Source organism: Tamandua tetradactyla, chromosome 3 (genome assembly GCF_023851605.1).
Source record: "Tamandua tetradactyla isolate mTamTet1 chromosome 3, mTamTet1.pri, whole genome shotgun sequence".
In the NCBI taxonomy this organism is placed as follows: domain Eukaryota; kingdom Metazoa; phylum Chordata; class Mammalia; order Pilosa; family Myrmecophagidae; genus Tamandua; species Tamandua tetradactyla.
Window position 1 is genome coordinate 120191814 of NC_135329.1, and position 246330 is coordinate 120438143.

Below are 246330 nucleotides of genomic sequence, written 5' to 3' on the forward strand. Positions count from 1 at the left end.
GTCTTTTTTCTGGTCTCTGGATCATATGGTTTCAGAGAGGACACAGGAGGAAAGATGGAGTCCACATACCCATGGTGACCTCCTCAGAAAGCTGACCTATTTCTTTCAACTGCCTGCATGCACCTGTTTGTAAAAGCAACCTAATAAGATCAAAGGATAATTTATTTTTAAAACAAGTGTGTTTTTTGAGTGGGCAGCACATTAACTGCCTTCCCATGGGAAATGCTAACATCTTCAGCAGTAAAAAATTATATACTACATGTAGTAACATGTACTATAAATTAATAATTTTTCTCCTCCCCTCTTCTTTCCTTCCCTCGGTGCAGGCCATAGAGGCTTGAATTGTGCCTCCCAGAAAGATGTGTTCAAGTCCAAACCCCGGCACCCTGGATGTAACCTGATTTGGAAGTAAGTTCTTCAAAGATGTAATTAATTAAGGATCTTGAGATAAAAATCAATGACAGTGTCAGTATCAGAAGAGAGAACACACAGCGATACAGAGAAGAAACCGTGTGAACACAGAGGCAGAAACTGGAGTGATGTAGCTACAACCCAGGAATGTCAAGGACCACTGGGAGCCACCCAGAACTAGGAAGATGAAAGGAAATGTTCTTCCCTAGAAACTTTGAAGGAGCATGGTCCTCTCCCTTGATTTCAAAGGTCTAGACTCCAGCACTGTGTGAGAATAAATTTCTGTTGGGTTAAGCCATCCACTCTGTGGTGATTTGTTACAGCAGCCCTGGAAAATCAAATACACACACCATCCTGTAAATCCACCCAAATCAGCAATAACACATATTTTAGGCCATATCAAAAACTATGTCAGAGAAAAAAGTTACTGAAATTAGAGTAAAAAAAATTTCATAAATCTAGTTTAAGATAAAAACCATGGATTGTCAGTTTATAGACATAAAACAAAGGCTGGTAAAACTGTAAATTGGAACAACCTTTAGGAAAACAATCTGGGGTTACCTTCTGAAACTAAAGATGTGCACACCCCTTGACAAAGTGGGTCTCTGCAAAATGGAGAAATTTTTGCACATAAGGGTAAGTTCAGGAACTTTTTTTAAAGCATCTGTTTTAGTAAGCTGCCAGAATGCAATATAGCAGAAATGGACTGGCTTTTATAAAGGGGATTTATTAAAGTTCTAAGGCCACAAAAATTTCCAAACTAAAGCATCCAGAGAAAGTTATCTTGACTCTGAAGAAAGGCCGAATGGCATCTGGAATTTCTCTTTCAGCTGGGAAGGCACATGGCTGGTGTCTGCTGGTCCTTGTTCCTGATTCCATTGCTTCCAACTTCTGATTCCAGTGGCTTCCTCTCTAAGCATCTATTAGCCCTTACTTAGCTTCTCTGGGGCAAAACTATGGATTTCATCTCTTTGCTTAGCATCTCTCAGGACCAGAGATTTCTTCTCTTTAAGCAACCGTGTCCTTGCTGTTCGTTCTCTCAGCTTCTAGTATCTTCTATATCTCCAAACATCTATGTCTGTTCCAGCTCTTAAATGCACACCAGTAAACTAATCAAGACCCGCTTTGAAGGTGTGTAGTCACATCTCCATCTAATCTTAATGTCACATCCACAATTCAGTGTGTCACATCCCCATGGAAACAACTTAATCCAGAGGTCCCACCCTATAATATTGGATTAGGATTAAAAGAACGTGACTGGCCCACAAAATTGGATTAGGATTAAAAGAACATGGCTTTTCTGGGGTACATAACAATTTCACACCAACATAAGATCATTGTTCCTAATAGTCCCAAACTGGAAATAATCCAAATGTACAACAGGATAGCAGTATATGAAATGTGAAGCATACTTACAAATGAAATGTTATTCTACAGTGAATAATAGTAAAATATAGGTACATTAAACAAACTGAATGAATCTTTCAATTATAATGTTAAAAAAATGGAAGACAAGAAGAACATATAAAGTTTGATTTCATTTATCCAAATTTTGAAAAGGGCAAAACTAAATTATATCATTTGGAGAAGCCTACTTAGGTAGCAAAACTGTAAAACAGTAAGAAAGTGATTACTATAAAACTCAGGACAGTGGTTAACTCTAGAAGGGGAAGTGATTACAACTGTAAAAAAAAAGTATACAGGGAGAAAACACATTGGAGGTATTCTTTGTATTAAGCTGGTTTCATAGATATTTTTATTTTCATTTTCTATACCTTTATTCATTATTCTTTCTTTCTTATGAAAGAAGACTTTTTAAATATTTTCAAATGCAAATTTTAGAGAAAGGTAAATGAGGGAAAGGAAAGAAAGGAATTCATAGAAGCTTTAGAAGCATAACATTCCTCATGTACCTTGAAGAAATGTGTATTTTTCTATATGGGTCTTTGAAATGATCTTTCCTGCTGTGTTTCCAGCCTGTCAGCTAAACTCTTTGTCAAGGCATTTTAAACTGAAATCCAAGATTCTGGAAAAGAAGTATATGATGAGAAAGCTCAACAGATCGTAACTGGTGCCTCAGGGTCAGGGCTAGGTGGAGATTGTGATCTCCTGCCTTGCCACAGACTGGTCCTCCTCTGCCCTTCCAGAGGCCACAAAAAGGTAGAGGGGATGGGTTGGACTCCAGACAAGTGAGTGAAGGTCTAAGTTTTGGAATTAACAGGCAGTACTTTGCCATTTCTAAAGGGCTTTGCACATGGACTCATTTCAGTGTCTCCCAAATCCTGTGAAAAACATTATTATTGTTATTTTCCAGACTGTTAAACTTCAGAGAAGTTAAGGGACTGGTCCAAAGTCACAGATTAGGGAAACGGCAGGGCCAGAACTACAAATTAGGTTTTCTCCATCTGGATTCAGTGACCTTCAATGGTGCCCTATAAAGGCAGACTAACTGACATCAACAAACATGTGATAAGACTCTGTAATATTGAGCTGATTGGAGGTAAACATCTCAAATCCAGGCTACTAAGACTTGGGCTGAGAGCCAGCAAGCCCTAAGAGGCTGTGCAGAGCACAGACATGGTGTAAGCTAAACACAACACATCTGAAAACATTTGTGTTCTATAAGACTTGCACCCATGGCCCAATCAAAAGGCAAAGATCAATTGCTTGTGATGTTGCTTGTGATGGCTTGTCCTACTTAGCAGTCTTCCATTTGCTATTTTCCACATGGTGGATATTCTACCCCCTAAAATGCTTACACCCTCGTAGCCAAAGCTGAGCTCTTTGCAAACTCAAAGCAAAGAATCATGTAGTGAATGATTTCTGATAAACAGACATAATCAGATCTTTGTTTGGGCTTCATGCTACAGAGCATGCAGACCCTGACTTTCATATTATTGTGCTCAATGCCAATAAATTAAACACTTATAATACTGTTTTGGCCAAGAAATCCCCTGGGCCTTAGTGTGGTTTAGACAGAGAATATATGTAAAGACTGAACAAATCTCATAATTTTATTTTCATTTCTGTCCTCAAAGCTTTTGCAAACTTGAGCAACATATTTATCATCCTAGCCTAAACAAAATGTGAAAGTTCACTAAAACCATTCCCCACACTTTGGCTTTGGGTGTTAAAAGGTAAAAGCTTGCATCCCTTAAATGCTTTGATAAGTAAGTTTGAAATCAGATATCAGCTAAAATGAAACCCAAACTAAAGTCCCAAAGAGCATCAGGATGGATATATTTTTTCAGCTTTTCCAAGATGTTTTCCCATATACATTGCACCTGAGACACAGGCCAACGAATTATCAATTTTCTAAAAATGGTAAAGCCTCCTGAGGATGGTTAGAATCTGGAAAGCAGAAACCAAAGATGACATTTTGAAGAAATAAGCACATGGTTGCAATGGTGTTTGCTTTTATCTTTTCAGCGGCACATTATGCTGGGCCTTGGCACAATTTCCTCTCTACTCTAAGGTGGGTTTGGCCATCTGCTGTATATGTTGGCCATATCACCACAGTCTTCAGATCACCATCTCCCCTTCTGCCCTCTCCATTCTTCTCTGAGATTTACCACCATAGTACGAGTGCACATATCTTCATCATCTAATGTAATCCCTGCAAAATCACCACACATCTACCTAAAATAAAGTGCAAGAAAGAAATGAGTTAGAATTTAGTTGAAGACTTGTTAAGCCCTACAGTTAGAGTTCATGTTCTAATTTGAATGGCACATGTGCCATATAATCAAAATAAAAAAAGAAGAGGGCATTTCATTCATTTTTTTTTAATTTATTTATTTATCTATTTTTTATTAATTAAAAAAATTAACTAACACAACATTAGAAATCAATCCATTCTACATATGCAATCAGTAATTCTTAATATCATCACATAGGTGTATGGTCATCATTTCTCAGTACATATGCATCGATTTAGAGAAAGAAATAGTACGACAACAGAAAAAGAAATAAAGTGATAACACAGAGAAAACACAAATAAAAATAAAAAGTACAAAAATATATAAGAGAAAGAAAAAAAAAACAAAAAAAAACTATAGATCAGATGCAGCTTCATTCAGCGTTCCAACATAATTACATTACAATTAGGCAGTATTGTGCTGCCCATTTTTTTTAGACATCATACCCTTCTACATATGCAATCAGTAATTCTTAACATCATCACATAGATGCATGATCATCGTTTCTTAGTACATTTGCATCGGTTTAGAAGAACTAGCAGTATAACAGAAAAAATATATAGAATGTTAATATAGAGGAAAAAAAATAAAAGTAATAATAATAAGAACAAAACAAACAAAACAAAACAAAACAAGAACCTATAGCTCGGATGCAGCTTCGTTCAGTATTTTAACATGATTATTTTACAATTAGGTATTATTGTGCTGTCCATTTTTGAGTTTTTGTATCTAGTCCTATTGCACAGTCTGTATTCCATCAGCTCCAATTACCCATTATCTTACCCTGTTTCTAACTCCTGCTGAACTCTGTTACCAATGACATATTCCAAGTTTATTCTCGAGTGTCAATTCACATCATTGGGACCATACAGTATTTGTCTTTTAGTTTTTGGCTAGACTCACTCAGCATAATGTTCTCTAGGTCCATCCATGTTATTACATGCTTCATAAGTTTATCCTGCCTTAAAGCTGCGTAATATTCCATCGTATGTATATACCACAGTTTGTTTAGCCACTCGTCTGTTGATGGACATTTTGGCTGTTTCCATCTCTTTGCAATTGTAAATAACGCTGCTATAAACATTGGTGTGCAAATGTCTGTTTGAGTTTTTGCCTTTAATTCCTTTGAGTAGATTCCCAGCAATGGTATTGCTGGGTCGTATGGCAATTCTATATTCAGCTTTTTGAGGAACCGCCAAACTGCTTTCCACAGTGGTTGCACCATTTCACATTCCCACCAACAGTGGATAAGTGTGCCTCTTTCACGGCATCCTCTCCAGCACTTGTCATTTTCTGTTTTGTTGATAATGGCCATTCTGGTGGGTGTGAGATGATATCTCATTGTGGTTTTGATTTGCATTTCTCTAATGGCCAGGGACATTGAGCATCTCTTCATGTGTCTTTTGGCCATTTGTATTTCCTCCTCTGAGAGGTGTCTATTCAAGTCTTTTTCCCATTTTGTAATTGGGTTGGCTATCTTTTTGTTGTTGAGTTGAACAATCTCATTATAGATTCTGTATACTAGACATTCATCTGATATGTCGTTTCCAAATATTGATTCCCATTGTGTAGGCTGTCTTTCTACTTTCTTGATGAAGTTCTTTGATGCACAAAAGTGTTTAATTTTGAGGAGTTCCCATTTATTTATTTCTTTCTTCAGTGCTCTTGCTTTAGGTGTAAGGTCCATAAAACCGCCTCCAATTGTAAGATTCATAAGATATCTCCCTACATTTTCCTCTAACTGTTCTATGGTCTTAGACCTAATGTTTAGATCTTTGATCCAGTTTGAGTTAACTTTCATATAGGGTGTGAGATATGGGTCTTCTTTCATTCTTTTGCATATGGATATCCAGTTCTCTAGGCACCATTTATTGAAGAGACTGTTCTGTCCCAGGTGACTTGGCTTGACTGCCTTATCAAAGATCAAATGTCCATAGATGAGAGGGTCTATATCTGAGCACTCTATTCGATTCCATTGGTCGATATATCTATCTTTATGCCAATACCATGCTGTTTTGACCACTGTGGCTTCATAATATGCCTTAAAGTCAGGCAGTGCAAGACCTCCAGCTTCGTTTTTTTTCCTCAAGATGTTTTTAGCAATTCGGGGCACCTTGCCCTTCCAGATAAATTTGCTTATTGGTTTTTCTAATTCTGAAAAATAAGTTGTTGGGATTTTGATTGGTATTGCATTGAATCTGTAAATCAATTTAGGTAGGATTGACATCTTAACTATATTTAGTCTTCCAATCCATGAACACGGTATGCCCTTCCATCTGTTTAGGTCTTCTGTGATTTCTTTTAGCAGTTTTTTGTAGTTTTCTTTGTATAGGTTTTTTGTCTCTTTAGTTAAATTTATTCCTAGGTATTTTATTCTTTTAGTTGCAATTGTAAATGGGATTCGTTTCTTGATTTCCCCCTCCACTTGTTCATTGCTAGTGTATAGAAACACTACAGATTTTTGAATGTTGATCTTGTAACCTGCTACTTTGCTGTACTCATTTATTAGCTCTAGTAGTTTTGTTGTGGATTTTTCCGGGTTTTCGATGTATATTATCATATCGTCTGCAAACAGTGATAGTTTTACTTCTTCCTTTCCAATTTTGATGCCTTGTATTTCTTTTTCTTGTCTAATTGCTCTGGCTAGAACCTCCAACACAATGTTGAATAATAGTGGTCGTAATGGACATCCTTGTCTTGTTCCTGATCTTAGGGGGAACGTTTTCAATTTTTCCCCATTAAGGATGATATTAGCTGTGGGTTTTTCATATATTCCCTCTATCATTTTAAGGAAGTTCCCTTGTATTCCTATCCTTTGAAGTGTTTTCAACAGGAAAGGATGTTGAATCTTGTCAAATGCCTTCTCTGCATCAATTGAGATGATCATGTGATTTTTCTGCTTTGATTTGTTGATATGGTGTATTACATTAATTGATTTTCTTATGTTGAACCATCCTTGCATACCTGGGATGAATCCTACTTGGTCATGATGAATAATTCTTTTAATGTGTTGTTGGATACGATTTGCTAGAATTTTATTCAGGATTTTTGCATCTATATTCATTAGAGAGATCGGCCTGTAGTTTTCTTTTCTTGTAATATCTTTGCCTGGTTTTGGTATGAGGGTAATGTTGGCGTCATAGAATGAATTAGGTAGTTTTCCCTCCACTTCGATTTTTTTGAAGAGTTTGAGGAGAGTTGGTACTAATTCTTTCTGGAATGTTTGATAGAATTCACATGTGAAGCCGTCTGGTCCTGGACTTTTCTTTTTAGGAAGCTTTTGAATGACTGCTTCAATTTCTTTACTTGTGATTGGTTTGTTGAGGTCATCTATGTCTTCTTGAGTCAAAGTTGGTTGTTCATGTCTTTCCAGGAACCCGTCCATTTCATCTAAATTGTTGTATTTATTAGCGTAAAGTTGTTCATAGTATCCTGTTATTACCTCCTTTATTTCTGTGAGGTCAGTATTTATGTCTCCTCTTCCATTTCTGATCTTATTTATTTGCATCCTCTCTCTTCTTCTTTTTGTCAATCTTGCTAAGGGTCCATCAATCTTATTGATTTTCTCATAGAACCAACTTCTGGCCTTATTGATTTTCTCTATTGTTTTCATGTTTTCAATTTCATTTATTTGTGCTCTAATCTTTGTTATTTCTTTCCTTTTGCTTGCTTTGGGGTTAGCTTGCTGTTCTTTCTCCAGTTCTTCCAAATGGATAGTTAAGTCCTGAATTTTTGCCTTTTCTTCTTTTCTGATATAGGCACTTAGAGCAATAAATTTCCCTCTTAGTACTGCCTTTGCTGTGTCCCATAAGTTTTGATATGTTGTGTTTTCATTTTCATTCACCTCGAGGTATTTGCTAATTTCTCTAGCAATTTCTTCTTTGACCCACTCGTTGTTTAGGAGTGTGTTGTTGAGCCTCCACGTATTTGTGAATTTTCTGGCACTCTGCCTATTATTGATTTCCAACATCATTCCTTTATGGTCCGAGAAAGTGTTGTGTAAGATTTCAATCTTTTTAAATTTGTTAAGACTTGCTTTGTGACCCAGCATATGGTCTATCTTTGAGAATGATCCATGAGCACTTGAGAAAAAGGTGTATCCTGCTGTTGTGGGATGTAATGTCCTATAAATATCTATTAAGTCTAGTTCATTTATAGTAATATTCAGATTCTCTATTTCTTTATTGATCCTCTGTCTAGATGTTCTGTCCATTGATGAGAGTGGTGAGTTGAAGTCTCCAACTATTATGGTATATGAGTCTATTTCCCTTTTCAGTGTTTGCAGTGTATTCCTCACGTATTTTGGGGCATTCTGGTTCGGTGCGTAAATATTTATGATTGTTATGTCTTCTTGTTTAATTGTTCCTTTTATTAGTATAAAGTGTCCTTCTTTGTCTCTTTTAACTGTTTTACATTTGAAGTCTAATTTGTTGGATATTAGTATAGCCACTCCTGCTCTTTTCTGGTTGTTATTTGCATGAAATATCTTTTCCCAACCTTTCACTTTCAACCTATGTTTATCTTTGGGTCTAAGATGTGTTTCCTGTAGACAGCATATAGGAGGATCCTGTTTTTTAATCCATTCTGCCAATCTATGTCTTTTGATTGGGGAATTCAGTCCATTGACATTTAGTGTTATTACTGTTTGGATAATATTTTCCTCTAACATTTTGCCTTTTGTATTATATATATCATATCTGATTTTCCTTCTTTCTACACTCTTTTCCATATCTCTCTCTTCTGTCTTTTTGTATCTGACTCTAGTGCTCCCTTTAGTATTTCTTGCAGAGCTGGTCTCTTGGTCACAAATTCTTTCAGTGACTTTTTGTCTGAGAATGTTTTAATTTCTCCTTCATTTTTGAAGGATAATTTTGCTGGATATAGGAGTCTTGGTTGGCAGTTTTTCTCTTTTAGTATTTTAAATATATCATCCCACTGTCTTCTAGCTTCCATGGTTTCTGCTGAGAAATCTACACATAGTCTTATTGGGTTTCCCTTGTATGTAATGGATTGTTTTTCTCTTGCTGCTTTCAAGATCCTCTCTTTCTCTTTGACCTCTGACATTCTAACTAGTAAGTGTCTTGGAGAACGCCTATTTGGGTCTAATCTCTTTGGGGTGCGCTGTACTTCTTGGATCTGTAATTTTAGGTCTTTCATAAGAGTTGGGAAATTTTCAGTGATAATTTCTTCCATTAGTTTTTCTCCTCCTTTTCCCTTCTCTTCTCCTTCTGGGACACCCACAACACGTATATTTGTGCGGTTCATATTGTCCTTGAGTTCCCTGATACCCTGTTCAAATTTTTCCATTCTTTTCCCTATAGTTTCTGTTTCTTTTTTGGAATTCAGATGTTCCATCCTCCAAATCACTAATTCTATCTTCTGTCTCTTTAAATCTATCATTGTAGCTATCCATTATTTTTTCTATGTTTGCTACTTTATCCTTCACTTCCATAAGTTCTGCGATTTGTTTTTACAGTTTTTCTATTTCTTCTTTATGTTCAGCCCATGTCCTCTTCATGTCCTCCCTCAATTTATCGATTTCATTTTTGAAGAGGTTTTCCACTTCTGTTCGTATATTCAGCATTAGTTGTCTCAGCTCTTGGGTCTCATTTGAGCTATTGGTTTGTTCCTTTGACTGAGCCATATTCTCAATCTTTTGAGCATGGACAGTTATCTTCTGCTGCTGGCATCTGGGCATTTATTCAGATTTCTCTGGTGTTGGACCACCCAGAGAGATTTTTCTGTGAAATCTCTGGGATCTGTTTTTCTTATCTTGCCCAGTATGTGGCGCACGTGGCACACGTTTGTCTCAAGTGTTTGGAATGGGTCTCCCCCAGTCACCGATCTCCGTGGCCTGGGGATTTCGGATCCAATTCTCTCTGTTGGTTCAGGGGCCGCGCGTGGTGGGGGCGTCAGCTGCCGCGGCTTGAGGGGACCCTGTGGCTGGTTGCGGGCCGCAGCGGGCCTGGGGGATTCCCCACCGGACCAGGAAGCCTCCCGTGGGGGGGGGCTACCGCGGCTTGGATAGCCCTCCTATCCGAGACTCGTATCCGCGGACTCGAAGCAGAGACTCGAAGCCGCCCGCAAAAGAGGGGTGCTGCCTGCCTCGGCTTGGGAAACTTGCTTCTCCAATACTCTCAGCCGGCCCGGAAAGGAGGGAGGGAGTAGCTCGGACCACCGCAGCTGCCGCTGATCGGGAAATCGCGCGCCGCTCGGGGGTCTCACCGCAGCCAAGTCTCGCAGTCAGTCTAGCCAGCCCAGACTTTGGATAGCCCTCTGATCTGAGATTCGTAGCCGCGGACTCAAAGCCGAGACTCGAAGCCGCCCGCAAAAGAAGGGTGCCGCCTGCCTCGGCTTGGGAAACTTGCTTCTCTGATACTCTCAGCTGGCCCGGGAAGGAGGGAGGGATTAGCTCGGACCGCCGCAGCTGCGGCCGCTCGGGGGTCTCGCCGCAGCCAAGTCTCGCAGTCAGCCCAGACTTTGGATAGCCCTCTGATCCGAGACTCGTAGTCGCGGACTCGAAGCCGAGACTCGAAGCCGCCCGCAAAAGTGTGGCGCCGGCCGCCTTGGCTGGGAAGCTTGTCTCTCCGCGTCTCTCAGCCAGCCCAGGAAGGAGGGAGGAATTAGCTCGGACCGCCGCAGCTGCGGCTGCTCGGGAAATCGCCCGCCGCTCAGGGATCTCACTCACCGCAGCCGAGTTTCGCAGTCAGACTAACCAGCCCAGACTGGGTTACGCTGTGTGTCCATTCCCTGCTGTAGCCCCGGGAGCTGTTCTGTACTGTTTCTGTTCACCTATTAGTTGATTTGGAGTCGGAGGAACTAAGACGCATGTACCTTACTAAGACGCCACCTTGGATCTCCCCCTCATTCATTTTTAAGAGGCTGGTAGAGTTTAAGAGAAGGCCACGGAGAGAATGATGGTCATCATGAGGTAGAAAGAATTCAGCATGACTGAGGTGCATTACTCCAGTAGATGAACTGACAGTAGCTTGAGCTTGTTGATTGTACATCAATGTGTGAATGAAGTTGCATTGGTGTGAGAATATGCAAGGAAATACAGACAAGCAAATCAGTCTGGAGCCTTAGACCAATCATTGGAGAAAAACTGAAATATTTTCAGATCACTTGAGATTGCCAGGAGACTTGGAATCCCTAAGACTCAATTTCTGAATCTGTGAACTGGAGACAGTAACTCTGCTTTCTCCACTCAATTGTCAAAAAGGTTAAATAAAATCATATAAAATACTAAACCAGAAGTCAAGAACTTAGTAATTGCTTACTAAAAGTCACAATTTGTGATTATATTTACATTATTTTCCATCTGTAATATTCCTTTGCGTATTAAATTTCAAGTTTAATAGGGTATAATAATAATAAACATCACATTCCAGAAAACTATGTTGCAACCTGCAAATCGATTGTTCTTCCATTATGCCATTTACTGCTTATAATTCCCTTAGGAAGTAGGTTTTATATTTCCAAATTTTAGATGAGAAAACCAAGGTTAGTCTCTCCAGGAAGTGAACAACAAATAAAAGCCAGGAACTTACAATTCTGTAAACTGTATTAGGCCAAAGATAGTCTTTGGCAAACCTAAAAATTTGTTTCAAATATTTCAATTTATATGCCTTTGGACTACGTTTTTAAAAATTTAATCATGACAAAATGTTATTTAACTCAAATTTCGACACATTCTATTCCCAGAAGTTCCCTATAAAAAAAAGAAAACTTTTATTTTCATTTTGTTTCTCTTTCTTATAGAAATAACTCATTTGAAAGGTGTAAATGCAGGAACCTGCCATATATCAATATGTGTCTCGTGGAATATCAGTCAACTGGTATTTCAGGGGTCTTTTCCAAGTGAGACGAAATAGAGATGTAAAGAATTTAGTGAGTTTTTTTGTTTGCATGATTTCAACAGAAGCTTTACCCAATTAAATGCTGAATCTGTTAATGAGAGTTTATTATAGGGAAATTGTGTTAAATTATAGAAGTGTTTTCATGGGAATTGTATGGTGATTAAAATGATTTAATGGTTCCTTAAAATAACAAGTGACACCCATCTCAAGTAAGGCAATGAGTTAGCTGTTCACTAACTCTCTAGCCTGCCTGCACATTAGAATCACCTGGGAGCTCTCAAGGACAACTCATGTCTGGACTCACTCCAGAGATGCTGATTTAATTGGTTTGCAGTGGGGCCCCAACATTGCTATTATTAAAAAACTCTCCAGGTGTTTCTAACATGCAGCCAAGGTTGCACATGACTGTAGAGATACTGTGATAGATGCATATAAAACAAGCAAAATGGGTGCATGGGTGGTTCAGTGGTAGAATGCTTCCCTTCCATGAGGGAGATCCAGGTTTGATTCCCAGACCATGCACCCCCCCCCCCCCAAAAAAAAAAGATCCAACTACCCCTCGAGGAACTTCAGATTCTACCAAAGGAAAAGATACTCCTAAAGTTCACTGTCAATCTTTAAACAGATGCTAAATGATCAATCAGATCACTGACATATTCCATATTCCTTCTCTCTCTGTCTCTCTCTTCCTATCCTCTCTCGTCACTCTCTAGAAATAAAAATGGCTGAAGACTGGAGAAATCACACCTTAAAATAAAAAGTAGAAAAGCCAAAGATCGTTTACTAATATGCTTTGCTACAGATATCTTAAATTAGACAGAAAAGGAATTTCTTCTTGAGAAATGAAACATATCCACCAAGTTCTCCAGAGAATAATTGTAGATGTTTAAGGGGGGGATTAATTGTGAAAACTGAACATTAAGAAGCGATTGTGCTGGTTTTATTTAAGGCTATATTGATTCTCATTTGGTGACAAAAGAAGAGCCCAGAGTTCTCATATTAGTTTTATCTTCATCTCTGTCTTTAGTTCACGAAACCATATCAGCTATTGCTTGAACCCAGTTTTGTTATTATATCAGAAGGAACCAAGATTGCCTTGGTAATAGGCTATACCAAAAGCTGGAGAAATCCCAGTGGAGAGAATCTGATTCCAATTTGGGGATGAAAGTGCAATTTCCCCTGCCAGGTCTAAACGGAGAGCATATTACTCATTTTTAGTCAATTTCTCAGCCTGAAGAATAATTTGGCACATGTGTGTGATATGTATTCTCTCAGCTGCTTCCTTAGGTACCCTAGCCATGACGGATAGTTGTAACTGGAGGAAAAAGTTAATAAATGAGAATCAGAGTTAAACAGACTATTCACATAAAGAAAATACGTGTATTAAATTAAAAGGGGGTACAATAGAAAACAAGAGAACTGGATCAATAATTTTTTTCTTGCTTCCTACTTCATTTTTTCTTTTTTTCACTGTCAAGGCCTGAAGCAAGATGGGGTGGTGAAGTGAAATGCAATGGTTCTTAAGCCATAAGAAATGACAAGAAACATGTTTTTAGCCACTTAGTGTGGGAGACGCCATCCCATTCAAGAGAAAACTGTACTTTCTACAGATTTTCAATCCAGTTTCTTTCACAAAGCCTCCTTGTAGGTATATGGGAAAGTTCAAAGGAAATTTTGCTGACATCCCTTTATACAGTGATTTTCGTTCCTTTCAAGCACACACCTTTTGAAAATGAGTAATTATTGTCATCTCTTACATGATTGCTGCATCCTCAATTTAGAAAAATACAGTGATAGAAACTTCTATGAATTCAGTAATGTTTTAAAGTATTCAAAAATTTTTGTCAAGTATAGTTGATTTTCATATTTGAAAAATAATAATCTCTACTGCTCATTTTAACATCTATACTTTGCAGTCCATAGTCATTCTTTCCTTTGACAACCAGAGGAAATTCTCAGGTCCCAGTCTAGGTGAATGCATTATGCCCAGGCTCTTTTGCTATGATCCTAAAGATTTCTGATAATCTCCTGTCCTGACTCTTCTCCTTTCCCCAACCTTGCCTTCACAACTACAGTCTTTCCATTTAAATCCATCAGCCCATGGATGAACATATGTTCCTTCCCTTCATTTGCTAAACAAGACAGTTATGCATAAGACTTTCATTCAAAATATGGAAGTTACAGAAGGGTGTAATCATACCACAGCAAATCAGGTGATTCAAAATTGAATATCAACATCTATCTATCTATTTAGCTAGCTACCTATTTATCATCTATATTGGTTTGCTAATGCTGCTGGAGTGCAATATGCCAGAAATGGAACAGTTTTTAAAAAGGGAATTTATTGCATTACAAGTTTACTCTAAGGTGATTAAAATGTACAAATTAAGACACCAAAACAAGGTTACCTTCACTCAGGAAAGGCTGATGATGTCCAGAACACCTCTGTCAGCTCTGAAGACATGTGGCTGACTTCTGCTGGTCCCTTGCTTCTGGGCTACATTGCTTTCAGCCTCTGTTTATTCTGGGGGTTCCTCACTTTGCTTCTCTGGGGCTGGGTTTCATCTCTTGGCTTCGCTTGGCTCTCTCCATATTCTGGCTTGCTTAGCATCTCATGGGAAGGCACATGGCAATGCCTTCTGGGCTCTGCCTGTGTCTAGGTGTCTGCTCTTTCTGTCAACGCCAAACATTTCCAAACATCTGTGTTTCTGTCAGCTCCCAAACAACTGTCCTCCAAATATCTGCATCTTCAGTATCTCCAAAATATTCCCCCTTTGAAAGGACTCTAGTAAATTAATCAAGATCCACCTTGAATGGGTGGAGTCACATTTCCATCTAATCAAAAGGCCACACCCACAATGGGGAGCACCACACCACCATAGAAATAATCCAATCAAAGATTCCCACCCTAAGTGATAGGTCTCACCCCACAAGATTGGATCAGGATTAAAACATGGCTTTTCTGGGGTATATAATAGTTTCAACCTGGCATACTATCTATCTATCTATCTATCTATCTATCTATCTATCTATCTATCTATCTATCTATCTATCTATCTATCTATCTATCTATCTATCTATCTACCTACCTACCTATCTATCTATCTATCTATCTATCTATCTATCTATCTACCTACCTACCTATCTATCTATCTATCTATCTATCTATCTATCTATCTATCTATCATATCTATCTATCCTGGATCATTTTGCTGGGATCTGCTCTCTTTAAAATAAGAACTTCTCCCTTCTTGACCTCCTCCCTTCAATAACACACACTTATGCCCCACGCTACGCCAGTAAGAATATCAACTAGTCAAGCCTTTGCATCAGAGGAAAAATGGAAATCTCTGTCACTTCATCAAATGTATAAATTTAAATTTAAATTTAAATCCTTTCTTCATTAGTATCCTGGGTGCTATTATTAATCAAAAGCCCCATTTAGAATGAAGTGTCTTTCTTCCTGCCCTCCCAGAGCAATCTGCCCAAAAGTTAGCCAACTTATAACATGCCAGTTTTCCTTCCTGTCACTAACATGGCTAAGAATTAGATGTTTAGCTTTTCAGCAGTGCTTGTGGGACCCTTTGGAATGCCCCACACTGCGCCCTGGTAGCAGTGCAGAGACACCACAGCTGAGAACAGCTGATGTACATGTCAGCAAACTTCAGAGAGGCAAATGAGGCCTTTGAGGCAGTTTAGATTTGGTGAAAGCATACTTGCATTCTTCTTATTCATGGATTTTCCCCCTGTTCACCTGCTTTCTGTAATTAAGTTGATGAACCCTTACAGAGAAATGAATAAAGGAAGGCTAGCTGTAAAGTGTTAACTCTCCTAGAGGCAGTTATATTTTAAAGGGCAATGGAGTCTTATGCCAAGAGAACATTATCTCTGGCTGCAGGATATTAATCATGGGAAAGCCTGTAGAGAATGTAGCTTTGGGGAAAGAAGTCTTTCCTAATAACTCCCTGGAAACATGCAACAAACACGACTTCCTGTACCCCCTTTCCATATGTACCCCTTTGCATAGATGAACTTACTGTAGAGGAATTAAAATGGATGGAATCCAAGTAAAAACTATGCTTTCTTCTTCCAATCAAGAGTACTGGTTTAATATTTCAAGATCATGCCTGTTTCATTGCCCTCCACACTGACCGCAGCCCTGGCTTCCTAGTAGATCTCAAGAGATATTTAGGAGGTAAATGCCAGTGCCTAGGTCTTATAAAACTTTGATTTTAAAATTAGAAAAGTGCATCTTTCTCCTCCTTAAAAGGTTAATTATGTGTGAAAATTTCCAATCAGTGTGCAGTATGGAAGGGTGCCAAGTACATGCTCACTGACTGCCATTAGGTCACAGCAGTTAGGATTGTGAGTTTCAGAATCAGACCTGCTGGTTCTGCAACTCAGCTCTGACACTAGCCAGGAAACCCAGGGTAGGCTATTTAATATGTCTGGCATAGTTACATCATATGTAAAAAGGGAATAATAAAGTGTCAGCCTCTTGGAGTTGTTGCAGGAATAAAATGAGACAATTTGTGTATGGTACTTAACAGTGCAGGAAATTCAGCAAGAAATTCAAATGTAACTCTACATGTTTGTTTTAATGGAGGTGTGTGACAGCTATAACTACCCAGGTGATCATGAAGCTGAATTTTGAAATTACAAAGAGAAGTACAGTGAATTAGCCACACAACTCTATCACTTCAAAGGTGATAGAATGATAAAATGTCAAGAGAGGAGTCATTTATGTAGAGATTTTTTTGGAGAGAGCCAGCTGCTCCAAGGGCCTACCCCAACTCCTCTTGGCATGGGTGGGTGGGCGTGTGGCTTTATCTTTTAACCCAGTCTGTTTTAACTTTGAAGTGAGAGCATGCACCAGTGGGACCACATTGAGACCTTGTATATATTCTCTGGGGAGGCTGGGCTGTGTGTGGAAGAGGATCTGACTCTGGTTCTAGAAATTAGGAGGATGGAATGATAAAAAATGGCTGAGAGCTTGACTAACAGAGCCAGGATGGTGCTGCTGGGTCCAGGGCAGCCTGCAGGGCCAGTCTTTGTTAGGGCAAAGGATGCAGCAGCGTTCCCTGGGAACCAGATGCTGGATACTCAGGGAAGAGGCTGTTACCAGGTACTGCCAAACAGAGCTGCCTGGGAGGGCTGGGACCTCAGCACCTAAGGTTGGAGGGGAGCAGCTGATTGTTTAAGGCCAAGAAAGGAATCACACAGGACCACTCAATGTAGCAATGCATAGATTGGCTAAAGATTACTGCAGCAGGGCAGGTCCTTCTAGCCTCTGCAGTGGATTTCTGAGGAATCGAGAATGTTTTCCAGAGAGGAATCACCAACTTTTTCAGTATTTGTCATGCACAGAAGGCTGTTCAAGGAAGATGTTTCCTGTCTCTTTATCACTTCCCACCCCCTCACCCCCACCCCCATCCTCTTTGGCCTCAAAGGGATAAAACTGGCTAACTGGGCTACTGTGCTCATTACCCTAAACCTGCCCATCTTTTTTGTTAATAAAGCTATGAGAATTACTGCAGTTCAGGGAAATAGATTTTGGGCCGATAGGCCATCTGCTCTCCTACTACTCGCTTAGTAATAAACTCTTTCAGAAAAAAAAAAAAACTGGCTAACAAACTGGGCTGGTGGATGGAATACAGAGAGGATGGGATACACAATACAAAAAAAAGTGCTAGCTATACCCATTTCTGTCTGTGGGTTTGCATATGTGACTAGACGGAGGAGAAAAGATTTGCTGTTAATCACATGGTGAGTTTGATTATAAGTGGTTGCTAGATTTTCTAATTTTTTGGTGTGAAAATATCTGTATAACCTAAAGTGAACTTAGGACATTAAGAGAAAAAGTCCTGATCCTATCTGAGAACCCCTTTAGCAGCAGGAAAAGATATTAAAACATTTTTAAAGGAGAATGGGAGACCCAAAAGAATAAAACAAAACTTGTCTATTGATTTCTCTTTACAAGGTAAACATTCAATACATGTTCACTATTATTATTTATTCCCATACATATGTAATAATTTACTACAACACATAAAATCTGAGCTATTTAATACATATACTTTCTTGGTGAAAGCATAAAAATTGAATCAGATGACCTGAAATAGACACATACATTTTAAATAACTAGTTGATAGCGGGGAAAGAACAACTTTTTTCTTTATGTATTTACTTCCCCTTTTGTGAAATTAGATCACAATAGCTGTGCTTTATGCTTTCATGTTTTAATAATATATTGCCTGAACTTTGTTCCATGGTGGGATAAATATGAATTTTGAACTTTAAGCATGCTCCTGCTATGGAGGGCATAGCTGCCTTTGTTGAAGTTTACTACAGTCTGTAGCCTGGGAGCACTATGGACTTGTAAGTGAACAAATAATTAACTTGCTCAATTGACAAAGGAAGGTGTAATGAATGCATTTATTTACCATTATACCCTGCTGCAAACACCAGCCTTTCGGACTTTTGTTATCTTGCTCTCTGCCTTTTTCTGTCCCTCATTTCTTCTTTCACTCCATCTTTAAAAATCTCTTTCCACAATATACCTGCCTATTCTGAATACCAGAAAATACAGTTGCATAGGGCACTCAAAGTAAGCCAATCAATCTTAGACATCAGTCAACCTTACCTAATGCTGATGTTCAAAGACACTTTTAGATGGCATTTTCTTGGCTTTGTAAACAGCCTTTTAAGAGATGCTTTTAAAAGTGAAGATGAAGATCAATAACTAAATTTGATGTCTGTATGCAGAGGGGATGCATTGGGATAGAAATTGGCTCTATTATACAAATAGACACTTTCCGTTACAGCCTTACTGGGTCTAATTTGGCCACGCCTCCTTGATCATCATTGTTTTTCTTCCTTTTTTTTTTTCCTTTCTTTTTGTACTATATGTCAAGGATTTAGCACTAGATTATAAAACATTTTATCCAAGGTCATTATGGAAATATTTACTTTGTTTTAAAAAATTTTAGCTAAGTCCAAGTAGTTCTTACAACAAAATGAGATGTATGTGTGAACTCCTGGGGACTGATAACTCAAAATAAATTACTGCAGAGGACCACTGTTTAAAAACAGAGGTGGGCTGGGGATGTCATTGCAGTAAGAGTGTTACTTTTCTGAACAATAATAGAAAATACTCAGCTGCACTCTTTGGCAACATACTGCATGTTAAATCATTTGTGGTTAAGGCTTAAACAAGATTCATGCTTAAAAACTGGGAGGTTTCTGCAGTCATATTCTCATTCCATTAGATCACTTTGAAAATAAGATGCTGCCAAGTTTTTGAAAGGCTAGGAAGAATTTAAGTGTCACCATTGACTTTTCAATACTGTATAAATCAAGACTTGCCAGCCAGAAAGCAGCCCAGGGTCCACAATGATGCAGGCACTTTTTCTGGTAAATGTTGAGTTTTGGAAATTGAAATCATGACACTGTTCTCATATTAAGCAGCAGGAAGGAGATGATCCTCAGATTTTCTATTGATTTTAGTGGCTGATATCGTTTCGACAACCTGTAGTCTTTTGTTAAAGCTCAGAAAAGTAATTTGTAAAAAAAAATAATAATAATAGTGTTTTGTTCAACAGCTCTCTTGGTAGTAAATCATAACCAATTGATATTTCCTGAACTTCTACTGGGAACTATAATAGACATTAATAACATTGGGTATTGAATTTGCTATAAAGGACAAATACAAAAGGAAGGGCAAACTTACATGAAAATGTAGAAGGAAAAAAAATACAGATTTGAAAAAAAAATGCATCGTGGTGAGGGAGAAGCCATCAGCCCAATTTCTGACCTGGTGTTCACAGTGATTGCATCACCATTGATAACTCTCATTGCCAGCCTTGACTAAATTCTTTCCAAACCTGAAGTTATTTTTATCCTAGTTTCTAAGCTGCTCCCCTCTTTAACCTCGGAAGGTTACTGAACGGCATCTTACTGATGCTTTGAGAGCTGGAAACATGAGAAGGGGGTGAAACTGGACAGAGGGCTGGCTACCTGCCAGCGGGGCACACAGCTTTCCAAGTAGATAACTATGGAAGTAAACATGGCAAGGGACAGAACAGGAGGTCCTCTTTGTGTAAACAGGACATGTTTCCTCATGTGACCTCTGTCCGACCTCGCTAGGGTAAGAGCCAAAGCAGTGAGTGTCTCTGGCCAGCAAAATCAGGGACAGCGACAACAGGCACCCAGAAAGCTCTCTGCCTTTGGGAAGAAGCAATGACAATGCAGTATTTCTGGGCAGAGTGAAATGGTAATAATACTGCAGAGACTAGTTTATTCTCAGCCTGTTCTCGAATACATATCGCATTTTCCCATGGTAAATATTGGTTAGACTTATGGCAGATTTGTTAGGAAACCAGGTACCCTGTTGTCCTCAAATAGCAAGAGGTATTTATGAGTATACTACGCAATATATAAAATGTAAGAGCCTTTTATTTTTAACTGGGCTCCTGATTAGGATGGAGAATGTTGAGTGTCTGTCATGGTTATAGGCTTGTTTTCAGCATAGGGGACTGATGACAATTACCATGAAGCCCTTTTATATAAATGTGATAAATAATTATGGAATGAAAACTTTGGGGCCAAATTGGCTTTGGTATCATTTAATTTCTTCTTGTGTTTCCAGCCAATTAAATGAGTGGGTGCCTGTGGTAATTAAACTCACTTTGATAATGAGGCACTACGGATTCTTAAATTACTGAATGTTAATGAGTATTTCCTAAGTCTGCTCCCTGTATCCTCAGTGCTGCCAAATGGACTTTTTCCCCTTATCATAAAAATATAGAGTTCCTTAAAAAAAAATCCCACATAGTTATTCAAAAGTAAAAACAGGGTTTGTTTTGTTTCCTTTCTTTACAAGTCTGTGCAAGTTGATGGAAATTGATATCTAAAATAAGTTTTGTCATAAATGAGACACAGTTGAATTTGCCCACTGGAACTTAGGAGGTCACATACAGCAGTGCACAAAGTAAAGCCCACAGAGGGGAGAAAGCTGTTGCTCTACTCCCACTGCCTACAAATGGACAGCCCATAAATGCTTACTATCTTTGCTATCAATTTGAGATTAAGACAAGCAAAAGATTGCCACATTGGCAGTGCTCTCTCCAGACAAAACTGTACAGGGGTCTGGTTTTTCCACCAGAAAATGACTCATACCAAGCATTTTTAATTTAACGTTGTGGTTACAATGATTTTGGGGGGTTCTTTTACAACCAATTGTAATCTGTTTCTCAGGTTTATAGTCAACCGAAACACATGTAGATCAAATACCAATTTTAAACAGTCGGTACTGTAGGAACCATTTCTAGGGCATGCCTTTTATGCAGTCCTATTTTAAATATTTAATAATGTCCAACCATGACTTTCTTAGAGGGAGAATGGGGATCGGTAAGGAAGGGATTTAGCATTTCCTGAAAGCCCTCTATATCCCAGGTGCTATGCTAGCTCCCCTATGTCATGATTCCATTACTAAGGAGTCACAATATATCAGGGAGTGGAGTCTGCATTTCTACTACTCAATATCACAAAGGGTATTAGAACCAAAAAATGTATTCTACACTATACTGATCTGTTGTATAAACCAGTAAATTCACACTCAGGTTCTGTGATCAAACCCTAGTACTGCCACTTCACAATGATCTAGAGAAAACCTCTCTGTGCCTCAAGAATTTCACCCATAAAATGTGGATAATAATCTCTTCTATGTGGGGTTATTATGAGTACTAGACCTGTTGACATGAAAAAAGAGAGACCATATTTTGGCCTTTGCTATAAAATAAAGTTTGCTTTCTCCCTTTTCTTTCTCCGTTCTTAAGAGAATAAGGAATAATCACCTGCGTTTTCTTTTTTTACATGCTTCAAGTTGGTCCTAAACCAGTTTTAATTGCACCATCTGTTAGAAATAAAATGGCATAAATGAGCCACAGAGCACAAAGATAAGTGTTGAGGTACTTCTTATCCACCTTCCCTTTGTACTAAAGAAGCCAATAAGCTCCCTTAAAATTTTAGTCCTCCAGGGCTGACCCTGGAAAGCAAATGAATTTTGAGGTTCTTCTGCCCCTCCCCGTATGGAGATTCTTCTTTTTCCCCAGCCGTTTCATCCACATTCCAGCTAGTAGGAAGAGGAAAGGGTGGAACAAAGGCAGGCTTCTCCCTTTAAGTGGATTTCTTCAAAGCTCACGTAACACTGGTGTTTACATCCCTTGGATCAGCGTTTAGTTATGTGGTCTCATTTAGAACTAAGGAAGCCTGGCAAGTGTAGTGTTCATTCAGAGAAGGTATGTGTCAAGTAAAAGTCAGTTTCTCTTACTGATAAAGAAGAACATATTGGCATCAGGTGGTACTCTCTGCCTCAAAAGTCATTAAAAAATTAAATTGAGAGGTAATGGTGGCTTGGATATTGAGTCTATTTTAAAGGTAGAGGCAACTGGATTTATTGACTGATTGTAAAGTATGAGAAAAGTCAAGGATGGCTCCATGTTTTGAGGTCTGTGAAATGAAATGGCAGTATTGTCTTTTATGGAGTAGAAGACAGCAGGGGTGGGGAGAGTTTTTGTGGTGGGTTAAACCAGGATATAATTTTGGGACTTGTGGTCTGAGATGCCTATTGTAAACACAAGGAGAAATGCCATGCAGGTGAGTGATATACAAGACTGGAGTTCAGAGGAAAGGTCTAGACTAGCATATTGATGTGGAATCATCAGATAAGAGAAGAGTTTCCAGGACTAAGTGTAGGACCCTCAGTTGTTTAGAGATATAAGAATGGAAGAACCAATAAAAGAGAGAAGAACTAACCATTGAGCTGGAAAAAAAAGTAAGTATAGAGGAAGTGGTGGTGAAAGCATGTGAATGTGCTTTTAGGATAATTTCTCTTGTCTCAGTGGGATAAAGAAGCAAGCCATTAGCTCAAAGCAAGATAAGGGAAAAGAAGATGGTGTGAAATAGACATGTAGGGACAGGAAGCGCATTTATGCGTCATTAACCTGATGGAATTACAGCAGTGGGAGCAGTGGGAGCGAGTAAACTCATAGAGGAAGAGGGAGACACCATCTTAAAAAAAAGTTATTATTTTTGAGCAAGAAGGAGAAAAAGCAATAAAAATATCAAGGACAGAAAAATGTTTAAGTCAGGACAACACATTACATCAGTGTCTAGTTTAGGGAGTCATATTCAAATCCCTTGTCCAACTCTTTCCAGCTTTGTGATCTTCAGCAAGTCACTTAGCACCAGTTTTACTTCCCCATGTGGAAAATGGGCATAATAATGGTGTCTACTTCAGACCATTATTGTGAGGATTGCATGAGATAATGTTTATAAAGTACAGAGAATAACACTCGTGATAATAATCCAGTGTTATCAAGGTCAGAATTGATACAAAAAGGGAGCTGCCAAATAGCCACAGAAAATCCAGATGATGTGTTTGGAAATAGGAAAGCACCATCTCCTCTTTCTCTTGCTACTAATCTGTGTGGTTTATGGGCTAATGAGCATAGTCAGCATTCCAATATCTGGTTTCTTTTTGCTTGTTCTTGCTTGACTTCCCTCTGATTTTGTGCAGAATTTTCAGGTGAGACACGAAGAGAGATGAAGCACCGTCTTGGTTGAGACTCTGAGCATACCAACTCGAGAACTACCCATCCCCTGACCTTTCAAAATGTTACATTTCTCAACGTTTAAATTATTTAAGTCATGATTCTCTGCTACCTACACCAAAATTATCCTATCCACTAGGCAATGAAAACAGAGCTGTCCTTGATCAAGGTGTGGATATAATGAATCATTGTATTGTTTGATAAACTACAATATAATTACAGCAGGCTTGTTTTTTATTTTAATTTTTATCAATTTAATACAAAATTCTTATAAACAATAAATTCCCATACAGCTTTAGAAATAGTCAAAAGTTAGATTTTTTTGATGCAAGAGAAAAAATTCCCAAAATGTATCTTAGTATTTCTCAATTGTTCCTATAATTCCTGAATATTTTAATGTGTTCAAATGATTTTCATTTTAATTAGGGTATAATAATAATAATAATAATAATACCAACCTCATAGAATAACCTTTCACCTATATGCATCTAAGTTTATTATTAAATTAATGACTAAAAAACTTCTGTCTAAAAAATACTTTGACATTTTAAAGATATACAACAGAATCACTCCTGCCAAAAAGAATGCTTTCTGTCATAAACACAATTCTATCTAAGAATTAAAATAGCTTTAATATTCATGACATCATTAATGTCACTGATTCAGCTGTATTAGGATGAGATGGGAAGTAAATTTGGCAGAGTGACATTTATATACTTTCTATAAAGCAAATTATTTTATATAAATGAAGTAACATTCATTTTTTCCTTTAAATAATTATCTTATAAAAACCTTACACATAAATAAGTTTGAGGTACATCCAATAACTGTAGAAGATGGTTCAAATCAAAATTATTTTATGTATCAACTTAATTTTTTCTAAATATGATAATTAAGATATTAAAATGTTTTATCCAAAGCAATATTGCATAAATAATAAATAATATTATTTCACCTTATTTTCAAGAAGGTAGTAAGATGTGTTGGTGGCAGAGTCCTCTTGAAATTGCAAAAGAAAAGGGAAAATGTCCTATCTCTGATATAAGCGATCTTCTAGATATGAACTATCATTACCTGAAATATCTGTGGAAGGCGTGGTACTAATTAACTGAAGATTAACCAACAAACACTGTAATAACCGTCATGGAAAATACTTCTACATTAATGTTTCTGATGTCTAAGACATTTCAAGTGTCTCAAATATGTTGTACTGAATAACAATGATTATAACTGAATGGAGCCATAGAAGTTACAAGAAATAGAGCTATTTACCGATACAGGGATGGCCCAGGGGATTTACTATCTTAAAAAATAAATATCTATTAACTTTCAAAAAAGAGACTTTTGGTTTCAGTTTTGAGATGTAAGGAACATCACTCCCACCTTTGCAAGAAGAAAAAAGCTAGATAAACCACCAATTCCTGGCTTTTTTTTTGAGCCCATCAGAGAACTGAAGTCTTGGAGCAAAGAACTAATGTAAGATATGGGGAGAGACAGATGTCTGCAAGGATAAGTAGAATCTGAGCATTTGCTTACCTGTGCAGACTGCCAGATGCCACATAAAATGGTTAAGGAGATACCACTGAAATATTTTAATGAATTGCTAGAGGCCAAGTGTGGGTTAGTGTGAGGGTGTACAGCCCCCAATTGCTGTAGATGCCAAAGTTTGGATACTTGTGCCAGCAGTGCTCGAAGGGAAAATTTGGGAGATCCCTAAGAAGGCTTTTCTCCCAGTGGTGGCTTGAGGAGGGGAGAGCAGCCAATACCCAAACCCTGTCCAAACTCATCTCCTCTATCTCACCTACAGAATTAAAGGCTTGTTCTGCAGGGGATAGAGCAGTGAAAACTGTTAGCTTGAGGAACCACTGAGAACTCATTTCAGCTGGGGGAAAAGAATAGAAAGAAGGAAAGAAAAAGGAAGCATCATTTGGAGGAGGATTCTTCTCTACAGCTGGTATTCTTATCTACAGCTGGAGAAGAGGCAGAGCATTTGTTAAAGGACTCACCCTGAGACCCCTGCCTAAGCCTGAGGCTGAATCAGAAAATCAGGGAATGTCCTCTTCCCCCTAGCACCTGGCTAACAAGCTTAGAGTAAAATAGCTGTGGAACTAATTGGAAGAGCCTCAAAAGATAGATTCTTATTTGGGTGCAAGTGCAAAAGGAAGAGTAAAAGCCAAGAGGGCATATAATTGAGAGAATAACCTCTGTCAAACAAGCTCACACTATAAACACAAGGTAACACTAGAGCAATTTTAAGCCTGAGGTACACTCAGGGTAACCAAAGCAAACTTAGCCCAGCTCCTCAATAGAGTCACACAAATTCCATGCTAAAGTTCTCATAGAAGAAGAGATGTGCTCATGCCCCATCACAAAAATTATCTGCCTCAGTAGCTACAACACTGCACAAGATGTCCACTTTTAATGGAAAAATGGCAAGGCATGTGAAAAGACAAATAAAACCACACACCCTGAAGAGATAAAGCAATCATGGGGACTAGACTTGAAATGATATAGATGCTGGAACCTGCAGACAGGGAATTTAAAACTGCTCTTTTGGAAGAAAGTAGACAATTTGCAAAATCAGATGAGTAATTAAGCAGAGATAAGGAAATGATAAGAAAGAATCATATGGAAATTAGAAAAATAAACACACCCAATAGCAGATATGAAGGCCTTTGAAAGGTTTATCAACAGACTCAACATAGCTGAAGGAAGAAGAAGTGAATTTGATGCTAGGTCAGTAGAAATTACACAAACTGAAATGCAAAAAAAAAGGAAAAAGAATGAATAAAAGGAACAGAGCATGCAAGAGTTGTAGAACAACTGCAAACAAAATAACAAATGCATCATTGAAATCTCAGAAGGTGAAGAGAGAAAACAGGACAAAAGAAATAGCTAGAGAAATAATGGCAGAGAACTTTACAAAATTAGTCACTAAACCACCGATCCAAGAGGCTCACAAAACCATGAAGCAGTATAAGTATTAAAACACCCACATGCACACACATCTAGGCATAAGATATTCAAACTACTGAAAATAAAGACAAGAGAAAATCTTGAATTTGTCTAGAGGGGGTGGTGAAAACGGTTTAATTACAGAAGAACAAGCATAAGAATTAAAACAGTCTTCTTCTAAGGAATGATTCAAACAAGAAGAAAATGGAATGATCTATTTTAAAGTGCTGGGTTGGGGGAGGGGGGTACTGTCAACCCAGAATTCTATATCCAGTAAAAAAAAGTGAAGGAGAAATAAAAACTTTCTCAGAGAAACAAAAATGGAGGAATTCATTGCTAGCAGACATATTCTACATGAATAAATGAAATTCTTCAGGTGGAATTGTGATATCATTCTGTTGGATCTACCTACCCAAAGAAATGAAGAGAGTTGGAATTAGAATGCATGAAGATGAAATAAATTTTGTGAAATGTCTTATTTTAAATTCCTCTTAGAAAGAGCCAACTAATACATATAGCTTATATAAAAAATAAAATATATGACAACAATAGCATAAAGAATGGGTGGGAAAAATCAGGAACAAGTTGTAAGGGCCTTCCTTCTCCACATGTGAGGCAGTATATTATAGGAGAGTAGAGTCAGATTAATTAAATACAGGTATTGCAAACTGTAAGCAACAATTAAAAACATTTTTTAAAGAGCTGTAATTAATGGATGAATAGAAGAGATAAAATGGAATCATAAAAATTCAGAAAAGGCAGAAACAAGAAAAAAAGAAACAAAGAGCATATGGAATTAACAGAAACAGCTAGCAAGATTGTAGATGGTAATCCAACTCCATCAATAACCAGTTAATGTGAATGGTCTAAACACACCAGATCAATCATGTGCTGCCTATAAAAGTACTATTTTGAATATAAAGACATAGATGGTGTGCTGGTTTGAAAGGATGTTTGTGCCCTAGAAAAACCATGTTTGAATTCTAATCCCATTTTGTACAGGCAGACATTTCTTCTAATCCTTATTCAGTACTGTATGTTTGAAACTTTAATTAGATCATCTCCCTAGAGATGTGACTCTATTAGGAGTGGTTGTTAAGCTGGATTAGGTGGAGACATGTGTCCACCCATTCTAGGTGGGTCTTGATATGTTTACTGGGATTCCATAAAAGAGGAAGCATTTTGGAGAAAGCAGGAGGTTCAGAGGGAGCAGAGAAGGCTGGCAGAACGACATAGCCTCAAGAAGTAGCGAACAGCAAGAGAGAAAGCCAGGAAATTCTGAGAGCAGACCAATGTAGCCAGGAGAAGCAAAGAGCCCACCAGCCAAGGAAAATGCCTCCCAGGGAGCTTCATGAAATAGGAAGCCGGGAGAGGAAACTAGCAGATGACGCCATGTTTGCCAAGTGCCTTTCCAGATGAAAGAGAAACCCTGATCATGTTTGCCATGTGCCTTCTCACTTGAGAGAGGAACCCTGAATTCATCGGCCTTCTTGAACCAAGGTATTTTTACCTGAACGCCTTAGATTGGATATTTCTATACACTTGTTTTAATTGGGACATTTTCTTGGCCTCATTTTCTTGCTAGCTGTAAGCTAGTAACTTATTAAATTCCCCTTTTTAAATGCCATTCCATTTCTGGTATAATGCATTCTGGCAGCTAGCAAACTAGAATAGATGGTTTAAAATATTAATACTTAAATTGAGGCATTCACTTCTGTAGGTGCTTCCTGTAGGCTATATACATCACATTGTATATTTGTACTTGATATCACAATGCATTTTACATCACATTGTCCCATGAGGAACTTACCATTATCTCTCACTTTAGAGATGAGAACATTTTTACTTAAAAATAATAAACAATATGTACAATGTTTCTTGGCTAAGAAATGGCAGAGGTTAGATTCAAATCCAGGCTGTCTGATTAGAAATTTTATACAATGATTCACTGTTTGAAACCCCCACTATACTATGACTTTTGATTATAAGCTTAATAATGCCTATGAGTCAACTAATTAAGAATAATTTCACAACATTTCCTGGTTCCTCAGAGTTCATGCCTCTGTTTTATTAGGGAAGGAGGGAGGGATAACAGGACCACAATTTGAAATAGTTACAATCTCATATGCTAATATTTTATAGGTCTAGAATAGCATATTTATAACTTTAACTATGCAATTTTACTTTGCCCCAGTGATCTTAACTTCTCATGCTCTCAAATTTTATAAATGCTAATTCACATAATAATATTTATCTTATTCTTTTCTTAATACTTGTCTGCTTTGAGCATAAATATCAACTAGAACACCACATACCTTGACAATATCCAAGTTCCTATAAACTTAGCATAGGTATCAATTTTTAAACACTCTATCTATTACTTGTATACATTTTGAGTCCATTAAGCTATATAAAAATTCATGTAAAGATAAAACCAGGAACTGGAAGTAATTTTCTGGAAAGCTTTACATATGCTCAACAAATGTTTACATAAGAAAAAAAAGCTGATAGATTAATACGATGTTTTTATTTCAATATCTTAGTTATAAATTTTATACTTCTGAATTTTTTTTTAGGTATGTCTGACTGAATAGTCAGCATAGAACCAAAGCCTGTATTTTTTACTAGTCACGAGGGTGTATTTAGAATGGAAAACTCCACATTCCTTTTTAGCTACAGATGGTTGTTGTAAAGAATACTAAAAATGATCGTAAAACAATTGGCTATTAAACACACACTAAAAACAATAAAGGATATCTGGAACAAGCTGGCTTTAATAGCACATACCACCCATTGTTATCACCACCCTCAGTTACAGGAATAAACAAATGAGTATGAACTAGGGCAGTTGTTAAATTTTGATCAAGGATGCTAGACAACAGTTGGGACAAAGAGGAGAAAACCTGGAGACAAATGTATCATCCAAATGACAGAAGAACATGTCCTTGTACAGCAGACTAGGTTACCACTCACCTCTCTGGAATCCTCCTAACTGCTTAAGTCAATCTTTGTGGTTTTCTGATTGACTTCAGTGCCCAAGTAGTAAAATATATTCTTGGCTGTGCACTTCGGCCTCTAAAGTGAACACCCTGCTGCATTTCATCCATTAGAAAGAAAAGCAGATTGGAGCAAAAGAACAGTGGGCATCCATCTGATTTCTCTGCTGCTTAGAAGGATAACCAATCAGCTGTTTCATCTCACTGCCCTATGATATAAACACGTGTCTGTACTTAACATTATCTCATATTTATGGAGTGCTTATTATCTGGCAGGCACTGGAAGGCCATTTTAAAGATACTGCTTCATTTAATATTTACAACCACTCTCTGAAGTGGGATTTATATTGTGATCATTTTATAGGTGAGGAGAGAAAGAAAAAGAAAAGACAAATATCTTCCCCAAGATTACCCTGCAAGTATGTGGTGAGCTTGTGTTTAAATTCAGGTGCCCACGTGTCTCCCACTCCATATAAATGTCCCTTCTTGAGAGGCACTATTTCCCTACATAGCACAATATTTGGCATATCGCCAGCATTCTTTAAAAATTAAATGAATTTTTTTAGGACTTGAAAATATTTTATACTTTAAACATAGAATCAATATAGTATATAATAATTTTTTCACATTTACTCCAAAGATCACACCTGAAATTTGTTTGGTTTATTTATTCAACATCTACTTCAATATCTATTTAGTACTTGCTCATAGCCAGTACTGTACTAAGAGAAGGAAAAGAAAGAAGCATGAGTCTCAGTTCCAATGTCAAGATGGTCACAATCTTGAAGTGAGTACTTTTCTGTTCAAGGTACTACCGAAACTAAAGGAAAGCTGGTGTGGAGCTGGTGAAGGTTTCACAAAGAGGAAGGCATTTGGGCTGAGGGTTGGAACCCATTTCGCCATTGAAATCAGTGTGTCAGTGGGGAGTGGTACAGTCTTAAGGGCACACAGTATGTTGAACCAGCAAGTCATTTTGTACGACTGCAGCCTAGGGTAGGAGTGAGGTCAGGCTGGCTTTGAAAAGGAACAAGATGTCATGGTCCAAGTCAGGGACAAGTTTGTCAACACAAAGGCAAAATTTTTTCAGACTTTGGCAATGACGAGCTGGTTCCCAATGCTTAAAGAGGAATACGATGTGATGAGAGCTGCAGTTACAACTATCAGACAATGAATAGCTTCTTTAGTAGTACAGATTAAGAAGTCCAGGAACCTAAACTCTAAGGCAGTGTTAGTGAAAATGAAGTGAAGAGAAGAGAGTTAGAATTGATAGTGCTTAAAAACTTGGAATGGGATTTGATAAGGAATGGGATAAATATAAGACATTAGTTTCAATGCATGGTTAAAAATCAGTGCAGATTACCTATCATAATCTGCCAACCCCCAACCAGGACCATTCCAGCCAACCCTAAAGAACACCTAGGGCAATATATAAGATTCCACAGGGTTCCAGGCACTAGAGTAATTTGCCAGAAACCTACAACCTTCAGATGGGTCCCTAGTCCAGAAAAGTCCTGAAACCTAGAAGGCCCAGCCTTTCCAGAATATCAGATAGTTCCATCTTCCTACCTCATATTAGTGACAGTCCCTTCCAATATCAAAAATTTAGACTTGCCATAGTCCAAACAACCCCAATGAGAGGTATGGAAAGATTGAAGGTGATGGCAGAATTATACATAGAAGATAGAACTTAACAAATGAATATGAATGCGATATCATTAAATTGATATCTCTTTTAGTCTCCAGTATTTTAGAGCAGCTAGAAGTAAAAACCTAAAATTGTGAAATTGTATCACATGTCAAAGTTTGAAATATGTTCTACAACTAGTTGTGGTGCTGTTCTTGGAAATTTATAGCTTTTTTGTAAATATGCTATTGTTCACAAAAAAGGAAGGAAAAAAAGTCGATTATGATGATAAAAAAGTATTTAAGCTCACTAGTCTCCTATATTCTGGAGCAGCTAGAAGGAAAAATCTTAGAGGATCGTATGGTAGCCCTTGACAAACTCTGGGATCTATCCTGTAACCAGTTTTTTGGGGGGCGGTGCATGGTCCAGGAATCGAACCTGGGTCTTCCGTATGAAAGATGAGCATTCTACCACTGAACCACCCATGCACCCTTGTAACCACTTTTTGAAGAGTTCTTTGAAAACTATTGATTTCTTTATTTCTTTGCTTTGTATATATTTTATATACTATACAATAAAAAAAGTTTTTTCAAAAATCAGTGCAATTACATAAAACAAGGTGTTACAGAGGAGAAAAATAGTGTGTATATTTAGTTTGAAAATGGGTGCCATAGTTTTTAGACAAAATATTTAATAAAGTTCAGTTCATTGGCAAAAGTGAAAAAAAGACCACTGATACATAAGAGGTGATCAGAAGATAAAGTGTCAAAGAATGAAACTGAGAATGGGTAAGCAAAGAGGTAGAAAAATGTCCATAAGGATATGACATGACAGAAGCCAGAGATTGTAGAGTTTGAGGGAAAAAAATCTCAACGATGCCTAATGCAGATAAAAGATCACGTAAGATTAAGCATTGAAAAGTAGCAACTGAATTTTGCAATGAGGAGATTGTTGATGGCTTCAGAGAGCAAATTTGGGGAGAAATTAGGGATGGACCTTTCATCTTAGCTGACTGAAGAGTAAATATAAGATGAAATGGAGATGTAGTATACAGAATTCTTTTCTTGAGGAAGTGGTGGTCAGCAGCGAGATATATTTATCAGGGAGTACAAATGTGGGGAATCTTTGTGTTTCATTGGTCTACTTTGTGGCTTCTACTTTTGGTTGTGAGAAAGTCAGATATGCTAATAGGTGGCTGGAAAGTTCCCTATAGAAAGTCAAGTGGTAGAACTGAAACTAGTAATGGTAGGGGGACTAGCAAATTGGAGGAAGAAAAGGTAGTGAGAAGCTTGACTGTAGCTAGAGATGTGCAGGTTCAAAGAAACATCCCTAGTTTGTAACCCCCTGATAAATATTAAATGGATGAATCTTCTAAGGTATACATTAAGTCCAAAACTCTGAAAGACAGATTTTGTTTTAAATTGAGTCATAATTGAGCTAGCAAAGCTTTCCCCATCTTATCTCCTCAAATTATAATGAAGCAAGTGGCAGTATTAAAAGTCTCTACAGGTGTGTATGATCGTAGTCCTTGCTTATACTACCTTGAAAAGGATTCTGAGCAAAGAAGATTTCTGATAAGGCTGCCCCCATGATGCTCTGTGGGATGAGTGAGCTACTTCATCATTTAGAGATTGGATCTATTTTTCCTCCCCTTGAACCTGGGCTAGCTTTGTGACTTGTTTTGCCCGGGATTGTCTGTTCATTCACGTCTCTAGACAGCTTCTTTTTGGAAAAGCATCCTCTTACTCACATTTCATTCTGTTGGAATTTTTGGCCCTTTGACATTTGCAGCTTTTGGAATTGGGGAAATACATTGTATGTCTCAGCTCTGGTGCAACTGTAACTTTATCTGTGTGGAGGTAGATTCTTTCTGGCACACTCTGGCTTGGAAGTGCTGCTGGTTAATGTTCTGTCACTCAATTGCCACTTATACCTTTAAGAGAGTTTCTGTAAATAATGGTTTTAGATACTGTTTCTGCATGTCAGGAGTTGAATTCTAAGTGTTGCAAGTTCAAAGGTTCTTATCACATCTGTACCATAGACCACTTGAGCTTTTGTTTGGATCAATTATTTGTTTTAACACAAGTTACTTGTGAATAATTTTCAGCTTAGGACAAACCATGGGAGAAGTTGCCGGGCATAACTTTGGTTTATTTAAAAAAAAAATTCACTTAAGTTATTTGCAGATTTGAATTTATATATGAAAATGGAAAAACAGTCGTATTTAATTTCTTCATGGAAACCTGTCTCCTTTCTTAAGAGTTCTGAGTAATAGAACTTAGTCTAGTACAACAAAGGAGGTTTTAGTGTGAGCAGCCAAACTGTGGTCAGCTCTGCTTGAGGAAACTACTGGCAATCAAATTAGGTGTATATAAGAATGGCACACTTCATTTTAGAGTAAAATTTAAATTCTTTCTTGAGTCTCTATCATATTGGGGGTTTATCTTTCTTTATCTAGATCATTAAAACTTTAATTCCACCTAAGAGATGTTTAACATGTTAGATTTTCAGTTCAAAAAATTTTCAATAAGACTTTTTCCCCCACACACATGTCCATTTTTTTTTTTCTCAATCATGCCGGCTTATCTTCTGACTTGAGAAAGCAAATACCATCTCTTAAGAGGGACACAGCAAAAACAGAATGAGATTACTTGGCCCCTATTGCACTGAACACCTGAAGTGGAAGGCTGCAGACCAAAGGCAGATCCAGAATGGCTGGTAACTTGTGTACTGGGTTCACACCCAGGCAGCCATTCTTCTGATGCAGATAGGCTGTGTGCATTGAAACTGAAATACAGTAGAACACAGTCTGCCCCAGGATTAAACAACACTTTGATCTTTTTTCAATTATGATTTCTGAATATTGCAGTACCTCCCTAATAAAAAGTACATCTAAGCATGTACTTCTATCACAAAAACTCTGATTTTCTCATCTAGCTCTGTAAATGAAATTATGAACTACAGATATTAGATGCATAATGTTTCAACTTCATAGTTATGTATATGGCTTATGTCTCTATTAAATCCATCATATACCTTTCATGTACAGAGATACATAAGTAGTGAGGGAGAGAATAGAGAATGATTATTTTTATTGCCAGTTGCAGTAAAAGCAGCATTTTCCTTCAAAGTACTAAGCCATTCCACTAGAATCATATGGGTCAAGATTTAAGAGGTGATAGCTGCTACTAAGTTCCAACAAACTTATTAGAAAGACTCACAAAATTAAATACTAAGCAAAAGGAATGGAATGAACTGGTCTGGGCAATGGTCCCGCCAATTCACACCTAACTCTAAATGACCTTGATGGGTTTATAAAGAACATCAACTCATATCTCAAGGCATTTGTCATCGATATCACAGACTGCTGTATTACTCTTTAAAGCAAGGTCAGGTAGCAGGTGTGGGGAAGGCAGGTCGATAGTGTGCCGAGGGAGATGTATGGATGTGCACATGTGTGTGTGTGTGTGTGTGTGTGTGTGTGTGTGTGTGAAAGTTATTCTATGGTGTTTTGAACATGCAGTTGTTCAGGTAAAAGGAGGCTTGGTTGAAGCATTAATAATTTTTAAGTCTTTGTTAAAATCTTGCCTTAAAGGGCAAAGGTATATTTGAAGAAGAATACTTACGACTGTCCTCTAGATTGTCAAACAGCAACAGAAGAAACGATCCGGGAATGTTGACCTGTACGTACATTCTACAGAGTGAGGCAGATGATTATTTTTTGGATGCTGTTGAAACAGAGTAAAATATTCTGGAAGCAAAGAGGCTGCATAGAAACATATTTCAAGAGTATCTATAGCCATTTTTCCTCAGCCAGTAATGAGAGCAATACTCATGGATTATCAAATGTTTGATCATTAGGAGACTTTGATCCTCTATTTGCATTGCTGTGATACCTGGCTTCTCTTCCAACAGTAAACTCCAGTCCTTCTCACTATTCTCCTTCTCCTTCTATTCATATGCACATACATAAGCATGCACACACACATGTCATGCATGCACGCACACACACAGAGTCCTGCAAAGTACCCATGGTTTACTCAGTGCTTTCTCATGAGGAGCATGGGGACAACGAAATTCTGATCCCATATAAGGAACTAGTGAAATAAAGCCCTGTCTAATTTTAACCTTAAAGACTATAGAAGGGTAAATTTTTTTCTTACTTTTACTGATTTTCCAAATCCTTGAACAAGAAAGAATCTCAGCAATTATCTCCTCCAACACTGTCCCGATAAATTTTACAAATAAAGAAACTGAGGCTCCAAATAGTTAAGTGACTTGCCTAATACATCCAACAATGACACTTTTTGGATTAAAACCTTTTCCTCATGCTCTGTAGAATAAAGCATAGACTTCTTGGCAGTCTCTTCCTAGATCCCCAGATTCATTTCTCACCCCACTTTCCTCCCAAGATTTTGTTACGCAACTCAGAACTACTAAAGATTCCCCCATAGTCCGTGGGGACTTAGTATGCCCTTTTTGCCTGCCCACCTCCAGCTCTTCTGCCTAACTCCGATTCAGTATTTAAAACTCAGGATAAGGCATCGTGTCTTCTTGGAAGTAGTTCTGATTCCCTCAGTTTGGTTTAGGGACTTCTCTGCAGCCTTACATGACTGTGAATATCTTGCTCACAGTTCTTGGGCTATTGCAGCTATTTGTCTCTTCAATTAATCTTTAAGCACTTTGAGGACGGAGATTATCTCTTCATCTTTGCGTTCCCAGCAAGTGTCTGAAACAAACTTGCTTCTCAACCAATTGTGGAGCTTCTATTTTCCTTGCCGAATTAAGCTTATCTTCATCTCTGTTCCCATTTGTATAATATGGGCCTATTAGATTTATATAGTGGTTTGAAAGCACTTCACACACATCTTTTTAGACCAATATTTTTTGAGGTAGATTATTCCTCCTCTGTATAATGGGACTAATAAGATCACTTACCCATGCATTAGTGTGATAAATAAATGAGACAATCCTAGTTAAATGTTTAGCATAGTGCTTGGCACAGTAATGCTCAATACATTTATTCTGATTATTGGAATTATTTTTTCGAATGCATTGTATCATCCTTTCTCCCACACATTCCTGCCATGAATTGGGAACCTAAACGTAGGAACATAATATTTATTCTCTTTAAATTTCTTTTGATCCTGCAGTGGGTATTCTTTCTATCTTACTTGCTGTTTCGACAACCCAGATTTTAAATCTGGGTTTTAGTTTATCCAACAACTAATACATGCTTAAATTAGAATCATGCAAATAATTAGTAAATGAATGTCATAAAAATTTGGTTTTAATCACAGTAGATCAGTGGTCAAGTGTGGACACTGGAGCCAAAGAGTTAGAGTTTAAATCCTTGTGCTGCCATTTAGTGGTATGACTTTGGACAAATTGTCCAATCACTTTGGACAATTCCTGACTCAGCTTCCTCATCTGGAAAATGGGGGCATGAATCTTGACTTTTTTACACAGCTGACAGAGTTAAGTGAGCTAACATATATAAAATTTCAGGCACAAAGAAAAGACTCAATAAATCATCACTGTTATTTATTGTTTAGATGTAGCTATTATATCAACTGACATTATTTGCCTCACTTTTTTATGAACTTCATAAATATGGTCATGGAAATTAAAGAATAACTTGCCCATCATTTCTCCCTTTTCATTTGTATAGTTAAATATGAGTAAAAGGAGTAGATGGAAAAAAGACAGAAGCTAGGCAATCACGCTCAGAATATTTTATAGGGGAAGGTCTTTAATCTTCTAGAAATACTAAAGGATACTAAGTTTAAAACTGGTTCCTCAACTTTATCATCTGTGGAAACTTAGTTGTTTTTTCAGTGACAATGTCAAAGGATTGTGACATTGAAGTACATCATGAGGGGCGGCCCACAGTGGCTCACTGGGCAGAGTTTTCACCTGCCACGCCGGAGACTCGGATTCAATTCTTGGTGCCTGCCCATGCAAACAAAACATCATGAGTATTTTCTTTAGAAGTCCTAAAAAGAAAACCTTAGTATAATAAAGTCTAAACTATTTCACTGGCACTTACAGAAAACAAAAACATAAGCCAAGGATTGGTCATATTCAGCCAGAACCCATGATTACTGCTTAGATTGATAAATACATCATTTCTTGTATTCTGTTACAAGAAGGTGGATAAAGTTTCATGGGGAAAAAAAGTAGAAATAGAGAAAGGAGTATTATATGTTCTCTGAGAACATATACAATTCTGAACTTTACTTCTCGCTTCCTGGTAACCTCCAATTTTAAATTCTATCAATAGGCGTAACCTATATTATACAAAGCTCAGATGGCAGTGCACACATCTTTCTATTTGCTTTGGCAGAACTATCATCTCTCTTAAGACTTGAGTAACACATGAAAATCAATAAAATTATAGTTAGTTAAGAAAGACTGTAGTCATAGTTTATTCAGGGCTTTGTATTCTTTCTCTAAGGATATAAAAATTCCACAGATTTTATGCCTCTTGGGGTGGGTCAGTGCAAGTTACTTGGACAAATGAAGGTAGAAGATGTACACATTTTTTTGTGTATCTGTAGTAGTTCCCCTAGATGTTCATTTTCTTAAAAAAAATAGTTAATACCTAATTATCTAAAAGTAGATAATTAGAAAATAAACTGCCACACTGCCCTCAATGTCTCAGGTTATTTTCTAATTCCCCTCTACTGTCTGGTTTCAATACTTTTGCAAATTCTTCTTTGAGATTGTTTTCTGATGATCAGCATTTTAAACCAATGGCTTACACAATTCCATGATACACACAAATGACCCATGTAGCATACTCCCATGGGGATGGGCAAATACATTTGATATTCTCTCGGGAGTAATATTACTTAAATCCTTTTATTTCAAATTCAATAATGCACGTCAAAATACAAGTAAGAGTTAAGCTATGTAGATAGCCTTCAACCTGTTTTGTTTCTCTATTTAGAAAGTCTTTCTCAAGCTTGATGCTTTAACTATTATTGCTAACAAATTGCAACATATCCAACCACTGATTGCATCAACCAGTTGTTTTCTCCCCTAAACTGTAGAACTGTTTTTCTAAACTGAAGTGGAGTTTGACCTGCCATCCACGATGCACCAATTTGAAAAAATATGCACTGAGCTTTTAAAAATTGCTCACAATCAGTCAGTCTGCTTTACTCTTTAGAGGTGTGTGTTTCATTCAATTAACTTGCCCACATTAACTCAGTTTGACCACACTGACATTCCTTTCTATGCTAGTCACATCTATTTCTTATTTCTAAAATCTGAGCTTAAATCCCATGAACTATAACATGCAGCCCATAGTGTCATCATGATTTATTTAGCTGTGTAATGCTAGCAACTGATTAATTGCCTAGCACATAGATATTTAAATGTGGAACCATTCTTGTGACATTAGTGTAACAACATATCCCAACTGCCCAAATTTTGAAATAAAGTCTTTGTATTCATGAAAATGGTGGGCAGTTGATAGCTTAATTTATAACTTTGTGGATGTGAATAAAGAGAAAAGGATTCTTGCATTGGTACTAGGAGAGAGATGGGAGAAAGCAAAGCAACAGAGAAGAAAGGCATGGCATCTCCCTTAACCAGCTTGAAATACCACTGTGATTATCAATGAGAAAGGGTGAGAGCCTTGAGCTAATGCAGTTGTTTTCAGGAAAGACTTCGCGAGATTCTAAGCACAAACATTGCAGTTTTGGAGAACAAATGAAAAAGCGCAGCTCAAAATGGGGGATGGGGTTTCCTCCATTTATATCTGGACACCACCTCTTTAGCACCTTGATGATCTGTGTTTAGTTCTGGGTATGTTTTCCAGTCTATGGCTTGGAGGGTGTGTACTCCATTTTTAGATCCTGTAGTGCAGATGTTTGGAGATGTTAGCAATAAACATAAGGTGCTTCAGTGTTGCAATTTTACCAAGTGCATAGTGACTCTCCCCTTTGAATGAAGAGGAAATTAGCACACTCATTTCTATTCCCAGTTTCTTCCTCCACTTCATCTTCTGATTTTGATAGGTTATATCATTATTTTTAATTTTTCTTGTAACTCTCTTTATATCTCTCAGTAACGTATTTAAAGCTAGATTGCTTGATTTGCCTGCTTTCAACAGTATCAATTGACTCCTTGATATGAAAGATTAGAAATTTAGCCTTCAGGTGTTTGTTAGCTATACTGTTATTTTCCACGGTCATGAAGTTTTAAACATTTCTATCCTTATCTACACCATGATCCTTACATCTGTTTATTATTAATACTACTACACTTGTCTAAGTTGATTGTTTACACCCAGCGGTTCTCCACAATTTGTCTCCCATCCTGTTTGATGGCTCAGCAGTAAGGTACACTTCCACAGTTTGTCCTCACCCCTTTGTCTTTATGAGATAGGAATAGTGGGTCCTTTAGGGACATGCACTATCTTTTGAGAACCTGCTATATCAGGATGATTTTAGTTGCAAGTAAAAAAAGCTTAAATCACCAGGACACATTACTTGCACAACGAGGAGTCAGGAGGTAGTCATTTTCAGCGCAGTCATTCAGTGGCGCAGAGACCTCACTAAGAATTTAGATCCTATTCATTCTTTCTGATTCCAATTTTGGCATGCTCAGTCTCCCCTTAGACTTGCCCTCTTCTTGGTCCCAAGACAGTGGCTCTATTTATGGGAGTCACATGCAGATAATAATATTCAGAAGCAGTGAAGGGAATCACCCCATACCTTGTGTCCCTTCTCAGGGTGAAGAAAATTTCCTAGGCGCACACTCTCATGGCTTCTGCCCGCAGTTGCATCATTTGCCTAATCTTAAACCAGCCACTGACAAGGAATGTCAAATTATGGTAAAACTAATCAGGATTAGCCCCTGAAATTCGTGGACTCCCTATATCTACATGAAACCAAGATTCCATTGCAAGAACCAAAGCCATGAAGGGTGGGGTGCAAGGGACAGAGTGGATTGAAGTAATCACTGTCAGATAGATTCCCAACAACATCCGAGTGCCACAGAACATATGCCTTTCATGGGTACTGCCCTTGTGGATCTGGCAGCTGTTATAATTTTGTGGTTTGTGGTTGTAGTCATTTCCCAGCTTTATTAAAAATGGACTCTCTTTTTTTTTTCCCCCTCTGGTCAGGCACTGGGAATTGAACCTGGGTCTCTGCCGTGGCAGACAAAAACTCTGCCTGTTGAGCCACTGTGGCCCACCTGAAAATGGAGTCTCTTCTTTTTTTTCCATTTTGGTGGAATTCAGAGAAAATAGGGAGAAACAACTTCATTCTGTCATGTGTCAAAGTAGTGGCCTAGCGAGCATTAGAAGGGTTATTGTCCCAGAGATAATTAACTGGAAAAGCAGAGGAGAGAAACTTTAACAATGCATTTAGAGGGAAGAGCATGAACAGACTTGCTCTTGGAAAATTAGAAATACTTCCTGTCTCTGGGATTGACCATTTGCTTCTTAAAATCTCATAGAGACAAAAATTTACGACACTAAAAAGAGAGAGAACTGGTCAAATGATTTCATGCAGCTCTTTCTTTCCTGGCAAATGCAATACCCAGAATATTGAAATATCCCCTGTACTGCTTTCTTTTGGTCCTTTCCAGAAGATTTTGGTTAATTCCAGAAGCCTGGGTCTCAGACTTGGAAAAGCTTGTAGAGTGATGGGAGAGGACAAAGGGATTTTTGCTCACACTCATTAACTAGTCTTTTGTAGGAACACTCAGGTGAAGTGAGCATTTCTGCAAATGGAGGACATTTCCTCATCCTTTGTATAACCTTTTCTGAGGCAGAGATTGAAGGCTGATGACGAACTTTTCCTACAGCCTCCGGGTGGCCTAATCCTATTATACTTCACCCAGGGGAAATCGCGTTAGACCTTAAACAAAGGGGCAAGTCCCTCCCTAAATAGATTAGAGAACATATATCAAGCAAACCAACTTTCAAAACAAAACTATTCCAAACTGGGTTATTTCTTTTCCTTTAACGCAAACAAAGCAGGTGACTTAAAGAAAGGAGATGCAGCGACCCTCGGCCAACTCGCTTCAGAGTGATGGTTGTAATCTCAGTGCTCTCCTTTCCTGGACTAGGGATCAATCACCATAAGGCTAATGCCAGAGGTATTTCCTGGCATCTTCTCACACAGAAACACATTGAGAGAGCACGGAGACACCATTGCAATGAAGATTAGGGGCTGGGACAGGGGATAGAACACGTGGTAATTTGGACATCAATGTTACTATAGCTTCATTAGGCCACTCAATTTTATGACGCTAAGAGATATTCTGGTTATATTAAGTTAACCAAAACTAAGATCACAGTGCTAAGGTAAAATTTTTGTCCCCACTACTTCCACCATGACAGACTTGGATGGGTTTTGTGTGGAACCCATTCTTGAAATCGAGACATCAGCTGTGGAGTGGGAGAATGATTCTAAGAACTCTTCTGGTGGTAACCCTCAGTCAGATTCCTCGACTCCAAACCTCTCCATGATGGAGCAACCAGCAGAGACCCTGAAGGGCCGGGAAGCTGACTGCTATAGCGTGGATGAGTCTATTGATTAATTTGATCAAAAACTCGAATCAGAAGGAATATTAGATCTGCTATGACATCCTGGTTGTGGTGTCTGAATAAGGTGAAAGTTAACTGAATGGTAAATGTGGGCTAATATAAAAAAAACTCCTATTTATGCAAGAATTATGGAATCAGATGTTAGCTAATGAAACTATCTGGTGTTCCACAAATAATACCATGTAGATTATCACTTTTCAAAACATATTGTATTTTTCCTTAGCCCTGTTTGATTATTCATGAGGCACTTTGATCTTAAGTTGCCTTTGGATTTCTCTGAGTTTGATAATTGCCATCACATATTTCTACAGAAGAAAAACAGTTTTTTTGAGTGTTTTTTTTTTTTTTTTTTTTTTTACATGGGCAGGCACTAGGAATCGAACCCGGGTTCTCTGGCATGGCAGGCAATGCCTACTGAGCCACCGTGGCCCACCCTTTTTAAGTGTTTTAAGGTTAATTTTTACCTTGGGTAGGTCCTTAAAGAGGGAAATGGGACACATTAACCATTGTGATTTATTTTGAGCCTCCTTCATCATTTCTGTCCCTAAAGACTAATCAACACAAACCACCTGATTTTAACATCTGCCAATTTAGTTTCTACAGCATCTTTGAGGGATTGAGACAATTGCCCTTAAATTGAGTCAAAAATCATATTCTCTTTAGAGGAAAAAAAGTGTGACTTTAAAATTTTGACTTCTCTAGAAAATTATCTTGTAGTTTCCTTATAATTCTATATGTATAAGCAAAGCTAAAGCAGTTGCACAATAGGCCTGCATAGACTTAAAGAAGTGAAAGCTCAGATGTACCTGTTTCTATGGTGCCTGTCTCCATGGTACCTGGTCAAACGATCACACGCACAACCCAGCCGGTCTTTTACCAGTAATTTATGTCAATGGTGCTAAATAGGCCTTCTACAATTCAAATCAGACATCTTGTCTGAATCTTATATTTAAAAACAATTATTTCTTCATACTGTGCTCTTTGAGAATCAGGGACATTATTCTATCCATGACATGTAATTATTTCTAAACCTCAATTTAAGATGACCCATCTCAACTCTTCTCCTGCCTGCCAAAATATGTATGTGTAGCGTCACTCTAAGGCAGGATGTATTAGCGATTGGAAGACAGCATATGATAGTGATAGAAAAGTCCACTGCTTTAAACAATAGAAAGAATTAAAAGGTTCTTATCTTATCACTGATTGCTTTAAGTTTTCTCACCATTAAATACAAAGCTCCTCTTTTAGTTTGCGTATCTTTTCTGAGCTACGGTTAGTTATATTGTGAAAGTAAACATTGAATGGTGAAAATTCAGTGAGGCAACACATTAACATAAAGAAACGTGCAGAAGAATGAATCCAAAGAAAATGGGAGTTTGTACTGACATTATTATCACTAGAGAAGATGAACTATGAGTTAATTTGGCCCAAAACTAAAATCAGAAGGAATCTTAGATCTACTCTGTCGGTATTATATTAGTCCTGGAATAAGACAAAAGTTCCTACAAAAGCACTAAGTATTCGGCACTGTGCTAAGAACTTTAAACATATTATCTCACTCATCCTGATATCCCTGAGGTAGGTTACTAGCCCCATGGGGGGAAATGAGGCTCAGAGAAGTTAAGTAACTTGCCCAGAGTCCCACAGTTAGTAAGCGCTCGAATGTGAACATGAGCTGAACCTGGCTTGCTCCAGAGTATGGGTTCTTAGCACCATGCTAGCTGTGATGCATGATAATCGTAATACAAATAAAAAGAGAAGAAAAGAAGATAAAGATAAAAATTACCACTGGAAAAGGATCCATCCCTATTGTATTTCCTATCTCCTACTTTCACTCCCCCTAACACCCCAACGCTGACTTCAGGCCCCACCCATCTTTCCTTCCATAATTCTCCCCAATTTGATCATGTTTCTCAGGCTTAATTCTCTAGATCTCAACACTCTTCATCTCATAGAAATAAACTCTCTCAAATAATTGTCTTGAGGTCAGAGAAGGTGAAAACCCATCATGATTTTACACAAGGAAGAGAAATTTTTGAAATCGCAAAACTATTTTTGGGGAAATTTGGGGCTTGTAATACTTGAAAACAAATGGTCAAGTCATTTTATTTATCATCTGAAAATACTGTAGGGCTGTTTGTGATCCTGAGCAAGTAGAAGGTTAGCTAAGAGCATCCTTCACATGAGTGACCGTGTAATTTATTGCTCTAAGTTGTACCCTTTGGGGAGATTACGCCAACACAACAGGCATAAACGGGACCAGTTCTGGGCACACCAGGATATTCAATCACCTCACTTTTAGAGATTAAAAAGAAACATATGACGATATGGCTTTTCTCCTGATGCTGGAGATCTTTCTGTTTATATAAAATATGCTGCCTTTGCTTTCAGATTTTTTTTCCTTTTCTGGGCTGATGATCTCCAAATGTATGGGTTATTATTGCTATCATCATTTCCTTAATTGAGCAATTACCATAGGGCTGGTACTGTACTGAGGACTTAATTTATATTGTCTCATTTACACCCTACAGTAACCCTATAAATTAGGTACTATGAATACAATCATCATAGAATGGAAAAGGAAAAGTGACTTGGCCAAGGTCACACAGCTTGTAAATGTCAGAGCCAAGACTCACACTCAGACATGTATCCGAAAGCCATATCCTGAACTACTGCATTATGTGTTGCCAAGTATTTGGCCTTAGAATAATTTTTTAATTATAATATGTTGATCTTCTCTACCAAGAGCTTCTGAGATATAATGGTTCTTAGATTAAAGTATACTGCAACAACTACCTCTTAGATAAATTTATTGCTATAAGAAAAAAATAAATTTTTGATTGATATGATTAGTATATAAAAGTCTTGACTAAAATAAACACATTCAAATGTAAAGGCAGAATACATGATGTGATTATTCAGGAAGCGTGCCCTGGAAGGGTTGGTTGATCCCACAATGCTGATTTGCATAACATCCAGATCAGGCATTAAATTCAAACTATTCCACAGTAAATGTGCTGCTACATAGGAAGAACGGTTCATACTTAGAAGAACTGTTCCAAGCATTTATATGAACTCAATCTACCCTCACAGCCATCCTCTGAGATAAAAACTATGATAAACCTCATTTCTCAGATAAGGAAAGTGAGGTGGGAAGATTTTAAATCATTCGCCTGAGGCCGGGGAGAGGCGCGCCAGGCTCGTGCAGGCTCCAGGCTCAGGCCATCTGGCTCCAGAGTAGAGCTGCAGCTCGTCTGCCGCCCTCCGCCGCCCTCCGCCGCCCTCCGCCGCCCTCCTCATCTGCTTGTTTGTGTGTGTACAGTGGGCACCATCGAGGGAGTGTGGGTGCTCAAAATCTTCTAAACTGCGGGGTTTTTTTCTTTAATTTCTTTTTCAGGACACATATAAACATTTCTGAAAATATGTAGGAAGTAAAAGTGTGTGTGTGTGTGTGTGTGTGTGTGTGTTTGGGGGTGCGGGGTGGGGGGAGGGACGAAAGCAGAGCTGTAACCAGAGATAAGTAGGATGAGATCAAGGAGAATCTGAACTGATATTTAAGAAAAGCGGTGGTAAAAAAGCAAATGCACAAATCAGTACAGCGCACTCCTTCTGTTCCCACAAGCACGTGTGACGTTGCCAACTGAGTTTGGGGGCTGAGTTTTTGCTTTGTTTTCCTTGTTTTTAGTTTTATTCCTCCTCATGCTTTATGGCTAGTCCCATGTGCCTTGATAGCAGTCATCTCCATCTTTGCTCCTCCATGTGTGGTCTGTGGACAAGCAGCATCAGCATTTCTTGGGAGCTTGTGATAGATTCATTATCTTAACTCCCACCCAGATGGGCTGATTTGGAAACTGCCCTCTAACAGGATCCTGGTGGTTGAAGTTTGAGAAGCATTGCTCTGCAAAACCTTGCTGAAATCCTTCTCCGATGGGAAGCATTCTTCTTTTAGCATTTTTAGAGCTGATCAAAAGGAGGAAAGTTCAAAGCCTGTCGTCCCTGTATCGGGTAGCAGGAAGGACGCCTGGAGGCGGAGAAATAAACAATGCTCTGTTTCTTGGCTACCACTCCACCACCCTTATCCCCAGCTCCTCTCACCACCGTCCGACCCAGACACTCAGGAAACTCACCATACCCAGACACAGCCTCTTAAAATACGTGTCAGACACTTAACATAAAGTTAATAATGTTAGTGTACAGTAGAGTCTACTAGGGGTGACTAAATCTCAAAATAGGAGTCTACTAGGTGGTGTGTTGGTAAAAGAGCTCATTTTAATCCAATTAACCTATGGTGAATAACTTGTCAGGTAATTAAGCTCAGGCTAAATGTTCTAAAGGATTTAAAATGGGAAACCAGAGTGGGACTGAAAGTCTGCTATCTGTTTTACACCAAAATCTCCTTTAATCTGCCCCTTAATTGAAGAGTTCCTTTTCTCCATATAACACATTAGAAAATCTTTAAAGGCACAGAGGAGTAAATATAATTGCCCACAGTCACACAGCAAATTGAGGTAGCCAGGTTGCAATTCTGTTTCTCTGATCACTAACCAGAGTAATAGATATAGCTGAAGGTATAAAAGGAAGCAGGCAGCAGGGCCAATAAAACTGAAAACTTTCTGCCTTATCTTTCTGTTTCTGTTTTGCTTTAACTTAATGGGTGTTGTCTAAGGTACACTTCTGGTGAGTTATTTACTTTAGGCAAGATCTTCCACTTAAATGGAGAACACAAAATAAGTATAAGGCAAGGCCCCTGAGGGAATTTACAGTTGGAGCAGAAGAGTAAACCCATAAGGTAAAAAACAGACAAGTGTTGGCTTAAACTGTGATATTGGCTATTAATGTAGAGAGTCAGGGAGAAGATCAGTAGGACTTGAGAGTCATCTGAGAAATCTTTGAAATGAGATGGACCTTGGAATAGGATTCCTAACCCAAGTGTAACATCCTAGATTGAGATTGAGCTAATATGATTCCAGGCCTTAACCCCACACTTTTGAGGGAAGATCAATTTATTCCTTTATTTGTATTTCCATATCAGATTGCATTTGGACAAGATTTCCATGTCTAAAATAATAAAAATAACAATTTTTGTTTTATTTTAATAAAAGGTGGTAAGGTAATGAATTCCGGGGAGGTAGTGCTTAGAGGAGGTGGATGGGGTGCTGAAAAAGTGTAGAGAGATGCCATGGGGCAACTTAACCACCCCCCCCCCCCCCCCCGCCCCACGCCTGGCTATGAACAGCGTTAGTAGGAAGGTCAATCTCTTCCAAATAGAGAAAGATCAAAATTATAGACTTTTTAAAATAGAATGTTCAAGAAGAAAATTGTTTGGAGCAAGAGTGTTGAATCTTTGGCTGCATTCCAGCTGTGTCCCCACCAACTGGTTTTCTTCTCCCCGTGCAGTGTTGGCAACCTCACCGTTGCTGATCAGGTTTGAAACGTCATCAGGGGAGTTGCCGTGGCTGAACCCTGAGGACAACTAGTCAATATTAGAAATATCAGAGGCACGTTCAGAAGACTCCATGTTCCTTGACTCTTAAAGAATGTGTATCTTGAGGAATTTTCTAGTGTGGATTCTTGCCCTATTTAAGGACCATTTAAAGCATCACTTCCTCAAAGGAAAGAAGCCCAAGTAAAGGATCTAGAGCAAAGCTATTGAAAGTCATCACCGGGTTTAAATGCTGAGTCACCCCTTGTGGCATTAAGCAAGTTACTAAGTTTCTCTATATTCAACAAATGTTTCTCCAGTATCCACTATGTGCAAGGCTTGGGGAGAATATCCACCCAATAGGATTATTGTGAAGATTAAGTTGGATAATATTTGGGAAGTGTATAGCCCAGTATCTGTAGCATAATGGCTGCTCAATAAATGGTAGCTATTATGTGACTGGAAATAATCAAAGGTTCCCTTTGGCATTGTTGTCACAAAGCACAAACCAACATCTATTTTTAAATTAAAATAATCATAGAATACCTGTATACAAAAATGTAGCCTACATAGTTTTCATTTCTAACATCAAGTGCAGGTCAATTCCGCTTTTCCAGACCTGCAAGAGCCAATTTAAATTTTTCATGTGTGCTGGAATTTTACTGAATTAAATATTGTTCCAATAATAATAATAATATCATATTTTTATATAGCTTTTAAAGAACATTTTTCACATTCATTAACTTAAATAAATCATTGCTAGTAGGCTTGGAAATCTTGTGGTATAGAGATTTTGGAATGTAAAATTTGTTTTAAATGAATTTGGCTTTGATCAGAAACTAAGGTAAAACAATTAAAATGTCCAAGTTTGGGGAATTCTTGGTAGCTTTCCAGCATACCATAGGTTTTTATAATCAAGCTGTTATATGATCTTTTTTTTCATTATGCATGAGCAAATAGACTCCACTACACTCAATTTGAAGCAATTATTATCTGTAGCACAATATAATCAAAAGGCTACTGCTATTTGTTGAAGGATTCTTTGTTTGCCAAGATTATTAATAAAGTTATGCTGGGAGCACATACAGTGCTGCTTGGCACTCAATAGCTGGCTCTAGCAGTGGGGGAAAAAATCAGAATTCTTGATGCTTGTGTTTTTCAATATTCCTGCCAGTGTGTGTATTAGAGAGCGTTTCACATTAAATAGCACTAATTGCCTTAATTGGCATATGGCTAACAAGCCCACTGTACTGTCTGTGTAGTAAAAGCTATGGGGGTATTTGTGGGACGTGAATTCTTACATAATCAGTGGTCCAGGTGTAATACACAGAGCAAGACAGCTGGAAAGGATAAAAGAAGCCCCCTCTGAATAGGCCAGGTAATAACTATTCCCCCAATTGCCAAAGATAAATAGCTTCTTACCGAGGGCACACTAATTCCTAGTCCAACCCTGTCAGCAGACAAGAGTTCTCACTTGTTTTGAAGGGAGTTATTTGCAATTGGCAGAATCAGTTTTGCCTTTAGGTGGCTGACAGTGTGCTCAATTTTCAACAAATAAAACTGCATTCCCATTTCATCATGACCCAAACACTTAAGCTTTGATCCTGTCTTCATTATCGCTCAATCTTTTGCTTTTGTTTTTGCTCAGATATGGCATCCCATAGGACAGCCTGGTGGCCCAATGAAAACCTGCCCAAGTGGGTCAACAGTGTCAGGACAGCCGGCCACCACCTCCCACCAGCTCCCCTGATTACTGATGCCAGAAGTTCCACAGGAAAGGATCCATGCCCTGTTAAAATGCAAATGTCCACACACTCATACAAATGCCCCGGTAAACGTCCAGGCCTTCACATCTTAACATGCTTGGACTTTAAATACTAAGAAGGGGCATGAAGAAAATGCTCGAAGTGTTCTCCTAATGAAAGTGGGTAAAGAGGGCATCTAAATGGGAAAGAGAGTTCAAGATGAGGGGTTACACACCCCTCCCCCAACCTCACCATGCTCTCAACTAGTGATGGTTTTCTTTACTTACTGATTAGACTAATTAGAAACAAACAGGGTGGGCCACAGTGGCTCAGCAGGCAGAGTTCTCACCTGCTATGCTGGAGACCTGGGTTCTATTCCCGGTGCCAGCCCATGCTTAAGAAAAACAACAACTGCTTATCATGCCTAAGGCATTTAATGAATAGTTTCACCACTTAGTACTGTTAAAATTACATGTGTTCAGGAGGGAGAAAAATACTAGAATAATAAGATTTGTCATTTGTATCTATGAGAAGAGCTGAAATTTCTGCTTAGAAAGAATCTGAATTGCATCTGATAAAAATGGGGAAAATTCACCATCTCAGGCACATTTGATAGGTGGGCAAAGCCTTGTGCCTGAAAGTCATGACTTGACATGTCAAGCACGTAATACATACTTGGGAAAGTAATCAATGCCACCTTGTCGTGCCAAGGACCTGAGGTTGGCTGCCAGGAACCAGAGCTTGAGCCTTACTGTGCCCATTGTGTGCTCTCCTGGTGATCACTCCAGAAGGCCCAGGGCACTTGTTTTCCATCTACCCTGTGAGAAGCCCCTAACACACAATAGCAGCTAGGCAATGAGGTTTTACAAATGTGGGAAAAGGAAACAAAAAGTGAAACCAGTTTAATTGTGATAGAGCGGTTTAATGTTTCCCCTCTTTTCTGATTGCATCCAAAGGTTATAATCACGTTCCATCCACACTCGTGAGCAATTAAGAGCACCTGCCAAAGCAGAAAAAAGAAAGATAAAGGAAAAGTAGATAATGGGATTGACGACAGAACAGAAACTTGTTCACATTTTTTAAGTGGGAGATTTAGGTATGTGCCCTTACTCATCAAAAGCAGGAGTTGTTTATCATATTCAAGTAAAGTTTTTAGATATTAAAGTCAAACATAAATGGACATACTTTTTGTCTAGTCCATATGAATGGCCTCTCGGCTATAGATTTCAACATTATTCAGTTTGAAAGATAGCATAGGATGACTATGTTTTGAAGAAGATTTTTTTTTCTTTTTTTCCTAATAAAAAAATGAAGTGTTGTGAGTCCCTCATTGGTGATAATGCACTTACAGAGCCTGTCCGTAGACATACATGAGAAATTCCTATGGAAGAAGTGAATCTCAGGCACAAGAATCAGAAACGTAAGGTTGAATTATTTTAAGTGGGTGAGGGTTCTTTTACTGGCTAACCTTACAGTGATTTCACATGGAGTCAGAAATGTAATTACCTTATCTCGTGTATTATTACTACTAACATATCTCATTTCCTTATATTTTAAAACTAATTCTTTAAACAGTTTCAAATTGTACTCTGTATTCACCAAGTAACAATTCCCCCTTTCCCAAACCTCCATCCCTGGTCATTTCTAATCTACTTTCTGTCTGAAGAAAACTAATTTTTAAAGTATTCTCATTACGATTTGCACCACTTTTGGAAACTATGGTTAGTAGAATGTCTTTTTATAAGATACAAATGCGTTCATTTTTCATCCATTCAACAAAAATCTATTAAGTAATCTATCTGCCCGAAGTTGAACTGGGCCCTCAGGATATAATAAAAGTGATTAAACATGGTCCCTGCTTCAGTGTGGCTCATGGTTTACTGGGGAAAGCACTATTTAAGTTAAAATGGTTTTGATTATAGGTAACAACTTGAACTGACTTAAAGAATCAGGAAAGGCATTAAGGCATATAACAGAAAGTCCAGGAGGGTGGTTTTCCTGCTGGCCCAGCCAGTTGCCCTAATGTTATCAGGCACTCATGTTCTTTTTGGCTCCCCATTCTGCCCAACCCCTGATGTCACATTCATTTCAGGCTGGTTCTCCTAATGGTTATGGGTGCTGCCAGGTAATCTATGTTCAACACAGAGGGAGAGAGAAACAGCCTTTTTTGACTAAGAATAATGAAAGTCCTTGCCCAAAACTAAGTGAATATTTTCATATTCCATTGGCCCAAATTGGCTCACACTTACAATATCCCCAAACCATTCTCTGCTAAGGGGGTTGGAATTGCCATAATTGGCTTAGCCTAAGCAGAATCCCCCTCAGGGGCAAGAACCAGTCAGATTTCCATGAGGCATATTGCTTTTTGGGGAAAAGTTCTATTAGATAGAAAGAAAGGAATACAATTTGGGCTCTATCCTTTCCCTAAATATCTTTACCTTTTTTTAACATATAGACTTTTATTTTGAAATAATTTCAAACTTATAGGACAATTGCAAAAATAATAGGAAACCTGTACTGGGAACTCCAACACATGCTGCAGCCAGGTACCCCAGACCCACCAATGTCTTTTTGCCACATTTGCCGTATCATTCTATCCATCAATCCTTCTATTTTCTGAATACTTGAAGTAAGTTGAATACATTATCCTCCTTGAACACTTATTTCTTCCATGTACTAAGAACATGTTCCAAGAACAAGGACACCTCATTACATTTTCTAACTACTAAAAGCTAAATGTCAGTAATATAGGACTTCACTGGCAGATGACACGATTTCTGAAGGACATGTTTCTTCCTGAACCTGTGATTCTCAAACTTGAGAAAATAGAGGGCTTGTAAACACACAGATGCTGAGTACCAACCTTGAGTTTCTGATTCACCAGGTCTGAGGTTTGTCCTGAGAATTGTGTTTCTTGCTGGTCTCTGAGAACCACTAAGATATTTTCGGGGGGGCATGGGCAGGCAGTGGGAATTGAACCCGGGTCTCCGGCATGGCAGGCAAGAATTCTGCCACTGAGCCACCATCGCCCTCACTATACTTTTTCCCTAACGCAATTTTATTGAGATATATTCATATACCATATAATCATCCAAAGCATACATTGACTCACAGTATCATCATATAGTTGTACATTCATCACCACAATCAATTTTCTAATGTTTTCATTATTGCAAAAAACAAAAATAAAAGTAAAAAAGAACACCTCAAACATTCCATACTCCTTATCCACCCTCCCCTCATTATTTATTTGTTTTTATTTTCTTACTCATCTGTCCATACACTGAATAAAGGGAGTGTCAGTCACAAGGTTTTCACACTTACAGGGTCACACTGTAAAAGCTATATAGTTGTAAAAGCATAAGAAGACACTTCTAACAGTGATTTGCTAGTCTTTGATTTGCTGATATGATAATCTTGAGAGTTGAACAAACTTCAGATTTTGCAAGTATTCTCCTTCTGTGAGGCAGGCAGTTCTTCCTTTACTGTAGTCTCAGATCCCTGGTTGGCCTTGAAAGCTTTCTTCCCTCTATGGGTCAAAACCTTGTCTATTACTTAAGAAGAGCCTCAAATAAATTTTTAAAAGCCGTCGCTGTCTATTCATCTAATAAAAATAAAGAATTTTTCAAGATCTTTTTAAGTCATGAATACACCTATAATGTGTAAGCTTTTTTTTTATAGCCAAGCTTTAAAAAAAGTTACAACTCTTTCAGCAATTCTGAAAATATCTATTGTTGTGTAAATTGGGTTCTTCTTTACTGTCAAGAGGGATGTATTACTGAAAATGTTTGAAAACTGAATTGTTTAGAGAATAAAAAGATCATAATGTATTTGACTCTCTACACTTGGAACACAGGATATTTTTTTGACATGGAATAAGGGAATTTAAAGCTGTTTGTCTATCTTAAGCAGTGAGTTGGCTTCCCCTTGTCTCTAGAAAGATGGCACATTTTCTAAAACAATTTGAGTTGACAGTTGAACCACTTAAAGAGTTAATTCCAGGACACCAAATAAATGTGAGTTCTCAGAGAAAAGGTACCTGTGATGGACCAGGTACTGAGCTGGGAACTTTACTTATGGTATTTCATTTAATAAATTTTAAAATAAGAAGGGGAAAATCAACACTAAATTAAGAGCTCTCCTCATATCCTTTTATGATTTTAGCTTCTCTCTTGGTCATCTAGGAAAGTTATGATTGAAAGCAAAGGTCTTTTATCAGCAGTGCTCCGCCTATCCTCATGCAGCCTCATGCGCCCTCCCACTATTGGAAATGCTTCCCCATACCCCCACTGTTCATTATCTTTGGTTATCCCACTCACCTTTCAAATCTCTGCTCAGATCCCACTTTCTCGAAAAAGACTTTTGGAGCGAATATATGAACAGAGCATTTATGAACCCATGATTTGCTTGGCATTTACATGAGCAATGTATGCTTTATTCCTTATAAGAACTGATCAGCCAGGTAGTATTCATCCCTCTTTCCCATATGGGGACTGTCATTTGCTCATTATTGTACTAGGACAATGCTGAATGTGGGACCATATGTACTTCCAGTAAAAAGAATGCTTTCAATCTCTATAGATCAAGCAGGATTATCACACGTTGTCTACCTTGATAATATATGGTTTAGTATTATCTAGGAGAAGATATAATTTGTTCACTCATACATAAACATTGACAAGAAAAGGGGTATTCTTTTATTTCTTTCCTTCTAAATATATTGCACTTAATAAAATTTAATACTGCATAAGGATATGTTTTATATATAAAATAAATGTGACATGCTAATTTTATGCATAAATGCTTGGTGAAAGACTTAAAGATGATGTTTAAAGAATATCCTGAGATCTTCCTAAACACTGAACAGCAACATTTGAATTTTGACAGACAACATGACTTAACAGAAAAAAATGAACAATTTAAGGCCCATGTTCTAAATTAAATTACACTCTTCAAAAAATGCCTCCAAGTTTAGTTTGGAATTAATTTTTTTTTTTAGGAATAACTTCTGTGACACTCCAGCGAAGCCTCAATTTAAGAGCCGACCCCACCCTCAACTAGACCATGATATTCAATCCCACATTTCCATTGCATTTTATATACTTAACATCCACGATTTAATTGAACGTTTGTCTGATAGAATCTTCTACGCTGAGGAGCCATCTAAGCTCAATAATGAGGCTAAGACTTAAAAGAAATCCTAAATAGTATATAATAGGATTCTAAACCATTCCTGGTTCCATTTAAGCTCTAAGTCTCGTAGGGAAGAAATATTAAATGTAATTTAAAGAAGTATACAAAGCCAAAAGAAAAAAAATTAAGGACAAAATTTCAAAAAAGGTCTTTAAAAAAAATTGGTCATGATAAGCACTCAGAGCATGACTAAAAACTAAGACCTGTTTGTGAAACTTAGATAAATCAGAAATGGAATGTTTCCTAGGGGATTGCCTGTGAACTCTAATGAGCTGTATTTTTTCCTATAATCAAAGGGAGTGAGGCTTGAATTACCAAATCCCTGTGAAGTTTCTACGATTTTACTTATATGACAGCCTTTTTAAAACGTCTATTTCAGGGTGGTGCAATGGTGGCTCAGTGGCAGAATTCTCGCCTTCTAAGTGGGAGATCTGGGTTCAATTCCTGGTCCCTGTCCATGCTAAAAAAAAAAACAAATGTCTATTTCACCTTGTTGTATTACCATTGGCCAACATATGATATTTCAGGGAACATTTTATTATTTTTAACTTTTTATATTGAAATAATTTCAAACTTACAGAACAATTGCAAAAATAATGCAGTTCAGAGCATTCCAACATACCTTCACCCACGTACTTAGATCCATCAATTTTAACATTTCCTTACCTCTACTGTTCCTGTTTATCTATGTATCTATCTGTCTATTTTCTGAACATCTGAGAGCAGGTTGCACCCCATATTCTTTAAATAAATAATACTTCCATGAACATTTCCCATGGATAAGAATATTGACTTACATAACCACTTCAAGTGAAGTTATCAAGTTCAAGAAATTTAATGTTGATATAAACTTATATATGTCCAATTAATGACCTTTTTAGCTTCCTTCACCTCTGTTGTTAATTCTCACCCAATACCATGTATCATGTATTCATTTTCTGGGTTTGTTTGTTTATTTATTTTATTCCAGCCATTCTAATGGGCATGAAGAGGTATCTTGTAATTTTTTTTTGCCTTTTTTTACTGTATAGTATAACATATAAAGAAAGCAAAAAATAAAAAATAAAAAAGCAATAGTTTTCAAAGCATTCTTCAACAAGCAGTTATAGGACAGATTCCAAAGTTTGTTATGGGCTACCATAAGATCCTCTCAGATTTTTCCTTCTAGCTGCCCCAGAATATAGAAGGTTAGAAGGCTTAAACATTTTTTATCATCACAATTAACTTTTTTCTTTCTTTTTTTGTGAAAAAATAACATATATACAAAAGAGCTATAAATTTCAATGCAAGCAACACAATCAGTTGTAGAACATATATCAGACTTTGACGTGGGTTACAATTTCACAATTTTTAGGTTTTTACTTCCAGCTGCTCTAAAATACTGGAGACCAAGGGGTATCAATTTAATGATTCAGCATTCATATTCATTTGTTAAATCCTATCTTCTCTGTACAATTCCACCATCACCTTTGATCTTTCCATCCCTCTCTTTAGGGGTGTTTGGACCATTATCATTCTAAAGTTTTCATATTGGAAGGGTCTGCCACTAATATGGGGTAGGGAAATGTAACTATCTGATTTTCTGGAGAGGCTGGGCTAGGTTTCAGAACTTATCTGGACTGGGGACCCATCTGGAGGTTTCTGGCAAGTTACTCTAATGCCTGGAACTCTTGTGGAATCTTATATATTGCCCTAGGTGTTCTTAAAGATTGGCTGGAATGGTCCTGGTTGGGGTTGGCAGGTTATGATCGGTAGCAAGGTCTAACTGAAGCTGACATAAGATCAACCTCCAGAGTAAATTCTCCACTCTATTTGAACTCTCTCTGCCACTGATACTTTATTAATTACACTTCTTTCCTCCATTTTGGTCAGGGTGGAATTGTTGATCCCACAGTGCCAGGTCTGGATTCATCCCTGGGAGTCATCTCCCATATTGCCAGGGAGACTTTCATTCCTGGATGTCATGTCCCATGTAGGGGAGAGGGCAATGATTTCACTTACAGAGTTGGGCTTAGAGAGACTGAGGCCACATCTGAGCAACAACAGAGGTCCTCCAGAAGTAACTCTTAGGCATGCCTATAAGTAGTCTAAGCTTCTCTGCTACCTACATAAGCTTCACAAGAGTAAGCCTCAGAATCGAAGCCACGGCCTATTGATTTGGGTGTCCCTAAAGTTTGACACAGTATCAGGGGATTCCCTGATGGTAAGGTTTAATAGTTCCATATTCTTTCACTCTTCCCTCCGGGGACATTGCCAATACTTTTTTGATTATCTGCTCAATATACTCTAGGATATTTCCAGGCATACAATAATGTATACAGGACTAAAGGACCTCTTTCTTATTCTATGCTTCCTATTTTTCAATTGCTCAAATGAGCTATACAGAAAGGTTGAATTAGATTATGCACTATAGAAAATTTCAGTTCCAGACCAAATAAATCTTTCTTCCATTGATCTCAAAGAGTATGTGTGGTTCTGAACTATAGACACTGTTTTCCTTACCCCTATGTTTTGAATTACTTTAACCCCAACCTGCTCCGCTTCATTCTTATCTCTAAATATCGGGTTATAGATATAAAACAGTCTCTCAGAATTCAAAAATAATAATCACCACTCTGGACTTTATGTGTCTTCTCTAAAAGCTTACAATCTAGGTCCCTGTTTTCTTCTAAGCATTTTCTAAACGTGACCATACCATTGTTCTTTTTTTGTTTCTGGCTTATTTTGTCTCACCAATGTCCCGCATGTTCATTCACATTGTTGCATGCCTCACAACATTATTCCTTTTTGTAGCAGCACAACCTTTATTCATAAATATACACCATTGTTCACCAATCTACTTCTCCATCAGTGCATCCTTCAGCCGTCTGCATTCATTGGGCATCATGTAGAGGGCCCAAAATCCACAGTCCATCAGTATTCTAAATTTTAGATAATTTCATTGTTCCCAAGAGAAAGAAAACCAATAAACACACCCTTGCTAAATAGGGAATCTAAACCTCCTCTTAACTCTAGTCCTTCCCCCCATTATTTCCCTCTGCTGTTGCTGTGGTAGTGCTGATGTTTTCCTTTTGAACATAGCTCATAGCATGCAATAGCAGTTTTCCTCCTGTACCCTGGACTTAAACACTCTTTGTACAAGAATCTTATCTTTGAAGTAATTCTTGCAAGAATGAATTCATATTTCTAGCATTTATCAGTGTAACACGTAGGTCTATACAACCCCTTTCAATCTTGTTCATCTTCAATATGGTAATATTACTTCTAGACTCACTATAGAATCACCTTCACTCCCATCTGTTCCCTTACATTGGAGTTCAACCTCATTAGCTAATGGTTCACCCATCTCTGCCTACTATGTATCTCTAAGTCCCCTATATTCTGCTTTATAAGCCTCTGACTTATACCTTTATGCTGGTCACAGAAGTGGTCTCATACAGCATCTATCCTTTCATGTCTGGCTGATTTCACCCAACATTATCTCCTCAAGGCTCATCCATCTTGTCATGTGCTTCAGGAAGTCATTTTGTCTTACTGCTTCATAATATTCCATTGTGTGTATATACCACATTTTGTTGATCCACTCATCCTGTTAATGGGCATTTGGTTTATTTTCATCTTTTGGCAATTGTGAATAGTGCTTCTATGAACATCGACATGCAAATGTCTATTTATGCCATTGCTTTCAGCTCTTCTTGGTATTTACCAAGTAGTGCTGTTGCTGAGCCATAGGACAACTCAGTATTTAGTTTCCTAAGGAACTGCCAAACAGTCTTTCATAGTGGCTGCTCCATTATACATTCCCACCAGCAGTGCATAAGTGTCCAGTTTCCCCACATCTTCTCCCACGTTTATAGTTTCCTGTTTGTTTAATAGCAGCCATTCTTATAGGTGTGAGGTGGTATCTCATTGTAGTCTTGATCTGCATTTCCCTTAAAGCCAGTGAAAATGAACATCTTTTCATGTGCTTTTGAGCCATCTAGATGTATTTGCTTTTCAGAAAAATGCCTATTCATATCCTCAGACCATTTTATAATTGGGTTGTTTGTTCTTTTGTAGTTGAGATGTATGATTTCTTTGTATATATAGGAAATCAAACCTTTGTCTGACGTGATTTGCAAATATTTTCTCCCATTGAGTTGGCTGCCTTTTCATCTTTTTGATAGAGTCCTTTTGAGGTGCAGAAGCATTTGATTTTGAGGAGTTTCCATTTATCTATTTTTTCTTTTGTTGCTTGTGCTTTGGGTGTAAAGTTTAGGATGCTACCTCCTATTGCCAGGTCTTGAAGATGGTTCCCTACATTTTCTTCTTAAGCTTTATGGTGCTAGTTCTTATATTTAGGTATATGATTCACTTTGAGTTAATTTTTGTGTAGGGTGTAAGATAGGGGTCCTATTTATTCGTTTGACTATTGATATCCAGTTCTTCCATGCCCAATTATTGAAAAGACTATTTTGTCCCAGTTCAGAGCATTTGGGGGCCTTGTCAAAAATGAGTTGACTATTTGGTGGTCTATTTCTGCACTCTCAATTTGATTCCATTCCATTGGTCAATGCTTCTATCCTTGTGCCAGTACCATGCTTTTTGACCACTGTGGCTTTATAATAGATTTTAAAGTCAGGGAGTGTTAATCCTCTCACTTTGTTCTTTCTTTTTTTTGATGCTTTTAGCTATTTGGGATCTCTTTCCTTTACAGATGAATTTGGTAATTAGCTTTTCCAAATCTTCAAAGTAGGTTGTTGGAATTTTGAATGCTACTGTGTTGAATCTGTAGATCAGCTTGGGGAAAATAGACACCTTAACTATATTTAGCCTTCCTATCTATGAGCAGGGAATGTCTTTCCACCAATTTAGACCTCCTTTGACTTCTTTTAGCAATGTTATGTATTTTTCCATGTACAAGTCCTTTACATCCCTAGTTAAGTTCATTCCTAAGTGCCTGATCCTTTTCATTGCTACTTTGAATGGATTTTTTTTCTTAACTGACTCCTCAGCTAGCTCATTGCTTGTATGTAGAAATGTTGCTGATTTTTTACATTAATTTTATATCCTACCACCTTTCTCAATTTGTTTATTAGCTCAAATAACTTCGCTGTAGATTTTTTTCGATCTTCCAAGTATAGTATCATATCATCTGCAAATAATGGAAGTTTTACTTTTTCTTTTCCAGTTTGGATGCCTTTTATTTCTTTGTCCTGCCTGATTGCTCTAGCTAGAACTTCTAGCACAATGTTGAATAATAGTGGTGACTGTTTCCCAATCTTAGGGGGAAAGCTTTCAGTCTCTCTCCATTGAGTATAATGCTGGCTATCAGTTTCTCATATATTCCCTTTATCATATTGACGTAGTTTCCTTTGATTCCTAGCTTTTGGAGTCAAAATTTTTCCTTTTTGATTTGTTAATGTTTTGTATTACATGAATTGGTTTTCTTGCGTTGAACCATCCTTCCATTCCTGGTATAAACCCCACTTGGTCATGGTGTATACTTCTTTTAATGTGCTGATGGATTTGATTTGATAATATTTTATTGAGAAGTTTTGCATCTATGTTCATCAGTGAGATTGGCCTGTAGTTTTCCTTTCTTATAGCATCTTTGACCGGTTTTGATATTAAAATGATATCAACTTCATAAAATGAGTTAGGTAGAGTTCCTTTATTCTCAATTTTTTTGAAAAGTTTGAGGAGGACTGGTGTTAAATCTTTATGGAATATTTGATAAAATTCCCCTGTGAAGCCATCTGGCCCTGGGCTTTTCTTTGTAGGAAGATTTTTGATGACTGATTGAATCTCTTTACTTGTGATTGGTTTATTGAGATCTTCCATTTCTTCCTGAGTTAGTGTAGCTTGCTTGTGCATCTCTTGGAATTTGTCCATTTCATCTAAGTTGTCTAGTTTGTTGGCATGTAGTTGTTCATAGTATCCTTTTATGATTTATTTTATTTCTTCAGGGTCTGTGGTAAAGCACCCCTTCTCATTTCTGATTTTGTTTATGGGCATCCTCTCTCTTTTTTTCCTTTGTCATTCTTGCTAGTGGTCCATTAATTTTATTGATTTTTGTAAAGAACCAACTTTTGGTTTTATTGATTCTTTCTATTGTTCTTTTATTCTCCCATTCATTTATCTCTGCTTTAATCTTTTTTATTTTTGTCTTCTATTTGGTTTGGCGTTAGTTTGCTGTCTTTAAGTTCCTCCAGGTGTGCTCTTAAGTCATCAATTTTTGCTCTTTCTTGTTTTTAATATATGCATTTAGGGCAATAAATTTCCCTCTTATGTGCAAATACAGCCTTTGGCATATACCACAGGTTCTGATAAGTTGTATTCTCATTTTCTTTCATTTCCATACAGCTACTGATTTCTCTAGCAATTCCTTCTTTGACCCACTGGTTGTTTAAGAGTGTGTTATTTAATCTCCACATATTTGTGAGTGTTCTCATTCTTTGGTGGGTATTGTGATCCAGCTTTATCCCATTGTGATTACAGAAAGTGCTTTGAATAATTTCAATGTATTTAAATTTATCAAGACCTGTTTTGTGCCCCAGCATATGATCTATCCTGAAAAATGTTCCATGAGCACTAGAGAAGAATGTATAATCTTGTGTTTTGGGGGTGCAATGACCTATATATGTCTGTTAGGTCTACTTCATTTATAAATTCATTTAACTTCTTTATTTCCTTGTTGATCTTCTGTCTGGTTATTCTATCTATAGAGGAGAGTGGTGTCTTGAAGTCTCCTACTACTATAGTTGAAACATCTATCGCTCCCTTCAATTTTGCCAATGTCTTTCTCATGTACTTTGGAGCTCATTGTTTGGGAGCATAAACATTTATGATTATTATATCTTCTTGGTGAATTGACCCTTTATTTAGTATATAGTGCCCTTCTTTGTCGCTTATGATGTCTTTACATTTAAATATATTAGTACAGTTACTCCTGCTTTCTTTTTGCTACAATTTGCTTGGAAAATCTTTTTCCATCCTCTCACTTTCAGTCTATTTGTGTCCTTGTGTCTAAGATGAGTCTCTTGTAAGCAGCATATAGCTGGATTATGTTTCTTAATCCATATCATACCACTGCCTTCTCATCTCCAGGGTGCTAGTTGAGTAGTCTGAACTCAGTCTTATTTGGTTTACCTTGTATGTAGTAGAATGTTTTTCTCTTGTCACTTTCAGGATTTTCTGCTTCTCTCCAGCATTTTACAGATTGACTGGTATGTGTCTTAGGGAAGGCCTATTTGGATTTATTCTGTATGGAGTTCGTTGTGCTCTTTGACTTGTATATTTCTAACTTTATAAGGGTTGGGACGTTTCCATCCATTATATCCTCAAGTACTCTTCCTAGCCCTTTACTCCTCTCTTCTGCTCTGGGACACCAATGACTCGTATATTTGTGTACTTTGGTTGGTCTATCATTTCCCTGAGATCCAATTCAAATTTTTCCATCTTTTTTTTGTCATTTGCTGTTTTGAGTCTTTGTATTCAGTTATCATGTCTTCTGTATCACTTGTTCTTTCTTCTGTCTCTTCAAATCTGGTGTTGTGTCCCTCTAGTATGTTTTTTATTTGGTCAACAGAGTCTTTAATTTCTGTGATAGCTGCTATTTTTCTATTTATTCTTTCAAATTCCTCCTTATGCTCTTCTACTGTCTTTTTGATCTCCTTTCTGTCATATGCCATCCCACTTATTTTATTAAGTAGAGTTGCATGCACATCTTTGATTAGTTGTTCCAATGTCTATGTTCCTCTGGTCATTAGGCAGGGCTATATCTGTCTGCTTTGTGAGATATTTAGTGATCTTCTGCTGTCTTCATGGCATACAAATATCTTGACTGATTTATTTTGGGAGTTGATTTCTTTCAGTAGTCTAAGGCTTTGTGTTTGTGGAATGGAGGCACAGCAGGGAGCAGGGTACAAGGTGTGGCATTCAGTGCAGAGATTTGTTTCAGGGTAGGTATAGGCACAGGTTGGGGATGTTAAGCTGATGCTTGTGAATGTGGGTACCCATCATCCAGGAAAGATGCAGCTGTGCAGGTGCACTGGTCTGGGGGATGTAAACCTGGTATGCACTGGTCTAAGTCATGGGGTCCTTTGTGTGCATGCATAGAGCTGGGGCAGCAGGTCGGTGTTATGCCTTCATGGATTGGAGGCAGATGTGACCTGGCTGCACAGGTCAGCACTTTCTCAGAGCTAGGTATTGTGGCTGAGGGCCATGAGCATGTGCGGTTCTAGCACTGCTGTAAACTGAGGTTCCCATAGCTGAATGATGTGATTGGGGGCCTGTGCACATACATGGGTTTAGGAGTGCCATAAACTGATGAGCTGAGCTTGGTGCAGGGGGCAGGGTGAGGCTGTGCAACACTGTGGGCAGGGGTCAGGGATTGTCTGGGTATGGAGGTTAGTACTCACAGCATTTATGCACTGGCAACAGCCTATAGGGAACAGGGAGGGGGAAGTAGTGCTCGGGAGGGGTGCAGCAGAGGCAAGTTGGGCTGCATTTGGGGTGGGGGTGTGGGGCAGGTACGTGCACTGGGAGCTGGTGGGGTAGGGGTGCCTGGAGCACAGGAAATGGGAGTGGATGATAGGGTTTGGGTGCATGAAGTATAGAGTCAATTGCTGGTCATGGAGCTGCACTGGTGAGGGTAGCGTGCCCAAGGAACATGGCATGGCTTGCTTCCTAGTGCCTTGCTCCTGTCTGTGCACTCCTGTAGGCTCTGCACCTCCACACCAGGCTCTAGCTTTCTGCCTCTCAGTTCCTCAACCTCTGCCACCAGAACTGCTCTATGTGGTGCAGAAGGCTTTTAGAGGTCAGCTGCAGTCTGAAATCACCACCTCTGTTGCCCTCCTGTCCCTTCTCTAACTTTTCCATGGAGCAGAGCTGATCTCGAGCTATTCTATTCAGCCATCTTCCTGGAAGTCCATATATTGCATTTTGTTGTCATTGTCTCCTCTCTTCCTTATTATTTTTTTAAATTGTGGAACCATATATACAAAATAAACCTTCACAGTACCATCCTTCCCAAGCATACTATTCAATAGAATTAATCACATTTACACCACCATATATTACTATCTCTTTCCTTTCACCCCAAACAGAAATCTTATATTCATTTTACTTTACCTACCCATGGTCCCTGCCCCTCACCCATGGTAACCTGTGCTCTACTCTACTGTTTCCATTAGTTTGCAGATTCTCTGATATTTTCTTCATAGTTCCCAAGGTGCTTAACTTTAACATCCTAAATCTATAACAATCTTGTTTCATTTAATATCAACCTCACAACTTCAATAGCATACATAAACCACATTCTTATACCCCTCCATCCCCTACCTTCATGTAACTCTTGCTGCAAATTTTATGTTTATACATTATAAGTCCAAAACCATTTATTTATTATTATTTTTTATGCATTTGTGTTTTAGATACTGTAAGAAGGAAAAACTGTTATCACAAATCAAAACTATCATAGTACTAGTATTTACTTACGGTTACTATGTCGTTATCTTTCCTGTAGATTTTCATTTCCCATGTGACTTCAGTCATTGTCTTGTGTCTTTTCAACTTCAGAACTTCCTTTAGCATTTCTTGTGGGTCCAGTCTCATGGTGAGGAAGTCCCTCAGTTGTGTGTATCTGGAAGCACCTTAATTCCTCCTTTAGTTTTGAAAGACAGTTTTGCTGGATACAGAATTCTTCTATGGCAATTTTTTTGCTCTCAGCACTATAAATATATCTTTGCCTTGCCTTCTTGCCTGGTTTCCAATGAGAAATTAGCATTTGATCATACAGTGCTCTTGAATGTTACATGTTTCTCTCTTGTGGCTTTCAGAATTCTCTCTGTATCTATGGTGTTCTACAGTTTGATTATGACAGTGCAGATGGGGTCTATTTGGGCTTATCTTGTTTGGAGTTCTTTGAGCATCTTGGGTGTATATATTCATGTCTTCCACTAAATTTTGGAAGTTTCGTTCATTATTTCTTTGAATATTCGCCCCTTCAGGAACTACCATAATGTACATATTGTTATTTGAGATGTGGTCCCCCAGGTTCGTCAGGCCCTGTTCACTTTTATTCATTCTTTGTTCTTCCTGCTTCTCAGATGGAATTGTTGTGATTGCCTTACCTTAAAGTTCACTGATTCTTTCTTCTACCAGCTCAAGTCTGCTACAGAACTCCTCTAGAATATTTTTAATTTCTATTACAGTCTTCAGCTCTATTTAGTTCATTTTCATAATTTTCACCTCTTTAGTGGTATTCTTTCTGTGTTCAGCTATCATTTTCCTGTAGCTCTTTGAGCATAGTTAGGACCATTTTTAAAAAGTCTTTCTCTGGAATATCCCAGGTCTGATCCTCCTCACTGATAGTTTTTAATGTTTTGCTCTTCTTCTTTGCTAGTCCATAGCCTCCTGTTTCTTTGTGTGTTTTATAATCTTTGGTTGAAACCTGGACATTTTGATATTGTAGTGTGTTATCACTAGAATTCAGACACTGAGGCATAGTCACTGTTATGAGAGAGCTTTCATTGAATGCCAAGAACTAACAACAAAAAAAAAGAAAGAAAACATCTTTCCCAGTGTTTGCAGATTGACCTATGTGGTTTCTCTCCTTTGGGGCTTATTTACATTATGAGTTTGACGAATAGTTCTACACCAAAGCATAGGGGCCTCCCTGGTCCTTTCTACATATTGAGCATGCACCTGTGGCCCTAGGAATTCACCCATTGACATGGATACAAATGTCCTCTCTTCCCTAGGAAACAATTTCCTCACTGTCCTGGGCTATGCATCACATGTTCTACAGCCAGCAACCTCTTGCCCTAGGCAGTACAACTTGACTGCACTTCACAGAGTTCTGTAGCAGAGCTCAGTGAGCTGCCTTTTACAGCCAGGGCCAGTTTTGGGACAGCAAGTCCCTCAGGCTACCACCTGACAAATTGGGCCAGACAAACATGCTCTCAGAATGTACATGAAAGTTACTCTGGTCCCTCTAGAACCAGGACCAGGGATCCATGCCAAGTCTGTTAGGGGATGGAGGGAAGAGGTTGCCATAAGATCCTACCGCTTTTAATGGCATTTATCTTGCTTCAGCATGCACCTTTTGTTGCAGTCCTTTAACTGTTTTCCACATCTTTTAGAAAGATGTTTCTGCCAGCCCTTGCTGTTTATCCAAAACTTCTGTGAAGCAACAGAGCCCTGAAGCATTTCGTGCCGCCATCTTGAGTGAGGTGCGAGCTGAAACATTTCATTTTAAAGGACTCCATTTCTGTTAATGAAGATAAGTCCATATGGGATAATATCATAATGAATTTTCTGGTGGAAATTAATTAGATGTGTGAATGTGTGAATGCTAACATTTATTTACATCCCAGGCTAAATGTTCGAAGAGTGTATGTTGAGCCCACAATTAGAAGCAATGATGCATTAAATTGGTCTCACCAAGAAATAATATTCATTTTAATAGTGCAATGGAAGCTCCTTGGAAAATGGTAGATAAGATTTTTTTTTCAGTTGCCTGCTTTTGAGACTCCTTGTCTGCCTAAACCACATCTTTACATAAAAGTTGATGGAAAATTGAGGATGGGTTGGGGGGAGTGTATTTTCCACCTCACATTTTATGCTGCCTAACATTCTCATTAACCTATGGACCTCCTTCCAGCTCTTTTTGATTTGCATGGTGCAAACAGCATCTAATAATGCCTTTTGCAAACAGTCAGTGACCTTTTTAAGCAAGGAGGGAATTCCTCACAGCTGGAAACCTTCAGTTCCTGTGTTGTTTTTAAGTGTTGCTTTACTTAAACTACAAAGAAACCACAACAATTATTCCCCTGAGTTTTCTAAGTTTCAGATAAGCGCCTCTTAGACAGGAACCATAGAACCTAAGGACCAGCTATAAAGATTTCCTTCCTAGAGTCAAAAAACCTTCTGATTAATAGGAGAATCTGGGATTCTTTTCAGTTTATGCTGGGAATTTATTGGGCTGCCTTTTGGTTATATATTTAGAATAGAATAATTTACTATTCTGTTTCTTTATTTCACACTGCATATGAACTGAAAAGAATAATGACTACCATTTATTGAATTTAAACCACACGTGAGACTTTGGGTTAGTGTATTACATGAATTGTCTAATTTAGTTCTCCCATAAGTCCTATGTAGAGATTTTATTTACATCTCCATTTTATGGGAGTGAAAACTGGGGCTTGGAGAGGTTGAAATATATACTCACAACTGGTAAGTGACTGAGCTGGGATTTTAATTAATGTCTATCCACCTAGTGTGCCAATTAGCCAATGCTACATGTTTGGAGTAGTTTTCATTATTATCCTTAAAGACACTGGATAATTCTGTCATAGTCCCTTTGTGATTCTATGCAATTAATATTTTTTGAGCCCACAAAATAGATTTCATATATACAAAATACGAACAATAAAATACCAACAGCAAAAAACCACAAATAATGAGAAATTCATTTGTGGTGCTGGACAGAGACAATATATGCTTGGGATAAATATTTTGCAGTACTGTAAGTTTGCAAACTCCCTCTGAATAAAATTCAGCAAATTATACATTCTGTATAAAGTTACTTCTCATGTAATCAGACCCTCACTTAACCCAAAGACCCCATGTTCCCTTAATATTCTGGACAACTGAGAATTTAATAGGAAGATGAACAGTAGTTAGGGAACTCAATACAAATGCTGAGTTAGAATATGTGCTAGTCTAAAAGACACTCAAAAGCCAAGTAGCACATTTCAGTAAATTAAACATGGTTTCAGGCAGGTCAGATTTCTAGATAAAGGTGAGATAGTCACCTTTATCTAGAAATAAATAACTGAAAACATGAGCCTGAATTGATCAACACCTGTAGCACAAATTCACCTGTGCTTTAGTTCTTATGAAGGCAGTGGGGAACTTCATGTTACCTCAAAGCATTAAGGAAACCTTATCTGCCATTGAATATGAAATTGCCACACCCTTCTTCCTACAAAATATACCCAAAATAGTACTGTCATCCATGCGACTGATGCATTTGATCGGCACCAGCATTAGTTGTACAGGAAAAAAATAATGAAGAGATGTAAGAAATGCATAGACTTTTTCTGAGAGCTGAATGGCAAGGGAAAGTAATTTGAATATTGACCTTGATAAGAACCAAAAAACTGAGTCCACATACTTCCTTCTTTGCAAATATAATTCTTTGGTGAAGTCATTACAAATTGTGTTATGGTTTCAAACTTACACAGTCTAATTTTATATCACCAAATATAAAATGTAAATCTAAAGGGAAATTACTAAATTATACCAGGCTGTAATTTCGTCTGTTCAGTAAATATTCTTGAACACCTACAGTTAAGCACTGCAGTAGGATTGAAGGTAGAGAGGTGAATAAAATAATTAAAATTTTCTCTCACAGTAATTTTATATATAAGATTTAAGAATTATAATATATTTTCAAATCCACTTCTTGGATAAAGCATGCTGCTATAGATTGATAACTATAAAGGAGTTGTTAACCATTTCTGAAATGAAATCAGTGAACTCAAAGGATGGGAGAGACTTCATCATCTAGTTTGTTCTGACCCCAGATATAAATAGATAAAGTAGATAGATAAATAGATAAGTGTTATTGTAGTGAGTCTTCTTGAAGATTCTCACTTTTACTTTGGTCTCCCAAATTTGAAATGATTCTGTTTTATTTATCATATGCTTCCAGTGGTGGAAAGGTGGTGATTGCAATACTCCCCATCTGGACAAACCTTTGAAAACAAGTTGGAGGCAAAAATTAGAAAAGATTCAGGCAAATTGGAATGCCATAAGAACTGTGCTTAGATGGAAAGAGTTCAGGCTTGGGTATGAGAGCCAGGCTTGATCCTTAGTTTCTTTATTCACTTGATCAGTGTGGTTTTTAGACTTTATCCAGAGGGCTGGTTAAAACTCTGATCTTTGGACCACATTTCCAGAGTCTCTGATTTAGGCGAAGAAAGGGTGATGAGTCCAGCTTTGGTGATATTGGCAATCTTCCAGTTAAAGCCATCTTAGGTGTAGCATTTCTCAAAGAATTCCAATTGGTTGGAAAAGTTGTAGTTAATTCTCTGAACGCTCATTAAAGAGTCAGGGATCTGAGATTCCACAGGGTCTCTATACTTGCACTTTTCAAAGCAAATGGGCTTGCATTAATAGAAATATATGTGACTGTATTTTTTCTTCAAAATCAGATGTGTCACCGGGCCCCAGAAAGAAGAAAACCTCACACCATATTGGGGAACGGTGAAATAGACCTATGAAATTAGGAAAAATTGTATAATGTATCATTAAATGTAATTTCTTTTAAGGAATTCTATCATCGGTAATTATTCTTATTATGTAGGTGGACAGTCTCTTAATATAGATAAAGACCTTTGCAGCTGCTCTCATCATAGGCCTCGTGTTTAATATGCACTTTGTAATTAGCATGGATGTAAAGCCCCACATTTACAGTCAGCCTCCCTTTCTGTCAGATCGTTTTTTAATCTGGGCTATGTTCAGCTGCGAAGGACTGATAAGCATTTCTGAAATCTCAGGACACGACAAACAGAACTTTAATCTCATCGTTCAATTTCCAGTGCACTCATTACACAAATTCAGCTCAAAGAAGCTTGATGCATGAAAATTAGCCTTCCTGGATGTGACACAATTTCTTTTAACCTTTTCTAAAATACTGTGTTCCTCCTGGCCATTTGTCCCAGGAAAACATAGACAGTGGTTTACCTATAAAATGGAGACAATTTATCCCCAAAGTCCATAAATGCGTAAGTTGAGCTGAATGTTAGCTATTTGTTTTAGCTGAGGATGAGGGAAATGATTTCTTCCATTTTAACCTAATTTTCAGAGAAGCATCATTATATAAAGATAAATTATATTTCCGCGTAGTACTTTCATATACAGAACCCTCAAGTAGCCCAGCTGTCTGACAGAGATTGCTCATTTAAATCTCAAGCCAATTAGCACCAATTTTCAATCAGTTATGTAAGTATTAACCTGTTCCTCTCTATATGTAATCTATCTGTGAGCCTGCTCAGAGTAGGTAAAATTCGGAAAGTGTCAAATTGCTTTCCTTAATATATGCTTAGGTCTTTATTTGCATTACACTCTGGGCTCTGATTTCAAGCTTTCAAAGATAAAAATGTGTGAAATAGCTACAGTGCCACGCGAGTCTCTGGAGACAGCCTGGCCTGGGCTAGGGATTGCATTACTGTTTGAAGAGATTCACACCCTTAAAGACTGAGCCAGTCTTACTGAGAAGCAAGAATCAATTTTATCTTTCATTTGGCCTCTTATAATATTCCAAATGCAAACCATTGGTACTTGAGGAAGAAGCCTCCTGATGCATTTAACCCTATTTGGATTACTAAAAGAAAATAGAGCTTTTGAAATTCTCCAGTAAAAAATTTAAAAAGACAAGTTATTGTCTGTACCTAGACTGTTTTAACAGAAACAGTAACAGAGAAATCAGGATTTAAAGGATGATTTTGATTACTGAATTGTTATATAGATATTCCTTTTTTGCTTTCTGCTGTATTGGAGTTGACAGAGGGAAATGCCTGAAATCTCTAAACTGTAATCCAGCTGCCTCAATCTCTGATAATGATCGTATAGCCCTTATCTTCTGTCCCTGTGATTGTAAAAAACTGCGTGACTAGCCTTCATTTGTACCCAGTTATCCAGTTTTCAACTTTAGAGTCATATAATCACTAAAGATAACCCCTAATGTTTGTTAATGAAGGGTCTTGGGTCAGCCCAGAACTAACCCACCCCAAGTCCAAAGTTATGTTGATAACAGAAACTGGATCTAACCGAAGTGGGCCTGCCTGGCATGCTCAGTAGCTTAGACTTTAACCTACAAGTCACCTAGACCTCATTCCACCATTTTCTTGCATACATCCTGTGATTAAGCATATAATCAATCTGCGCATGCTCAATAATTAGATCACCTCTAATTACTATCTGGGGGGCCACTGGGCTCATTACCCTAAACCCCGCCCATCTTTTTCTCTAATAAAACTATCAAAATTACTGTAGCTCAGGGAGGCAGATTTTCTGCCCACAGGACATATGCTCTCCTGCTAGGCACCTAGTAATAAACTCTCTTTTTGAAACCCTGGTGTCTCAGGAATTGGTTATTGAAAGCATCCTTGCAAAAGAATCTCCCATCTTTGTCCGGTAACAAAACTACAAACACTTTTGGTGAGAAAGTCTTCAGGAATGACTGAAGGGCTTTTCTCTAGGTTTACAGAGGACACTCCTGACACTTTCTCCAAGCACAAGACAAAGTCCCTCAGTTCAGGTTCCCAGGTTCTGACTTAGAGACTTCAGCCCTATCTTCTTCAGTTATCCATGGGAGTCTGAAAAAACAGGAGAGATGTGGGAAAGTAACATGTTCGTGTTTAGGGAAAGCACTAAGCAAATCCAATGGAAGTGTCTCATAAAGACAAAAGGATAATATTGAAACAACGATTGTTTTCCCCCCAGAAAACATCTCTGTGGTATCCATCCTGGGTTTCTGCTAATGCGTAATGCAGAGGATAGTTAATTTAATAAGGAGAAATATCCTGTTCTCCTCAATACAAGAGATTTAAAAAATAAAGCTGCACTTAGTGTGCATATATATTTTTATTTTCACTAGCAGCTGTATCACCACTCCTGTTGAGTCACAAAAGGAAAAGAGAAGGAGTAACAGGGGCAGAAGGGAAGTTTGGAGGAAACTGGTTTGTTGAGACGACTATAATCTCCTATTTTCAAAAGTTATTTGGCTTTGTTCTTTTAGACAACTGTCTTGAAGACTCTGTGCCCAAAGGCACTTTTTAAGAAAACAAGTTTCCAAAGAAGTTGTATTTAAATGACAATATCTGTCACACTAGTCTAGGCTTGTATGCAGAACTCTAAGCAGGGAAGGGGAGTAGATTTCATTTCTCTAATGTTACTCGAGGCAAACAATAGAATTTTTCACATGGTAGAATTCATTTTTTGTAATTGTAAAATTATCTTTTAGTAATTCTAGGGCTGGAAGCAAATGTGGAATAAAAGACCTGAGTCACCTCCTAGAGTTTATCACACCTCTCAGGACTCTATCTCCCCTAAAACTGGGAAAACCACAGCAATTCCTGGGCTTGGGGCCTTAGTCACTAAAGAATTTGCAGTAGTGACAAGGCAGCCTTGTGTGGCCACTTGAGGCCACTTGTATTTATCCCAGTCTAGATCAGGGCATCTCCTTGGAGGCCACATGCTGCCCTATGTGGCCCATCCTGGAGGTTTCCTTGAGGTCACTTGTGAGCATTGTAGACTGTGACAGGATGTAGATGTAATCCAGGAAATCTGCAGGGTCTGCTCTTAGCTGCTTGGTGCCATCCCATGGCGAATGGCTAACAACTTATTGGTTGGGATATCACCTGTTTCATTGTTATATTCATTCATTCTTTAAGAAATCTTACTGTCTTTCAAGTATTGGCAACTGCATTTGAATGAGTGGAGAGTAAGGTGTGTCTGTGTTGTGGGAGATGGGGTGGGAGGGGGGTTAAGGGCTTTTATATTTCTATTACTTCTTCCCAGCTAAAAGATCCATTTGAGGCTCAAGAGGAGAAGAAGCATTTGAGTAGTTATCATGTCTCTGGGAAGACGACGACTCTCTGTCCCAGGACACCATCTTATCTCATGGACTTCAGGTCCCTGACTCTTCTTTATTTTGTATTTGCTTTATTTATTTTGCTTTCATGTTTTTGTTGTTGTTTTCATCTGCTTGGAAGAAAGTAATGCACTTTTTCTAAGGAACCATAGTAGACTTCTGTCTAACTTGCCAGACCACTTTAATTCACTAATTAATTCAAGACATGCTGTACTGAACTCTGGATATACAAATATGAAGAAGCCAAAATCCCTGTCCCTAAAGGATTCTGAATTTAGAGGAGTAAACAATTAATTAGGACACTGTTAAGGTATATATCGTAACACAGCATCTCTCAAAGCTGTATCTGCAGACTTCAGATTTATTTTCTGAGGTCTGTGAATTTTGGCACCAAATGGACACTACTGTACTTGAATCTCAGTTCTGCCGCTGATTATCATGCCATCCCAAGCAAGCAACTTCAGCTCTTGAGCCTTAACCTTCTTTCTGTGAAATGGAGGTAATAATTGCTACTTTTGTGTTGAAAATTAAATGGGAAAAAATATGTAAAGAATTGATCCATGACCTGTCCTGTTGTGTGGTATGCAAGGTGCCTAGTGCCTTATTTTAGCCAAACACTAGAATTACTGTTCTCTGTGGTTCAAAATCAGCTCAGGAATGTGGAGGCAAACTCACTGATAACTTCCATATGTCAAAAGTGAAAGAGAGAAGTAACTATTGCTTACCACTGGCAGAAAACACCTGACACATTAATTTATTTGCCTCTCTTCTAGGAATGCCAGATTCCTGCTTAGGAATCCTGCCCATGCTAATCTGAATTTAACACATTCCACTCTCAATTTAAACTAGTCTAGTGTCAGGTCTCAGAAAATAAACTTAACATACAAAATGATTCTGTGGCATGGGGATCCTTTCAGTTTCACTCAAAAGCATGCCTAAAACTCTCTAGTGAATGATGCTATCCTTTGTTTTCAACAGAGTCATTATTATATCTTTTCATTAAATATTTAACTGAGACTATATTTCTGTTATTATAAGTTATAATAGTTTAATTTCATATATTTTGCATTTTCTTTGAGGCAAATGTTCAGATGTGACAAATAAAATGTCAGGTATTTTCAAATATAATATTTGAATCATGAGTTCATTGCTAGAATTAAGGTGAAAAATATGATAGCCCAAATAATTCATGGTTGTTATTGCAGTTGAAGTTCTAAACAGAAGGAAAAGGAGAAGAAAGCCAAGTGTGAGCCAGGAAACTTCACTACTCTCAATAATGGAACATTTAGTCAGAAGATCAAGAAAAAAATAAAAGACCTGAATGACACTCTAAACAAACTAGACCTAACAGACGTACATAGAACACCTCACCAAACAAAAAAAGAACACACATTTTTCTCAAGTGCCCATGGATGACCATATGCTAGGTCATAAAACAAGTCTCAATAAATTTTAAAATATTGACATCATACAATGTATATTTTCCTATGACAACAGAATGAAGCTAGAAATCAATAACAGGGAGAAATGGAAAATTCACCAATATGTGGAAATTAAACAATATACTATTAAACAACCAGTGAGTTAAAGAGGAAATCAGAAAGTAAAATTAAGAAATATCTTGAGGTGAATGAAAATGAAAATACCAAAACTTATGCTGTTCAGCAAAGGCAGTGCTGAGAGGGAAATTTAGAGACCCACATGTTTACATTATAAGAGAAGAAAGACTTCAAACCTTAGACAAACCTCAAAAATGGAAGAACTAGAAAAAGAAGATCAAACTAAACCCAAAGTGAGCAGAATGAAGGAAATAATAATGATCTGGAGACAGATAAAATAGAAAACACACAAATGAACAAAAAAAACCAATAGAAATTAACAAAACCAAAAGTTGGTTCTCTGAAAAGATCAATTAAATTGATAAACCTTTAGCTAGACTGAAAAAGAAAAAAGAGAGAAAATACAAATATCAAAACTCAGAAATGAAAAGGAGGGCATTACTACCAACACCAATGAAACAAAAAGGACATAAAAAGATACTGTGAACAACTGTATGTCAATGAATGAGATAATCTTGATGAAGTGGGCAAATTCTCAGAAACATAAAAATCACCTATAGTGACTCAAGAAGAAAGAGAGGATCTTAAACCAATTACTAGTAAAGTGATGGAATCAATAATCAGAAACTTCCCATCCTAGAAAATCTAGAAGAAGATGGCTTTAAAAGGGAATGCTACCAAACATTCCAAGAAGACATAATTCTGCTCAAATTCTTCCAAAAAGTTGAAAATGAAGGGAATACTCCCTAACTCATTCTGCACGGACAACATCACCCTCACATCTCATACATGGAAAAATAATCCACAAGACAACAAAACTAAAAACCAAAACCTCTTATGAATTTAGATATAAAAATCCTAAACAAAATGCTAGTAAACAAAATCCAATAGTATATTAAAATAAGTATATACAATGATCAAGTGTGATTTATCCCTGGTATGCAAGGTTGGCCTAACACACAAAAAAATCAGTTAATGTAATACACCACATTAACAGAATGAAGAGAGAAAGAAAAAACATGCGATTATCTCATTTGATGCAGAAAAGGCATTTGACAAAATATGGCACTCTTTTTTGATAAAAGAACACTAGTAATAGAAGGAAACTTCATCAACATGACAAAGGGCATATATGAAAAGCCCACAGCTAACATTCTACTTAATGGTGAAAACCGAAAGCTCTTCTCTAAGATCGGGAACAAGGTAAGTATGCCCACTGTCATCACTGTTATTCAACATTGTGCTGGAGGTTCTTGCCAGAGCAAATAGGCAAGAAAGAGAAATAAAAGGCATCCAAATTGGAAAGGGAGAAGTAAAATTTTCCCTATTTGCAGATGAATTGTTCCTATATACAGAAATTCCACAAAAAAGCTCTTAGAGCTGATAAATGAAATCAGCAAAATTTCAAAAACAACACCTAAAAAATCAGTAGTATTTCTATACAAAAGAAATGAACAATGAAAAGAAGTAATTAAGGAAAAATGTCCACTCACAATAGCAACAAAAAGAATCAAACATCTAGGAATAAATCTAATCAAGGATGTCAAGGACTTATACAAAGAAAACTACAAATCCTTGTTAAAAGAAATCAAAGATGATCTAAATAAATGGAAGAAGATTCATGTTCATGGATTGAAAGACAATATATTGTTAAGATGTCAATCATATCCAAATCGATGTATAGATTCAATGCAATACTAATAGAAATTTCAACAACCTTTTTTGCAGAAATGGGAAAAGTCAATTATTAAATTTATATGGAAGGATAGGGGGCCCCAAATAGTTTAAGCCATTTTAAAAAAAGAAAAATGAAGTTGGAGGACTCATACTACCCAAATCTTAAAACTTATGACAAAGCCACAAAAATCAAAACAGTATAATACTGGTAAAATAGAGAGAGAGAGACCAATGGAATTGAATTGAGAGCTCAGAAATCAACCCTCCCATTTATGGCCAACTAATTTTTGACAAGGGGAGCAAAGGCCACTTAATTGAAAAAGAATAGTCTCTTCAACAAATGATGTTGAGAAAACTGGTCTCTATTTTTTTTTTTTTAAAGAGAATGTTTACTTCACACCATATATAAAAATCAACTCAAAATGGATCAAATACCTGAATATAAGAGCTAGAACTATCAAACTGCTAGAAGAAATGTATGCAAACCTCTTCAAGACTTTGTGTTAGGCAATGATTTCTTAGACTTTGCACCCAATGCACAAACAACAAAGAAAAAAATAAATGGGACTTCATCAAAATGAAGAACTTTTGATCGTCAAAGAACTTTATCATTAAAAGTAATATGACAAATGTGCTCGTTTGAAATTGTCGTATCCTCCAAAAAGGCCATGTTCTTTAACCCTGATTTAATATTGTAGGGTGGGATCTCTTTGGATTAAGTTGTTTCTATGGAGATGTGACCCACTCAATTGTGGGTGGGATCTCTTGATTAGGTTGTTCCATGGAGATGTGTTTCCACCCATTCAAGGTGGGTTACTTACTGGAGTCCTTTAAGATGGAACCATTATGGAAAAAGCTTCAGAGCTGACATGGACAGAGATGTTTGGAGATGCAGAAAGAAAGTAAAGCCGTTTGAAAGAGAACCCAAGAGAGAGCTAGCACACATTGCCATTTACCTTTTCAACTAGCAGAGAAACCTGAAATGGCATTGGTCCCTTCTTGAGTCAAGAAATCTTTCTCTGGATGCCTTAATTTGAAATTTTTTATGATCTTAGAACTGTAAACTTCTAATTTAACAAATTACCTTTATAAAAGGCTACACATTTCTGGTATATTGCATTTCTGGCAGCATTAACAAACTAAAACAACCTACACAATGAGAGAAAATATTTGGCAACCACATATCTGATAAAGGTTTAATAACCAGAATATATGAAAATATCTTCCAACTTAAAAGAAAAAAGATAAACAACCATTTTTTTTTAAGTGGGCAAAAGACTTGAATAGACTGTTCTCCAAAGAAGATATACAAATGGCCGGAAAACACATGAAAAGACTCTCCATATCATTGGCCATTCGAGAAATGCAAATCAAAACTATGAGATTTCATTTCATGTCTATTAGAATGGCTGCTATTAAAAAAAACAAAACAGAAAATAACAAGTGTTAGAGAGGATTGGAAAAATAGGAACACTGATTTATCACTGGTAGCAATGTAAAATGGTGGAATCAGATTAGCAGTTTATCAGAAAGCTAAGTATAGAAATGACATATGACCTGACAATCCAACTTTTCAGTGAATACCTAAAATAATTGAAAGCTGGGACTCAAACAGATATTTGCACACTGATGTTTATAGTGGCATCATTCACAATTGCAATAGATAGAAGCAACCCAAGTGTAAATCAGCTGATGAATGACTAAAGAAAATGTTGTATATATACATGATACAACATTTTACAGCTGTTATTCAGCTGTAAAAAGGAATGAAGTCCTGATACATGCAACAACATGAATGAATCTTGAAGACATCATAGTGAATGAAATAAACCAAACACAAAAGGAAAAACATTGTATGATCTCACTGATTTGAAACTATTAGAATAAATAAACTCAGTCAGAATCTAGAATATTGGTTATCAGGGAATGAGGTAGGGATAGGGAATGGAAAGTTATGGCTTAAAATGTACAAGTTTGTCTTTGAAATTATGGAAATGGATGGTGGTGATGGTAGCCCAACATTGTAAACAGACTTAATCTAAATGTGATTAATACAAAAAATGTTAGATTGTATATATGGTAACGGAATAATTTTTTTAATGTCTATGGAACTACATTACACAAACAGTAAGCCCTAAATTAAACAATGGACTTTAGTTAATAGTGCAACTATAAAACCATGCATTCATCTAGTGTAACAAATAATTTACACCAATTCAAGATGTTGGTAGTAGGGTGGTGTATAGGAATCCTGTCTTTTATGCATGATTGTTCCGTAAATCCATAGCTTCTTTAATAAAAAATAAGAAAACTGTACTCTGTATCACCTAGTTTAGCTCTTAATTGTGTAGTGCCTTGCATTCTTAATGTTTTTGTGAGGTAACATAGGTAGAATGTTTTCAAAACCCTAAAATACTTCATAAATAATCCATTTTTATTCTTTTTTGTAACTATTTAATTTATTAAAAAAATTAACTAACACAACATTTAGAAATCATTCCATTCTACATATGCAATCAGTAATTCTTAATATCATCACATAGATGTATGATCATCATTTCTTAGTACATTTGCATCGATTTAGAAAAAGAAATAGCAAGACAACAGAAAAAGAAATAAAATGATAATATAGAGAAAAAAATAAAAATAAAAAATACAAAAAATATATTAAAAAAACAAAAAAACATACAAAAAAAAACTATAGCTCAGATGCAGCTTCATTCAGTGTTTTAACATAATTACATTACAATTAGGTAGTATTGTGTTGTCCATTTTTGAGTTTTTGTATTCAGTCCTGATGCACAGTCTGTATCCCTTCAGCTCCAATTACCCATTATCCTACCCTATTTCTAACTCCTGATGGTCTCTGTTACCAATGACATATTCCAAGTTTATTTTCTAATGTTGGTTAACATCATTGGGACCATACAGTATTTGTCCTTTAGTTTTTGGCTAGACTCACTCAGCATAATGTTCTCTAGGTCCATCCATGTTATTACATGCTTCATAAGTTTATTCTGTCTTAAAGCTGCATAATATTCCATCATATGTATATACCACAGTTTGTTTAGCCGACTTGTCTGTTGATGGACATTTTGGCTGTTTCCATCTCTTGGCAATTATAAATAATGCTGCTATAAACATTGGTGTGCAAATGTCCGTTTGTGTCTTTGCCCTTAAGCCCTTTGAGTAGATACCTAGCAACGGTATTGCTGGGTCGTATGGCAATTCTATATTCAGCTTTTTGAGGAACCGCCAAACTGCCTTCCACAGTGGTTGCACCATTTGACATTCCCACCAACAGTGGATGAGTGTGCCTCTTTCTCCACATCCTCTCCAGCACTTGTCATTTTTTGTTTTGTTGATAACGGCCATTCTGGTGGGTGTGAGATGATATCTCATTGTGGTTTTGATTTTCATTTCTTTAATGGCCAGGGACATTGAGCGTCTCTTCATGTGCCTTTTGGCCATTTGTATTTCCTCTTCTGAGAGGTGTCTGTTCAAGTCTTTTTCTCATTTTGTAATTGGGTTGGCTGTATTTTGGTTGTTGAGTTGAACAATCTCTTTATAAATTCTGGATACTAAACCTTTATCTGATATGTCGTTTCCAAATATTGTCTCCCATTGTGTAGGCTGTCTTTCTACATTCTTGATGAAGTTCTTTGATGCACAAAAGTGTTTAATTTTGAGGAGCTCCCATTTATTTCTTTCTTTCTTCAGTGCTCTTGCTTTAGGTTTAAGGTCCATAAAACCGCCTCCAATTGTAAGACTCATAAGATATCTCCCTACATTTTCCTCTAACTGTTTTATGGTCTTAGACCTAATGTTTAGATCTTTGATCCATTTTGAGTTAACTTTCATATAGGGTGTGAGATACGGGTCCTCTTTCATTCTTTTGCATATGGATATCCAGTCTCTAGGCACCATTTATTGAAGAGACTGTTCTGTCCCAGGTGAGTTGGCTTGACTGCCTTATCAAAGATCAAATGTCCATAGATGAGAGGGTCTATATCTGAGCACTCTATTCGATTCCATTGGTCGATATATCTATCTTTATGCCAGTACCATGCTGCTTTGACCACTGTAGCTTCATAATATGCCTTAAGGCCTGGCAGCGTGAGACCTCCAGCTTCGTTTTTTTTCCTCAGGATACTTTTAGCAATTCAGGGCACCCTGCCCTTCCAGATAAATTTGCTTATTGGTTTTTCTATCTGAAAAGTAAGTTGTTGGGATTTTGACTGGTATTGCGTTGAATCTGTAAATCAATTTAGGTAGAATTGACATCTTAACTATAGTTAGTCTTCCAATCCATGAACACGGTATGCCCTTCCATCTATTTAGGTCTTCTGTGATTTCTTTTAACAGTTTTTTGTAGTTTTCTTTGTATAGGTCTTTTGTCTCTTTAGTTAAATTTATTCCTAAGTATTTTATTCTTTTAGTTGCAATTGTAAATGGAATTCGTTTCTTGATTTCCCCCTCAGCTTGTTCCTTGCTAGTGTATAGAAACACTACAGATTTTTGAATGTTGATCTTGTAACCTGCTACTTTACTGTACTCATTTATTAGCTCTAGTAGTGTTGTTGTGGATTTTTCCGGGTTTTCGACGTATAGTATCATATCGTCTGCAAACAGTGATAGTTTTACTTCTTCCTTTCCAATTTTGATGCCTTGTATTTCTTTTTCTTGTCTAATTGCTCTGGCTAGAACCTCCAACACAATGTTGAATAATAGTGGTGATAATGGACATCCTTGTCTTTTTCCTGATCTTAGGGGGAAAGTTGTCAATTTTTCCCCATTGAGGATGATATTAGCTGTGGGTTTTTCATATATTCCCTCTATTATTTTAAGGAGGTTCCCTTGTATTCCTATCCTTTGAAGTGTTTTCAACAGGAAAGGATGTTGAATCTTGTCAAATGCCTTCTCTGCATCAATTGAGATGATCATGTGATTTTTCTGCTTTGATTTGTTGATATGGTGTATTACATTAATTGATTTTCTTATGTTGAACCATCCTTGCATACCTGGGATGAATCCTACTTGGACATGATGTATAATTCTTTTAATGTGTTGCTGGATTTGATTTGCTAGAATGTTGTTGAGGATTTTTGCATCTATGTTCATTAGAGAGATTGGTCTGTAGTTTTCTTTTTTTGTAATATCTTTGCCTGGTTTTGGTATGAGGGTGATGTTGGCTTCATAGAATGAATTAGGTAGCTTTCCCTCCACTTCGATTTTTTTGAAAAGTTTGAGTAGAGTTGGTACTAATTCTTTCTGGAATGTTTGGTAGAATTCACATGTGAAGCCGTCTGGTCCTGGACTTTTCTTTTTAGGAAGCTTTTGAATGACTGATTCAATTTCTTTACTTGTGATTGGTTTGTTGAGGTCATCTATTTCTTCTTGACTCAAAGTTGGTTGTTCATGCCTTTCTAGGAACTTGTCCATTTCATCTACATTGTTGTATTTATTAGCATAAAGTTGTTCATAGTATCCTATTATTACCTCTTTTATTTCTGTGAGGTCAGTGGTTATGTCGCCTCTTCCATTTCTGATCTTATTTATTTGCGTCCTCTCTCTTCTTCTTTTTGTCAGTCTTGCTAAGGGCCCATCAATCTTGTTGATTGTCTCATAGAACCAACTTCCGGTCTTATTGATTTTCTCTACTGTTTTCATGTTCTCAATTTCATTTATTTCTGCTCTAATCTTTGTTATTTCTTTCCTTTTGCTCGCTTTGGGGTTAGTTTGCTGTTCTTTCTCCAGTTCTTCCAAGTGGACAGTTAATTCCCGAATTTTTGCCCTTTCTTCTTTTCTGATATAAGCATTTAGGGCAATAAATTTCCCTCTTAGCACTGCCTTTGCTGTGTCCCACAGGTTTTGATATGTTGTGTTTTCATTTTCATTCGCCTCGAGATATTTACTAATTTCTCTTGCAATTTCTTCTTTGACCCAGTCGTTGTTTAGGAGTGTGTTGTTGATCCTCCACATATTTGTGAATTTTCTGGCACTCTGCCTATTATTGATTTCCAACTTCATTTGTTTATGATCCGAGAAAGTGTTGTGTATGATTTCAATCTTTTTAAATTTGTTGAGACTTGCTTTGTGACCCAGCATATGGTCTATCTTTGAGAATGATCCATGAGCACTTGAGAAAAAGGTGTATCTTGCTGTTGTGGGGTGTAATGTCCTATAAATGTCTGTTAAGTCTAGCTCATTTATTGTAAAATTCAAATTCTCTGTTTCTTTATTGATCCTCTGTCTAGATGTTCTGTCCATTGATGAGAGTGGGGAATTGAAATCTCCAACTATTATGGTAGATGTGTCTATTTCCCTTTTCAGTGTTTGCAGTGTTTGCCTCATGTATTTTGGGGCATTCTGGTTTGGTGCATAAATATTTATGATTGTTATGTCTTCTTGTTTAATTGTTCCTTTTATTAGTAGATAGTATCCTTCTTTGTCTCTTTTAACTGTTTTACATTTGAAATCTAATTTGTTGGATATTAGTATAGCTACTCCTGCTCTTTTCTGGTTGTTATTTCCATGAAATATCTTTTCCCAACCTTTCACTTTCAACCTATGTTTATCTTTGGTTCTAAGATGTGTTTCCTGTAGACAGCATATAGAAGGATCCTGTTTTTTAATCCATTCTGCCAGTCTATGTCTTTTGATTGGGGAATTCAGTCCATTAACATTTAGTGCTATCACTGTTTGGGTAATACTTTCCTCTACCATTTTGCCTTTTGTATTATATATATCATATCTGATTTTCCTTCTTTCTACACTCTTCTCCATACCTCTCTCTTCTGTCTTTTCGTATCTGACTCTAGTGCTCCCTTTAGTATTTCTTGCAGAGCTGGTCTCTTGGTCACAAATTCTCTCAGTGACTTTTTGTCTGAAAATGTTTTAATTTCTCCCTCATTTTTGAAGGACAATTTTGCTGGATATAGAAGTCTTGGTTGGCAGTTTTTCTCTTTTAGTAATTTAAATATATCATCCCACTGTCTTCTTGCTTCCATGGTTTCTGCTGAGAAATCTACACATAGTCTTACTGGGTTTCCCTTGTATGTGATGGATTGTTTTTCTCTTGCTGCTTTCAAGATCCTCTCTTTCTCTTTGACCTCTGACATTCTAACTAGTAAATGTCTTGGGGAACGCCTATTTGGGTCTAATCTCTTTGGGGTGCGCTGCACTTCTTGGATCTGTAATTTTAGGTCTTTCATAAGAGTTGGAAAATTTTCAGTGATGATTTCTTCCATTAGTTTTTCTCCTCCTTTTCCCTTCTCTTCTCCTTCTGGGACACCCACAACATGTATATTTGTGCACTTCATATTATCATTCAATTCCCTGAGCCCCTGCTCAAACTTTTCCATTCTTTCCCCTATAGTTTCTGTTTCTTTTTGGATTTCAGATGTTCCATCTTCCTGTTCACTAATTCTAGCCTCTGTCTCTTGAAATCTACCATTGTAGGTTTCCATTGTTTTTTTCATCTCTTCTACTGTATCTTTCATTCCCATAAGTTCTGTGATTTGTTTTTTCAGACTTTCTATTTCTTCTTTTTGGTCATCCCATGCCTTCTTCATGTCCTCCCTCAATTTATTGATTTGGTTTTTGAAGAGATTTTCCATTTCTGTTTGTATATTCAGAATTAGTTGTCTCAGCTCCTGTATCTCATTTGAGCTATTGGTTTGTTCCTTTGACTGGGCCAAATCTTCAATTTTCCTGGTGTGATTTGTTATTTTTTGCTGGTGTCTGGGCATTTAATCAGATTTCCCTGAGTGTGGGACCCAGCAGGTTGAAAGACTTTCCTGTGAAATCTCTGGGCTCTGTTTTTCTTATCCTGCCCAGTATATGGTGCTTGTCTGTCTGCAGGTCCCACCAGCAAAAGATGTTGTGTCTCCTTTAACTTTGGAAGACTCTCGCTGCTGGGTGTTTGGTGGAGACAGAGGAAAGATTGTAGGTTGGTTTTAATGACTTCAAATTGTGAAGTCCTGGGATCTGAACTCCTTGAGAGAGGGATTCCACCTGAGTTGCGTTTCACCCCTACCATGGGGAAGGTTCAGGTGGTAGAGAGCACTGAAAGCAGCCCTCCTCTGCGTTCGGGGCAGTCGCAACCTGTGTAATCTCAGCACTGCGCCCAGAGGCACCAAGCTTCCGCAGAAACAGCCACAGGAGGCTCTGTTTCACCCCCTTTCCTCTTTTTCAGTTAGCCCAATAGGCGACTTCCACCATGATCAGTTTTGCCTGAGATGAGGGCCTATTTTTAGTAGTCAGAAGTTGTTCATTAATGCCACTATTGGTGTTAGGTTGGACTCAGTCTCTACTACTGTTGGAGACTCTTTCCTTTCCCTCCGGGAAGTCGCCTGTGGGGGAGGGGCGCCGGCCGCCATGGCTTGGAGAACCGCTGATCCGAGCCTCCCAGCTGGCCTGGGAAGCCGCACATGGGGGAGGGGTGCCGGCTGCCGTGGCTTGGGGATCCGCTGATCTGAGGCTCCCAGCCGGCCTGGGAAGCCACGTGTGTGGGAGGGGCTCTGGTCGCCGGCCGCCGCGGCTTGGGGATCTGCCGATCTGAGGCTCCCAGCTGGCCCAGGAAGCCGCATGTGTGGGAGGGGCTCCGGTCACTGGCTGCCGCGGCTTGGGGAACTGCCAATCCGAGTCTCTCAGCTGGACTGGGAAGGAGGGAGGAAGGGGGGCCGGCCACCAGCCACCACGGCCCGGGGAAGCGTGCACCGCTCGGGGACCTCACCGCAGCGGAGTCTCGTAGCCGGTCCAGCCATACTAGACTTGGGTACACTGTGTGTCTGGTCTCTGTTGTGGCTCCGGGAGCTATTCTGTACTGTTTCTAGTTATTTAGTACTTGTTCTGGAGGAGGAACTAAGACGCGCGCACCTTACTAAGCCGCCATCTTCTCTGGAAGTCCATTCCATTTTTATTCTTATTTAAATGTATAACTCTTCTCTATCCCCCTCCCTACTTCCAAATTGAAATCCTCACCAAGAGCGAGGATTCTGTCTTCTGCCTTTTCTATGTCCCTCAAAGTCCTCAGAAGACCTTTAGTAACCCATAATGCTGGGGAAATGTTTGTTCACTTAAAGCAAAGGGCTTAACAAAAAGGAAGGTGTTCTAGTTTGCTAGCTGCCAGAATGCAACACACCAGAGACAGATTGGCTTTTAATAAAAGAGGATTTATTTCATTAGTTCTTCAGAGGAAAGGCAGCTTTCAACTGAGATTCTCTCTTATGTGGGAAGGGACAGGGTAATCTCTGCTGGCCTTCTCTCCAGGCCTCTAGGTTCCAACAGCTTTCCCTGGCGTGATTTCTTTCTGCATCTCCAAAGGCCTGGGCTGAGCTGCAAGTGGCGAGATGAGGTATGATGAGCTGTTTGAGCTGTGCTACGTTGAGTCTCTCATTTAAGCACCAGCCAATTAAATCAAACATTATTCATTGCAGCAGGCACGCCTCCTAGCCAACTGCAGATATAATCAGCAACAGATGAGGTTCACACGCCATTGGCTCATGTCTACAGCAATAGATCTAGACACCGTCACCCGGCCAAGTTGACACCTGAACCTAACTACCACAGAAGGTTATCAACAGGCTCGTATTTTTATTTAAAAAGTGGGTGGTGGTGCCACAATTACAAAGTACATTGAATAGGGAGTGAAATCTTATTGGTTTGTACGGGTTGGTGTGATGCCCCGATATATACCATAGTAATCTGGGCAGAAGATAAAAAAAAATTTGCAAAGTTCCCTTGAGGGACTGGGAAAAAAGGTGGAAACATTAAACTTTCCCAACTGTGAAAGACCTGATATTCTTGCAAGCTTTGGAAACTGCCAATTGTATGGGCTAGGCCCTTAATCTTGGGGCTTGCCCTTATGAATATTTTTCCTGCAGAGGAGAAGCTACGCCTACTTATGATTATACCTAAGTGTCACCTACAGAGCACTTTTTGTTGCTCAGATGTGGCCTCTCTCTCAAAGTCAACTTGGCAGGTGAATTCACTGCCCTCCCCATTATGTGGCACATGACTCCCAGGAATGTAAGTCTCCCCAGCAACATGGGATAGGACTCCTGGGATGAACTGGCCCTGGCAATGTAGGAGTGAGAGAGGCTTTTGGACCAAAAGGGGAAGATAAGTGAAACAAAGCTTCAGCGTGGCTGAGTGATTTAAAATAGAGTTAAAGGTCATTTTGGAGGTTATTCTTATGCAGTATATAGATTATTCCTTTTCAGTTTTGGGGGTATTGGAGTTCAATATTCAACCTGAAACTGTTGAACTGTAATCCAATAGCCTTGATTCTTGAAGATGATTGAACAACTATAGAGTTTTTAAGAGGTGTTTGTGTGATTGTGAAAACCTTATGACTGACACTCCCTTTATCCAGTGTGTAGACTGATGAGTAAGAAAACAAAAAGACAAAAATAACTAAACAATGGGGTATGGGATATTTTGGGTGTTCTTTTTCACTTTAATTTTTTATTTTTATTCTTTTTTTTAGAGTAATAAAAATGTTTTGAAATCTATTGTGATGACAAATGCACAGCTGTACAATAATACTGTGAACCACTGATTGTACATTTTGGATGACTAAATGATATGCAAATCTATAATATATCTCAATTTAAAATGAAAAAAAAAAAAGTGGGTAGTGTTTGTCAGCCCAGGAACTGGCTCGGGCATTTTTAGTGGCCTGATTTGCCTTAGTTTGTCCAGATGAAAAAGAAGGACTAAAATAAAACAACCCCTATTTCTAGACTGTGAGGATTCATTTGGAACCATGAGGTATCATGGATCTCAGCCTGGCTCCGTGACCTGTGTGGGCTTTTCTACTGCACACCTGTAAGACAACCACAGGTGTTTCAATATCAGGCATATCCCTCGTAAGATAGGATTCTCATCCACACTGCCAGTAAGTGTTCCTGTTTTCTGTCTCTTGCTTCCAATTAGATTCTGAATCTCAGAAAATTGCAAGATTCATCAGAAGTATTGACAGAGGAGGAAAGAAAAGATAAACACTGAAAGGAAAGCCTATAAGAGAGAGGTGTCTCAACGTAATGTGAATAAATGGGTTCAATCTTATCCCTGAAAATTCTTTCAAGAAAAATTGGAAATCCATCCCTCACCTTCTAAAATTCTTTGATTCTCCTGGAAACAGTAAAGACCTTGCAAGCTCTTCTCCAATTCAACAGTTCCATCGGAGAATTTGTTCTGATTTTTAAAAATATGTACCTTTTTTTCCCCAGAGAGCCAGAGGTGATAGAATAGAAATCAAACCATTTTTATTCAATATATATACTTTGAGAAGAATGAGAGTGGAAGAGGTAAAGACAATGCGATTAATAGGCACATGATGCACATGATGGCATTTATGCATGTGTATATATATATATATATATATATATATATATATATATATGTATATGTGTGTGTGTGTGTCCACTGATGAATAGCAGTCAACTGTGCATTTCTCTTCAATGTCAGTTATATGAGCCACATTGACATGTAAACACCAACACTATTCATTGTTGAATTGAATCCAGTATCTACTGGATCAATATCTCTTAAAACTAGAAAAGACTTTTCATTTTATTCATTCATTTATTCATCCACCTATTTCACCTCCATTCATTACATAGATAAAACATATCATTGATAGATATCACTTAGATATGTGAGACATTTAATATTGTTTTCCAAAGAATCAACTAAAAGCTACTTTTCTGTAGCTCTGTCTGAAGTGACACTAAAAGAAAATCTAAGTTGCACTTTGATTTAGTGAGCCTTCATGGACTTCTTTCACTACAGAGGTGAAATTCTTGTGCAAATGATTAACTCAGTCAATCCATTACCAAATATTTATTGAGTGCATATTGCATGCTAGAAACTGGTCTAGATTTTGGAAGCAAAGCAAAGTTTCTGCTTATATCCAAGAAGCTTATATATGTGTATAAAAATACAGACAATGAATAAATAAAATAAAATTGGTACATGCACTGTGGTGCAACAACCACAACAACAAAATAATGTGAAGAGAGAATCCAGCGGTGAAGCAGCACTTCAGGAACTCCTATTAGCCACTTTGTCCTGGAAAACCTCTGAGAAGGTCACATTTCAATTGAAACCTGAATATGGAGAAGCACCAGTCAAATTCTGGAGAAATAGGTATTTTAAGCCAGTGAGCAAATAAGGGAAAGGGCAAAGGGGGATGGGTTTGAGATAAAGTACCGATTATGTAGGTCTAGTAGATCATGGTAAAATAAGTAGAAATAAATTTTAAAAATTACCCTCTCTACAATGTGGCTGAAGGACTGGGAACTGGGAACAGGCAAGGGAAACTATGACAGGAGTTCAGTCTAGAGATATCCAGGCCTCTGGTTATGGCAGCAGAAATGATGAGTAGAGGTCAAATCCAAAATAGAGGCTGTAAGCAGAGCAACAGGTTATACTGATGGATTGGATGTTTGGATGTAGAATGGAAAGAAAGCATGACAAGATAAAGATAGGATTTTGACCCTGGTTTTGGTAGGTAGATATTATCACCATTTACTTAAATGTTGAAGACTTGGTAAGAAGAGAATTTGTTTTGTTTATTTTTTGCAGGGGGTGAGGGTGAGGATGGGAATCAACAGATGTTTTAAGGGCAATGTTTTCTGGTGATGACTATTAGACCACTCACTGGAGATATCAAGTAGGCAGCTGAATATGAGTCTGGAGTTCAGTACAGTAGTCAGAGTTGTAAATATACAATTGAGTGTTATCAGCATAGAGATCATATTGACAGTCCAGAGCCTAGATCAAATCACTTAGAGAGTGAGTATAGCTAGGGAGGAGATGTATGGGGCCAGAGACTTAGGAGAACAAAAACATTTAGAAGTCTTGGAAAGATGGTGAAGTTGAAAGAAAACAAGTCTTCCTCTAAGCTTAGAGAAGAAAATATTCTCCGGAATATTTTCTCAAGAGCTACTAAGAAGGCAAGCAATGGTGGTGCAGTGGCAGAGTTTTCACCTGCTGTGCCAGAGACCTGAGTTCGATTCCTGGTGCCTGCCTATGAAAAAAAAAAAAAAAAAAGAGCTACTAAGAACTAAAATAAGATGAAGACAAAAAATTAATCTAAAGCTTTGCAAGATGTGGGTCACTGGAGACATTGATTAATCAAGCAATATCACTGGAGGAGATGTGAATAAAAGCTTAGTTTGGATTGAGGAGAGAAAGAGAGGTAAAGAATTGGCAACTAAATATATCAAGAGCCTATTTCAAAGAGTCTTGCTATGGTGGGACACAGAGAAATATGACAATGGTTTGGAGTCAATGTAGAGTTTTGCTTGCTTTGAGATGAGTGGCATAATTCTCATGGAGGGGCCAATGATCCAAAAAGTAAGAAGAAACTAATAATATCAAAAGGGAATGACACCAGAGCAAAGACAGAGAGGTTTGGAGTAGACAGGATCCAAAGCAGAAGTGGGAGGTGTTTGGGTAGAACAGAGACATTTCATCTGATGTCACAATAGCCATAAGATGGTAGGTACAAGGGCAGGAAATGGTGGACTTGGTGGCTCAAATATGACAATCTACTCATTGTTTTGAAAATAATTGCTAGCTGTAGATTTGTCTTTATTGAAGGTGCAGCATAGCAGCTTTACAGTTGTTAAGAGAATAATAAAAGGAATAATCTGCATTTTCTTTGATATATATGAATCACTAGAAGTTAAATTTTCCCATTGAAACTGTCTTTGTTGAGTGGACTGATAGAATAAAATTCAATTTCAAAATGACAAGTAAAGCAGAGAAGAATTCATCTGCTTGAAAAATATATGAAAATGATACCAAATAATGTTGATCTTAACAAGAGCTTCCTTTGTTTTCAGCAGACACATTTTCAAGGCTTCCATATTCTGATTATTTTTTTTAATAGGGCAACTGTCAATTTGAATTACTCCATCCTGCTTTGCATAATAATTTACATATTTACCCACCAAGAACATTCTGATAAAGGACCATATCCCATGAGAGATGAAAAAGCTTTATTCTTGAATCACACTTTTGCATTCTTGAATAGCAAACCCCTTTTTTCAAGCAGCATAATTGTAGTATTGTGTAAAACAATTGACCAAGTCTGTGATTTTTAGTTAATTTTTACTGTGAAATTCCATTATACACAATTGCTTACAGCAATGTTTTTTCATCATCAATCCCAGTTAAAAAACAGCTTTTGTTTTTTAATCATGAGAAGTAATTCTTGCTTAAAATAGAATGATCACATGGAAGCTTTTATCAGCTCCCAAGAAGAGCAAGCCAAGTTTGAAAAAAAAAAAAAAGAAAAAATAATATTTGTTCATAATTTTCATTTGGCACACCCAGTAGTTTAAATATTTACTGGTGTCCTTTACTGTTCAAATAAAGATGTTGGTCTTTAGAGCTCAGGCCCATGCTGTGGGTTGCTCAGAGTTTTGAGAGCTCTTCCTGAGGTTTTACTATGAACGATAAAGTTGTCTAGGTACAACCTTAAGTGTGTTTATATTGTTTTTCTGCATCTCTTGAGAGCGAGGTATGTTGTGACGCTGGGATAGGCTTACATTCAACTGCTCCGTAGGATACCTTCCTGGCAGCTGAGTGCCCTGTCATGCTTTCTCAACTTCTGCAGGCACAACATGCCTAAGAATATGACATGGTATCTTGAGAAGATGATGAGATGTAGGCCAGAGATCTTTGGTATCCAAAGCTTGAACATGAGATAAAGAGTTGGAGAGACGTAGAAACTCCGATGATAATAGTGGATTGAATGCCACCCCCAGCTGTCCCACTGGACTCCTACTGAGAACGGCTCCCATTGGAATCACCCTCTGCAGCTCATCCTTTATGAGCAGGTAGTTCACATTCCTGCAGGGTTCAGTTGTCCTTCATTAATCTGATCATTATTTGAGATTTTTCAAAGTATGTTCCATAGAGCGATAAAGTCCCAAAGATGGATCTCAGGGTCAATGCTGAGCAAAATTTCTTCAGGATAACCAGGAATACTTCAGGTTCCTCTTTTCAAACAGAGCATCTCCATTCCTCTCTATTTTGTAATATCAATGCTTTCTTTGGAGAAAATGTTCCACTTTGTAAAAAAGAAGTTTGATATTCACTGCAATTATCCATATTAATGGAATTGGAGGAGCTTGCCTGTGAGTCCTCCTATTTAAGAACTGGAATATTACTAACGACATTCTAGAAGCAATGCCTTAACCTTGTGGGATCAAGGCAGAATGGAAGTGAAGGACCGGTATTCATGGTCATTCAGTTTTTGTGTAACCCCAGATCACATGGGCCTACCTAGCTTATTGGAGGGGAGGGGAGCGCTGCTTACATGCTAAAAACAAGAAAAACATTCTCTCTGTATATCTTAGAAGATATATGAACATTTTCCTCTTTTCCCATATCTTTGTGGGAATTGGGGAATTTGATTTCTCTTGAAGAAACATAAAACACATTTAAGCCAAAGCTTCCTTATAATGTCTCCCAATTCACCCAGTGAGTCGCATATATATATGTGGTATTTCAGTCTTGGAGCACCCACAAAAGAAAATAAATAAATACAAGGTCTTTTTGCTTCCGCAACTGTAGTAGAACGCAAGATCAGAGCTCTGTTTTGGCAAAGTAGAGCTTCTGCTGCAAACCCCAGCCTTTTCCAACCAGGGTTGTGACTGGGCAGCAATGCTAGGAAGGAGCAACAGAGAAACAGAAGGAACTAAAACCACTAAAGGCCTTAACCATACATAGAACTCTGTCACATTCAAGTTACTATCTTGTCTTATTTTTACTCTTTCAGGAATTATCTTTATGTTAATTAAACCAGATATTCACCTTATAACATGTTGCAATGGTAGGGAATTATTTATTTGTTCTAGGTGGAGGAATTAGAAATGAGTGCAGTGTGATTTTCCCCATCCTCCCTATCCCCCATTGCAGGCACAGCTTAGTTGATTGTTCTGTAAAACATGGCTCAAAGCAAGATCATGGACCAAAATTCTGGCTTTTTTTTTTTTTCATAGAGAAAGGGATTCTGATCCTTTGTGTCTTTACAGTCAGCTTTGGTCCTAAAGTCTTGCTTTCAGTTAGGGTGAGAAGGAAAGAAAGCCATTTCATTTCAGTGGTCCTTTCTGCCTGATGCTGCCTCAAAAAAAATATATACATGTTATTTTTTCTCTGGTGTAGCACTTGCACAGTCGGGAATGTGTTGTAAACGGAGGAAATTACCCAACGGCTGTAATTATAGTGGCTCATTGACACAAATACTGAGAGGCAGATGTGGCATAAATAATGAGAGAACACAAAGCAGACTCTTCATTATCAAATTCAGCCTTCAGTCCTCATCATGCAAGAAGTGGCCAAGGCCACAGAGGCCACTGGCAAGTACCCCTGTTGTCCAAGTCTCCTTGATTATTCTCCTACCGGGAGAACAGAACCAGTGGTGGGTATAAGAGCCCCAGCTATTAGAGTAAAGCAAAAAGTAAATATGAACTATCCTCTAAGATTACAAACTGTGTAGAGTCAAATAGAAACTGCCACGCAGATAGAATAAATAGGGCACGTTTAGAGAATGTGCCAAAGCCACAGAGCAAAAAGAAACCAAAAACAAAGCAAGACTCTAAGAAAAGACAGGCTGAGCCACGGAGAGGCAACAACAAAAGCCGCTGTCAAATCAGTTCCCTCGGTGGCTTGGGTAGTAGCTGTCACAGCAGGACATAGCGGCTTTGGTGTCAGACACACCTGGGTGACTTCAGGGGGTCACTCTTGCTCCCACAGATTCAATTTTGTCCTTTATAAAATGGGGAAAATAATAAAAAGATAATGATCTTGAAGGTAAAAGATGAGCACAGTGCCAGGTATATGCCAAGAGTTCTGTCAATGGTGATGTCATTGCCATTTTCCAGCCAGAATGAGGTCTGGATATGGATCAGGGAAGTTCACAGGTCAGAAAACTCTCTCACTGTCTTGTCTCCCTCCACCCGACCTTTTCCTCTCTTCCAACAAACAGATATATATCCATCCATATGCTAGACAAGTAAACTTCCTGTTGAGCATCATGACAGAACTAAGAATAATTCATGCTAAAGAGAGAGAACCACATGAAGTTATCAGCCACATTTTAACCACATATCATTCAACCACATTTATCCTGAGATCAGGCCACAGTATGGTCTTTTAAGAGCATGGACTTGAGAGATTTCCTGGGTTCAAATCCCAACTCCCACTTACTTATCTATGATCATGGAAACTTAATCTCTCTGTATTCCTGTTTTCCCCCTGTAATGTGAGCTGCCTTACTCCAGGAGTATCTCATACACAATGATGGACTGATTCCCATGCTTCAGTTTGGGGCAACCCTAAGTGAATATCCCAGCTCCAAGGCTTCCTGAGATAATGACTGAGGCCTATGTTACAGCTGCATTATGCTTCAACTATATATCAAATCCTTCTTTCCTCATTCCCTTATCAGTTGTACGAGTTATGTAGTGCAGCTGTAATAACCAAGATGTGTTATCTCACAGTATCACCGGAATCTAGAAACAGCTTAACTAGGTTTATTCTGATTCAGGTTCCCTGATGAGGTGGCAGTTAGGCTGTGGATGGGGCTGTAGTCATCTTAAGCCTGTAGTAAAAGAATCTGCTTCCAGGTTCACTTATGTGGTTGTTGCAAGCCTCAGTTCCTTGGAGACTGTTGGCTGTTGGAGTCCATCAGTTTTATGCTATGTGGGTCTTTCATAGGGTTTCTGGCTCTCCCCAGAGTAAGAAAAGGAGAGAGAACATAAGCCCAAGGTAGAAGTCACTTGGCATTTGCACTCAGCAGAGTGAAACAGTAGGGGCTGTGGGTTACAGGTCTTGTAGTAATGACAGGAAGGGTCCACTTTGGTTCCCCCAGGAAAATGTGATTAGCTTGTTCAAATAATTTTGTGGGCTGGCAATGAAGCAAAATCCATTAGGTTGAGGATGAAGTGGAGGGTAGCTGGTCTGGCTGATAGGGGAACTAGCAGGGTAGGGAAACTTCCCACCAGGTGGGAGGGGATATCTGGCAAGAGCAGAATTGTTCATTGATGGCTTAAAGAGGCTCAAAGATGTCAAGATAGTACATGAAATCTTATGCTTTACAATACACAAGTTATATCTCCATTTTACACATAAAAGAACTAAAGCAAAGAGAGTCAGGCCCATTCCTATCATTAACCATCAGAATCTGTAATTATCAAGACCAATGTTCTTTTAACCTGTTTCAGTATATATATAAAATCTTAACGTATCCTACATTTTTCAGATTTTAGTTCTTGGAGTTCAAAATACAAATCTATTCTTCTGAAGAGTTACTTAGAGCAAATTATAGTCAAAGCCCACAGTTCAACAAATATGAAACAAATATACAATACAATCTGAGAATGGTTAACAGAAAAGTTGAGTATAAACTGGTTTAAAAAAGAAAAAGTGCCATCTTAAAAGCAAGCCTGTCTTCTGTTAATTCCATTTTCTTTTTTAAATAGTTTCAACCCTTCACTTTCCCCTTTTCCATTTCAGAAATCTTCCACTGGCTATTTAATCACAATAGAAATGGACTATAAGTCTCAACTGTTTAACAAAATTCAAAACTTCAATAAATATTACTGGGCTTGAAATGCATAGCTGTTATCTGTAAAGGACACCAGTACATTCAAGATGTCATTCCAATATCCATCCTATTGGGATTTCACATAGCAATCCCACAAAATAAAAAGGGTCTCTGGACTTTCGGTTAGAAAAGTGCGTGCATACTCCAAGCTCGGGTTGTTAGATATCCTTATTTAAATTAAATGTTCAGATTAAGTGCAAGTTTAATATTCAACTAGTAATGGCAATACTGGGAAGTTCTAGAAGAACTTGTTAGATTTTTAAAGCAGCACTATAGCTCCCCATTGGAAAAAAAAGTCATGTCCATCCTCATGTTAATCTGGCAAAGAATATACTGGAATAAATATAAAGTACTAGTGAAGGAAAAAATATGTCTAAAATATTCCAGTTAGTACTTAAAGTCTGATTCTTTGGCCCAATTTATTTAGTCAGTTTCTACACTGAACCTGTATGTATTTTTGTTGTGGAGCCTGGGCCAAAGTATTCTGTCTTGTATCTAATATGCTCTTTGGCTTTGTGAACAAGAAATGCACCAAGATAAACCTTAAAACTTATTTAACCCCAATTCTTTGACTCACAGCAAATAGATCACAAGCAGAAAACCTGATAAAATGAAATTCTTTATTAAAATGCATTAACCTATTCCATGTCAAGATCAAACCCCTTCCCAGATTGTGACCCGGAAATTACACAAGTAAACCCATTGTGAGAAAAGCTTCTTGGACTAAATTCGGAGAATAATACCTATCTCCCTTCTCCTTGTTCATCACTGCAAGACTGTTCCGTTCGGGTTGGAGGGAGGAAATATGCCTCAGTGACTCCAATTCATTTGTAAAATAATTTCCATCTTGAGTGCAGAGGATGGATGCATTGCCCTAAATTCCAGGCATATGTTACAGCTTTGCTATTCTCTTGATCTTCTCTCACACTCTAGCGAGGTAACCCAATATAGCAAGTAGGACAAGTATTCATTTGCACATATAACAAGGCCCCTCAGGCCCCTGTCCCTTAAATTCTGAGGCAGAATTAGACCGATTCATGAGAGACAAGTATTTATCAGGTTGTAAAAACAATATTTACTAGCACATTCCTAGAAAGAGTCTATGAACATGCAGGACCCTAATTAAAAGGATAATTTTAAAGTTTTGCCCTTTGGGAACTGTTCACATTTGCAGCCATTTTCTAAATATTTCCATCCACAGGCATTTGCCTTTAATTTTTGAGCTGGAAAAAGAAATGAAACCAGGAATTCAATCACAGCTGGACGGATTGTACACAGATGTCTTATATAATTTATTGCTGAAGTTAAAGACAAAACTGAGGGGAAAATCAATGTTATTTCTTTTTTTTTTTTTAAAGGAAAGACAGAGAGAAGGAAGGAAGGATAGAAGGAAGGAAGGAAGGAAGAAAGGGAAACATCTTTAAACATTTTCTTGTTTTTATTGTATTCTGTTTCTCCGTTTTTGTTACATGGGCTGGGGCCGGGAATCGAACCGAGGTCCTCCGGCATAGCAGGCAAGCACTTTGCCCGCTGAGCCACCGCGGCCCGCCCTCAATGTTATTTCTTAATGGAACATGGAAGGGCAGTACTGTATACTCCACAGGCAAATAATAACTATCAGTTAATTGATTTGTTAGCCGATTAATTTTTATAGAGTCAGAAAATATGAAAACGGTTCTTAAATTCTCCTTCAGAAAACTCTCCTGTCTTGCTAGTCCAGACAAAGGTTTTCTTAAAACTAGTAAACATAATTCTGAAATACCAAGGGAAAGCCCAAATCAAATAGACCCATCTATGAAAAACACATTGTTTTTAAATAGATTACTGTCTCTCCTGATTTTTTCTTGTTTCCTTTCTTTAGTTCATTCTTTTAAATTCCCATTATCATATTTCTATTTTATATATGTCAGAACTAAGAAATAATCTTGTTTAAACACATACACACAAGTTCATCTCTCTCAGCTTATATGAAGCATTGAAGGTGACTTTGAACTTAGAGAATATGATTAGGAATATCTCAAATATATAAATGTAACGTGCCTTTTCCCAGTGTTCGCTATCCTGTAGGAATTAATGAAATCACATTCACAGGACTAAGTCAATTATCACTGTCTTTGCCAACATGGGACCTCTAAGCCTCTGTAAAGTCCCTTCCAAATGTTTTTAGATGTCCTTAGAGGGAAGCTCACAAATGCTCATATGCATGAATACTTCCCAACGTGCAGCCAAGATGCTTCTGTTTCTTAGTGCCCTCAAATAATGGAGCCAAAGCGGAATACATGTTTTATGATGCTGTCTCATGGGCTCTTTTTCACTCTGTGTTGTATTTGATGAAACACTCCACAAGTCAGTCTTACTTGCACTCCAGTAACTTCGCATATTTAGTGAAATTGCTCCTTCAATTTTGTGTTGTTTTGTTTTTCTGTGTGTCTTTATTCCTAGGGCCCATACATAAGACCTTCGCAGTAGCCTTAGTGCTGATTTGGATGGGAGCCACCATACTATGCTCAGAATCACCATAGGACATTGCAGCTGATTCAGCATCTTAGTACGCAACTCCATCTTCCCTCAAAATAGTTATTCTCTGGGAGCGTTCTCCAACCCTTCAGCAAACAGCCTATTTTTTGAGCCACACTGGCAGTTGATCATACATGCCTGGACCTAGCTCCAAACCAGCCTGAAGCCAAACGGGAATCTCTGAGAGACAAATAAACCAAGTCATTGTCCTTATATATAAAAATTTAAATGATAACTATTCACTGGGGTTTTCAAGAGTAGGATATTAATAGTATATAAAATATTTATTTGCCCTTATGAATCAATGACCATTAAGCTGATCACTTTTCACATCTGAATCTTCCAGGGTAGTCCAATGTGATGGGCCCTGCAGAAGAAATTGACATAGGAGACTGTTAACAAATGCTGCCAATAATGCCAATGCCGCCTCTTGTTAACGTGCCAACATGCTGCCTGGTAGAAGTGAAGACATCTAATAGAATCTTCTTTTCTTTCATCTGGATAACATTTCCCAGTCATTCCACAGGGAAAAGGAGAAATAACAGTTGGCGTTCTGGTCTGCTGAGACATACAAGGCAGGCACATGTTGAAGATCAACTCTACAGCCTGTCAAGTTGTGGGAAGGGTGTGAGGAGGGGTGTTGTTTAATTCTCCTCATATATTAAAAAAAAAAAAAACTCATGTCCCATTGAGCACAGGGAGAAAAAAAAACTTGGAAAGCATCGATGTTCTTTGGATCATTTGACAGTGCATGAATTATCAACATATATGAAATTATTCATTTATGCAAAAATCTAATTTGTATAGCCTTTTATTCAGCATGAATACTACCCATGCCAAACATACACACTCCTCACTTCATTAGAATAAGTATTCAAAGCAGGGATGTCTAACCTCTAATTTCTTTCTCTGCTGTACATACATGCACAAGTAAGTTGCAAGAGAAAGTCCCTATTTCCTCATGATAGACTCTTTTGATGAAAGCAACAACTAAAATGTAGAAAATATGCAATGTTCACTGAAGAAGATATGCACAGTATTTTGAGCAGAATGGAAACTTCAAAGCTATTCTGAAGAGTTTAGGATCTCTTGAAAATGTCAGGAATGTTATAATGTGAAAACATGGCAAAGTGGAGAGAAAGAAATAAACATGTTCATTTTTTTTGTATGCTGTATGGCAGGGGTCACATTTTATTCTTTTTCCATGTGAGTAGCCCATTATTGCAGCACCATTTGTTGAATTTTGTTGGTTTGTTTTTGTTGGTTTCTTTGTTTTGTTCATTTGGGAAATGCATGGACTGGGAATCCAACTGGGTTTCCCACATAATAGGTGAGAATTCTACCACTTGAACTACCCTCGTACTCCACATGTTCATTTTTAAACCCTTTCACACTTTAGGTAACACCAACATAGCACATATTCTGATAAACTTGTTCTCATTTTCTTGATTGTCCTACAAATTTTGACAGTTTTTAGCTCTTAAATTTTAGAAAGTTTCACAGTAAGGGTGAAATAATTGTATAAATCTGATCTGTAATAATAAACCAACTTCCAGATTATCTGAATAATCCTTGTAGTGGATGTGGAAAGAGTAGAAGGTGAAATGAAAGAAGCAAAAAGAAAAAAAAAAGATCCCCTCCCCTTGGGGCTAAATAAATAAAATCAAGACAACTATAAATGGTCAGCTCTTATGTGTCCCCAAATAGTATTTATATCATTTTTTCCCCACACAGGCATTGTGGAGTGGGAGACTAAAGGTGATAGCTGCAGTAGCCTAAGCTGCTTATCCTTTCTGACAGACGAAATGCCATTTCCAGAGTGGTGGCAATGGAGGGTTGGTTTCCAACTGTCTTTATGGGCAGACACAGAGGAATGGGTAAAGGGAGCCAGCACCATTCAACTGCAGAAACTCATTAGTGTCCGAATGTGGAGCCCCAGCCTTGTAAATACAGGAACCCCTTTGTGAAGTGGGTAAATGCCAGGAATGTCCGCTGCTTCCCTCTTCCCTCCCGGCTAGTCCTTACCCTGGTTTTAAATGAAAAACCATTTATTGATTTGGATTTCTCAATGAAGGAGAGACAATGGATTCTCAAGCAGACTGTGCAAGAAGGTTAACCCTGTAATTATTCTTCAAGAAGGATGTAATCCTTTAGAGACAGTGTGCCCCTCCAACCCCATGTCTCACATCTAGGGGGTCCTCCATGGATCTTAAATGTGCTAATTGCTAACTATCGGTATCTCTATGGGACTTACCATTCAGGTATCTCTATGGGACTGATTATACTCTTTTTTTTAGAAGGGTAGGGAACTGACAAGCCAACCAGTTTAGATCCCATCATCATCATCTCATCACCATCATTTACATGGAGCTAGAAAAGAAAGGAAGCAATTAGAAAATGCTACAAGACCCTCTTTAACCTCATCACATATATCTTCATTATTCAGAAATTTGGTTTACATCAATCACCTAGTGAGCATATTGAAATGACATATCTAATTGTGGAAAAGAAAGATGGGTGTCAAATATTTTCTTAAAAGTACAGACACTAGTACAAATTTCCAAGTTTAATTTACTTTATAAAAATCTAACTAAGAATATATGTTTAAAATATACTATTGGAGACTTCTGGTTTCTACTCTTAAATATAAAAGACTTAGAAATGGCATTCCTGTACTTAAGAAAAAGTTGGACAAATTGAAACTCAGTGACTTTTTGTGGATCCAACAGAGAACTGAGGTTGCAGGACAAACCTACACACTGAAATTCCAAGAGACAAACAGACCTCCAGAGAATCACAGCCCAGTTCTGCTTAGCTGGAGCAGAAGCTCCTGGAGGCCATAAACTGGTAGAAATAGTGACAATTTTGATGCCTTGCTGGAGGCTGAGTGTAGACTAGCCTGAGAGTAAGAAAATCCTTGGGGCTGCAGATTACCTCCAGGAACCCCAGCAACTTATCTTGTGGAAGACTGAGAAAGATCGTTCATGACTCTGGCAAGGGGAAAGAGCAAGTAATTATTGTGAAATATACACAGGACGTTCTCTGTAACAAAGACTAACTCTCTAGGGGAAGAGAATTTGCCAGAGTTTTATCCCAGCTGGGGTTTTACTTTGCATTTCTCTAATGGCTTATGATAGTGAGCATCTTTTCTTATCTTATTGGTCATCTGAATATCATCTTTGGGGAAATGTCTATTCAAACCCTTGGCCCATTTTTTAATTGGGCCACTCCAGAGCCCTCTTGTTTACCTGACTCATATAAGGGAGAGGATGTAGTCAACAGGGGTCAGTGATTTAAGGAAATAGATTGGGACTGCTACAGCCAGGAAAGGGAGTAGAGAACATTAGAAGAAAAGCTATGCCACTGAGAAATATGTGTAAGCTCAAAGCGCAGAGACACAGGCCCACTAACAGCTGAGATTAGTTGGAAGCTTATAGAACATTCCTTCTCCCCGACACCTTACCATCACACAAGAAGACTCCATAATAACAGTGGATTATAGCTGAAAGAGCTGCAAAATATAGACTCTTTCTAAGGAGAAGTACCTAGGAAAGCCCTAAGTGAAAGGGAAAACAAAAACCAGGACACTAGAAAAATTTGAAGCCTCTGGTACCTCAAGCTACAGAAAACATTAAATAAAGCCTGACTCCTGTACAGATTAGCCTAAATCCTCATTAAAGGCCTACTTAAATTGTTTTCCTTTTACTCAGGACGACAAAAAATTTACAGGGCATGCCTAAGGCAAGAAAAAACACATTCTTGAAGAGATAAAGCAATCATAAGAACCAGCTCAGATATAAATAGAGGTGAGACTTATTAGACAGGGAATTTAAAATAATTTTAATTGATATGTTAAAAACTATAATGGAAAAAATAGGCAATATGCAGGAACAGATGGGTTAAATAGTTGCCTGAATATGATATATCTACCTGCTAACCCTGATACCTGTGAATGTGTCCTTATTTGGAAATTGAATTTTTGCAGGTATAATCAAGTTAAGATCATTCTGTATTTAAAGTGGGCCTTAAATCCAATGGCAAATGTCCTTATAAGAGACAGAAAATGAGAAGACGTAAAGCCCCAGGGGAAGGCTATGTGAAGATTGAGGCAGAGATTAAACAAGCCCTGGAGTGACCAAGATTGCTCATAGCTACCAGAATCTAGGAGAGAGGCATAGAAACATATTCTCTCTCAGAGCCTCATGAGGAAATAATCCTGTTGATGCGTCGAGTTTGTATTTCTGACCTCAAGAATTGTGAGTATAAATTTCCACTGCTTTAAGCCATCCATTGACTTCATGCAGATGGGTAAGGTAAGAAGCCAGATGGAAGCTATAAGAAATAATAAAAAGAAAATCCTAGAAATAAGACAGGTAAAAAAAAAACTAGAAACAAAGAAGCATTCGACAAAATCAAAAAAAAAACTCTATACATTGGGAAGAGGGAAACTATTACAACTTGATAAAGAACACCTACAAAAAACCCTACAGTTTATATCATACTTAATTGTGAGAGACTGGACACTTTCCTCCCAGCATCAGGAGCAAGGCAAGGCTGTCCTCTCTCCCGCTCCTATCCAACATTGTACTAGCTGGTGTCATAAGAAAGAAAAAAGAAAGTCATGCAGATTAGAAGTGAAGAAATTAAGCTGTGTTTATTCACAAATTACAGTAGAAAAATCCAGAAGAATCTACAAAAAACCCTCTTGGAACTAATATAAGCAAAAATATATCAATAAGCAAGGAGGCTGAAATGATTCATGTGGTGGTAAAGATTAGATTTGGAGACATCAGTATGAGTTCATGTTCAGTTTATATAGATGCAGATGGTTACATGTAGAAATATTTATAGATCTGTATAAAACATGCATTAGTATAGACACACACACACACACACACACACATTACTGCCTATTAGTTGACAGGGCCTAGTAACACTGCCATAGCAACAGCACAACTAGAATCCAGATCTTGGTTTCTAAATACCATTCTTCAATAAAAGGACCCAGGACTTTTTAGAGAAATGACTGATTCTATCACTGGGGCACGAAATACACAAAATGAGCCCAGAGCATCTTGTAGTGCCAGAAAGTATAGAAGTACTCAAACACATATGTGTACACACACACACACACACACACACACACACATACACACACACGTGCATGTGAGGGATGTATATCAAAGGACACCGGAGCCAACTGCAAGAGCTCTCCATGGCCAAAATGGAAAAAATTTCAACAACAAAATAAAGCGATATTGGATTATAATCCACAGTTTAAAATAAATATCCATGAGTCTGTAGCAATATAAATAAGTTATTGAACACACAGGGGAGAAAATTTCCCATGCAGAAGAATTCCAAATAATTTATTTATATACTCTGCCTTCAAGGAAGTGGAGTATTCTGCCCACTCAGTAAGTGTGAGCCACACATGGTGGCTTACTTCCTAGGAGTAGCATATGGAAAGAGGGAAAGAGAGAGTAGCTTTCCAGTGAGAAACCTGACAAATAACTATCATAGCCAAGTGATGAAGGTAAATATCAGCTGTGATAAGCCATAGTGATGGAATGTAGCCTTACTATGATTTGATAGAATGATATTTCTTCTCTGTGGTCTTCTTTCCTAAAACAGAAGACCCTAGTCTAATCAAGGGAAAGACATCAGGCAAATCCCAGTTGAGGGATCCTCTACAAATACCTGACCAATACTTTTCAACACTGTCAATGTCATCAAAAACAAGGAAAGACTGAGATACTGTCACAGCCAAGAGGAGTGTAAAGGGACATAATAGCTAGATGCATTGTGCTGTTCTGGATGAAATTCTTAAACCAATAAAGGGCATTAGGTGAAAACTAAAGAAATTCAGATAAAGCGTGGGCTTTGGTTAATAATAATATATCAATATGAGGTCATTAATTGAGACAAGTGTACCACAGTAATGCAAGATGTTAATATAAAGGGTACTGGGCATGAGGCATATGAGAACTCTCTGTACTCTTTTTGCAAATTTCCTGTAAATATGAAAATGTTTAAAGTGAAGTTTATGTTTAAAAATTACTGTTGGGACTGTAATCTGTCAGCTTTTAAATAATATAAGTAGCACACAGTCATTGAAAAAAACAGAAAAGTGGATATAGGCAAAAAGAAATAAAAGTCACCAAAATTTTAATACACACAAATAAGTACTTTCAATATTTTGCTGTATTTCTTTTCAGACTTATACATGTATTTCCCCAAAATTGGACTATATGTATGTCCTATTTGAACTTGTTTCTCTTTCTAAAATATGCATATTTTGAATATAAATTCATTATGAGAATAGAAAATTTTATCATACTGTTTAAGAATAACAAAGTTTTCTATTATAATATACTTACGTAATTCATGTAACCAATGTCCTTATAGAACAATATTTGTTATTATAGTTTTTCCCTAATTCTTTGTAATCACACTCATTACTTTTCTTAGGCTAAAATCCTAGAAGTGGAAATTTTCAGATTGAGATTATATTCTTTCAAAAGACTTTTGAAACATATTGATAAATTTCCCTACAGAATATTTATGTCATTTATACGTCTCCCAGCAGTATAAGAGTATGAACTTTTCTTTATACTGTCTCCAAAATTTAGGGTTATATGCTTAAAAACAAACCTTTGAGAATCTAAAAGAAAAAATGTTATTTTAATTTGCATTTCTTAGACTACCAATGGGACTAAAAGGCAAAGTCACATGCTCTCGTCATTTTCATTTATTTTGTGAATAGTCTCTTTATCCACTTTTGTTCACTCTTCTGTTATTATTCATGTCTTTCATTTGATTTGTAAAAGTTATTTATATATAAGCACAGTAATTCTTTGTTATAAATGCTACCAGTTTTTTTCAGTGTGTTTTTAAATGCCTTTCTTCTTCCTTTTTCTTACTTTCTTCCCTTCTCTCCCTCTCTCTCTCTCATCCTCCCTCTCTCTTTCCTGCTTTTTCCCTTTCTTTCCTTTCGAAATGGAGACTATATATATATAACAAGCAATGCTTTATAGTTGTATTTTAGATTTCATGTTTGCAAAATCCTCCCTAATCCTAAGAACATATATATCCACTTAAACATTCCTTTGTACATTTAAATCCCTAACCCTCTTATGTTGTTGTTTTTGTGAAGTAAGAACATAACTTATTTTTTCTCAGGAAAGAATTAGCCAACCTTCCTAATACCTCTTGTTCAATAGTATATCCTTTTCCTTTTATTTGAAATGCCATGATTATCATATATTAAATATTTTTATGCACTTGTCTCTGTTTCTTGTTCATCTAATGTGTATCTTTGATCTCAACTCCTATTTCATAGCTCATTGAAAGCATTTAATTTGTCATCTTTATTTTGGTGCCTACATTGATAACCTCCTGGATCTTTGTGTTGCTTAGCAAAACTCAATAATCTTGAGAATGTGAAGAATTCAGTAAGTCTTTTCTTCTCTGACTGCCACCTGGGGAGAGGAGGGAGTGGAATTCACTAATCTGACTGGAGGTTTCAGTATCAAATACTCTGGCTTTACCTTTGTGAAAGAGAAGACCATTTCATGACCAGCGATTATCTCTACGTTAATTTCATTTTAAAAAGTAAGCAATTCAGTGACCTGCATGCTCAGACGTTCACACATGTTAAGTACAATTGGATTTCCTGTTTTAGGTTGCAAACGAAACACTAAAAAGGTCAAGAAGGATCAGCCTCCACCCCAATGTGTCCCCACCCCACGGCAGTAACAGAAGAGAGCCCAGAAAAACGCTCAAGATCTTTCTCCCTCCTTCCAGCACTACATTCTCTTTAAACATCTATTCTTCTCTGCTACTAAGGAAAGCTCTTCTGGGTGGAAGAATGCTTTGGTCAGGACCCTCTGTCATCTTTTTCCATTTCCGAGGACTCTATTGCTGCCATGAAAGAGAAAACTTGAACAATGTTAACAGAAGAATCTCTTTCTTGGGGGGTTAATCTATTAACGAATTCATTAAATAAGATTGGATAAACTCCAAGTTCTGCTAGTCATTTCAGAATTTCAAGAAGCAGTCCCTTCTTTGATAATAGACCAAGCCTCTACAAGGGTTAGTTTCTTAGAGATGAGTTACAATGTGGAATTTGAAACAACCTCAGGGAACTTTTGTAGTCTGATACATTGAAATGTATTGGTCTATTTTGGTCCATGCATAATTTCATATCATTAATTGCTCATTTAGAAAATATTGCTTCATTGAATTATGGAGATATTCCAAAAGTTTACGTTTCTTTATACAATATTAAAAATTACAGTTATTAATATCATGATTGTTCTTATCTTGAAAGCCTTTAAATATCAGGAAGCTTATGGTCACAGATAATACTTTTTCTAAAATTCTAATTTTAGCTTCAAAGCTCTAATTTTATCAAAGCCAACAAACACTATTAATCATTTTCCTTGAAGTGACAGGCTTACTTTGTTCATTTTTTTTTTTTTTGAGAAAATGTATGCCAAACACTCAGGTCTGAGTTTTGTATCACTCATATTTTTTCAAACAAAAATGATGCTCCACAAAAAAAAGTGGCCAGTTCAGTTGGCAACTCAAAATATTTCACAAATGCTTGTCCTCAAGACAACCATGGTACTTCACTATACAACGGAAGTACTTTATGCCTGTGTCCTACTTTGTTATATAGAATATTAAAAATACATGTACTCAAAGATGGAAATTTAATCAATGATTTTTACTGTTACATCAAGGATATTTGTATATGAAACCAGCATTTTGAAGAAATCTATGTATGTCTGGTGGCAAAGACTAATGGCTACAAATAGAGTTTGGTGTTAGCAATTTTACCCACCAATGATTTTGCGCTATCAATGCAAATGTCAATATGAGAAAAAAGGCAAATAGTATCTTAGTATTATTATAAAAATAGAAATAATAGACCCCTTTATTGCTGAAAGGGTCTCCATTTTCTCAGTAGTTCAAAGACCATGGTTGGAGGTTTGCTGACTGACCTGTTGGCTTGCAAATCCACTAGGGTAGCACATGTTTTCTGTCTGGTAGAGAACATAATCACTTCTGTCAGGTTGACAACATAACCCTAAAGTGATAGATTTATTGTGCAATAAGGCATAAACCAATTTTGTCTCTAATTTAGAAAACTTATTTCTGCATGCTTTATCTGAGATAATATATTTACCTCTGTCCCTCAAATTCTTTTTTGAATCAGATGAACCATTCTGCAGGTTCCCTCATTAATTAGTTCAATATAATATCCAGATTCTTGCCAATATATTTGAGAGTTATTCTTTTATTTCTTAAAATTTATGCTTTGATAATTACCACTTACTAGCTATGGAATGTTGAGCAAATTGCTTAAATTCTCTGTGCCTTATTTACAAAATGGAAATATTAATAATCCTATCATAGATTGTTGAATTGATTAAATGATTTAATATGTGTTCTATACTTAGAACAGTACCTGGGATAGCCTGAGTACACAGAATGTTAGTTATCACTATGATTACTTAATTGAGAAAAATTTCCATAATAAATGTTTTTAAATGGAGGTTTTTAACCCCTCCCTCCACAGAAAAATCAAATTTTTATGTGATTGTGTTTGAAAACATTTCAAAATTTCAGGGTTTATGCCGTGCCTAAAATGATCCTAATATTTCAAGGCTCTTAGCCATCTCACACTTTTTTCAATACAGAAAGTGAGGATGAGCCAAAGGGTATTGCAAAATCTCTGAAGTAAATATTTTCCCCAGAGCAAATGCTCTGTAAACGGAGCCTCAGATTCAGCTGAAGGCAGTTACCCCTACAAGTCCTGCTTTGCTCCTGTTGACCCAGATATTTGCCAGTAATTGGGTGAGTGCAGAACACATGACATAGACCAAAGAATACCTTTAGTGGAGACTCAGCTGGAATTTTGTCAAGAAGTGCAGGGAAAATGAAATTAGCCAGCTTACTCTTTGGCCCAGACTTCAGAATTTTCACTTGTACTGATATTCATAAAAATGTTTCCCTGTGAAGCAGGGATAAGTTACTATTTTAAAGCTCCAGTAGCTTCTTTCTATTGCTTGAGGTGGAACGGAGTATAAAATTAAAAAATATTAAAGTGGGAGAGGGGATATTTTGCATTCTGTGGTAGAAATAAAATTTGTCCAGGGGCATGTATTCCTTTCCCACCAGAAATCATACTTTTCAGCAAGTCTTTTTTAGCCATATGATACAAATCATTGTACTTAAGAAATAAAATTCAAAAGCAGAGGCTGCAAACTGAGATATTATTCCATTGGTGATGCCAACTGCTGTCCTTGCCTCTGCTGAGAGGTGTCTGGTTGTGCCTGGTTATCCCTTTTCTTCCTGAGGACTGAATGAACCCTGGTATGGGACTCCTGGGCTTGATTGAAAGAACCAGGGACAATTGAATCTTATTTTCTGCAAAAAAAGGAATAAACAATAAACAGCTAATTCCGTCTTTCCTTCATTGTGTGTCTTAGTTTGCCAGTGCTGCTATGACAAACACCACATGAGGAGCTGACTTAGATAACAGGAATTCATTGACTCATAGTTTGGAGGTCAGAAGTCCAAGATCAAGATGTCAACAAGGTAAGAACTTTCCACTTGATATTTTGAGAACATTCGCAGTTTTGACAGCTGATCAAATGGTATCTAAGTTAGTTTTTAATACTTAGAATTTAAGAACTTTGCTATCTGAATATGTAGATTTCTCCTTGTTGCCTTCATTTTAAATTGGTTTATGAAATTTACTGTGCAAACACAGGCTTTATAATGATTATATGGATACTTTATTCAAATAAGTCTATGGTTAACCTAACGAAGATACCTGATTTTGGTGGCTCTAAGTGTATTGTTTGTTTTCTTGAAAAAAAAAAAAATGTCAGCAAGGCCTGCTTTCTCCCAGAGCGAGAAGCATTCTGGTTGGAGGTCCTCAGTCACTTGGTACCTTCTCTCTTTCCTCCTGCCTTCTGCTCACTGCTGGGGCCTTCTGACTCCTGGCTTCACCCGATTGCATCCGAATTTCCATTCATTATAAGTCCTGCAGTCACGTGGACTAAGGCCCAGCCTCATTCAGCCTGGCCACCGCTAAATAGGGTCTTTGAAGATTTTATGCACAAATGAGTCCACATCCTGACCCACCTTAACCTATGCAAAGATACTATTTAGAAATGGATTCAAACCCTCAGGCACTCAGATTATTTGAATATGCTTTTTGTGGACCACGTGATTCAATTCAAAAGCATGATTTTAATTTTAATTTAATTTATTTATTTGATACCTTAGAAAAGTTTCTTTCAGCTTCATGAAGGTAATGCCATGCAAGCTTTTAGGATTGTTATTAAATTTGGAGAAACCTTTACTCAGTTTCACTTATGCATGAAAGATTGCAAGATTTCAGAGCACCTCGAGTTTTTTGGTGTAGTAATTAATCTTAAAAAAGTTTTTGATTTGTTAACACTCATTAGCCAATTTACTATAAATGTCCTTCTGTTTGTGGTTTATTATGAGTTTTTATGTTGTCTTTATCTGTGTAATTCTTTTTTGTCAAAGTAAAAATGTAAAACGTTATATGTGGTCGTATGATTTCCGTTTTCCCATGAATGATATTATCAGACAATCAAAGGACTTCTTTAATACTTTTCAAAATTTATCATTTTTTCTTAATGAATTACTCATTTGAGTATGATATTTTAAAACAATTTACTTTTTTTTGTATGCTTTATGGCAGGGTCACATTTCATTATTTTTCCATGTGAGTATAATTGCAGCACCATTTGTTGAATATTTTGTTTGTTCGTTTTTTGCTTGTTTGTTTGTTTGGGGGGAAGTGCATGGACCTGGTCAAACCCAGGTCTCCCACATGGCAGGTGAGAATTCTACCTCTGAACTACCCTTGCACCCCCTACAACTTACTTTTTTTTTTACTTTTTTCATTGTATAGTATAACGTATACACAAAGCAAAGACATAAAAATGCAATAGTTTTCAAAGCACTCTTCAACAAATGGTTACAGGGCAGATCCCAGAGTTTGTCATGGGCTCCCATATGGTCCTCTCAGATTTTTCCTTCTAGTTCCTCCAGAATATAGAAGACTAGTGAGCTTAAATACATTCTTATCATCACAAATGACTTTTTTCCTTCTATTTTTGTGAACAATAACATATTTACAAAAAAGCTATAAATTTTCAAGCACAGCACCACAATTAGTTGTAGACTTTGACACAATTCAGACTTTGACATGGGTTACAATTTCACAATTATAGGTTTTTTCTTCTAGCTCCTCCAAAATACTGAAAACTAAAAGAGATATCAATTTAATGATTCAGCATTCATATTTATTTGTCAAGTCCTATCTTCCATAATTCCGCCATCACCTTTGATCTTTCCATATCTCTCTTTGGGATTGTTTGGGGTATGGCAATTCTAAATTTTTGATATTGGAAGGGTCTGTCACTAATATGAGGTAGGAACATGGAACCATCTGATGTTCTGGAAAGGCTGGTCTAGGTTTCAAGACTTATCTGAACCAGGGACCCATCTGGAAATGTAGGTTTCTGGCAAGTTATTCTAGTGCCTGGAACCCTTGTGGATCTTATATATTACCCTAGGTGTTCTTTAGGATTGGCTGGAATGGTCCTGGTTGGGGGTTGGCAGGTTATGAAAGGTGGCAAGGTCTAACTGAAGCTTGCATAAATAGCAACCTCCACAGTAGCCTCTTGACTCTACTTGCACTCTCTCTGCCACTGATACTTTATTAATTACACTCCTTTTCCCCATTTCGGTCAGGGTGGAATTGTTGATCCCACAGTGCCAGGTCTGGATTCATCCCTGGGAGTCATCTCCCATTTACCAGGGAGACTTTCATCCCTGGATGTCATGTTTCATGTAGGGGGAGGGCAATGACTTCACCTGCAGAGTTGGGCTTAGAGAGACTGAAGCCAAATCTGAGCAACAACAGAGGTCCTGCAGAAGTAACTCTTAGGCATGCCTACAGGTAGTCTAAGCTTCTCCGCTATCTACATTAGCTTCACAAAAGTAAGCCTCAGGATCGAGGCCATGGCCTATTACGTTGGATTTCCCTAAAGTTTGACATAGGATCAGGGGATTCCCTGATAGTAAAGTTTAATAGTTCCATATTCTTTCTCCCCTCCCTCAGGGGACTTTGTCAGTACTTTTTGATTACCTGCTTAATATACTATAAGATGTTTCCAGGCATTACAATAATCTATACAGGATTAAAGGAACTGTTTCATATTCTGTGCTTCCTGTGTTCCAGTTGTTCAAATGAGCTATACAGATAGGTTGAATTAGATTATGCACTACAGAAACTTTCAGTTCCAGACCAAATAAATCTTTCTTCCATTGGTCTCAAAGAGTATGTGTGGTTCTAAGACATAGACACTGTCTTCCTTACCCCTATATTCTGAATTACTTTAACCCCAACCTGTTCCGCTTCATTCTTATCTCTAAATATCAGGTTATAGATATAAAACAGTCTCTCAAAATTCAGAAATAATCACCATTCCAGACTTATGTGTCTTCTCTAAAAGCTTACAATCTAAGCCCCTGTTTTCTTATAAGCATTTTCTAAATGTGACCATACCATTGTTGTTTTTTTGTTTCTGGCTTATTTTGTCTCACCAAATGTCCACATGTTCATTCACATCTCTGCATGCCTCACAACATTGTTGTTTTTTGTTAACAGCACAACCTTCCTTCATAAGTATAACCATTGTTCGCCAATCTACCTCTCTATCAGTGCATCCTTCAGCCAGCTGAATTCATCGGGCATCGTGTAGAGGGCCCAAAGTCCACAGCCCATAAACATCCTCAGTTTTATATAATTTCACTGTTCCCAAGAGATAGAAAACCATTAAACACACCCTCGCCAAACAGGAAATCTAAACCTCTTAACTCTTGTCCCTCACCTCTGCTGTTGCTGTGGTAGTGCTGATGATTTCCTTTTGAACATAGCTGATAGTATGCAATAATAGTTTTCCCCCTGGGGGAACACTCTTTATACAAGACTCATATCTTTGAAGCAATTCTTATGAGAACTCATTCATATTTCTAGTGTGAGTCAGTGGGACACATATGTCTATACAACACCTTTCAATCTTGTTGATCTTCAATATGGTAATATTACTTCTAGACCCACTATAGAATCACCTTCACTCCTATCTATTCCCTTACATTGGAGTTCAACCTCATTAACTAACGGTTCACCCTTCTCTAGCTTCTATGTATCTCTAAGTCCCCTATCTTCTGTATTATAAGCCTCTGATTATACCTTTATGTTGGTCATAAAAGTGGACTCATACAGTATGCATCCTTTTGTGTGTGGCTAATTTCACTCAGCATTATGTCCTCAAAGCTCATCCATCTTGTCATGTGCTTCAGGACATCATTTTGTCTTACTGCTGCATAATATTCCATCATACGTATATACCACATTTTGTTGATCCACTCATCCTGTTGGCGGGCATTTGGTTTGTTTCCATCTTTTGGTGATTGTGAATAATGCTGCTATGAACATTGGTGTGCAAATGTCTGTTTGCGTCATTGCTTTCAGCTCTTCTGGGTATATACCAAGTAGTGCTATTGCTGGGTCATAGGGCAACTCAATATTTAGTTTCCTAAGGAGCCATCAAACACTCTTCCATAGTGACTGCACCATTATACATTCCCATCAGCAGTACATAAGTGTCCCAGTTTCTCATTTCTCCACATCTTCTCCAACATCTTATAGCAGCTAATCTTATAGATATGAGGTGGTATCTCATTGTAGTCTTGATCTGCATTTCCCTTAAAGCCAGTGAAAATGAGCATCTCTTCATGTGCTTTTGAGCCATCTGTATTTGATCTTCAGAAAAATGCCCATTCGAATCTTTAGCCCATTTTGTAATTGGGCTGTTTGTTCTATTTTTGTTGAGTTGTTTGATTTCTTTATATATACAGGAAATAAAACCTTTGTCTGAGACGTGATTTCCAAATACCTTCTCCCATTGAGTTGGCTGCCTCTGCAGCTTTTTGACAAAGTCTTTTGAGGTACAGAAGCATTTGATTTTGAGGAGTTCCCATCCATCTATTTTTTCTTCAGTTGCTTGTGCTTTGGGTGTAAAATTTAAGAAGCTACCTCCTATTACTGTATCTTGAAGATGTTTCCCTACATTTTCTTCTAGAAGATTTGTGGTGCTAATTCTTATATTTATATGTTTGATCCACTTTGAGTTAATTTTTCTGTAAGGTGTAAGGTAGGGGTCCTATTTCATTCTTTGAATATTGATATCCAGTTCTTCCATGCTCAATTATTGAAAAGACTATTTTATCCCAGTTCAGAACATTTGGGGGCCTTGTCAAAATTCAGTCAAAAATCATAGGTTTGGTGGTCTATTTCTGCACTCTCAATTTGATTCCATTGATCAATTCTTCTATCCATGTGCCAGTACCATGCTGTTTTGACCACTGTGGCTTTATAATAGGTTTTTAAGTCAGGGAGTGTAAATCTTCCCACTTTCTCCTTCTTTTTTTTTTTTTTTTGGAAGCTTTTAGCTATTTGGAGTCTCTTTCCCTTCCAGATGAATATGATAGTTAGCTTTTCCAAATCTTCAAAGTAGGCTATTGGAATTTTGAATGCTACCAAGTTGAATCTGTAGATCAATTTGGGGAAAATTGACACCTTAACTATATTTATCCTTCCTATCCATGAGCAGGGAATGTCTTTCCACCAATTTAGATCTCCTTTGATTTCTTTTAGCAATGTTATGTATTTTTCCATGTACAAGTCCTTTACATCCCTACTTAAGTTCATTCCTAAGTACTTGAGCCTTTTTGTTGCTATTTTGAATAGAATGTTTTCCTTAACTGACTCCTCAGCTAGTTCATTGCTTGTGTGTAGAAATGTTACTGATTTTTCACATTAATTTTATATCCCACCACCTTGCTTAATTTGTTTATTAGCTCAAGTATCTTTGCTGTAGATTTCTTTCAATCCTCCAAGAATAGTATCATATCATCTGCAAATAATGAGAGTTTTACTTTTTCCTTTCCAATTTGGATGCCTTTTATTTCTTTGTCCTGCCTGATTGCTCTAGCTAGAACTGCTAGCACAATGTTGAATAACAGTGGTGACAGTGGGCATCCTTGTCTTGTATCTAATCTTAGGGGAAAAGCTTTCAGTCTCTCTTCATTGAGTATGATGCTATTTTTTTATATATATTCCCTTTATCATATTGAGGTATTTACCTTTGATTCCTATGTTTTGAAGTGTTTTTATGAGAAAAGTACGCTGAATTTTATCAAATGTTTTTTCAGCATCAATTAAGATGATCAAGTGATTTTTCCCTTTTGATTGGTTAATGTACTGTATTACATTAATTGATTTTCTTACATTGAACCATCCTTCCATTCCTGGTATAAACTCCACTTGGTCATGGTGTATAATTCTTTTAATGTGCTATTCGACTCAATCTGCTAATATTTTATTAATAATTTTTGTATCTATATTCATTAGTGAGATTGGCCTGTAGTTTTCCTTTATTATAGTATCTTTTCCCGGTTTGGGTATTAAAGTGATATTAGCTTCAAAAATGAGTTAGGTAGAGTTCCTTTATCCTCAATTTTTTTGAAAAGTTTGAGGAGGACTGGTGTTAAATCTTTATGGAATATTTGATAAAATTCCCCTGTGAAGCCATCTGGCCCTGGGCTTTTCTTTGTAGGAAGATTTTTTATGACTGATTGAATGTCTTTACTTGTGATTGGTTTGTTGAGATCTTCTATTTCTTCCTGAGTCAGTGCAGCTTGTTTTTGTGTCTCTAGGAATTTGTCCATTTCATCTAAGTTGTGTAGTTTGTTGACATATAGCTGTACCTAGTACTCTGTTATGATTTGTTTTATTTCTTTAGGGTTTGTGGTAATGCATGCTGTCTCATTTCTGATTTTGTTTATTGGCATCCTCCCTCTTTTTTTCTTTGTCAGTCTTGCTAGTGGCCCATTAATCTAATCAATTTTGTTAAAGAACCAACTTTTGTTTTTCTTGATTCTTTCTATTGTTCTTTTGTTCTCCCATTCATTTATCTCTGCTTTATCTTTGTTATTTCTCTTCTAGTTGCTTTGGAGTTAATTTGCTGTTCTTTCTCAAGTTCCTCCAGGTTTGCTGTTAAGTCTTCAATTTTTGCTCTTTCTTATTTTTTAATATAGGCATTTGGGGCAATAAATTTCCCTCTTAGCACAGCCTTTGCCACATTCCATAAATTCTGATAAGCTGTGTTCTCATTTTCATTCATCTCCAGATATTTACTGATTTCTCTAGCAATTTCTTATTGCCCACTGGTTGTTTAAGAATATGTTACTAAATATATATTTGTGAATGTTCTTGTTCTTTGGTGGTTATTGAGATCCAGATTCATCCCATTGTGATTAGAGAAAGTGCTTTGAATAATTTCAATATTTTTAGATTTATAATGACCTGTTTTGTACCCCAGTATATTATCTATCCTGGAGAATGTTCCATGAGCATGAGAGAAGAATGTATAACCTTGTGCTTCGGGGTGCAATGGCCTATGTATGTCTGTTAGGTCTAATTCATTTATCAAGTTATTTATCTTCTCTATTTCCTTGTTGTTCTTCTGTCTGGTTGTTCTATTTATAGAGGAGAGTGGTATATTGAAGGCTCCTACTATTATTGTTGAAACATCTATCCTTCCCTTCAGTTTTGCCAGTGTCTGTCCCATATACTTTGGAGAGCCTTGATTGGGAGCAGAAACGTTTATGATTGTTTATCTTCTTGCTGAATTGACCCTTTAATTACTATGTAGTGTCCTTCTTTGTCTCTTATGATGCGTTTACATTTAAAGTCTATTTTGTCCAATATTAGTATAGCTACTCCTGCTTTCTTTTGGTTACAACCTGCATGGAAGATCTTTTTCCATTCTTTCACTTTCAATCTATTTGTATCCTTGTGTCTAAGATGAGTCTCTTGTAAGCAGCATATAGCTGGATTATGTTTCTTAATCCATTCTGCTAATCTGTATCTTTTAATTAGTAAGTTTAGTCCATTAACATTCAAAGTTATTACTGAAAATGCATTTCTTGATTCCATCATCTTATCTTTTCTATTTTATTTATCATATCTATATATTCTTTTCCCTCTTTCTGTTTGTATTCTTTAAATTTCCATTAGTGGTACTCTTCAATTCTTGTGCCCTCCTCCAGACCTCCCTCTTCTGCCTTTTTTTTTTTTTCAGCCACAGAACTCCGTTATAGTATTTCTTGTAGAGCCAATATCTTGTTGACAAATTCTTTCAGGAGTTCCTTGTCTGTGAAAACTTAATCTCTCCCTCAGTTTCAAAAGACAATTTGGCTGGGTCCAGAATTCGTAGTTGGAAGTCTTTCTCTTTCAGGATCTCGAATATATCATACCACTGCATTTTCACCTCCTAACTAGGGTGCTAGTTGCATAGTCTGAACTCAGTCTTATTTAATTTCCCTTGTATGTAGTAGATTGTTTTTCTCTTGCCACTTTCAGGATTTTCTGCTGTTCTTCAGCATTTGACAGACTGAATAGTATGTACCTTGGGGAAGGCCTATTTGGATTTATTCTGTTTGGAGTTCTTTGGGCTTCTTTGACTTGTATATTTATGTCCTTTATGAGGGTTGGGAAGTTTTCCCCCATTATATTCTTGACTACTATTCCTAGCCCTTTACTCCTCTCTTCTCCTTCTGAGATACCAGTGATTCTTATATTTGTGCACTTTGTTTTTTCTATCTTTTCCCTGAGTTCCTGTTCACTTTTTTCCATCTTTTTGCCATTTGCTGTTTTGAGTCTTCAAAGTCAATTACCCTGTCCTCTATATCATCTATTCTTTCTTCTTTCTCTTCAAATCTGGTGTTATGTGCCTCTAGTATGGTTTTCATTTGGTCAACAGAGTCTTACACTCTGTGATTTCCACTATTTTTCTATTTAATCTTTCAAATTCCTCTTTGTGCTCTTCTACTGTCTTCTTGACCTCCTTTATGTCATTTGCCTTCCCACTTGTTTTATTAAGTAGAGTTGTATGAACATCTTTGATTAGTTGATCCAATTTCTGTGTCTCCTCTGGTGTTTTAATTTGGTCATTAGACAGTGCTGTATTTGTCTGCTTTGTGATATGTTTAGTGATCTGTCTTCATGGCATGTAAATATCTTGATTGATTGACCTTGGGAGTTGATTTCTTTCAGTAGTCTAAGGCCTTGTGTATGTGGGATTTTTTTTTTTTTTTTTTTTTGTACAGCAGGGAGCAGAGCATGGGGTGGAGTACTCAGTATGGTGATTTGTTCCTGGGCAGATATGACGCAGGCTGGGGATGTTAAGCTGATGCTTGTGAACATGGGTGCCCAGTGGCCAGGGAGGATGTAGCTGAGCAGGTGCACCAGTCTGGGGGCCATAACCCTGGTGTGCACTGGTCTAAGGCACGGGGCCCTTTGTGCACATGCATAGAGCTGTGGCAGCAGGTCAGTGTTATGCCTTCATGGATTGGGAGTAGATGTGACCAGCCTGTGCAGGTCGGCGCTTTCTCAGAGCTGGGAAGTGAGGCTGAAGGCCAGGCGTATGGGTGGTTCTAGGACTGCTGCAACATGGGGTTCCCAGAGCTGAACGATGTGATTAGGGGCCCTTGTACATGCATGGGCCTGGGAGTGCCTTAAAGGGATGTGCTGAGCTCAAGGAGGGCCGGGTGAGGCTGTGTGACACTATGGGCAGGTGGTCAGGGTAGCCTAGGTATGGAGGTTAGTGCCCGAAACATTTATGCACTGGCAATAGTCTGCGGGGAACAGGGAGGGGGAGGTGATGCTCGGGAGTGCAGGAGAGGTGGGTTGGGCAGCACTTGGGGCGCGGTTGTGGGGCAGGTGTGTGTATGGAGGACTGGGGGGGTGGGGGTGCCTGGAGCATGGGGAATGGGAGCCAGTGATGGGGTTCAGGGGTGTGGGGTGAGCCGCCCATCAGGGGGCTGCACCGGTGAGGGTAGTGTGCCCAGGGAAGGCGGCCTGGCTTACTTCCTAGTCCTGCGCTCCAGTCCATGCATTCCCATGGCTCTAATCTCTGCGGCTCTGTGCCAGGCTCCAGTCTCTGCCTCTCTGTGCCAGGCTCCAGTCTCTGCCTCTCAGTTCCGGCCTCTGCAACTAGGGCTGCTGCATGTGGTGCAGGAGTCTGTCCCAGGGCAGCTGCACTCCTAAATCGCCACCTCAGTGTCCCTCCTGTCCCCTTTCCAACCTTTCCATGGAGTGGGGCTGATCTCAAGCCACTCTAGTCGGCAATCTTCCCGAAGTCCACAATTTACTTTTTAAAGTCAAAATAATTTCTATGCATTTTGTTACTCATATGTATTGCTACTATTTCCCATTATATTAAAGTCACCTGTATTTTTTCTCAGTTCTTTAAAAGATAAATTGAAAGGGGAAAAAATGAAGTATCCTTCATATATGTTCAAATTAATACTCACTTGTTTATTGAAATATTCCAAAATATTTTTCCAAATTGCAGTTCATTAGCATGATTGAGTTATATCAACTTTGTGAATATCATTTATGTCCAAATTATGGTCTTTAAAATAGTGTGGCATGTTTCAAGGACTTCAACTTTGTACCAGGCAGACACTTCTTTTAAATGCAGACTTGGCAAAGAAAAATCAAGTTTGGGATGAGTGTTAAAAACATTCCCATTAATGAGAAAATCTTCAAAAGAAAACATGTAACTCTTGGTATATAATAAAATAATTAACAACTTCTGGCATTATGGAGGCAGCTTTTCCTACAGTTAAGATTTGGGGAATGATCTGCATGTGGGGTTCATATCAGAATGGCCCCAGGCCCTGCTCCTTAGTGGCATGCTGTCTGGTAAATTAGCACAGCTGGCTGGAGCTATTTCTCTACCAGGGTGACTGGTGTTAACTTTATGCTTCAAAACATATAAATAGTCCTTAAGTCAAATATAAATGCTTCCCTAACTCAGCTTCTCTTGCTAGTTCCTCCAAATACCCATGACCATCCTCCACACTGCTGTATTAGTTATTTATTGCTACATAACAAGATGTCCCAAAGCACAACACCATAGCTCATAGTTTCTGGGGGTAAGGAATCTCATGTGGGACTGCCCACAAAGCTTCAATCACAACCTGACAGTTGTCTTTCCCAGAGCAAGTAATCCCAGACAGAGCAAGAGAAAACACCTAAGAAGGAAGTCACAGTCTTTTTATAATCAAATCTTATAACTAACAACCCTTCACTTCTGCTGTATTCTATTTGTGAGAAGTGAATCAATAAGTCCAAACCATAATTGAGGAGAGGGAATTACATAAGGGCATGCATACCAGGAGTTGGGAATCAAGGGGGCCCATTTTAATGGCGGCCGATCAAACCCCCTAACATGAGGAGAAGTGTGAGGGAAGTCAGAGTACTCTTTGTACTCTTCGTAACAACAATCTTAACAGATTGGGGTTAAATTATCTTACGTTTTCAGAATTTGCAATAACATATAGCCATCTGACCCTGCTGCTAGGCCATCCAGGAGATGGAATAGGCATAGATAAGTGAGGGGCCCTGGAACTTCAGCCTCATTAATTTCATAGCACATTCCTCTCGGTTTACACTTCTTTTAGGATAGTGACTGGCACTTAGTAGGTAATAGTCCAAGTTGCTATTATTAATATACTTTGACTATTAATAATCATATTTTTATAGTTACATATGGATACCAAATATTTTCCAGGTAATTTGGCTTTAAACACTGAATTTTCTGTCCTGCTTTTTGTTTTTGTTCTTTTGGTTCACCCTCCCTTTTTCCTCTTTGGCCTCTACTGTGTTTTTCAGGATGCTCCTTGGCTAACTTCTTGCACTTAATGATGCCTTGGTTGGAACTTGAGTGGTCAGCGTTTAGTTTGAGATTCCCTTCAGTGTGATAAAAACATATAAATTTATGTGTTGATGCTTGTTCTCTCCGTTTTTACTTGTTCTCTGTAATCCAGATTCACCAAAAACCATTTTCCAGTCCATATAAAGATGGAAAAGGGAAAAACAATGTGAAGCAACAGTAAGTGGTGGTCCACGGACACTATCCCAAGCGAAATGCTCTCTCAATTGGACTTAACAATACTTATTAATAGCACACTTCATCATAATGACTATGCTCCAGGTGCCATTCATTTTTTCTATTAACTTCATTTCATCCTCATGGTGGTTCTTTCTATGAAGCAGGTACTATCATTACTTCCATTTTCAGTTGAGGGACCAGCAGTCCAAGAAGTTAAGTAACTTGCTGTCATCACATGGCTAATATTTGAGAACAAGAATTCAAACCCAGGCCGTCTAGCTACAGAATCCATGGCCCAGATGATGAAATATCACATGGCCCATATCTCAAATAGAGGAGGTTTATGCAATCAGAACCATTTTTCAACAGTCTAAAATTTTTAAAATTCATCATATGGACCATTATCATCAAAAGATATATGATATGGTCTCTCCTTTTTGCTTAATTGGACACTATCCAAGTTTAAAAACTTCTAAAACAAATTTCTTGCTCTTTGGTGAAACTTCTGGAGACTTTGTCTGCTCAGGTTCACAGGTCCCAACCCTGTCTAGGACACAGTCTTATTGTCTTCTCTCATTTCCCTTCCCTGTCTCTCTTCACTGTCCAAATTCTTTAGGAGACCATCCCCTCCTTTTCCAGTTTCTTCAAAGCAAAATAAGTTATTCAGTTCCTTTTCTCCCCTTCATTAAGATTTTTAAATAAACATGAATATTAGAATGGCACCAGAGTGTCCTCGAGTTTAGGGACACAATAATAACCCTAAAATCTGTCTTATTTCTGGGATTTTATAGTAAGACATCACCTACCTCCCAAGAGCAGGAGTTCTTCTTGCTCCAGTAGCAAAATTTAGATCATAAAAGGAATTCTCGGCAGCACACATTGCTAGGTAAGTCTTTGTTGGCATGCTCTGTTCCCCTGCATTGTCCAAACTGTAATATTTTATTCATTTTAGGACAATTGCAAGTTTCTATGCAAAAGTTAATCTGGCAGCCTTTTCTCAGTGTTCAAACATGAATGTTTGCAAGAGAAGTATCCTAAAGAAAATAGCTCCAAGTTTGCTCATGTGTATTTGTGGGGATTGAGTTAATATGAGAAATATGGTTTCTGCTCATTTGCTCTTTTCCTGGAGCACGGGAGGAAGTGAAACCTTTTCCATGGTCCAGAGACTCTTGAGAAACTTACATAATCAGAAGTTCTGACAGTTTTCCATGACTCTTTAAGAAAAACACAGGAAAAACCTTCCGAGTGAGTCCTTGGGGATGAGAACTTGGAGAGATGCCTGAGAGTTCATGTGACTGCGTGCAGGCATGCACTGCTCATCTGCCCACAGCACGGCCTCTTTCCTGTGTGCTCTCTTACAGATCAGCTTCCACAATGTACACAACCCTTTGCCAAAGGGCCTAAAATCAACCAAACGGTCTCTTTGGTGACAGATGACACTGTGGTCCTAACACTCAGTGGAAGAGAAACAATCTTCTCATTTTCTTTGAGCAATGACAATCAAGAAGATGAGCATTTGGGGGCTGTACTAATATAACCCTTGTCCTTATATAAAACATATGTCTTTAGGACCCCCCAAAAAATGTCTCTTTTGTCAGTCATTCATAATGAAGATTTTATTGAGGTCTGTCCAGCATCTGCTAAAATAATATCCATTGATAATGTTCTTACGTCTTGGTATCAAAATGTGTCCTTGACATGACTACATGGTTTTATCAACAGCTCTTTTGGATTAATCTAATTTCTAAATTCAGATGACTTGCTTAGTATTTGCAGTTGACAAGTTCCCTGTCTCAGTTCACTGCTGCTTCCACATCTGTTTCTCACTTTGTTCCAGAAGCAAATGGGGCCACTCCAAAACTTGATTTGCTGAATACAGTTCTGTTTTCATGGATATAACCTTCGGGTATAAATCTGTATGGAAATTGGTTACTTTATCACCCCAATGTTTGACAAACACTTTCTGGGACCTTCTTTGTTTATTTCTTCTGTGCAATACAGATTTTTAGAAAAGAAGCTGGATCCACTAGCAAAATATAGTTATTCAAGTAAGAAAACCATGTCTTGAGTTTTAACAGCAGAAACAGGAGTAGGCAACAGAGAAGGCTGGGTTTGGAAAATGAACAGAACAGTGAGATTGGAGAAAGTCTAAGGGAAAATGACCCCGTAGGAAGAATGCCTAGAGGAGGGACATTTGGTCAGGCCAAACATGGGTTATCTTAATTGGAGGTGCTAGCTTCTGTGGACATCCTGTTAGAAAACACACAAAGCCTATTGTGTGGATGGCTTTCCTGATTTCCTAACCTTTTATCAGTTGAATAACAGTCTATTGGTCCCTGAGGGGCCAGACAGGAGCAGGGTAGGTTCTGAAACCTTGGAGATCCAGATGCTAAGTAGATCAGATCAGATCCTCAGGACTGCATGCATGGAAGCTGTACAATTGTAAAACCTGTTACTCAAAATGGGGAAATAAAAAGTAAAAAATGTGGTGGGGAGAGAAAAGCATAGAAATGGCCGTATATATTATTAGAGTAAGACCAAGCAGCCAGGTTGTAAACATTGAACTACCAATTTCTTACTGGTTCTTTTTTTACACCCACAGAGACATGTTTACATAAAATGAATCAATTCCTTCTTGAAATGCTCTAATAAATATATCACAGTGGAAAGGCAAAAATGCTCAAGCTTCTCTCCCTGCCGCCTTCCCTCCTTCCAGTACAGTAATAGTGGCTATTGCAAAAGAGCCCTTTGGTTCCTGTTCCAAGGGTAATTTTTCAGGTGGAGGAGTTGGAATTTAAGGGTAAAAGAAAACCAGAAGAGATGTAAGAAAGAAAAAGAGTATTTCCTGTGCAGTGCTGCTTTACTCTCCCAGTCAAGAATCCAAGGCAGTTTCCTATTTCCCGATATTCTGCATAAAAAGGGACTCCTTGTCAGATCTCCTGTCCCCTTCCACTGCCCCAACTTCTCCCCATCTATGATCTCAAACCAACCAAGTAGTTTCAAAGAAATGGAATTTAAGATAACTCAGTGGTTTCCCTGTAGAGTGAGAAGCTGCAGTCTACAACTTGAGCAATATAGGTTCTTCCGAAGGAACTAGGGAGTTGCTGTTTTTTTAAGAAGCGCAGCATAGCTTTGGGTAATTTTTGAAGAGTTTACTGTGCACCCAACTCTGCTTTGTGTGGACTTAGCTGAGCGCCTGAGATCTTGTCACAATTTCACAGGGCGGAAACTCTCCTTGGCTTCTGTGCCATTTCTGCAAGTTTACAACTGCTGGGTTCCCAGACTGAGATCATGCAACCCGTGTTAACACCCACCTTGGGTGTGTGAGCCCTGAGCAGCTGTCCAGCATGTGTTCCAGTTAAAATGTGTCCAGTCTAGTAAAATACTCTACCCTGCCTTTTCCTCTAGATCCTCCCTAGACATGCCTGTGGGATTTATGAGCTGAGTGTGGGAAAAGGAGAAATGAAATGAAATCTGCCCCTTGAGTTGATGCAGGAGGTTCTTACATGGAGGAGATGCAAAGGGAAACTTCCAGAGTCTTCAAATAAGAGCAACAATCCAAAAACCCATTTAATTTGTGTTCTAGTGGGTATCACAGGTTGGCTTCAATAGTCTAATCTTTCAACATGTATTTGAACTAAAATTATTGCCCAAATCCAATAAGTATTAAGGACTTAGTCCCTATTTCACTTTTTCTTTTCTTTCCTTTTTTAAAAAGAAATACTGCCATAAATATGAATGAAGGTGATCTGGATAGGTCTAAGGTAAATCAGAATACAGGGTAAAGGATGATATGGTCTATATTTTAAAACTTCAACTTCTGTGTGAGAGCAAAGGAAAAGATGTTTATTTGGTACAAAATTTATATTTTGGGTAGTACATTAGCTCACTTAATTTGTATGGTCAGTTTATTCAAACACCGTAATTACATGGAATCTTGAATAAGGCATGAGATCTTGTTGATTTGTACAGGTTAGTATGATGCCCTGATACATCCCAAGATAATTTCGCAGAGAATAAAAATAGTATTTTCAAAGTCCCCTTAGGGGACTGGGGAGAAAGAAGGAAATATTAAATTTCCCCATCTGGGGAATTCCTGATATTCTCGCAAGCAGTGGGGGGACAGCCAATTCAATAAGCTGAGACCTCAATCTTGGGGTCTATGAAATTTATTCCTGTAAAGGAGAAGCTAAGCCTACTTATAATTATGCTTAACAATCACTCCCAGTGAACCCCCTTTGTTGCTCACATATGGCCTCTCTCTAAGTCAGCTCAGCAGGTGAACTCACTGCCCTTCCCCCTATGTGGGGGATGATTCCCAGGGGAGTATATCTCCCTGGCAACATGTAACATGAATCCTGGGATGAGCGAGGATCCAGTACCATGGGATTGAGAAAGCTTTCTTGACCAAAAGGGGGAAGAGAAAAGTGGGACATAATAAGTTTTAGTGGCTGAGAGCTTTCAAGCAGAGCCAAGAGGTTATCCTGGGTGTTATTCTTATGCATTATACAAATGTCCTTTTTTAGTTTTTGGTATATTGAAGTGGCTGGAGGGAAGTACCTGGAACTGTTGAACTGCATTCTAGTAGCCTTTATTCTTGAAGACAATTGTATAACTATATGGCTTTCACTGTGTGACCATGTGATTGTGAAAACCTTGTATCTGATGCTCCTTTTACCCAGGGTATGGTCAGATGAATAAAAAAATAAGGACAATAAATAAGTAAATAATAGAGGGAAAACAAGGGGTAAAGAAGATTAGGTAGAGGGAAATACTAGTGGTCAATGAGAGGGAGGGATAAGGGGTATGAGATGTATGCGATTTTTTTTTCCTCTTTTTCTGGAGTGATGCAAATGTTCTAAAAATGATCATGGTGATGAATACATAACTATGTGATGATATTGTGAGCCATTGGTTGTATACTTTGGATGGACTGTACATGTGTGATGATATCTCTAGTAAAAATATTTTTTAAAAAAGAAAGAAGTACTGCCAGAGATCCATGTAGTCCAAATCCCTTTCAAGTCCCCTATATTTGCAGAATGTGCAAGAAGCATGAGAATGTTAGGTTCTGTTTCTGCATAGGAATACAATGGTGTCACCACCTATGCAAGCACCGCATGAGTGGTGCCTGTTCAATTTGTAGTGGCCAACTCTTCATTCCCCTGTGGAGCCAATCAATTTCCCAGATAATACATGAAATGCTGTGAGAAACAAAACATCTTCTTCATAAAAGGAAATAGAGTTGAGACAATCAGTAAGTATTGTGTGTGTATCTATCCAAGACCTACTGGGTGCAAGATTCCAGACCTTCCTTGTTGTTTTGAAACAGCTTTCCCAAGATTTTGCTACCCCATAGCTCCACCCACCAGGGATAATATTTTGCTCGCTGCCCCAGGCACAGGAAACATGGCCTTTCCATTAATTGATGTAATTAAAGAAGAAAATCCTTAATGGACTCAAGACAGTGGCCATTTCCCCTCTATTCCCATGCCCCATTGACATTTTATATCTTTATAGGTTATATTCTATTCTGGGGTATCTTGAAACAAGATATTTGAAGCTTAATCATTTTGTGCTTATTCTCAAAAAGGAATTTAACTGATTTTTGCGCTGTTAATGAAAGAAGACTTTTATAAAGGATATCTGTTTACATTATGAAAGGGCAGTGAGTTTCTATTGCAAGCAATTTAAAATGTTAAAGATAAAGTGTATATAAAGGCTTCTCTTCAAAAATACATATAAATGATTTCTTTTTGGTGTGATAAAGCAGCAAGTTATATCTTAATGTTGGAGATGATAGGTACATCCCTATTTCAAGGGCATCAATAATATGCCAACTTTGATATTTTTCAATGGGCCTGTTTTGTAGAAATATTCAGATTTTCTTTAAACATAAGTAAATAGGTCACTTTCTTCTCTTTCTCTCTCTCTCTGCATGCGTATACACACACACACAATATAAATACATACATAAATGTATACTGATTTGCAAAGAGTTGAGACAACTGGAAAATATCTGCTATTCAAAATATCCTGGGAAATATTCCACTTAAAAATTACATAAAATAAATATATACATAAATAAGTGTTATATATTAAATTAAATATATACATAAATAAAATTTAATAATAGTTCAATGTAATAGTTAGTTTGACACAAATTTAGTTATATACACTTAGAAAGTGTTATAGCAGTCACTTTGGGCTCAACCTACATAATTCATCTCTTTTCGGCTTTTAATTTCAGCAAAAATTTTGCTAACCCTTTTATTGCCTATAGAAAAGAAATTTTTATTTGAGTTTTCCTAATAGGCTTAGATTTTCCATGCCCAACATCACCACTGCCAACAACATATCAGTTGAAGGGTGAAACCTTAATGAAGTCCCCAGATCAAGGAATATCTGGAATCAAATTAGTTTGTTGCAGTTCCTATGTGTACTTTAGTTAGAGCTCATTACTCTACAAAATTTCTTTACCCTCATCCCCAAAACAAAATCTAGAGCAGGGTCAGCAAACTTTTTCTGTAAAGGGCCAGGTAGTAATATTTTCAGCCACTGGGGGCCATGGACGTCTCTGTGATTACCCCTTAACTCTGTACTGTAGTGCCAACTCATCCAGAGACAGTATGTAAATAAAGGGCATGTCTGGGTTCTAACAAAACTTTATTTACAAAAAAGAACTCTGATTTTGACTCCAAGACCATAGTTTGCAGATTCCTGCTCTGAGAAAAAAAGTCTACCTTGTTCTAAGGATTTCGCCTTACCCTGGTGAAGGAAGTTTTCATCATTCCTTATTCTTTCCATCCTACTTTCATTTAAGTTGAGTCCTACCATATAGAAGAAAGTGGATATTTGGGGGCAAATAGCTATACCAATATCCTGTTAAAGAGCATTCTACAAAACACCAAATCCTGGAAAATATTCTGCTAAAAAATTAAATGAGTTTGGGATCACTATGTACACTATCCTCATAAGGGGTCAGTGAAGACCTACAGGAAAGAAGCATGTTTCCTTCAGAATCTTTCAAATTTGGAAAACCATTTGAACATAATATCTATGAATGCCTCATGGAGGTAGTGTTTTGAAGAACACATGTTGGAAGTGCTGATCTAGATAGCAGAGGCCTTAAAAATCTTTTATATTCTTTATTAGTTACTTCCAATAAATTTAAATTCTCCTTGAATTATAACAAAATCTTAATAATCATTATATCATCATTTTTGTTCAGAGTTTTGACATATAAAATTTCTAAAACAGTTTGCAGATTTTGTTATGTATCAGGACTTAATCATTACAACTTAAAGGACATTGACGTGAAGTTTGCCTAACATATCACTTTCATCTATAAAATTGATTATACTTTGTAATTCTGAGTGAAGATGGTGATAACAGTTCTCTTTTTTAATTATGGGAATGATTTATTTACCCTGCCTAACTCAAACCAATATAGCAACACAGTACTAGCTTCAGTTAAGGCTATGTGCAAAGCCCTGTGCTTAACACATGAGATATGCTTATTAGGTTACTAAATGCTCACCAAGTGAATGGCTATTAACTCCATTTTACAGATGAAGAGACAGATATTGAAGAGGTCATCAGGAACTTGTCCAAGGCCTCTGTGGTGGTTTGGAGTTATATGTACCCTAGAAAAACACATTCTTCAATTTTATCAATTCCTATGAGTGTGAACCCATTGCAAGTACAACCTTTTGGTGAGATTTCTTCAGTTAAGGTGTAGCCCACCTCAATCAGGATGAGTTCTAAGCCTATTACTGGCATCCTTTATAAGAGAATGAAATTCAGACAGAGGGAGAGAAAGCCACAGAGTGAGCAGCCAGAAACGGAACATCAATGGACCCAGGAAGAGAAGAGAGAGAACAAAATAAGCCACCATGTACCCTGCCTTATGACAAGCTTACGACCAAGAATGGCCAGCAGCCAGCCCCTGAACGACAGTCTTCAGGAAGAAAGCATCACCTTGATGATACCTTGGTTTGGACTTTTTCCCAGCCTCAAACTGTGAGTGAATAAATTCCCATTGTTTAAGCCTACCCATTGCATGGTATTTGCTTCAGTAGCCCAGGAAACTAGAATGCTATGTATCTAATGTTTAATTCTATTGTAAATGAAATAATTTCTTGTGATTCAATTTTCTAGTCATTATTAAATTTGTAATGTTTTTATTTTGCTACAGTTTTCAGTTGCTTCTCTTGGTTTACTAGCATATCATTTACAAATGATTATAATTTTTGTTCCTCTTTTCTAATTTGTTTTATTGTACTTACCTTTCTTTCTCTATTAAATTGTATTGATTTCTAGAAAAAGGTTAAATAAAAATGATGATAGTGAACACCTTCTGCTTGTTCTTTATCTCAGTGGGATTTTGCCTAATATTCTGCTCTTCAGCCTGGTGTGGGATTTAGGCTCGTAAACGTTTAAGGAAGTAGCCATTATGTTCCTGTTTTATTAAGAATTTTAAACCAGCAATGAAAATTAAAAATTTAAATTATCTTTTTAGAATCTATGTACACAATATCTTTCTCTTTTAAGAAATAGTGATATGGATGTCCATTATTCTTGGATTATTAGTATGACTCTTTTCTTCATATATATTCTTTTAATGTGTATTCTATCTGCTAACATTTTATTTAGAATTTTTGGCCTTGATATTGACAAGTGAGATGCGTTTATATATCTAATTCTACTATTTTAGATTTTTGTATGAATGTTTGATTAGTGTCATCAAAATTTTGTATGTATTTCCTTTGTTATCTATATACTAGAATATTTTGGACAGCATTAGAATTATCTTTTTCTTAGAGATCTAGCAGAATTTACTTATGAAACTTCTTGGGCTTCTTGTAATATATAATTTTATGGAAATGAATTTTTATCACTGAACCTAAGTGATGAATTTGCTAATGGTTTCAGTTCTTTGCATATGTTGATCCAGTTCTGGTTGTGACATATATATCCAGGTAATCTTACAGATAAGGTTATCTGTTGTTTAGATAACTGAAATACTTCAAAGTGAAATGCAGCCCAGCAGACCTTTGAGATGATTCATATCACCCCACGGTCAATGTAACTCTTTCAAAGTTTGTCATTACAAAGCTGACATGTTCCAAGTTAACTCTACTCTCATGCGATCAATTATATTAAATTATTTTTTTTTTGCGACTGAGCAAAAATATGTACAGAAGTAAAATTTATTTGTCAATATAATAATCAAGTTCTAGCAATTGGTACTTTAAGAAATATATTATAATGTTTATGTTACCCTAACATAATGTTAATATTGAAGACTGAGGTAGAGAGTGAAGCTAGAATCCCTGATTTCAAATCCATCTTGTTATTCACACTACCCTTATCAGATAGCCCACCCCAAATCAGAGTTGAAAGGGAATATTACACATTCCCATTTTACAGATGAAGAAACTGAGGCCAAGAGGTCGCAGAGCTAATTGTGTGGCACTCACTCTGGCAGGGTCTTTGCTTCTGCCCAGCGAGGCAGGTACAGTATGTAACATATCTAGCTAGTGACCAAATTCTTTGGGGAACAGTCTTCTTCACAGGACCAGATCCAGGGTTTGTGGGGCCTGATGCTTCTATAGTTTGGGGTACTCTTTAAGAAAAAGAGTGTCTTACTTTGCAAATATAAGAAAACATATGTGAGTAGCTTACCAAAGATCCTCAAAGTACCTTAGAAGGAACCCCTAGGCATATCCTTTGTTAGCTTCACAGTGACTCCACCTCTGCTTTCATATCAGTTCCTTGAATGCAATTCTTGGATGTGTGTTTGATTCTTTTTAAGCTACTGTACAAGTGTCAGTAGTAGTAATATCAGTTTTGAGGTTCTTCCTAAATCAGCTCAGAATTTTTATTCTAGTTTAAGCCTCAGAAATGACTTCAAGTGAAATCCATAATACAACTATTATTTCTAACTTTCTGGATAATTTTCAGAAGCTCAAGTCTAGAGGTAAAATTTCCTTCAAAGAAGCTGTTTGTATTCAACCCTATTAGAGGTCATGACCTCCTTGGGTTGCTTGATTTAGAGCTTTTGAGTGTATAATGATCCAGTCCCCAACTGGTGACATTTTCACATGCCCATTCATCAAGCTGATGCCTCCTCTATCCATCTTCATTTTTAAGAGAGGCAGGGTTACCTGGATAAATAGCACTAGAGCCCATTAGTACTTCTTCTTACTCCATAATAACATCTGCAGTGAATTTAGCTTCCACTGAAATGTAAGACAGTATATGAGTCATTGAACAGCAGAGAGATATGCTCCTGGCTTCTGTGCAGAGGAGTGGACTTTAAATCCTGGGGAGAGCTATTTCCTTTTCTGTGGGAGAGAAAGGAGTGGACACATGAGGAATGAATAACCCCATCTATTTATTTTTAGTTCCAACAGAAGATTATATATACATAATATATTGTGTATTTTTATACATGGAGAGAGAGGTTTAATACATCAACAAGAACAGCAGAGTCATTTTCACTCAATGCAAGTAAACATTTCTTGCTTTCAAAAGTTCTATGTTTTGAAGAAATCTGAAGCTTGTGTTTTCTACAGAACTTCCTTGTGGCAAATCCAGGAATTAAATATGTCTCTTGCTTCTGTTACCCACATCATTAATAATTTTTCTTCATCATAACAAAACATTTATTAGTACCTCATTGATTCTGTTAGTATGCAATGTTTACTGACCATAGTACATGAATCAGAAACTTTGTACACTGCAAACTCAAATTCTAACAGGGTGCAACTAGTGATGGCAATAGAATTCGATGACCTCCACACTCACTAGGCTCCATTTAACTTATCCCTCTAACAGGAACCCTCCCTCAAGTGGACGAAACTCGAAAATGCCCCTCTCAATAGGGCTATTTTATAGAGTAGAGAACTGGCCCAACTAATTTTCTCAACCATGTCTGATTCTACTGTAATTTTAAAGCCACAGTCATGTTTATTTACCCGTTTAAAAAATTCCAGTATCTGGAAAATAAATAATGGATCATGAACTTTGAGCCACTGATCCTTTCTGTCTTAGACATTGCAGTACATAGACACTCATTCTTGGTTTGGTTATGAGGTGTAAACTCAATTTTAATTTAGTCCATAGTGATGGAGAAAGAAATAATAGTATGTTAGAGGAATAGATTCTGGAGTTGTCCATATGGCTAGAGGTATCTACTAAAATGTATATCAATGTTGTCTTCACTATGTATTTACAATTTTTTTTGGAGTTAATTCATGACATGAAAAGTAAAATCTTGTGGGCCATGGTGGCTCAGCAGGTAAGAATGCTTGCCTGCCAAGCCCGAGGACCCGGGTTCAATTCCCAGTGCCTGCCCATGTAAAAAAAAAAGTAAAATATTTTCAATATATTTATTGACAAATTCCAATACATTAGCAATTAATTTCAGATGAAGCATAAATCATCATTCAGATTATTGATTGAGAAAATGCTTACAAAGCAATAGAGATTTTAGAGGTCTTTGATGTATGTTACAGAGTATAACAAGAGAAGCTATTGGGCATATCCTCTACTTAGGTACAAGAAAAAAATCACAGAGCCTTTTAGAATTGGACCCTGTTTTTGGACATGATTATTTTAGTAAAAATAACTTAAGAGTATATAGTTCTCCATTTCCTAGATGTTTTTATAATTTAATGGGGGGTCACATGAATAGTTTGTTCTTTCTATTTTTGTTTGTAGTCATGCCTGTGTGTATTTGTGTGTGTGTGTGAGCATGTGTATGAATCAAAGAGAATTTTTAAAAATTCAAGTGAAATTCATTTCCCTAAGAGCTGATTGATCGCCAGTTGCATAGAAATCTTTTTATGCCATGTGTCTGAAGTCGTCCCCAGGTTTTCGGTCAGTTGACACAAAGCCCAAAAGTTTTAGGCTTTGGTGAAATGCCCAAGTTAAGTGGCCAACTGATTGAAATACATAGCTAAGAGCATTAGGGATTTGGCGAAGAAAAAAACTGACAGCATGACACTCTACTATACATAAAAGAGACTAAATGAAAAGATAAATGTGGTTGGCTTTCCATCCAAAACAGAATTTTAGTCTCTACTGCTAGTGCTTTCCCAAAGATTAAAGGAACCATCATCTCATCAAATTTCTAACCTGGAAAAATAACTACACACAATCTTTCATTTTTATTTTATTTTATTTATTTAACTGATTTATATATTGTAACACTATAGCCAATGAACCTCCTAGGTCTTTCACGATTCCCCTGGTTTTATTGATACTAATTATGACATGGCTTAAATTTCTTATTTGAATCAACCAAGATGGAGTTCATTTGCTTGATTATTTTCTGTTGTCTGAATGGCTGATCTCCGGGAATCAATCATATCACCATGCGGCCAACATAATAGAGTAATCATCTCCAAACAGAAATTCCATGGTACGTTCATAAGAAACCAGTCTATAAAGAATCTAACCGCCACACTGACTCAATCCCAAGATAGAGGTAGAGCTTGGATGTTTTGAAATGGTGGTATTTGAAGGCTCTTATTAGCAATTACTTATTGACTCACTCTGGATTTTAATTAATTCATTTTAGTTTTGGTTTTTTTTGTATTCAAATGCTTTAATTTCTTTGCTGCTTTTGCCACTTCTGTCCACATACTTTCTTTTGGTTTAATTTGTTGTTGATAATTAGTTTATTAAGTTTAATAAATCACTTTTGCTTATGTTTTGTTGAATTAGAATAGGATGTAACTTTCAATCTTAATTTTTCTATTCAAATATAATAGAACTTTCCTCTAAATAAGGTTTTGATAAGAAGTGCTCTTGATGCCATTGATCTTCTAATATTTGTAATATTTTTATTAATTTCCTCTTTGATCTGAGAGTTATTTATAATAGCGATTTTGTTATAAAAATTAAAATATAATGGCTTTAAAATATTGTTAAATTATTTTTGTTAATTTGCATTTTTTATTTACTTAAAATTTTTTATTGGAATATAACATACATATAGAAAAAAAGAAGAAATAGTGAGAGCATATGTCCAAGTCAAAACACAACCTAATCAGCATCCCAGAGGGAAATCTTGGCCCCCTTCCAAAGCATTCTCCTTGCGTCGCCCTTCCTTCCTAAGGGTCAACACTATTCTGGCTTCTGACACCATTGAATAGTTTCATAGTTCTTTTAACCTTATATCTATTGAATCTTATATTATGTTTTTTTGTGTCTCGTATCTTTTGATGAACATAACTTGTTAATTTCTATCACAGGCATTATTCAGCTGCATGAATAAAACAAAATATATTTATCTATTGTGATGTTGATGTTGATAGACATATCTGTTATCTCCTCTTTGGGGCTGTATCAAATAATGTTGCTATTTCCTCTTTGGGACTATTTCAAATAATATTCTTGAACATGCATTTATGTGTATATGTGCATGAATTTCTGTTGGCTATATACCTAAGAAGGAAACTGCTGGCCCAACTTTCATAGATAATGCTAAACAATTTCCAAATGATATTGACAATTTGCACTTATGAGACATTTCATTTCTTCATTCCATTTCATGAACACTTGGTACTATAGTCTTTTGATTTCCTTATTCTGGGTGTGTAATTGTGCTCTATGATGTTTCAATTCGCATTTCCTGGAGAAGTGAGATTGAGCACTTTTCAAATGTTTATTTGCTGTTTGACTATCTTTTATGTCCATTAATTTTTCTATACATATATGTTAATTTTTCTATATATACAATCATGCTATTTGTTAATACTGACTTTTATTTTCTAATAAAATACTGACTTCCTTTCTAATAGTTAAAGTTTTTTCTTCCATTATCACATTATCTAGGACCTCAGAATAATATTGAGCTGATGTAATGATAGTAGGTATTCTTGTGCCATTCAGCTTTCAGAGAAACATCCTTCAATATGTCACCATTAGATATAATGCTTAGTGAAAGTTTTTGGAAAAATATTAATCAGATTAAATGAGTTCTCATTTATTCCTAGTTTGTTAAATATGTTTATCATAAACCAATGTTGAATTTATCATATGAATTTGGTAGATCTACTTAGCTGATCAGATGAGCTTCATTTTGTAATCCTGGAATAAAACCAGGTTGCCCCATGATGCATTATTATATTTATGTATTTCTGGATTTGGTTTACTGTTATAATTATTTTTTTTTTACCATTTTTCATCCAAGTCTGTAAGTGATTGTCCTATAATCTTCTCTTGTTATAATTTCCTTATCAAGTTTTAGTATAAGAATATGTGAGCCTCATAAAATGGGGTAGCAAGTTTTCACTCTTTTTCTATTCTTTGGAACAGTTTATGTAAATGTGGTATTCTTTCTTTCTTAAATAGTTGACATAAATCATCAGCATAGCCACCAGGGTCTGGACTTTTTATAACATATAAAAATTAAGTTATAATTTTTAGAGCTCCTTAGTTTTTCTATTTTTTTGTATCAGGTTTTAAAACTTGTACTGTGCTAGGAATTATATATTTATAGTATATTCCTATTGTCATTTTAATATCTGTTGGATATGTGGTGGTCATGTTTTTGATTCCTAGATTGATTATTAGGGCCTCTTTCTTCCTCTCTCTCTCTCTCTCTCTCTCTCCCATTTTATGATCAGTACTGCAGGGATTATCAATTTCATTAACCTTATCAAAGAACCAATTTTTTGCTCTTTATCTTTTCCACTGTAAGTTCTTTAAACAATTAATATCTGCCTTTAACTATAGTAGTTCCTTTCATCTTCTTACAGATTAATTTTTTTTCTTTTCCTGTCTTCTTTAAATGAAAGGTTAACTCACTGGTTATCAGTTTTGCATTTTTCTTTTCTAGGACAAGAATTTAAACCTATAGATTTCCCTGTGGAGCATGGCTTTAGTTGCTTCCCACATGCTCTGAAATGTAGCATTTCTATTTACATGCAGTTCAAACTATTTTTAATATCTGTTGTGATTTCCTTCCGGATCTGTTTGATATTTAGACATTATTGCTGAATTTTCTTTAACATGGGATTATCAAATTTTTTTTTTTTTGTAATTGATTTCTAACTTAATTTTACTGCGGCCAAAGAATAATCTCTATATAATTTCAATAATTTGAAATGTGTCGAGGCATGTTTTAGGGCCTAGCATATGATCAGTTTCACCACATGCCCAGTGTGCTCTTGAAAATAATGCATGTTTTACAGTTATAAAATGGAATTAAGTCATAAGTTAAAATGTTAATTGTCATGTTTGTTAATGATGTTGTTTAAATCATGTATGTCCGTAATTATATCTTCTCTGATTAATCAATTACTTAGAAAAAATGTATTAAAACTCTTTCACTATGATTGTGGACTGACTGTTTTTGTTCTGTCAATTTTTGCTTAATAGTGAAAAAATATATACCAGGTGCTTTCAAATTTAGAATGCTATAAATGCCTGGTGAGTTAAACAGTTTATCAAAATTAATTATCCATCTTTATATCTAGTAATGCATTTTGCCTTAAATTGTACTTTTTCTAATATTAATCATTTATATAATCTTGTCAAAACTTCCGTTCCATGCATTTTGTATCTCTAACATTAAAATATTGCAGTTGTAACCAGTATAAAATTAGGTTACAACTAATTTTTACCCTTCAATAAGAGCATTTCAGGATTTCATATTTAATGTGATTAGTAATACATTTGACCTTAAATTTCCATTATCATTTTCATTTTCTACTTCTCCAGTCCATTTATGTTGCCTTTTCTCTCATTTCTTGCCTTTTTTTGATGTAAATTTTAAATTTAAATATTAAATTTAAAATTTTTTCCTTAACCTCCTGAAATACAGTAATTATACATACTAGGTAATTAGTAATCATACATACTATACCACATGACACTATTTCAGAGGTTACCCTAAGCATGGTGACATGCATCAACACCTTGTTAAATTCTAGTATCAATTAGTTCTTGTACCATTTCTCTGTCAATGCATGTCCCTCAGAACAGATCATCTGCCACATCCGCATCTTAAATGCTTTTGTTTTTGTGAATTTTTACTTTCTATAAAATTTAAGCTCCTCAATACATTATTGTTATTAACACAGCTCTCCATACAATATACATTTAGACATCCCACATCGCTGCCCCCGTGGTCCTCCGTCACGCTCTCCTGCAGAGCCAAGCTATCGTCCAACACATTTTCCTTCTGCCCGAAGAACACTATTTATTGTTTGCTTTCATATGTGTCTCCAGGTGATTAATTCCCTCAGTTTTTCTCATCTGAAAATGTCTTCATTTTGCCATCATTTTTGTGGAGGATTTTTTTTTTATTAGAAAATTGTCGGTTTTCAGAAAAATCATGCTTAAAAACAGGGTTCCTATTGCCCACCCTTTTATTAATACCTTGATTTTGTGTGGTACATATGTTACAACTGTTGAAAGCACATTTAAATAATTGTGCTATTAACCATAGTCCACAGTTTAACTTAGGGTTCACTGTATTTTCACTGATAATAGAATTCTAAGTTATCACTAACTTGCTTTCATTACTTTGAAGATGTCACTCTACTTACTGTCTTCTGGCTTCCATTGTTTCTGTCGTAAACTTGACCCCTCCTCCAGGCACTCTTTCTGTGTTATTTCAGAGGTCACTTTTTACTTGCTCATTTTCTACCATATCTGTTTAAATAAATCTTCATTTTAAATTCTTTCAGATAAAATCCTTAGTGTGGCTTTTGTTTTCCTTATTGAACTGTGTCTGATATAATAGAGTTATTTTAAAGTGTATATCTGAGCATTCTAATATCTGTTAGTTGACTCTCTTATTGGTATATTGTGTTGTTTCCTAGATGTCTGGTGTGCCGGTTTGAAAGGATTATGTGCCCTAGAAAAGCCATGTTTTGATCTTGATCCATCCCCTAGAGGCACCCATTTCTGTTAATCCCTATTCAGCACCGTAGGTTGGAAACTTGATTAGATTATCTCCATGGAGATGTGACATGCCCAATTGTGGGGATTAACCTTTGATTAGGTGGAAATGTCACTCCGCTCATTCCAGGTGGGTCTTGATTAGTTTACTGGAATCCTTTAAAAGAGGAAACAGTTTGGAGAGAGCCATGAGAACCACAGAGCCCACACAGCTAGAGAACTTTGGAGAGGAAGAAGGAATATGCCCCCAGGGGAGCTTCATGAAACAAGAAGCCTGGAGAGAAAGCTAGCAGACATCATCATGTTCATCATGTACCTCTCCAGCTGAAAGAGATCCTGAACTTCATCAGCCTTTCTTGCATGAAGGTAACCTCTTGTTGGTGCTTAATTTGGATATTTTTATAGACTTGCTTTAATTAGGACATTTTCATGGCCTATAAACTTGCAATTTAATAAATTCCCCTTTTTAAAAGCTGTTCTGTTTCTGGTATATCACATTCCAGCAGCTAGCAGACTAGAACACCTGGTTTTTTTGTTTTTTTTTTTTTTGAGCTCTGTATACTGTATATGAAAAATTATAGGGTCACATCCTCTAGAGAGGGGACTAGCAAGCTTTTTCTGTAAGGGGTAGAGTGTATATATTAGTAGTTTTGCAGTTCACATGGTCTCTATTACATCTGCTCAATTTTGCCATTGTTGTATGAAAGCAGCAATAGACAACACATAGATGAATGAATGAGCAGGGCTGTGTTCCAATAAGCCTTTATTTAAAAATGAACAGGCAACAGACTGGATTTGGTTTGAGAACTGGAGTTTGCTGATCCCTGTTCTGGGAGGATACATTTGCTTCTGACAAGTGGATCAGCTAAAAGCTAGAAATCCCATGTTGCTTTAATCCTCTCAGGAACTGAGAGGATTCAAAATTAGACTTCAATTCTATGAGGGCTAGTCTGAATCTAATTTACAAAAATCCTTAGAATTTAAGACAGAACTTTTCAACCTCAAACCATAACAAAAAATGATGTGTGTTTATTGAATGGTGAATATATATTCATGGTACAAAATTAAAAAGGTATCCACTGAAAAGTAAATTTACATCCTATCTCTTTTGTTTCAACACAGGGTCTACCATGGAAACTAGGCAAGTATTTGTAAACAACTGTAACAAAGTAAAATTTTAAAGGAGCATTTTTTTAAAAAATAAGACTCTTGCACTGTATTATATATATAGTGTTTTGTAGTATTTAAAAGTTTCTTAACATACCTATTCTTAGTATTTAACAGTTATTGCCTAATGATTCCAAGGTGATGTTGAGACCAGAGGGTTACAATTTGCTGCATATCAGGGTCAACAGGAAGTTTGTTTTGAAAAAAATTATTGAACAAAAAAAACAAAAAAACAAAAATTTATTGATTCCTAGTCCCCAGCCAAACTATTTACATTGCAATTTCAGAGGTAGGCAGTTTGGGCATCAGATTTTTCTTTTTCTTTTATAAAATTCCCCTGTAAATTCTAATGTGCATGTTCTAGTTTGTTAGCTGTCAGACTGCAATATACCAGAAACAGAATGGCTTTTAAAAAGGGGAATTTAATGAGTTGATAGTTTATGGTTCTAAGGCCAAGAAAATGTCCCAATTAAAACAAGTCTATAGAAATGTACAATCAAAGGCATCAAGGGAAAGATACTTTGGTTCAAGAAGGCCAATGAAGTTCAGGGTTTCTCTCTCAAGTGGAAGGACACATGGTGAACACTGTCAGAATTTCTCTCTCATCTGGAAAAGCACATGGTAAACATGGTCAGGGTTTCTTTTTCATCTGTCAGGGTACAAGGCAAACACAGCATCATCTGCTAGCTTCTTCTCTGGGCTTCCTGGTTCTTGAAGTTCCCCAGGAGGCATTTTCCTTCTTCATCTCCAAAGGTCGCTGGCCGGTGGACTCTGCTTTTCATGACTATGTCATTCTACTCTACTTTCTCTGAATCTTTCATTCTCCAAAATGTTTCCTCTTTTATAGGACTTCAGAAACTAATCAAGACCCACCCAAATGAGTGGAGACATGTCGTAACCCAATCCAGCTTAACAGCCACTTTGATTAAATCACATCTCCAGGGAGATGATTTAATTACAGTTTCAAACATACAGTATTGGATAGGGTTTGGAAGAAATGGCTGCCTTTACAAAATGGGATTAGGATTAAAACATGGCTTTTCATAGACAATAAAGATTGAGATGGTATACTCTAGGAATGCCTAGAGTGTATAATGATAGTGACTAAATGTACAAATTTTAAAAATGTTTTTGCATGAGGAAGAACAAAGGAATGTCATTACTGCAGGGTGCTGAAAATAGATGGTAATTCATATTTTAAAATTTCAATTTATGTGTGAGACTAAAGCAAAAAATGTTTATTTGGTACAAAATTTATATTTTGACTAGTGCACTTCTTAATATAACTTATGTAGATAGCTTGGTTGAACACCATAAGTACATGGAACCTTGGGTAGGACATGAGATTTTGTTGGTTTGTCCAGAGTGATGCCCCAATGAATCCCAGAGTGATTTGATCAGTGAGTGGAAAAGTATTTGCAAAGTCCCCTTTGGGGAAAGGTGAGAACGGGGGAAAATTCAACCTCCCCAGGTTGAATTCTTGATATTCTCACAAGCAGTGTGGACAACCAAAGGTATAGGCTGAGCCCCCAGTCTTGGGGTGTGTTCATATGAAACTTAACCCCACAAAGGGTAGGTCAAGCCTACTTAAAATTAGGCCTAAGAGTCACCCCCAAAAGACCCTCTTTTGTGGCTCAGATGTGGCCTCTCTCTCCAGCCAACACAACAAGCAAACTCACCACCTTCCCCCTGTCTATGTGGGACATGACTCCCAGGGGTGTGGACCTTCCTGGCAATGTGGGACAGAAATCCTAGAAATGAGCTGAGACTCAGCATCAAGAGACTGAGAAAAACTCTAGAATGAACTGAGACTCAGCATCAAGAGATTGAGAAAACCTTCTCGACCAAAAGGGGGAAGAGTGAAATGAGACTAAGTGTCAATGGCTGAGAGATTCCAAACAGAGTCGAGAGGTTATCCTGGAGGTTATTCTTATGCATTAAGTAGATATCACCTTGTTATTCAAGATGTAATGGACAGGCTGGAGGGAACTGCCTGAAAATGTAGAGCTGTGTTCCAGTAGCCATGTTTCTTGATGATGATTGAATAATTATATAGCTTTCACAATGTGACTGTGTGATTGTGAAAACCTTGTGTCTGATCCTCCTTTTATCTACCTTGTCAACAGATGAGTAGAACATATGGAATAAAAATAAATAATAGGGGGAAAATGTTAAAATAAATTAGTTTGAAATGCTAGTGATCAATGAAAGGAAGGGGTAAGGGGTATGGTATGTACAAATTTTTTTTCTGTTTTCGTTTTATTTCTTTTTCTGAATAGATGCAAATGTTCCACGAAATGATCATCATGATGAATATGCAACTATGTGATGATATTGTGAATCACTGATTATGTATATAGAACGGAATGATCAAAATAGGAATGTTTGCATTTGCTATGTGTTTTTTGATATTTAAAAAAATTAAATTAAATTTAAAAAAATTTTTAAAAAACATGACTTTTCTAGGGTACATACATCCTTTCAAACCAGCACAGTGCACAAGATAAAAATTGCACGCCTTTCTGGTGCCTGCCTATGCAAAAAGAAAAAAAAAGAAACTAAAAAATTTCACCCCACACTGTGGAATGTACAAAGACAAGTTTTGTGTCAACACTTGTTCAAATTGCTGATAATCAAGTAGGTAAAATAGTAGTGATGTACTGTAAAAGTCTAAAAACTAACTGTCTGAACAAGAAACCCTAGTTTACAATATTTTCTGATTTTCATGGTGTAAATACTCTCACCATGGCCAGTTTCAAGCTAACAACATGATTCACTGAATGTGTTTTGGAAAGAGAGGTGAAATAGAACACATACAGTACTCTACCATACAGACAGAAGACATGGGTGACCTCAAGAGTCTTTTTAAGCATAAATGTAGTAAAATAATTAGGAAGTGATGATTTGATTATTTATTGCCCTTATTTTTAATATAATTCATTTAATCACAATTGCATATTATTTCATTTTGAATAATAGTCAAGTTTAATTGGCTCCCAAAATTCCTGAAATTGAACAATCAGTTCTTCTGAGCTAGTACAAGCCTGCTTCGGCACACCTCTTCTTCTAATACATAATGATATGTTAACTACAGGAAAGAAGTACGCACCATGGGAGTGTATTATCTCCTTTTCTCCTAATACCCACTTAGTGAGTTGGTAGATGGCACATTACCACTTTTTATCAATGAGGATTCTGAGATTCAAAGAATCTTGTAACTTGTAATCTCCTGAGTAAGCCACAGACAGAGCTGAACAGACATGTCATCATCTGACATTCAATCCACTGCATTTCCCAGCAGGCCTTTCAACAATCATCCTAGGAATAAGAGATATGAATTTAGGGGATTTTAGTGGAAGTACCTATGTTTAAAATGTAGTCAAGTTAGTCCTTACTAGTTGTTGAATAGCTTTCTTTCTAGTAATGAGGTTTGCAATAATTTTTTACACAGAAGCTCTCTTTACCACAACTATTAAATGTTCATCAAGCTCTTACCATGTTATCTTATATTCTGCCGAGACACAACAATCACAAAGGAATGAAAGTTTGTTCCCCTCCACTCAAGGAGCTTTCAAACTTTTGATCCTCCAAAAGGCAAAAACATAAAGCAGATCAAATTAATGCCTTAAAATCAAAGGTACCAACTTTGCAAAGGAGAAATCCTAGCAACTCAGAGAGTGCCCAAAAGGCTTTGTTCAATAGAGGAGAAGAAAAGACTTGAGTTGAACCTTCTAAATGGGCAGCTAGATACCAACAGGGGAGACAGAAAGCATCTGAGACTGAATGTAACTTCCTAATTTCCTCATTCTTATACCTGCCTGTTTAGGAATTGCATCAGGACACAGCCCTTCTACACAATGTTTGTGACACTATAGATTTTTCTGAACATTGACAAAAATAAAACACTGGTGCAACGGTGGGTCAGCGGCAGAATTCTCACCTGCCATGCCAGAGACCCAAGTTCAATCACCGGAGCCTGCCCATGCTGAGGAAAAAAAAAAAAAAAGTAACACAATAAACTTAGTTTACTCACAGAGTTATGGGGGTATAAGCTGTATTGTTTTTCCCATTTGCTTTAACCTTTGCTTTTACCTGCTGCTAATACCGGCAAATATTTATCTCTGTCTTTATCATTATAACATCTTGCAATAAAAGCCTCCTAATGGTTAACAGTGGATGAGGTCCCAGGTTCCCTTACCTATGTTTTAAACCACTCTCTGCTTTCGGGTATGTAAATAATATAGAGGTGGAGATAGGAAATGGTTTGGGATCTTATAGAGCAGCATGACTCTTAGGTACTCTGGATTCCTATAGAACCAGTCATGAAATTAGCCAGTGAAAGAAGCCGAAGAACCAAATTCTTGAAGCATATTTAAAGGGGAAAAATAATGCAATTTCAAAGACCTATCACCAGTGGACCAAATGATCATCCTACATTCCCAGTTCTTTAAAGAGATTCAGCAGGAGCCATTAACCAAGAGTAGTAATGAAAAATGCCTTTTTACACATTTTCTTCTGCTTGGCTCTTTTCTCCTATCTCACTCAGACTCAATTCATTCATATTTGAGAATAGAACTTTTTATTCCCACCACATGAGTCAGTCACTATAGAAATGTTAATTTAGTTTATCCAAACTATCAACTTGACTCTTTACAAAGGATGCTGACCTCTGCACACATGCATACAAGAAAGAGTACTGCATGTTTCCCAGAAAAGTGGATGCTATAGGGGCTACACTTCTATATTCTGAATAAAACTTTCTATATGATTATTATGGATAGCAGTTAGCTTAACAGTTAACATCTATAACTGGACATTTATAACTGGAGTCACATAGACCTGTTTGTGCAGCCCAATTCTACTGCTTACCAACCGTGCAATCCTGGGCAAGCTGCTTCACTTCCCTAATCCTTAAGATTCCTTATATGTAAATAAGGAAAATAATAGTCAGTCTTGCCTTTTAGAAGACTTGTTAAGTGACTCATGTAAGGTGTTTATCAAATGACTAGCCTATAATAAACCACATATACATATATAAAACTACATGTAATTATATATTACTGTTTTCATATAACATTCAGCAGTCAAGAACAAATAGCCAAGGATATAAGAAACAAAATCTGGATCAAAACACAAGGCCCCATTTAAAGCAATGAACTAATCGCTTGAGATTATGTGGTAAATTGACATTAAACTCTAAAACCCCAGTGTGAATGAAATGTTCAGTTCCTGTGAAAAGGTAAAATCACTTTTATTTATTCTCAAATAAGATTGCTTCTAAAATAATTCTCTCTATATTAATATACTACTTCCATAAACATTTCCTCAATTTCCTTTTTCTTTTATGAGTCAAATTTTTTTACTTTCTTGCTCAGTAACAAGATTTTGTTTTAGGTTGTAAGTTCAAAGGTCAAGGACTTGCTCAGGCTCTATTTCATTTATTGTTCGTGCTAGTCCCACATCACAATTTGAAATGGCCAAAAAATGATGATTCCTTCCTGTCTTCTTTACTTTTTAGGCCATTTTCTGAAGCTGCCAACAGCCTTTATAACTGTCCAGAAAGCCTTTCCCTAAAGAAAACTAGGAAATTGGGCTTTATATTATTTAGGTCATTTAACGGGAAAGCAAATCATCTGTCTTTGATCATGCCCTTGTGAGAAGATTCCTAACTCATTAGTGTGCTATTAATGAGGCTGGATTTTAAAGCAGGTGTTGTTAAGTGCAATCAGAGCAGCTTTATTAAGCCGCAAATTGTGTTGCTATGACAAAGGAAGTAAAATCGGTCCTTGCTCAGTTAACCTTTGTCTATATGCATGACTTGGCTGATTAAACAGCAATTGATAATGACCTTCAGTCTGGCAAAGCCGGAAAAGGTGATGCCTGATGTTGGCATTCATTGTATGTGATGTGACTGACAGGCAGGCAGCCTCTTTAATTTAGAAATCTATACACCATTTCAAAATTAACTAATATCACAGTGCAATGAGCGACTAATCTATGTGTATTAAGCTGATATTTTGACTAGCATGTTATTTCAGAGTAGAGGCATTATTGAATGAAGAAAAAGAGTTTACTTCAAGTCAAAGTAGGTTTTGACTGGCCATCCCTAGTAGCTGGAGAAAAAGATTGTAGAAGTTAAAGGACAGTTGTGTTATTTCGTTTGTGTGTTTATTTTTTGAGACTTATTCATTTATTTAACAAGCAAAGTGGGCTCCTAATATGTGGAAGACTCTGTCCTGGAGGATTAAACATAGACCCTGATCCTTTTTTTCTTTTTTTGCCTGGGCAGGCACTGGGTCTCTGGTATGGCAGGTGAGAACTCTGCCACTGAGCCACCGTGGCCTGCCCTAGACTCTGATCCTTAAAAGCTCATAATGGGGTGCTAGACAGATAACCAATTTTATTACAATTTATTCAGTGCAACAGCACTTTATCACTAGCACCTGGGGATAACACTGCCTGTCATTTTCAAGGACCTCAACTGATTCCAGAATTGTGGAGAGAAATGTAGTGGGGGTTTCGGGGGAGAAATTTTCATTTATGGAGAGTCTGTTATATACTAGGCACTTTGTTCAATCCCTGTAACAATTCTTTGGTAAATATTATTGGTCTTATTTCACACGTAAAGAAACAGGTTCATTTATAAGTTGAATGTTTTGCCCAAATTCACTCAACTAGATAGTGGTACTGCCAGGATTTGAACTCACGCTGTCCATCTCTAAGGCACACACCATTTCTAATGCACCAGGGTGAAAAACCCAAGATAAATGGAATAAGAATGGAGAGTGAATTATTTACAGTTTGTGCTATGCGTGAGCTGTCTATGTATTTTAATTTGTTGCCTGATTTGGGGAACATAATACATGGTTTGCATTATCTTGGAATCAATTTTAAACAATGGAATCTGGTTAATGGTATTATAAATTTTTCCTGGATTATTTGCAAGTTCATCTTCATGAACAGACATTTGCTGCTTTGTTACAGATCACAGTATTCTTCCTCTGCATTTGGAAGGTTTTACAAAGTATCCCACTAAACATAAACAGTCTGGAGATGGTCATTCTTCAGGTTTTGCAACCACTTATACTTCCCAGCTTGGGCTTAAGGACATTTTATTCTGGAGTGTTAATAGATGTGCCAAGAAATAAGTCTATCCTGGCTCAAATAGGTTTGTCTAACTGTTCATAAAAGTTAGAGGGGTTTTCTTACTGCAGGACCTTTCAGAGACTAAAGGTATTGTGACTTTCCAAGGGTATTGAGCCTAATGGGCATTGTGACTTTCCAAGAAGAGAATTTGGTATTGGCATTTCCCAAGGTTTTTGACCATGAGGCTTTTTATTCTTTGAGCACCAATTAACACTGACAAGAATTAGTGTGTGCAGAGTACAGGGAGCCCCTGCTCTATAAAGAATTAGCAGCCAAGTAACAGCATGGAGAAAGTGGAGAAGAAAAACAAAGACAAAAGGACACTGATACAGAAAACAAGAAAATCCAATGACTGATTTGCCCTCTTCACAGCTTTGCTAGAACTTGCTGGAAAAATCTTAATAAATAGTATGATCACTTTTGACAAATATAAACTACATTTGTCTAAATTGCCTAAAGCATACATTAATACTTACTCTAAATATTAACTGTGCTTCCCTGATTCCTATAGCTCCCTCTTGAATGACACTTAATGAACAATTAATTTGCCAGATTATTTAAAGGTAATCAAAGGTTTAATTGGGACAAATTGAACATGGGATCTTAAAAGAAATTATGTAGATTTACCAAAAATTGACTAAAACTCATAAAAATACAAATGGAATCCTGAAAGAAATGATGTAGATTTACAGCAGTTGCTTCACACCCATGAAAATACAAATTATTGCAGCTTTATTAGCTGTACAGTTCTAAGCCATTTCTGGTTGCACTTTAGAATCACTTTTCAAAAGACATTTTCAAAACTACCAACCATGATCAGAATCTCTATGTATAGTTGGGATCAACTATTCCACAGTTCCTTACTAGGGTAATGTCTCTTTGGCCAGGCCAAGGTCCCCCACTTTTTGTCTTTGCCGTGTGCCATTCTGTTTCTGTCCCATGTTGAACCCACTGGTTGCCGTCTAAAATCAGCACGAAATCATTAACACGAAACTCTTCAACTCTCCATCTGTAAATGCAAAACCTTAAATTACAGGTTAACTCTGCCACTCCAATTCCATCTGCTCTATTATAATTGTTATTGCTATAGTACTTCCTGCTTTTGTCTTTTTACAGCATTCATCCAAGTACCCCATTAACTGTGGGTGCTGACCCACCGTGTAAACTGTTGAAGCTCCTGGAAGGATTTGCTCATTAACTGGAAATGCCTTCTAACAGAGAAAGAAGGCTGCCTAGAAAGCCATCTGAAGATTACAATCATTGTATTTTTTCTATTCAAATTTCTCCAGACCTCCTCAGAAAACCACTTAGTTCTGTTCACTTTATATAAGTTCCATGTCTTTCTAACATATCACTTTTGTAGCAAACAGATCGCCAAAATAACAGGTGATAAAAATTATAACTGACATTCATGCCAATGAGTCCACTCATTCAGACTGAAATGACCATCTCAAATGACTTTCATATACACACTGGTTGTCAGCAAATAGATGATAACAAGGCTTGGCCATTTGACCATCTGAAGAAACAGGCCTGATGTGACTCAGATGAAAAGTTTTGTAGGACAGATCAAGAGTTATCCGAGGTTGCTCATTTCCTTTGAGATAAACAGGTCTGAATAAGGATTCTTTTATAGGTGGGGCAACCACAGATTGTGACTTGGATAGGTGAAAATTATTTGGGGGAAGAGGATAAGAAAAGCACCCTATGGCTGATAGATGTTTCAATTTTCCTGAGAAAAGAAATGCATTTACCAGATCACAATCACTTTGGTAAATTACATTTCAATGCTGAGCCATCTGCTCAGCAGTGGGGTAGTACATCCCCCTTTGAAAGATAAATTGTACAGCTGCATTATCCAAATCTCTGCATTAGAAATGGCTTGAGAGCAACTGTGCAAAGTAACTAAATACATACTGGAAAACGTCTAGCTTTTGCAGTTAGCTTTTCAAGAGGTAAATGGGTCCAAAGAGCTCAGAAAGTATCTCCAGGAAATATTTGCACTGGAAGTAACACTGCTATAAATGATTTTCGTTTTTCAGACTTCACAAATATTGTGATTACGACAACCAAATGAAATGGATAAGAAAAAGGTCAAATCCAGGCATAGCTGAGATTCATTACATTGAATGAATTGCATCAAATTACTACTCTTGTGCTTAAGTCTACTCACTGTCTCTATCAGTATTTTTCACTTTGCAGTTACTTAAGAAGCAGTTGATTACTGGGGGAGTGGTTCTTAAAGTTTGGTTCCCAGACCAGCAGTATCAGCAGCATCTGGGAACAAACAAGAAAAACAAACACTCAGCCTGTACATGAAAGCGACTGAATTAGAAACTCTGGGGTTGGGAGCTGGCAATCTGTGCAGGAATAAGTCCTCCATGTGCTTGTAGTGCTCACTACAGTTTGAGCAGCTTCCTACTAAGAAGATTCCTGGAATTAGGAGTCTCTACAACTCACCAAGTCAGCTGAGTGAACATAGACAAATCCTCTAATTTCTCTGGATCTTTTTTTTTTTTAATTTTTATTAATAAAACCAATCAACATGCAGCATGAGCATTCTTTTTTCCTTTCATCACATAACTGTATATTCACCATCATGATTATTTCTTAGAACACTTGCATCAATTCAGAAAAAGAAATAAAAAGAAAACAGGAAAAAGTTCATACATACCATACCCCTTACCCCTCCCTTTCATTGGTCATTAGCATTTCAATCTACTAAATTTATTTTAACATTTGTTTCCCCTATTATTTATTTATTTTTAATCCATATGTTTTATTACTCATCTGTCCATAAGGTAGATAAAAGGAGCATCAGACACAAAGCTCTCACAATCACATAGTCACATTGTGAAAGCTATATCATTATACAATCTTCTTAAGAAACATGGCTGGAACACAGGTCCACATTTTCAGGCAGTTCCCTCCAGCCTCTCTATTACACCTTAACTAAAAAGGTGATATCTATGTAATGTGTAAGAATAACCTCCAGGATGACCTCTTGACTTTGTTTGGAATCTCTCAGCCATTGACACTTTATTTTGTTTCGTTTCTCTCTTTCCCCTTTCCACCGAGAAGGTTTTCTCAATCCCTTGGTGCTGAGTCCCAGCTCATTCTAGGATTTCTGTCCCTCATAACCAGGAAGGCCCACATCCCTGGGAGTCATGTCCCACGTAGAGAGGGGGAGCCAGTGAGTTTGCTTGTTGTGGTGGCTGAGAGAGAGAGAGAGGCCAGATCTGAGCAACAAAAGAGGTTCTCTTGGGGGTGACTCTTAGGCCTAATTTTAAGTAGGCTTAGCCTATCCTTTGTGAGGTTAAGTTTCATATGAACAACCCCCAAGATTGGGAGCTCAGCCCATTGCTTTAGGTGTCCCCACTGCTTGTGAGAATGTCAAGAATTCTCCACTTCGGGAAATTGAATTTTCCCCCTTTCTCACCATTCCCTCAAGGAGACTTTGCAAATATTTTTTTATTCACTGTTCAAATCCTTCCAGGATTTATCAAGGTATCACTCTGGACAAACCTACAAAATCTCATGCCATACTCAGGGTTCCATGTAGTTATGGTGTTCAATTAAGCTGTCTACATAAGTTATATTAGGAAATGCATGAGTCAAAATATCAATTTTGTACAAAACAAACATTTTTTGCTTAAGCCTTACACATTTTAAAGTTAAAATTTTAAAATATGAATTACCATCTATTTTCAACACCCTGCATTATTGACATTCCTTTGTTCTTCCTCATGCAAAACATTTTTAAATTTGTACATTTAGTCACTATCATTATACACTCTAGGCATTCCTAGATTATACCATCTCAGTCTTTATCATCTATCTTTCCTTCTGATTCCTTTTGTGCCCCCAGGCCTCCTCCTTCTATCATTCTCACATTCAGCTTCATTCAGTGTTCTAACGTTATGGTATTACAGTTAGGTAGCATTGTGCTATCCATTTCTGCATTTTTATAATCAGTCTTGTTGCACAATATGTATCCCTTCAGCTCCAATAACCCAATATCTAGTTGGATAGAAGTATCTATTTCTATCTCCTACTGACCTCCGTTCTTAACTGAAATGATCCAAATTAATTCATTAATGTTAGTTCATATCAGTGACTTCTTTGGATCTTAATTTCTTATCTGCAAATGGAGGAGAATTACAAGATTTCTATAGTACTTTCCAATTCTGTAATTCTATTTTATTATTTACACATTAAAAATGAAATACCAGCAGAATAGTGCAGTGTTGAAAGTTGGGCTTGGAAGTCAGAAATCCATGACCGATTAAGAGCTGTGAACTTCTTAGCCTCACAGAGCCTCAGTTTTCTCATCTGTAAACTGGAAATAATAATAGGTCTTATGCCAGACTCAAGAGTGTTAAATGAGGTCATGCCTGCAGTATACTTCCTGTAGTAGTTGGCATATAAGGATTCAAAATAGGATATACTGTTATTTGGAAGCAGAGTTCTGATAAAGGCGTTCAATTTCCAAAGGCATAGAAATTAAAATGGGACTTACCTTTGAAGGTCTATACAGCAATGAGTCAAGACTTCAAGTTTTAGCACAAGTGGGCATGTTTAGCTTAAGTTACTTGCAACTAGCTGATTCCAGCTATTAGAAAACTCATTGTCTCTTAAGACTTTCATTCTTCTATGGAGAAATAATTGCCAATTTTTCATGTTATTTGCTTACATTGCAATTTTTTTAAATATGGAAAGGGATTTGGTGAAATTCGGGTGGGACAATAACATGCTAATATAATGATTGTGAATATTTTTACTTCCCAGCTTTAGTTTGCTCAAAAAAGAAAATGCAATCATTTGTACTGTATTTGCAAACAATCAACAAGGAAATCATGCATTAATTGTTCAGATGAAAACATGATGCTGCTCATATTTATCTGTGTTTATCACAACACCAGACGGTCTGGTTGGGAAAGCACTTCATGGCAGGAGAGCCCAGATGCAGCATCTAAATAGAGGCCTCTTTCATGTGAGGTGTTTCACATCAGACTGGGCTTTTTTTGACCTTGGTCCTAAACACAATGAGTCTGTGTGGAGGGCTGTGGGCAGCAGCGCCTAGGTCTCTGTTTTAGTTCTTAATTTCTTTCACAGCATCAAAAGCCTTTTCTATTCAAAAGCTTTTCTTTTTCTTTTACCCCTGAGCCTCTGCAATTGAGGCAGAACTGCAATCTACCAGCAGCAGCCTTTGTTCTTGTCTCTGGCGGAAGGCTGGTGAACAGTGTGAGTCCTTCCTAATTAGCCCGTGGACCAATGAAATGCTTCTCCAAGCCAGGAGAGGCTGCAATCCCACAGCCCAAGTGCCTGAAAAGGGGGGAAAGGCCTCTTTAATTAAGACCCAACAAAACCTGCAAAAAAAAAAAGGCATTTTGCTCTCTACAAATGTCTTTTTTTAAATCTCTGCATATGCTGGCACATGCACATGCTTTTAAATTGTGCCTTCACTTTTGCCAAGATACTGTGGCCAAGCTTTGGCTAAAGATTGAGGAAATTTTGAGCTCATAAGCATTTAGGACCCAGCAGCCATAGGCTGGAACAGTGTTTGCATTTGCACAAGAGGCACAGGCTTTGCTAGAGGTGATGAACTGATAAATAGGAGATGGACTCCATGCATAAAAGTGATGCATGACAGCCATACCTTACCAGCTTGGAATTTACACAGGACGTTCTTAAATGTCATCACACAAAAACCCTGCTGACAGCACATATATGTTAATTTATTAGGCTTCTCCATTGCTTGTCCCACTTTTATGTCTTCCAGATTTAATGCACTTATTTTTTCTTTGGCGACCCCTTTAGTGGCTTGATAGCATTCAGGTTAAGAAGCTCATTTTGAATTGTACCACTATGCATTATCATTCTGGTCCACCATTTAGATATATTCTAAATCAATCTCAAGTAAATACACACGTGAATGGCATGATTAATTTTTGCTCCTTGATTTTCAAACTGAACATACTCCCCCACACCCTAATTTTAAGCATTATGAATGTTCATGGTAAAAAAGGAACTTAAAAGAAGTTTAATGCAGACGATTATAATTATATTTTTAAAAATCATCCACAGTACAACCATTTAGAGATGACCAATATTAATATTTTTGGTTAATTTGTCTGCATATTAACATGCAAGTTTACATGAATAGAATCTTTCCATGAATAGAATCTTTCTATATCCACTTTTCTGAAACTGCTTTCTTCTTTGACAATATGTGTGGATATACTTTTAAGTCACCAAATATCAGTAGATCAGCATTTTTAATGGCTATGTATTACTAGTCTTTCAAAAAATGGAGAGGCCATTATTGCCCATAATTTTTGTATTTACATCCATTTAATATCTTATTAGATCCCTTCAAGTGCACCAAAACATTAGACAACTTCTTCCCACTGTGAAGATTTTTGCCTTTTGTATATATTATAGTCTAGACAGGGGTATATATGATGAAATAGAATAATTATATGTATTTAATACGTTGGAGTCAGAAATTCAGACAAACATAAACAATCTTTTCATTTTTAATTTTCCATTACACAGAATTCTTTCTCCACCAGAACAACTGCAGATAGTCTACTTTTAGCCAGTTAATGTTAATCTTCTTTTGAAAGCTTCCTATGTGAAGATGTCAAAATTATTTGGTTTGTTGTAGCCCAGGTATATGCACATACCAACATACAGTCAGCTCCCAGCAGTTAGTCAAATATTGAAATGTTTGCCAGAACTTGGTTTTAAGCTGATGTGATCTAGGTTTCATGTTGGAACCATTTGAGTACATGAGATGAGAGTAAAGTAAAGTAACTTCTTGAACTCTGTTCTGTTTACTCTGTCTCTAAAATTCACCCTAAAATATGAATGCCTCTATCATGTAGAACACAATAGGAAAAAGTCTACTTTCCTAGTAGACTAGGGAAAGGAGTAGACTCAGAACAGGCAACCTAAGATCCATTCTCTCTCTACCTGAAGACAGTAGTACTTCTTGACCTAATGTCATTATCTATAAAAGGAAGAAAATATCTAAAGGGAATGCTGTAAGGGTCAATCATAATAATGTCAATAGCTAGTAGTCTATATTTTAATTACACTCAGAAGAGATTCTTGGAGCATCCATTGTGTTTTAGGTTTTTGGATAAGCACAAAACCACTTCTATTTCTATAGCATATCATAGCATACTAAGGACTTTCACATATATTATTTCATTTTTACTAAAACTCTATGACTCATGGTAGCCACTACCATCCCCAATTTTTGGTTGAGGGAATGAAGTACAGAGACAAAATAATGAGTTCAAACCTTCAAAGCTGGTTAAGTGTCAAAGTTAAGATAAATTCAAATTATTCTCAGGTTCAGTGTTTTCTTCTTACACTGTCTTCTACAAAGAACTCAAAACAACATGATGAGAGTCTTCAAAATGGATGTACAGACATTTAAATGTTTTCTTCATAAAGCCTTACCATTCCTTAACAAAAGTTGAGGATGTGACATTTAAATAGATGAAACCAATGGAGGTGTTTCTCTAAGTGACTAAGCAAATTAAAGCAAATTCATGCTTCTGGATGATCCAAGGAGCACTGCTGCTGTGGAAGGAAAATGAAAAATTTTAGATGTATTAATTGAGTTTGAGGTGAGGCTTGGGTATCCACAGGACAAAAAGACAAGTGGAGGGTGGGCCACGGTGGCTCAGCAGGTAAGAGTGCTTGCCTGCCATACCCAAGGACCTGGGTTCGATTCCCGGTGCCTGCCCATGTGAAAAAAAAAAAAAAAAAAGACAAGTGGACATGCAATTGAGAACTTGGGGGAAAGAGTCTAGCTGAAGTTGTCCAATGTGGGATCTGTGCCTGTGGAGTAGCAACTGGAGCTCTTGACATAGGTGAAGTGGTCAAGATGGAAAGAGGTGGTTTGACACTCACCTATATCTGGAGGTCAAAAGAGGAGAGAACTCAGAGGATAAATCTGTTCCCATGACTTCTCAGAGAAGAAGGGAAACCAAGGCTTCATGGTACAATGGGAACATGGGAGGAGACTGTTGCAAGAGGGTGAGGGAAACTGTGATGGTTAGGTTCTGGTGTCAACTTGGCCAAGTGATTATGCCCATTTGATAGGTCAGGAAAGCACTGGCCTGACCATTCCTGCAAAGATATCTCGTGGCTAGTTGATAAGCCAGAAGGCTTGTGCATTAAATCATCAGTCAGTTGATTGTATCTGTAGCTGATTACTTCTGAAATCAACTAGAGCGTATCTCCCACAATGAGGTAATCCAATCAGTTGAAGGTTTTTAGGGAAAAAGACTCTTTCACTACTTCTTCAGCCAGAGAGCTTCTCCTGTAAAGTTTGTCCAGACCCTTCATCAGAGCCACTAGCTTCACAACCTGCCCTATAATCTTTGGATTCTTCCATTCCACTCTTTCATTATAAAGGTGCATGAGACATCTTTATAAATCTCATATCTACACATCTGTACTGTTGGTTCTGTTTCTCTAGAGAACCCTAACACAGAAGCCATGGGAAAGGAAACTAGAACATGTTGAGTGCCCACCATGGACCTGGTATGGTGCTGGACACCAAGTGGTAGTTCACATACTTTCACGTGAACAAACTTAATGAATTCTCCCAATTAGTTTATGCAGTCTATTAAGGAAAACAGACCTTAGGAAATTCTGATAACTTCCCCATCGTCAGGAGCCTACTAAGTGGCAGAACTGATCAGCTGAGATCTGTGTGACTCTAATGCCCATTTTCAACAGTGCTCAGTGCTGCAGAAATCCATGGAAAATAAGTGAAAAGGAAGGACATGGAAAATGAATTTTGAGACCACTGGCACCTTCATCTGGTAGATGTCTTAGTAGAAAAAAGGGGAAGTTTAAGGGGAAAAAAAAGCAGTAAGGAAATAGATGCAATGATTATAGCTTACTTATTCCTAAAAGGTTCCTCTAAGAGAGCTGTGTATCAATATCAACAAAAACATTTGCCCAGCTAATAATTACTTCAAAATGACCCAGAAAATTATTGGAAATAATGAGGCCATCATGGGGAGAATAATTCTCTAAGTCTCAATGCACTCATTGATGTAATCCTTATATAAATCTAAAAAGTATTACCATTTTGGTATTAACCTTTCCCTCTTAATATTTAACAACACTTTTCTTCCTGATTTCCCTTTTTGTAGTACAATGAACAACTCAATTTCCTTTCTATAACAATCTTTAAGTATTTAGATATAAGAGCCTCTCCTTAAAATCATTTTAGGATTTTACATTATTATTCTCATTCAGGCTTCTAAATGTTCACCTGAGTTTGCAATGCAGAGTCCTGGCTTCCCATCTAATGTTGATATTGGTAAGGAAAGATTCTGAGAAAGGGTCTATGTACAGACCTGAGAGAGCTGAGCTGGCTGTGCTTGCTGCTACAGATAGTAATGGGTTTGAGCGGCTGTGACTCATCCAAAGCAAAAGACACCCTCAGTGAGATAGCAAAACATGGATGGTAATAAGACTCCTTCCTGAGTTTTCTTTGATACCTTTCTTCTCACTAATAAGTTGGCCCTGGGGTCCAACACTGGCTTGACAAGGAAAAACGACAGCAAGGCTGCTGCAGGGCTGGTGGTGCCAGGGTCCATGTAAGTTCCCTGGAGTTTGGATGCCTCAGCAGAAGCAGCCCCACATGTTTCTTGTGAAAGAGACACTTGGCATGAAGAAATGTGGCAATCTTCTTCTGGAAGTCAGCTGCAATTAGGGAGTGGCTTCCTCCTGTGATCTCACAGTCACAAGGCTGCCACTGTGCTGCCCAGAGCACGGCAAATGAAACTTGGTCCTCTCATTCCAGAGGTAAGGCTGCCAAGTCCTGGCAGAGCAGAGAGAGTTGTCACAAGAAAGTTGCCAAGAAGCAGCATGGTAATAGAGCCTTCAAACACCTGAGCAAAGTTAAATCTGTCTGTAGCAGACACTTTGGTGGCCACAATAGGTCCTGGATGAAAGTTGCTTGAGTAGCTGTGTCAGTTTCTAACAGATGAGGATCCAGGTATGATGGCATTGGGTAGATTTGATCAACGTAGAATCATAGGCTTCTTTATTTTTTTGTTTTATGCTGTATTGTATTCCACCTCTGCCCCTCTTACACATGGGCTTTCTGTATCTGTGGGTTGCTTTTTTTTTTTAATTGTGAAGAGCATTTTCCCACAATTCACATTCAGAAATCAGTGGTCACCCTATCCTTTCTATATAAATGTAGAAAATGAAAATAAATTATGATTTTCAGTTTTGGGCTTGAATCAAATTGGGCAGTGGTACATTAGCTATTTCTAACTGGTTCCATTTAAATTGAAATGCATTATGTGTAAGAAGAGAGAAAGATTAACAATAAAACAGCAAGCAGGTAAAGAAAAGCCATATTGGCTTCTTTTTTACAGTCTGTCAATGAAGTAATTGATACAACATTTGGAAGGACTATTAGAAATTTCAGAGAGAAACCAGAATATATTTCAAGGTAGAATTAGAAGAGTGAAGAGAAATATGAGGCTTGAAACATTTCAAAAGGGCCATTTTGTTCTTGTTGTCCTTACACTTTGATTTTCTATTTTAAATGGTGAACTCTATTGACATTTTTCTTTGCTTAATCTAATTCAGTCCACAAAGAGATGATTTTAGGGCTACCTTCAGTGGTGTATCTTGTGGTTCACTCGACAAGTCATTGTATCCCCTCAGAGACACTGTATAATAAGAGCTCAGTAAATGTTTCTTGACAAATAATGATGTGTAAGTGTATAAAGCAGGAATTGATGGCATGGCTTCATTGAGTGGCACCCAGGATAATTACTGGGGACATTGCACTTCTTCCCACCACTTGTATTTCCTATCTCTGTCCTTTTCCATCCTCCCTCCTTCTAGTCTTTCTATCCTTTACCCATGTCCCCACCCCATTTTTTAAAAAAATTTTTACTGTGGTAACATATTTAACATAAGATTTGCCATTTTAATCATTTTCAGGTGGATAATTCAGTGGCATTAATTACAATCATAAAGTTGTACTGTCACAGTAGTATTGTGGGCAGCACACTACTACCTAACTGTAATTCAGTTAAAACACTGAACGAAGCTGCATGTGAGAATGATAGAAGGAGGAGGGCTGGGGACATAAATGAAAAAATAAAAAATAAAAAATAAAGTTGTACTGTCATTACCAAGATTTTTTCATCACCCCGAACAGAAACTCTACCCATTAAGCATTAACTCTCATTCTCCCCTCAGCTGGTACGCCCTATTTTACTTTCTGTTTCTATGAATTTGCTTATTCTAGATATTTCATATAATTGGGATCATTCGATATTTGTCTTTTTCTTTTTGTATGGTTTATTTCACTCAAGATTATGCTTTCAAGGTTCATCCATGCTATACGATGTATCTCCCTTCTTTATTTGAGTCTTCCTTCCTTCCTTTCTTCTTCCCTCTCTCTTTTCTTTCTTTCTTTTTTGGCTCCATATTTTCTTTATAAGAATCTTTTTTTTTTTTCCTTCTTTGCCTGTAACTTAATTATTGGTTCCCCAAAACCCTGTTGGACATTTTGTAGTGTCCTTGTGGTCCTGGGGGAAGAGTGATGGATGGGCCACTCACATTCATAACTGGGTTGACCAACATTTCCATGACTGTGTTTGCCTGGAGCATATTTTCTACAATCACTCAGTATCCTAGATATTGGGTATGCTTGTCTCAATGTATTCTGTAAGCCATTTACATTTGGATAACTATCCGCATTGAAATTCTGAAGAGATTATGAAAACTGAAACAACAGAGGGCAAAATAACACAATATACAGTGGATAAGACTCTATTAATAGTGCAATATAATCTTTTCACTGTTGTATGGTCCCTGTGTTTTCTAAGGAGCATCTGAAATCTGAGATATTTCCCTATCAAAAGTTTACATTGCTCTTTCAAAATCTCTCAGAAGGCATTAGTTGTAAAATAGGTTACTATCTCAGCTTGATTTCATACTGCTTACAGCAAGGCCTCTGGGAGATTTTTCTGTCTTGAGTCACTGAGGCCCTGAGATTAACCTCCCTGGGCGGTACCTAGCATCCTTCAGAAAGCTTGGTCTATGCATTTTGAATTTCAAAGGGCAGAGACAACAGCTAATAATTCACTCAAAAGCACCAAAGTAATCAGGATCTACCCCCAAATAGCCCTTGTTCTGCCTCTTTCCCTCCAGCTCATTCTCTTGCCTTTTTTGCCCCTTCGTTTCAGAATGACTTGAACATGCATTGGTTCCCTCAAGGCTAGACCAGTGCTAAGCATAAAGCACAGCCACCTAACAAGTGGCTCCCTCCCACTGTACCTCTTTTACTATACAAATATGTTTCATACACACTTCAGTTTTGCTTCCTGGTATATCATGAACTGCAGTCCTAAATTTTATAATTCAAATCCACAATTTATGTTCACCCTTCTTAGTTGGAAATGTTGTTGCATCGGATATTCCATTTATCTTTCTTGAAAGAACTGCCCCTTCAAACAAAATCTAGCTATGTTTTACTTATGTTAGGAACTAAGTTGATAACTGTAGCCTAAATCCTCCCTTCACCTTATTACTCCCAAACAAGTAATTATAGGTAGGAAAAAATCATACTTATAGTAAACTCTGACCAGCACAGTCCAATGAATAGAAATGTCATGATATCTGCAATGATGGAAATGGACTCTATCTGCATGGCCCATACAGTGGGCACTAGTCATATATGGTTCAAGAGCCTAGCACATGAGTTGGTGCAGTTTCCTGTCTTTTTTTTTTTTCTTGTAGTGAATCAAAAGTCTACTAAAGAAGAAAGAATAGATTTGAGGATAGAGAAAAATCATTAGTAAATCTACCTTCCAGTGATACCCAGTGTAGTGAGAAGGAAAGTTTAGAAACTGCTATTTTTTAATATGGGGTTTCTGTTGCTACTTGACCAGTAATGAAATAACAACTAGTAGAAGACAGATGAGTAACAAACCCTGAGTTCTTGCAGAATTAAAAGAATAGGTTTACCTAGCAGTTGGTTTTGATCAACAAATTACAAAATTCAGCCAGAGTCCCATAACCTATGTTTAACTGTTATTTTGATTAATTTAATCAAACCAGCTTGTGTAAGTAAAGTCAAATTCAGGACTTGTAGAAACCTTGTTAGTTTTGTAAATAATAATAATAAAACACTGTAGAGTAATTTGCTAAGTAGGATTTGCCATAATGGCAAAAAGTAAAAGAACTGTCAGGAGTGTGTTAATTTTGCATAGTCATTTCTAAAATGAAATCTAATTTCTGACATAAATTTGGAGATTTTTACCCCCATTGAGCATGTATGATTGAGATCTTTATGTTTCATAAAACTCAAAAGACCCTGAAAATTCAATGGTGTTTAGAATTTGTTGGCTCGTGGTGTTTAATGTGTTATATTTTTGAAAAGGAATAGCCCCCATCTTTAGCATTCAGACTCCTCCAAGTAATGATTGGAAATTGCAATTGAAAATCATAGTGGACTACATATTTTATGTGCCTATCTACAGGCTCTAATTTTACCTGTGATGTTGTTGGGGTGACTGCAAGTGCAGTGAAGATAAATGGAGTTAAACTAGAGAGACTTGAATTTTTGCCCTGGTGAGCCTGAAGCAAATCATTCAACCTTTCCAGACTCAAGTTTTTCATTCATAAAATAGAAAGTAAAATTAGTGAGTCCCAGATTTTTACGTTTCTTTGGCCAGTAGCAGTTTGAACTTTTAGAAATTGTAAGGGTTGCCAACTTTTAGTTTTGCAAGGTGAGGACAATAAAAAGTGCCATCAATTCATCATAATTTCATAACAGGTAGGACATTTTTGCAACCAATAAGTTATTAAATGTAGCTTTATGAAAATCTCTCTACCTGGTCCTTAATTTTCTTGGACTCTATCACTAACACGCATGTATTTTTAAAGCCCTGCTTTCTTTTACTTCTTGACCAAAATGATTGTCAGATACACATAGTCTATGAACTCTGCATTACTCCCAGTTTGTGACACCCACTTTCCGATGGTTACTACTTATTTATACATCAAGTCTTAATAGAAATCGCATGCTGAGAAAAAACGGTTTCTAAACTCTCCTTTCCATTTCACTGGGCATTGCTGGGAGGTAGATTTTCTAATGTTTCTTTGTCTTTCCCCAAATCTTTTATTTCTCCTTTACTAGCCTTCTGTTTCATTACAAGAGAGAAGACAAATCTCAAATTCATTTCAAGTGCTAAGTTGCCTCATTTGGCTAGTGAGTACTGAATTGGACAGTACAGAATTCTAAGACATTTCTATCATTACAGAAAGTTCTATTGGGCAGGGCTTGTCTAGAGTCTATACACCAGAGTATGAATGTTTATTTTCTACCTAGAGTTATTGACTGGGGAGTGTCAGAGGAAGGAAGCATTTAAACTTCGGACAGTTATTAACCGAGCTCACCACATAAGGAAAAAATACCTCCATTTTGTTTAGGAGAGTTTCTTAACCTTGGATCTCCATGGCCCTGCTTAGCTTCAACATTCTAGTGCATCTCTGACTGGCTGCTCTTTTTCTTCTTCTGTAATACAGCAAAGACAAACATGTTTTATCATTTTGATTTCTTGAAATCCAAATTCAAATCCAGTTTCAGGTTTCAATATTACATGAATTTGAGGGCTTTCAGAAAATAGCTGCTCTGTTTGCAATACCCTGTTCTTCCCTTTCCAGCACCCCCACCCCACCCAGTCTCAGTTTACTCTGAGGCCGTCTTACAGGCAACTCAGTGAAACAGCTTCAAAAAGGCTCCATCTGCTCACTACCTAAGCTCTATTTAAATCAAGCTAAGTAAACACTGTTTTCTGGGAGAACTGGGCACATTGCTGTAGTGGAATTGTGTAGAAACATCTCAACTCACATCTTCCACAGCATTTGTTTCTGTGCTTGTTAATCCTTAAGGTCTTTTCAGATCATGCAATAATTAGCACAGCAGCTTTTGCTTATTTTTAAAAGATTATCTATACAACAACAAACAAACACACACACACACACACACACACACACACACAAAGGCAAAGCTTGTGCTCGTTTGGTTAATTTGGCCAATGAAGTCAGCCACAGCAGATAATTAAGGCTTCTCTGTTAAAGAAATCACTCAGAGAATGAATTACTCTAAGTTATCTACATTGATTTCATCCATTAGATAGTCGGACACATTCCAATTCCTTCTAGAAAGACAATATCTACATTTCTATTAGCTTCCATACTCACCTTCTCATCCTTTCCATCCCCACCCCTCCAATGTCTCTGGCCCCTCTCCCCGCATAAAAAGGCAAGAGAAACTAGTGATATCGGTTGTATTAATGGTCAATCTGAAGCATGACACTGTTTTTCCTGGAAATGTGTCATTTCTAAATGGATGGAGGGGGGAAATATGTCAAATCAAAAATGAAGAGCTAAGTCATTTTCAGGATGCAGCATAAGGGTGAATATTAATGGATCTTGAATTTCAATATATTTATTAATCACGAAAGTCTTCTAAAGAAGGTCACACAAACACACAGGTTGTGTGTGTGGTCTGTGTTCTGCAAAGATTACTCGTGGTAGCTTATTCTGGTCATAGGAAAGAGAAGAGTAATCAGTTGTAGTAGTTACAAAGGAATTTCCTGAGAGGTTTCTTTCTTTCTTTTTTTTTTTTTTAAATTTTAAACAAAATCTGAAAAATTTATGTAATCAAGTCATTAAATCAGACATTGGGTAAGCCCCCAGATAGTGGTGGTGGCTGAGGCCCTTAGGGAAGTAGAGGCAATTCCTGACAAAGGGATCACAGAGTCTTCCAGGGTACAACAGGTATAATGTAATCAAGTTGTCTCCAAGTGGCTGCTTGATCTGCTTGAGATAAAGTGTCATACCAGAGACTTGGCATCAGTCTTTGTTGCTGTCATGTTGGACACTTAGCAGAGCTGAGTCAACCTTGAAGAATGGGAGTGCTTGCTTTTGGACCCTGCCTAGCCTCCATCCCTGCAACTATGGCTACTTTGTTCATGAGCCTATGGCACCAACCCTGGATGGCCAATGACAAAGGCTAATTTGGCATCATTGACTGAGTCATTCTGTCTACTCCTCTAATAGCTGGTCTTAAGGGACTGTTATGTAGCCATTAATGTGACCTGAAAGATAGCCTAGTAGAGAACATGCTTATGCTTATTACTGGTACTGTCTGACACTGCTAAAGCCCAGTGTTGGATATACCACTTTCATTTCATGATAGATTATTGCTGGTCCCATGCAGTATGATTTCTTGGTGAATCTGTTAGTAGACAGTACAAGATGGGCAATTCTAACTACATAGTCACTTCTCATGGTCAGGTAGTCTGTCTACTTGTGCCTAGTAACATGTCAGGCGATATAGCCCCTTTCTTCTCTGAGTACACTCACTACTTCCTCATTTATGACTTATTAACAGTCATCTTTCTGTGACTTGGAGGAGAGGTTGGGGTAGATTCTGAAAGTTCTTTTTGTCTTGCAAGGCAGATGCTTCAGCATCATCTTCAAACAAGGGTGAAAGAGAACTAGTCTTTAATATGGAGGAGTGGACCACTTTTGTAAAGCTGTATGCTAAAGTGGGATCTTGGAATTCAAGATTTTTTAATGCATTGACCCACATATCCCCATCCCAATTTCAGGGTCCCACTCTTCCCCAATTAGCACCCTGATCTCGGCTTAGCTGAATTGTTCAGATTGAGAATTCAATCTTTCCTGGAATTCTGCTACTCTTGCTTAAGTTCTGGAATAGATCCTCATCTTTATCTGCCCTCCACTTGCATATGAGTCTCTTTATTTGCTATCAAGGAGATCTTCTGGCTTTCACAATTCACCTTGAATTGTTGATTCATTACTTTCCCCTTGAATTTTTTCTCAAGTGCATCAATTACCTCCAACAGCCCCGTAATTCCATAGTTCTAATTCTTATAATGATAACTTCTCCAAACTTCCCAAAGGTCTGTGATACTTCCCTGGCCAACACATTTCTGTCTACCACTATGCCCTCCCCATTTACCAATTGTTAAAGTGATAACAATGCACACCACAGCATGTCAGGCTACCTTTTTCTACTCACCACCAATGATGAGGTACATCTTATCATTTTAGCATTTGAGTCCTAGTACCACTCCTAGAGCACTGTTGCAATCAGGTTTCATGGGTAATAGGTCTTATATAGAAGTTTGCATTCAGGAAATTTACTCAGAATCTCTTTCAGAAGCCACATCTATGGGTGATTGAATGATGTAAGAATGAAGAGAAAGAGGAGTTAAATTGTGTAGATGCAACATCATAAGCTTCAAACAATCCCATAATAAGAGTTCTGGAGCTCTTACTTGTTCCCCTTAAGGCTAGGAGGCAGTGCCTTTATACACCTAACTTAACTAGCTGCTCCTGGGAAGTGGGTTTGGCCATGGGTGGGCAGCTCTCTTCAATTGAGAGCATCCAACATTCCCAGCAGTAGGGAGAAGACATGCCAGTCCCAAAGTGGGTATCTGAGCTGGACACATCATCATCCATGACTTCCTCCTGAAAGTGTCCATTCCTTTAGATAGGTAATATGTCTCATTCTTCTATACCTAGCTCTTAGTATGATACCTTGCATATAGATATAAAATAAATGTGGTTGACTCAATAAATTTAAGTGGGAAGGTGAAGGAAGGAAATGGAGGTAGAGTTTAGGAACGTAGACATGCTGCATTTGAGAAACCAGTGTCACATTCTGTTATAGATGTCCAACACATGTTTGGATGAATGAGCTAAAATCCAGTGGAGAGGTCAGGGTTAAAGTGATTTGGGGGCAGGGGTGTCATCAGAATATAAATATTTTTAAAATATATTTTTAATATATTTAAAACATTTAATAAATGTTTTTAAAGTATAAAAGTATATTTCCCAGTCTCCTTTGAAAGTGGGTGTAGCTATTTGACAAGATTTGGACTAATTAAAGGAAGTACATATTATTGAATGGAGACTCTTTACTGTTAAAAAATGATAAAAGATGGTATTAGCCCTTGTCCTGCTCCTGTGCTCCTGATGCCTGAATATCAGCAGACAATGCAAGGAGCTGCAGCAGCCATCATATGAATGATCATGAGAGAGGCCAAGAAACATCAACCCTGACATCTTTGAGTTAAAGCCCTAGCTCAAAGGGCCCTATCTCTGGAATTCCACTATATAAAAGAAAATCATCTGATCTGTGAAAACCTCACTTTTCAGATTCTCTCATGTGCCAAATGCAGCACATACCTGATAATATGTATAATATTGGATAATATGGTCAAGGAGAGGATTTAGTGTGCAAAGAACAGATGCTGTGAGAAAACTCTGGAGATCACTGATGTTTAAGGAGTAAGAGAAGAGCAGCCCATGAGAAAGATCAAGAAAGAAATCCATTGTGGATGTAGGAAGAGACCCTGAAGAGAGTGACCTCATGGAGGACTGAGGAATAATCAACATTTTCAAATGCATCAAAGCAGACCAATAAGAATGAAAATGTGTCCACCTATAGTTAGGAATCCATATACTCTAGTGCTTCAACAGAGAAGGTAATTGACAAACTCTTACCGGCACTGCTTAATACTGAATTGATAATGATGACTCAATTATTTAACAAATAATTATTGAACATCAATGAAGTACCAGGCACTATATATTCAATGATAATCAAACAGACTGGAAGCTTAGAGTCTCATTTATAAAGATGCTTCCCATTCTGTACTACTATAATGGAAATGCAATCATTTACAGCTTTAGATTATTAAATGATCTGGGAAAAACTTCTATCATGAAGTCTTTTAAACAAGGACCACTCTAAGCCTTACATTACACAAAGACTTATTCATACCCTTTCATGCATAATGGAAACCCTAACTTTTAACCACATTGCAGATGCAGAAAGCAGGCAAGGGGTAGAATATATGGAAGAGAGAAGTATGAAATTGATCATAAGTCAACTACACCCACTCAACCAGGTGTGATTGACCTTGTGCTATTTCATCCATGTCGTGTGAATAACTGAAATATCAGAGAAAAGACCCTTGGATCAAAGAATATGTGTGCTTTGTGCAGATAGCAGCAACAGAAGAATACCTACAAAATATTTTTAAAATGAAATGACATCAGCTACTATCAAGATGCATATACAAACTTCTAACTCTTAACAATTTTCATTGCTTTATTTATTACATAAAGAGGTAATTTGTAGTTTAAAATAAATCTGAATGCATAGCTAGTGGCTCATCACAATAGTCTAACCTCATTCTAGCAATTGTTAGAATTCACCTGCCATTCATGATGAGAAACACTTCCATAGAATGGGGACAGTGCCACGTCTCATTGTAATGTGCACACCAAAGACATATAACACTTCAGCAGAGTTGGGTTGCTGGGCTTGAACAGTTTGAGAGAGAGAATGGATTTCCATCCTTTCTTGAGGTCACTCTAAATCTACATCAGGAACACTGTTGATTTAGAGGTGGTTACAAAGCAAGTCAAAACAACAATAGGAACTGACTATTAGAGGAAGAGAAATGAAAGGGATTGGAAAGATAAAAACATCAGCCAGAAAGTATATCTTATTTTGCACACCAGGTTTGCTAGAGATAGATTGGAGTGGGGATGATGAGGGGTGATGACAAGGAAAGTAGATTCTAACTACTCCTAGACGAGTGAGAATTCTTTCTGTTCGGGTCACTGCAGTTTCAATTTTAAACCAGTCTAACTCAACAAGAGCTTTCCCAAAGGGCTTCACAGAATATAAATGTGTTTTCCAAGTTTCCTCAAGGTATTTTGTTGTTATTGTTGAGATACATAGAAAGCACAGAGTCAAGGAAAATTACAGAATAGGAAATCTTTGCTATTCATCAGTGACCATTTTTATATGCCTCATTCAGTATCCACATGGAAATTTATTGAGCATGGTTATATGCAAAACAATAAGACATTCTCAGAGAGAGATGGATAAAGTATTATAATTTGGTAGGACATATCCAACTAGAATAAATGACTAAAATATAGGGCATCTATACCATAAGAATGTTGTGGTATACATCAATGACAAAAGTCAGATTGACCAAATTTCCTTTTAAAGCACATGTATTTCCCTAACACATTCACTAAAGAAATTCCTTTAGGAAGATGAATTGATGAAACACCTAATATGTTTAAGCATTTTGAATTATATTTTCACTGGTTAGGGAGCATTTAAGGTATTAATTAGTGAACATTCATAGAAAAAGAAGCAAGTAAACAAACAAGAAAAAACAACTATTAATTTTAGGGAATATAAAAAGGCTTGCAGGAAAGGAAAACTGATTATACAATCCCACATATCTCATGGGTGATTAGTGTCCAGGAACTCATAATAATGAGCATTTATATTCAACATAAATACTAAATATTGATTTAATCAAATACATTATGCCTATATCTGTAGCATGGAAAGAATGTGAAGGGGTGTGTGTGTGTGTGTGTGTTGGTGTGTGGACATAACACACACCAACACACACACAGCAGATGGGATATCAATACATAGTGCCTAAAATTGTAAAGAAAAATAGAAATATCAGCTGGCATCAAGAAATGTAATGGTAAATACTAAGATAAATAGTTCATTTTTTTAAAAGTGGTTTCCTCTAGAGAGAAGGAAATGGAGAGAAGGGTATGCTTTGAGGACCACTGTTTTCTGAACAAGCTTTGTAGAACAATTTTGTTTCTATAGAAATATAATTTTGATGAAAAAGAACTACTTAATTTTTTTAAAAGCAGGTTATATCATAATATGATATATTGCACATATGTGAGAGGTCTTTAGGGATTATTAACAGTTAATAATTATTGCTCCTAAAAAGGAGTGCTTATGGGTAGAGAAAGAGGAGTTTTAGAATAGATCGACTCTTGCTCCCCACAAAGACATGTTCAAGTCCTAACCCTGGGTTCTGTGGGCGTGAACTCACTTGTAAACAGGAGTTTTGAAGGAGGTACACAGCCATGTGATGGAGGCAGAGATTAATTGCAGCCAGCCACCACCAGAATGCAAGACTTGCGAGAAGGCATGATCTGCAGATACTTGACTTTGGACCTTTAGTCTCAATAATTGTGAGATAATAAATTCCTGTCATCTAGTCAACCAGTGTGTGGTATTTGTCATAGCAGCCCTGACAAACTAAGACAAGACTTTAATTTTATCTCAGTTTCATATGATTTGGTTTTTAAAATATGCATATATATTTTATAGAAATTAAAGTTTTCATAAGGAAAAATTAATCAAATTAAATATTTTAAATAAAATCTATTGTGAATTAAATAATTTCATTTATATTAAATTTATTTTGTACACAATCTTAAGCACTGCACATATATTTTGAAATACTTTAATAAATTGGCTGAATTAGCCATTTATCATTAAGAAATTTTGGTTTGGGGAAGAAATATCATGCGATATACAGAACAAAGTCCAATCATGTAGCATATTTGATGAGCTTAAATGAGATCCTTGGACATAAAAGCATGTAGTACACTTAAAGGTACAGGACAAATTAATGTATTAATTATAACACCTGGGAAAAACACAGGCAAATAATAAAACAAGTGGGCAAATGGCAGCCGAGAGATTTAAAATGCTCTTTTTCGATGACCCAAAACCACTAGGAGCTTTCCAGAATTGTTTATAATTCAAATACCTAGATAGAGAGCTATTCTGGGCCTTAGAATATAGCATAGCCTTTAAAATAAAACTGAACCTCCTCACCCCATCCCCTCCCCTGAGTTGAGATTAATCATTGTACTGGAAGCATATGTGGTTAGCTAGGATGGTCTGAGAACTGAGTGAGTACAGCCAAGTTCCTTGCTTTGATCCAAGTGGGCAGTTTCCTTGGTTCTATGTCTTAGCCGCAGACTATACCCACAAACTTGGCAGTCTCAGAACTGTGTGCCCTTGGCCACAAAGGGGATTAGATATGGGAACTTGGCTAACCCATGCAAATCTACCCACCACACCAGTCAAAGAGTTCAAACAATGTTCCACTGTACTAAATAACTACCCTCCCATTTTATGAAACAGCAACATACTATTTCATTGAAAATGCTGCTTTATCCAGCTGTTAGGGATTGCAGCTCACAACACTCCTGCTTTCTCCTGACTAAAGTACTTAGACTCTCACAATTGGAAGGGATCAAAGGATCATGTGATCCAACCCTCTGCATGATGCAGAACTTTTCTCTACAGCATATCCGAAAAAATACCATTTAGTCTCTGTTTGATCATTCCAGTGGTTGAGGGGGTAAGAAGGATAGATCATGTCAAATGACTGTCCAGTACATTATTGGACAGTGATACTTATTAACAGTCCTTTCTACAGAGGCGTCCACTGGTTCTAGTTTTGCTCTCTGGCGAAACACTGAAGAGTTCTAAACTTCCTCTGAGTGAGAGTAGACAATGTGTATCTTATATCTTTTCATTCCTGAAGAAAGAGTTCCTCTAGCTATTTATGATTCAGACATGTTCAGATTGTCAATTTACCTCTGAAAAGGTGATGCTAAGTCCTAAATACAAGTCGAATGGTAATCCTCTTGCTCTGTACACTTTCTCGCTGTGTAGTTTTGTTGAAGGCAGACCAAGGAAGAAGAGCTATTGGCAACTCCGTTCCCAGTTGGTCTATTTGGTCTCTTGAATCTTATCCAGCTCCTTCCTCTGAGGTTAAAAACCATCAAGACAACAAAAGGACAAATCTAAATATTGGCCCATCCTGAGAGGGTGAATAACTCTAGAGATGGACAACAAATTCTTTTGTGAGTCATGTGACTTCCAAATTATACCTATCAACAAAATTGAAGGAGGACCTAATTAGTTATCCAGAGCATTAAAAATAACTTTTGATGATAGTTCTTTACAAGACTTGTGATATTTTTATAATAAAGCCATTTCATTCTTGCCTATTTAGTTATTTGAACAAAGTTTCTTAGTGCTTAAAAAAGTAATATTAGAAAAACCCTGGGATCTGTCCTGTAACTACTTGTTGAAGAGTGCTTTGAAAACTATTGCTTTTTTTCTTTCTTTGCTTTGTATAATGTTATATTATATAATGAAAAAAGTTTAAATAAATGAAAGTCCAAAAATAGCAATATTAATATCAAACCCTGTTTCCTTTTAGCAATAAATATTTGCTCGTGGATTTATGAAATAAGTTTTAAAAGTTCAATTCATCTTATTAAGAAAACATCTCCAATGCAATTTTGCTTTTTTATGGTTAATAAAGATACATTCCAATTTATAATAATTTACATTGTTTTGGTCAGTTGTATGCTAAATCATAGCTGTTAACTTAATATTAAATATTAAGAACATTTAAACACTGAGACTCTTATGGTCACAGAAATTTTTACAATTTGAGTCTAAATTTATATACATATACTTGTTAAATTGTCATACAATGATTAATAGAAGGCTTTCAAACATAAAAATTTGGAAAAGTGGAATGAAAATATAAGCCTAAGAAAAGGAACAATATAAAATTCATACAGTTAAAGAGAAGCTTGCTCCTAAATTTTAAAAATGGATGATCTCATCATGGGTATCAAATTATGAAATTATCTAAATTTCATTTTACAGATTGTTGTAACCATTTCCTTTTTAAATGTCAATATTATCAACATGTCAGAAATTACATTCTTTGGAACTATTTATACTTATGATAAAATTTATAGGTGTCAGACTAAAACTGTATGAAGGAGAACATGCTCTTTTTTCATAGAAATTAAGAACATTTTAGATTGTTTTCCCTTTTATGAGCACAAGGAGTTTGCATCTCACTTCCTTAAGTCTCTCCATTAGAAGCCTAGTGCTACTCACCCAGACTCTGAACTTAGTAATTAGGACATTTAAATTGTTGGGAGGAACGTCTTGACCACATGATTCTTTTGAGACCTTGGTTGAAGGCAAGGTGCTGGATGCTGAAGCAATATATTCAATAGTCAGGACTATAGTGCAAGTGGAGGGGTAGGGCAGAGTCAACAACCACAGACAGGGGTATTTGTAGCTCACCTTCTTATGTCTTTCAGACTGCCACAGAGCGTGGCTTCTAGACTTTCCTTAATGGTATGAAACTGATATGTTTCCCCAAATAACATATTGGATTCAAATATTTGATTTCTGTGCTTCAGGTAAAAAAGTACTTTAAGCACCATTCAGTAGAATATATATTTTACCAATTTTTGCACCTTCTAAATTGTCAGAGGCATAATGATTCTCAGAATTCCATTTGTGGGATCTTCGCAGCCCATTTTAAAAGAATGGAATTGCTCCTTGCTTATTGACCTTTCATACCATGTGAAATGAAACCCCATCTCTCACTGGGTTTCAGAAAAGCAGATAGAGATGCTGCCATAAAGTTGATTTAATTTGAGGGTCTCAATTATTGCCTGATTGAGTATAAGTTGTTTTATGGAAAATCATTTGGACTCATAAGAATAGCCTCATGAGTCCAGCCTTTGAGGAAAACTGGATTGGAAGTACAAAATCTCTCCTACTCAAGGAAAAGTATGTCTGACTTTCAGGGCCCAAGACAGGGAGAAGATGGTATAGATGGAGTGATTTGGGTATGACCCTGTGGCAGGGGGGAGGCAGCAACTTCAACTTGAAAAAAGGCATAAGGCTCATTTGGCAGCCAACAAAAAATGGCATTTCAGAAATTGCTTGGCTCTCACCTAATTCTGCAATTGTTTTTAAATAAACCCTTCAACCATTACAGCCATTTGTGGGCCTGGTTATATGTAAACAGGTTGACACACCGGGTTAAAAATTGAATATATTAATAGTTATAAAGAATAAAGTAAAAAGATTAATACCCTCTCAAGTACTTCATGAAATATGAGAGTTGTATACTATATTATTTCCTTAGTTCTTCCTGGCTCCTTCAATGTAATCATTACCAGAAATTTGAAACTACCAAATCAGTATTGGAATCTCAGACACAGGCCCTAAGTCTAGGCCAGTCCTCATTTCCTTCACTATATTGACTAGGAAAGGGAGAATTTAACAAACAAACTCCATAACTAACTCATCATTAGTCTAGAATAAGGGTCCAAATTTTATTTTAAAACATTCACCCTCCATTATGGATTCTAGTAGAAGCTATATTAAAATTGTAATTAATGACAGAAATGTTAATTGTAAGTGATTTATTATTTAATGAGTTCATGATTCATTACCTTCAAAAGAATTAGTTTGTTTTCATGAAATGAATCTCAGTGTTGGAACTATGTAACTATTTAGTATGAATGATGATAGCATGCTTAATAAAATTAGAACAATTTTTAGAAAGTTTTATGGATTGGAATTAATAGTTATAATAGTTTAATATATTATATATGTAAATTATACTATTATATATCATTAAAATGTTATGTGGTTCTAATACAATAGCTCAAGTTGTATCACCTTCTTATTCTTACTGTAAAAGATTTCCAAGTCACCAAAATGAGCCAATAAAGTTAAAATTGAATTTGTACTATCAGATCTGCTTCCTTAAAAACATCTTTACTCAGGGAAGGGAGCAGGTGGAGGACACACAGATTTATCTCACCTGGCAAATAATCTCCAATGTTCCCTACCACTTTTTTTTTTTTTTTTTTTTTTTTTTAAGAGAGAGGGAGGAAGGGAAGGAAAGACAGAGAAGGAAGGAAGGAAGGAAGGAAGGAAGGAAGAAAGGGAAACATTTTTAAACATTTTCTTGTTTTATTATATTTTGTTTGTTTGTTTGTTTTTTACATGGGCTGGGGCCGGGAATCGAACCGGGGTCCTCCGGCACGGCAGGCAAGCACTCTTGCCCGCTGAGCCACCGCGGCCCGCCCCTACCACTTTTTATCATGCTATTAAGAAAGAAATACTGGCTTCTGGGTCAAGATGGCGGCTTAACAACGTGCGCATTTTAGTTCATCCTCCAGAACAACTACTAAATAATCAGAAACGGTACAGAACAGTTCCCGGAGCCATGATAGTGATCAGACACACAGTGTACCCCAGTCTAGACCAGCTGGACCAGCTGCGAGCACCCACCAGAACCGTGAGTTCCCAAAGCAGAGGCGGCCAGCGCCCCTCCCCCACAGGCTGCTTCCCAGAGTGGAAAGGAAAGGACTTTACTAACAGCAGGGACTGGGCACAATCAAATGCCAATTGTGGAACTAATTAACAAATTCTGACTACTAAAAATAGGCCCCCAGCTTAGGTGAACCTGATCAAAGCGGAGGTTGCTCATTTTTGCCCCAGGGCCAAGGGGGCAGGACTGACAGAAAAAGGGGGAAAAAAAGAAGGAAACAGGTTTTTGCGGCTGTTTATCTACAAAGGCTTGACTGCTCTGGATACAGCAGCAGGACTTTTCAGGCTACAACTGCCCCAGGCATAGGCAGAAGTGAGCTCTTTTGGGGGCTTATCTGGAGCTTGTGCTTTCCCCAGGGGAGGGGTGAAGCCTCACCCAGGTGGAACCCCTCCATCAAGGAATTCAGACACCAGGGCTTGGTAATTTGAAGCCATTAAAACCAGCCTACAACCTCTCCTCTGTCTTCACCATGCCCCCAGCAGGGAGAGTCTGCCAAAGTTAAAGGTACCGCATCATCTTACACTGGTGGGACCTGCAGGCAGACAAGCACCACATACTGGGCAGGATAAGAAAAACAGAGTCCAGAGACTTCACAGGAAAGTCTTTCAACCTGGTGGGTCTCACCCTCAGGGAAAACCGACACAGGTGACTCTTTCCTCCTGATAGGAGGCCAGTTTGGTCTTGGAAAATCTGGCTGGAATATATAATATCTAAGTAGACCCTCCTAAGTGTTTGGGGTGGGGAAGGCACCACACAAGCAGGGCAGAAACAAGAAAACAAGAACTGAAAAATTCTCCTCTGTTAAACAAAACTTAAGCTAAAGGTCCAGATAAAGCTGAATGGAATGTCAAAGAACAGATAGACAACAAATTCATCCAGCAAGAAAACCCTAGATAAAAGAAGTGAAAGCAATCTCCAGAATAAACTAATTAAGGTAATTAAATGCCTAGACACCAGCAAAAAATAATAAATCCCACTAGGAAAATTGAAAATATGGCCCAGTCAAAGGAACAAACCAACAATTCAAATGACATACAGGAGCTGAAACAATTAATTAAGAATGTACGAACAGACATGGAAAACCTCATCAAAAACCAAATCAATGAACTGAGGGAGGATATAAAGAAGGCAAGGAATGAAAAAAAAAAAGAAACTGAAAGTCTGAAAAAACAAATCACAGAACTTATGGGAACGAAAGACACAGTAGAAGAGATGAACAAAACAATGGAAACCTACAATGGTAGATTTCGAGAGACAGAACATAGGATTTCTGAACTGGAGGACGGAACATCTAAAATCTGACAAGAAACAGAAACTATAGGGAAAAAAATGGAAAAATATGAGCAGGGACTCAGGGAATTGAAAGACACTATGAAGCGCACAAATATACAGGTTGTGGGTGTCCCAGAAGGAGAAGAGAAGGAAAAAGGAGGAGAAAAACTAATGAAAGAAATTATCACTGAAGATTTCCCAACTCTTATGAAAGACTTAAAATTACAGACCTAAGAAGTGCAGTGTACCCCAAAGAGAGGAGATCCAAATAGACATACTCCAAGACATTTAATAAGCGGAATGTCAGAGGTCAAAGAGAAAGAGAGGATCTTGAAAGCAGCAAGAGAAAAGCAATCCATCACATACAAGGGAAGCCCAATAAGACTATGCTCAGATCTCTCAGCAGAAACCATGGTTGCGAGAAGACAGTGGGATAATACATTTAAATTATTAAAAGAGAAAAACTTCCAACCAAGAATTCTATATCTAGCAAAATTTTCCTTCAAAAATGAGGGAGAAATTAAAACATTTTCAGACAAAAAATCACTGAGCGAATTTGTGACCAAGAGACCAGCTCTGCAAGAAATACTAAAGGGAACACTAGAGACAGATACGAAGACAGAAGAGAGAGGTGTGGAGAAGAGTGTAGAATGGAAGACTATGAGTAAAGGTTAAAAGAAGGAAAATTAGATATGACATATAAAATCCAGAAGGCAAAATAGTAGAAGAAAGTACTACCCATGCAGTAATAACACTGAATGTTAAAGGATTAAACTCTCCAATCAAAAGACATAGTCTGGCAGAATGGATTAAAAAACAGGACCCATCTATATACTGTCTCTACTCAAAGGACACGAGGCCAAGGACACAAATGGACATTGACACACCAATGTTTATAGCAGCATTTTAACAATTACCAAGAGATGGAAACAGCCAAAATGTCCATCAACAGATGGTTGGTTAAACAAACTGTGACATTTACATAAGATGGATATTATGCAGCTGTAAGACAGAATAAAGTTATGAAGTACGTAACAACATGAATGGACCTTAAGGACATTATGCTGAGTGTGATTAGCCAGAAACAAAAGACAAATACTGTATGGTCTCAGTGATATGAACTGACATTAGTGAATAAACTTGGAATATTTTGTTGGTAACAGACACCATCAGGAGATAGAAATAGGGTAAGATATTGGGTAATTGGAGTTGAAGGGGTACAGATTGTGCAACAGGACTGAATATAAAAACTCAGAAATGGACAGCACAATATTACCTAACTGTAATACAATTATGTTAAAACACTGAATGAAACTGCATATGAGAATGATAGAGGGAGGAGGGCTGGGGCATAAATGAAATCACAAAGAAAGACAGACGATAAAGATTGAGATGGTGTAATCTAGGAATGCCTAGAGTGTATAATGATAGTGACTAAAGTGTGCTGAAAATAGATGGCACTTTATATTTTAAAATTTCAACTAATGTGTGAGACTAAAGCAAAAAATGTTTATTTGGTACAAATCTATACTTTGACTAGTGCATCTCCTAATATAATATAACTTATGTAGATAGTTGATTGAACACCTTAAGTACATGGAACTTGGTATAGGACATGAGATTTTGTTGGTTTGTCCAGGTGATGCCCTAATGAATCCCAGAGTGATTTGATCAGTGGGTGGAAAAGTATTTGCAAAGTCCCCTTCAGGGAATGGTGAGAATGGGGGAAATCTCAACCTCCCCAAGTTGAATTCTTGATATTCTCACAAGCAGTGTGGACAACCAAAGCTATAGGCTGAGCCCCCAGTCTTGGGGTTTGTTCATATGAAACTTAACCCCACAAAGGATAGGTCAAGCCTACTTAAAATTAAGCCTAAGAGTCACCCCCAAGAGAACCTCTTTTGTTGCTCAGATGTGGCCTCTCTCTCCAGCCAACACAGCAAACAGACTCATCACCCTCCCCCCTGTCTACATGGGACATGACTCCCAGGGGTGTGGATCTTCCTGGCAGCATGGGACAGAAATCCCAGAATGAGCTGAGATTCAGCATCAAGGGATTGAGAAAAATTCTAGAATGAGCTGAGATCCAGCATTGAGGGATTGAGAAAACCTTCTCGACCAAAAGGGGGAAGAGTGAAATGAGACAAAGTGTCAATGGCTGAGAGATTCCAAAAAAAGTCAAGAGGTTATCCTGGAGGTTATTCTTATGCATTAAATAGATATCACCTTGTTATCCAAGATGTAATGGAGAGGCTGGAGGGAACTGCCTGAAAATGTAGAGCTGTGTTCCAGTAGCCATGTTTCTTGATGATGATTGTATAATGATACAGCTTCCACAATGTGACTGTGTGATTGTGAAAACCTTGTGTCTGATGCTCCTTTTATCTACCTTGTCATACAGAATAAAAATAAATAATAGGGGGAACAAATGTTAAAATAGATTTAGTTTGAAATGCTAGTGATCAATGAAAGGGATCAGTAAGGGGTATGGCCTGTAAAATTTTTTTTTTCTGCTTGTTATATTTTTCTGTTGTCTTTTTCTTTTTCTGAATTGATGCTAATGTTCTGGGAAATGATCATGATGATGAATATGCACTATGTGATGATATTGTGAATTGCTGAGTGTATGTGTTGGGAATGTTTGTTTCTTGTAATTTTTTTTAATTAATAAAATTTAAAAAAAAGAAACAAATACTACATGATAGTTTTGCAGAAAGAGTGCGCTAAACTGGCAATTTTTGCTTTTGTAGAATAAGCAGTAAGATAAAGAAAAAGAGAGGTATGTCCCATCATTAAAATACTAGATATCACCTAAAATACTAGATATAGATTTCACCTTTTTAGTTAAGGTATAATGGAGAGGTGGAAAGAACTGCCTGAAAATGTAGAGTTGTGTTCCAGTAGCCATGCTTCTTGAAGATGATTGTATAATGATATAGCTTTTGCAACGTGACTGTGTGATTGTGAAAACCTTGTGTCTGATGCTCTTTTTATCTACCTTATCAACAGAGGAGTAAAACAGATGGATTAAAAATAAATAATAGGGGGAACAAATGTTAAAATAAATTTAGCAGATTGAAATGCTAGTTATCAATGAAAGGGAGGGATAAGGGTATATAGTATGTATGATTTTTTTTCTGTTTTCTTTTTATTTCTTTTTCTGAATTGATGCAAATGTTCTAAGAAATGATCATGATGATGACTATGCAACTATGTGATGATATTGTGAGTTACTGATTATATACGTAGAATGGAATGATCATATGGTAAGACTGTGTTTGTATGTTGGTATGTTTAATTTTAAAAAATACTAGAACATTAGGGAAAATGGGAAAAAAGAAAACTCTGAGAAAAAAAGAAGAAAACATTTGGTATGCCTGGAGCTGATGTTACTTCTTGATGAAGAGAAGTCATTCAAGGGTGACATGATTTTTACAGAAAACATGACTTCTAATTCAGCTCATGGGTAAAGGGGTTTTCTTCTGGTTGTGTTGCCCTCCAGGATTGTTTTGGGTCAAATCCTATAGACCTTGGCCAACTCAGTGTACTTTCGGCTGTAATAGCATATGAACTTCTAATAAGTATCTTTGTGGAGGCCTCCTATGAATGGGGCTTTCTCACAATGTTGACATGGTAAAAAAGCAGCACAGATTTGGAATCACTTCTAGTAAATTAGGGGGGTCATAAAAAGTTTAAATGGAGAATTCATACTCTGTAAAAATATACATCGGGTTCTACATTATTTGGATCTCCCAGCTATAACAATAGTATCCACTCTAACTGGCACTGTGTAGACTTTGCTTTAGGTCTGACACAGACTTGGAAAGTGAACTGAGTCAGAACAGAGAAAACTTTTTCATGTGGCAATTCACTGAAGGGACTGGATTCACCATTCCACAGGCAATGTAATAAACGTACTAAGCTTTATCCTACCTTTTCTAAGTATCACAAGAATTCTGATAATTTACTTATTGTAGACAATATCCGATTGGTTGGTTAATTAGTTTATTCATTCATCTCTTTATTCAACAAATAAGGATTGAGAACCTTCCATGGGAAAAGCTTGGGTGGAGACAAAAATGAAAAGCACACAAGGATTATGTCCTTGAGAAGCTCACAGCCAGTTGGAGAGATAGATAACTTAGTTGCAATGCAACGGTGATTGGTTGTGCGGCAGTAGCTTTGGAATGCAAGAGAAGAAAGTCAGTTCTTCCTGGGCAAGTCAGGGAGTTGTCACAGAAAGGAGGTTATATTTGAACTACAATAAGGAGACAGACAGAAAGAAGAAGGATGGAGATAAGGGTTTTCCAGGCAGAGGAATGACAAAGCCATGAAATCATCAAGAATCATAGAAAACAGTCTCTGGGGACTTTCTACAGGCTTAGAAATGCCTTCTAAGCATTTTTATCAATTAGCTCATTTAATTCTCACACTAACTTTTCAAGGTGGGTGCTATGATAGCATTTCCTTTCATAGGATCTGAAAACTTGGGTCCAGAAAGGTCAGGCCACCCTCTCAAGATTTCCAAGAAAGTAACTGGCAGAGCTGGGATTCCAATCCAAGCAGCGTGTCCTCAGAGCCCTCACAGTTCAATGCTACCCTGTCCAGATAGAGCATTTTTGAGTTTGCACATGGACAGTTTAAGGATGTGAAAGCAGGGTCTATATGAATATGGAAGAACCACACCTAGAAAGGTAGCTGAGAGGCAGTTCATCACAGTCTCCAGGCCTCAAAAGCTGACTAGTAAATTCAGTCAATGCAGAGCAGCTGCTTAGAAACAACACAATTGCTTGGCACTTGTTAGGATGAAGGCAAGAAAACAAAGAAAAGTGAGGCTCAAGAAACATTAACCAATTGCCATAACTATTGTACTAATTACACATACAGATGAAAGATTTTAATCACCTTAGGATAGTATCAATGGATTTTGTTCATTGTTATTCTCTAGCTAGGCTCACAGAGGTGTTAGATGACATTTATTTTCAATACAGATGTTGTATTCGTGATTTTATGACACTGCTTAACATACCAGAAGATACCTTGAAGTGTGGCAATCACCAGAATGGATGGTGGAGTGGCTTTATTGCTCCATTTCTATAGCATGACACATATGCTCAGGATCTCCTTTTACCATGGGCATTTCTCTTTTTAAGTTACAAAGAGCAGCATCAGCTAGTGGAGCACCTGAGCAAAGTATTATTTTTGAAGACTGGTCTAGGCTAAGTGTTGCATACTTAATGCTCCTTATATTCTTAATCAATCATTTATTTGTCAAAAAAAAAAGCTTAACCTTTATTTTTAGTAGTTTCCCATATATACTATGGATTATCTACCTCTCCCCAATAAGGGAGCAAAATAAGCACAACATCGCATGACCTACCTGTTTCTTGTAGCTGCCCCAAAGTCCCTGTCAAATGCTGCTTTGTGATATTTGGGAATAAGCAGTGAAATGAGTGTGGATAGACTCTAGCCAATGCTCTGCAGTGTGATCTTGTGTGACATGCTCAACTATCTGGACTTCGATTTTTCTATTTGTAAAATGAGGCTTGATAGAGGTAATCCCTTTAGATTCTGGATTCTATGAAATCTCTTCCTTCTCCTATGACAGAGGTGATGTGGATTAGGAATAAGAAAAAAAATGCACAGACTGCTTGCACCACTCCAGTGTAGTCAACTTGTGACACCACCACCTCAGGTCCAAACTCTAGAGCCTCAGACCACCGTGGAGTTTTTTGTCCCAGATCATAAAGGGAGATGATTTAAAGTTCTCCTTCCCAAGACTAAGGATCTAGGATAGAAGGCAAAGTAAAGTTCTATTGTACTCCCTTTAGTACTGGTTGGACAGTTTATCTTTTTGATGTGTTACTTTCTCAATTAAAAAAAAACATTAAAAAAAACCAAAACAATAATTTGCCTCCCTAGGCTAAACAGGCCTGTTCTTTTGACTCCAAAATTGGTGGATTTGTCCCTATTTGCATGAGTCAAAAACAGAATATTCCTCAACATCAAAATGAGATCAATCAGAAGGTTGTTCTCTTTTACCCAGCAGCTCAGACTGGCCATGTCTACACTCAGCATTTCCCACCTCCCTTGCATTCTCTGTTATCCTGGAAGCATGCTTGGTACTGGTTTATCTCCTCCACTAAGTCCTATGCCTCTTGAGGACAGGGCTCTCCACTTTCAACTGTGTATGAACCTTGTATAAAGTACATCTTTAGCTGAAGTTAAATAGAAAGTAGCATCTCCATATGGTTGCCAGGAGTTCTCCAACTACCAGGTTCCCAGGGTTCCCAGGAACCTCTCAAGCCAAGCTGGGATCTGGCTGCCTCTAATATATTCTGCTAGCAGATCACAGAGATTTGAGAACCTCTCTCAACTTTTCCTCAGGAGTCTGTCAAGTACCTTATTTCGGATAGAAACATGGGAATCCCCAACTATCTCCTTTGTTCCAGTGCCTCAGCCCAAGTGAATGGCAGATGCTCAATAGATTGATACATTAAATAAATAAATAAACATACCTGTCTGTGATCCCTGCTCCTCTGTGCTTGTTCCATGCAGGGTCATGGTGGCATTTACAAGCTTCTTTCTGGCTCCACCTTTAAGAACTTCCCAATGCCTGGAGGACATGAAAAGCTGCTGAGGAACAGGCTCTTGCCAACAATTCTGTCCACCAGCATCCCTGACTTGTTCTCTTACCTTCTGAATTCCTGCAACCCTCCTCCAAGATGTGTTTGCCTCTTCTGCCTGGACTGATCCCCAAGTGCTCAGACCACTGACTGGCTCCTGAAGGCCAAGGCTCACTAGATGGTCTTTCCCATGGCTGAGACCAGAGACCACAAACTGACCCCTGCAGTCCAATCTGGCTAAAGGCAAAATTGTTGGTTCTACTCAAGTTTTTTGGTTTCCTTATAAATTTGTATTTAATTGCAACATTTAATTTTTTTATGTAAAAAATACATTTATTCTGTCTTAAAACATAAATTTGAGAATTTGATAATATTGGGTCATATTGTCTCTTGACTGTTATAAAACCAACTGAAGTCAATCTAGTCAAGTACAATGCTTAGATGCTGTTCTAGTTTGCTAGCTGCCGGAATGCAACACACCAGAGACGAACTGGCTTTTAATAAAAGGGGATTTATTTTGTTGGTTCTTCAGAGGAAAGGTAGCTAACTTTCCACTGAGGTTCTTTCTTACGTGGAAGGCACAAGATGGTCTCTGCTGGTCTTTTCTCCAGGCCCCTGGGTTCTGACAACTTTCCCCAGGGTGACTTCTTTCTGCATTTCCAAAGGCCTGGGTTGAGCTGCAAGTGCTGAGATGAGGAATGCCGAGCTGCTAGGCTGTGCTACATTGCGTTCTCTCATTTAAGCACCAGCCAATTAAGTCAAACGTCACTCATTGCAGCAGACACTCCTCCTAGCCGACTGCAGATGTAATTAGCAATAGATGAGATTCACGTACCATTGGTTTGTGTCTGCAGCAACAGAAATAGGTATGCTCACCTGGCCAAGTTGACAACTGAATCTAACTAACACAGATGCTTTCAATAGGTAATCAGTAGTCACTAAAACTTTGAGGAAGGTAAGAGTTAGCTACTCTTCCCAAATTCATATAAATCTCAGATCATTCTGCCACAAATATAGCATTTACTAAGTAAACAATTTCTAGCAAACTGTTTGTACTCATGAAGCCCTAGCTCATGGCCCTTTTAGATTCTCTGACCAAATGGTCAAAGATTCACTCCAGAAAGAGGCAAGCGGATTCCAGAGACAGCATGAGTTAACCTGCAATTTTCTGACCCAATGGCTGGAATCAGGGATCAAGCTTTGGGAATCATCCTTACAGATAACAGGCCACAGGTGTCACTAAATTCTTATACACTGTTCATAAAGTTTGGGGAGTATTTCTGTATTATTTCCTAGCGCTCCTGCAACAAATTACCATAAACATGTAGACTTAACATAAAACAAGAAAATAACAAAAATCCACTCTCTCCTAATTCTGGAAGTCAAAAGTCCAAAATCAAAGTTTCAGGAGGGTCTTGACCCCTCTAGTCTCTAGGGAGGAGTCCTTCCTTGCCCCTTATAGCTTCTGGTGGTTGCTGGCAATGGTTGGCTTGTAGACACACCACTCTGATCTCTGTCTCTGTTGTCACATGGTATTCTCCCTTTATCTCTTCTGTGTCTGTGTCTCCAAATTCACCTTTTCTTACAAGGACACCAGTCAGGATTTAGGGCCTATCCTAATCCAATATGACCTCATCTTTTTACTTGACCACATTCACAAAGACTCAATTTCCAAATAAGGTCAGGTACTTGAGGCTAGGACTTGAACATATCTTTTGGATTGACATAACTCAACTCACAACAATCTCTATAATATTCTTTCAATTCCACCAATAGGAGCCCATTTCTGAAATTCATTACACTAATTCACAAACTACTGATTAAGAAAAAAAAATCCCTGACATCCAATATGTTATTAACTAAACTACTAGTTTTAATCAAAGAAGTAGCTGATAGAAGCACTTATAGTAGACACTTCTGGAGTGTGGCTTTTCTGATATTCTACTGATTGACCATCCCTGAAGTGTGAATTGCTTACTCATCATAATGCCTGCTGTACCTGGTTTGCAGTTTTACCTTCCCCTCATAACATATTACAGTTCTTTACCCTGGCTGCACATTAGAATCACCTGGAGAGCTTTATAAATTTCCAATTCCCAATCACCAACCCTCAGAGATTCTGATTTAATGGGCCAAAGTATGGACCAGATATCAATATATTTTAAAAGGTCCTCGGGTGATTCTAAAAACCAGAGTGGACAATCACTGGTTTCTGCTAAAGTATTTTAAAGAACATTACTGTCATGGCAAGAACAATTATCTGAAACAGAGTGGGAGCCCATCTCAATGGGGATGGTGATCTCCTATGACCTTGTAGGCCCTTACTTGAGTTAATCTTGTGATTTGTCTGCCTTCTGGCAGCCTTGGAGCCCAGGAAAAGTCTGTTTCTACCCTCCAAAATATTTCTAGGCTCTGCTAGGTCCAGACCTGCATTATCAGCCCAGCCTTTACACCTGAGGCCTTGGCATGATATAAAGCAAATACAGTGAAGCAAATTAATTAGAAAATTACACCTCCTTGCAAAAGAGGGGCAGACTTTTTTTTTTAACTCAAAGGAATTCGCTTAAAAGAGCCCATACTTGAAAGATGGTTTAAAAGATGCCAGGGTAGCTCTAAAGGGAATTTTTAATTTTTCTAAGTCTTTACACCTTCTTAGAACCTGTCCCCAGGTAAATGGTGTAGATGTAGCAATTAGACTTATTTCAGCTGTGGTTTACTAAAGATCTGGGAGGTATATCTGATATATCCTGCCATTGACTTGACCACAGTTTTATTAGAAAAGAGAACTTATTTTATTTCTTTCTGATTATTTATCACATGACATTTCTTGATACAAAATAAAGTTCTTCCATCATATTTGAGCAAATGTCGACAAAATAAGAAGTCTATATATTCATGAATTTTCTGGCCATTTCCACTATTATGTGTATGTTCTGCTTATTTTCTTTTTCTCCCTTCTTGGCTTCTCTCCCTGTCTATTTCAGCATGTATCAGCTGTTAGTTGGAATAGAAGTCCTCTAACTTTCTAGTTAGGGGATGAGGGCAGAATTCCTTGAATAAGGGATGGGCTACCTAGACTAGGTATAAGTACCTGGAAAATGTCTGTAGGAGATCCTAATATTCAGCATCAACCCCTTTCCGTTCTATGGGACCCACCCACATCAGCAGCAGAAATAAAAATAAGTAAGTAAATAAGGACCACTGACCTTGAACACAGGGTTTTATTGGAGAACTTAGCAATTTCTGAGCTATTATTGAGGCTATTTCATCTTATAGTCCAGTCTTAATGCCATCTGTTCATAATTGAGCTTTCAATGCTCTCTCCACCTCTCTTTCAATCCTGGTTCTCAACATTGGTTGCACATTAGAATCACCTGAGCAGAGCTTAAAAGTGCTGATGGCCAAGGTGCACCACGCATCAATTAAATCAAACCTGGGGGTGGGGTGCAGGACCCAGGAATTGTTAATTCCAATGTTTTTCTAAATTGTGGAGCACTGCTCCAAATTAGTAAATTTTATTGTTAATTAATTTTGCATCTAAACCACTCATGAAATTCCCACAAGAAATTCAAAGTCCATTGATTCTTAGACTTTATTACACAAAAGATTCTCCATGGATTAGAGTTGCTAGATTTACTGAACAAATATTATGATTCAGTTAAATCTGAATCTCAGATAAACCACATGCAATTTTCTGGGTGGTTTATCTGAAATTCAAAATTAATTGGGCAGTCCTGTATTTTATCTGATGACCCTACCCTAAGAAGTATATCTCAGTGTATATTCCATGGCTCCACCCCAATTCAGTAGATCTGGACTGGGTCAAACTGTCAGCCAATTTTGTTGCAGATGCTCAACCAAATTTTTAGAAATCACCTTGCTTTTCCCTTGGTGACCAGCACTGAAAGTTTCTGTCCCTTTAAAAGCATTAAAGTAAAAAATGAACTAAAGGTAAGATGTTGGCTGGGTCTCTCCACAAATGGTGACTTGATCTGCAGAAATAAAACTGGAGCTGGAGTTCAGTCTCTGTGGATGTAATTCCCTTTAGCATCTAGATGATAAATATTTTGGAAGCCCCTACTTACGGCACAAGCTAATCTGAGCTGAACATTGAGAATGTTGAGACTCTGTCTTCAAGAAATGGAATTGCACCAAGTACTATTGGGAATGTAGCAGAGAGACTAGCTCTACCCTTGGAAGGTGAACAATTCATAAGTAACAGATTAGATAAAATTTCCATCATTCAATTATTATTCACTAATACACTTTAACAGGAGCCTATGGTAAGCCAGGTTTTGTGCTAAGTGCTGAAGTTAGATAAATCCAACAGGGTCCCTGAACTAGGCAGCAATTCTCAAAATCAAAACTTTTGGTCTCAGGAGTTCCTTATACTCTTGAAAAATATTGGGGACCCCAAAGAGCCTTTACTTATTTATGTAAATATTTATTTATTCATTCATTTAAAGCAACGATCACAAACTATAATGGCAATAAATTAGAAAACTATATTTTTAATAAAAAATAGTGAAAAGAATGGCATTATTATTTTTGTATGAATGCAAATTTCTTACTAGAAGATAGATGAATTGTTTTATCTGCTTCTGCATTCAATCTGTGGTGTTGTGTTGTTTTGGTTCAAGTATATTAAAGAAATCTGGCCTTGCACAGACATGTAGCATTATTGGAACCCACGCTGCACTAAGGAGACTTACAGTGTGGCAATATGGATGAGGCAGAGATAGAAATCACTGGATCAGTGGTCTCCATATATATTTGATCACATTTCTCTGCCAGTTAAATATTTTTATTAGGAATATATACACATATGTGTGTGTATATATATGCATATATTTATATGCATATATATACATGCACACAATCATTAATAAATTATATACATTATCATCACTCAAGGCACAAAATTCATTTATGAAGGTTCTTTGTTAATTATAGGGAGTGTAAATCCATATCTCAAATAAGTTTCTTGAAAATTTTATGGGTTTTTTTTTGCCATTTTCTTACTATTTATCTGCTTCCATTTTTAGCATTTTCTTTAACCTGTGGTTTTTCTCATAAAATCTTTTCAAGCAACTTGTCCATTTTATGAGAATTACTTTAGTTAGCCCAGAAAATATAGTGCCCAACTCCACTCCCCAGACTTCATGAACTATAAGGAGAGTCAGTTAGCGAGAGTGCCACTAGCATTCTCTCAGCATCATGGAATTACATTTTTCTCTCAGAACACCTTGGGCAGCACAACAAGACACATTACTTTCTGACAAACAGATTCTAATAATGTAAACAATATGTTAAATACCATGCTTAGTTTCTTTCTTTCTCTCTCTCTATATATTTACATATATCTTTCCAAAATAGAAGTTGTAGTATTTTCTTCTCACCCAGAGGTGTGGTTTGGTGTACATGGCCAAGGCAGATCACTTTGAAAATCACTGGTCTCAAATGAGTGTGGTCACCATAAGTGCAGTGGAGCACTCATCAGGGGCATTGGCACACCTGGGAGCTAGAGGAAAAGCATCTTGGAGGAAGGGATATTTGAGCTAAGGTTTGAAGGACAAGAAGAATAGATGCAATAAAAGGGTAAGGGTGGGAGCCGGGCATTCCAAACAATGGAAACATACCTACTGCTATTTTAACTAGAATGGTTTTGGAACCTCTTTCCCTGGAGATCTTGAGAAGAGTAGATACCACTATGTGCCAGACCTAGATAAGTGTTGTACAAGCATTTGCTCATGTATTCTCCCAACAATGCAATGGATTGGAAACTATTTTAGAGTTGAGGAAGCTAAGGCTAAAAGATTTTCAGGTGCCCTAGGCTATCCAGCTGGTGGCCAGCAAACAACAGCATGGAGTCTGTATATATTCTTAATTGCTGCATGATAATGCTTCTTAAGTGTCTGGCTGAATAAGCATAAATTCTTCTCATTTGGACACTAAATGATGTTATTCATTTATTGAACAAGTGTTAATTAGACTTTAACTATAAGTGAGAAGTTGAGGTTGACTCTGAGGGCACAATTGTCAACAAAAGGGATGAGTCCCTGCCTTCATCAAGCATACATCAGAGTGGGGCGTGGGTGTGTAAAGAGCTCAGTGAATGCAATCATTTCCAAATGTAAGTGTTATAATCATGGGTTGAATTGTGTCCTCCAAAAAGATATGTTCAAGTTCTAACCCCCAGTCCTTTGAATGTGATCTTATTTGGAGATGTGCTCTCTAAAGATGTGGTTAGTTAAAATGAGGCCAAACTGGAGTATAGTGGGCCCTAATCCAGTAATCCAGTATGACTGGTGTTCTTATAAGAAAGGGAAATTTGGACACAGCTATAGAGAGACACAAGGGAAAATATCATGTGACTACTTGAAGTGCTGCAGCTGCAAGCCAAGGAAGGCTGAAGAGTGCCGGCCAACCATCAGATGTAAGAAGAGAGAAGAAAGGATTCTCTCCTGCAGGTTTCAGAGGGAGTATGGCCCTGCTGATATCTTGATTTCTGACTTATACCTTCCGGAGCTGTGAGACAATCCATTTATGCATTTTAAAGTCTTCCAATTTGTGGTTCTTTGTTACAGCAGCCCTAGGAAACTAAGACAGGTGCTTTGGTTTGCTAATGCTGCCAGAATGCAAAATACCAGAAAAGGACTGGCTTTCATAAAGGGGACTTATTACATTACACATTTATGCTGTATGACCTTAAAGATGTCCAAACTAAGGCATCCAGAAAAAGATGAGTTGACTCCAAAGAAAGGCTGATGTTTGTCTCATGGGAAGGCATGTGGCTGGTGTCTGCTGGTCCTCGTTACTGGTTCTTTTGCCTCCAGCTTGTGAAATTCCGTGGCTTCCTCTCTAAGTGTCTATGGGTTCTCAGTTGCTCTGGGATAAAACTCTGGGTCTCATCTCTTAGCTTGCCATCTCCCGAGGCCAGAGGTTTCTTCTTTTCAGGTTCTGGCTATTTCTGTGAGTCCTTGCTTAGCATCCAGGTATTCCTCTCTTGATCTCCAAATGTCTGTGCATGAGGTTTTTCTAAAATGTTTCCCCTTTTAAAGGACTCCAGTAAACTAATCAAGATACACTCTGATTGGGTGTGATCACACACTCTTTGAAGAGAGAGATTATGGTGTAATCAGTATGTTGAACAAGCACAATTTGAGTTATAATCAGAACTCAGCTCTTTCAAAAGGTCACATCCAAATTTAGTGTGTCACATTTCTATGAAAACAACCTAATCAAGAGGTTCCTCCCTAAAATATTGGGTCAGGATCAAAAGAATATGACTGCTCCCACAAGGTTGGAGCACAATTAAAAGAATGTGGCTTTTCTGGGGTACACAACAGTTTCAAACCAGCATGACAGGTATGAAGGGAAAAAATAACCAATTGACTTAGAAAGTGATAGAAGAACCTCCTTTATATAGGGTGACCAGAGATGGCATTTCTAAGATGGCATTTAAACTGAGGTTTAAAGGGTGAAAAAGTTGTTGTCATGCACAAAGAATGCAGGAAAGCCAGTCTAGGAAGAGGTGCAAAGGCACATGCAAAGGTCCTGCAGTGGGATAAAGTCATCAACAGCAAGCCACTCCCAACTTCACTGGCCACATGAGGAAATGGATATAGAAGGTGGTTGGCTGAGCGTGATGCTCTGGGGGCAGAGCTGTCAGTCTTTGGTTTGCATTCTGTGTATCATGTCTCATTTGATTCTTCTTTGTGTGATTGGGATATTAAATCATAAAACTGCCATCTGAGCCACAACCACTGGGTCGTCATCTAGAGACTATTATCATTTCGATAAGATCATTCAGGCATGACATGTGAACAAGGTAGAGCTCGGTCTGCACTCAACAGGAAAATCTGATTCAATTTGCAAGGTCAAAACAGAGTTGAGCAGTCAATTAAGAAAACATTGCCATAAAAATCTCAAGTTACATGAAGAGTTAGAAATCTTTATTTCTAAGGCACATTTGTGTTACCTTGGTTGGCACTATATCATCTATTTATTATATTTTCATGGTTTTATGTTGTCCTTAAAAGAATCTTTGGAAATGATATGACCATGACTTTGCTTTACTATATGTTTACTATATGATATTTTAAAAAAACAAAAATATATTTTTTTCACAATTGCTAGTCTGAAGATGAATATTAGAGAGTGTTCACAGCTAATTTGCTCAGTCCTTTGCAGTCCTAACACTTTGTATCCAGTTTCGCTTAAGCAATGTCCACTGGGAATATAGAGTTGTAGCACCAAAGGGCATGAGATTTAGATGTGTGTAGGGTACATTTCATTTTCCTGGTCTCTGACACTCGCTTAGCAGCAATCAATGAGGCACTGATAGCATTATTGATCAGGGTGATGGCGTTGTTGATTTTAGTAGTCATTCTAATTCCTGAGGCCTCTGAACAGGTGATCTATTTCACTAAAGAGAATGATTTTCAAGTTGTGGCGAGTTTGACCCTATACCCTCTCACAGAATAAGGAGCTCATGGTAGGGAATTAGGATTGCTTTGAGACTGAACTTAAACTTAGTAGCATGTCAAATTTTCTCATCATTTAAAGAAATTTTAGGCCTGATTGGCCTGATCCCCAGCCACAGCCTGGGTGGACTCCACTTTGAACTGGGCTATTACCCATGATACACAGGTTGTGCCCTGTAAATTGCAGGAGGTTCCACTTTCAGGAATTCTGCAGCACAGCAGCCCTGCCTTTGAAAAGAGAGGCTATTATGGTGTAATCAGTATGCTGAACAAGCAGAATTTGAGTTATAAGCAGAACTTATCTCTTTCATTTTGTCTCTGTCCCTTTAAATTTATTTACATTTTATTGCCCCTAAATGAAAACTTCAGCAAGCATTTTTTCCTGGCTTATGACTAAATCACACTCCTGTTGCCCCTTGAACTCTGAAATGAGCTCTTAATTCTGAAATCAGAATCTAGTCCAACATATTAATCAAAGGCCAGAGCTTGAATTGATGTCAAATATTGTTCCCACTTCCAGGCTCAGGTTTGCTGAAAGTCCGAAATGAGGAAGGGAACCAGAATCGCCCTCTTGTCTATTTCTTATTCCCCTATCACTGCACCCCACTTCTTGCTAGTCAGTTTCATACCTTCCATGAGAGAGAATATTAGTGAAGGGGTAGACAATTTTGTATTTGATCTGATGCCTTTGCAAGCTGGCCTCGTGTTATCTGATGATGGCATTGGTTTAAAGTTGGCTCTCTTCTGGGCACCTGTGTGAGTTCTTTGACTTTTTCGATCACTGGGTACCTATCAGCTGGGTTACCATATGAATAGTACCTCCTGGAATGCAGCCCTGCTTTTGAAGAGAGAGGTTATAATGTAATCAATATATTGAATAAGGAAAATTTAAGTTAGAATCACAACCCAGCTCTCTCTTTTTTGTCTCCCAACTCTTGTGATGTGGGTCGTGTGCATTTTCCCTCAGCTAGCTTCTCTCAAACACTGCCATCCTCGGCTTTTGCTTTGCTCGTGGTCTTCCTCACCCAGAGTCAGCTTTGGGGCACTCTTGCCAGCTCCAGGCAAGCTCCTTCCCTTAAGTCATCCTTACTGTGGTCACAGACATGGTTGGGCAATCCTTGCTGCTGCCAAGCCCCAGCTGGTTACCATGCAGATCTCTATCCTGCTGCTATGGGCAGCTTTGGTCGGGCAGGACCACAGATCACCATCCTCTCAACTACAGAGAACACCTAAGAACTATCCAAAAAGTCTGTGTTGGTTTGTAAGCCGCCAGAATACAATATTACCTGAAATGGAATGGCTTTTAAAAGTAAATTAAATAATTTACAAGTTTACAGTTCTAAGGGAGTGAAAGTGTCCAAATTTAGGCACCAACAAGAGGTTAACTTCACTCAAGAAAGGCCGATGGGCCAGGAACACCTCTGTCAGCTGGGAAATCACGTGGCTGGATCTGCTGGTCCCTGGCTCCTAGGCTCCCATTGCTTTCAGCCTCTGTTCCTATGGGGGCTCTTCATTTTGCTTCTCTGGGGCTGATTTCCAACTCTTGGCTTACCTTGGCTCTCTCCAGGTCTGGTTTGCTTAACATCTCATAGTGATGTCTGCTGGGCTCCAAGCATCTCCAAACATCCGTGTCTCTGTTTTCTGAAGCAGCAGTTTCCAATGCATCTACATCTGCTCTCTCTGTCAGTTCTGAGACTTCTGTCACTTTTGGCTTTTTCCAAAATGTTTCCTCTTTTAAAGGATTCCAGTAATCTAAGCAATCTAAGTAATCTAATTCCACCTGGAATGGATGGGGTACATGTCCATCTAATCAAAAGGTCACACCTACAATCAGGCGCTCCATGTCCCTGGAGATAACCTAATCAAAAGTTTCTGCCTACAATATTGAATCAGATTAAAATAAACAGCTATTCCCATAAGATTTGGATCTGGATTAAAACATGGCTTTTCTGGGGAACATAATATTTTCAAACCGGCACAAGGTCCTTAAAGAACCTCTTCCCTAGGTTTGGGGTTAGATAAAAGCTCCGAATTCCTCCCAGGGGATGGGGGTGGAGCAATAGCTCTCTCTACAGCAGCACTGTCCAAAAGAAATATAATGGGAGTCATATAAGTAATATAAATTTTTTATCAGCCACACTAAAAAATTAAAATTTTAATTCAATGTGTCAAAAATATTATTTCAATATGCAAACAATAAATAAAAATTGAGATCATTTGAATTTCTTTCCCCTATTAAGTCTTTGAAATGTATGGTGCATTTTATACTTACAGCATATCACAGTTTGGACTAGCCACATTTCAAGTGCTCAATAGCCACATGTGGCTAGCGGGTACCAACTGGACAGCGTAGGTCTGTTGAAAATCTCCTCCACTTTTTTAGACAGCTTTATTGTACTATGATTTACATACCATCAAATTCTTCCATTTTAAGTGTACAATACAATGATTATTTAGTAAATTTGCAGTTGTGCTACCATCACCACAATCCCATTTTAGAACAATTTTATCACCCTAAAAAGATCCCTTAGTAGTCACTACACATTCTACTCTCAGCTCCAGACAACCACCAACCTACTTTTTGTCCCTAGAGATTTGCCTTTTCTGGACATTTCATATAAATGTATTTAGGTTTTTTAGGTACATCCATGGTTCAGTGTTTTGTTCCTTTTTATTGCCATATTTCAATTGCATGCATATACCACAGTTTATTTATGCCTTAGTTGGTGGATGTTTTAGGTGTTTCCAGTTTTGGGCTATTACGAATAATGCTATTATGTTCATTTATGCACTAAGTCTTTTTATACACGTATGTTTTCATTTGGAGGTCGGGGTGGAGTCCTAAGAGTTGAATTGCCGGGTCATTTGGTAGATTTATGTTAACTTATTATGAGACTGCCAAGTTGTTTTCAAAAGTGGTGCACTGTTTCTCCAACTTTCTGATTCCTTTTTTATATTCTTGAGCATAGGAGGATCCAAATGTATTCTCTATGATTTCCTTTGAAAATTCTGTGTATGAGTTTCTGCATAATTGGTGTCTCATAGTAAACACATTATCATGTCTGTAGATATGAAGTCAGGAGGATCTGCTTTTTAACCTGTTATAATATAGAGATTGGTTCACAGCACAAGCACCTCTGAGGAAGAGTTAAGCACTCCTTATAAACGCTTTTCTGTGATTCTTTAGAATATGAGAGAGAACACACACTTTAAATGTTCTTGAAAACAAGGTCTGTTCGCATAGCATTTCTAAAATGCAGCTATTGCCAACAATTAATTAGAAAATTAGAGAATTTCAAGTTATGTATAGTAAAGCAAGAGATCCTAAAAGTTTTCTTAGTGTCCTGGAGAGGCAGAACTTCTGGACAAGTTTCCAGTGGGCAGCCTGACTATGAAAGAGAACTGGTCCCTCTCACAAATGCATATATGGCTGCTAAATTTTAAATAAAAGGCCACTGGATGGAGGAAGAATGGAAAGAAACATTGGTCACAATCTCTGTTTAGATTAGGAGAATCTTCTGTGGTTGCCTGTTTTTATCAGTTAAATGAACCTGTTGGGGTCTCAGAGAAAGCTTGAAGCCAAAGTTATATGACTCCAGCGGTTTTTCTTGGTGTTCACTGAGGGGAATGGAGAAGACAATATGTAGATTTAATCAGCACTTGATTTTCCTCAATCCCTTTGCATGTAGAGAGGAGCAGCTGGTAGTAGGTAATCTTGCTCTTGGGAATTATCAAGTAAAAGAAAGAGACACGCAGCAGCTTCTACAAAGGCAGCTTTTATGAGGCTGAGCCAAAGTATCACTGGGGAAGCAGCTGGGTTCACCATTTTCATTCAAGTAATTACTGGAAGAGATAGATGGTTTTCAAGGTCAGTAGTAGAAAGGGGAACTAATGGCCAGCCCCTCCTCTGGGAGAATGCTCACAAGAGAGAGAAGAGATGAAGATGTTAATTTCCAAGCTTGTCTGAAAGCAGCTTTTACTGATGGGTGAGAAAGACCTGCATTCAAATCCTGACTTGATCAGCTCTAAGCTCTGTGACTTTCAGTTTATGTCCTAAACTTTCTTGGTCTTATAACAAGGTCAACTATGTATTGGCAATTACCCCTAGAAGTCTCCCTCAAACAAATCAAACAGAACCTAAGCTAAAGTCATTTTCTTTTGATTTTGTTCCCATTAAAGAAATTTTGGAAAATGTTATCACAACCATTGTAACAATTCAGACCCAGCCTCTAAATCACAGTAAGTTTACCTCCTATGAAAGAAAATTCACTAAAGGCTTATTTATGTCAGAACTACTCCTTAGATCAAAAGCAACTAATAAGCCATTGTGACCTAGGAATATCTTTAACTTAACTTTTAGCCTGGTCTTTTGGCCTGAACTTACTGTGGGAAAGCTATTCTTTGCTGTGGTTTAAAAAGATCTCTTGGTTCCCTGAGCTCAAAAAGCCAATTCTGCTGCTTTGTGGAGGTGCGATTTGCTGTGATGGGTTTACTGTTGATAGTGATACTGATTTGCAAGCCCAGTTGCTGTTTCAGTCTCTACATAAAACCAAAGTGCACACTGTAAGTCTGTTTCCCCAATGAACAGAAGTTATCTTCTTAAAATCAGGACAAACATTTGTGAAGAATATGTATAAATATATGTGTATTTTTTCCTTGAAAACCCTGATAATCAGTGTTTCATAGACTGTGTTCAAATGCACATGTATCAGAATCCTCTGGAGCACTGGGTAAAATGCAGTTTCTTGGGCCCAACACTGTAGTTATTGACTCAGTCTCTGGAAAGCCCTAACAATGTGAATTTTAACTAATCTTCCAAATGAGATTCAAACTAAAGGTTGAGAAACTGTTTTACAAGTAGCCATGAGAAAATGACAATAAAGGAAAAATTAATAGATAAATTAAAAAAAAAAAAGTAGCCTTAATGTCCTTTGCACAATTGCCAGAAGTTATATTCCTTTCCATTCTCTCTGCATGTTTATTTTCCCCATGTTTTTGGACATGTTTTCTATTTACAACTGATAGTCATTAAAGCAGAAGAGAAAAAGACCTACAGAAGGCCATGGATTTGGTATACTTCTTCCATTCACCATTAAAGATATCTATTACCTCAATTTCAGCCTTCTGGCCTCAACCTGGAAAAATTCTGTTCTTCTAAATATCAAAGGTAACAAATGTCATATTTATTGAAGAGATTTGGGAGAAAATTCAACTCAGTACTGCCCTTTCTTTCTTAACATACTACTTATGCTGGCCTCCTTACTTTATTGTCTTATTAAAAGCTTTTATCGTAGAGCTGTGTTCAATATACTTTCTTACTTCTTTCCTTTTAAGGCTTAAAATGAATAAAGCCTAATCGATTTCCTTATATATATAATTAGTGCACAATACTTGGACCTGGAGCTCATTTGGTCCTGTTTTCCCTGTGGAGCAGGCTGATCCATCTAGGGGTTTATACATTTATAAAGGGCCCCCACTGTGGTTTGCAGGTGCAGCCATTTTGCTGGAACCCAAGTCAAAATTTACAAATGCAAATGTGTATGGATGTGCCCAAATTGAGTAATTGTGCATGCAAATAGGTGATTAAATAGACAATTACCAAATCTGCATGAGTAAATGGAAGTTGTGCATATTCAAAAAGCAGGGGGCACCTGAACATTATGCAAACAGCATCTTTCCTGAAAAAAAGCCTGAGAAAAGCTGGCCCTTCAGGGCCTTAGAGTTCCTTAAGTCCCTAGAGCAGCCCTGGTCTCAAGTTGCACAAGTGGTATTCATTCCCTGACCTCAGCTGCCAGGGTAATGACCAGTTCTCTCCCAGGGTCATCTCCAGGAAGAATCCTGGGAAAGGGACTCAATTTCTGCCTCTTCTTCCCATATACTAGATTTAAAGCAGACATTTAAACTAAAGATTGTTTTATGATCAGCAAAAAAAATGAACTTTGGATCTTGCAGTGGGCTATTGTATATGCCTACTCCTCCAAGTTCAAACCTCAAAGTAAGTATAGAAAATTAAATGCAAGTTAAAATCCAAACCAGAGCAAGTGCAACCTGGCAATGCTCTTTCTCATGACTTGTGCTGCCTAAAATGAGTGTGGGGCTTACTCGCTCTTAAGTAGCAGTTTTCAGTTTGTCTTCGTGGGCTAGAGAAAAACACCCATTGGTTTTAATTCTTCATTTCTTCACGATTGGAGATCTCAGCGCTCTACCTCCCACACAACTGTGATGGATGGTGTTGTCAGTGGAGTACATCAATGAGAAATGATTTCACATAGCCAGGGGGGCTTTTCTGACAAAAGATTAGTGGCAATGCCTACACTAACTCACCAGGAGCCAGAAATAAGTGGAGCGTGAGGCAGCTGAGGAGTGCTGATTGCTGATATCCTCATATTTTTAAGGAAGATATTCTCTAGGACATTCTACCTTTCCCATAGTCAGTTGTATGTGAACTGCTTCAAAACTTTTCTGTTACAAAGTGAAGAATGATATTTCTGCAAACCATAAAATCAGTTACTCCATGCAATCAATAAACCAGATAAGTGGAATAATTTCTTTACTTAGCACCTTTCAAGAAGAGATTTGAAAATATTCGCACCAGTGATGAAAAGTGAATGGAATTAGCCGTGTTCTATAGATGGAGAGGCCAAGTCTCCTATACAGAATATTAGGCAGACCCATAAGGCTAGAAGCACCCACCAGCAATTATCCAAGACTACATGTGGACAAAGGAGAAATGAAGGAAACCACCTTGTCCCAAAGACCCCTTCAGCATTATCTTCCACATCAGTGAGTTAGAAGCTGCCTTAGTTTGTTAAACTGCTGGAATGCAATATACCAGAAATGGAATGGCTTTTTTTTTGGCATGGGCCGGTATTAGGAATCAAACCTGGGTGTCTGGCATAGCAGGCAAGAATTCTGCCTGCTCAGCCACCGTGGCCCACCCTGGAAATGGCCTTTAAACAGGAATTTAATAAGTTACAAGTTTACAGTTCTAAGCCAGTGAAAATGTTCCAGTTTGGGGCTAATGCCAAAAAAGCTTTTGTGAAGGTGGTGCAACAGTGGCTCAGTGGCAGAATTCTCATCTGCCATGCTGGAGACCTAGGTTTGATTTCTGGTGCCTACATGCAAAAAAAAAGCTGCTCTGAACATGTTTATACAAATGTTTGTATGGAAATATATATTCATTTTTCTTGGGTAAATACCTATGAATAGAATAACTGGGTTATATGGTAGGACTATGTTTAACTTTTTTTTTATTATATTAATTAAAAAAATTAACTAACACAACATTTAGAAATCATTCCATTCTACATATACAATCAGTAATTCTTAATATCATCACATAGATGCATATTCATCGTTTCTTAGTACATTTGCATCAATTTAGAAAAAGAAATGGAAAGACAACAGAAAAAGAAATAAAACGATAATAGAGAGAAAAAAATAAAAAAGAAAAAAGAAAAAAGAAAAAAAGAAAAAAAAACTATACCTCAGATGCAGCTTCATTCAGTGTTTTAACATAATTACATTACAATTAGGTAGTATTGTGCTGTCCATTTCTGAGTTTTTTATCCAGTCTTGTTGCACAGTCTGTATCCCTTCAGCTCCAATAACCCATTATCTTACCCTGTTTCTAACTCCTGCTGGTCTCTGTTACCAATGACATATTCCAAGTTTATTCTCAAATGTCGGTTCACATCAGTGGGACCATACAGTATTTGTCCTTTAGTTTTTGGCTAGTCTCACTCAGCATAATGTTCTCTAGGTCCATCCATGTTATTACATGCTTCATAAGTTTATTCTGTCTTAAAGCTGCATAATATTCCATCATATGTACATACCACAGTTTGTTTAGCCACTCGTCTGTTGATGGACATTTTGGCTGTTTCCATCTCTTTGCAATTGTAAATAATGCTGCTATAAACATTGGTGTGCAAATGTCCCTTTGTGTCTTTGCCCTTAAGTCCTTTGAGTAGGTACCTAGCAATGGTATTGCTGGGTCGTATGGCAATTCTATATTCAGCTTTTTGAGGAACCGCCAAACTGCCTTCCACAGTGGTTGCACCATTTGACATCCCCACCAACAGTGGATAAGTGTGCCTCTTTCTCCACATCCTCTCCAGCACTTGTCATTTTCTGTTATGTTGATAATGGCCATTCTGGTGGGTGTGAGATGATATCTCATTGTGGTTTTGATTTGCATTTCTCTAATGGCCAGGGACGTTGAGCATCTCTTCATGTGCCTTTTGGCCATTTGTATTTCCTCTTCTGAGAGGTGTCTGTTAAAGTCTTTTTCCCATTTTGTAATTGGATTGGCTGTTTTTCTGTTGTTGAGTTGAACAATCTCTTTATAAATTCTGGATACTAGACCTTTATGTGATATGTCGTTTCCAAATATTGTCTCCCATTGTGTAGGCTGTCTTTTTACTTTCTTGATGAATTTCTTTGATGCACAAAAGTGTTTAATTTTGAGGAGCTCATATTTATTTATTTATTTATTTATTCAGTGCTCTTGCTTTAGGTTTAAGGTCTATAAAACCGACTCCAATTGTAAGATTCATAAGATATTTCCCTACATTTTCCTCTAACTGTTTTATGGTCTTAGGCCTAATGTTTAGATCTTTGATCCATTTTGAGTTAACTTTTGCATAGGGTGTGAGATACGGGTCCTCTCTCATTCTTTTGCATATGGATATCCAGTTCTCTAGGCACCATTTATTGAAGAGACTGTACTGTCCCAGGTGAGTTGGCTTGACTGCCTTATCAAAGATCAAATGTCCATAGATGAGAGGGTCTATATCTGAGCACTCTATTTGATTCCATTGGTCGATATATCTATCTTTATGCCAGTACCATGCTGTTTTGACCACTGTAACTTCATAATATGCCTTAAAGTCAGGAAGCGCGAGACCTCCAGCTTCATTTTTTTTCCTCAAGATACTTTTAGCAATTCGGGGCACCCTGCCCTTCCAGATAAATTTGCTTATTGGTTTTTCTATTTCTGAAAAATAGGTTGTTGGGATTTTGATTGGTATTGCGTTGAATCTGTAAATCAATTTAGGTAGAATTGACATCTTAACTATAGTTAGTCTTCCAATCCATGAACACGGTATGCCCTTCCATCTATTTAGGTTTTCTGTGATTTCTTTTAACAGTTTTTTGTAGTTTTCTTTGTATAGGTCTTTTGTCTCTTTAGTTAAATTTATTCCTAAGGATTTTATTCTTTTAGTTGCAATTGTAAATGGAATTTGTTTCTTGATTTCCCCCTCAGCTTGTTCCTTGCTAGTGTATAGAAACACTACAGATTTTTGAATGTTGATCTTGTAACCTGCTACTTTGCTGTACTCATTTATTAGCTCTAGTAGTTTTGGTGTGGATTTTTCCGGGTTTTCGACGTATAGTATCATATCATCTGCAAACAGTGATAGTTTTACTTCTTCCTTTCCAATTTTGATGCCTTGTATTTCATTTTCTTGTCTAATTGCTCTGGCTAGAACCTCCAACACGATGTTGAATAATAGTGGTGATAATGGACATCCTTGTCTTGTTCCTGATCTTAGGGGGAAAGTTTTCAATTTTTCTCCATTGAGGATGATATTAGCTGTGGGTTTTTCATATATTCCCTCTATCATTTTAAGGAAGTTCCCTTGTATTCTTATCATTTGAAGTGTTTTCAACAGGAAAGGATGTTGAATCTTGTCAAATGCCTTCTCTGCATCAATTGAGATGATTGTGTGATTTTTCTGCTTTGATTTATTGATATGGTATATTACATTAATTGATTTTCTTATGTTGAACCATCCTTGCATACCTGGGATGAATCCTACTTGGTCATGATGTATAATTCTTTTAATGTGTTGCTGGATTCGATTTGCTAGAATGTTGTTGAGGATTTTTGCATCTATGCTCATTAGAGAGATTGGTCTGTAGTTTTCTTTTTTTGTAATATCTTTGCCTGGTTTTGGTATGAGGGTGATGTAGGCTTCATAGAATGAATTAGGTAGCTTTCCCTCCACTTCGAATTTTTTGAAGAGTTTGAGCAGAGTTGGTACTAATTCTTTCTGGAATGTTTGGTAGAATTCACATGTGAAGCCGTCTGGTCCTGGACTTTCCTTTTTAGGAAGCTTTTGAATGACTGATTCAATTTCTTTACTTGTGATTGGTTTGTTGAGGTCATCTATTTCTTCTTGAGTCAAAGTTGGTTGTTCATGCCTTTCTAGGAACTTGTCGATTTCATCTACATTGTTGTATTTATTAGCATAAAGTTGTTCATAATATCCTGTTATTACCTCTTTTATTTCTGTGAAGTCAGTGGTTATGTCTCCTCTTCCATTTCTGATCCTATTTATTTGCGTCCTCTCTCTTCTTCTTTTTGTCAATCTTGCTAAGGGCACATCAATCTTGTTGATTTTCTCATAGAACCAACTTCTGGTCTTATTGATTTTCTCTATTGTTTTCATGTTCTCAATTTCATTTATTTCTGCTCTAATCTTTGTTATTTCTTTCCTTTTGCTTGCTTTGGGGTTAGTTTGCTGTTCTTTCTCCATTTCTTCTAAGTGGACAGTTAATTCCCGAATTTTTGCCCTTTCTTCTTTTTTGATATAGGCATTTAGGGCAATAAATTTCCCTCTTAGCACTGCCTTTGCTGTGTCCCATAGGTTTTGATATGTTGTGTTTTCATTTTCATTCGCCTCGAGATATTTACTAATTTCTCTTGTAATTTCTTCCTTGACCCACTGGTTGTTTAAGAGTGTGTTGTTGAGCCTCCACATATTTGTGAATTTTCTGGCACTCTGCCTATTATTGATTTCCAACTTCATTCCTTTATGATCTGAGAAAGTGTTGTGTATGATTTCAATCTTTTTAAATTTGTTGAGACTTGCTTTGTGACCCAGCATATGGTCTATCTTTGAGAATGATCCATGAGCACTTGAGAAAAAGGTGTATCCTGCTGTTGTGGGGTGTACTGTCCTAAAAATGTCTGTTAAGTCTAGCTCATTTATTGTAATATTCAAATTCTATGTTTCTTTATTGATTCTCTGTCTAGATGTTCTGTCCATTGATGAGAGTGGCAAAGTGAAGTCTCCAACTATTATGGTAGATGTGTCTATTTCCCTTTTCAGTATTTGCAGTGTATTCCTAACGCATTTTGGGGTATTCTGGTTTGGTGCATAAATATTTATGATTGTTATGTCTTCTTGTTGAATTGTTCCTTTTATTAGTAGATAATATCCTTCTTTGTCTCTTCTAACTGTGTTACATTTGAAGTCTAATTTGTTGGATATTAGTATAGCTACTCCTGCTCTTTTCTGGTTGTTATTTGCATGAAATATCTTTTCCCAACCTTTCACTTTCAACCTATGTTTATCTTTGGGTCTAAGATGTGCTTCCTGTAGACAGCATATAGAAGGATCCTGTTTTTAAATCCATTCTGCCAGTCTATGTCTTTTGATTGGGGAATTCAGTCCATTACCTTTTAGTGTTATTACTGTTTGGGTAATACTTTCCTCTACCATTTTGCCTTTTGTATTATATATATCATATCTGATTTTCCTTCTTTCTACACTCTTCTCCACACCTCTCTCTTCTGTCTTTTTGTATCTGACTCTAGTGCTCCCTTTAGTATTTCTTGCAGAGCTGGTCTCTTGGTCACAAATTCTCTCAGTGACTTTTTGTCTGAAAATGTTTTAATTTCTCCCTCATTTTTGAAGGACAATTTTGCTGGATATAGAAGTCTTGGTTGGCAGTTTTTCTCTTTTAGTAATTTAAATATATCATCCCACTGTCTTCTTGCCTCCATGGTTTCTGCTGAGAAATCTACACATCATCTTATTGGGTTTCCCTTGTATGTGATGGATTGTTTTTCTCTTGCTGCTTTCAAGATCCTCTCTTTCTCTTTGACCTCTGACATTCTGACTAGTAAGTGTGTTGGAGAACGCCTATTTGGATCTATTCTCTTTGGGGTGGGCTGCACTTCTTGGATCTATAATTTTAGGTCTTTCATAAGAGCTGGGAAATTTTCAGTTATAATTTCTTCCATTAGTTTTTCTCCTCCTTTTCCCTTCTCTTCTCCTTCTGGGACACCCACAACACGTATATTTGTGTGCTTCATATTATCATTCAATTCCCTAAGCCGCTGCTCAAATCTTTCCATTCTTTTCCCTATAGTTTCTGTTTCTTTTTGGATTTCAGATGTTCCATCCTCCAGTTCACTAATTCTAACCTCTGTCTCTTGAAATCTACCATTGTAGGTTTCCATTGTTTTTTTCGTCTCTTCTACTGTATCTTTCATTCCCATAAGTTCTGTGATTTGTTTTTTCAGACTTTCCATTTCTTCTTTTTGTTCATCCTTTGCCTTCTTCATGTCCTCCCTCAATTTATTGATTTGGTTTTTGAAGAGGTTTTCCATTTCTGTTCGTATATTCAGAATTAGTTGTCTCAGCTTTGTATCTCATTTGAACTATTGGTTCGTTCCTTTGACTGGGCCATATCTTCCATTTTCCTGGTGTGATTTGTTATTTTTTGCTGGTGTCTGGACATTTTATCAGATTTCCCTGAGTGTGAGACCCAGCAGGTTGAAAGATTTTCCTGTGAAGTCTCTGTACTCTGTTTTTTTTATCCTGCCCAGTAGGTGGCGCTTGTCTGTCTGCGGGTCCCACCAGCAAAAGATGTTGTGGCTCCTTTATTAATGCCACTATTGGTGTTTGGTTGGACCCAGTCCCTGCCAGTGTCGGAAACCCCCTCTTCACCCTCCAGGCAGCTGCCTGAGGGGGAGGGGCGCCGGCCGCCCGCCACCCTGGCCCGGGGAACTCACTCATTCGAGACCTGCTGCCGGACCGGGAAGCCGCCCGCGAAAGAGGGTCACTAGCCACTGTGGCTTGGGAAACTTCCCTCTCTGATACTCTCAGCCCGTCCAGGAAAGAGGGAAGGATGGGCTCCAGCTGCCAGCCGCCGCGGCCCAGGGAAGTGTACACCGCTCGGGGAGCTCACCGCAGCGGAGTCTCGCAGCCGGTCCAGCCAGTCCAGACTGGGATACGCTATGTGTCCGGTCCCTGCCGTGGCCCCGGGAGCTGTTCTGCACTGTTTCTGGTCACCTAGTAGTTGCTCTGGAGGGGGAACTAAGACGCGTGTACCTTACTAAGCCGCCATCTTGGCCCCGCCTTGACTATGTTTAACTTTTAAAAAAACAAACAAACTGTTTTCCATTGTGGTTGCATCATCTTACATTTCTACCAGCAGCAACCGAGTATTCTAGTTACTTTACATCCTCATCGACACTTGGTATGGTCAGCTTTAATTTTGGCCATTCTAAGCAGTGTGTAGTCATACCACATTGCTATTTTATTTTGCATTTCCCTAATGACTAATGATACTGAACATATTTTCATGTGCTTATCTTCCTTCTGTATATATTCTTTAGTGCAGTAAATATTTATATATTCCCCCTGTTTCTTTATTCAGTTGTTTATTTTCTTATCATTGAGTTTTGAGAGTTTTTTATATTTTCTGGATATAAGTCCTTTATCACAGATGTGATTTGCAAATATTTTTTCCCAGTCTGTAGCTTCTCTCTCTCTTTCTCTCTTTTTCTTTAAATATTTGTATTGACAAATCTTCACACACATATATTCCATACACTGTTAGGCACTTTCTTAGCCATTCAAAATGTTATTTTCCTCACTTGTAAAACAGAGATAGAAAGTGTGCCAATTTATTGTAACAAATAATCTCATTATTAAAACTATCAGGGAGGATTAAAGGAGGCAATTCATAAAAAGTGTTTAACAGAGTTCTTGACATCCTGCAAGTACTCATTGTTACTGCTAACAATCCTAGGCATTATAATGAGATTTAAAAAAAAAATCTGTGCATTCTAACATATCTAACATATAGATTGTATATGGTAGTTTTCTCAATGAACTTTTATTGCTTGGTGGCAATGAATGAACAAATGAATGCACAAATGAAATCTAAGTGTTTTTTCCATCATTTTGGTCATATTTCCCGGAACCTTTAGATATTGCATCTGTAGTTGCCAGAAAAATCTTTTAATTTGGCTGTAGGTCCAGTTTCTCCAGACCCCTAAAATCTTCACTTTTTTTTTTCTTGAAGAAGAGAAAGAAGGAAAGCTCTTACAAATGAGTAATTACTAATCATCATGCATTTTGCCTTTGGTCTCCAAGAGACTGTAACACACAGCTTCTTCCACACCGCTCTTAATATTTTCCTTTTCCATGTTTACTGTTAAAGTAGTGGTTCTCAAAGTGTGGCCTCCAGAACACTAAGGGTACCCCAGATCCACTGAGGGGATCCACCAGGTCTAAAGTATTTTCATACTAATACTAATATGGTATTTATTTTTTACCTCTGCAGTGACATTCACACTGATGCTGAAAAAGTATTGGCACTAGCCTTAGTACCAATCAAGGCTATGACAACAAACTGTACAAGTCATCATGATACACTTCACCATTACACTCACAGTAAAATAAATGCCAGTAGCACTTAAGAATGTCCAAGAGGAATAGTGAAATGTATTTATCTTAATAAATCTCTGTCTTTGAGTAGATGTATATTTAATATTAAGTGTGACCAATAGTAAGTAAACATGAAGCACTTCTAAGCTACATATAGATGTAAGATGAGCGCTCCAAGGAAAAGCTCATGTGTGATTGCTTTTCCTTGAAATACTCTGTAACCTGAAAGAATTGCTGACAGAAAAACTATCATATTCAGACTTGGATATTTCATAGACAAATTTTGAAAATGAAGTGAACTTGTTATTTCAAGAGAAATGCCTGATGACATTTGCTGTCAATAATAAAATTAAAACTTTCAAGCAAAAATTAGAATATTGAAAAACTTGAATCTAACACTGTGAACTTCATAGTTTCCCAATACTTAGAGATTTTTCTGATGAGATTAGTCGTCATGTTAATGAACATGACTTTTGGGGATTGTTAAATGAAGTGTGTCAAATTTGAAATGTCAGTATAACTCAATGAACCAGTATTTTCCAAAAGACCATTGAATTATTTTACAAAATTATGCTGGGTAAGAGATTTGTTCCAAGTGCAAGACAGATCAATAGATTTTTAATGTAATCAAATTAAAATGTTTATTGATATGGTTTTAGATTCTACATTGAAACTAAGCTTTAAGAAACTAATAATTGTTGAGTCTTGGTATGGTGTCATAGAGGAATAGTTATGATTATCTAGAAAGACCATTAAAATGCTCCTCCTTCTTCCAACTGCATGTTTGTATGAGGTTTGCATTTTTGTATACTTCAATCAAAACAACATATTGTAACTGATTTATTGAAGAAGCTGATATAAGAATAAGCCCAGCATTTAGGAGCTTTGCAAAAATGTAAACTAATACCTCTCTGTTAATCACTACTTTTTTTGTTTTGGAAAACATAGTTATTTTTCATAAAAACATATTTATTTTAATATGTAATAGAGCTATTGTCATTTAAGCATAGTAATAAATAAGTATTTAAAAATACCATGTGTTAATTTCAAATATAGTAAATATAAATAGATATAAACCCAGATCAATAAGACTCTTTGAGGCCCTCAGTCATTTTTTTGAGTGTAAAGTTGTCCTGGGACCACAAAGTTTTGAGAACTACTAGTTGAAAGCAATGGTATGTAAACTTGTTTCAACAGATGAACGCTGTCCTCAAAGGAAATTTTACATAAAAGTCTAATTTATAAAACAGATAAACCAGAATTGCTCTGGTTCAACAGATGCAAAAGGCCCAAAGTCACCCCAGTTTTGCCTCTCCTTTACCCTTATCCACTCCCTGCTTAGTCACCTCTATGGAATCCCAGGGCTTAGCAGAACCCAGTTTGAAAATCTCTGCATGGAAACGTCAGTGGACTATTGCATCAGGTGGCAGGAATTGAAGACTCCCAAACTTTTTGAGAGTGAAGAATGATCCTAGGGCGAATTGTTTACACAAGTGATGGGAGAGGCTCAAATAAGATTGCAGAAGTGGCTGATTTCCCTGTCTGAATTTGAGTCCATCAACAGGCATACACTCAGGTGTCAGGAGAGCTCTTTCTTAATATACTTACATTACAACCACTGATCTCTCAACTACGTATGGAATTACAAATGATTAATTTCATGATTAATTTGGTATAAAGAAAAGGTAATATTGGAGTGTATACAGGGAAGCACTTGGCACATTCTTTTCCCTGAATTATCAATGTTGGGATTGGGCAATTGAAGATTAAGTTCTACTAAGCCTATAGGGCTAGACAATATTTTGTGAAACCAGGGAATGGAATGAAATGCAGGAAGGCCAGGTCTGAGCAGAATTCTTTCAGGTGGTTCTGGGTTATGAACAGACAATATAAAGAGTATAATATTGCCACAAATAGTCCTGAATCTTTACTTTAGTTCTGACCTCTGTCCTGATATCCAGATTAAAATCTTCAACTCCTGCGCTTCAATTTAACTATCTCAAAAGTCTCTCAAATTCAATTTACCACTTGATTCACTATTGCATTCCTTCAGATTCTATGTCCCATGTCAATAACAACATTGTCATCCACTCTTATCAGTAAATTTAGATCTCTTGGAGTACTGAAGGTGAAGACTTAATATCCCTGGCATTAACAATTGTCACCTGGAGTTTGTTCAATGTCCAAACCTCCCTTTCAAGTTGGGGAGAATCCACCAAAATTCTTCTACCACAGAAGGAGAGAGACTCTTCCTTTCCCCCAGGCTTGGCATCCAGAATTCTGAATCCATATTGATGTAACACAGTGGCGACAGAGTACAGACCCAGGAGTAGCAGGTTCAGGATGAGTCATACCAGTAGCAACAGCTAGGCAAATGCATTTGAGTCACATTTTTCCAGCTGGGGATCCTTCACACCCTTAGCTGTCTGGGGATACCTTGTCTATTGCACATTTTCTGAATCTGGTTCTCAAGCCTCACATTGGTTATGTGAGTCTTAATGAAATCCTTCCAAAAAATTCCTTCCTTCTCACATAGCCAGAATCAGTTTCTTTCACTTGCAGCCAAAATTTTTATACTACACCCTATATCCTTTCATTTGTTATTTTTAAAAACCAGCACCCCTTCCCTCTCCCCCTGGGCCTAATTAGATATAATCTACCCTAGTCCAAGCCCTATCACTTGGACAAAGACAATTGCTTCCCTATGACCAATCTTTTTCCTACTCCAACTCAACCTCTACACTTGGGTTTTCTCTTTCCAAAGCAAACATCTTGTCTAAGCATTCATTCCCCTGTTAAGGGAAAAAAGCAACCAAATCTCCTGTTCCCTTTTCATTGTAGAATAATATTCAAACTTCTACATACCATTCAAGACCTTTCAACCTATTTTCCAACATCCAGCAGTCTGTGTCTCGAGAACAAAAACAAATTCAAAATTATCTCTGTACCACCAGGCTATGGCACAATGCCTGACATAGAGTAAAAACAAACAAATGTTTGAAGGAATACCTTGTTATGCAAAATATTGTGCACCAAACACAACTAAGTATTTGCACTTCTTTAAACTCTCTACAGAAACATTCATGCCTTTTTATATACATGAAATAGTATGTATAGTGGGTATTTTTGGGCGGGGGGGGGTCTCTGCCCTATAGCACTTTACTTCTACTGCTGGTATATACATTGTCCTATAGTCAGTTTGATATTGCCTGCTTCCCCCAATAATGCTTGAACTCTCACAGAACAAGCCCCTGTCTTATTCATTTTTATACCCATAATGCTTAAACAGAGTAAATATTTGATATATCTTTACTGAACCACCTTCTGGAAAGGAAGTGTATGGTTATTAGAGGGGAATGGGTAAGAGTTTTGCTTGACAAAAATTTCACTTCCAACAAGTTCTTCAGCAAAGATTTCAGTATTTCAACATTGAGTGTGATCTTTGCTGTAGGTCTTTTGCAGTTACTCTGTCAGATTAAAGAAGTCTATTTTTTGCTTCCTGTTCCTTGACAGTGATGGCCCAGAGGGCTTGACATTTACACACTGCAAACTTTGTCTGGACTTCGGCATCTCCTTAGACCCCTCCCAGTAGAGTTTCCGCAACATGGCACTCGCACTGTAAATTTCACAGACAAAATTGAAATAAGATCTGCAAACTATTTCTGATAATGAAGAGCATTCTGAAAGTCTATGAAAATCTCTGTAATTATCTCAGTGAAACCTTCTTATTAAATTGTAAACTCTTTTCAAGTTGGTTATTGTCATTTATGTGAAACGGGTGGATGGAAATGAAACCTGGGAAGATAATGAAGTTGTTAATCCAGTTTATGTTCTTTCAGCACAGAGTTTGGGCTTAAAAAGAATGTGTACAGGGGAGATAATTGAGACATCTTTATGAACTAAATCCAATAGTATACAACAGATACTCTGGCTTGTTATCCTTTGGCTGGGAATGAGAGAGAGGCCAACCTCAGGCAATATATTGTTGTCTTCTCATGGTGCACAACATTGAAATGTTTGGCGTGCTCAACAACTGTTTGCATAAGCAGAATGTGGAATTTTGTTTGGCTTTTTCTTATGCAATGAGACTAAGATGTATTGAGCAATGTAACTGTTTCCAGTTTTGGGGTGGGGTTTCCAATGGTTATCACCCCATCGTGGACACCCATGTTTAAGAGTCTTTCTGTTAGGTCCGGCTGCATACCTTTTTCTGAGGGTGTCTCAGCCAGAGGGGCCATGCCATGAGGGCAGGAGAGGCGTGGGGCAAATAGCAGCCTGAGCATGCCAAGTGGTACTATCTGCTCATCCATCACTCCGTTTTGACAAATGAAAGATTACAGCCCTATGAGAAAAGGCAGCCACAGTCATACAATGCTTTGTGCAGAAAGTAAATTGCTAGTTTCCTGTGATCTTTCTGACAAGTAAATTACTGCAGAAAATAGCATAGATGAGAACACAATGACAAAAATGCAGAGACTTGGTCCTTCAATGGAGTTATTAGACCTCCAATGCAACCATTTTTAAAGAGCCTCAGAACCTCATCCCACCTTCAATGAAAAAGAGGAGTTTTTTTTTTTTCTTCATCTTTCCATTGCATATTTTGCACAAAGATAATCTATGATTGGCAGGGTGGGGAGTGAGTTCCTCAGTGATCAAATATCCTCTTTTCATAATAAAAAAAAGATGTTAAAAATTACATATAAAGAAAGGAATTTGCTCAGGAATTGCTGTGCCTACGGTTATTCTAGCTTGGCACCAAAGACTACAATGATGGAGTATGTTTTACATAAAGAAGGAGCCTCTAAGAAGTCTTTTCTTTTCTTTTTTTTTTTTTAACAATTTCAACTTCCATAATATTATCACACATTAATAAAATGCAAATTCTATTTTTTAATATAAAATAAGGAAAATTTCTCTTATAAGAATTCCCTTCCCTTTGTCCATTCAAAACCTAAACTCTAAAACATTATCTAAAACTTCCATGAACCCCCCAGCCAGAAAAATTAAAGCTTTATTAGCTAATTCAAGGGGGCAGGGTAGGGAAAGGTATAGAGGAGAATTGAGACAATAAACAAATCACAAATTTGGAAGTTTCTGTGCTTCAATTTCACCAGAAAAGCATCTCGGAATTGACAGACTTCACAAAATTTTAGAGTCAGGTAGGCTTAGAGACATGAAATGACTCATCCAGTGGTTTTAGTTAGTAAAGCTCCTGGAACACAATCTACTAGAAATGGAAGACTCTTTTTTGGAGGGGGTGCGGTGAATGGTCTGGGAATCACACCCAGGTCTTCTGCATAGAAGGCAGGCATTCTAACCACTGAATTACCCTAGCACCCTGGAATGACTTTTAAAGAGAGAATGTATTAAGTTGCAAGATTACAGTTCTAAGGCCATAAAAATGCCCAAGGCACCTACAAGAGGTTACCTTCACTCAAGGAAAGTTGATGCTCTCGGGACTTCTCTGTTAGTTGGGAAGTCATGTGGCTGGCATCTGGTGGGGTCTTTGACTTCTGGACAACTCTGTCAACCTGGAGGGCACGTGGTAATGCCTTCGAGCTTTCTCTCCCACCTTCTTCAATGGTTTTCCGTGGGGGTGTTTTCCTTCGGCATCTCCCAAGGACTTTGGCTGTGTGGGCTTTGTTGGCTCTTTCCAAAATGGTTCCCTCTTAAAGGGCTCCAGTTAGCAACCCTACCTTAAATGGGTAACGACTCATTCTGTGGAAACCATCTAATCAAAGTTACTACCCACAATTGGGTGGGTTGCATCTCCAAGGAAACAATATAAAAGATCCCATCAAGCAATGAGGATTAAAGAATATGGCTTTTCTGGGGGTACACAACAGATTCAAACTGGCAGACCAGTATCTAAAATACTCCATGGTGAAGTTAGACTCCTAACATTTGCAGATTGTTGAGTTTCCCTTACTGAAGAAGGGATTTCTTCTAGGAAATCTCATGCCAGGTGCTATAGTCAGTAAAAGAATGAACATGAAGAGCACGGTCTTAATCCAGGTTAATTGATACCTTGTATGATCTTGGCAAGAGGCATAAACTCTTTGGGTATTGTGGGGAGAATGAGAGCGTTAGACAAGATCAATTATTCTCAAGTGGCAGCAGAGGGACTGTGCAGTGGAGCAGCATATATTCAGGATAACTTTTATAATTTTGAATTGAAAAAATAAAAATACCTCTTGCTTACTGAATAAAAACTACAGAAATCAGAATTCAACCAAACATCCTTGGCCAGTGAAGCATATATTAAAAGAATTAGGAAACACTGGGATAAAATGTGATATTTTCCAAAGCTAGTAGTCTTCTGTGGTCCTGAGTGACTGATGATAATTCCTCCTTGCTTATACTTTGCTGCCTCAGTTTCCATTTTCTTATCTTAGCTGATTTGTCACTGCATAGAGTCCCCTTCCACAGATTTGACCAAATTGACCTAAGAGCATAAAATCATTATGATAATTTAGACCTCTAAATACATCATTCTTCTGTTACATTCATGTACCATAATTTCAATTCAGTTCAACGAACATTTCTGTGCACTCACAGTGTGAATAAGACTTTGCCCCTGCCTTTGGGGATGTAGAACTGTGTGTAGAAGAAAGGCACGCTATCAGAAAATGACCTTTGGAAACTATACTTAGCTTTAGGTTCTCTATGTCTTTGCCAGCTTTATTCCAAATAATCTTGCACGCCAAGGAATTTGTTGAGAATGCACATACACAATAAGGGAAGGAGGCCAGTTTATTTGAAAAAGTGAGCAGAATGATCATTCTTGAAAAAATTAAATTCTTTGTGCCCTTATTCTGCAAGCTGGATATTTGAGGACCAGAGGAATTCAGTGCTTACTTGATCGCAATGGGTTGTTCCTCTTTGGTTAGACTCAGGGTTTACGTCTGATTCTAAGATGGCACCTGAGAATTTGCATTTAGAATAAATTCCAAAGTGATGCCGGTATTGTTATCCTGGGACCACATATGAGACCCCTGGATCCAGACTAGCAATTTACAAACTGAGAAGTATGTTTAGAGATACACAAAAACTTTTCCAAGGGTGCTCAGAAGTAAAAAATTTTAATGGACCAATTTTTAGATCTTTCATACTCTTTTCTAAAGTGAATTCACCAGTGGTTCTCTTTTCCCACTCCTCTTTTTGCAATTATTCTTCTACTTTGCAAAGCATAACCATCCTCCATGACATAAAGTTCAAAGAAATGAGTGATATTTCTTTATCAAAGCTTCTCCATTCTTACCTACTTATTTATGTGAATAAGGTTTCTTAATTTTTATGTCTTTTATGATAGAACAATATCAACCTGAACTCTGCCTCATTCTAGCAATAAGGAATATTTATTCAGGGATCCATTAAACCATTAACAAAACAACCCCACCCATCTCATTAAAGGATGCGTTTCGGTAAAACTTACTCTTTATGTTTTTTTAATCATCTGTTAAATATTTGAATATATTTGTTTTGCTTTGAATAACAAGGCACTGGAACTAATACTAATAACTCCATCCAGAAGAAAAATTGTGACACTTCGAGCCTGTAGTTAGGGAAAATAAAAAATAAAAATTCATTTTTAATGTTTATAAATATTTGGTGACATACAAGCCTGATAGATTATGAATAAAAGACTTTCAAACATAAATATATTAAAATATAAGACTGTAAAGATAGCAAAACAGAATTATCGGGTCAAGGAAAAAAATAAAACAATGTGTAATTACCCATTGTAAAAGAAGAAGTTGTCTGTGTAATTTTTAAAATATGATAGTGGGTATCAACTTTCTAAAGTATTTTGATCCTTGAAATACATTTAATAGGGCAGTACAATATTTTTATTTTAAAATGTCACTGTTTATAATATGAGTGAAATAACATTTTGGGCCACTATGAATTTAAAATGAAAAATTTGGTTTTTCTACTTAAAATATGTTTGAGTTTGCAATTTTTTAAAAATAATTCTTAAAGGGAATACTTCAACAAAAATTCAAAGACCACTGATTTTTATCATACTTATAGTCAGGAGAAAATAAGTTTCTCTGAATCAATAAATCATCAACTATTAATCTTATTAGTTTTTTTTTTGTGCACAACTCAAATAACTCTCAGAACGTTTTATAGCCCACCTTAGGGTTGAGGACATCCTCAGGGCCCCCAGGACTGGGAAGCATTCACTTGTGCAGTATGAAGCATGTCCTCCTGACTTATCTTTGACATCCCAAAGATTTCCTTTCAACAGTTTCCTACCATAACTCCTCATAGGCGATTGAGATTGGGGAGAAACAGCACATTTCACAAAGCATTGAACTGTTTAAACAATAGAATAGGATGTTTAACATGAGAGAAGGAGACAGAGGAGAGAGAAGAGGGAGAAAGAGAGACAAGTATATCATTCTTTCAAAAGTTGACAAGTGGGGTGGTCTTGGCTGTGGAAGATGAGTTGTATGTGATGCCTTAGCTGGCGGTAACAGAGGTGGCAGAGGGTCTGCGACCACCTGGGTTTGTGAGATGGCTGCTGACACTTCAGAGTCCAGTGATTGCAAGGAAGACCTGAAGAGCAGTGTCCAATTAGATGCTGATTACCTATTCTGAGTCCTTTATTGTGGAGTCTGTTCATTACCAGCAGAATATTGTGAATTTATGCCTGATGTTGCTAAATGTAGGCAATGGTTAGAGAAGAATTTTCCAAATGAGTTTGCAAAAGTTAATGTAGAAAGTTCACCCAAACAAGAATCTGCAACCAGCAAAGGCCAAGGAGCAGTAGGAAAAGAGGAAGAGAAGAAAAAGCAAAAGAGAGGTGGAAGGGGTTAAAAAAAAAAGACCGTACCACAAAAGGTTACGATAGTCAAAATTCCCAGAGCAAAGAAGAAATATGTAACAAGAGTGTGTAGCCTTGCAACTTTTGAAATTGATCTTAAAGAAGTACAAGGGTTTTTTTGCTTAAAAATTCTCCTGTGGTGCCTCAGTAACAGGGGAAGATGAAATCATCATTCAGGGGGCCTTTTAGATGACATAATAGATGTCATTCAGGAGAAATGGCCAAAGGTGGATAATGACAGCATAAAAGATATTGGAGAAGTAAAGAAGTGATTTTGAAAGCTTGTCTGTATTTAATGGTCTGAACTGAGAGTTGATATGGCCAAAGGAAGGGAAACCTTTTAAAAATATAGATATTTATAGTAAAACTGTAGACTGTCCTTGTCCTTGGTATATTTTCACTGTTCTGTATAAAGCTGCTTGCTTTTTTATTGCCAAAGTCTAATAAACAGGGGAGACTGTCATGCATATGCATGAGATAGAACTTAGTTAAATAAAAAATTTTGATCATTTGGTAAAAAAAAAGTTAACAAGTTTCCAACAATCCAATGATTGTTGGATTGGATGAATGGTTATTCATTCATCCAATCCATTCATCAACAATCCAATCCAATTGGATTGTTGGATAAATGGATGAAGTGGTTAAAGACAGTAGAATTGATTGTCCTTCCTATGTAAGGGTCCTGATTTGGGTAGCATCTTTTCCTTATAAGAGGGCCGGGCTTTGAAGCTTGGTGTGCCATCACCACCCTGGTGTGTGCCACACCATTGGGATGTTATTAAAATGGCCAGCGGCCTTGGGTATCTACTCTCCTATATTTCCCCATTTCTGAACCCTGTATGCCAGTTCAGTCTGCTACCATCATGTGTAATCTCCCCAGGACTTTTTAAAATGGGGTTTTTAGGCCTCACCATCTAAAAAGTGACTCGACTCCCAAGTCAGTCTTGAGAGTGTCCCCATGGCATCTCTCTTGCCATCTTTGCTTAACATTAACACTGGTGACCTCACCACAAAGAAGTTTACTGGGAGAAGTCTAATTATCAATCTGTTCTTCTATGAAATCATGCTTTTCCCTTGATACCTAAGAGATCTTTGGCTAACCAAAGGTAACAAATATTTTCTTCTTTAAGTTTTATACATTTTGATTTTACATTTAGGTTTATGCCCTATTTTCAGTTTAAGTTTTATGTATGAAGTGAGCTATGTAGACTGAAGGTTTTGTTTTGTTTTCACATACAGCTAGCTAATTGTTCCAGCACCATAAATTGAAGAGATTCTCCTTCCAACTCTAAAATGTCTTTCCACCTTTGTCAAAAATGAGTTGTCTATATATGTGTGGGTCAATTTTTGGTCTTTCTATTTTATTCCATTGTTCTATCTGACTGTTATTTATACCAATTCCACATTGTTTTAGTTTAGCAAAAATTTTGAAATTAGGTACTATTAGCCCTAAAACTTTAGTCTTCCTTTTCAAAGCTCTTTTGGCTACTCTAGATCCTTCGCATTTCTATATGAATTTTAAAATTAGTTTGTCAATTTCTATAAAATGCTTACTTGTATTTTGATTGGATTACACTGAATTTATAAATCATCTGAGAAGAACTGACATCTTAAAAATATTGTATATTCTGTCCCTCAGACGAGGTATACCTCTCAACTTATTTGTCCTCTTTAATTTCTCTCAGAAATATTTCATAGTTTTCAGTGTATAAGTCTTGGATTTCTTTTGACAGTTTTATCCCTTACTATGTCACAATTTGTATGCTCTTTTAGATTGAATCGTTTTTAAATTGCAATTTTTGATTGTTCATTTCAAGCATATAGAAATATAATTCATTTTTATGCATTAATATTTTATCCTACATCTTATCCTTATAAACTCCCTTATTGATTGTAATAGCTTTTTTAAGCTTCCGTCAAATTTATGATATTTTCAAATGTAAAATTCTAGAAAAATATCAGCATTGCTACAGTTCAAGGAGAGACTTTGGGCTGATAGGCCATCTAATCTCCGGCTATGTTCTTAGTAGCAATTTTTTTCTCTCTTTGAAATTTCAGTGTCTCAAGAATTGGTAATTTCAGTGCATCAGGTAAAAAAAATCCACAGTTTTTGTCTGGTAGCAGAATTTCAAATGTTAAACTAAACTTGCATTACGGGACGAGTTCCACTTGGTCACTATCCTTTTTGTTTATTGCTGAATTCAATTTAAAATTGGCAAAAGATTTGAATAGAAATTTCACCTAAGAAAATGTATAGATGGTAAATAAGCACATGAAAGTGTATGCAACATGATTAAATATTAGGGAATTGCAAACTGAAACTGCAATAAGATACCTCTCCAAACCTACTGCAATAACTAAAATTAAAAAGATTTATCAAATGTTGGTAAGAATGCAAAGTACTAGAACTCTTATACACTACTATGAGAATATTAAAATGATAAAACCATTTTAGAAAAGAATTGGGCGTCTTCCTAAAATATTAAGCATACACATTCATATGATCCAGTCATTCTACTAGTGGGTATTTGCTCAAAAGAAATGAAAGTATACGTCTATACAGTGACCTATACATGAATATAGAAGCTTTATTTGTAGTAGCTCAAAACTGGAAACAACCCAGATTTCTAAAAAACCGTGACTGGATAACAAACTATCTTATATCCATTGTAAAGAATACTACTAAGGAATAAAAAGGAATGAACTATTAAGATATGCAACACCACAGATGATTCTTAAAATAGTTATGATGAGTGAAAGATATCAGACCAAAAAAAGTACATATTATATGTGGCCATTTGCATAAAATGCAAACTAAAAGATACTGACAAAATAAATCAGTGATTGCCTAGGGCCTTGGCAAAGAATGAGAGAAGTGGGAGGAGGGACTGTAAAGAAGCACAAGAAATCTTTTAGGGGTGTGATGCATATGTTCTTTTTCTTGATTGTGTTGTTGTGTTTGCATTTTACATTTTAAACATAGAGTTTATTGTACATCAATTGACTTCATAAAGCTGTTTAAAAAAAGAATTAATATTCTTAATCTACGAAAAATTTTTATAAGCCATTGGAAAAATATAAACAAGTAGAAAAATTGCAAAAGGAACAGGAAGTCTACAAACACCAAAAGGAGAAATACAAATTTTTAATAGACACATTTTAAAAATGAAAACTCTCTCATAATTGAAGAAATCATAATCCAAATAAGCTAAAACAAAATATTTGTTGCTTTTATGTAAAAAAAAGAAATAGTTAAAATTAATGATACCTAGAAATTGGAAAGAACATTTGATGAAAAAGTATTCTCACACCCTCTTACAAGAGTGAAAACTGATACAACCTTTCTAAACTGCAGTTAAGCAATTTATCAATCAAGAATGTCAGAAGCAATCATATCCTTTGACCCCAGTATTTCCACTCCTTAGGGTTTATCCAAAAGAAACAATCAGGGAAACATACCATGATTAATGTTAATGAAGGCTTAAAATATTGTAACCTTTAATCAGAATTTTGAAATGTGTCAATGTCAAAAAATAGAGGATGGATTAAAGAATTTAGATATGTCTAACTGATGAAGTGTTTGTATAGTTCACTAAAGGCCATGTTTTCATATGAGATGTAATGATACGAAATATATTTGATACAATATTTGGGATCCAAATATTTACTGGTTCTAATAGTGTTTCATGTTCATAGTTAAACACACAAATAAGCACATATAACTGAAATCTTTTACACTTAGAAGTAAATTTGTCTCACTGTCCAATGATGTTATCTTTGACCAGTGGTGAAACATAATTTTTTATAATATATTTTGTAAGTTTTTAATCATTAAATATACAATTTTATAATCAAAGAAGTACATTTTCTGAGAAATAATGAATATTCTTTTTGCCTTCTATAATTCACATCCAATACAGGACCAAATTCAAGCTCAAATATAGAATGAAGGAATGTGGGACTGTGACTAATAGCCGATGCAAGGAATCACTTGGGATATGTCTTTTCTCTCAGATGACAAAAATAATCTCAATAAAAACATGAAGTGCCTTATGCCAGTTTGAATCTATTTTGTACCCTAGAAAAGCCATGTTTTAATCCTGATCCAATCATGTGGGGGCAGCTCTTTCTTTTAATCCTGATTCAATATTGTAAACTGAAAACTCTTGATTAGATTATCTCCACAGATATGATTCATGCCCAATTGTGGGTGTGACCTTTTGAGTAGACAGAGATGCCACTCCACCCATTTAAGGTAGGTCTTAATTAGTTTCCCCTTTAAAAGGGGAAACATTTTGAAGAAACCTCAAATACTTGGACTTTCAACAGAGAGCACTCACAATAGAGACTCTCCAAATGGATGTTTGGAGATGCTTGGAGCCCAGAAACCATCACTGTGTGCCTTCCCATGAGATGTTAAGCAAGCCAGGACCTGGAAGGAGCCAAAGGAAGCCAAGAGATGAAAGCCAGCCCTAGGGAAGCAAAATTAGGAACCTCTACAGGAACAGAAGCTGAAAGCAGTGGCACCCAGGAACAAGGAAACAGCAGATGCCAGCCATGTGACTTCCCAGTGACGGAGGTGTTTCAAATGACATCACCCTTTCTTGAGTGAAAGTAACCTCCTGTTGATGTCTTAATTTTGACATTTCCAAAGCCTTAGAACTGTAAACTTGTAACTTATTAAATTCCCTTTTGAAAAGCCATTCCATTTCTGGTATATTGCATTCCAGCAGTTTAACAAGCTAATACATACATGCCCGATTATTATAAACAATGTTTATTATATCATATCATATATTATACTATACTATGAACAATGTCATATTCCTCTCCCCACTTTATATTGTTTTCTTATCCATCATTTCAAAGCATGTGAAGTCTAGTTGGGTTTTCATTTTTGCCCTTTGATTTCTATTTTTGTCTTTTTTAAGGGAGCTGGAGTGAACATTTCATGATTAGGAAAGTTGGTTGAAACCAGCTATGAAGAAAATGGAAAAGATATAAACCGAAAGAAAATGGAAATTTTCTTTTCTATGGAAACTTTTCAAGATCAGAGCCAAAAATTTCACTTTATCCAAGAAGGTAAAGAAGGGACTTGAAGAAAAAAGGAAATCAATGTTTGATAGCAGAAGTTGCAGAAGACTTTTTGATCAAAGTGAGAAATGTTAGTCACATATATAATAAGTCCTTCTCCCTATTCCGGGAAAAGCCAGTCCCAAGTCCTGCTCTACCCCACTGAGGATTAGTGAAGCCGACTCTATAACTAGCAAACTCTAATTTCCCAAAGGAATAATTCAAGGTGTTTTGACAAGTCTAAATTATGTCCCTTGTTAAGGTTTGGTGACCTTTACCATACATCTTATTTTATGGATGAGTTAATCAGAATGTTCTGTAATTATAATTCCATGTTCTTTAATTTATAGAACTTTTTTCTTACAAAGTAATATAACAGTCTCCTTTTCCCCCACTATGTGACCCTGATTTTTGTTGGAAGAATTATTTAATATATTACTGATAAAAATTTTTAAGTCTCATGTTTGTGGAGGCCCCTTCAACACCTCCTCTGATGCTAATGAATGACCTTAAGAGAAATTTTCTTACAGACAAACTGTCCTACGTATCTGCAGAGTGCTGTACATACTGCCACATCCAACATGTCAAGGCTAAGTCATGAACTCGTAAAACTGGACACAAATAACTCGAAATCTCAAGATGCTTGATTGCTTTGTTTGACCATTTTAGCTCCTTCCTGCTCAACTGCTCCTGTCATAAGATCTAGCGCTGATGTTAAACACCTGGTATTTCAACAGGTTGCACGGTTTCAAGTGTCCAGGTCATAATTATACACCTCTACCAATTACTCTCAGTTTCTGAAAAAAATTTTAGGGATTAACAGCATTTTCTGCCAATGAAACAAAATTACATGAACACTGATTATAGTTGTTTAAGATATTTAAAAACACCTTGTGATAACAAACTAATTTTAAATGGATTAGAAAATAACCTGCAATATTCCTGAAAAATCTCTATCTTTGAGTCTCTACCATTTGGTGAACCAAAAATAACCCTGTATCAAGGTATAGCTGTGAAATTTTCAACCACTGAGAAAGTAAAGATCCTACACATTTCCAGAGAGAAAAGAAATGGTCTCATATAAAGGATCAGGAATTAGAATTGCTATGGATTTCTCAGAAATAACTACTAGAAACATGAAGATAATGGAAAAAGACTTTTAAAATTCAATTGAAATTTTTTTTTACAATTAGAATTTTACAGATAGTCCTAACATCAGTTGAGCCTGAGGATCTTAAAAATTTACCTTCTCTGAATGGCTCTCAGGGGAGTTTTTTTTGAGAGTTTCTTCTACTACACCTAGGGAGACAAAGACATGGGATCAATCCAGGAGGGAGGTGAGAGGACTCCATTGTGATGGTAGCAACAGAAGTTTACCCAGAACTGCTGTGCAGTCAGAGATAACAGTACAGACTAGAGCAGTTCAGAAGTCTTCTGGAGAAATTTTTTCAATTAGAGGAAATTAATCGATAGAATTACCATACGACCAGCAATTCTACTCCTATATATATAAATATATATATATACCCAAAGGAATTGAAGACAGGGACTCAAACAGATATTTGTATGCCAATGTTCATAGCAACATTACTCACAATAGCCAAATGGTGGTATACACATATAACAGAATATTAGTCACCATAAAATAGGATGAAGCCCTGAAATACCCTACAGCAAGGATGAACTTTAAAACACTATCCTGAGTGAAATAAGCCAGACACAAAAGGACAAGTATTGTACAATATCACTTATATGGAATATTCAGAATAAGAAAATTATAGAGATGGAAAATATCTTATAGGTTACTAGGAGCTGAAGGGAAAGAAAATGAGAAATTGATGATCAATTGGTACAGGGTTTCTGTTTTACATGATGGATATGTTTTGGTAAAATGGGAAATTTTATGTTATACATATTTTACCACAATATATATTTTTTTAAAGATGGAGTTGGGGGTGGTGCAATCGTGGCTCAGTGGCAGAATTCTCGCCTACCATGCTGGAGACCTGGGTTCGATTTCTGGTGCCTGCCCAAGCAAAAAAAAATGTGAAGTTAATTAGAGACCCAATGCACCTGAAAACACTGAGTAAATATTAAATAATTGTAAGAGAATTTGAGTTTAATTACTAATGAGCATATAAAAACTAAGAAAGGACAGAAAATTATAAACTCCAGGGAAAAGAAAAATTTGTGAGGAAAAATCACAATTATATAACTCATAATTATGCAAAACTGAATATTGCTCAAACCAAAATTAAGATTTTACTTTTATATTAGAGTTCGGAAGACACAAAATGTACATGAGTGACAGAGCAGGAGGATCCAGGGAGGTTAAATCCTTATCTTCTAGAGTAGGAAGTGAATAGGTAAGGCCAGAGATGAAAAAATCAAAACAGAGTATTAAAAACAAGCAATTTCAAGACATAGAGGTAACATAAAAACAGCGAGCAATTGAAAGATATTGCCCTTGGAGATTTGGGCTCGACACAACTTTTTCAACAAATACCTAGAAGTATTTAACTCATTTAAACTATGTGTATAAATATTTTTATAGAATTATTCATAAAAACTGAACAAAAAAAAGGAGAGGGGGATGTGAACATAAATAATTCACATTGTACTTTTTATTATTAATTTTTGTTATTTCAATTTAAGAAATAATTGTCTTGCACACCTTCTTTCTGCTTTGGTACACAGAGGCATTGAATACAATTCCTGCCCTCAAGGGGTTTATAGTCTAGAAGTGATATAGTATTAATATAATATAATAATAATAGTATTATTATAAAAAGTAGAAAATGCAAGTGCCATGAGAGATGGACAAACTGCCATGAGAAATTTTTTTAGTATACTGTATGGCAGGGTCACATTTCGTTCTTTTTTCATGTGAATATCCCATTGTTGCAGCACCATTTGTTGAATTTTTGTTTGTTTAGTTTTTTGTTTGTTTGTTGTTTTGGGGAAGTGCATGGGTTGGGAATCGAACCCAGGTCTCCTGCATAGCAGGTGAGAATTCTACCAGTGAACTACCCTTGCACTCCCGACCTCCCACCTCCCACCTCCCCCCACCTCCCCCCACATCTCCCCACCTTCCCCCACCCCCTCTACCCCAGTGCCATGGGAATTTAAAGGGTAAGATACCACATCCAGGTGAAGAAGGTGCAATGTTTAAGGTGGTATCTGAGCTGTCCTCTAGGATGGTGGTAGTTAGGCTCAGGTGTCAACTTGGCTAGGTGAAGTTGCCTACTTCTATTGCTGTAGACATGAACCAATGGCATGTGAACTTCATCTGTTGCTGATTACATCAGCAGGGCTAGGAGGCATGCCTGCTGCAATGAATGATGTTTGATTTAATTGACTGGAGCTTAAATGAGAGACCTCAACATAGCACAGCCAAGCAGCTCAGCATACCTCATCTCAGACTTGCAGCTCAGCCCAGGCCTTTTTAGATGCAGAAAGGATTCACCCCGGGGAAAGCTGTTGGAACCCAGAGGCCTGGAGAGAAGGCCAGCAGAGATCACCCTGTGCCTTCCCACATAAGAAAGAACTTCAGTTGAAACTTAGCTGCCTTTCCTCTGAAGAACTATACATCAATTAAATAAATCCCCTTTTATTGAAAGCCAATCCATCTCTGGTGTGTTGCATCCCAGCAGCTAGCAAACTAGAACAGATGGGGAGACTCTCAAGAGAGACTTTGGTGATACAAAGAGGATAGAATAAAGCTCAGGGTATTTGCACAGGCATCACATGGTTTAGTGTGTGTAGCACAGAGCATGTGTAAGAGGAATTCAACTGAGAAGGCAGGCTGCGAAAATACTGTGGAAGCTGACTCTGCTGGCTCAGAGGTTTCTGGGACTTCCGATGCTTTTCCCATGCACTTTGACCCTTTGTTTCCAAAGATGTAAATCTGCAGAAAGAGGATGACAAAGTCTAGCTATTGCATTATTAATAAACCATGCCAGCTCTTTAAGTTCTCACCTAATGAGTCTTCCTACATCCCATAGGAGATTTACCAGCCTCCCTAATGAAACTTTCATTTCTGAAGGGTTTTTTTTCATTTCATAGACACCTTTATAACAGAAAAGTTGAGTTGCAGTATGTTTTGAAAACAACCTAAGCCTTTCTCCCCCACAAAAAAGTTAGAAAATGAAATGAATGCAAATTCTATTAGCTTCCTGAATCCTTTCATATTTCAAGTGACTATTTACATAATTTGGGTTTTGTGCTGGATAGGAAGTATCAGTTTATGAATATCAGGTGCACAAAAAAATTCTTTCTATATAATGGGGCAGGCTTTTAGTGAGTTCTTTTATTTTGCCCTTCTCAATTCCCACACATCTACTGAACTCTGGAAGGACATATTATTTCTATGGTTCCAGAGGATCACTGCCCTGCATCCCCCGTCTATAGGAATATCTCAGAGGCTAAATATTCTCCTTAGAGTAAGTTTACAGATTGAGACTTCCAGGCCAAGACGGTGGGTTAGCAATGTGCGTGTCTTAGTTCGTCCTCCAGAACAACTACTAAATAACCAGAAACAATACAGAACAGCTCCAGGGGTCATGTCAGTGACCAGACACACAGCATACCCCAGTCTGGACCAGCTGGAACCCCCCCAGAATCATGATTTCCCCAAGCTGTGGTGGCTGGTGTCTCTCCCCCATGGCTGCTTCCCAGAGGGGAAAGGAAACAGACTTTACCAGCAGTAGGGGCTGAGCCCAACCAAACGCCAATTGTGGAATTAATTAACAAAATCTGACTACTAAAAATAGGCCCCAGCTCAGGTGAACCTGGTCAAAGCGGAGGTCGCTCATTTTTGCCACAGCGCCAAGGGGGCAGGGCTGACGGAAAAAGGAAAAAAAGAGAAGGAAGCAGAAGTTTTTGTGGCTGTGTTTCTACAAATTCTTGACTGCCTTTGGATACAGCAGCAGGGCTCCTCAGGCTGCAACTGCCCCAGGCATAGGCAGAACAAACTCATTTTGAGGGCTTGTCTGGAACCTGTGCCTTCCCCAGGGGAGGCGTGAAGACCAACTCAGGTGGAATCCCTCTCTCAAGGAATTAAGACACCAGGGCTTGGTAATTTGAAGCCATTAAAACCAGCCTACAACCTCTTCTCTGTCTCCACCATGCCCCCAGCCAAAGTTAAAGGTACCACATTATCTTATGCTGGTGGGACCTGCAGGCAGACAAGCACCACATACTGGGCAGGATAAGAAAAACAGAGTCCAGAGACTTCACAGGAAAGTCTGTCAACCTGGTGGGTCTCACCCTCAGGGAAAACTGACACAGGTGAATCTTTCTTCCTCATAGGAGGCCAGTTTGGTCTGGGAAAATCCAGCTGGGGTCTATAATAACTAAGTAGACCCTCCTGGGGGGGGGGGGGGAAGACACCATACAAGCAGGGCAAGAAACAAAGAAAAAAAGAACTGAAAAATTCTCCTATGTTAAAGAAAACCTAAGCTAGAGGTCCAGAAAAAGCTGAACTGAATGTCAAAGAACAAATAGACAACAAATTCATCCAGCAAGAAAACCCTAGGTAAAAGAAGTGAAAGCAATCTCCAGAATAAACTAATTAAGGTAATTAAATGCCTAGACACCAGCAAAAAATAACAAATCACACTAGGAAAATTGAAGATATGGAACAAACCAACAATTCAAATGAGATACAGGAGCTGAAACATTTAATTCAGAATATACGAACAGACATGGAAAACCTCATCAAAAACCAAATCAATGAATTGAGGGAGGGTATAAAGAAGGCAAGGAATGAACAAAAAGAAGAAATCGAAAGTCTGAAAAAACAAATCACAGAACTTATGAGAATGAAAGGCATGGTAGAAGAGATGAAAAAAACAATGGAAACCTACAATGGTAGATTTCAAGAGACAAAACATAGGATTTCTGAACTGGTGGATGGAAAATCTGAAATCTGGCAAGAAAAAGAAAATAAAGGAAAAAAATGGAAAAATATGAGCAGGGACTTAGGGAATTGAAAGACAATATGAAGTGCACAAATATGCATGTTGTGGGTGTCCCAGAAGGAGAAGAGAAGGGAAAAGGAGGAGAAAAACTAATGGAGGAAATTATCACTGGAAATTTCCCAACTCTTATGAAGAACTTAAAATTTCAGATCCAAGAAGTGCAGTGTACCCCAAAGAGAATAGATCCAAATAGATGTACTCCAAGACATTTACTAATCAGAATGTCAGATGTCAGAGAGAAAGAGAGAATCTTGAAAGTAGCAAGAGAAAAGCAATCCATCACATACAAGGGAAGCCCAATAAGACTATGCATAGATTTCTCAACGGAAACATGGAGGCAAGAAGACAGTGGGATGATATATTTAAATTATTAAAAGAGAAAAACTGTCAACCAAGAATTCTATATCCAGCAAAACTTTCTTTCAAAAATGAGGGAGAAATTAAAACATTTTCAGACAAAACATCACTGAGAGAATTTGTGACCAAGAGACCAGCTCTGCAAGAAATACTAAAGGGAGCACTAGAAACAGATACGAAGACAGAAGAGAGAGGTGTGGAGAAGAGTGTAGAAAGGTAGATCACGAGTAAAGGTAAAAAGAAGGAAAATTAGAAGGACATATAAAAGCCAAAAGGCAAAAAGCCCGGGCAGTAAGAACACTGATGTTGAAGGATTAAGCTTCCCAATCGGGGGACATGGACTGGCAGAATGGATTAGGGAACGGGACCCATCTATATGCTGTCTCTACTCAAAGGACGTGAGGGCAAGGACACAAATGGACATTTGCACACCATCGTTTATAGCAGCATTATTTACAATTACCAAGAGATGGAAACAGCCAAAATGTCCATCAACAGACGGGTGGCTAAACAAACTGTGGTATATACATATGATGGAATATTATGCAGCTATAAGACAGAATAAAGTTATGAAGTATGTAACAACATGGATGGACCTTAAGGACATTATGCTGAGTGAGATTAGCCAGAAACAAAAGGACAAATACTGTATGGTCTCATGATATAAATTGACATTAGTGAATAAACTTGGAGAATTTTGTGGGTAGCAGAGACCATCAGGAGATAGAAATAGGGTAAGATATTGGGTAATTGGAGCTGAAGGGATACAGATTGTGCAACAGCACTGAATGTAAAAACTCAGAAATGGACAGCACAATGCTACCTAACTGTAATACAATTATGATAAAACACTGAATGAAGCTGAATGTGAGAATTATAGAGGGAGTAGGGCTGGGGGTACAAATGAAATCAGAAAGAAAGACAACAAAGACTGAGATGGTATAATCTAGGATTGCCTAGAGTGTATAATGACAGTGACTAAATGTACAAACAAAATGTTTTTGCATGAGGAAGAACAAAGGAATATCATTACTGCAGGGTGCTGAAAATAGATGGTAATTCATATTTTAAAATTTCAACTTATGTGTGAGACTAAAGCAAAAAATGTTTATTTGTACAAAATTTATATTTTGACTAGTGCATTTCCTAATATAATTTATGTAGATAGTTTGGTTGAACAACATAAGTACATGGAACCTTGGGTAAGACATGAGATTTTGTTGGCTTGTCCAGAGTGATGCCCCAACGAATCCCAGAGTGATTTGATCAGTGAGCAGAAAAGTATTTGCAAAGTCCCCTTTGGGGAATGGTGAGAATGGGGAAAAACTCAACTTCCCCAAGTTGAATTCTTGATATTCTCACAAGCAGTGTGGACAACCAAAGCTATAGGCTGAGCCCCTAGTCTTGGGGTTTGTTCTTATGAAACTAAACCCCACAAAGTATAGGTCAAGCCTACTTAAAATTAGGCCTAGGAGTCACCCCCAAGAGAACCTCTTTTGTTCCTCAGATGTGGCCTCTCTCTCCAGCCAACACAACAAGCAAACTCACCACCCGCCCCCTGTCTATGTAGGACATGACTCCCAGGGGTGTGGACCTTCCTGGCAGCATGGGACAGAAATCCAAGAATGAACTCAGACTCAGCATCAAGGGATTGAGGAAAACACTAGAATGAGCTGAGACCCAGCATCAAGGGATTGAGAAAATCCTCTCCACCAAAACGGGGAAGAGTGAAATGAGACAAAGTGTCAATGGTTGAGAGATTCCAACCAGAGTCAAGAGGTTATCCTGGAGGTTATTCTTATGCATTAAGTAGATATCACCCTGCTATCTAAGAGGAAATGGAGAGGCTGGAGGGAACTGCCTGAAAATGTGGAGCTGTGTTCCAGTAGCCATGTTTCTTGATGATGATTGTATAATGGTGTAGCTTTCACAGTGTGACTGTGTGATTGTGAAAACCTTGTGTCTGATGCTCCTTTTATCTACCTTGTCAACAGATGAGTAGAACATAGGGAATAAAAATAAATAATAGGGGGAACAAATGCTAAAATAAATTTAGTTTGAAATGCTAGTGATCAATGAAAGGGAGTAGTAAGGGGTATGGTGTGCATGTTTTTTTTTCTGTTTTCATTTTATTTTTTCTGTTGTCTTTTTGTTTCTTTTTCTGAATTGATGCAAATGTTCTAAGAAATAATCAGAATGATGAATTTGCAGCTATGTGATGATATTCTGAATTACTGATTATATATGTAAACTGGAATGATCACATATTGGGAATGTTTGTGTTTCTTTCTGTAATTTTTTTTAATTAATAAAAAAATAAAAAAAAAAGATTACAGATTGAATTGTCTCACACTAAAAGACATCATCATTCCCAGTTCTGTGAATATGAACTTAGTTGTAAACAGGATCTTTGAAGATGTTATTAGTTGAGATCAAACTGGATTAGGGTGGGCCCTTAATCCAATATGATGGTGTCCTTATAAGCAGAAGATATTTGGACATAGTCAGTGTGCTAGTTTGAAAGGATGTATGGACCCTAGAAAAGCATGTTTTAATCAAAATCCCACTTCATAAAGGTAGAATAATCCCTATTCAATACCATGTGTTTGAAACTGTAATCAGATCATCTCCCTGGAGATGTGATTTAATCAAGAGTGGTTGTTAAACTGGATTAGGTGACAATATGTCTCCACCCATTTGGGTGGATCTTGATAAGTTTCTGGAGTCCTATAAAAGAGGAAACATTTTGGAGAATGAAGGAGATTCAGAGAGCAGAGAAGAACAACATAGCCATGAGAAGCAGATAGCACACAGCCAGCAACCCTTGGAGATGAAGAAGGAAATTGCTTCCCGGGAGCTTCATGAAACAGGAAGCCAGGAGAGAAAGTAGCAGATGATGCCTTGCTCGTCATGTACCCTTCCAGCTGAGAGGGAAACTGTGACTGTGTTTGCCATGTGCCTTTCCAGATGAGAGAGAATCCCTGAATATTACCATCCTTCTTGAACCAAGGCATGTTTCCCTGGATTCCTTTGATTGGACTTTTTTTTTTTTTTTTACATGGGCAGGCACCGGGAATCGGACCCAGGTCCTCGGGCATGGCAGGCAAGCATTCTTACCTGCTGAGCCACTGTGGCCCACCCGTGATTGGACATTTTTATAGACTTGTTTTAACTGGACATTTTCTTGACCTTAGAACTGTAAACTAGCAACTTATTAAATCCCCCCTTTTAAAAGCCATTCTGATTCTGGTATATTGCATTCCAGCAGTTGGCAAACTAGAACAGTCAGTGAGATAGTGACAGACAGAGAGAGAGAGAGACAACCATGTGCCAGAGGCAGAGACTGAGTTATGCCACAAGCCAAGGAATATGACCGATTGTTTGCCATCTGCGGAAGCCAAGGTAGAGGCTAGGAATGAATTCTCCCCTTTAAGAGGAAGCATGGCCCTGCTGACACCTTGATTTCAGACTTCTATCCTCCAGTACCATGAGATAATAAACTTCTGCTGTTTAAGCCAACAAGTCTGCAGTATCTTATAACAGCAGCCCCAGTAGACTAAGACAGGTAGCTGGGGCTAAAGCTCCCTAACAGATAAGCAGCCCCCACAAAAATCAGTGAGAATTTATCTGAGCCCCCTGTGCCTGAACCTGTGCTCTGACATCCATCCAATTAGGTCTTTCCAGCTCCTTCCTTGGCTTCCCCTCAATCTTAAGGTTTGGATTTTTAACCCCCTATCGATTTTTCTCAGGATTTTATTGTGAATCCCTTACACTGAGTCCTGTGCCATTTGCTCATCAAGCTAACTTCCAGGTTATGGATTCAAAATTGCCTCTGATACTCAACACTGTGTAACAACCCAGCATAGCCTAGATTTTCTTTGTAACCAACCACTGGGCTTGATAGAAGTAACAACAACAACTGACTTAAGGATGGGACCTATTTAGCCAGTGTAATCATTCAACAATTCCTCTCCTTGAGGGTCAGTGACTTTTATTTTCATCTCTTCCTTCATATTAGTCTTGGAGTTCAGCTATAATGTTTTATTCTGCAAGTCTGAGGCTCCCATCTCTTGCCTCTGGACCAGAGTTCTAGCAAGAAAGCCACCATCTCACCATTTACCTAATGTTGGAGCCTCTAACTCCCAGCACCAGGGCCTTCAATAAGATGAGGTGTGAGAAGCAAAACTGATTTGATTGTGGGCTCAGACAGGAGAACCATGTTGATGGGTGAAAATCTGAGTAACAGCTCCATGTAGTTAACACCAGAACTCCAAATAAAACCAGGAAGTGTGAAAACAAGAGAAAGAGTAAGCAAAGAAGGAGGAGGAGGGGAGGAGGAGGAGGAGGAAGCAACCAACTATGGGTCAGGTACTGAATTAAAGGATTTATTTACCTTATCTCTTTTAACTTGCAAAAAAACTCTACGAGGAGAAAGGAAAGGTGCCACACTTCCTGAACTCTATGTTATTCAGCTTCTGCTATGGTAAAACACTAATGAAATTTCAGTTGTTCTTAACAAGAAACTATTTTCATGCTTTCATGTCTGCAAATTGGCCCTAGCTCTGCTAGGCTCTGTGAACTCACCTAGGCTTGAACAGCCTCCATGTGCCCTTATTTTGGCAGCACTGTCTGGGACATGCCTTTTATGGTGGACAAAAGACTCTTAAGAGAAGTAAAGAGGATGTTCTAGTTTGCTAGCTGCCAGAATGCAACACACCAGAGACAGATTGGCTTTTAATAAAAGGGGATTTATTTCATTAGTTCTTCAGAGGAAACGTAGCTTTCATCTGAGGTTCTTTCTTACATGGGAAGGTTCAGGGTGATCTCTGCTGGCCTTCTCTCCAGGCCTCTGGGTTCCAACAGCTTTCCCTGGGGTGATTCCTTTCTGCATCCCCAAAGGCCTGGGCTGAGCTGTGAGTGCTGAGATGAGGTATGCTGAGCTGCTTGGGCTGTGCTACATTGTGCTCTCTCATTTAAGCACCAGCCAATTAAGTCAAACGTCATTCATTGCAGTAGGCATGCCTCCTAGCCGGCTGCAGATGTAATCAGCAGCAGATGAGGTTCATGTACCATTGGCTCATGTCCACAGCAACAGAACTAGATGCCTTCTCCTGGCCAAGTTGACAACTGAATCTAACTACCATAGAGGATCACATGATGCTTATACAAAGCTCTGCTTAGTACTATCACTTCCCCCCAAAGTCCACTGTTCAGAGCAAGTCACATGGCCATGCTGAGCCAAAAGTCAACGGGGTAAGGCTGTTAAACTTGGCATGCATGAGTCACACAACAATGGACTGGTAAGTAGCATCTGTACTAAGGAGGAAAGAAAGGGTTGGGAACAATATTCCATTCTGTCCCAAGCACCCACTCTGTGTCAAGTGTTGTTTATTATTATTATTATTATTATTTCTCATCACTGTAAGAGCATTAAGAGATAAGAGGTATATTTTGACTTTATAGAGGATTGAGACTTAGAAAGGTTGAGTAATTTTCCCAAGGACTGGCAGGTATCAGGGATTTAAATCTAATCTGTCTGATCTCCAAGTTCATGTTTTTCCACAAAACTTCAGAATGATATCTAGGAAGCCTACCAGGCTAAGGTTTCAAAAAGAATCTTGTACGACTACAAAGAACTTATGCATGAAATGAAAATTGTGGGAACCATTTCTATGTAGAGTTAAATTATAAACCTAATTAAATCTAATGAGTGCGAAACATATAGTACCACTTTTTGGAGGAAAGGGCAAGATGAAGTGATAATTAGAATCATCCTAAAAGAGAATTGTAAAGAAAGATTTTCATTCTATGCCCCTTTGTCCGTCTATCATTTACTTCTTCATTCCTTAGAAGCCCCTTTTATCTGATCAGATGCTTTTATTTTCTGAATTTTTTTCTTTATTAGAGAAGGTGTTAGTTTACAGAACAATCCTGCAAAAAATATGAATGCTCATACATTACCCCACCACCAACACCTTGCAGTGGTGTAAGACATTTGTCCAGATGCCTTTTACATGTAGTACTTCATTGAAGTTCCTCCCTAGCACTTGCTTTTCCAAGAAGTGTTCAATTTCTAGAATATATTCCCCTCACCTTCCCCACATAAAATCTCGAGATTTTCAGTGTTCCCTGGAGATACATATTTCAAAAGATGAACCCTTAAACAACAATGTTTGACCCCTAAATTTTTATGCTTCCAATAGAACTGTCTGACTCTGGGGCCTGATGCAAATGGAAGTATATTTGAGTAGATGGAACTTTCTAATAGCTCTACAACCAAACTTTGTACTTATCAATTAATCTGTAGGCATTAAAATTGATTTAGTTCTTGTGAAGGAGGCAAAAGCCCCACTTCCTCCTCATTCATCGTGTCTTGTCAAGTGGATCATATGCTCTGTTGGAAACAAATGTGTGGTTACCAGCTGGGATGCCTCTGGACCTTTTTTTCCCATGAGATGCTTCTTATCTGAAAAAGAAAGGGTTTTGGTCTGTTAATTTTAGGAAAAGTTATTCTGGCACATTGATGGTGGGAACAGTCCCAGAGAGGATCACTTTCATGAGTCCTTATAAAATTTCTTCTTGGCCCTTTACTAAAGCAGAGGGTCTTCTCTCTAAAGTAGGTAGGAGAATGAGGGAAAAGAGAATATGATGATAATTCTTGTCTTCATCCTTCTCTGTTTAATCTGAATGTAGGTTTTCAGATTAGTAAATTGAAAAATCAGGCTAATTGTAATTAAAAGAGAGAGAAAAAGAAAGAGAAAGAGGGGGATTAATACACAATGTTCTTAATGTGTACCTGGCACGTAGTTGCTGTTCAACATTTATTTGTTCAATGAATGAATGAATGAGTAAGTGGGTGAGTGAATGCATTGGTGAATATTTATTATGCCTTGGAGTTGGCTAAATACTTTAGAGGATTTCTCATTTGCGCTTATTCAGTATTGTACATTTGGAAATATATGTATATCTTTTGTGCCTTATTTTGTGATTTAGAATAGTATCTGAATTGTCATAAATGCTATTGTCATCTGGATATATTTGTAACAATTTTCTTCAAAAGTCACAAGTTATATGAACTGTGATGCCTTGTCTTTACATGTTTATATGTGCATTGCCAAAATATGTGTATATAATGGAATTTGAATAAATTATGAAAAGAGGAATAATTCTCTTTGTAAAATGTGGAAGTTACATTTGTACCTTTTAAGAAAACTAGTTTAAAAAACTTTTATTTGTAAAGAACATGCTCATGCATGCACATACCACAGCATTTTAAGTTGTAGCAAGTGTTTCTTTCAAGAGTCACCTTTCAGCATCTTGGTTGATTGACCTTTTGATATGGTTTGGTGAGAAGGGAGTGGGGAGGGAGTGGGTCAATAAGAGGAGATGGTATAGTAGAGGACAAAGAGTGAATAAGTGGATCTTTGCTAATGTCAGAATTCCAGAAATGCCTAGGATGCCGGGAGCATTCCTGCAAGAGATCGAAATAACATAACTGAGTGACCTGCAGCTCTGGAGATTCCTGTTCCATTTATTTTGCACTAGAAACCACTGAGAAAATGGTCCTTAGCGTTGCCTGAGCACTGACCTACACTTAAGTTGAAAGAAACCAATAACAGTTTTACTAACAATCCCCAATGCCAATATGTCTGAAAAAAATATGTTGGAAAGGAAAAGGGAGGAGGGAAAAAAAAGCTTCCATGAGCATAACTTATCTCTGACTGTCACAAAATCAATAGGCTTTACACAGCAGAGGAAATTCAATAGCTCAGCATTCATAATAAAGATTGGTTTGGGTGATTTGTCTCTCTCTAATAAGGCACGCTTTGGACCCCAACTTTCCTTCCTTTAAAACTCAAGAGGGGTGGGAATTTCCTCATCAGAGCCAAGTCCTCTTGCTTGTCTATTGTCAGGACTTTACAATGGTTCTGCATGTCTGGCCAAGCCTCTCTTCACCAAAGAGAACAGGCCTCACATTGGGGCATGGAGTAATAGATGCCCAGCTTTATACCAGCACCCAGCATCCCTCAGCCTGCCTGACAGCCTTTTCATGCATCATGGATTCATCTGTTTCAGTGAAAAACCCAGAGCAATGGCACAAGTATTTGTTTTTGTTTTTTTCCTAAAGACTACTTTAAAAAATGTGTCCAGATATTCACTTAGGAAACCGGGCCCATTTCACAAACATGTGGAAAAGATTGGAGTGCCCTGACCTGACCCTGCTCTCATCTGAGGAAGCTGGTGCCCAGGCACCTGTATATGTGCTTAGTCTGGTGGAGAGATTGAAAACAAGGGAGAACGAAAAGGCTGACTATAGTAGGTGGAATACATGCCCGAGGCTGGATAACTCGGTGGCTGCTCAGCACTCAACATGGGTCCTAGATTATAGCAGAACATCAATAGATGCCAACTGAATTGAGGTAAATGTCTAACATGTATCAAATTCCTAACATGTACCAGCCACCTTACAAATTATGCATTGGCCCTTATCTTCATAGTACGCCTCAAAATGAATATATTATATCCCCATTTTGCAAAAACAAAAGAAAACTGAAGTTCAAAGAGGTTAAGAGACATGCCCAAAGTCATGCAGTTAGTCGGTATTAAAAGCAAAGTCCACCAACATCGATCTGACTCTAAAGCCATGCCTTTTTGCCTGTCCCAGAACACGTCTCTTAACTACTTTGTCAGGACAAGGAATGAGCCCTAAAACTTATGTAGAATGCTATTGCTTGAGAGTTGTGAGAGTTACAGGTCTCCTTCTCAACTTAAGACTATATAAAACTTTGAAACTGGTTTACTACTGCTTCTGCCACAAACCCACTGTGTGAGGACTGGCAAATAGTCTTCTCACTGTAAAATGGTGTTCGTAAATCCCTATGCTACCTCCCTTTGCTATGTGGATCGGGGAGGAGAAGAATGTGAAAGCCTAGGCAGTCTATAAATTTAAGATAGCACTGGCAGTTGGGGGACAGGCTCTCTGGGAACAGAGAGAAGGATGGACCACAGAAAAAAAGAGGGATTGAGCAGTACCAGTTGGGTGGCACCTATCTTTCCTCTCCAATTCTGTTCTAATAGCCCATCATGACAAAAGCAGAAAATGATCAGTTAGTCAACAAAAAACTATTGCATGTTTGCAGCTTACTCTGTGTTCCCCCTTGGTTAATCTGAGAGCAACTTGCAATATGGATTTGAGGACTGGGGGCTGAGACCACTACTGAGAAATAAAGTGATGGCAGCCTAGCCTAGTTTGGCAGCCAATGAGACATTTAGGAGGTAAGAGCTGTAGAGCCATTGGCCTCTCATCTACCCTTCCTAGGCAGGGGTATCTTCCTGACTTCTCTCACCTGCATTCAAAGACTGATTCTGGCACAGAACTCTCAGAGTGGAGGGGAAGTTTGGGGCTTTTCCCCAGGATGGGCAGCTGACAGATAAGCTAGACATTTAAGGGAGAAGAGGAAACCAATGCACCGAATCATGGAAACAGCTGTTACTTGCTCGAAACATGATGAAAGAGTATGAAACAGCCAAATGCCAGTGTCAACCTGTTTCCCCACATGTTCAAAAACCTCAGAGTCTAACCAAGGACATAGTTAGAGAATGAAAAATGAAGATTCACGTTTGTTAAGGCCATCAGTGTTCTTATAGGTTGCGTGTGTTAGGACTAAGTTTACTGTGATGACAGAAATCCAAAATAAAATGACTTAAACAAGGTTTAAGTACATTTCTCTGCCCATTCCACCCCCCACCCCCATCTAAAGATGATGGTCCAGAGCTCATAAAGCAGCATCAAAAAGTCATAAGGAACCCAGGCTTTTTCTTTCATGCAGTTTTACCATCCCATCTTCAGCTTGTGACATCTAATGATCTAACTCGTGGTCCAAGATAGAAACTCGAACTCTGACCACTGTCATCAAATTCCAACCATTAGGAAAGAAGGAGAAAAACTCATTCTCTCTCCTTTTTAGTGAACTTCTCAAAAGTGACATTTCTGCTTATATCTCATTGGTCAAAACTCATGGCCTGATCTAGCTGTGAAGGAGATTGTTGGTGACCTTCCTGGCTAAAATTTAGCTGTTCTACCATTAAGGGAGAGAGGCATAATTCAGAGACAGTTCACAGTATCTGTTATCCACACTTAATATAAACAATGCCATAGCTTCCTCGTCCTAATCCCTACAAGGGACTAGCATAAAAGGCCAATGACTCTTTCTTATCATATCTTGATGATTGATGGTCATTCTGGATATGTATTTCCACAGGTTACACATAGATATTTTACCATCGCAAACTGAACTCATGACAGAAGGCATTAAAGTAAAACTTCCAAGGGAAATGGAAAAGGGAGAAGAAAGAGAAAAAAGAAAAAAGAGGGCCAAAATTTTAGGCCCTCTTTGAATATAGGCCTTAGAATAAGGTCAATTGGGTGGAAAATTGGCAGTTTATTAGATTTTCAGTACTTCAAGTAACCTGAGGTAGATGCACACAGGTCCCTGCAAATTAACCCTTAATTCTTGCTATCCCTATATGCTGGTTTGAAGCTAACTTGTACCCAAGAAAAGCCATGTCCTTTAGTCCTTATCAATATTCTTAGGTGGGATGTTTTTGATTGTTTCAATGGCGATATAACACACACAATTGTGGGTGGTAACTTTTAATTAGAGGGCTTCCATGGAGATGTGTCTCCACCCATTCAACATGGGGTTGCTTACTGGAGCCCTTTAAGAAGGAATCATTTTGGAAAAAGCTTGAGAGCCAACAGAACCAACAGAGCCCATACACCCAGAGACCTTTGGAGTAGAAGGAAAACACCCCTGGGGAAGCCTTATGAAATGAAGAGAGAAAGCTAGCAGACATCACCATGTACCCTTCCAGCTGAGCGAGAAATGTGAACTTCATTGGTCCTTTCTTTGGAGTCAAGGTATCTTTTTCTGGATGCCTTAATTTGGACATTTTCATGGCCTTAAAACGTGTTCTAATTTGCTAGCTGCCAGAATGCAATGTACCAGAAATGGAATGGCTTTTGAAAAGGGGAATTTAGTAAGTTGCTAGTTTACAGTTCTAAGGTTGAGATAATGTCCCAGTTAAAACAAGTCTATGGAAATGTCTAATCAAAGGCATCCAGGGAAAGATACCTTGGTTCAAGAAGGCCAAGGAAGTTCAGGGTTTCTCTCTCAAGTGAGAAGGCACATGCTGAACAGGGTCAGGGTTTTGCTCTCACCTGGAAAGGCATGTGGCGAACACATCATTTGCTACCTTTCTCTCCTCGTTTCCCTTCATGAAGCTCCTCAGGAGGGGTTTTCCTTCTTCATCTCCAAAAGTCACTGCCTGATGGGCTCTCTGCCTCTTGTGGCTATGTCGTTCTGCTCTCTTCAAATTTCCCACTTTCTCCAAAATGTTTCCTGTTCTATAGGATTCCAGTCAACTAATCAAGACCCACCCGAATGGGTGGAGACATGTCGCCACCTAATCCAGTTTAACAACCACTCTTGATTGAGTCACATCTCCAGGGAGATGATCTAATTACAGTTACAGACATACAGTACTAAATAGGGATTAGAAGAAACGACTGCCCTTGCAAAATGGGATTAGGATTAAAACATGAATTTTCGGGGATACATACATCCTTTCGAACCAGCACAGAACAGTCATATTGCAACTGAATAAATTCCCATTTTTAAAGGGGGAATTTCTGGTATATAACATTCTGGCACTTTACAAATACAAACTAAAACAACCGGTAAAATGTGTACACACACACCCACCCCCACACACCCACCCACACACACACAAACACACACACACTGTATACTCACAGTCCTGCCTGGCCACAGCTAAAAACCCTCATGCTGATGCTATGGGTAAATATCTGGGTCATGATCACAACCAACCCTTGTTTGAGATACTGCCATTCCATGAAAGATTAGTTAAACAAGTGCAACTTTCTAAGCACCATATTACTCTTATTAACAATGAGAAAAAAGTTATTAAAAATATATTATCTGTGACTGCTTTGGGAAATACAAAACCTGTCTTGGATGCAGAGGACAAGGTGTTTCCCTCCTCCTTCCACTGCTGATGACCTTTGCTTTGATAAAAGCCTATGAGATTTGAGGGTTGTGACAACCTTTTCATAGGCCTAGTGAACCAGATAGTTAGGCCGCCAGTGAACTTGTCGCTATGTAAAGGAAATATGTATTTTTTCCAGTTAAGCAAGCTCTACAAATGGGTAAGTTAGATGAAATATGATTCAAAACAGTCATTAAATGGGAAGCTCAGAAAATTTAGGATTGTACTATTACAAGTGGACGGTCAGTGAGAAAGCCTTAACTAGTATCTTTTGCGGAAGAATAAATCTAACTGATTACTTATTTACAAATGCTAAAGAATTAGAATAAGAGGAAAAGATAAGTTCCTTGCCTGGAAATGAATGCAGAATCTTAACGAACAAATTTAAATTTGGCCAATGCAAGCGAAATGTAATATTGTTCTCCAAATATTCTATTCATTTTTCTACACTTCTTGGTCCCCTAGAAATTAGGCCGGGCCATTCGACTAGTTTTTTGCCCAATAAAACGTGAAGAGAAGTGATTTGTAACACTTCCAGTCTGAAACATTGAAAGGTCCGCGGTCAATTCTTTAATTTCTTTTTCTCTTCTCCTAACATGGTGACTGAAGAGGCCTCCAGTTCCTGACACTAGAGCTACAAGATGATCAAGCCGTTGACACCCTGGCTGCCTGAGAGGCTCCATGGAGCAGAGCCCCCTGTGGAACATACAGCATGAATGATAAATAAACTGTTGTTTTGGTCAGCCTCTAAACTAGCACTACTTATTACCCTATTTTAGCCTAATCTGACTACAACAAGGAGTAAACGAATATCTGGGGGAGAGCTAAACTCTGACATTAAAAATAGAACAAAGACAAAAATCCTCAAAATCTCAGGTTCTTAATAGCTCTCCCAGGGCCACGGTGGCTCAGCAGGTAGAGTTCTTGCTACCTGGGTTCGATTCCCGGTGCCTGCCCATGCAAAAAAAAAAAAAAAAATCCTTCCTTTAATAGTTCTCCCAAACAGGAATTCTGTTTTAGTTAGTAAGATTTTTGCTAAAATGTTCTATCTATTCTTAACACGGTCTTTGTTTATCTGATTGCCAAAAATATTTCTGAACTGAGTTGCACTGGGTTATTTTTGTTTTTGGTTAACTGAGTGACAAAGTGGTTTGGTTTATTCATTTTTATTGAGCTATTTTACCATTGAATTTAATAAACTTTCAGCATGTATCAGCTCGCTTCTGGATGTCTGAATTGTTAGCTTCTTGGATAGTCAGGATATTCAGGACAAATCTTTGGTAGAGGAAGTTATCAGGTGACGAATATTTCATAGATTCTGCCAAATTGCAAAATATTTGATGACCATGTGCTGGAAAATCCTCAATTAGGGACCCAAACTTCAAAATGTTAACAAGACAATTTAGGGACTAAGAATGACACAGAACTGGCTGTCTGGAATAATGAATCAGTGGGGCAATTGTCAGATTGCTGAGAGAGGGCAGTAATTAGCCCAAGGTGCCCAGATATCAACTGAAGCACCTGAGGGTCCCTTCTAATTTCCTCTGTTTCTCAGAGCCTGGGGATGTGAGACTATCAGTTAGAGAGAACTAAGATTTTCTGAACATCTATAGTGTGCTAATTGCTACACTAGATGTTTTCGGAAGTAGATTTCCATTTTACAGATGAGACAATTGAGACTGAAAGTAGTTAAACTCAAAGAGACAGAGTCAGGGTCCAGCCTGGGCCCAGGTCTTTCCATCTTATCATAGGACAACACTGACCAGCTTCTGTGTGGGTCCACCTCTTCATCTTTGTAGAATTTTTTTTTTTTTGGGGGGTTGGGGTTTCTAATAAAAATCAGTGTTAATATTTTTTAACTAAAATATCTCAGCCAGTATCTTTGAATGTGCAAAAACATAGTCCTCGATATGTAAACTGTATAGATTTTGGTGAAATCTACACTTTGGAATGAAAAGAGCAGTAAGGCAGCTCTGGGAGACAAGCTATATCATCTTAAATTCAGGCTGCACAATCAATTAAAAGGAAGATGCTGGAGGAAGAAGGCTAAAGTTATAATTAAAAATAACATTGACACCTTGCTGTTGAGAACTCAGCACAGTGGAAAACATTTCTTTGTTCTATTCTGGATGCAGATTTCACTCCTGAATAATGCATATTAAAATTTGTTTCGAGTTTGGCCTTTATTCTCAAAAAAACCCCCAAAGAAACAAAAACAAGAAAGGGACATAGACATGAAGTCTCAAACACTACTTTCATCTCATCTTTTTTTTTGTATTTTGAATTTTGAAACAATAGTTTTGTTATTTTAAGCACACACATAATAATATTTATTAAAATATTAATATTATTAAAATATTAGTAATATTTTTCTGGTCACTGCAGTTCTTCCTTCTTAAATTTGTTCTATTTGTTTAGTCAACGGATTTATTCTATCTTAGATATGAGCAATATTCATTGCATCCTCACCTCAGATTCTTACATTATGCGAATAGAGAGAGATCTACCTTATACTGAGGGCCTGGGTGGGGCTGGGGGACAGAATTAAGACTAGGAAGATGACGTTTTTCCTGTTTCTTTAACTCAGTCAACTGTTTCTGTCTTCTTTAAGTGAAGTATATAACTCCACAAGGGTTATATGTTCCCGAGAATTTAGGAACCAACTTCCTGAGATTTGAAGCTCCCTTTAGCGCAAGAAAGAGGTTCTGAAGAGGGATCGTTCTCTCAGGCTGAGAGAAAATTTTTCCATTCACTCCTAGTGCTGTACAGATATTACCATTTTTCACGTGAGCTACTTCTGAAAAGTTTGGAAAGCACTACCTTAGAAGATGTAGTCTTTGGTTCGTTTTCTTCATAAATTAAACCTTTAAAATAAATTCAACTTTCTAAATGCAAATTGATAACGTTTCCAGGTGAATGCACACTACATTACTGAATCTCTTCATGTGTAAATTATAATTCCTGAATTATCTATACAACAGGGCAACTGAGAGATCTAGAAAAGGGAACTTAAGTGAAAGCAAAGAACGCATGACTTGAGTAGTGGTAAAACAGATAAGAACCATTAATTTTCTTTCTTCTTTCTCCCCAAATCCTAATTTGCATATAGAGTTTAAACACTTTGAGGCCAGGAACTTTTTTTTTTTAACGTATTCCAGTTAAATGGCACATTAAACATTTATTAAATAAATGACTATTGAATTTCTTTATCTGAAAATGTTTATAGCCAATTTAAACTTTTCATTTTTTTCTAACTTCCTGAAAATTAGGAGACTGTAGATATCATATTTCTTTGTCTTAGTATAACTTCCTTCTTTCTTGATACACATTCAATCTGATTTCTTATCTCACTGAACTAATTCTCCAGTTTCCCTTGGGGATTGCAAAAATTGCACTCAGGAACTGGCTCTGAATTTTACGAAAGAATAGGGTTTTGATGAGTAAACAAAGGTTTGACATATTTCCTTCTATTATGGGTATACTTCAAATATTCACAATCTCAAGTTACATTAGACCTCTATAAACCTGAAGTAAGAACTAGTAATTAAGAAAAAAACCAAATGCTTGTTAAAATTTAAAAGTGCAAATCTGCTGCTGCTCTTGCCTTATTTTGTTTCTTCTTTTTCTAATTTATGAGGGAAACCACTTTTCCAGTTACCCAGGAAAGCCAAGATTAACAAAATGATTATAGTTTCTAATTTTTGAGTATATTAATGTATCATAGAAGTTTCTTGCTCTCCATTACAGATTAAACTGAGTTCCCCAAAAAGACACGTTCAAGTCCTAACCTCTGGTCCTCTGAATGTGAACTTATTCACAAATAGGATTATTAAAGATGGTATTAGTTAAAATGAGGCCAAACAGGATTAGGGTGGCCCCTAATCCAATATGACTGGTGTTCTTATAAAGAAAGGAGATTTGAATATAGAGCAAGAGACCGAGATAGAGAGGGAGGCAGCCATGCCAGAGGCAGAGATTGAGTTATGCTGCAACAAACCAAGGTATGCCATCGATTGCCAGCCACCTGCTAGAAGCCAGCGTGGAAGCATGGAATGGATTTGCCCCTTTAAGCGGAAGCATGCCCTGCTGACTCCTTGATTTCAGACTTGTAGCTCCAGAACCTGAGACCAGAAATTTCTCTGGTTTAAGCCGACAGGTCTATGGTACTTTTAAACAGCAGCCTGGACAAACTAAGATACCTTCTGAGTTCTTTTCCTTTTTAATCTTCCCCCTCTTTCCATATCAACATTGTAAACTACTGTTATCTAGCAAAAAAAGAAAAAAAAAAAACTTATTTTCAAACCTTTGTCCAAAAGCAAAGGAAGTCTTGTATCTGCTTTTATTCTAGAAAAAGCAAAACCAGGCCAAACAGTCTCTGCCTTTACATTTCAGTCTTGTCTTTGAAATGGTTACGCAGTTACTGATCCCTAGTTGATAGCTTTTACCCTGAATAAAACTTCTATTTATAGTGTCTGCACATAATCACAAAAGACAGAAGAAAATTATATGCACAGAGCTTTATTTAGTCTGCAGTATCTTAACCCCAAAATGAGGTGGTCAACCAGAAGAATGAGGAGTGGGCAGGGGCGAGGAGTTCGCTGCTCTCAGTATAAAGATCGCCTGTTTTTTGTTGGTCTATGCCAAGAGGTAACCCTCAATCCACTCCCAGCCTTATTCAGCAGAGTGAACTTGCCAACAGCTTTCTCTGTGAAACTAGGAAAGAGTCTCAGTGTGGTCAGCTCATTGCACATTCAACAGAGGGGGAGGTGTGTGTGACATAGGGGATACTCTCTGAAAGGCTTGTTGAAAAACTGAAGCACTTTAGCAGAGAACAAACAGGTGGATCAGGGAGTTCTCAATTCATGAAACCTGATCAGGCCCACCTTATGCTGTCATTTCTAATAGCCTCCTAACTCCTCATCACCCTGCCTCCCGTGCCTCTCCATACTCTCTTCTATACCTACCTTTTGAAAGCACAAATTTGTGTCTCTACTCATTGCCGAAGTCCTTATTTTTTGTCTTAAAACTTATTATTTTATGTGATTTCAAACTTACAAGACAGTTGCAAAAACTAATACAAACCCTGAACAGAGAAGTCCAACATACTCCCATACACATCCAGATACCCAAATCCACCAATTTTAACATGTTGCCGCATTTGTTGTATCATTTTGTCTATCCATCAATCCATCTACCTATCATCCATCTACATATCTATCCATCTATAATCTAAATAACTATTTATCTCTTTTCTAAACATTTGAGAATCAGTTGCATCTATCCGGCTCCTTAAACACTTGATTCTTCCATGTATATTTCATAAGAACAAGAATATTCATTTATGTAATACCTTAAATGCAGATATCAAGTTCAAAAAATTTAATATTGATATAAAGTATACAGTCTATTTCAAGCTCTTTGGTACAACATAAAATATCTCTTATAAGTTGCCCCTCTACCTATACCCTGACCATTATCCCCACTAACCACCAACCATTGCTCTAGAAATATCGAACTTCTTATTCTCTTAACAAACTGTACAGTGGCATATCTCCATGACTTTGATGACAGCTATTCTGTCTAGAAACCCATTTTGCCCTTATGTGTTCCCAGGAGTCAACCACTTTCTTTGTTACGCTATTTTTGTACTATATGGGTATTTTTATTATTATATCTATCACAGTATATCTTGGGCTATTTGTAAACAAGTCTTTCTTCTCAATTCCAGAGTGCCACATATGCCTATGTGAGTTTTCTTCAATTCACAACCCAAGAGAACACTGTTCACATGATAGAATATATGAGTTGTGCAATGTGGCAGCTCTACATATACTACTATAAATAATAGTTGCTACTATTTATTAAATATAGGCTAGGCACTGCTCATCTATCATTTAATTTTATCTGAATAACAAAACCCTGAAGTGGGTACAATTCCTACCTTCAGTTTTTGGTTCAGGATACTAAAGCACAGAGAACATGAGTAATTTGCCTATGGTCTTCTTGCAGATTGCAAGTATTTTGAGGGCAAGGTCTAGGTCTAATTCTGCTGTATATCGCCAGTGTTCAGCATAGTGTCTAGAATTCAGTGACACTTATACATGTTTAGTTGGATGAATGAATAAATGAATGAATGAGAAACCTGAAGGAAAAGGTACTTGTTCTTTCCAACTATTAGAAGGGCCTCACATAAGCCAAAACTCTTTGGGCTGCACAAAAATCTGAAATATGAATAAGTTTTGGCAAAAAAGGAAAGTTATATGCTCAAGGAGTTTAATGAATATAAATAGGTCTCAGAAAGAGAGAGAATTCTCTGTCATTCATTTAGCAGTTGGTTGTTGAACACTTACTATATATATCAGACACTGACACTGTTGGGGTTTGAGTACACCAGATCCCTGCCCTCATGCAGTTTACATCTTAGACGAGGGAGACAGACAATAAAAACAGATATAATAAGTGACTTACATAGTATGTTAATGTAATATGTACTATGAAAAAGAAAAGGTAGAGCAGGGTAAGGGTGATGGGGAGTAAAGGTGGGGTGGTCAGCATGACATTGCTGACAATAAAATCTTGAAATTTGAGCAGATTTTAAAAGAGAGTGGCCAGACCAATATCTGGGGAAAATAATTGGCTGACAGGAAAAGCATCCCATGCATAGTTTCTAAAGTAGCATTGTGTGGAATATCAGAAAACAGTAAGGAGGCAACACATCTGGAGCAGGGTTGCCAAACAAAATACAGGATGCAGTTATCTTTGAATTTTGAGGTAAAATGATGCAGTGTCACCACTACAGCTGGTTGTTAGAGTGCTGAGGTGGAGAAGTCTCTGATAAAAGGAAATTATAAATGTGGCGTGGGACATACTTATACTAGGAAATTATTCATTGTTTATCTGATATTCAAATTTCACTGGGTGTTCTGCATTTTTATTTGCTCAATCTGGCAAGCTTAGTCTGGAGTGGAATGAGGAAAAGAGAAGAGCCTTTGTCTTGCACCTCTGCATTTCTCTGCAAGTAGCCATTGCACCTTCACTCACAGAAGTCCACCTTCCTCCAAATGACAGGAAGTTTCATGGCCTCAGAGTTTAATCCCACAAATTTTGCCATCAGAGAAGTCTAACTCATATGATCTGTGGTTCCAAGTTTAAGAATCCCATGGAGGACTCTGATCAACCCAATGTGAGTCTGGATATTGTGATCAAAAGGGACAAGTTCCATCTGTGGGCCAGCTTGGGGGAGATAGCTACCCACAGACCAGCCAAGTATACTCAGTCATATTAGACAGGGCATCTCCCAAAGGAATCACATGGCTGTGGCTGAGGGAAGGAAGATCATCTGAAGGGATGTCTGCTGACTGAAGGTATCCACCCTTAGATATTTTGGCAGAGCCACAACAGTAACTGCTTAATTAGATTCATTAGTGGACAGGAAAAATCCCAAGAGCGAGCATACTAAATGCAATCTGGATTTGAAATGCCTTGCCCATGTGTGTTTATTCTAAGGTGCTTGTATTTCAGATTATTATTGCATTAATAAGCCAATATCTTTCTTAATTTGTTTACCTTAATATGATATACCAACTGCTTTTAGGGAGAGATGTTCCAGAAGCATGCTTGGCAATGAATTGATAGAGCTTCATAGAACTAATGATTTCTCACAATAATCCACATTTAGCTGATTATCATGTTAAAGTCCCTATCTTTTCTTTAGTGCCCTTTGAATGGACATGTATTTCCTAGCATAGAATTACAATCCCATCTGGATTACAGAAATTGGAATCATGTTAAAAAATTGTGTTTGAAGACTTTGATGGACCTGCACACCTGCAGTTCTCTCTCTCTCCCTCTCTCTCTCTCTCTCTCTCTCTTTCACACACACACAGAAGCCTTAGATATGCTGGTGACAGTAATTTCACAGAATTCAAGTGATTTATCACCAGATTTTACAATAAATCTTGCCCTATAACTGTAATTGCGAGGTGTCGCCACTCTAGTCAGCTGTCGGGTGTTGAGGTGGAGACTTGTTTGTGATGAAAGAAATTTATAAGCAAACTTGGGTGAGAGAGAGTTTTCTGACAGTAAAAGAAGGGGGTGGGTGGGTTCTGAGAGGCTGTTTGGTTCCACACAGACGATTAGAAACTGTGGCCAGGGGGTCACAGCCAAAAATCCGTCAGCAACCACATATTATAGCCTGAAGTGTCCTCTTTGTGCTCCCTGTGGAATCCGGGCATCTTCATTTCATACATCATTTATTCCTCTCATGCAGGGATTTCACAAAGGAACGTTCTGGAATAGTTATTGAGCTGCTTGTGACACAGGCACGTGCGGACCCTCTGTTTGGGGAACTGTGTACAGCCACTTGGGTTTAACACAGTCCCTTTCTTTCAAAACAAACCAACTTCTTTGTGGATTTGTCTATAAAATGAGGCTTTATATTTCTCTGGAGACCTGTCCAGTAGCCATACTCCAAAGGCACATTTCTACTTGGTAAAACTGACATAATAACACTCAGTGGAAGAGAACTGTTTGGGTTCTTTCACTGTCATAAACACAGGCTGGCATGAAACAAAGCAAAGAAGAAACTCTTGTTTGGCTTGGTCAGAATAGCCTCTTGATGACTTCCACCAACTCTGCCGAATGACTACACCACGCAGCAGTCCTAAAAGAGGAGCTTATGGAAAATAATATTCACATCTATTGTGAGATTTACTTGATTGGCACCACTAATTGTGTGATCACGGGATGTTTCCAGGACTGTGATAGAAAAAGCTCAAATGAAAATGAATCCTCATTTACTTAACTTTCAAAGAACCAATAAGCCACCCCAGTTCATTAAAGAGACAGAATTCCAAATAAATCACAAAAGGGCTCTGTGCTGGTTTGGATTTGTGGATCCCCGAAAAGCCATTCAGTATTTCTGGGTGGGGGGTTTTAAATTATCCATGGAGAATTGGGTGGTAACTTTGATTAGATGGTTTCCATGGAGGTGTGTCTCCACCCATTCAAGGTGGGGTTGCTTACTGGAGCCCTTGAAGAAGGAACCATTTGGAAAGAGCTACAGAGCCCACACAGCCAGAGACTTTGGAGATGAAGAAGGAAAACGCCCACGGGGGAGCTGGGAGAGAAAGTACCACGTGCTTTTCCAGCTGAAAGTGAAACCCTGAACATTGTCAGCCTTCTTGACCTGGATGCCTTAGATTGGACATTTCTATAGCCTTGCTGGGACATTTTCACAGCATTAGAACTGTGGACTTGCAACTTAATAAATTCCCTTTTTTTTTAAAAGCCATTCCATTTCAGGTATATTGCATTCTGGCAACTAGCAAACTAGGACAGGCTCCATGAAGTTTGAGATATGATATTTGTTGGTCTCATGCATTGAGGAATATCCTAAATACCAATACCACCAATACCTATGTGTATTTTTAATTTTTAATTTGAATATGGCTCCCTGGAGCGCCTGCTAGGTGCCAGGCCCTGTGTGAGCAGTGGGAAAAGTTAGCTTTTATAACCTCTTATTATGGTTTTGAGAAACGAGTTTTCAACATTGTAGTATTTTAACAAGTTCCTACAAAGACTTTCCTCCTCATGCAAGACACACTTACATGGAGTTTCCTTTCCCAAGCCCCGAAAAGGGCTGACCCACAGGGTGAGCAATGCTTAACTGCGTCCAGCTGCCCACCCTTAAGTTCTCAGTTCTTGTGTCCACTAAAGATAGCCAGGGGCAGGAGGGGCCTGGGACACTTTGCCATAATAGATTTGTTCTCTTTGTCCATTAGCCAAGGCGCCTTATGGAGAGAAGGGCAGTGGTTGTTCGGCTTGTTTGTCGGAATCCCTTCCCTCCCCATCCTTTGTTGTTTGTCAACTCAAGCTCCTACCAAGACACATTGGAGAAAAGCTGTCACCATGAAAGGTTTCAGCTGCCTCGCAGTGCTGAGTAGCTCTGCCAGCTCCCCCGGCCTGGGCACTGGCATTGACGCTGGGCTTCCATTTAGAGGGAAAATGAAAGGGCCAAATGAATAGACTTAAGCCCTTTTACGTTTCTTTTTCAAGTGCACCCCACCTCTGGGCGACCCCAAAATGGCCTCCCCAGTTTTTCTTGCCTCCTTTTCTCATAACAAGACAATGGTTTAAAGAAGAAACAGGACTGCTTAAACTTAAAAAGGCTTCAATACAGGATTTCTTTGTAAATCCAGAATTCTGTTTAACAATGGAATAGGGAAATTTCCTCCTTTCGTTTGAATTTGTGTAGCGCCCATCCTCTGACTCCTTTTGAATTGGCCCATTAATGAAATGCCATTTCATTATCTTCCCAAAGATTTTTGTGAGTTTGGGGAAATTTAACAGAGGAAGTGAACTAGACTGTGCTGCCTTTGAAAAGTGGCAGAAAATTATCAAGCCAGGATTTTCCAGTGGTAAAGCATGCGTGGGTAGGTCACAGCTTATATTACTTTGGAAAGAGAGGGAGAAATGTTTTCTCTTCACATTTGAAATTGCAAGCTCATTCTCTTTCTTCAGCTTTTTCGGCGGGCTGCTGGTTCTCTCTTTATTTCCCTCTTCAACCTCCCAGAGCACAGCATTGCTACCGGTCCCAAAGCTACTTATTTGTTATTCAAATCTTTTTGGAACAAGACATAGATCATCATTAGCTACAACTTTAGACACCACTTGTGTTAGAAGGAAAAAAGCAAAAGATAAGTTGGGGATGGTAGCATAAAAGAACCCACGTGTAATGAAATGGTATTGGCATTATGAATTGTCTTTACTTCTGGGGGATACCTGGACTGTTGCTGCAGGCAAGGGTATTTTGTTTTGTTTCATTTTTATTTTATCTTTTTTTTACATGGGCAGGCAGCAGGAATCGAACCCGGGTCCTCTGGCATCGCAGGCAAGCATTCCTGCCTGCTGAGCCACCGTGGCCCGCCCTCATTTTGTTTTGTTTTACAAATAAGCCCATTCTTTATGTTGTTGCATCATTTCAGCTCTTTTATTTCTTCCAACGTACATCTCTTTTCTTGCTGTGCCCTCACTGCGTTTCCTCTAATTCACACATTAACAAGCATGTCTTGGTAACTATCCATAGTTTATGTTGAAAAACAAAAATCCTCAAGAGCAGAGCAAAGAGGAAAATACTCCTGTGATGTTCCCTTCAAGAGGCCCCGACCACCACCCTTGACATTTCCTCTTCCCTTTTTTGTGTGATGCTCCCCTTGTCTAACTGATGAACCCAAACTCATCCTTCAGTGCCCAGCAATGAACAACCAGCCTCAGCCAAATGTCAAACGTTATTTTGCAGCACATTTTCACATCTTCTGCTCCCAAAACATCCTAGATAAACATGCTGTGATTTTTGCCCTAGGTGTTTCTCTACCAGGGTGGATCACCAGCTCCAGAAGACCAGGGACTCAGCCTCAGGCTGTGGTGGGCTCCCAGCTGTGTTTCTTGGGCATGTTTAGAAAGACATCTCCCCCACCTCTTTCTCACCTTGCTTTTTACCTGAATTTCTGCTAATTGACCCAAATTAGCAGAAATCTTTATCTTTATCATGGTCTATTGAGATAACAATGCCTACCAAACCTCTTTAAAGAGTTTGGAGAGATAAAATGGTAAGAAAATTAACAGGCTGCATGTGAGTGCTTTGAATGCTTTTTTAAAAAGCATATATGTATATGACAGCATTTTATTTTTTAGAATTAGATGATCATCAAGCCTTTTTCTAATCCACAAATAGAATCCCAAACTCATAGTGTCTTTAAACAATCGATTTAATGCATTCTTCAACACTCCTTTTCCTCATCTGTTAAATGCAGGGATGGAAGAAGAATCTCTCCAAAGTCTCGTTCTGCTTTCTAATGCTCGCTGAGGATTAGCCCTATTGCCCGGGCAGATAAAGTTGGGTTAGGAAGCAGAAATAAAATATTGGAGGCCCATCCAACCACCCTAAACTTCAAGAAGCAAAATCCCACAAAGGACTATTTTGAGTAGAACTCGTGACTGCCCGCTGAGAGTCCAGCCCGACAGGGCCTGACAGATGAATTGTCTTCCTTACTATGGAGCCGAGTAGGGAAAGTACTGGGGTGAAGTCAGGGACAGAACGCGGAACACTGACAACCTTTTCTTTTCCTAGCTATAAATCTTCTTTCCTCCAATTAATGCTACTCAGTGAACTAGCATAGTAGAGCTTATTTAAAAAATAATAATAATTGTGTTTGTTTCCATTAAATAATATTTGGCAAAATGTGCTAAACATGTTCATTCTTGGTATTCATATTTGGAGGGCACGCTTCCAAAAGGTACCTAAGAAGAAATGAAGCAGTAGCATAGAGCCATACCACAGCTTAATATTTTACTGATTAAGCTGCACAGACTTGTTTCAAGTCAGGCTTTACAAAACATAACCCTATGCAAAAAATGTCTGGTGTAAAAACATTAGTCCCTATAACACAGGTGATAGAAGGATTGTTATTGTTATTAACTTACACTTTTCAAAGCGATTCATCAGTGGGTTTATAAGTGGTCAAGTCCAAAAACAAAAAAAAGATCTTGAAAGATTTCCAGGGATTTGATACTTATAGTTAAACACGTTCTGCTTTTGGCTGCTGTCTTTGTTGTTTTGTTTTGGTGTTTGTGTTTTTAATAGTCATGAGGTAAGAGCATTTAAAAACATTGAAGGGATCAATTAATATTAATATCCGTTCCTTTCTATAGATACAATTTTCACTTAAGCTATAAAATACTATTTGGCATATTTCAATTTTGCTCTAATGTTTTGTTGCTCCATTCGGGAGACCCTGGTAATAGAAATGGCTCATTTATTCTCCTTTTCTATGTCTAAATTCTACATAATGAACTAACATAAACATGCAAATTATCTTTAAATGTGTTTTACCTAGTCAAATTTACATATATTTGTTGTTGAAACTTTGCCCTTTGTCCCTAAAGCTGTACTATATCTTTTTTTTTTTTTTAAAGTTCCTGAACAAAAGCTGCTCTCATGCTGATTTGGAGTCAGTGCCAAATTCAGTTTCTGAAAGTTATGATGTTTTTGATTCTAAACAGTTTTCAACTGACGTTTACATCCTACTTTACTTAAAAAAAATACTAGACTTTCTTCCCTAAAAAAAGAAAAGATGGTGATTATACATTAGTATTTTATTCCATATTTATGACCCCCCTTCTCACCACACCCTGTCTTTCCTTTATTCTTTGCCTCTTCAAGCACTCTATTCCTCTCACTTCCCTCCCTGCCTGTACTCCATTTCCTATAAGGTGTGGCAGCTTCTGTGAGGCATCCAAGGATGAAGTAGGTGGGAGGTAATCACCAGGCTGGGTGAGTGCAGGCCAAAGAGTGGCAGCAGGCAGCAAACTCCAGAATTCACCTAAAGCTCTATCTATAGGAGAAAAGTGATTTGGGATTACTTACAAATTAAGAGCACCTGTCTTTCCAAAGTAACAAATATTGTGTGTGTGTGTGTGATAGTTTAAAGTTGCTGCTGACTTACAAATGTCAAAATTAGTGTTCTGATCTTTGAAAAGAAAAGAAAGCCTTTGGAACTCGATCCAGCCCCTAGG

The 246330-nt window shown here is 37.6% G+C and overlaps 1 long non-coding RNA gene and 1 pseudogene across 1 annotated transcript; both read left to right on the plus strand.

Annotated features, from left to right (window-relative positions):
- The first annotated feature begins 105888 nt into the window (after positions 1-105888).
- LOC143676318 (uncharacterized) lies at positions 105889-233613 on the plus strand. Its single transcript, XR_013171998.1, has 3 exons — positions 105889-105983; positions 106619-106727; positions 233365-233613. It is a non-coding gene; the product is annotated as an uncharacterized LOC143676318 (long non-coding RNA).
- Positions 208951-209547, plus strand: LOC143676317 (density-regulated protein pseudogene; annotated as a pseudogene).
- Positions 233614-246330: the final 12717 nt, after the last annotated feature.